The following is a 288358-nucleotide window of genomic DNA, read 5'->3' on the forward strand; positions in this document are numbered from 1 at the left end:
TTCAGTATCCATGGCTAAATTCATTTAAATCAAGAATAGTAAATAGAATTTATAATCATAATTTTAAGTGTATCAAATTTCTTAAAAGATTCATATAGATTGTAGAAAATTAATTTTGGTGTTCCTAAGAACAACAGCTGAAGAACAAGAATGCAGCTAGTCAATGTCTATGGGTTTCTCTTAAGGAACTAATGATTATTTTAGCTTTCAATTCTGTTCATAGATTTTATTTTGCATAATGTGCTAACCTATTGTTTCAGTCAACATGACAATAGCTTGAATTTAGCAAAAATTAAAAAATTTAAAAAAAAAAAGACTTCTGTTTTTCCAGTAGTCATGTATGGATGTGAGAGTTGGACTACATAGAAAGCTGAGCACTTAAGAATTGATGCTTTTGAACTGTGGTGTTGGTGAAGACGCTTGAGAGTCGCTTGGACTACAAGGAGATCCAACCAGTTCATCCTAAAGGAGATCAGTCCTGGGTGTTCATTGGATGATGTTGAAGCTGAAACTCCAATACTTTGGCCACCTGATGCGAAGTGTTGACTCATTTGAAAAGACCATGACGCTGAGAAAGATTGAGGGCAGGAGGAGAAGGGGATGACAGAGGATGAGATGGCTGGATGGCATCACCGACTCAGTGGACATGAGTTTGGGTAAACTCCGGGGGCTGGTGATGGACAGGGAGGCCTGGCGTGCTGCAGTTCATGGGGTCGCAAAGAGTCGGACATGACTGAGCGACTGAACTGAACTGAACCAAACTTGATGAAAGAGATTAGTCATGTACATGCTTTATTTTCCAACATGTACTTATTTTGTGGCATAACGCAGAGCACAGAAACTTTAGGAACTATTGAAACAGAGTCCTTTGAAGAATATCTAATAGTCTAAGAGCATGATAATCACAGGAATGTTTATTTTTATGTGAAGGAATAAGCTATGTTACATCTTCTCAGCTATCAGCACCTTTGGAAAACAAAGGTAAACCTTTTTAGACATAATCATCTCAGATTATTTTCATACTAATTATGTATTACCCTCTGAAAAACATCAAAGGATGGCATTACTTAGAAATAAGTAGGAATACAAAAGAGTCTAAAAGATTTCTTTGGTTAAAAAAGAAGATACATTTGGGGAGTATGAGGAGGATAAATACATAAGAGATTAAGTGAACTTCTTATAAACAGTCAAATGCTACTGAGTTACCATATTCAAATGCAAAGAAGTTATTATACGAGGGACAAAATGCATGAGTCCGTTATGAGGATTAATTTCATATTCAAAGTTGTTAGTGAAGTTATGTTGAATCTAAGCTGAAAGAGTTCTTTAAAGTCTGGAAAAATCACCTGGTTGCCTCAGAGATGGAAGGACATTTGAGAAGATGACTCTGTGGGAGATGGCTTATGGCACACTCCTCAGGTTTACAAAAATGCAAAACTAATCATATTGTTCATTCCTATGCATACAGAGAGCCAGAGAATTTTCCACATACATGTCCCTCTGTAAATCATTCTAACCATAAAATCGTGATTCTTTTGAAGCTCTTTTTCAGAGTAAGCCATATTCACCACTGTGACCCCCTGTATTTAGGCTGAATGAATGCCCTTCCAGAAGGGGTGGTTTCAGAAAAATGTTAATAAAGACAAACAAAAAGTTGTTCATTTTGTGACTGAGTATATTAAACAGATAAAGAAAGAGGTTAGAGGATATTAAATTGCTAAAACAATTCTGGAGGAAAAGCCAAGCAAGCTGGATTTGTTTTAAGCATAGTCTGATGGCATCATTATCCACATACTTATTAACTGACTCTGTATTGTTCGTTCAACAAGGTTTAGTGAGAATTTAGTATGTGCTGGAAATTTAGTGTCATTCAGCAAATATTTTACAAAGTTGAATTTGTAAACAAAATGGTGACAAGCCTAGTTTTTGGAGATCTGGGTTCTAATCGCGAGTGTGAAATGATGTGGGTAAGTCATCAAATAGGGCTTCTCAGGTGGCTTTAGTGGTGAAGAATCTGCTTGCCAAAGCAGGAGACGTAAGAAACCTGGGTTTGACTCCCAGGTCAGGAAGATCTCTTGGAGGAGGGCATGGCAATCCACTCCAGTATTCTTGTCTGAAGAATCCTATGGACAGAGGAGGCTGGTGAGTTACAGTCCATGGGGTCACAAACAGTTGGACACGACTAAAGTGACTTAGCTTGAACACAAGTGACAGACTATCACCTTTAATTTGTGTCTTCATTGATGCATACACTCAAAAATGCTCTAATAAATGAAAGTATTAAAAGATAACTTTGTACAAAATATTAGGATACTCTAGAATAAATTGTGAGGAAATACCTACCCATACATTTACCATTCTAAAAGTAAACTAATAATTATTATTATTAATATTAATATTATTGCATACTTTGAAGTAACTGTTTATTAACATGGTCATAATTTTTAAATGAAGTAAAGCATACATCTTCATGTGTAAATAGTTTTGAAAGTAAACAGATTTCCAGAAGCAAAACATTTGATATATTTTTGGTGGGGGAAGGAGGGAAGTTGCAAGAATGAGACTAATTTAAGTCTAGGAGCAATCCTACAGCACAGATTGTGCAGTAGAGTTGGGTCTCACCTGGAGCAAGGGAGCCAGCTCCCTCCTTCACTTGTCCAACCAGGTTCTTAAGAGGACAGTGTTTAGTATAGTGTTTGTTGCAGAGGTGGAGGTGAAAGGGAGGGTGGGAGATGGTTATCTTTCTCTATGAGGCACATCTCATTGTCCAGAGGCACCAATGATATCCACCACTATGACAAATGCATAATGGGAATTAATCTCATCTTGGGCTCTAAGAAGCAAAGCAGATCTCTGCATTCATTCCCTTTCAGTTCTAAACTACCCTGAAGTTGAGGCTCCAGGCAACATCAACAGTGTTGCTACTCTATGGGCAGTGCTTAGTTGCTCATTCCTGTCTGACTCTCTGCGACCCCATGGATAATAGCCCATCAGGCTCCTCTGTCCATGGAGATTCTCCAGCCAAGAACACCGGAGTGGGTTGCAAGGCCCCCTCCAGCAAATAGAATCTTCCCAATCCAGGAATCAAACCCAGGTCTCCTGCATTGCAGGCAGATTCTTCAGAGTCTGAGCCACCAGGAAAGCCCAAGAATATTGGAGTGGGTAGCCTATCCCTTCTCCAGAAGATCTTTCTGACCCAGGAATTAAACCAGGGTCTCCAGCATTGCAGGTAGATTCTTAACCAGCTGAGCTAGGAGGGAAGCCCCATTCTGGCCTAAAAAAAAAAGTGGAATGTGCAGAAATAAGCTCACCTGCCATAAACAGGATTTAGTTTTTAAGGAAAAAAGTCCACTCAAAGTAAAGAATCTGTCAAAGGGATTCAAAGCACATCCTGGTGAATCTCATATTATTCAAGAGAAATAATCATATTATTTTGGTGATTGATACAGCCTGTACAAATGTATTAACTATTGCTGTTGTGTAGTTGCTAAGTCATGTCAGACTCTTTTGCGACCCCATGGACTGCAGCCTGCCAGGCTCCGCTGTCCATGGAATTCCCCAGGCAAGTATACTAGAGTGTGTTGCCATTTCCTCATCCAGGGGATCTTCTGGATCCAAGGATCTGAACCCAAGTCTATCATGTCTCCTGCATTGGCAGGCGAATTCTTTACTGCTGAGCCACTTAATAATGGAAGCCCATTATTAAGTCTAAATGAGAGAAAATGATTATTAGATAAGACTGGTATATTAGAAAAAGTCCTAAACTGAATCCAGAGAAAAGCATGGATATACCTAGTTACAGATATTTAATTACATTAGAATGAAACCAAGCTAATTTACTGAAATGTGCAAGCCTAGTTTATCCCAGTGGGATGAAAACTTCGGACTCAATCTTTCAAAGAAGACAGTAGCAAGGGTGATATGGTTAGGTAGCATCACTGACTCAATGGATATGTTATAGCCATGCTTTCTGGGAAACAAACTCACTCAGAAGGACAATGCAGATAGTGGAGTGCAGTTTATTACACTGGCGGGCCCAAGGCAGAGTCTCCTCTTAGCCAAGGGCCCCGACTAGCATTTGTGAAAATCTTTTATACCCCATGTGTACGTGTTCAAACCCACCACCCCAAATCCCTTGAGGCTTACAAAGGAAGGGTAAATACAATTATAATAACCCCATCATTCATGTGTTACGTGTTCAAACAGTTAATAATCAATAAGCCTGAGGTTACCTTCCAACCAGTTAATAACCGATAAGCCTGTGGTTACATTCTGATAGATACTGCCTGGAGGCAGGGGTGATTAGTGTCTTCAAGATTCCCCTGCCCAGAGAGGGTCTGATCCTTCCATTGTCATTCCCACAGGCGCTAAGCACAGAGTTCAGACAGGCCTGAGATGGAGTCCAGGCCCTACGAATTCCTTCTTCAGACATGAATTTAAACTCTGGGAGATAGTGAAGGACAGGGAAAATGGGCTTGCTGCAGTTGATGGTGTTGCAAAAACTCAGACATGTCTTAGCAACTGAACAACAGCAATCTTGCAAAAGACTATTGTTCCAAACTTAATACTTATCTGAGAAATGTTGCATAATTTTATATTACATGGTATGACCTATGAGTTCTAGCCTTTGCATATAAAACACATAAAATGGGAAAGAGTAACAATTCCAAAATAACTGAAGATTTCTTTGTGTGTATTTTCTTCTCCACAAGGAAGCTCTGTGGATATCTCATTCTACCTGACTTTTCTTTCCTCTCTCCTTAGAGTAGATACATCTGAGCCTCTCTTACTACAAAATCCTCCAGCCACTTAGCCTATTTCACCCAAAACTTTGCTTCCAAGATTCAATTAAATACAAGTGCAGAGAGGCTGAGCTTTCAGCATCATTATTACTTTTTCTTCTTTCATTCTCTCTTTACCCTTTGTTTTATGTTAGAAACTTTAAGGTAATTTTTATTCTGAAAACATAAAAAATTCCAAAGACTAAAAGGCCATTAGTAGGGGGTAGATTTGGGGAGTATTGAGCATTCTAAAATAGAATCTCTACTTAAGGATGAGGGAGAGAGATGCCAGGAGCACTCATAGCTTATTAATGTATGTTCCAGACAAATTTGATATTTTAAAATTAAGAATAAGTAAAGCAGAACATTTTGACTATGACTAATTGTGAAAATAATTGAAACAATGTTAGAAGACGTTATTTAAAATAACTAACAATTTCTGGTCATAAAAAATTAGATGTCTTACACTTATTTATTTACCATATTTTTTTGTTTATTCAGGAAGGGAGGAGTGTAAGGAAATACCACATATATATCTTGAAACATACAGAAATAGCCTAATATATAACTGATAAGTGATATGTAAATTATGATGTATGTCTATATATACATAGGTGTCAGATTTTTAAATTATTTTTTAATACTGGAGGTATTGGGAATAGAGAAATGGATGTTCTTTATTCTACATAAATTTATATTTCGATCTGCCTAAAATCATTGCTTATTTTTAAAAAATATTCATATTTATTCATTTATTTGGTGGTGCTGAGTTTTAGTTGTGGTACACAGGATCTTTGATCGTCTTTGCAGTATGTGACATTTTTAGTTGCAGCGAGTGGGATCTAGTTCCCTGATCAGGTATAAAAGCCAGACCCTCTGCACTGGGGACAAAGAATGTTAGTCACTAGACCATGAAGGAAAACCTCATTAGCTGTATCTATTTTACAGTTAGTATTCTTAATTGAGCAGGTGAGTACAAATTATGAGCTGATGATAATTGCAGGAATAGTATGAAGTAAATTTTTTATTTTCACTTTAAACAGAAATTATGGCAAAATTGGGATTCCCAGGTAGTGCTAGTAAAGAACCCACCTGCCAATGCAGGAAATTTATGAGATGGGGGGTTGACCCTTGGATAGGGAAAATCTTCTGGAGGAGTGCATGGCTACCCACTCCAGTATCCTTGCCAGGAGAACCCCATGGACAGAGGAGCCTGGTGGCTACAGTCCATGGGGTGGCAAAGAGTCACACACTGAAGCTTTGAAATGGCTGAGCACACGTGCACACACACGTGCTTGCATACACAGGGCAAAATTAAGAAACTGGGCCACACTGCGAAAGCCTTACTATTTTGTTCACAAATTATATATTTCTAAATTTCCTGATGTTGGTTTCTTGCATTGTAATTTAATTTTCCTCTTATCCATAGGGTATATGACATCACTGAGGATGGTGGTTAAAGGGAGTGGAGTTTTCTAAGAAGAAGCCTGTCCTGAGAAAGGAAATTAGCTTAGTGAAGTCTACCCTAAAATACAGCAAGTAGCAATAATTTCTCCCCTGGGATGCCTGATAATTTGGCTTAAATAGAAATCTACACATTTTTCACCCTCCTAGTGGTGGACCTAAGCAGATGGTCCAGCTATGAAAAGATCCAACCAGACCTGGACACAATACACTGGACCTTTAGGTTCTGAAAGTGGAAAATTCTAAATGTTCAGTTATAATTTCTGCTATTATGCAAGAATATTCAGTAAAATCTGTTGAAAGCTGCAACCTACTCTCAAACATATTATAGAGGCATATGGTAAGAAACATCTCCATGCTATTGGTGGAATAGAAAAGAATGTGGAGATAAGTGGGGCCAACAAGGAAGCATAAGCATCAGCCTAAGAAATTCATCAATCACATACAAGAGGTGATCACTAGAGTAGGATACAGATATCACAGGAACTAGGACAAGTAGCTAGACACCAAGCAAGAAAAGACTGCCCTCTGTGGAACTGTTACTAAAATATGCAGAAGGATAACCACGTGGTGCTCAGAACACTCTATGAAATTGCTGCTAAGAAAGCTGCCAGTCTGTAAAGAACTCAAAAGTATCTTAGATAATGTCTGTCTGTTTTGTCCATCACTGTAATTAAGTAAATACAGCGATATCTGACGTGTAAGACAGGCTAAATCCATATTTGTAAATTAATTTTTAAGGGAATAAAAAATAATTGAGCTGTGAATAGAAGTTTCAGCCGCATATTGCTGAGAGGTAATAGACATAATTGCTATATAAGAAAATGGCAGTTTTCATAAGGTTCTTTGTTTCCTCAGCAGTCGAAGTCAATTCTAAATGAATAATATTGAATTCTGCCAAAGATTGCTTCAGTTGAATAAACAGATAATGTAGTCAGTTGGAGATATTGACTAAAGAACAGAGTCATTTCTACTTTATTGGAAATATAATCTTCCACAGCAGTGAAGTCTGTCGTTACACCTTTTGTGAAGGTATGCTGTCATTCTAGATTTAAATGTTATGATATATTTCAGCAGATTTACACTAATATTTCAGTCTAAACTTAAGTCTCATGCCCTTTTGAAAGTGTCCCATTGTAGATTAAATAATTGTATTTCTCTTTTGTAGTGATGGAAGTGCCAAAATTCACCTCTAATCACAGAGCGGGTCCAACACAGATGAGAAAATGTAGGCTTCCCCAAGAACAGGTTGACAGTTATGCAAGGAAACCAAATGACCTCACGAAAAAAAAACCAGCAAAATCTTTTGTGCCACACGGTCTTCCCTTGTGGCTCAGCTGGCGAAAAATCTGCCTGCAATGCAGGAGTCCTGGGTTCAGTCCCTGGGTTGGGAAGATCCCTTGGAGAAGGGAAAGGCTACCCACTCCAGTATTCTGGTCTGGAGAATACCATGGATTCTATTTTCTGGGGTCGCAGAGAGTTGGACACGACTGAGTGACTTTCATTTCACTTTGTGCTATGTAGTTTTAAAATATAAACTAACCCCTTGTTCAAGATTTGATCTCAGAAAAAGATTGTGTCGGATTTGTTATATAATTTCATTTCTTTGTTTAATAATTAATTTATTTATGGCTGTGCTGGGTCTTCCTCACTGCATGGGCTTTTCTCTAATTGCAGAGAGCAAAGGCTAATCTCTAGTTGCAGTGCACAGGCTTATTATCATCGTGGTGGCTTCTCTTGTTGCAAAACACACGTCTTCGGGTGCGTGGGCTTCAGCACTTGTGGCTGACAGGCTTAGCTGCTCCATGGTGTGTGGGAATCTTCCTGGACAAGGGAGTGAACCCATGCCTCCCGCATTGGTAGGTGGATTTTTTACAATTCTGGAGAATTGCTTGAGTCTTGGCTATAGACTAGGACTATGGGTCAATAGTCAATTGCAATGTTATTCGGTACTCTGAATCAAACTTTCTTCTTATGGTGTGGAACAGAAAGAATAATCCCTTTTGGACCACAAAAAGTCCATGAAATTTGTAAATACTGGAGATTGCTGGAACTGAAGAAAGATATTATGCTCCTTTCTAATAAGGAATATGAGGTTTGGGGTATTTATTTTGAATATATTATATTTGTTCAAGAATTTCCTTACATTTATTAAGAAGTTCAGATATGATTGCTAAAAATAAAATTCTCTTCAATTTAAATGTGAAAATTTCATGTTAAATAAATAACAAAATCCTATTTGCAATATCAATCTTATGCAAACATACAAGACATTGTATGCCTCACACAATTCACTCAAAAGCTTTTTTCAGAATAAAAAATATATTTGATAACTAGATAAGTAGATGAGCTAAACAGTAAATTACAATATACTATCTTTTGTGAAAGTGGGAAAAACAACATAAAACTGAATTAAAAATTCTGTGTTTGTTTTTACAATGCCAGTGAGATTTAGCAAGCATGCAATATGTTCAGTATGAATAATTAATGTAATATCAGCTAAAAATATACTTCACTATTGCTTCTATAAATAATTATCCCAAGTGAAAAAATAAAGTTAATAAGATAAGGAGTTTCCTCATGCATGGATTAGATACATTTAGGGATGTTAATAATTTCAGGTGATTGTAGTACTGTAACCTGTCAATGCAGCCTATCATAATAATTATTATAAAGATTTGAAATATAGTTCTCAAATTCTCATCTTCATAGATTATCAACCTAATACATATTTATGTAGCATCTGAAGTTATCTCTCAGTTAAGAAGGTCAATCATTTCTGTGATTTATCCAGCAGCCTCTTGCCTCCAAGTCCAAGATACACTGTTAGATTTGTGCCCCCTTTTAAGGGTCAGGGGTCTTCTTTAGTCCGTCATTTAATCTGTTAAACTGTAATAAGAATCTTTTCTCTATCTTCCTTTATGTGAAAGGATCTGAGATCCTGGGACTTTAGGGTCCATTTGAAGCATTGCTGCTGCTACTGCTAAGTCCTTCAGTCGTGTCCGACTCTGTGCGTTAGCCTCTACCATACTAGAAGAAAGCCATCTTAGAAAATTGCAATTATTTATAGTCATAATAGGCATAACAGGAAATATTTTTTTTCATAGAGTTTTCAAAAAAAGACCTACCTTAAGTTCCTAATTGGTCCTTTCTATAGCTTTTTGTGGACTCCCAAGTCTAAAGTACATATGTAGCAACTAGTGTTGTAATTTAAACAAGTGAGGATTTTGCCATTGTTGAGAAGTCTATTTTCTTTTTGTATCATAATCAGATGGTACTGGATCTTTTCATCAAAATTCAGGAAAATTTAAGAGTCTTTGCCCTTAATGGGAAATATTGACAAGGAAAAGACTACTCCTGTTGATTCTTCTTTTTTTACATCCCTTCTCTCTTTGCTGACTCTATGTCTCAAAATTAAGTGTTTAGTTTTTAACTTTGATTAAATCAAAATAAGTCCCTCCATAAAAATTATTGAGGGCTTAAAGTAGTGCCACTTGTACACTATTTTAGCCTATGACAGTATATAAAAGTATATATTCAAATAAACCACAATGTGTTGAAATCCAATAGAAAATCTTGTAAACTATAAATGTCCTTTAAAATATTAAAGAAAAGTATAAAGAGTAGTTAGTGCATATGCAGTAAGTATAAAGGAGAAAAGAGGAATAGACTCCAAGCCTATGGTGGATAACAATTGATGCTATTAGATACAAGGAAAAAGGAAACAGAATAAAAGTTTAAAAAAAATTGAGTACAGTTTAACTTTGCTTTTCACCATTATTTGTCAGAATCTCATATACACAGAAAACTTCTCACAAAATGTTTGTTAAAGGTCTAGTTTGGGAATACATTTTTTAAAACTCAGTACCGTTTATTCTTAGTCATCTCATTGCAATTAGATGACTCAAAGGTTACAATTTCCACTAGTGTGTGTGTATATGTGTGGGGGGAGGTGTGGGTGCGTGTATGAGCATCACTTAAAAAGTATAGTCTGGATACTTACTGTCTTTCAAAGCTTTCTACTTCTGTCAATAATCATCACTTTATTTTTAAAAAACTCTTAGAAAGCAGAGTTTTTATATGAAATTTTTAAAAAGCAATTGCACCATTATTAATACAAAAATCATGTTTTTTCAGTTATTTTTTTCACTCTAAGACATTCTTGTTCTATTAGGAGGTGTGCAAGATATTGTCCAAGAAACACAAGAAGATGAGCTAAATTATAAATTATTATACAATAACATTTATAACAGTGCAAAACAGTAGTCATAGTGAAATATAGTTAATTATTATTGAAATACATTTTTAAAAATACAGATATTTAAGTAGTTTTGATACTCACTATCTGAAATCCCATAACATTTGGTAATGTGTTATATGTTTAGTAAATTTGCATAGAAAATTTAAGTTCATAGATATAAGTTTGAGCTACTACTGAAATATTGTCCTTAATCATTAAAGCTTTTCAAATGTGAATAATATTTTTAAGAAATGCTCACATCTATAATCCCAATACTTAAAAAAAAAGATAGATCAAAGTGTGAGTTCTCAAGACTTGAAAATAGTAAAACTGTCAATTATATTTTTATGAATTTTCCCCATGTCTCTATAAATTAGGTTTTATAAAATAACAACTTATATGTAGTTTTAAAAACCCATCCCTCAACTGTGTTTCCATAGTTCATGTAATTCAGAGTTTGAAACAGATCCAAGAAATTTTAAGAATGAAATTATGCCAGAATTATAAAGATACTAGGGACCTATTAACAGTACACTTTATAGTAACTGGATAAATTGATACATCAAAAAATAATTATAGAAATGTTAGGCTATTGCTTTTAAGATTCACTTTTACCATTCATTGTTAAGACTACCTTTATGCAGACTTTTAAAATCCAATCTGAAGAGAAACTGTAATACTAAAAATGAATTAATAATTAGATAAAAAGTAATTTTACTTGGGGGATTGAAGAAATAAGCTATTCATAAATTAGTTTACCTGTTTAGATGGAGACAAATGTTTGTATAATACCATTAATAATTGGTAACAAATAACCAGACTGTGCATCAAACATGTTGTTCAACCATTCAGTGCATAAATAATCAGTAATCAGTAATCAATAATCAGTAATCAATGCAGTAAATAAATCAGTGAATTCATATTGAGAATTTTTTGGTTCATACCAGTGTGCTAGGATCTGTGTGGTTAAATAACAATATTAATAGTAACAATAAAGGAGATGAGGAGGAAGTGAAGGAGGAGGAAGAGGAAGAGAAATATAAACTACTATCATCCTTAAGAATTATATAGTTGTTTACCATTGCTTTTATTATTTGTTAGTTTAATACCAAGAGATAATTTCTTAAAGCAGCTCTATTTCAGAATTTTACTGCAAACTTTAAAGCAGAGGAACCTACATGAGATAATTCATACTAAAAGTAAATTCCATTAGAATTTTATTTTTCTAAATTCATTTCATTATCACAGCATGAGTTGAATATATTACTTAATTAAATCTATATTCTGCTCCCCAAAAGGTGTCATACAATGTACATATGACAATGGTACAATTGCATAATTATTAGCTTGCCTTAGCTAAAGCTATGCATGGAACTAATCTGAACTTCTTCCCAGCTTCTGCAGTCGTTAGAGATCCTTGAATCCTTGAACTGTGGAGGATAAAGATCCTCAGATTTTTGCCTCTGTTCTCTCATGACCCTCCCTGTGCCTGTGTCCAAATTTCCTTCTTATAAGAAAAAAATGCCAGCATTGAATCTGGACCCATTCTAATGGGGCATAATGTCATTTTAACCCGATTATGTCTGTAAAAACCTTATTTTCAAATATTATCTGATTCACAGGTACTAGAAGTTAGAACTCCAACTGTTCTGTTTTTGAACACATTTCTACCCAGTGCACTGCCTTTTAGTTATAAAAACTATATAAATACTATACACCATTAGCCAATTAGTAGAGTAACAGGGTTAAAATGTTGAGCAAATTTAATCTTTTTGGAACAAAGTTGAAGAAGTAGCTCAGAAGGGATATCTCTTACCTTCTTGTATAGGCTTGAATTAACTCCTCATGTTGTTAGTGTTGTATTACTATACTTCTCCTCCTGAAGTACAGACTCCTTTAGTTCTACCTCTATAGAGAAAAAGTCACTTTAATCAATTTATTAGCCAAAAGTTAGCCTACATATTGTCAATATTCCTAACACAAAGTATACACCCTGCAGGAGTTAAAGATATTTATGTAAAAGTTTTAAGTAAAAGGGGAAAATGAAGCAATAAGTGTTTTAGGGCATTTTGTATATGAAATCAACATGGAATAACTACCATCTTGTTTTGTTAGATAGTTAGAATAAGAAAAAGGAGTCCATAACGGCAGTGGCTAAAAGACAAAGTGGAAACAATGACAGGCTTTATTTTCCAGGGCTCCAAAATCACTGCAGATGGTGACTGCAGCCATGAAATTAAAAGATGCTTACTTCTTGGAAGAAAAGTTATGACTAAAAGCTATGACAGCACATTAAAAAGCGGAGACATTACTTTTCCAATAAAGGTCCATCTAGTCAAGGCTACGGTCTTTCCAGTGGTCATGTATGGATGTGAGTGTTGGACTATAAAGAAAGCTGAGCACTGAAGAATTGATGCTTTTGAACTGTGGTGTTGGAGAAGATACTTGAGAGTCCCTTGGACTGCAAGGAGATCCAAGCAGTCGATCCTAAAGAAAATCAATTCTGAATATTAATTGAAGCTGAAACTCCAATAGATTGGCCACCTGATGTGAAGAACTGACTCATTAAAAAAGACCCTGATGCTGGGAAAGATTGAGGGCAAGAGGAGAAGGGGACAACAGAGGATGAGATGGTTGGATGGCATCACTAACTCAATGGACATGAGTTTGAGTAAACTCTGGGAGTTGGTGATTGACAGGGAGGCCTGGCATGCTGCAGTCCATAGGGACTTTCTTCAGTTTAACTTTCTGTGAAGTCCTCACTGCATTTAGTAAAAGTTAAAGTGTAATAGCATACTAAAGTCTGCTTTATTCCATTTTCTCAAAGAATATTCTTGAAACTCTAAAAATGGAAACCAAAATGATATATAAGATACTAATGTATGCTCTTACAGGACTAACCAATGTATCACAAGGTAAAATATTTTCTTAATTATTTCATAAACATTTTCTAGATACTGATAATAGTGAATTTGAATTCCACTAAGATTAATGCCAGAATTTAATTTATAGTAATCTATGTTATGCAGCAATTCATTTTGAAGAGATTAAGGATTATTAAGAGATGCAGCAATTTATGTTTCATGTCTTTGAAGCTGTGGTGTTCACTCACCATATATTATGAGTCACTTTTCTGAGTCTGAGAATATTTTACTCAGCTATTACTAACTGCTATAATAAACTATATGAAGTGTACCTTTGAGTTTCATTGTGTTAAAATGAAAATGCATTTGTCTATCAAATGTTCAAGAATAATTCTTAGTGTCTGCATATAGGGAAGAGAAAATCTTTATACCGTGTCTGAAGTGTAACTTGACGAGGAATTTGAGAGTGAATTATGACAACATATATTCAGATCTTTATAAATTAAACACATGTTTATATTATTTTGCACAATACTTCCTTAACTAGGAATGAGTATACATTTACATAGAAAAGTATTCTGGGTCATTATTTATAATATTGAAAAAATAGGTAGTCCAAAAGTCTACTAATTTTCTTCTGGGGAAACAAATATTTATGATAGCAATAAATTAAACCTATAGCTATAAAAAAACTATTTTTGAAATAAGTATGAGAATATTTAAGGTATATGGAAAAGAAAATTATTGAGACTTTTGGAAGTCAAAATATTAAAAAATAGAAGACAAACATCATGTTGTAAAAGTGTTTCTAATTATCATTTAAAGTTTTATTTAATTTTTAATTTTTTTTGTTTAGGTTGCATGGTATGTGTGTGTGCTCACTCTCTCCACCTCTTTGCTACTCCATGGAATGTAGCCCACCAGGCTCCTCTAACCACAGACTTTTCCAGGCAAGAATATGGGGTGGGTTGCCGTATCCTATTCCAAGGGATGTACTTGGCCCAGGGGTCTAACCTGCATCTCTTGCACCTTCTGCATTGCAAGTGGATGTTTTACCACTATACCACCTGGGGAGCCCTTCACAGCATATGGGATCTTAGTTCTCAGATGACAGGTTGAAATCATGCCCTCTGCAGTGGAAGCACAGAGCCCTAACCACTGGAGTGCCAGAGAATTCCCTAAAAGTTTATTATTTAAAATTGAATGCTTCTGTACAAATCAGATGTTCCATGATGCTTATAATACAAAGGCAATTTAAATCGTGTTTAAATTTAATTTTGTGTTTAAATTTAACTTTGATTATTGCAGCTTATGATGTAATAGCGGCTAGCATGTATTGACGGTGAAAAAGTAGAAGCAGTGACAGATTTTATTTTCTTGGGCTCCAAAATCACTGCGAATGGTGACTGCAACCATGAAATTAAAAGATGCTTGGTCCTTGGAAGAAAAGCTGTGACTGCCTTAGCATATTAAAAAGCAGAAGTATCACTTGGCCAACAAAGGTCCCTACAGTCAAAGTTAGAGTTTTCCCAGTAGTCCTGTATAGATGTGAGAGCTGGACTATAAAGAAGGCTGGATGCTTTCAAATTGTGGTGCCGCATTAGATTCTTGAGAGTCCCTTGGACAGCAAGATGATCAAATCAGTCAATTCTAAAGGAAATTAGCCGTGAATATTCATTGCAGGGACTTATGCTGCAGTCGAAGTTCCAATAGTTTGGCTACCTGATGTAAAGGGCTGACCCATTGGAAAAGACCCGACTCATTGGAAAAGACCCTGGTGATGGGTGAGATTGAAGGCAAAATGAGAGATGGCAACAATGAGATGGTTAGATGGCATCACTGGCTCAACAGACATGAATTTGAGAAAACTTGGAAGATAGTGAATGACAGGGAACCTGGGCATGCTGCAGGCCATGTGGTCACAAAGAGTCAGATATGACTTAGTGATTGAACAACAACAACATTTATTGTTAATTCACTGTGGACAACTTTATTAATAAATTTTTTAAATTAGATCGTTAATCTTTACAATAATCCCATGACAGACGTCATGCTCTTACACCTTTTTTTATAACAAATGAGAAATTTGAGGCTTAAAGATGCTAATTGCTTAAGCACATCTGACTTTAAAGATCATTAGCTTGATTTCACAAACCATGTTCACAAATACATGCTCACAGCAGTGGCTATACTTTAACAAGTTTAAATTTTATGAATAAGAATAAAGTTAAACTGCTCTAGTAAACCAAACAGAAATTTCAATGATGTTCACCAAATTGTTTATATTTCTTTCATGTAAAATTTCATATATGTGGTTTATAAAGGTCTATGAGGTCTTGGCTACTTCTTTTTTCTTCTTTGGGAACATTTGTGTGTAATCCTTGTTCCCATAGTTAGAAGAGGGAAAATGCAGAAGAGGGAAGATGCAGAAGTAGAGTGTCCACATTCTGATGCGATACAAATCTAACAAGCACTATACCCATTTATATGCTATTGACCAAGTCTTAGTCAAATGGTAAAACTTAGCTTCTCGAAAGTCTGGGTATTAATTTTTATAAGGCCTGAGCATAATCATATGAAGATCTAAAGTTGAACTACATTCATGAAAGTGGAAATTATTATGGGAGAACAACAGCAATCTTTGTCACACATAGCCAGATTTGGAAATGTTCATCTTCTCTTAGAGGTTCTGATTTGTTTCTATTTTTATTTCATATATAATTAGATAAATCAACTTTGAAAGTTTAAATGTATATTCTTGCTATCATCTAATTATTGAGAATTTATATTTCTTTGTTATATTTTTCTGTACTAAGCATATCAGTTAATTTTAAAATATTAATCCTTTACCTTGCAAAGTACTATATATATATATACACACACACACACACATGTATATATATAATCAGAATGAACATTCTTACTGAAAAAGTGCTTCTGGGATTTAATTATAACTTTGTTCACATTACAAATAGATTATTTCTATATATAGTTCAAAATTTGAAATTTCACAAAAAGAGAGTGTTTTCCAGATGAGGGTGAAAACTGATATCAGGTTGTAAAATAAATTTATGAAATCACAAACAATTTTTTCTTGCTTTAAAATAAAACAGAATATAACCTATTATAATATACAGTAAACATACATATTATGTGTATTATACTTCAGTTGGGTAAATCTTTCTGCTCCTTTCCTCCCTTCATTCTTGTGTGTGTATGTGTGTATAGAACAAGTGATTCTTATTAACCCATCTTATGTTTAATCCTAATTTTTGTTAAAGCACAGTTCCAAAATATGCATAAGCAACCACTTTAAATCTTCACTTCAATTATTCTTTGTTCTTATGCATCTAATTTGTATCTTGAGCCATTCTAATTTAAATATGTAAATTTCTTGGAAACCTATTTATATCTGCTCACTTTTGTTCATGGTAGTTTCTTTCTTTGTTTATTGTCTATTTTTAGATTCTAAGCCATATTTTACAGTCTTTCTGAAAATATTGAGGTGTCTATATGAAGGGTTGTATTAATAAGAATGAATGTGGATAATTATTATCTTTTATTAAAAATATGACTCAAGTTATTTACTAAAAGTCTAACAGCAGGAAGAAATGAGAGGTTCATTCAGGCAGAAATCAGTGTCCTTCACCTTAGTTTTAAACACATCAGGTTCTTTTTGGTTCACTATTACAACCTAGGACTTTTACATCTCCACCCTCAATTTACATTCTCAGAAAGTGCTTTGGGTGTCACAAATGAGGGAGATTCTTGGACATACAAGTAAACAAACTTTTAAAATTATTTTAAACCATGGAGAGTAAATTTATACATCTGAAAATAAACGCATATTTTGCAAAGAAAAAGAGTTATACTATCTGTTCAAAAACTTAGGGTAGTATGATCTGTATGGGATAAAGTGTTAAATTTTGTTTGCTTATTTTTCAATTGAATTTATTAATTTTAAACACATAAAACTTTTTTTGTTAGGAAGGGTATTGGTTTTCCTTGACATTCCTCCCATGTGCGTATGTAAATATCCACACATTTACAACTATATATCTATACTAGCTTCCCTGGTGGTTCAGATGGTAAAGCGTCTACCTGCAATGCGGAAGACCTGGGTTCGATCCCTGGGTTGGGAAGATCTGCTGGAGAAGGAAATGGCAACCCACTCCAGTATTCTTGCCTGGAGAATCCCACGGACAGAGGAGCCTGGTGGGCTACAGTCCATGGGGTGTCAAAGAGTCAGACACGCCTGAGCGACTTCACTCTCTTAATCTATACTAGATCATGGCAATGCCTGTTTGAGGACTGTTATTATCCACCATCACTAGAAGAGATATCTAAAGGAGACAGAAAAGATGATTGGTAGGGAAAGCAAATCTTTCTATCACATACCAGAAAACTACCATCCTGGTGGTAAAGCAAAGAAAAAACCATGCTGCTGCTATCAGCATCATCCCAGTGACTTGCAGGTTCCCACAACTAATCCTGAAGATGTGTAGCCGCATCTCCGTGTTGTTTCTTTTCCAGACTGCGTTGTAGCTTTAATCAGTCAGTTGCAAATTCTCTGAGGTATTCCTCTTTTGGGCTTCCCAGGTGGCGATAGTGGTAAAGAAGCGGCCTGCAATGCAGTAGATGAAGGCGACAAGGGGATCCCAGGGTCAGGAAGACCCCGTGGAGGAAGGCACGGACAGTGCATCCCAGTATTCCTGCCTGCAGAGTCCCAGGGACAGGAGAGCCTGGCGGCTATTCCCATGGGGTCACAAAGAGGCTACCCGGCGGAAGCAATTTAGCGCACACGCATCCCTTCTTTATTTTCTAGTTTAGCTGTGAGAGAGCTGTGAAAACAGTGTTTCTTTCAGGCTTTCAGGGATTACCATGCACTCTGATTTGCTGAGGCAGGCTCACCTTCTTTGATGACAATGTTGATGTGTCTGTTCCAGGCAGTTCTTTCTCCATGACTGTTTTATATAAACTAATATCCTCCAGTGTTGGCTGCCTGGTAGCTCATATTTAAGGGACTATTTGAAGAATAGAGAACTGTGATCTTGTGTATTGGGTGGTAATGGTGTGAAAAGGGGTTTAGCTCATCGTGGGGATTGTCTCTCTTTATCTTTGTATCTGCAGCCTGTATTTATTGTGACAATTGGAGAGGCTTTTAGTTAAATGAGAATGCAGCCTTCTTTCTCATTTCTTTTTTGGTAATTCCCTCTATCTACTACTAATAGGAAAACTGCTGATATCCTATTTTATGTAGAAGATGGGATCTCTTGAATCTTATATTTTGTTGTTATTTTTGATTTTCTAATTTCAATAGGTGAATGATGACTATCTTAGACAATTTCCCCAAATTCAAGTTATAAACAGTACCTAATTCTTTATCTAAAAAACTATTGCTTACTTGCCCATATGGTTTAATTCATAAGATAAGTCTTTCTCCTTCTAACTCTAGAACTTGATGAGGTTCTAAGGGGAAAAAAAAAAATTAAAGCACTGGGATCAGTGAAATATTAAATATTTTTTTATTACTAGGATCAAGTAACCCTTAAAATTATATCAAATTGAAGTTTTGATATTTCTGATTGACTTGAAATAGCCACATTTTGGATCATTCTAGTAACAATTTCTTAATTCAAGAAATGCCTGATTTAATTATATTTAGTTTCTCTCTTCTTTTATAGAGGAAATGAGCTTAGGATTTTGGAATTATTAAACAACTCATCAGAAGCACATTCTTTTAAAAGATTTTCTTAACTTTGTTTGGGTGTTTATATACTTATGGTTTTTCAGATTTATTGTACATTAGTCAACTTCTCCCGGCAGTTCTCTGGATGTTCACATTGTCTCGTTTATCCAGTGGGAGCTCCCTTTTTAATGACTCCTGTGTCCTTCCAACATGACTCCATTAATCTTTGAAAGCTTCATTGCTTTATGGTGCCACAGAGTGTTATAGGCTCACCTTTACCTTTTGAACCTACAGATTGAATTAAACATCTTTTACTTCAAAGAACTCTGGTTCTTTCAGGTGGAAAAATAGATTGGAGACTAGAAGTTATGCATTAGGGTGCATCATATGGGTTTACTACCAGGAGATTTCTGTGGAGAGAGATAGCAAATGTATAATTTTAACTGACAGGCTTTATAAATGCATGTATTCATAATGATATTTCCAATCTAGTTCTAATAGTAGTATTATATATGTGTATAAACCCTTACATATAAATGTGGTGTTTTTGCTCCATATTGACAATTTAGTTTCTAAAAAAAGGAATATAATTACTTTTTTCCCATAAATCAAAATAGTAAAATATACTGTGTTGTCAGGGTTCTGATAAACATTTTCTTTCTTTCTTTAGGATTTTTCAATAATTATAAGTTCCCTGTGTGATCTAGCGAAGGGCTTAGAACTGGAACTCTTCTAAGGATGCTAGGGTTTTAACTATTTTTTGTTTTTTTCAAGGCATTGGAGAAGGTTTTTTTCCCTAAGTATTTATTTTTCTCTTTCAGAATACTTAATGTCATGTTATATCCTTATCCGAGTATACTTAACAGAAGGCAATTAAGAATTTTATCCCTTTTGAAGTCTCATCTTTCCACAATACAAAAAACTTTATTTTTCTCCCCAAGTTTTCTCTTAGATAATTCAGAATATTTCTTAGATAATCTTGGATGCCTTCATCAACCAACTGCTTTTGAGCTATCTCTAGAATACTAAATAAAATATAGCATAACGTTTTACTTTCAGATTAACATAAAACCAAGTGTGAATTTGTTCTTACTCTCCTAACCTTTGCACTGAGAAGTAGGGATAGAAAGTAATATAGATATGTAAATCAGGTATGCAGGAAAAAATAGGAAAATGCAACTTTTTTTGATTTGAGAGTGGGAGAGCTAAGAGAACCTGGACAATGAACCTGCAGGGATCGTCCTGAAATGAAAACTGAAGAAATGAAAGTGAAAATCTTTGAAAAAATGGAAATGGTTCAGTGTTGAATTTGCTATGGAATTTCTTTCCAGTGTAGAAGAGAAAAAGAGCCATGAGAATCTGAATGTACAAACGGACATTGTCCAGAACATTTATGAAAATAGTACTCTGACAACCTCCACAGCAACCAATTGGGGAAGCCAAACTATCACCTCAGTAGAAATAGGCCCAGAATAATCTGAATGCAGCCAATACCTATCAGCTTTCTTATTGCCTGACACAGCTTGCAACTCAGGACCCATTCAGAGAAAGACAAGTCTGTTTCTCAAATCAGTTGTAGAAGATTCCCCACTTCTAATTAGTCCAAATCTAGCTTCCCCTTGCCAATGGATTATAAGCAGAGCCCACCTGAAACCGTCCTTTTTGTTCCCTATAAAGCTTTTCCACTCTCCTGACAGTCTTTAAGTCTCATCCCAATGCAAATGACAGGGGTTGACTCCCTTGCTATAGCCTGGTTTGAATAAATAGCCTGTTCTAGTCCTGGTGATCTCAATATATTCCCACAGAAGGAAGTAAAGTAAGACATCTAGGGTCTTTGTGGAAACTTCATCCTTGTTCTGTAACACACTCCATGACATTTTATATTCATGTTGCTCCAAATTTTATTAAAATGCCACCAAATTTGAGGGGAAATGATATAACACTCTTGCAACTTTTAGAAATATAATCCTGACCATTACTAAAATTTCTTCACAAGGGAAAAAATAAGGAAAAATAAAATGACCAGATAAAAGTCAGGTGGCTACTTTACCTTACTTTTAACATCAGACTTTGAGCTTCTCCATTATATATGAGTATAATCCATGATCCACCCCCTTACCCTTCATCACCTTTCCAGAAATAAGTTTGTAATCCACAAGAAAGGGAACTTTTGTAATCTGAAGGAAACAAACCAATAATACACCTTTGAAAATAATTTCAATTTGACATTTTTACTGCAACAGAACTGCTATTACTCAGAGAGAGGAGAGGTTGACAAAGTTTTTGTGCAAAAGGGACGGCTAGCGCATCTTTTAGACTGTGTGTGCCATATGGTCGATGTGGCAACTACTAAATTGTTGAAAGCTGTCTCTCTAAGTATTACCAACACAATCTGTTGATAAGGCAAAGCTGAGTTTATTGCTTACCACAGTGAGAGAGAACACCACCTCCGCAAAGCTTTGGCAGCATTTCAGATGGTCTGAAATTGTTGATAATTGGAAATTTTGAGTATGGATAGACCTTTCACTGTGAGACCTTGATTACAATAGAACTGGTTAAGGATAAAGGTCTCTGATTAGGGAAAACAAGCAGAATAAGGACTTGAGTTAAAGAACTCAAAGAATCTCAGGGTGCACACTTTGTTGATGCTTTCTCTTGAAAAGTAGATGGATTTTTTTAGATCCCATAATGGCCAACCCATTTGCCTGGGCAGAAGTGTTTTGGAAAAAGCAAAATTATGCTAATGAAAAAAGTGGATAAGAAAACTCATGTCAATGTAGAAATAAAGTTTCATATATATACTCCTGTCTAGGCTAGGTGTGGGGTAGACAGACTTTGGTGTTGTAGCACAAAAACAGTCACAAGCAATAAATTCATCAGCAAATGAGAGCAGATGCACGCTAATAAAACATTATACATAAATACTGAAACTTGAATTTCATATAATTTTCAAGTCACACAATATCATTTTTCCTTAGATTATTTTAAAACATTTAAAAACCATAAAGACCATTATTAGCTTGCAGATTGTACAGCAGGAAACAAGAATGCAATGTCTTCTAAAATCTGATTTAGAAGGCCAAAGGGAGTAGCATATATATGCAGTCGAACACTAAGAAGTAATTTTTTTAGCTTAATCTTACTTTTAGAAATTATAACATAAAATTCTGATTTGAGAGGAGGAAAACTTGCTCATCTTTTGACTAGTGGGGAGGAGGGAGTCACATTTTTCCAGAGATTACTTTTGCTTTGTCTACTCATTTCCAGTCATCATAAACATGAGACCACTTAAAGACTATTGCTTCTTTGGGTGTTTCTTGGACCACTCACGGAGTGTAAATTTGCATCTGTGAGAAGAGGCTTCTGATGATAAATTTCTAAAAGGGTTATTTATTTTACAAGCTGGAATAACTACTGAGACTAGGTGCCTCTCTCCCATTTATGTCAAGAGTTAGAGAAAAAAATATAAATCTCTGACCTGCAGTTGAATTTTCTCTTATAACCCACAGTTGTGTTCTATACAAACAAGGACCCTGCACACCATCATATAGTTAGCAAAACTTTGTAGCACATATGTCTCCAGTCCATAAACCCCATCCCACTTCCAGGCCTGGCAAACAGTCAGCATCTCCTTGGCCAATCCTGAAGCCTACACGGTATGCTCTGACTTGAGAGGATGGGACTTGAGAAGAAGCTCACGAAAAAGCCCTGAATGCAACCTTATGGCTGGTGGGCAGGGAATTCCAGGCTCCTGATACTCAGAATCTAATCTTTCGACCATATGATCAGTTTAGGGGTAGTCTCATTTTGCTGTCACGCAACTTTTGCCTAGCCTGCCTACACACCCAGGGTATAAACTTTGAGGTTACTGTTTCCCTGTAGTAACACAATCCTCCTCCTTAATGGAACCTGTGCATTTCTCCTCTCTCCAACATCTACATCTAACCTCAAGTATCAAGATTTCTGATATTGGCAAAAGGACTTGGATTGTGAATACTCAGTTAAGACGAGTTTCAAACACTTCTAAATTTTTGCATCCTGGGCATTTCCTCACACTTTTTCTTCATCTTTTTTTTTTTTTTTTTTTTTTTTTTTAAGTTTAGCTATACCTTTAATACAATATTGGTTGTAATGTATTCAGAATGTATTTTAGACAAATTTTAAAATTTAGTTTTTTTTCCAAAATAGCAAGTCCATTTGAAATCTTAAAGTGAAATTCCCAGTTTCCTGATCAAACCACTTCTGATATTCTTGTCATAAAATGTATAGAACCTTTCCTTTGTCGCATACTTACTTTGCATTTTCTCTTTCCTATCTGATTTTCAGCACTGGAGATATTTTTTTAGAGGCAAGTAATAACAGCTTCTAACTCAACATTTTCATCTTTGTTTGGCAGGAGATTATTTTTAATGTTGATTATGTTTCTAAATAATTAAATACTATAAGTTATTTTCAAAACTTCCATCTCTGGTTTTAGTTTAATAATATTTATCTTCAGTGTCTTCATCCTAGTTATGTCTTCCTACTAGAAGAAATTAGATTATAGTATATTTTTATAAGAGTAAAATTGGCTTTATTATTTACAAAGATTCATGTTTCATTTTACTTCTCTCATAAAGATTAAAACTCTAAGTTTGTCTGGTTGATGTAGCAAAGGTAATTATACTAAAAATATATTGCTTAGAAGAAAAGAGCTTTTTGATAACTCCTGGTTAACAGATTTTTGTGTCTCTATTTCACAGCAAGTAATTCTTTTTATTTTAGGGTTTGTAGAGGCTATGTGAAAGCCTGTGAATAACAGTGGCATAAAGAATTAATTCCTACATGTATTGAAAAATAGACATGCTTTATAAAACAGCTGAAAATATACAGCTATATTTAGACACAGTAACTGTTTGCGGGGACCTATATCCTTAAAGTGTACACATATTTTAAGAATTGAACAAAAGATAAAGAAATTTTAAATCCAAATGAAAATATACAGAATTTTTATCTTGAAAATTAGTTTGAAATTGTGGACATGAAATTTAAAATAAAGTGAACCATAGTATTTTAGAAGTGAATATTTATATGCATAGCAAATTATTGAATCATTGGATACATTGACATCTAAATAAAAGCCTTTGTAGTAAGAAAAAGGGAGACTTTTTAGTTTTAAAAAGATTTGTACTCTCATTTATTCTATGATCTTACATTACTTAAACAATAAACTAGTACTTAAAGATTAGCATACTGCAAGAATATCCTAAGCAGGATACCTTATTATGGAACTGCCTTCCTATGACTCACAGTTAGGTGAATTCCCATAAATAACTGTGGCTTGTCATTTAATTTATTTGAATCTCTGTTTGTGAAATCTATTTCGAAGTTGATCTAATAACATAGTAATTGAGTGATATTTGTTCAATCAATAGGGGTATAGTTATAAACTCTTCCTATTTTTAGAACCATCAATGATGCAGTTTTGTTCTAGTCCTGCCTCATCATCTCTAGCTCAGTTTAGGATCTAATCATACAAAAATTTGCACATTCTGTTTGGTTTCTTGCCAATGTACTGTTGCCCTCATCATCTCATTTGCCCATATTACATCTCTGCATCCTTCTGATTCCCCATTTTTATGTCATTTTCCCTGCTACCAATGTATTTGGAGACATATTTTAATTGTACCACTTAATATATTAAAATCAGCTACATTTCAGGGAGAGATGACATTTATTTCAATGATTTTTGGTTGTGGATGGAGGGACAGTAGTCACATCAATTTTGGTGATTGTGATAATGGAAATGTGGATTCCTCTTCCTGATCCCCCAAGCTTCCAAATGTGTCAGCTAATCACTGGCACTCAGAATACAAGAGTAAGGCAGGAAAAAGAAATAAAGAAAAAACAGGAAGAATTCAGAGATAACTTCCTAGAATAGCATGAAAGGGCTGTGATTTATTGGAGCTATTTTACCTATTCAGGAAGTTATTTGGCAACTGAAACTTTTAATCATTATTTTCCACTGTAATGCAATTTTAATATATAATAATGAACTATAACCTTTAATAGAATAAATTACATATAATACATTCATGGCCTGTGTTTAGTCAATCATGTCCAACTCTGTGATCTCATGGTTTTTAGCCTGCCAGGCTCCTCTATCCATGGGGATTCTCCAGCCAAGAGTACTAGAATAGATTGTCATGCCCTCCTGCAGGGGATCTTCCCAACCCAGGGATCAAACCCAGGTCTCCTGCACTGGGGCCAGATTCTTTTTTCATATATATATTTTTATTAGTTGGAGATGGGGCCAGATTTTTTATGGTCTGAGCCCACCAGGGAGTCCCAGAGAAGCCCAGAGAATACTGGAGTGGGTCGCCTATCCCTTCTCCAGAGGATCTTACCGACCCAGGAATTGAATGGGGGTCTCCTGCATTGCAGGTGGATTCTTAACTAACTGAGCTACCAAAGAAGCCCATGATACATTCATACTTACCTAGGAAAAGGATCTATCAAGATGATTCCAAGTTATAATTGTTATTTCATGATTCACTAGCCTGGGAATTTAAAAATAGCCATTTTAAATTAATTTCAAGCCATTCTAGAAGCAATGCCATAAGGAAGAAAGAGGCAGAGAAAAGTATCAGCACTAATAATTTTCTGAAACTTCTGTCTCAAATGATAATTCTGCTGTCACCTACTTCTGATCTCTTTTCCAAAATTCTTCTTTTTGATCACTGAGAAGAGAAGAATGGAGTAATGGGAAAAGAAGAGTGCAAAAAGCAGAAAAACACTTGATATGATGCAGTCTTAAAAAGTACAATGTGCACTCCATTCCCTTGCTTTTGTTGGCTTTAGCCTTTTTTATTTTGCTAGTTTAATGGTACCTGCTAAATAAATCATAATTTGGAAATAATTCTTTTTAAAATTTCTGTTTAGTGGATGATGATTGGTGAGGATTCAGACTATGATCATAAGTGTAATAAGATTTTCTTATAAATACTTTTTTAATCAAACTAATAAACAATATTAATTCTGTCAAATTTGTATATGTGGGTATATATATTGAAACTTGTATACATATATATGCATAAATCTATACATATATACACATTAAAAAGTTTAATGATTCAATTATTAGTATGATTTCTAAAACCAAACAATAAATATTTATCAATACATGTATATTACTATGTCTAATATTAATAGAGATGAAGTAATGGCATAGAAAAATGTTTTCTGGAATAATTTTAGTAATCTAGCTTTTGCAATAATCATTGTAACTATATGGATTTCATCATAAATTTAATAACAAGAATTTAGGAATTATTTCATACTAGATTGGTAAATTTACAGGTTTGTTCAATTTAAATTTTTAGAGCAGAAAATGAAAACTTACAATTTCAAATGCAATGATATTTTAAATGAAACTTCAAATTTAATAAATATCTTTACATAAAATAAAACAGCTACAAGAATACACTATACTCAGGCACATAAGTATTTAGTAACAGAATTATTGTTCAACAAACATTTTCATAATACAAGTGAATTAACTATGTATCCATTATTTTAACATATTTTAACACATTTTACCTGTACCAACTTTTTTAACATAGATTATTTTTCAACAACTTCTGTAGAGCAAACTGAACTAGAGCAACATAATGAAATTAATATGACAAAGATTGCTTCTTTGGATAAAAAGTCATATTTGAGGCAAACCTACTAATAATAAGCCTCTACACATTAAAAGGGAACTTATAACATAGCTAATATTAGAAGGCAAAAATTTAATAATAACTAGAAAAGTTGAAATGATATTCATTTTATGATCTCAAGTTTACATGTACGAGAAAAGTAAATATTTGGGTCTTTAATTGGAAAATATTTTTTAGGTTAATTCTGTTGTTTTTCATGGATCTTGAAAAATACAGTTTAAACTTTGCAGTAGGTTATGTTTCCCTGGTACATTAACTTGCTTATTTATGTTTCACATTTCTTTCTGAATATTTTTAGCACAATTCTTTTTTCCTCTAAGTTACCTTATTCCTATGGGTAAGTTTATGCTCATGGAATCTTGCTTCAGGAAAAAAAATAAAAGATTCCTTTTTATTTTTTAATGCTCTAGAGGTATCTTAAAAACTACAAAGGGCTAATCATAGAATATGCAGTTCAGTTAGGCTATAGGAACATAATTTTATACTCCTTTTATAGATCTTTAGAAAGATTTTTCCCTTCCGAGTATTTTTCACCTATGGGGCCACAGATTAGTTCAGAGAAATAGAGGATGGAGTATTAGCTCTAATAAAACTATTGATACAGGAGCATGCACAGTATGAAAGTGAAAGTGTTAGTCGCTCAGTGGTGTCTGACTCTTTGCCACCCCGTGGACTGTAAGCCGCCAGGCTCCTCTCTACATGGGATTCTCTAGGCAAGAATACTGGACTGAGTTGCCATTTCTACCTCCAGGAGATCTTCTGGACACAGGGCTCAAACCCTGGTCTCCAATACCTCCTGCATTGGCAAGTGGGTCATTTATCACTAGCACCATATACTAGTGGTACATGCCAGTACAGTATAGAATAAAATAAATATAAAATAGCTTACAGAAAGTTATACTGGGTGATACACCAGAGTCAATACTTCTTCATTAAATCACTTTATCTATCTATATCTATGTATTTTTTATGCTTATCATTTATTACTTCAACAGATAATTCCATATATGCATGGAATATATTGATACTTATGAGTGGTAGAAGTGTCTCTAACAGGAATTTTAGTGATAACGAGATGGCATTGTTGTTACTTGAGAAATTATTTACATACATGTGATGCTCTGTGATTTTTGCCAATTGTATTATACTCATTGGTGTTTCCCTGGTGGTTCAGCTGTAAAGAATCCACCTGCAATGCAGGAGACACAGATTCGATCCCTGAGTTGGGAAGAGCCCCTGGAGAAGGAAATGGCAACCCGCTCCAGTATTCTTGCCTGGAAAATCCCGTGAACAGAGGAGCCTGGCGGGGTACAGTTCATAGGGTCACAGGAGGCGAGAGTTGGACACAGATAGCAACTACCCACCCCCCACCACCACCTTACACCCATGTGTTTCTCGACTCAGCTAAGATGAAGAACAATTTCATCAGACTTCAAAAATGATCACTCAAGAGCCTTGCCAAAATCTTCTACTCCCTTTCCCAGCTCCCTAAAAGAGCCACTACTACTTTAATTTCTTTAAGCATGGAATTTTCTTTTCTATTATTATTATTCTAGAACTTCAAGTGAGTGAAATCATACAATATACACTCCTTTGGTGTTCAGAAACTAGTTCAATGTGTGTGGAGGGGTGTCTACATGCCAGTGATAAATAATTCTGGGGATACCAACAGAATGTCCTACAAGTTAATTCAATTTGGGCACTATCTACTCAAAAATAGGACCAGATTCCACAGATTGAGAACTAAGTCCTACAAGGCTGTCCAGCCTAACCATTTCAAACTCTAGTTACAAGCCCAAGTTGTAACCTGTGCTTCTGAGTCAGCAACTGGATATAGATCAGAGGTTCCCATGACTCTCTCCCTGGATTTGATTAATTTGCTGGGTGGATCATTGAACTCAGGAAATGCATCACTAGATCACTGGTTTGTTATAAAATATATATAACTCAGGAACAGCCAGATGGAAGAGATGCAAAGGGCAAGGTATGGGGAAAGGATTCTCTCCAGTCAAACCACGTGCCCTGTATCTCCATGTGTTCATCAACCTGGATGCTCTCTGAACTCCTTCTTTTGTGTGTGTGTGTGTGTGTGTGTGTGTGCGTGTGTGTGTGTGTGTGTATTTAAATGGAGCTTTTATTCATAGGCATGGATGATTACATCATTGCCCATTGTGACTGAACTCACTCTCTAGCTCCTCTCTCCTCTTCAGCAGTTCAGTGGGTGGAACTGGATGCTCAGACCCTCTGACCACAGGCTTGGCTCTCCCTTCAACCTGCCCTCATTCTTAGGTGTTTTCTAAATACTATGTCATTAACATAAAAAATAAACTTTCAGAGTTTTCATCACTCAAGAAATTCCAAGAGCTCTAGGAGTTTTGCGCCAGAAACAAGGAAAAGACCAAATATATATTTCTTATTATAAATCACACTGTCACATATTAATTTTTGTCTGGTTACTTTCACTCAGCAGGTTTCTGAGTTCCATCCATACATGTTGTGTATATAAATAAATTTTTACTGATAGACATTTGTGTTGTCTCCAGTGCTGGCTATTACGAATAAAGCTGACATGTTCATCCTTGTGCAAGCATTGTTTTGTGTGAGAATGTGTCTTCATTTCTTGTGGGTAAAATTCTAGAAGATAAATTGTTGTGTCATAAGGCAGGTGTATGTGAAACTATGGAAAAATTGTCAGAATGATGTTGAAAGAAATTGTACATTTGTTTATTTCCACTAGAATTGCATGAGAATTCTAGTTGTGCTTTACAGGCACCAACATGTGGTATTGCTAATCTTTGCAATTTTAGCAATTTTAGCAGATATTTCATGTAGTTTTAACATGTATTTGCTGATGATATGGAATATTGAATACTTTTTTCATGTACAATTTCTATTTAGCTCCTTTGTCCATTTTTAAATTAGGTTGTCTAATCAGTATTGCCTTCTAAATATTGTTCATATATTGTGGATACAAATACTTTGTCTAATATATATATTGGGGCTTCCCTGATGGATCAGTGGTAAAGAATACACCTGCCAATGCAGGAGATGTGGGTTTGATCCCTGGGTCAACAAGATCCCCTGGAGAAGGAAATGGCAAACTACTCCATTCTTGCTTGAAGTCCTTAGAAGAGCCTGGCTGGCTACAGTCCATGGAGATTGTAAGGAGTCAGACAGGACTTTGTGACTAAAGCTGCAACAAATAACAACAATACAGATATTACACATATTTTCCTAAGTTTATGGCTTGCCCACTTATTCCTTTATTGGAGTCTTGAGGAACAGAAGTTTGTTTGTTTTTCTCAACTTTGACAAAGTCCATTTTGTAAACTTAATCTCTTTGCTTTGACTTGTTTGATTGAAATTAACTAATGTCAAAAATATGGTTTATTACTACCAACTGACTTTCATTGATTTGGCTTATCGTTATACTAAAGGAATACTATCTTCATTAATATAACTTTAATATCTCTTGGGTTTGCATTTTTATCAAATTTGGAAGACTTTGGAAGACCTTATCTATAAATATTATTCTGCTCTAATCTTTCTTCATGCTTGGTCAAGCACTTCACTTATGATTAAGTTAATGTTTGATACTACATTTGTTTCTCTTTGTATTTCTCTGCCTTTCATTCTCTACGCGCTTTGTTTTGGGTAGAGTCTACTTTGGAGAATATGCATGTATAATCTACTTAGATACATTCTATCTTCAAGCTCACTATTTTATTTTTGCAAGAGAGACAACTACTATTAGGCCTATCTTATCTTTTTTTTTTGTCCACTTTCAATATTGTATTTCTGAGTACTAGGTGTTTCATTTTGTTATTTCCACATCTTCCATTTCTATCACTGATTTTTAAATTTCTTTTAACTATTTGAATATATTTGCTATAGCTGTTTTAAACAATAATTTCATTATCTCTGCAATTTCATAATTTGTTTCAACTGACTGATTTTTCTCCCAACTATTGGTCACGTTTTTTGCCTATCTAGCCATTTTTCATTGGATAGTGGACATATTGTATTATTTATTAACTCATTTGATATTGTCATCATTTAAATGATATTGGGCTTTGTTCAAGCAAGTAGTTAATTTATATCTTTGTCAACTTAACTCTTATGAGATTGTTTTTAAGCAGACCAACTTTTTCTGCATTTCTATAATCACTACTGAATGCCTAGGTTAATCAAACATCAGACAATGCATTATGTGCGAGCTCAGTCATGTCTGAATTTTTGTGACCCCGCAGACTGTAGCTTGCCGGGCTCCTCTGTCCATTGGATTTCCCGGGCAAAAATACTGGAGTGGGCTGCCATTTCTTCCTCTAGGGGATCTTCCTGACCCAGAGATTGTATTCACTTATCTTGCATCTTCTGCATCAGTAGGCAGATTCTTTACTATCTGGGAAGCCCAAGCATATGTTCATTCCGGTATAAAATGAACATTCTGCTAAAATAAATAAATAAATCCTTCACAGCCCTGTGAAACTATTAGTTATTGAAATCATAGTTTCCTTTTTTTGTTTAATGACAGCTGTCCTTTACGTATCCGGGGCTTCTTGTCTTTCACATGTACAGCCTGGTACTGAGACAAGATTCAGAAAAACCATTTAAAGAGCTCCATCTCTGCACAGCTTCATCTTCTTTATTTCACTGCTATGAAATTTTAAACCACCTCAGTAGCCTATCACCACAGCTCAGCAAATCTGGGTTGTTCTTGGACTTTCCCTATCTATGCAGCAGTCCCAAAACAGACTCTAGTCAGAAAAGTATGTCGTTTACTTGTTCAAAAGTCCAGTGTTACTTGTTTTTAATAACTGAGGAGTTATTTTATTTTGTAACTTTTATAGATATAAACATGGCTGGGCTAGCCTAGTACCAGTTATGCCATCAAGACTATGATTAGATAGCTCTATACTTTTTAATGTTATTCTCGAGCTTCAATTTTCTGTTGAAGACAGCATCCCAGAAAACTGTGAAATAATAATTTTATGTGAAATCCTCATGTTTCTTTTGACTATATATATTATATAATTTTCTCACTTATAAGTAAAATTTCTTTAAGCCAGAGTATCATACAGTTTCTGTTACCCCAGACAAAACAGATGAAACAAAGCGCTGAACTACTCCCTTTTCTATAAAAATGCTCTCCATACAAGTTCAACTTATAAGACTGTCTTTATAAAGCATTCAAGCTCTGCACCTTCTAGAAATTCATTGTGAGTCCTATACCCCTGTTATACTTTACAGCCTTATGATCATAATAACTTTATTTTTTTTATCTATGTCTTATCTATGTCTATATTTTGAAGGCTTTTTAAAGCAGCAATTCTGAAGTATTAATATCAAAGAATAAAAATATATCCTATGTATAAAGAGAAAGACATGGCCACACTTTCATCTAAGACGGACTACATAATTAAGACCCTTACAAAGGTAAAAGAAGAAGAATTTGTAACTACAACTTGTTTAAAAATCTAGTAATTGATGAAGCCTTTCAACCAGATGCATTTTCTACATGTTTGACCAGAGGGGGGAGCCGAGAAATGCAAGTAATACAGAAGCCGTAGTTAAATAAATTTGTTTCCTATATTATTATTGTCAGTGGTGGAAATGAATACACATATCATGATGTAAATGGAGCTGAAAGGAAAATAGAGGTCAAAACACCTTTTTCTTTTTTGGGATTTAAGTATATAATATCCATTCTCTACGGAATACTCATAACTTTTTAACAGAAAGTCATGTTTAAGTAAGTTGTTTTTAAAAATTCAATAAATGTCACAATTGAAGTTTGAATAAATTTGACAGTTTGGAAGAAACAAAGGAATATAAAGTTCAGTTTACTTGTTAAGGCTAATAATTTATTCCCTTCGTGTGGCCCATTGGTCACTGAAAACATCACTGGAATAAATCATGCTTCTCTCCATTCTACTCACCTAACCAAAAAAATAAATAAATAAAAATTCATTGGTTGAGGCCTAACGTCCAATGTGACTGTATTTGTAGATTGTGCCTTTAAGGAGGTATTTGCTGTTAAGTGGGGTCATAAGGGTGGGGGCTCTCATTCAACAGGTCCAGCCTCTTTATAAGAAAAAGGAGAGAGACCAAGAGTCAGTGAGATCCCATTGAGGAGAAGCCAGGTGAGGACATGAGGAGAAGGTTGCCATCTGCAAGCCCTGAGAGCAGTTTCACTAGAAACCAGCCCTGCCAGTTTCTTGATTTTGGACTTACAGGCTCCAGAACTATGAACAAATATTTTTTTATTCTGTTATTTAAGCCACCTCACCTGTGGCATTCTGTTTTGGCAGCCTGAAGAAGCTTGTATACCAAGTAATATTGGTTCTTCCATTTGCACAGTTGGCTCCTTGGAGAAGTAGGCAGTAGCTTCCAATGGCTCCTTGACTCTTGACATTGTTCACTTTCCTCTGACTTCATATCTAGTTTCTAGAATATGCAGCTCTACATTAAAAATAACCACCCTTTATCTGCACAAAATATGTTATAACGAAGCTTTACATTTATCAGTTAAAAGTAATCATTTTTGTCCAAGTCTTGAAATCAGTGACAGTTTTCTAAAAGTAATCGCTTACTCTTTAACATTACTTTATTCAATAAATGTATGCAAACTAAACAGATAATATTTTTTTACCTGAAAGAATTTTAAAAGACCACAGTGTATAATACTTTCATTTCTTAATTATTTACAATTTATTATGTTTAAATTACCTGGGTAAGAACGCTTACCTTTTGAAGGAAATTAATCTGTCTGCTTAAATGCAAATGTCTCTACAGTGGTTACAGATAATTATTTTTTTTTTGTCTTTTGCAGCTATTAAACTTTGCTTTTTACAAGAACAGAGAAGCAATTAAGATCATTTTACCAATGATTTTCCATATGCTTTTTCCGTTCACTGACAATAGCAAATTTAATAAGGTATGTTTCAGTACTATACTGTGGTCTAGAGACATTGAATCCCAAGTCGCGTAACTGCTGGCAGGATCCCTTCTTAATATTACCTCCTCAACATAAGGTCATATAGTTGTATGACTTCTGTGCCCAACTGCCTTACTCTCCAGAGCATTGAAATGAAAATGAGTCTTTCTCTTTTCAGTTCACTGGACTCTGAATCAAAGTCACTGAATTAATCCTGATGTTTCTGGAATTTATAGCCAAGGAAGTTCTTAGAAAACTTTTTCTGTAACTGAAGACATACTGATAACTGAACACTTTCTTTCCAGAATACCCAATAAAAGCTTCTCCCAAGTGTGCAGCTTTTCCATAGAGACCATGTATCAACTATGTTTTCTTAAAAACTCAGCATATCATTCACTCTTCAGTGTACCTGGACATCTTATTACCACCGATCCTTTAAGAAAATAGTAGAAGTAACTTGCACATAGACTACTAACATTCTTCTCAGTTAAAGGACCTTAAAATGGTATAGAGAAAATTAGTATGACATTTCAGTTCTAGTATTTGAAATGATTGCATATTTTAAATTTGTATACTTAGACTGCAATTGAACTAGGAAGGCATAAATCAAACTATAACATGAGAAAATTAGGTATTTTAATTAAAACTTTTAAATAGTTCATGTTTTAAAATCACAAAAAGTTGAAGGTCAAATGTAATTAAATATTTACAATAAGGATACTTATTAAAAATTAAGTTGCAAATTAACCTTGCCGTCTAGTATTCCTGCAGAGATTCAATCTTCTCTAATTCCTCATGTATTATAAGGAGAATATATTAAGAAAAATGTGGATCTGAAATTACTGAATTAATGAATTTGGATCTTAATCTGAAGGGGCAGTAACCTCTACATTCCACACCTTGGTGGATGAGGGTTATGTGAAAACTCCCCAGTGCAACTGAATCTCACCTGTTCTTTCACTGTGCTCCATTGTTGCTCATCTGTTAAGAATGGCTGACTTTAAAAAAAAAAATTAAAAGAATGGATGACTTGACAGTTACAGTTCCTGTTTATTCCTCATAACTGAGCTAGGAAACCTCCCCTTCCAAATAGTATTCTCAGACTCTCTGACTTCCTTTCCCTTATTTTTATATTTTTGCTGCAATTCTACTCAAGCCCTCAACATTTGCCTCTTCACAGGCAAATGTGCAGCAAACTTTAAAAATGTGTGTGTGTGTATATATATAAATATATTTGATTGATACTAAAACTCATTAGATCATTATTATCTGGCATCTCTGTATCAAGTCAGTATGAGTATGCTTCTTCTAAGATTGGCAATGACCTACATTATACAAATTTCAAATAATGCACTTTCGTAATAAACTTTCTAGAACTCTTGGGAGCATATGACATAGTTAATGATCCTCAAAACATCTTGAAACACTTTTATCCTGTAGTTTCTGGGGCACTGAATATTCCAGACATTCCCTCTGGCAGGCTGAGTTTTTCTTTGTTGAATCCACTCAAGGACAGTTTTCACTTCTCTTCTTTCTCTTATTCTCTTCCCAGGTAGTCTCAACTATTTCCATTGCTTTACATATAATTTAAATATTGACTCACAAATTTATATCTCATATGCAATTGGATTTCTCTAATAGTCTATAGAAACACTGATCTAACAGCCCTCTTCTCAATTCTACTCTTAATATCTTCCACTTGATTCTCTATAGAGGAATAGTCTAATTGTTATAAAGTATTCATCACATGTTATAATACCAGTCCTTTAAAACCTTCAGGAACTTCTCACTAAAACCCAAATAAAGCCCAATTTTAGAGATGACTTTTCTGACTCTGTTCTTGTTTCTCTCTGAATTCATTGCTTATAAGTCCCCTTCTCTCCTTCATCAGGTCCACCCACACCACTTTTATTTCAGTTTATTGAAGATAACCAGTTCTTTCCCATGTCAAATTTTTATTATATGCTGTCCTTAAATTTTCTATTACTCTTCTTATTGTATAAAAGTCAATTTTTAGGATAAGTTGTTCCTTATCTCTCTAAAATAGTTTTTTTTTTCCTGTTTACAATCTGTCCATTGCCTTTATTACATATACCACAACTATTAATTGTATAAATTGTATTTACACGTCCAGGTATTAATTCCTGGTTTCTCCAATAGACTGAAATCGAAAGTTTAAAAAAGCAAGCACTGTGTCTACATCTTTGCTCCCAAATGCTTGTCTTAGTGCCTGATATATACTGAGTAGACAATCAATGTTAATACAGTGAGTGAAGCCACCAAAAAGACTTGAAAATAAAGAGTTAAAACAAAATTATTTTGCTGGGCAACAATATGGAACTATGCCAACTGATATTTTTAATCAATATCATCATGGTTAGAGACCTTGGAGAAGGATTAGATATTTAAGAGAAGACTAAATACTATCATAATTCAATTATTGATTTATTCTCAGATATTTATAGAGCATCTACTCTGATGTATTGGATGGTATTACTACAAATAGAACAAAGGTCCTGCCCTCAATTTAATACAAAATACACTAAAGTTAGCATTTATTTAAGTAGTGCATTATAAAGTTGATATTGAAGATGTTTTTATAAGCCCACTGAGAATCACATACATTTGTCTGATTAATATAGATAAAAGAATTCCATAAAGGGTATTTAAAAAAAAACAGTAGCTGTATTGCTGATGAAATAGGGAAAGAATTTTTACATGAAAAAATTAGATCTAGAAAGGCCAAGAAATGTGAAAAATCAAGGACTGTGAGAATATTGAGTTATTTGGTTTGATTTTGGTAATGCATAGGCTTTTGTATGCCTGTGTATGAGTACAGTATGTGTGTGTGTGTGTGTGTGTGTGTGTGTGTGTTGAACTGGTGGTTGATATTGACATGAAATGTATCCTGGGGATCCTGAATGGTTTATGAGCCATAGTAAACTCCTTAGACTTTGCTTCATAAACAACAGGCAAGGCATATAGTCATTTTAAATCTGCTCGGCTTAATGTTGTATAATCATTAAAAGCAAATAAACTAATACCATACATAGGCTTTTATTTATAAAAGAACCTCCAGATAGTGTGCTAATTAAGAAAAACTTACCTGAGATTCTCCCCCAAAGAAGAGACTGAATGAAAGCTTAGGAGACTAGTTTATTAGGAGAGCTATTTCCTGAAGTGAAAATGAGAGACCAAATTTAAAAATAAATAAAAAGCTGAGAGGACTGAAAAAAGGAAATGAGACGCCAAAGAACCAAAACACCATATGCAAGAAATTATTGAGCTGGTCACTTGCGGATGCCCACGGCTCAATTTCTCACAAGGGTCTGATAAGCATTATACATCTCCAAGCTGTTGTTCGGGGTGCAGTGATGGGAGGCATTTATCCGCTCGCTTCTTTCCCCCATGCATCAAGGGTTAACACCGCTGCACTTGTGGCTGCACGTGCTGGAACACTGAAGGATTTCTGCAGACGTTGCACATGGCAGCATCTGAGCGACTGCCCAGGACAGCAGACCGGAGGGATCAGGTGCAAACCTTGCAAGAGGCAGTCAGGTCTCAGCTACAGGCAACAGCCCCAAGCTGTTAGAACTGGTCGCTAGAGCAGCGGTCAGTAAGGGGTCTCCTGTGCTCCCATATACTGAGAGTCACCTTAAGAGGTAATTTTAAAGATCATCTCTTTATTGCCATGCTAGCTGGAGGTCTGGCCCAAATTACACAGATAAGACAATTCATGACTGAATGTTTCCCTTTTCCATCAATTGCTGACGCAGCCTCACAAACACACACATTCTGTCTAGTAAGCAGACCCTGTCATAGCAATTTGAGTATAGATTGCAACTTGCTGGCAAGGTGAATGAGATTCATGCTGTCTTTCCCCAGCTCAGGACTAACCTTGGCCGTACTGAAGGGTTTTGGCTGAAAAATATTGGGTCCCTGAAGCGTGTTTCCGGCGCTGACTTTATCTGAACAGAGGGTGCTTCTGTCGGGACCTGAACACTTCTGTTTCTTTCCTCTCTCCTCTAATGCATTTTAATTTTAATCTTTTCTGCCAGATTCATCAACTTGTCTGCCAGTCTGTTTAAGAAAATGTTTGTAAAAATCTCTAGTTATCACAATTTCTTTCTCTCTTTTCGCTCAGAAGAAAAACAACAATTATTTGGAAAAATGAAAACACAGAGGATTCATGTGGAAGGGTAATTCCTGTGAGGGCTGATGAGGCTAACCTTCCTTGAATGTTCATGACTTTTTATAACAAGAACTGAAACCATTCTCTTTTAAAATGTTTTTTTTTAAAAAAAATCACCAGCCCAGGTTGGATGCATGAGACAAGTGCTCGGGGCTGGTGCACTGGGAAGACCCAGAGGGATGGGATGGGGAGGGAGGTGGGAGGCGGGATCGGGATGGGGAACCCATGTAAATCCATGGCTGATTCATGTCAATGTATGGCAAAAACCACTACAATATTGTAAAGTAATTAGCCTCCAACTAATAAAAATAAATGAAAAAAAAATTTTTTTTAATTGAAATAACCTGTTCAGTTGAATGGCAATTTAGATGCCTGTAACTTTCTTGATTTTCAAGCTTCTAGCAAACACCATTTGCTCTTTGAAATATTCTTTCTTCATTGCATGTTAGAGAGAGAGAGAGAGAGAAAGAATTCCTCCAACACAGATTCAGTAAAAGTAAAGTAAGTTTACTTGCATTGTTTACGGATTGGAAATAAAATTGAGCAGGAAGTGGTCTAATTATATATTTTTATTTTCAGTACCAACAACAATATCTAGATATGCAATGTTGCCACAACTACAGAAAATACAATAGCAGTAGTAAAAAAAAAAATAACTGTCATTTGCCTGCTATCAGGAAAGCATACCAAATCAGAGGACAGTTGCTGGAATTTAGCAACTTTGAGTACTTTACTTGTTAAAGAATTTCATAAAATTTGTTACATCCAATGGGCTGAATGCTGCACTGCTTATGTTATTTAGGAAATTGTGCAAAAAAAATAGCAAGTACATTTCACACTTGACTACCTTTTAACTACTGTCAAACCATCAGTTGTGTGTTATTTATATCTTCTAATGCAATAGACTGAATGCAGTGCAATCCCAGTTATTTCTGGAGCTCATGCCATATTCGGTATAACACTATTTTCTTTTCTCCCTCCCTTTTTCTATTCCGCAGAAAGGATCAAAAGCACAACAGGTATATTCAAAGAAGAGCTTTTTGAATGTCTCACCTTCAAACCTTGTTACTCCCACAGTGGGTGACCTCCGACTTCACTTCACTGCCACAGCAGCGAAGATTGAGTCTTTTTACATTCTTCAAAGGAATTCTAACAGCCCTCCTTTCAGCTTTGATTCTTTGTGTTCCTACTTGGTTTTAGAGTAAATGAAGAACAGAAATCCTCTCATATTCTGCAGAAGCCCATACTAGAGATTATAAGAAAATTTAATAAGCTTAATACTACATTTTGATGAGTAAAAGAGGTTGCATTGTTTCTTTCAAGTAGAAAACACCATTTTAAACAAAAAATTAAAAATCTTATATTTTCTTGAGAATGCATCCATAAAGTTTTTTAAATTAAATATTGAGTATATTAAGTGCCAGAAAATTTCTCTAAACTACAGGTCTTTGCAACCATCACCACAGGTCGCACAAGCAAAAAATATCCAGGCAAATGACTGACTTTGCCTGCTCTAAGCCATCAAGTCTATTCTTTGATGCCTCCACCACCTTCATCAGTCAACTATCCTTAGAGATAAATAGAGGTAATCCTAATTTATATTAGTCCACTATCACTGTAAAGAAAGAAGCATCAGATAAACATCTCTGAACATAGTGACTACATGGCCATTATATGCTTCATTTTGGTCATCAACCCAATAAAACTATCATTTAGGAACCAAAATAAATTTTGTTTTAGTTATAAGTTGCCCATCTTTTTGCAAGTGTGTTGGCTGATCAAATATTTCTACTTCTTTTAATCTTGCATTTTCAATGGCTCAGTATTGTAATCAATAATAAAAATTAAAATAATATATATTTTTTTAATTTTTGCTGTGTAACTAGTACTGTTATAAATAGAGTCATGTCCAATTCTTTGCAACCCCATGAACAACAGTGTGCTAGGCTCCTCTGTCCATGGAATTTTCCTGGCAAGAATATTGAAGTGGGTTGCCATTTCCTTCTCCAGGGGATCTTCCCTTCCCAGGAGTCAAACCTGGGTCTCCTGAATTGTAGGTGGATTCTTTATCAACTGAGCCACCAGGAAGCCCATATAAATCGATTAAATATACAAGCAATCATGATAGGTTAAGTAAACAACCTACAGGCCTTTCCTAATGTTTTAAAGCCCCAAATCCTCTCATAAAAATGAATAATTCTGTACATTTCCCGCTTCGGTTTATGGTGAAAGCTTTGAAATCAATTTTGAGTTAACATTTTGAATCTCCAATTTGCTAGCTAAATTTCCTTGAGAATGCTACTTAAATTCTCTGAATCTGTTCATCTGCAAAATGTAGATGTGGGAGTATACGTCTGATACTATCTTCACAGTTTAGTTATCCAATAGGTGAATGAACAGATTTAATGTAAAATGCTTGCTACTAAGCGAGCAGTTAATAATTGGACACTACTGCTAATACTTCCACTCATTTCATTTACTTATTCACTATTTTAGTATGATATAATTTTCAACTAAAAGATGTTGCCTTTTTGCTGATCTCATATTTTTAAGTATAGATATATAATTTTTTAATATTTATAATGTGAGAGTGAAAAATCATGCACATTTTCACAGTGGTTATTTGATGGCAGTCTTTTAATACTCTCTTTGTTTCCTGCTAATGGGTATAATATCTCCTACTATTCTCTCCTGCTTTCTAGCGTATCACTCCCTTTATGCATTTAGTTCCTCAATGCCTTCTAGTACTGTTTACTCCTTCTCACTGCTTGAGTTCATCACACTTAAGTTAACCATACAGTCACTTGCACAAGTCATTTTATTTCTTCTGTTTATTTCTGACAACCACTTTTTTTAAGTGTAAGTGTCATTTTTATGCCAGAAGAGATTTGTATTCTAGAATTCAGGTTTGAACATTCAAACAAAAATTACAATATTAAAAGTAGTTTTTAATGTAAGTGTAATATGTGCTTCTGCGGGATGTCACTCAGTTTTGTAGGAATCACCTGAGTCTCAAAGAGATTCAAAGTATTTAGGCCTGCCAGATATTTTATTTATTAAAACAATTAAAAAGTGAATACTTTTAACACAGCAGGAATATTTTGAGTAAGATTGTTGTTGTAATATATTTTGGGATTGGATAAAAGAAATGTTTTCACCACTAACAAAAAAGAATTGGAGGCAGAAGAAAACAGTTTTATAAAATTGCAGGGCTGAAAACTTCTATGGAAACTTATTAAAACTGGACTAGAGATTGGAGGCTAGCTTTTCTGCAGAGATAGCACAGGTGTGTAAACCTGAGCATTTAGATGGATTCTGTCATTAATGCTGTTTCAACAACTTTAACATGGAAAAGTATCATCTACTTATTTGTTGACTGTCAAATTTTCACGTACAAAATATGCAGACAAGCAATAAGTAGGTTTTTGCTGCCGGACATTTGAACATTTTCAGCTGCAAATTTATAGAGCAGCACAACGTTTTATTCAATTAATTAGTTTTATGTGGTAAACTTCTTAATTTTCTTTCTTTTAACTGCATTGCTATGTTTGCCAGAAAATAAGTTATTTATTTTTTAAGCTTAAAATTTCATAGACAGATATCTTTCTTTTTCATAGTTTTAATGTTTTTATTTCTGTGCTAAAAATTAAGCAAAAGCTTAATGGTTAAGCTAAAATTCATTGCCTTTATGGATGCATCAGACTGACTTTTAGCCCTCAATCTCAGTTTGAATGCTAGTTCAAACTGATGGATGAGCTTATGAAATCCTTAGAAAGACTCTTAAAAATCCTGATATTCCATGTTTGAAAAATTTATGATATTTCTCACAGGGAATAATTAAAACACCCCAACATTCTGCCTTATAATTTTAAGACTGTAAGTTTGAACTAAACAATTTCTCTTCAGAATAGTTATTTTTTGACTGCAGAGAAAGAGGTGCTAAAATAAGCTTACAATAGAAAGCAGAATGGAATAAGAATTTTTATTGACGTTCTAACAGTCTCAGTAAAAATACACTGAGAATCAAGAGAAAAGAGATGGGTTATTTTGCCCAAAGAAAATGATTGTTGAGTTGGAAACAAAGATGGGGAACACTCAAAGGGTAACAACAACAAAACAGTAAATAAGATTCCCAGTGTAGAAGGAATGAGAAGTATCCAGTTGTGTTCAGAGTTTCCTAAGTTATACAGATATTCTTGGGCTTTCCTGGTGATTCAGTTGGTAAAGAATCTGCCTGCAATGTAGGAGACCCAGGTTCAATCCCTGAGTAGGGAAGATCCCCTGGAGAAGCATATGACAACCCACTCCAGTATTCTTGCCTGGAAAATCCCATGGACAGAGGAGCCTTGTGGGCTGTAGTCCATGGGGTCGCAAGGAGTTGGACTCAACTTAGTAACTAACCACCATTAAACCACCACAGCTAGTCTTACGTGTTGAAACTGGATTGTAATAAAAGCTTGTTCAGATTTATCTTGCAGACCTTAGATTACACCACACACACACACACAAATCAGTATTTGTGTAGAACAGCAAGATTGTTGGTATTATGCTTTATAAGTTAGATGGAACCAGGGAATAAAAAATAACATGAGGAGAAACAGAAAGAAAAAGGGAACAATGAAGGTACTGTTTAATATGTAATAATTATTTTGCAAAATAATTAAAAGTATGGAAGAAAGATGGATGCTGCTAGCATTCGGAGAACAAGGGTAGCTAGTGACAATCAGATTGCATAATACAGAAACTTGTTTTCTAATAACTTTTTTCTTAGTTTTGGTTTCTTTTAAAGGTAATTTGCACTTGCTGTTGTGGAAGATACTGAATCTGTACATATCAGTCACATCAGTGTGCGCAACTGAGATGAAAACCCTTAGAAGCCCACATTCCATCTTTAGGATTCATATTTTGTGTCTTATATGGGTGCCCATCTGTTTCCATGGCATCCTGCCTACTCAAAGGTTGGTAGGACCTTTGGCAGCAGAGGCAACAGCCCTAGGTGTCAGATAATACTAAGTTTAAGACAGGAAAGTCTGCATCTTGCAGAGTTTTCCTTATGACATCTGTGAAATTGGAAGAGTGCAGGGAAGTCTTGTGACAGACTTGCATGTTGGCTTTACATGTCCCTGTAAATTTTGTGACACCTGTTCATGCTGGTGTGCCAAAAGATTAAAAAAAAAAAAAAAAACTGAATAAAAAAGGTAATTCTTCTTAATTTATGGTCCTGTCCTCATATCCAAATATATATACTCATCAGTGCTAGAATCTTTTGATGAATCTAACATTTCACATAAATTATGTACTTTCTGTACTTTTTTATATGTTGTGTGTGTGTGTGTGTATGTGTGTGTGTGTCTATGGACAGATCTCAAAAACTTTCTCCCGTTTATCTTGCATCTTATATGTATTTCATACACTAACCCATGGCAAAAAATGTAAGACAAAAAATCTGAGATACCAAATGATTCTCAATTTCCAGAGGATACTCTCATAGAAAATTGATGAGAATGAATAAATAAGAATGAATTTCCTATAAGGAAATATTACAAAGGACATGTAGATAATGGTTTTACTTCTTTTTTTCGAGACTATCAGATGCCTCTTCTTCAATCTGAATATTTTTCTATCAGCAAAAAATAAGACAGAGCCTAAGAATGAACTAAGCCAATTTCTTTATCATCATCATCATCATTATTATTATTATTTTATTTTAGGCAATATGGTCATAGCACTCCCCTGGAAAATACATTCATCATTGGTTTGCTCTTGCATTTGTCTGTATGTTTACATTACTTAAAAAATATATATGAACATTTACATTATTTTAGGGGCTTCCCTGGTGGTTCAGTGGTAAACAATGGGGACACTGGTGACTCTTGTTCAATCCTTAGGTCAGGAAGATCCCCTGGAGAAGGAAATGGCAATCCACTCCAGTATTCTTGCCTGAAAAATCCCATAGACAGTGGAGATTGGTGGGCTACAGTCTATGGGGTCACAAAGAGTCAGGCACCACTGAGGACACTCCAGATTACATTGCTTTACCAAAATTGCTACTGTTGAATGGTTCACTGAATATTTAAGAAAATAAATCAATAAATGGGTAGATGCTAGTTGTCACTTTTTTCCTCTTTGTAATTTAAGCAAATTTTCTTAGAAATTTCTGATTCATTTTCTCATTAAATTTTATTTATTTTCTTGAAGTTTGCACATGTTATCTGTTACATCATTTTACAAATATTTTACTAAAAATGATCCTCTCCTTTAATCCATAGGTGACAATCAAATGCAAAATGATGAACTGCATAATTTTTGATAGATATATAACATCTTCTTTCTTAAAATACAGTGGTTATCTTTACCATCTTTCTAAATTCCATATATATGCCTTAGTATACTGTATTATATGCAAAACAGAAAAAGACACAGATGTACAAAACAGACTTTTGGACTCTGTGGGAGAAGGCGAGGGTGGGATGTTTCAAGAGAACAGCATCGAAACATGTATATTATCAACGGTCAAACAGGTCAGCAGCCCAGGTTGGATGCATGAGACAAGTGCTCGGGCCTGGTGCACTGGGAAGACCCAGAGGGATCTGGTGGGGAGGGACGTGGGAGAGGAGATGGGGATGGGGAATACACGTAAATCCATGGCTGATTCTTTCAATGTATGGCAAAAACCACTACAATATTGTAAAGTAACTAGCCTCCAACTAATAAAAATAAATGGGAAAAAAATAAAATTAAAAAAATAAATAAATAAAATAAAATACAGTGGATAGATAATAAACTCAATTTAGCATTTATTTTTCACCATAATTTTAATTTGCTTGTCTAAAGGTGGGAAAGAAGTTACAGGCAATAATTATTGAAAATTATTAAAAACATTAAAATATATTAAAAATCCCTTGTCACTGTTTAACTTTTTAATTTAAATTATTTTCTATTTTCAAAATATGTCTTGTTTAATACTAAATACAAATTTGATTTACAGTCTATATTGAAATGCTTTCAAGTCATGCTTGAGCGTACTGCTTCAGGAAATTAAACAACTGATCCCATTTGTACCAAACTTATACTATCATATAGATTATTCATCTCAAAAATGCTTTTGTTTTGCATTACATGTTTCATTCCCAAGCATTTTTGTCATTATATCTAGTTAATTTCATCACTGGTCCTTCTCTTTGATTACATGCCATCACCTTAACTGGTAACCATACAAAATAGTTGAGGTTAGTGTACTTTGAGTGAAGTATTTTGGCATAAATCAGTCTTGCTTCAAGGGAAACACAAATTTTTTCTTGAAATATAAAAGATTTTGATTTATAACCAAATGCCTGCTCAATGATACCTTCCATTGAACACTTTCTAACTGTAATTTATTTTATCTGAACCATTTCCTCACTGACAAGTCTGGAGACCAAAGTGCTTAAACCCCCTAATATTCATGTCATAATTCCTCAACCTGCACTTCAAACTTTGCAGTATCTCTCTTCTTAAAAGAATGATAACCACAGTCTTGGTAGGATCTTGACAGATACTAATTCACATCACATTTGTAATTATCTATCTGCACTTATTTAAAACTGTCTGTTTTGGGTAAGGGATCCCTAATTTGGAGCACAGTTTGCTCTCAGTGATGAAAATGAGAAGCTTGCATTATCTTTGCTTGATATCAAACTCAAGACCCATCATGGAAAATTATGTTGTCCTAATAGGGACTTGAAATGTCATGTTTTCCAATGTTGGTGCAGGAGAGGAAGCATCTTGACTATCCAAGGAAAATCTATTTAGATTATGCATGAACATACCCTCCGTTTCAGATATTGGAGACTGAGTTTCAAACTGCCCATTTTGAAGTGGCATGATAGGTAAGTGCCTCCAAGAACCACACAAATTTCAGAGGGCATAGTTAGCTTTATTACTTTAATACTTTTTTGACATTATTTTTGTATTAACCATTTCCACACAGTATTCAGTGAGCTTTCTAATCAGTGAGGTTTCTAATTTTCTAACACATTTATGGGTTCCTTTATCCATACATCTTATTTTTCAAATAACATTTATCATTTTTGTCCTAGGGAGCCAAGCAGATACTGGGAAGAAAGAGAGACTGTGAGATATTAGTTTCTAAGGGATATCTTCTGTTTTAATGAAAATAAAATATATACAACTTTAGTACACGTGTTTTAGCCAACATACTGCAGAAATATAGAACATAGCAATCCTGTGCTCAGTTGTATTTTAGTCCTACAAACATATACTCTTTAGAAAAAAATACATTTGTTTTCCATAGATTGTTAGGTAAAATAAAGAAAGGAATTAAAGATAAATCATATTTAAGCATCTAATACGAAAAGTTTGAGTACCCTTTAAAATTTAATGAAATTTAAATATATAGGCATTTTGTATTTGCTGAAAACATCCAAATGTTATCTGAGAGATTTTTAAACTTCACAGAAAAATAGAAACCTATACATCAGGAAACTCAATTTTTACATCACTTGTATTAGTTTAAACTGCTATGTCAATGAAAATGATAAAGTACTATAAAAAAGGAAAAAAAATGGGGATAACTAGAAAAGAGGTATTGCTTATTTCAAACTATTTTTCAAATATTTTAGTGATATTCTTATAGTTTAAATTCTAAGGTGTAATTTTAAATATGTTACATATCAAATTAAGTAGAATTAACATTGCATTTAAACTGTATAATTTAATTTGTTTCTACATATTTTGTGTTGATTTGAATATATCCTATTAAGAGATTTCCAAACTAAAGTATGAAATAGTCTCTAGATGTCACTTTTCATAGTGATAAGTATATATAATTACTGATGCATAATAAGTATTTGAAAGGTGTCCTGAGAAACAGAGAGCTAAGTAAACACTAGTAAAATACAAAGAATATTCAATTGCAGAAGAAGGTAAACTTCCAAACTCATTCTATGAGGCCACCATCACCCTAATTCCAAAACCAGACAAAGATGCCACAAAAAAAGAAAACTACAGGCCAATATCACTGATGAACATAGATGCAAAAATCCTTAACAAAATTCTAGCAAACAGAATCCAACAACATATTAAAAAAATCATACACCATGACCAAGTGGGGTTTATCCCAGGAATGCAAGGATTCTTTAATATCCGCAAATCAATCAACGTAATACACCACATTAACAAATTGAAAGATAAAAACCATATGATTATCTCAATAGATGCAGAGAAAGCCTTTGACAAAATTCAACACTCATTTATGATTAAAACTCTCCAGAAAGCAGGAATAGAAGGAACATACCTCAACATAATAAAAGCTATATATGACAAACCCACAGCAAGCATCACCCTCAATGGTGAAAAATTGAAAGCATTTCCTCTGAAATCAGGAACAAGACAAGGATGCCCACTCTCACCACTACTATTCAACATAGTGTTGGAAGTTTTGGCCACAGCAATCAGAGCAGAAAAAGACATAAAAGGAATCCAGATAGGAAAAGAAGAAGTGAAACTCTCGCTGTTTGCAGATGACATGATCCTCTACATAGAAAACCCTAAAGACTCTTCCAGAAAATTACTAGAGCTAATCAATGAATATAGTAAAGTTGCAGGATATAAAATTAACACACAGAAATCCCTTGCATTCCTATACACTAACAATGAAAAAACAGAAAGAGAAATTAAGGAAACAATACCATTCACCATTGCAACAAAAAGAATAAAATACTTAGGAGTATATCTACCTAAAGAAACAAAAGACCTATACATAGAAAACTATAAAACACTGATGAAAGAAATCAAAGAGGACACAAACAGATGGAGAAACATACCGTGTTCATGGATTGGAAGAATCAATATTGTCAAAATGGCTATTCTACCCAAAGCAATCTATAGATTCAATGCAATCCCTATCAAGCTACCAACGGTATTTTTCACAGAACTAGAACAAATAATTTCACAATTTGTATGGAAATACAAAAAACCTCGAATAGCCAAAGTAATCTTGAGAAAGAAGAAAGGAACTGGAGGAATCAACCTGCCTGACTTCAGACTCTACTACAAAGCCACAGTCATCAAGACAGTATGGTACTGGCACAAAGACAGAAATATAGATCAATGGAACAGAATAGAAAGCCCAGAGATAAATCCACGAACCTATGGACACCTCATCTTTGACAAAGGAGGCAAGGATATACAATGGAAAAAAGACAATCTCTTTAACAAGTGGTGCTGGGAAAACTGGTCAACCACTTGTAAAAGAATGAAACTAGAACACTTTCTAACACCATACACAAAAATAAACTCCAAATGGATTAAAGATCTAAATGTAAGACCAGAAACTATAAAACTCCTAGAGGAGAACATAGGCAAAACACTCTCCGACATAAATCACAGCAAGATCTTCTATGACCCACCTCCCAGAATATTGGAAATAAAAGCAAAAATAAACAAATGGGACCTAATGAAAATTAAAAGCTTTTGCACAACAAAGGAAACCATAAGTAAGGTGAAAAGACAGCCCTCAGATTGGGAGAAAATAATAACAAATGAGGAAACAGACAAAGGATTAATCTCAAAAATATACAAGCAACTCCTGAAGCTCAATTCCAGAAAAATAAACGACCCAATCAAAAAATGGGCCAAAGAACTAAACAGACATTTCTCCAAAGAAGACATACAGATGGCTAACAAACACATGAAAAGATGCTCAACATCACTCATCATCAGAGAAATGCAAATCAAAACCACAATGAGGTACCACTACACGCCAGTCAGGATGGCTGCTATCCAAAAGTCTACAAGCAATAAATGCTGGAGAGGGTGTGGAGAAAAGGGAACCCTCTTACACTGTTGGTGGGAATGCAAACTAGTACAGCCACTATGGAAAACAGTGTGGAGATTTCTTAAAAAACTGGAAATAGAACTGCCATATGACCCAGCAATACCACTTCTAGGCATACACACTGAGGAATCCAGATCTGAAAGAGACACGTGCACCCCAATGTTCATCGCAGCACTGTTTATAATAGCCAGGACATGGAAGCAACCCAGATGCCCATCAACAGATGAATGGATAAGGAAGCTGTGGTACATATACACCATGGAATATTACTCAGCCGTTAAAAAGAATTCATTTGAATCAGTTCTAATGAGATGGATGAAACTGGAGCCCATTATACAGAGTGAAGTAAGCCAGAAAGATAAAGAACATTACAGTATACTAACACATATATACGGAATTTAGATAGATGGTGGCGATAACCCTATATGCAAAACAGAAAAAGAGACACAGAAGTACAGAACAGACTTTTGAACTCTGGGGGAGAACGTGAGGGTGGGATGTTTTGAAAGAACAGCATGTACACTATCTATGGTGAAACGGCCCACCAGCCCAGGTGGGATGCATGAGTCAGGTGCTCTTGCCTGGTGCACTGGGAGGACCCTGAGGAGTCGGGTGGGGAGGGAGGTGGGAGGGGGGATCGGGATGGGGAATACGTGTAACTATATGGCTGATTCATGTCAATGTATGACAAAACCCACTGAAATGTTGTAAAGTGATTGGCCTCCAACTAATAAAATAATATTAAAAAAAAAAAATAAAAAAAATAAAAGCATGTTTACCGTCTCCACTTATAAAAAAATAGTATTCTGAAAATCTTAATAGTGTCAATTAAAAGAATAAACCTACACCACATTATCTTTCCAAATATAGTGAGGAAATGTTAGATTAAGCCTTGGGGAACAAAATATATTACAGGCATGAAAATGTTTCATTTCTGATGCTGTTTTCAAATGACAGCATAATATGTTATGGATCATTTGATTTTTTTGTATGAAAATGCTATTCAGCACCCAAAAAGGCATATGCTGCTAACGGCATGTGTTGCAGTCCTTTTTATGACAGCTGGCAAGAAGAAAATGCCAGTCAAAACACAAAATGTCAAGCAGAAATTTTCCCAATAAAAGTAGTAGTCTGTAAAAAGCATTCCTAAATGAGCTTCATTAAACAGCTTTCATTAATTCCAAACATCATTAATTAAAAGCATTCTTAAATAATTTAAAAATTATAAAGTATAAGGGGAAGAGCTCAGAAAAAAACTAAAAACAGTCTCCTGTTATTTTTTACAGGACTAGGTTTTCCTCTCATCAGTTCTCAGAAGTTGACCTATAAAAGCCCTATTTTAAATATGTTAAATGGTAAGATTTCAATCCTTTGAGAACTTTTTACAAACACAGATCAACATTTACATCTTGTTTGTTTTTTCTATGTTGTCAAAAAAAAGTGTTTTTAAGCTTACTTTTTCAGCCATATAGATATTTCAAAGTATATATTTATTTACTTTTAAAATTTTTGCTAAATTGTTTTACTTTATTAAGCCATGTTTCTATTTCACTTCACTTAGTGGGCCCCCTTAATTTCTGAAGATTCATGGCTGCTTTGCAGTTTTATAATTTATTAGTGCCAAGGCTATGGAGAATTCCACCCAGATGAGATTATTGCTACTTTTTACTTCTACCTCAGCACCTGTTTTTCTTTTTTATTTCTGCAACTCATTTAATTTAAACAAGCAAGGGAGTTGAAAAGGAAACATTAAAATGAGCCAAGAAATAATAATACAATATTTAGCTGAACAAGAAAGCACATTTCCTAGCATCATTATCTTCTCCAGTGAGGGAAAAATATGTCTTTATGGATTTTGAACCTCTCTTGAGAATAAAGGTAAATACAGCTTGCGGGATAAGATGACCTCATCCTGGTGGCCCTGAACTCTTTACAGAGTTTATGTGTTTGAATTGGTTAAATATAGCTTTATTTTCTCCATATCTCTCTACTTACATATGTGTGTATGCTTTTATTTAAATAGAGACAAATAATTTTTCATAGTTAAATTTAAAATTTATGTGTTATTTATATATTTTATATATAAAGACATTTAGATATTATAAAAGCATATCATACAGTATATAGTTATTATATGCTTATATTATAAATATCATTAATATATTATTTTATATATAAATATATTTCCTTTATATATATATATATATATATATATATATATTTAAATAATTTGGAGCAAATACCAGAGACAGCAAATGCTAAGACAGGCAGCATCAACTGGGTTTTCCTAAAATGTACTTATGATTTAGTATGCAGTATATAAAACAGAAAATAATATTTAGATATAAAAAGACCTTTGCAAAAAATGAAAAAGCAACAAAAATGACATTGAACAAAAATGTGGTGACAGCTTTGGGTGTTAAATTTGGCCATGCTGGTGTTACTTTGTTGAAACATGGCAACTTTCACACCATTTTAGTTTTCTCTAGAGATGTGGTTCTTGATGGAGCTATGTGTCTTCTTGAGGCCTAGCTTCTGAACTGGCATGCAATTTCTTCTGACATTGTACCAACTAATGCAACTTACAAAAGTCAGTCCAGATTCAAGAGATGGGAAAATAGACTTAGCTTTTTAAATAAGGAAAGCATGCTGTCAGAATGCAAAGGAGGAAGATCCAAGGAGGAGTGAAGAATTACAACCATATTTTCAATATACCACAGAAGATTAATTTTCCCTGCTATAGGCTTTTATAAAATACTGTAGGATATTCTCTAAAGCTCAAACTGCATGAAAAAGAGTCAGAGTACTATATAAAATGCTTGTTTTTTATAGAAAAAGAGACTTCTGAAATTAATTCTATCAATTTTTCAAAAAGGAAAATTTTAAGACTGTGAAATACTTCTGAAATATACTTTTCCCCCCCTAGCTATATAGCAGTTGTGAATGTTTACTAGATTAACTGAAGTGCTTTTTCACATTATAAAAGTAAATATCATGAAATATAGAAAATATGTTATTATGAATGTATGACAAAGATAATAAATAAACATGCACCTAATATTTATGTGAAACATCAATTCTAAATACTTATTTTAGTGGAGTACAGTAAAATGCACAACAAATTGAGCATTATTTTTTTATCTAAATAGCATCATAAATGTACACGACATTGCAATGATCAGTCTTAGACAAAAAACAATTTATTTTTACAGAAATTATGAGTATATATAAATATCTCTGATGGTGAAGAAGAAAACATGTTTTAATAAAAGTTTATAACCCTGAATTTTCATAAGACTCCTAAAGTGGACAAAGTTGGAAAAATTATGAATAAAAATGAATATATTGTGCATTGCTATAAATAGACGACTTGCATGTTTATGTATTTCCAACATTTTATTATGAAAAATATAAATTCTACAAAAAATGAGAGAGAGTAATTTCTATGTACCATACTGTTCACTTGAGATTCATTCGTTGTTATCATTTGTCACATTGCTTTACCTCTTCCACCCTTCTTCTCTCCCCACAATCCTTTATTTCCCTCTCTTTCCCCTCTCTCTGATCTTTATTTTTTTTTTAATCCAAACATTTGAAAATCTTTAGTACCCAACTCCTAAGAATAAGGGCAATCTGTTACACAGTGACAATATCATTATACACATGTGCACATTCAGTCACTCAGTCATGTTCCACTCTTTGTGACCTCATCTCATGGACTGCAGCCCACTAGGCTTCTATGTCCATGGAATTATCCAGGCAAATTGCTGGAGTGGATTGCCATTTCCTTCTCCAGGGGATCTTCCTGGCCCAGGGATAGATCCAGTGTCTCCTGCATTGTAGGCAGATTCTTTATCTCTGAGCTACCTGGCAAGTCCATGCACATAAAGAACTGAATAAATGTTGACATCATATATTAATATTAGTAATATTGACCTCATAATATTATCCAATATTTCATTTCCCAGTTGTCCCCAAAGTATCGTCATCCATTTTTCTCACAACTCAGGGTACTGTCAAGGATCAGTTCAGTTCAGTCGCTCAGTTGTGTCCGACTCTTTGCGACCCCATAAATCGCAGCATGCCAGGCCTCCCTGTCCATCTCCTGGAGTTTACCCAAACTCATGTCCACTGAGTCCAGTGATGCCATCTAACCATTTCATTCTCTGTTGTCTCCTTCTCCTCCTGCCTTCAATCTTTCCTAACGTCAGGGTCTTTTCAAATGAGTCAGCTCTTCGCATCAGCTGAACAAAATATTGGAGTTTCAGTTCAACATCAGTCCTTCCTATGAACACCCAGGACTGATCTCCATTAAGATGGGCTGGTTGGATCTCCTTGCAGTCCAAAGGACCCTCAAGAGTCTTCTCCAACATCACAGTTCAAAAGCATCAATTCTTCTGTTCTCAGCTTTCTTAATAGTCCAACTGTCACATTCATACATGACAACTGGAAAAATCATAGCCTTGACCAGATGGACCTTTGTTGGCAAGGTAATGTCTCTGCTTTTTAATATGCTGTCTAGGTTGGTCATGACTTTCCTTCCAAGGAATAAGCGTCTTTTAATTTCGTGGCTGCAATCACCATCTGCAGTGATTTTGGAGTCCCCCAAAATAAAGTACATTGCCTCTGATCATCATCTATCATCAGTCTTCTTTTTCTAGAAGAGTTGCACATGATCTTATTTTACAATATTGATATTAAAAGTTGAGGTCAGTTGGGTTACGGAATTTTCAACAGTCCAGCTGTACTTGACTGTTGTGGTTGAACAGATTCATATTAAAATCTGATGGAAATATTACAAAGATGATCTTAACATTTGATTTAGCATGCTCATTATCACATCAAAATAGTAGGTGGTTATTTTTTCTTATATTGATTGACAGTAATTTATATTACTTGCTTATATTACTTGATAATTTAGGTTATCTTTCCTCTCTAAGAGAATCCTTATTTTCCTTTGTTAATATTGTATATTATATACTCTAAGGTGGTACTTCAAGGCAGTATGAATACCATTCTCCCAAACTTGTGCATATATTGATTTTATATGCCTGAGTCTTTTGATACATTAAGACATGTAAAAGAATGATTTTAAGTTCTTTTTTTTCATTAAAAAAGCATTTCTTCCTAGTTTGTGAACTTCTTGGTATTTTTGTTTCAATATGATTATTGTCATTATTATTCTTTTGGATGCTCAATTTATGCAGAATTCAGCCATGGTGACTTTTATATGTTGCATTTTACACTTTTGCACACAAAGGCTATATCCTCTGACATATCCTCAGTCATGTTGTAGCACTTCCTTGTTTTCTGGCTTAGCAAAATATTTATGGTCATATTTTTTACTGTACTCCTTTCCTGACATAGACATTAGCCATTTCTGCATCAGTCTATTTTAGGGGACTGCTGCTGCTGCTGCTGCCAAGTCACTTCAGTCATGTCCGACTCTGTGCGACCCCATAGACGGCAGCCCACCAGGCTCCCCCGTCCCTGGGATTCTCCAGGGGATTAGGGATAGTTAAATGCCACTAGTCCCCAGCTTTTCACAGCTACATGTGCAAGCATACACACATACAATTGCACCCATACTGATTTTCAAGAAGATTCTATGGTGTCAAAGTACCCAGTAACCTGCTTGAGGAGTTGTTCCACTGTACATCTTTTTGATAAGCTTTTTATATCCCTATTATCTGTGGAGGTGGCAAAAAAGAAGAGAGATATTGTCACATCATACATTGTGTTAAACCTGATTAGAAAATTTGACAATTTTTCTACAAAATAATATGATATTAAGAGACATTTCAGTTCACTCAAGGTAAAAGTATGCTTCTAACTTCACACTTGATCTAAAGCAGTTTTCTAATAATATCTTTTGAAGCATATTTTCTTTCATTGCTCTTTCATGGATGTAATGTATAAATATTCAACAATTTTATTCTATCTTTTCACATTTAAAAATGTTTCCATTTGAAATGATTTTACACTTAGAGAAAAGAGAAAACAAAAGAGTTTGTCCCTTAAATTTTTGAGAGTAAGTTGCTGATAATGTTACAATACCTCAAATAATTAAATGCATTTCCTATAAGAAAGAATATTATTTTACACAACCACAAAACACTCATCTTCATCAAGAATTTAACACTGATATATTATTTCCATTGAAATTCAAGTTTAGTCAGTTGTCCTAATAAGGTACTTTATAAGGTATGTATACTGTCTAGAATGTGTTGCATTTAGTTGAAATCCTTATTTATTTTAATCTAGAACAGTACTCAGTCTCTTCTTGATTTTTGACAATCTTGAATACTAAAGGCCAATTATGTTGACAAATGGCACTCAACTTGGGTCTGCCCGGTATCCACTCATTAGCAAAAATACATCAGATAAAAGTTCTTCTTGCATTTGTACAACTGGCTTACAATTTTAGTTTCTCATAGTACCAATGCTTTTAATTTAGATTCCTTGATTTAGGTGGGGTCATTCAGAAGTCTTATCTATTGCAAAGCTACTCTTTCATTTGCTTTAGAACTGAAAAGTAATCTATATAAATGTGCTTTGAGATTCCAGGTGTGAGCTCCTCCCACGTATTCCACACAGATGCCCTTCAACCCTGCTTTAGCTCTGACTAGCCCATAGCCACCACCTCCCATCACATCCGATATGTCTGAACCCTGCCTTTATGTTTTTTGTTTGCTTGTTTATTTGTTTAAGTGTACCTCCACTTTAACTCTTAGAAGTTTCTCTCACTTTTACCTATCCTCATAAGGTTTATGTTGATAATTTTTTTGTGAATATTCAAGTTCCTTCTGTTTCTAAAATACAACATACAATAGTGCAAAGAGATTTATAAGAATTTGACCCAAGCTGAGTAAATATGAGGGAGGAATAAGCAGTTCAATCATTATTTATTGCATGTGTTATTTGTGTCAGATCATGGTTGAATGTGTCAAAAGTTAAAAGATATAGATATTCTCTTTAAGGTGTATAGAAGCTAATGTAGATCACACATAAACTAGTAAATTTCATGTGGTATGTGGAAAGGTGCTGATCCATAGAGGATGTTTTGAAAGAGAGAATTTAGCACAAATTTGAACCCAATGTAGGATCTAAAGCAGATATAGTTGAGGTTTGTCTGTATTTTTAATATTTTAGAATCAATTTCTGGTATTATGTATTCTGTTTAGATATAGTATCCACTTTATTTACTTCCATGTAACCCATACCGTGGGTTAGTGGTATGATGAAGTGATGAGCTGATGGTATAGTGAACTGATGAAGCTCAGTCCTTTCATCCCATCCTAAGATGTAAAGCTTTCTTAGGTTCTTGGTACTGAGATGTCAGCAGTCTGGGCATTTACTATGTGTTAGATGTATATTCAACAATATAAAACAATAAGGAGTACATTTACTTAACAAAATAGAAAACCTTTTTTTAATGATTCTGAATCATCTTTCTTTATGTATTCTAAACTGCTTGTGGTAAAAATCCTTATATTTAGGGAGAAAGAGATCACGATAGACAAAGTGTTAACTATCTCTGCTCATATACAAGCAGACAGGTTACAGAATATGTAATATTTTAATGAAGTAAATTTTTAACTTAATGAGCCAAAATTTTGACACTATTAAAAACCTAGATTTTTGCCTACACAAAATATATTTTGTGAACAATTTTGCTAAATCTTTGAGGTTGCTGCTTACTTGCTTGCTAAGTTGCTTCAGTCATGTCTGACTCTTTGTAACCCTATGGACTGCAGTCTGCCAGGCTCTTCTGTCTGTGGGATTCTCCAGGCAAGAATCCTAGAATGTGTGGCCACGCCCTCCCCAGGGGATCTTCCTGGCCCAGGGATCGAACCCAAGTCTTCCACGTCTCCTGTAGTGGCAGGCAGGTTCTTTACCCACTAGCACCACCTGGGAAGTCCTTTTGAGACTGTATTTGGTTTCAAATAAACAAAAATAGTCTGTAACTCTTAAATTCTCCATAATTCACAGTCAGTTTTTTCAGATAGCCATGAGGAATTTATAGCCCAATCAGTCAGAACCATCTCCAAATTCCACAAACACATGCTGTTTTATCTAAAGTGATGCCAACTTGTCACAGGTGAGACTCATAATGGGATTCATTTATTGACTATCAATTTATATATCTGTCGCTTACATTCTTTGTTCTAAAATCATTTTTTTCCATAAGATGTACAAAAACATTAAAACTGTAACATTATCATTGCAAACTGTGAATGCTGCATTACCTAAATATGATAAAATATGGAATATGTTCCTTGAAAATATCAAATGTGTTTACCTGCACTTCAGCATTTATAGTGCTGTCATAGTATAAGATAAACTATACATTTATAAATAAGAATATTGAAACACTTTAGAAAATTAGGATCAGAAAATTATCAGTCCTCTTGAGATGAAGAAAAGGAAAACATAACCACCAGTTTTCCAGATGAGTGAGCAGTCCATCTGCTGAAGTTGACAGAAGACTTGTTAAGAATTTCTAGTTTCTAGATATGCAATAGTCTCCTTAAATATCCTCTGATTGCATAAGTAGAGAAGACTTCCAGAAGAAATGCTTTTTCTTCACTTTTTGAGCATTTTTTCAACTTCTAAAGATAGACCAGTCAGTTCTGAGAATAAATTAACATTTACTTTTCATGATAAGCAGATAATCCATTGGCCTACAGCTTATCTATTTTTTAATTAGATATGGTCATTCTTTTCCACAATTTTAACAGCATTTATTACTGTATAGATGAAAATAAACCTGCAAGTCATATCTTTTGCATTTAGTTATTCATAACAGTAATGACTGAAGCCATGAAATTAAAAGACACTTGCTCTTTGAAATAAAAGCTATTACAAACTTAGATAGTATATTAAACAACAGAGACATCACTTTTCTGAAAACGTCCATATAGTCAAAGCTTTGGTTTTTCCAGTAGTCATATATGAATGTGCGAATTGGACCATAAAGAAGGCTGGGTGTGGAAGAATTAATGTTTTTGAACTGTGTTGCTGGAGAAGACTCTTGAGAGTTCCTTGGACAGCAAGGAGGTCAAACCAGTCAATCCTAAAGGAAATCAACCCTGAATATTCATTGGAAAGACTGATGCTGAAGGTGGAGCTCTAATACTTTGGCCACCTTATGCAAAGAGCCAAAGCTGGGAAAGATTGAGTGCAGGAGAAGGGGATGACAGAGGTTGAGATGGCATCACTCACTCGATGGACATGAGTTTGAGCAAACTCTGGGAGATAGTGAAGGACAGGTAAAACCTGGCATGCTGCAGTCCATGGGGTTACAAAGAGTTGGACATAACTTAATGACTGAACAAAAACAGTAATAATTTTATTTAAATATTAAATATAAAAGTACAGAGATGGAGTTGAACATGATTCTTTAAAATGGAACATACTCAACTAAACTCTAAAAAGAGATAAATCAGGTATTCACAATTATATAATACCTGGTCTTCCAAAAAAAGGTTTTCCAGAATAATTAGGCTGAACTAACTTTCACTTTGAGTTTTATTAACCCTAGGGTGAAAACACCTTTCTTTTAAATGTTGTATAAGCAAGTTCCAACTAACTTGTTCAACTAACAAGTTGCAACTTGTTAGTTCAACAAATCAACAACAGAGCTTATCACCGACTAGCTTGAGCAGTGATCTGCAAAGCAAAAGCAAATGTAGACTATTCCTAGTTACAACATCCATTTTTAACCTCGGTTTATTGACACTATTGAGGGAATTCGTTTTAGTCTTTTATCACTCTTGAAATTTCTAAAAGGGCATAGTCATCACATATAAAGGCCTTGAGCAAAAATATGTAGTCGTAAATGTAGAGATCATAAGCATAAGACTTATTCAACCATAAAAATGTATAGCTACACAGAAGCTTTGCTCAAACAAGTCTTAATTGCCTGGAATGGGGCTAAGGAACCCACTTTGGAGTCATATTTCAATAGGAAGCACCATCTGACATATGATTGTGTCCAAAAAACCAATCAGTCCAACAAAACAACAACATTGTGTCAGATAGAGATAAACAGGCAAGGAAGATTTTATCCAAGACTGTTGCAACAGGGGTCTAGGCTATTGCAATTGGGTAAAGAGATTAAATTCAATGCTTCTCAAATAAAATGCAGGGGAACTTTTAAACACTGAGGTGACCTCTCAGAAAAGTACTGGAGAACATTACTGAGGAGTTTGGTTAATGTGATTAGACCGGCTGTGTTTACTAATGGACTCTTGTGGAAGTTAGACTTCTACCCTCGCACAGACACTGGGAGAATAGAGCACTATCTTTCTTAATGTTTACTTTTCAAAGGGATGGTTCCCTGATCTTTGAAAAAGACCTTCTTGAGTTGTAAAACTGGCCAGAGGCTTTTAAAAGAATTTATATCTCAAAAGAGCAGAGAAAAAATTTACCTTAGCAAGTTTTTCTAGGTAAATTCTCCAAGAAAAGGGGAGTCAAGGGTCTATAGTTAGGAAGAAACCTGCCTTCAGTTCACTTAAACTAAATGAAGCAATAAGATCATCTTGGTTAATTACAAATATTTTTCTTTTCTGCTTCCATTTTGTTTATGAATCTGAACTTCTGAATATCAACATTTCTTCCAAAGAAGATCTAGTTGTATTCTGAGGAAAAGAAAAAAATAAAGAGAGAGAGAGAGAAGTGTGCAACCAATTTTTAAATGTTCTTGAAACACTATAGTTGCAAAATCCCCACTGAAGTATAAAATAAGCTTAGCTTCCAATTAAAACATTACAAGTTGGTACTAAATCTAACCAACAATTTGAAACCTTCAGTAACACAAAAGTTGTCACTGTTTTTTAAAAGGTGGTAGACAAAGCCTCACTAAAAAAGACATTTTTAAATCTAACTACCCTAAGAGCAAAAGAATTCAAAGATAGAAACAATGAAGAAATAAAGAGTGCTGAGTTAAAATGTGTTGTTAGTATCTTCATTAATTCAACAATACATTAAAAGAAAGAGGGAGAAAGATTTTAGATGTATTAAAAATTATGATTCCCTTAAGAGTATGATAATTATCCCTTAATTATGATGACAGAAAAATGTTAAAGTAAAATAATGTTAGTTTAAAAAATTCCTATTTTGTGACAAATATTAATTACATTGTCATATAACTCAACTTAAAGTTCAAATGCTCCTGATATTTATTGAATTTCAGAAGTTTAATATTTTACAAGGAAATCATATGAAGTTTCTCACTTACCTAGATGATTTCTGTGCCACCAGGATGTCCTCATCAGTAAAATTAATTAAATATCACTTCCTAACAGTAGCAATGCTCAAGTTGAAAGCTGAACTTCTTCCATGGCCTCATGATTTCAGTTTCAAATGTGGAATTTTATCACCCAAGGGGTTTTGGGACTATTTCAAGCTCTCAAATATAATAGATTTATCAGGGTTTTGGCAATTTTCTGCTTAAAAAAAATATACATTTGCAGTTAGTGGTCTACTAACGCCACCTTCTTTTTCATGAGATACCTGTAATAATAGTTATGATCAAACAGAAAAAGCCAGTATTAATTATATTTAGGGTATTTCATGATGAGGGCTTGACATGAATGTTTATCCTTAGTTAATGGGGGGAAGTTACCCTTCTGTTATAAGATACATAGATACATTTTCCTCTCGTCAGTTTTTACCATTTAAAGAGCATACTTATCTTTAAATGTGAAAACTTTGCTGGTGTATTTTATCTGTGCTGCTTCTGTGTGTTCAGGATTTATCACAGTGAAAGCAGCACCTTCTGCTTAGAGATGAGTCTTTTTCTGAGTGGTTTACACATGTTGAATAGAGGCTACCAAGTGCATGTGATTCAAATAAAGCATTTCTCTAAATAAAAATAATCTTTATTCCAGCTTTCTTAAAAGCAGTGGCCTAATTTTTTTCCCAATCACTGACAGTAAAATAGATCTAAGTATTTTAAAAGTGTCAGTTTTTTTTTTTGTTGTTGTTGCTGTTTTGTGTGTGTGTGTGTGTGTGTGTTTCCATAAAACACAGTCAACATGGCTGGTGCACAATGAGAAAGAGGTCGACACATGAAATGAGAATGAAGTGAGGCAGAAACTGATTATATTAGAATTTACAGATCAAAATAAAAGTCTTGAGTTTATTTTAAAGATAATGAGGACCTTTATATTACTCTAAAGCTTAGAATGATATTATTTGATTTAAACCCTCAAGAATTCTGACTTCTATGCAGTGACTGATTCAAGTGAAAACAGAAGGAGTGGAGCTTGTTAGGAGACCATTTGACTAAATCACAGAAGGATGGTGTTTCCAACTATAAGAAGGTCAGTGAAAGTAGAAGGACTTTTAAGCAGTATGGACAGGATTTCTAGAAATTTAGGATGAGAAGAGGAGAACAAGGAAAAGAGAAAAATGAGGTATACTGGTGATTGACAGGAGTAATTTGTGCATACTGGTTTTACATAGAAAAATAGGAAAACTGCAAAGGTAGAGTATGAGAGAGATGGGTTACAAATCAAACTGTTATATGGATATATGAGACTGGATCTGTCATTAGAGATTCTTGTGGTGTACATAGGAAGCAGTGGAATTTAGAAGTGTTGAAGTCTGTAATTTGGTGGGATGTCTGAATTGGAAGCATTTTCATATCACCAATCAAAGGTAAAGCTTAATATACTGAGGAGTACCTCACAAGATAGTGCGAGAGCTTGACCTTTTTCCTGAATAATAAAAGAAAGCATTATCAAATTCCAAACATAGGAGCAATATGAACTGAATTGTTTTTGACCCCTGTGTCAACAACTGAAAGAAGCCGGGACAAATATGAAAGATGGGTAATTAGGAGAAAAGGTGGCAAATTTGATTCCTGACAGATGTACCATAGGTGCTTTTAAGAGACAGAGAGGTCAAGAGGAGGACTCTAATTGTGAGTCTGAGCCACCTACAAGACCAAAGGTATTTTATGAGAGTGAAAGTATCACAGGAAGCACTCAATTCTACACATGATAAGCTTGAGGAGATGACTGGATATCCAAATGAAATATCAATAAGCCAGTAGGATATGAACCTTAAACACAGAAATAATGGCCATGGTTTATCTTTCTAGTTTGCTCCTTGACATTTTCTTACATTTTACAGAAAACATTTTGAACTATTTTGTGCTTTCCTAAATGTACCAGACTCCAATTTTTGTGCTTTTGCATATATAATCCCTGTTATATAGAATGATTTCACTGCCTACCCATTTTTCAAGATTTTTTCCAATATCAACTATATAATGAAGAGTTATTTGGAATTCATAGGTAAAGTTAGATTCTCTCCAAATACTCTATTGCTAATGATAAGTTTTGGATGATTATAAAATATTTTGTTTGTATCAATTTCCTTGACTCAGGCTCCTCCAGGGAAAATATAATCCTATTTTACCCTCAGATCTCCAAACATGGAATCCGGTATACAGTAAGCACTGCATAATCTTAAGGAAGGAAGGAAGGAAATAAGACAAGGGGGAGCTGGGCAGGAAAAAAAAAAGTAACTCTCTTTGAATGCTTCTAATTCATTTGAACTAAATCAAAGTTTAAAATGAATTTGTGATCTCATAATGTTTACTAGACCTCCATCTGCAATGAAGAATGTTATACACCATGATTCTATTATGACTAGATATTGAACGCTAAGGGATGCTAAATTGCTTGTAATTTCTTTTAAAATACATCAGTATGTTTGCGTGCGTGTGTGCATGCATGTGTGTGTGTGTGTGTATGTGTGGTTATGTGTGTATATATACTGCCACGACCATCATTTGCTCTAATTCGGAATTTATACACTCTCTGGGAAGTCAGCTAGTCTTCAGTAAGACAGGTCACACTTCCGAAGGCAGTATTATAAATGATTTGACTATTTTTAGCATCAAAGCTTTGTTAATTTTTATAGTAGATTTAAGAAATTGGTTTTTATTTGTGTTACCTGAAGCTTATAAATTATTATAACAGATTTTAGAAACTGGTGTTCATGGTGTTCAGGACATATGGTTTAGGGCTTCCCAGGTGGTGCAGTAGTAAAGAATCTGCTTACAGTGCAGGAGGCATAAGAGACACAGGTTCGATCCTGGGGTTAGGAAGATCCTCTGGAGTAGGAAAAGGCAACCCACTCCAGTATTCTTGTCTGGATAATTCCATGGACAGAGGAGCCTGGCAGGTTACAGTCCATGGGGTTGCAAAGAGTCAGAGGGGACTGAGCATAGCACAGCACAGCACCATGAGTATTAGTCATTTATTTAGTTACATTTATAGAGACACATCCTGCTTATTTAACTTGTATACAGAGTACATCATGAGAAACGCTGGGCTGATGAAGCACAGCTGGAATCAAGATTGGCGGGAGAAATATGGATAACCTCAGATATGCAGATGACACCACCTTTATGGCAGAAAGTGAAGAAGAACTAAAGAGCCTCTTGATGAAAGTGAAAGAGGAGAGTGAAAAAGTTGGCTTAAAGCTCAACGTTCAGAAAACTAAGATCATGGTATCTGGTCCCGTTACTTCATGGCAAATAGACAGGGAAACAGAGGAAACAGTGACTGACTTTATTTTTCTGGGCTCCAAACACAGCAGATGGTGACTGCAGCCATGAAATTAAAAGACGCTTGCTTCTTGGAAGGAAAGTTATGACCAACCTAGACAGCATATTAAAAAGCAGAGACATTAATTTGTCAACAAAGGTCCATCTAGTCAAGGCTTTGGTTTTTCCAGTGGTCATGTATGGATGTGAGAGTTGGACTATAAATAAAGCTGAGTGCAGAAGAATTGATGCTTTTAAACTGTTGGAGAAGACTTTTGAGAGTTCCTTGGACTGCAAGGAGATTCAACCAGTCCATCCTAAAAGAGGTCAGTCTCTGGGTGTTCATTGGAAGGACTGATGTTGAAGCTGAAACTCCAGTACTTTGGCCACCTGATGTGAAGAACTGACTCATTTGAAAAGACCCTGATGCTGGGAAAGATTGAGGGCAGGAGGAGAAGGGGTCGACAGAGGATGAGATGGTTGGATGGCATCACCGATTCAATGGACATGGGTTTGAGTGGACTCCTGGAGTTGGTGATGGACAGGGAGGCCTGGCATGCTGCAGTTCATGGGGTCACAAAGAGTCAGACATGACTGAGCAACAGAACTAAACTGAACTGCACTGACAGAGACACACTTATTTACTTATAGAGACACCCTTCAGTCTTGCATTTATAGCAAGCCTAAAGGTGTAATGTCTAGAGATGATGCAAAGGATCTATCGAGACATGAGTCTCAATCTAGCTATTGATTCACAGGATTCTAGTTGCCTAATTCTATTAACTAAATCCTGCTTCCAAAATATTATAGTGTCTTACACAAATAAACTTTTTTCATGAAAAGTGTAGTGGGAGAACCTGAAAAACAAGAAGAGTGAATTTCATCATCTTTATTGAACAAACTGTAATGATATTTCTCTTAGTAAATATTTTTCAGTTAATGTATACAAAGCACAATTTATTTTGCGAGATTTTAGGAAAGCAATTGACTCTTACTCAACTTTCACTTTGGTGTTCACCATCATTAAGGGCTGTCAAAATCAAATTGGCTTGAGTCAGCCCAAATCACTGGGCATGTCTGAAAGTTCTTGAACAACAGTTCTGTGTAATATGGTGCAGACATTTCAGAAAGAGAGATGACAGAACTTGGAGACAAAGCACTAGACTGTGGCTGCCTCTGTTGATGAAGACAAGTGTGTTTGCCAAAGTTCTTTACAGATGTGCTGAGGTATTCCACAGCAGACAAACAAAACTTTTGTAAGGTTAAGCAAGATAGAAAACCCTTCAACGTAATGAAAATGAATCTTTTCTATCTGATGATGTGCTATACCCCATCCTCTCCATCAACAGACCATAAAGAAAAAGTGTTCAAATAAACACAGGCTTGAGCATCCAAAGATGAATTATCCCTAATTTAGATCTTTCTTTTCTCTCTTCTCTCAAATTTAAAGTCATTATTGCCTGTAATAAAAAAATATTTATTCCAATTGTTTATCTGATGTGAACTTGTCTCTGAAAGGCATTGAAAATCCCTCAGATCAGGGGCTTAGGGGATGTGCTGCCAAAGTGAGCACAAGTTCAGGGGCTTCGGGTACATCTGCCAAGGGGGTGAAATTAGAGAATAAAATAATAAACTGAAGTTTCCTCTCTCAGTGAATATAGAAAAGGAATCTTTCAAGAAAACAAGAAATGCCATAATCTTCTAAGAAAGTCCTATCTTACATAGGATTTCCCCACTTGTCTATGCTGGTTCTGTGCTGAAAGTTAGCCTGTTCCTTGATGTACTGGCATCCTTACACTTACTGTAATTCACCAATCTTCAGGTCACAAGTCTCTCAGCATCACTCTTTGTGCAATGGATGTGGTTTACCATAAGAATTCTTCACTTCTTCCCACTTAGACACTATTGGTTCTCTCCAAAAAGAAACCACAAAATCTTCATTAATTATGACACAAGAGAATGACTAGTGAGATTGAATATTATGACCATCACCTTAAGCAGTTATTGATGTTCTTTTTCTCCCCACATAGATATTGATGAGTGATAGTATCTTATCATTAACATGGCATCACAGTCAGTTTTCACCACTTTTTGAATTGTATTAATAAAACCACAAGATTAACATACAAGTGCTATGGCCCATGACTTGATCACATAAATTAATGAGAATCACTACATAGGAATATTCTCACCCATGGAAATGCAAATTCCATAGAACTAGAACAATATCTCCATTGTTATGGTAAACAGAATAAGTCACCACCTCTACATGTTCACATTCTAACTCCTGGAATGTGGGAATATTTTACCTTAAATGGATAAAGGGAATTTGCAGATTTGATTAAGGTCAATGGCATTGAGATAGGAGATTATCCAAAAGGGCTGATTCTAATCACATGAGTCCTTAAACGTGGAGAAACTTTGCAGGCTGTAATCAAAGAAAGAGAGATAAGGCTATCAAGGAAAGGCCAGAAGTATATGCTCTTTCTGGACTTAAAGATGGAGTAAGGGGCCAAGAGCCAAGAAATGCTTCGACAAGCTGGAGAAAAGTAAAAGAAATGGATTCTTTCCTAAAGTCTCCATAAAGAAATTCAGACCTGCCGACACCTTCATTTTAGCTTGGTGAGACCTCTCTTAGACTTCTGACATGCAGAACTGTCAGATCATAAACTTGTATTGCTTTCAGTGATCGTTTGTGGTCATTTATCTGTTATAGCAGTAAAAAAAAGTTACAATAGATTTGCTTAGCATAATGTGAGAAATCAGTATTTATTTATGAAATGAATGAGTGAATGAATCTATCATACAATTATGTAGAATTTATCAATATTATAAAGCACAATATAAATTCCAATGTGCTAAAGAGGTTTTATTGCAATTCTTTAATATATTTTATGTAATTGTGGTTATTTCTTATAGTTATCCAATATTTTAATTATAATTTTATTTAATATATTTTCTATTCTTCAGTCAAAATTCTATTGTATTTTGGTTTGACTACCAGAAATTAGTTCTTCCAAGCACAGAACAAGTTTTACATGGATATTTGAAAACATTATGTTCTTTCTTTCTATCAGGGCACGATATTGGACACATCAAAAGGAATCACTAAGTGCATCTTCAGAATTGATTAAAAATATTTAAATTCCACAGTCAGTCATTTCATTCACTCTTTTCTCTATGAAATGAACTCGATGCCCTCTCTCAAACTTTACTGTATTCCTATCGCCAAACTCCAACTCCGTTTAGCTGTTCACCTAAGCTCCTTGATGCAGGTATACATGTGGTCTCGCTTTGTACTCTTGTTCATTTATCTCAAATGTGCTCTTACCATTGAGGAGTAAGTGTGCTCCTGTTTCCTACTGAATTTACTCCCTCCATTTCTTAGATATTTATTTCTTGATTTCTCTCCTCTCCCCAACTATTTACCATCTCATTCCTCTTCATCTCACCTAGCAGCTGTACTTCCTAGTTTAACGAGAAAAGTGAAATAAACAGAAAAGAATTTTTACCTGCTTGCACTTGTGCTCAGCCTTGTCATGCTCAGTCATATCTGACTCTCTGCAACCCCACAGGCTACAGCCCATGAGGTTCCACTGTCCACAGAATTTTCCAGGAAAAAAAATTGGAATGGGTTCCCATTTCCTATTCCAGGGGGTCTTCCTGACACAGGGATTAAACCTGTATCTCCTGCAACTCCATTGACAAGTGAATTACTTACCCCTGAACCACTGGGAAGTCCCCTTGTGTTGACACTTGTATAAATGCTGTTCGCTTCTTATGGATGAAAATCTAGCTAGGCCCAAACTTTCAATGTGAACTGTTGAAAGATAAACTAAGGCATATTACAAATATTCCAAGTTTATTTGAGTAAAAAATAGATTCAGATCAGGCAGCAGCCAATCTAGCAAGTAGGAAGGAGCTCTGAGAAACTGTACAAAGTGAAGAGCTTTTATAGGCAGATGGGAAAGGAAGCAGGGAAGCTATACTAGGGAGAAGACAGATTGGATATTGGAAAGTTGCTGTCCTTTAAGGAATTCCAGGTGTCATTCAGGCAGATGATCTAACCAGTGCTGATCAAGGGATTCCTGATTGACAGTGTTAGGTAGTTAGAATAGGAGAAAGGAGTCCAGAATGGTGGTGGCTAAAAGATAAGGAAGGGAAAAGCCTATGGAAATAGAACAAAGGAAGGTTTGAGGACCCAAGTGAAGGCTTCAGGTAAAACAAACAGCACTCCTGGCTAGCCCAACTTACATAGGGCAGGCCCAGGGGGAGGAGAAAAAAACATAAAAATAGGAACCACAATTGGCCCTGGGCCTCTCTTCTCTTCGTGTCTTTTGGGTCAGCATGCCCTCACACCTCGAAAATGTATTTTCCTTTACTTCCTAAATAAAACTGAGCTGCAACACAGAGCTGTGACACTGGTCCATCTGCTGGCTGTAACACTGGTCTGTCTGAGGGTTGTAGTGCTGGTCCGCCCATCGCCTCAAATTTTTGTTGTGACGACACAGAACCAAGAAAATTACACAGCCTCCTGACAACAGGTTTAAGTTTTTATTTCTGGGAGAGTCAATTGGTAATTAAGTCAAGTCTCTATTATAGGTGACCTGTGCATGTGCTAAGTTGCTTCAGTCATGTCTGCCTCTTCGTGATCCAATGGACTGTAGACCACCAGGCTCCTCTGTCCTTGGGATTTTCCAGGCAAGAATACTGGAGTGGGTTGCCATGTCCTCCTCCAGGGAATCTTCCTGACCCAGGGGTCATACTCACATCTTTTACTTCTCCTGCTTTGGCAGGCGGGTTCTTTACCACTAGCAACACCTGAGAAGCCCTTGACAGTCACAACTGAGTGTTAATATTAATGACCTGAGGTTTAGCAAAGCAACTCCACTCTGAAGTTGGGTCGTCTTATTTTTCACAGTACATTAAACCTCATCATCTCGCAGATCCTCTAAACATTGCCCCAGAAAGTTCTCCCTGTTTCCTCTGCATTACTAACTTTCCTCTCAGAAGAATACATACATTTACTTAGTGTGTGTGTGTTGGTTGCTATGTCGTGTACAACTCTTTATGACCCATGGACTGTAGTCTGACAGGTTCCTCTATCCATCTATTTAAATGCTTGATAAGATCTCACTTTTAATAATACGAAAATTGAGTTCCTGATCTTTGACCTCATTCCTGTACTCCCCTCTCAGTAAATAGCAATATCATTCTTTCTGATGAGCAGTTTCCAAACCCTAAAATTGGTCTTTGCCTCCTTTTCTCTCTCCCTCAATCTAAGCAATCAAAAACCTTGCTCTCCTTTCATTTCCAAATATAGACATAATTCACCTCAATCCCTGTGACCATCAGCACTTGTCTTAATGCCTGCATCAACCTCCAGACTGTCTTCCTGTTTCTTCTTTCGCTTTTTTGCTGCATGATGACTGGACTCTATACCCGAGATTGCAGCTGCAGTGATCTGTTTTACTTAGATTTATGCTAGAAATTTACTTAGATTATGCTAGATATTCACTCAAAGTCTTGCATCTTTTTCAAATTTCACTTACTAAAAATCAAAAACCTCCAAGGCTTAACAACATCTGTGCCCTCAAGCCTCATCTGTTAACTCTCTAAAGACATCTCTTATTTTTTCCTCTTACCCCCTTTTCTTCTCTCCCAGTCTGCTTAGCTGTTTCTTGAGAGCACCCAGTACAGACGCATCTACTTCTGGGTCACTGCACTTGCAGTTTCCTCCACACACAGTGGTCCCAGTCTGTCTCTCACTTCCTGTAGATCCCAAATGTTGTCATCTTGATCAGGGAATCTTATCCAAATCTTTCTTTTTTTTCTTTTCTGAAAGTGGCAGTCACCCAGACAAATTCTGCTTCAATATTTATTTATTTATTTTTCTGCCTCTTAAGTATCTCTATGCAATTACTGAACATTTTATTTGACTTTTCATCTGTGCCCTCCTCTCTTCGCTATTGATTTCCAAAAGTCAGGAGGTTTTGTTACTGTTGCTCTCTTTTGTTGATCCTTGATATTAAGAATTTTGGCTCTCAATAAATCTTGGATTAAAAAAAAAAAAGAATAAATAACCCTAAATAAAAGTAGCAAGTTAACTCTCTTAAACATTTCTCATTATTTAGCTGAATAAATGGGCTTCCCTGATAGCTCAGTTAGTAAAGAATCCACCTGCAATGCAGGATACTCCAGTTGGATTTCTGGGTCAGGAAGATTCACTGGAGAAGGGATAGGCTACCCTCTTCAATATTCTTCGACTTCCCTTGTGGCTCAGCTGGCAAAGAATCTGCCTGCCATGCGGGAGACCTGGATTCGATCCCTGGGTTGGGAAGTTCCCCTGGAGAAGGGAGAGGCTACCCACTCCAATATTATGGCCTGGAGAATTCCATGGACTGTATGGTCCACAGGGTCGCAAAGAGTTGGACACGACTGAGCGACTTTCACTTCACTTCAGCTAAATAAGGCTCTAGAAAAAACAATATGGTCCCAATTCTCTAATGACATCAAAAACAAAAATATATCTAATACTTCAAAGAGGAAGCTGAATGTCTCTTAGTCTTAGTAATTAAAATAGGGAGTATTATATCTCTCCAACATTCCCTTTGAATACAATCCATGGAGGGGAAAATATTTCGGTACTAAAAACATATGGAAATTTAAAAGATACTACTTAATCTTCTTGATAACCCAATTAAATCACTAGGTTCACTCTTTCAATTTGAAGTAAAAAAAAAAATCCTTGCACATTGAGACACAGAGAATAGCTATTAATGTCACCATGTATGGGATATTTTTGTGAAAGATACTAGGAAGAGCCCATTATATTTAACATAAGAGATACGTACATTTCCAGTACTAGGTAGTAGCAGAGTGAGTTTGGAAGTCTGTTGTTCTCATGAGAGCAGACAGTGTACCTCTGGATTCAACCATATCTACCACAGGCAGAGTGGAGCTCAGAGGCAAAGATGACATACTCCCTTTATTGTTAATCTGTCAAGAGTCTTTCTGACCCTCAATTTTTTGTTTTAAATAAAATTCTCTTCTCCATTCAGTTGTGTTCAGAAACAATCTGACTGCCAAGTGCCACTTGCAAAGTGACTATAGTTGCAAAATCAGACCTTTGTCCTGCAGAGTTTAAGCAGAGTTGGCAAAGTAAATTCAGAAGGGCTTTTCACATGACCTTTGTGCCTTACTTCTGTTCTTATCACACCTGCCTCTACATCAGTTTCCTTTAAAATCTGTGAAAACTTCAGAACAGGTGCTTAATCTTTTTCTTTCTTGTTTTTCAGTATTTGGAACAATGCCTAGAACATAATAGGAATTGATTCATGCATGCTGAATGGATGAATAAGTGTTTCCTGCATTTGAGTTACATGCATCACAATTTTAAGAGGCCAAACAGAGCTGAATGTCCATATATTAATATCCCATAATTCCATATGTTGCTTCAAAACTCCACAATATTTTCAGTTTCCATTCTTTTCATTTTACAAACTGCATTAACTTCTGTAACTAAAGCAAAAAATTGAAAATTAAAATGACCTTTTTAATTTAATAATGTAAACATCTTAATGTTCTCTATGAATAAACTGTAATTATAATGAGTGGTACTTCATGAAAATATGGTGCTTGAACCAGAAAGGCATTCATTTTCCCTGATGTGATGAATGTTAATTTAAATATTGTTTCAGAATATGGCTACAAATTCTACACATATTTTTATATCCAGATAACATTTATAAGTAGTAACAGAGAGGAAGAATTATACTTTGTGATAAATGCCTAGTTCCCAATGGAAGAAACTATTTTTGAGAAAAAAATGAAATTAAACAAAATTTTGAATATCTATAAAGCATGCTGAGAGTTTTGGTTCTGAGATACCTCTCATTTTATTTTCTATTTTAATTATTAAAAAAAAGAAAGTTTTTTTGGCTGTGCTGGGTCTTTGTTGCTGCACATGGGCTTTCTCTAGTTGAACGAGTGGGGTTCCTCTCTGTTGTCATGCACAGGTTTTTTCATTGCCATGGCTTCTCTTTATTGACGAGCCCAGGCTCTAGGGTGCACAGACTTCAGTAGGTGCAGCACACAGCCTCAGTAGTTGTGACCCTTGGGCTTGCTGCCCTATCGCACGAGGGATCTTCCCAGACCAGGGATCAAACCCGTACCCCCTGCATTGCAGGCGGATTCTCAACCAGTGAATCACCAGGGAAGTCTCATCTCTCAACATGGAATAATGTTGGTACACATCAACGTTTTTGAGTCCATCTCGAAAAAGAAGCCTGATTTAAATCCTCATTAAAACTTAATCCACCTGCCAATGCAGGTTCAATTCCTCAGTCAGGAAGATGCCCTGGAGAAGGAAGTGGCAAACCGCTCCAGGATTCTAGGATGGGGAGCCCTATGGAGAGAGGAGCCTGCTGGGCTATAGTCCATAGGGTCACAAACAATCGGACACAACTTAGTGACTAAAAAACAACAAAAATTCATAGATATGTAAAATGATTATCTCTTTTTCTCACAAGAAAATAGATTCAAGGAATTATTATTTTTTTCTCTTTAAAGTTGTATCCTGTTCTAGTATGATGAAGACAAGATTCAAACCCTTGCTCACTCAACTCTAACCAAAATAAACAGTTATAATATTGTGCCTGCTCAAACCTTAGGGAGTGCTTACCACAAAGCCATCAATTTCAGCCTGTCTTCCTTTGTCATCTGTCTCACACTCTCTCCCTCTCTCTCTCACACACACACACATGCACAAACATACTCCAAACATACAATCTCATGAGATAGGTATAACTGCCAAATAAATGATTAAATAAAATATTAGCTAGGTTAAATAATTGTTCAGTATCATTTTCATAGTAAGAGATAAGAAGTTATGATTCAAATTTTCTTATTCATAATCCTGTATATTTAATCACAGTATATTAAAATATTGTGTAAGTTATTTTGATTTAAAAATTCCCTAAAAACATGCTTCTGATTACATTTTATGGCTCTGGGCTTTCTGGGGGTATTGTTTTCTTTTCAAGCTTGTATTATTTGAATGCTACATTAAATTATATGAATGTTCAATTCCAATTTTGTCTTACAACCAGAAGAGAAATTGTTTTAGGAACAAGGTGATCTTGTCATTGTAAATCGTGAGAGAAAAATACATTTAGATATATTTAATACGTGTAGAAGCCTTAGTTCTCATGAAAATATAGATCACCACGTTATCAGTCAGGTCATCAGAGTGAGATTAAAGGCAGTATATAATATTAAAATGTATGTTGTAAGGTTCTTAATAAATTGTATTTCAGAATTAGCATTAACAATGAATTAATAAAGAGAATTCTAAACTGAAAATTATATATATTCATTTATTCATACTATATTCAAAGTTTCAGCTCTGTCATTTACTAGATCTCTGAATTTTCAAGATGCATTTTGTTTTTCTCAAGATTTTGTTTGTTCGTTCGCTTGTTTCTGTTTACCTATTTGTTTTTCATCTGTATAATGAAAGTCTAGGGTCAATGATCTCTACATTTCTTTTTTCCTACAATCCCTGGCATCACACTGTTGTATTGAAAACATTCTGCTAGGTCAATATTAGTAAAGCAGAATGAATAAGAATGTTCTGCTCATTCTCATGCACACGTTGGAAATCATAGGTAATGAATACTAAAATCACATTTCTTATTTATGTATTTCTTGATCTCATTTTGTGGATATTCCCTTTGCAGTAGCCTCTGGGCACATTTACAGGATTTAATAAGAAGAGAGACGATATCTGCAATCTTAATTGTATAGCAGAATGATAAACTCACAGATGTAAAGCTTGTCTTGTAAATTTAATTTCCCCTAAGAGTGTTAGAAAAAATATTCCAGAGAATATAACAGCTCTCATCTCAAGTCATTATATTACATGAACTTTTCAATTCCTATGTCAACTAGTGTTAATACACTTAAAGGCACTTTGCCTATTTTAGGAGAGCTATGATATGTATTTCTGTTTGATTTAAGATACTTCTGTGTGGTTTATATCCACCATAGAACTATTTGGGCTATCTGTATTAAATATATTTTAATAAGTTGAGCTTAGATAATGTCTGATGTCCATTAGTATTCACATTCCTGAGGTCTTGATAGATAATTCAATTTCCTATTACTAAGAGACATTAAATTGTTCTTGTCCCATAACTAAGTTTACTGTAGGTTAAAAAAAAAATCAGACATTGTAATTGCTTCATAATCTCAATATGCAGAACTATATTTTAATTTTATTTAAAGCTATTTTGTTCATTTTTTCACAGAATATTTCACTATTGCAATCATTTTCTGGCCACTCTCTTTACACAACAGAGTAGTATATCAACATAAGAGTAAAAACAGAGAGTTGTATTAACAACATCAATATTTCATGTACTTGTAGAATTCCAGGAAAGGCAATGGAGATAAGATAATATCTTTATAAGGACAGAGTGAAGATAAAGGGAAGAAAACTCAGGTGATAAGCATTTAACATGGGAGAGGTGCATTGCTATATTTCAGTTCAGTTTAGTTCAGTCGCTCGGTCATGTCCGACTCATTGTGATCCCATGGACAGCAGCGCGCCAGGCCTCCCTGTCCATCGCCAACTCCTGAAGTTTACTCAAACTCACATCCAAAGAGTCGGTGATTCCATCCAGCCATCTCATCCTCTGCCATCCCCTTCTCCTGCCCCCAATCCCTCCCAGCATCAGGGTCTTTTCAAATGAGTCAGTTCTTTCTAGGTGGCCAAAGTATTGGAGTTTCGCCTTCAGCATCAGTGTTTCCAATGAATATCCAGGACTGATTTCCCTTAGGACAGACTGGTTGGATCTCCTTTCAGTCCAAGGGACTCTCAAGAGTCTTCTCCAACACCACAGTTCAAAAGAATCAATTCTTCAGCACTCATCTTTCTTTATAGTCCAATTCTCACATCCATACATGACTACTGGAAAAACTATAGCTTTGACTACATGGACCTTTGTTGGCAAAGTAATGTCTCTGCTTTTTAATATGTTGTCTAGGTTGGTCATAGCTTTTCTTCCAAGGAGAAAGCATCTTTTAATTTCATGGCTGCAGTCACCATCTGCAGTGATTTTGGAGCCCAAGAAAATAAAGTCTCTGACTGTTTCCATTTGTTCTCTATTTGCCATGAAGTGATGGAACCAGATGCCATGATCTTAGTTTTCTGAATGTGGAGTTTCAACCCAACTTTTTCACTCTCCTCTTTCACTTTCATCAAGAGGCTCTTCAGTTCTTCTTTGCTTTGATGTTTCTCCTGGCAGTCTTGATTCCAGCTTGTGCTTCATCCAGCCCAAAGTTTCTCATGATGTACTCTACTTTTATGTTAAATAAGCAGGGTGACAATATACAGCCTGAACATACTCCTTTCCCTGTTTGGAATCAGTCTGTTGTTCCATGTCCAGTTCTAAATGTTGCTTTCTGACCTGCATACAGATTTCTAAATAGGCAGGTCAGGTGATCTGGTATTCCCATTTCTTTCAGAATTTCCCACAGTTTGTTGTGGTCCACATAGTCAAAGATTTTGGCATAGTCAATAAAGCAGAAGTAGATGTTTTTCTGAAACTCTCTTGCTTTTTTGATGATCCAGGAGATGCTTAAAGTTTGATCTCTGGTTCCTCTGCCTTTTCTAAATCCAGCTTGAACATCTGGAATTTCACGGTTCATGTACTGTTGAAGCCTGGCTTGGAGAATTTTGAGCACTACTTTACTAGCATGTGAGATGAGTGCAATTGTGTAGCTTGAACATTCTTTGGCTTTGCCTTTCATTGGGAATGGAATGAAAACTGGCATTTTCCAGTCTGTGGCCACTGCTGAGTTTTCCAAATTTACTGGCATATTGAGTGCAGCACTTTCACAGCATCACCTTTTAGCGTTTGTAATGGCTCAACTGGAATTCCATCAGCTCCACTAGCTTTGTTTTTAGTGATGCTTCCTAAGGTCCACTTGACTTCACATTCCAGGACGTCTGGTTCTAGGTTGGTGAACACACCATCATGGCATATTTTCATTTAACTTTCACCATATCTCTACGCAGTGAATCGATTATATTCTTTTCATTAATTAAGCAACTAAAATCTAAAAATTGAAGTTTCTTTCTGCTTGTTTTTTTTTTTTTTTTTTTTTTACAAATCGTTTTTTATTTTTTGTACATTAATAGTGGGGATAAATATTCATCTAAATAGGACAGTCTTTAACTTAACTCACGGTGCAGGCTACTTTATTTCTATACACCACCTATCCCAATATTAGCTGTTGGTAAATTTCACCTTAATAAAAGAGTAAACCCAAAGGCTCATTTTCTTAGTAAGACTGAAATTAAAACTAAGACACAAATTCACAGGAGACCTTTCGTGTTATTTGAAGCAATTCTTTCAGTTATCAATCCAAGAGTCACTGTCAAAAGCTAGTTAGCCTGTGAAGATGCTAACTGACACTGGTATTTTTAAACAATGCCACATATTCTTTCCTTTGTCTTCTATCAGAGATGAAGTCCATGTCCTACCCCTTGAATCTGGGCTCTGTGACTTTGACTTCTTGACCAGTGAAAAAGATGCTCTGTTAATTTCTAGACCTAGATCTCAAGAGATTGGCCATTCTTACTTCCTGCTCTTAGAACACTTGCTCTTGGATACCAGAGCCATCATTTAAAATCCCAATTGCCTTATTGGAGAGGCCCTTTGAGAGCCCTGATATCTAAGAGAAATAGGCATCTAACTTATCCCACCTTCCTTCTATCTCTGCAAAGAATCAGGCAAGTGTGTGAGTGTCATAAAATTCACAGAACAGCTCAGTCTTCAGCCATGTAACACTGTGACCCTAATGCCATGTGGAGCAGAAGAATCACTTTGCTGAGCTCTGCGTGAATCCCTGGCCTCCCAAAATCTGAGCTAAAATAAAGTAGTTGTTTTAAATCACTAAATTTGGGGCAGTTTGTTAAGCGGATAGAATTGAGCAGAGCAGACATCAGAACTATGTTCATTCTAGGATAAAACTGCTAACTATGAAAGATCAAAAGTGAAAATATGTTTTCCTAATTAAAAAAACAAGATTAATGGAAACTATTTCCCTTTACATAATTAGAAAAATATCAATAGAATATAAACTTCACAAAATTCCAAATTATAAAAGAGAGCTATTTCATGCTAAGAAAATTTAAAATACATTTTAAAATGACATTACTAAACACATGGGAAACCAAAAATTGGAAATGTACTCTTTCTATATTTTGTGGATCATGATTTAAAGCTGTAGATGTTCAATTGCAAGTTAAGCAATTTAAAAGCAACATACTGGGAAACTACTATACTATCTTAATAGATCTTAGCGTAGCTTTTACATATTGCTACCTGTATTTATCTCATAAAATACAGTATATCATATTTTTAAAGTAATTGAATAAGTCCCTCAGCTCTTATATTCATGTTTTTCCTATTTGGCATCTATATGATTGCATTACATCTCTTATAATTTGTATAATATGATGACAGAATACATAGATTGATATTAATAGGTAGATGAATAGATGGATAACAAATAGATGGATAGATAGAGACAACCAGAGAGAATAATGAAAAATTTGGAAGGTTTAAAAAATGGTAAACATATTGTAAAGGACAAGGAAACCTGGCATGTTGCAGTCCACGGGTTGCAAAGAGTCAGACGTGACCAAAAAACAGCAATTGAAATATTCTTCAAATTGAACATTCTAAACAAAATATTAGCTCTATGTAGATGCCTATGGAGTAGGAAATTGCAACCCGCTTCAGTATTTCTGCCTAGGAAACCCCACGGATAGAGGAGCCTGGTGAGCTCTAGTCCATAAGGTTGCAAAGAGGTGGATACGCCAAGAGACTGAGCACACAGATGCCTCTATGTGTCAATACTGAAATAGAAAGAAAACTAATAGAGATGAATATATGAATGTGTAAACATATATACACATATATAAATTAAATATGTATATGTATATTTTTTAAACAAAAGCACACACATAAACTTGATACACCCCGGGGAACTATCCCATTGGTTGTTTCACTAAATGTATAAATTTCTTTTATTGCCGCTGATTTTCTCCACCCCCACCCCGCCACCCGCAGTAGGTCACTTAACTAGACTTGAAATTCCTTCCATGACTTTGAGTTGAGACACAGAACAACTCCAAGGACCTCAAGAAAATGATATTACAATTTTCTTTGAGTTTTCTAGTCCAAACTTCTTTTCCTTGAGGTTCCTGGTGTTGCCACTAAACTTATATCCCCTTTTTTTTAATGAAAGTTCATTTATATTCAGGACGATTTTAGTGGGTTTTGGTAACTTATAACAAAGCATTGTGACTAACATAAGGATTAACAAATGTCCTGTTCTTTGTTTTTACAAATTTGTCTAGTATCTATGTTTGCTCCATTACAAATTATTTACATAACATAAACTCTTCAACTTAAAATCTTCAGTTTACAAAGGCATAATTCATGTGTTTGTTGATTGAAATCTTTTTGCAGATATTTTATATAGGTTTACAATACAGAAGTAATAATTCACAAAATATAGAGAAGAACAATATACAGAAGTTATAATTATTTGTGATCAGTATTCTGCACTAGCAAAATATATATATATAATTTGCATTTGTAGAGTTATGTATGATTTGTAATACAGCACACAATCTAATGTATGATTTATCATATAACATATAATTTTTATAATGTATGTTATAGCATACTATATTTAGATGTTGTTCACTCAATTTTTAAAACCTCAAAGCATAATGTGCTTAATACACTCAGATTTTAATAAGTTTTACTTAAAAATCCTCAAATAAAATAACTCTTCTTTTAGTTTTGTATCATGACTGTAATGAAGATTCTAGATTTTGCATCATTACAAGTGAACATGACAGACTGGAATCTTGATGTAAATAATGTACATTGTTTTGTTGTTTCTTTGAGAGCAAACATTATCTTCCCCTAAGTAATCAAAGTATGATTCCATTTTTGTTGCAAAAATAAACAAGGTAAAATATTAAATTTGCAATAATATTCTGAAAATTAAATTTTATATTAATATTATTTTTAAATTTAAAAATTACTTCAATAAAATTATTGACAGGTGGCTCAATTTCTCAAATACGTTTTTGTTGACTTACATTTTAGCATTGATACCAATTATACTTCACTGTGCTATTAATTATTTTACTTTCTGTCCCATAATTATATACTTGTGACAAATGAATCAAACAATATTATACAATTTGGCAAGTCATCAGGAAATTGACATGTCCTTGTTCTTTGTCAAATTAGTTATTCTTAATAAAACATGGTTTATGCATATATATGTCACTTAGCAAAGTACATGACATAAACTGTTTTTAATAAAGCATGAAAATGTATTAAATATTAATTTAAAAAATTTAGAACAGCCAAAGGAAACTCAAGGAAGTCAATATATGTTAAGGACAACAAGCAGCTTTCATTTAGCCTATGACACAATACTTCTTGAGGCTGACTATAAAGTCCTTATCTATCATTTATTTATTTAAAATAAAATAATGACAGCTCTTTTTATACACCTGCTGTGATACGGAGTACTGTGTCAACTGCAACACACACAAATATGTGTAACACGTGCACATGTTAAAGAATTCTAAAGAAGTTCTTGGTTTATCTGAAAACAGACTTGTAAATTTTAAAGTACATTAAATTTTCATTTTCACAAGTAACTGGTATCCCAATGGAGCATTCAGTTCAGTTCAGTAGCTCAGTTATGTCCGACTCTTTGCAACCCCATGGACTGCAGCATGCTAGGCTTCTCTATCCATCACCAACTCCCAGGACTGGCTCAAATTTATGTCCATCGAGTCGGAGATGCCATCCAACCATCTCATCCTCTATCGTCCCCTTCTCCTCCCGCCTTCAATCTTCCCAGGATCAGGGTCTTTCCAATGAGTCAGTTTTTCGCATCAGGTGGCCAAAGTATTAGAGTTTCATCTTCAGCACCAGTCCTTCCAATTAATATCAGGACTGATTTCCCTTAGGATTGACTGCTTGGATCTCCTTGCAGTCCAAGGGACTCTCAAGAGGCTTCTCCAACACCAAGTTGAAAAGCGTCAATTCTTCTGTGCTCAGCTTTCTTTATAGTCCAACTCTCACATCCATACGTGAATACTGGAAAAACCATAGCTTTGATTGGATGGACCTTTGTTGGTAAAGTAATGTCTCTGCTTTTTAATATGCTGTCTATGTTGGTCATAACTTTTCTTCCAAGGAGAAAGCATCTTTTAATTTCATGGCTGCAGTCATCATTTGCAGTGATTTTGGAGTCCAAGAAAATACATTTTCTGACTGTTTCCATTTTTTCCCTGTCAATTTGCTATGAAGTGATGGGACCAGATACCATGATCTTGTTTTCTGAATGTTGAGTTTTAAGCCACCTTTTTCACTCTCTTCTTTCACTTTCATCAAGAGGCTCTTTAGTTCTTTGCTTTCTGCTGTAAGGGTGGTGTCATCTGAGTATCTGAGGTTGTTGATATTTCTCCCGGCTGTCTTGATCCCACCTTTTGCTTCATCCACCCCAGGATTTCGCATGATGTGATCTGCATATAAATTGAATAATCAGGATGACTGTGTGCAGCCTTGACATGCTCCTTTCCCAATTTGGAACCAGTCTGTTGTTTCATGTCCGGTTCTAACTGTTGCTTCTTGACCTGCATACAGATTTCTCAGGAAGTAGAGCAGATGGTCTGGTATTCCCATGTCTTGAAGACTTTTCCACAGTTTGTTGTGATTCACACAGTCAAAGGATTTGGCATAGTCAATAAAGCAGAAGTGAATTTTTCTCAGGAATTCTCTTGCTTTTTTGACAATCCAAAGAATGTTGGCAATTTCATCTCGGGTTCCTCAGTCTTTTCTAAATCCAGCTTGAACATCTGGAAGATCACATTTCACATACTGCTGAAGCATGCCTTGGAGAATTTTGAGCATCACTTTGCTAGTGTGTGAGATGAGTGCAATTGTGTGGTAGTTTGAACATTCTTTGGCATTGCCTTTCTTTGGGATTGGAATGAAAACTGACATTTTCCAGTCCTGTTGCCAATGCTGAGTTTTCCAATTTTGCTGGCATATTGAGTGCAGCACTTTCACAGCATCATCTTTTAAGGTTTGAAATAGCTCAACTGGAATTCTATCACTTCCATTAGTTTTGCTCAAAGTGATGTCTCTTAAAGCCCACTTGACTTTGCATTCCAGGATGTTTGACTCTAGGTGAATGATCACATCACTGTGGTTATCTGGGCCATGAAGATCTTTTCTGTACAGTTCTGTTTATTCTGGGCTTCCCCGGTGGCTTAGAGGTTAAAGCGTCTGCCTGCAATGCACGAGACCTGGGTTTGATCCCTGGGTCAGAAAGATCCCTGGAGAAGGAAATGGCAACCCACTCCAGTATTCTTGCCTGGAGAATCCTATGCGTGGAGGAGCCTGGTAGGCTAGAGTCCATGGGGTGGCAAAGAGTCGGACACAATTTCACTTTCTGTTTATTCTTGCCACCTTATCTTAATATCTTCTGCTTCTGTTAGGTCCATGCCACTTCTGTCCTTTATTGTGCCCACATTTGCATGAAATGTTCCTTTGATATCTCTGATTTTCTTGAAGAGATCTCTAGTCTTTCCCATTCTATTGCTTGTATCTATTTCTTTGCACTGATCACTGAGGAAGGCTTTCTTATCACTCCTTGCTATTCTTTGGAACTCTGCTTTCAAATAGGTATATCTTTCCTTTTCCCCTTTGCCTTTCACTTTTCTTCTTTTCTCAGCTCAGAGAAATACCTCCTCAGACAGCCATTTTGTCATTTTGCATTTCTTTTTCTTGGGGATGGTCTTGATCCCTGTCTCCTGTACAATGTCATGAGCCTCTGTCCATAGTTCTTCAGGCATTGTCTCTATTGGATCTGTTTCTTTGAATCTATTTGTAACTTCCTTTGTATAATTGTAAGGAATTTGATGTAGGTCATACCTGAATGATCTGGTGGTTTTCCCTACTTTAAGTCTGAATTTGGCAATAAGGAGTTCATGATTTGAGCTACAGTCAGCTCCTGGTCTTGTTTTTGCTGACTGTATAGAGCGTCTCCATCTCTTTCTGTGAAGAATATACTCAATCTGATTTTGGTATTGACCATCTGGTGATGTCCATGTGTAGAGTCTTCTCTTGTATTCTTGGAAGAGAGTGTCTAGCCTTTGCCCTGCTTCGTGTTGTACTCCAATGACAAATTTGCCTGTTATTCCAGGTGTCTCTTGACTTCCTACTTTTGCATTCCAGTCCACTATGATGAAAAGGACATCTTTTTGGGGTGTTAGTTCTAGTGGTCTTGTAGGTCTTCATAGAACCATTCAACTTCAGCTTCTTCAGCATTACTGATCAGGACACAGGCTTGGATTACTGTGACATTGAATGGTTTGCCTTGGAAATGAACAGAGATTGTTCTGTTGTTTTTGAGATTGTATCGAAGTACTGCATTTTGGACTCCTTTGTTGACTATGATGGCTACTCCGTTTCTTCTAAGGGATTCTTGCCCACAGTAGTAGATATAATGGTCATCTGAGTTAAGTTCACCCATTCCAGTCCATTTTAGTTCACTGATTCCTAAAACATCGACGTTCACTCTTGCCATCTCCTCTTTTATCACTTCCAATTTACCTTGATTCATGGACCTGATGTTCCAGGTTCCTATGCAATATTGCTCTTACAGAATCAGACTTTCCTTCCATCACCTGTCACATCCACAATTGGGTGTTGTTTTTGCTTTGGCTCCATCTCTTCATTCTTTCAGGAGTTATTTCTCCACTGATCTCCAGTAGCATATTGGGCACCTACCGACCGGGGGAATTCATCTTTCATTGTCCTATCTTTTTGCCTTTTCATACTATTCATGGGGTTCTCAAGGCAAGGATACTGAAGTGGTTGGCCATTCGCTTCTCCAGTGAACCACATTTTGTCCATCTTGGAAGGCCCTACACTGCTTGGCTCATAGTTTCATTGAGTTAGACAAGACTGTGGTCCATGCAATCATTTTGGTTAGTTTTCTGTGATTGTGGTTTTCATTCTGTCTGCCCTCTGATGGATTAGGATAGGAGGTTTCTGGAAGTTTCCTGATAGGAAAGACTGACTGAGGAGGAACCTGGGTGGGGCCATGTTCAGTAAACCTTTAATCCAATTTTCTGTTGATGGACAGGGCTATATTCCCTCCCTGTTGTTTGACCTCAAGCCAAATTATGGTGGAGGTAATGAAGTTAAAGGTGACCCCCTTCAAAAGGTCCCGTGCATTCACTGCTGCACTCAGTGCCTCTGACCCTGCGACAGACCACCGCCGACCTAAACCTCCACCAGAGACTCCTGGACACTCACAGGCAAGTCTGGGGCAGTCTCTTGTAGGGTCACAGATCCTTTCTTCTGGGTCCTGGTGCACACAAGGTTTTGTTTGTGCCCTCCAAGAGTCTGTTTCCCCAGTCCTGTGTAAGTTCTGGGGCTCTATGGTGGGGTTAATGGTGACCTTCTCTTTGAGGACTTATGCCATGCCCGGGTCTGCTGCACCCAGAGCCCCTGTGGCAGGCCACTGCTGACCCCTACCTCCACAGGAGACACTCAAACACAGTTATGGCTCCGCCTTTGTGGGGTCTCTGAGTCCTGGTGTGCACGAGGTTTATCTGAGCCCACTGAGCATCTCTGGCGGGTATGGGGTTTGATTCTAAACATGATTTTGCCCCTCCTATCCTCTTTCTGGGTTTTTTCCTTTGCCCTTGGATGTGGGGTATCTTTTTTTTGGTGGGATTCAACATTCTCCTGTCAACCGTTCTTCAGCAGCGAATGATAATTTTGGAGTTCCTGCAGGATCTGATTAAAATCTGGGGTGACCAGCTGTATCTTCACTGCTACATGGAGCAGGGTCATGCTTCAGCCACAGTCACCATCTGGACTGAGATGACACCACCACCAGCACATCATCTTTTCTCCACTGCCCTGCAGCAGTTCCCAGTAGCCATGCATGGTGTTCTGCAAAGAGAGGCCAGCTAGCTCTCTCTAAATGGAGCCTTAGGTTTTTTTCATTCTGCATTAACCTTGTGAAAATAACCCTTAGCAAGTAATCTATTCTTGCTAAGATTAGATGACTAAAAATAATCTTGAAAAAAGTCATACTCAGAATTAGAGATTCTATTGAAATGTCATGGGATTCATGGAAAAATATGTTTTGTATACCATATGAAAATACAGCATTGAAGATAGGTGTTTAGATAGACACATAGACAGACAGATAAATAATCTCTGTTCTTTTCTCAAGAGATTCTCTGGCCACCAGTTCCATTACTACATTACCTTTTATCTTTCCCTTTCCCTGTCCATAAATAGCATCTAAAGTTGCTCTTCCTTCCTAAATAATTCAATGCTATCTTTCAGATTGCATATGCCTTGAAGCAAAACAAAAGTTGTCTAGTTACTGGCAAAACCCAGCATTCTAGGAAGGCTCTCAATTGATCATGTATTGTGTCCTGCATATCTCAAGGGTGGTATTACCTCCAAACATATTCTTTTATTCTGGGGGTGAAGTGGAAGAGTAGTTGCAAGTTTCAATGCTAAGAAAAAAGATTTTTCTGTTTATGTATACTCAGTACCTCACATTTTCTGAAGAAGTTTGAATTGGATACATTAAACAATAGTATACAGGTTGTGAAGGGAGCACATTTAGCTGCTTGTGGAGTTGAGATAGTTTCCCAACAAAGGATGCGCCAATTGGATTGCAAGTCAGTGTTTTACCTCTGCTACTAGATTATGTAAAGATTTTAAGGTATTATCCATGTTTCATTCCTTTGTGTGTCACATACTATCATAGCACTTGCAAAAAGAAATGCTACAACATTTGTGGGAAAAGAAAGAAAATGACAGAAATAACTACTCTTTGGGGCCTCTTTTCAGGTGTCTGGTTGAATTTGATAGTTTGCTATTTAATTAGGAAAGTTATTTAATTTATGGGGAAGCCCCAGTGGCTCAGATGATAAAGAATCTTCTTGCGGTGCAGGAGATCTGGTTACAATCCCAGGGTCAGGAAGATCCCGCCAGAGAAGGGAATGGGAACTCACTCCAGTATTCTTGTCTGGAGAATTCCCTGGACAGAGGAGCCTGGTGGTCTACAGTCCATGGGGGTAGCAAAGAGTTGGACATGCCTGAGAGACTAACACTTTCATTTTCATTTAATTTGTAAGATGTACAGTTGAGAGCATCTCAGTACAGGATTAGAAGATGACTCTTCATAGGCCTCTAGTGCTTCTGCATTTCTAATGGAGAAGGCATTGTATTAGTTGGTTCTTGTTCTGTTTAATCAATTTTCATAGATTTTGCAGCTCAAAAAAGCATACATTTATTATTGCTAATTTTCTGTGGGTCAGAAGTCCAGGCACAGCCTCGCTGAGTCCTCTGCTCAGAGTTTCACAAGTCTGTTATCAAGGTGTCAGCCTGGTCACTTTCCTGGAGTTTCAGCTGGGGAAGAATATATTTTACAGCACATTCATGTTGCTGTCAGATTTCATTTTCCTATCGCTGTATGAATGAGGCCCTGGCTTCTTTGGGGATGTAGGTTAGAAACTCTCCTCATGACATAGGGGACATCCAGTTATTTGTCCCATATTTTCCTCTGTCATCTGTAACATTATTATTTGTTTTTTCAAGACAGGCAGAAAAGTCTTTTTCTGGAGTATGTTATCAAGATGGAGTCATAAACACAATATATCATATATCACATAGCATAAAACATACCATAATGTATAATATAATATAATGGGGCAGGGGAAGAAGCTAAAAGGCAGAGAAAATTTTTTTATGTTTAAATTTTTCTTGTCTTTTCATAAAATATGAACTTTATTTCACAAGTTTTTTGAGTTATTTATATATTTTAGATATTAACCATTTATCAGATACATGATTCACAAATACTGTTTCCCATTCACTAAGTTGCCTTTTTATTTCATTGATGTTTTCTTTGCTAGACAGAAACATTTTAGTTTGATGTAATCCCACTTTCCTATTTTTTTCTTTTGTTGCTTTGCTTTTGGGGAAAGATTAAAAAAAAATTGCCAAGACCAATGTTAATAAGTTTATTGCCTATGTTTTCTTCTAGGAGCTTTATGGTTTCAATGAAAAGCACCACTGAAATTTTGGTAGGTTTTTCATTGACTGTAGATTGTTTTGTGAGGTATGAACATTTTAAACTAACAATATAATTTAAAATATGTTTTTAAATATGACCCTTTAAAAAATTACTTGAATAGCAAGTAGCCCTGAAAGATAGACTCATGTCTTTCTCAAGGATAGTGGACAGATTTATTTCCCAAACAAGATAATAAAGACAGTTCATTCCTCCATGGAAATGATTAGGCAGAATTGCTTTAACTCCTGTGAAGATTGCAATCTCTTGAAGGTAGTGTTCCTTAGCTGTGATACAGATTCACTCTGTGCACAATATAATCTGGGTCACTCTACATTTTAGCAGTGGGATTGGACTCATATATCAGGGTTCATGAAGACAACCATTGGCCTCAGTGATGTTTTAGGACTCACAGGACTTAGAAGTTGTTATAATGTTGCTTGTAGTTTATTATAATTAAAGGAGAAGGGAATGACAGAGGATGAGAGGGTTGGATGGCATCACCATCTCAATGGACATGAGTTTAAGCAAACTCTGGGAGATAGTGAAGGACAGGGGAGCCTGGAGTGCTGCAGTCCACGGGGTCTCAGAGAGTTGGGCATAACTTAGCAACTGAACAAAAATGATAATTAAAGTTTGCAGAATAGAAACAGCAAAAGGAAAATGCACAAAGGGCGAAGGCTAGAGGGAGCCAGGAGTAACCTTACAGACACAAGGTCAAGAGGAAAATAGGCTCTCTCCTCCCAGAGAAGTTGTAGAGAACACACAGTTCTCCAGCAATTATGAGTAAGAGAAGAGTGCATAAAAAATGCAGCCAACCAGAGATGCTTACCTGAGCTTGAATGTGGAGAGTTTAATCTAGGGGTGAGTCACTGGGGTGAACAGTGCTTAGGTGATTGCCTCAAGCTTCAGGCCCTTGTATAAAAAGCAGGTGCTCATGTAAATCACATGAATAAACATCAACTATCTGGACAGATGAGTACGGAATGGCACTGTGGTAAAGAACTTGCCTGCCAGTGCAGGATAGACCTGCCCGTGTTTGATCCCTGAGTTGGGAAGATTCCCTGAAGGAGAGCAAGGCAACTCACTCCAATATTCTTTCCTAGAGAATCCTGTGGGCAGAGAAGCCTGGAAGGTTACAATCCATAGGGTCACAAAGAGTCAGACACGGCTCAAGAGATTCAGCACAGTACAGAGTTTCTTAAGTTTTCAAGTGTACAAAAGTATTCATCAGATCGTGCCAACAGTTTAATTTTCCCTGAAGTCAGCCAGATATCCTGAAAGTAGATTTTTTTTCATGGCAATGTACAGGGTTTGAACAATCTAGGACTGGTAAATTACTCCTTTCCTGCAAAAGGGGCAAAGAAAGAAAATACTAACAGGAACCTCCCAGTGTCTGTTATGCCATGATTAAGAGAGTTCTCTATCTTGGAGCCAGGAGTCTCTTGTCTTTGCCAACATCTACAAAGCTGCTACAGTCTAATCTGTTATTTTACAAGAAAGGAAAAATTTAGGACCCTCAGAGGTTCTTGATGGTCAATTGTACAATCCTGAGTACAATGTAGCAGGAAGGCTCAAATCTATCCATCTGGTGCACAGATTTGACCTTTTTATTTAAGCAGTTTTCCTTCATAAATTGAACCATCATTCAAAAATATAAGTTAATTGAAAAAGTCTTCATTCAAAGAAAATATTTAATTGAGATATATCTATTAAAGTAACATGTGTTAGCTTGTTTTTATAATTTTAAATAAAGATATATTCCCATATATAAATATTCTTATTTCCAGTTAATAAAATAAGTGTTAGCTTCTATTGCATAATGTTGATTCTATCTAGCTATTCTGTAGCTACTTTTGTAGATGTTTGTATTGCAAATAACCTTCAAAAGTATAGTGAGATCCTCCAGAGCCCAGGGCAGGCACACTCGCTGACCATTTGAAATATTCCAAACCCCTAAACTCAGCATCTTCCTCCTCTAAAAAACTCATGGAAATTGTGATTGTCTCCTGATCCTCTTGTGTCACCCTGTAGAAATTAGAAATTGGTTGAGGAACCAGTGGATAAAAATGTTATGGTACTTGGACTGCGTTTTTTTGTTTTTAGAAATAAACTTTCCTTAATCTCCATCCCAGGAATTCTGTGTATTCTTCAGCATCCTTAAAACTGTTTCAGGTTAGCTTGTTAGATCCCAAGTAGATAAAATCTTAAACACTTCACAGTATATAGGTGGGCTTTCCACTTGGACAAGAAACCTTGTGACAGGTAGCCTATCTCAACACATGAAGAATCTCAATTCTTCAGTGGAACTCAAATTTCATAAAGCAGAATGTCTTCATACTTAAGCCTAACTGAATATGTTTGCATATTTAAAGATAGAAAATATCAGTCTTAAGAGGTGGCATTGAAAGTCTATCAGAAATAGAACATTTTAAAAAGCCACTTTTGGCTATCAGTGAGCTACATCCAAATAGAAAGGAAGAGAAGATTAGTATCATTAAGACTGGTTTATATAGGCTATTTGATTTCATGGACTGGCTGACCCAGTGTGTCCAAAGGCTACTAAAGCCTTCATAGCCATCTTCCCCTTATTTCGTTCTTGTAAAAAGCCTGCACATCTTGCAGACAGGTGTCATCCTGTCATATAATTAGAAACAATGAAATATACATGGACTTTTCTAGTAGAGGAATCCTTTATTGTAAATATATATATATATATATATATAATCTCATTAAAAAGTATTTTACCACTAATATTTCCCTGATTTGTGTATATATAGAAAAAGAAATGAATCATATTATAATGATTTGAGGACTTACATATCTAGGGTGCAAGAATAGGGAAATAAAGGCCTATTTTGCTATCTCTACCTTTGAGCATCTCTTACAGAAGAAAATTAGATCCAAAGGAAACCCTGATACACAAGAAAAAATAAGCTAAATAATGGAGAGAGAAAGTTTTTTTTATTTTTATTTTGCCATTTAGAAGATCTACCATAACCCATTTTCAGACACATTCAAACTCAAGTCCACAAAAAGTACAAACTAAATAAAACACCAAAACAATATTAAGATGATAGTACAATTATTTGAATAAACTTAGTGAGAAAATATGTTCTAAGATCTTTAAAATTTTCACTTCTCCATAGATTATTACTAGCTTGCATTACTGGACCTCGATTTGTGAGTCCCAGACTGGGCTCTCCTGGTGTGCAAATCTTAATTATTTAACCATATAACCAGGAGTCTGATTTTTACTTGCCTTCTTAACTGTGTGAGTTTCTCTTGTGGAAAAAAGTGCTGGTCAGATAAAACAGTATCTGGCCCATTTCACATTTTTATATATTATTTTGTAAAAATTAATACATGTATTATTTTTCTAGCATTGGCATAATAAAGTACCACAGACTAGGTGGCTTAAATAATGAAAATTTACTTTCTCACCATCCGAAGGCTAGAAGCTCAAGATGTCCACAGTTTTGATTTCTTCTGTGGTCTCTCTTCTTGGTGTGCAGATGGCCACTTTCTTGCTGTTTCCTCACATGGATTTTCTGTGCATAAGTGCCCTGAAGTCTTTTCTCCTTATAAGAAAGCCAGTGATATTAGATTAGGTCCCATCCTAATGGCCTCACCCTAACTTAAGTGAAGTGAAGTCGCTCAGTCACGTCCGACTCCTCGCGACCCCATGGGTTTGTAGCCCACCACACTCCTCCATCCATGGGATTTTCCAGGCAAGCATACTGGAGTGAGTTGCCATTTCCTTCTCCACTGCATGAAAGTGAAAAGTGAAAGTGAAGTCGCTCAGTCATGTCCTACTCTTAGCGACCCATGGACTGCACCCTACCAGGCTCCTCCGTCCATGGGATTTTCCAGGCAAGAGTACTGGAGTGGGTTGCCATTGCCTTCTCCGTTTATTTTCCTTAGGTCTTATCAACTCTGAATAAATGAAAAGGTGACATAGTGCCCAAAAAGTTGAAGTGCCCAAAAAGTTTGATGAATTCATCAAGATGCTACCCATATTGTGAGTCCTTGGTGTTTAATCAGCAAGCCAGAATGTCCTTAAAAGCACCCAACTTGCTCTACTCCTTCTATTAAAACTCCAATATACAGATTTTTAAAAAGCATATAAAAGTTCCAAGCTATGGTGTGCCTTTGAGCAAGAAGTCCTATTCCAATCACCCTATACAAACAAAGCAATTAACTCTCTACAATTTTGTTTCTCCTAGTTTCAAATTAGGTTCATTTACATTTTGTGTTCCACTAATGTGCATTTATTTCAGTCCTTTGCATAGTTCAGCAGCAGTGGATAGAAGCAGTACAGTAATATATAAACTAGCTTATACAATCATTTTTATTTTTGTAGGACATGGTGTGACCACTAAATGAGACATAGTTGGTAGTTAGACTTCATCAGGCAATATTTATTTCTTTTGTCTGTTTAAATACTCCCTTTTATCTGACATAAATAAGCATTCTATACATAAAATCCCTTTCTCTGACAATTCTATAGGTCACATGAAATCTGAAGAGAAAGAAAAATAAACATTCAATAAAAATTTGCTGTAAAGTTAGCTCAATCCCGAAGGTATTAAAAAAAGTACTGAATTTACAACTATAGATACTGTTTAAACTGTAGCAAACATCACAGAAGGAGGTTGCTTTTCTTAAATTCTTAATACCAGGTAAAGGAATTTTAGATGAAAAAATGTAGAGCTATGGATTGAATTTTTTGTCTCTGAGTAGTTAGTCAAGATGTCAAAAATGAGTTATGAATTTATGATTTTGTAGATGCCTTCAGTTTTATTTCTAAGATTTAGGTATAAATTCAGCAACCTTAAGAATATGTCGACCCATCTGCATACAGTGAAAGAAGCACACACATAAATACTATGAAAATATTGAGTGTAAATCTACTGTTTGAAAATGGCCCCGAACAAAATGAAACACCCTGAACTCCTTTTTATCACCTGCTAGTCACTTGGCATGAATGCTGGATTACTCTACACCTACAACTGTGCTTCCTTGGTGGCTCAGACGGTAAAGAATGCACCTGCATGCAGGAGACCTGAGTTCAATCCCTGGGTTGATAGCTCCCCTAGAGGAGGGAATGCAACCCACTCCAGTATTCTTTCCTGGAGAATCCCATTGACAGAGGAGCCTGATGGCCTACGGTCCATGGGGTCACAAAGAGTCAGACAAGACTGAATGACTAAGTACACTCTGCTATATTTAGTGCCAGATGTTTCTGTTGTTTCACGAAGCCAGAGATCCTTAAACACAAACCCATTACATACAGACCTTGAACTAAGAATCAAAAGACACTAGTTTTACTTCTATTTCTGTCATTTACCTAGTCTGAGACCTTTATCAAATGAAAAATTAACAGCAACAAAAACAACAAAAGGGAGAAATAAACTGAAGAATCTGGATCTTAATTCCCTCACTTGTATAGAATTGCAAGGCCAAGTGAATAATATATTAAGATCTTATTCCAAACATTCCTTTCTAATTCAAAATCTGCAGTCATAGTAGAGATACAATAAGTACTCACTTATCATATCCCATGACCACTTATTATACTCACTGTGAGACAGGAAGGAGACAGGGCACAGCCTTTAGAAGAATGATGTAGCCTAAGGAGAAGACAGAAACTAATTAGAACCAACCGCAGCGTGCCAGGCCTCCCTGTCCATCACCAACTCCCGGAGTCCACCCAAACCCATGTCCATTGAGTCGATGATGCCATCTATCCATCTCATCCTCTGTCGTCCCCTTCTCCCCCTGCCCTCAATCTTTCCCAGCATCAGGGTCTTATCAAATGAGTCAACTCTTCACATCAGGTGGCCAAAGTATTGGAGCTTCAGCTTCAACAACAGTCCTTCCAATGAACATCCAGGACTGATTTCCTTTAGGATGGACTGGTTGGATCCTTACAATCCAGGGGACTCTCAAGAGTCTTGTCCATCACCACAATTCAAAAGCATCAATTCTTCGGCACTCAGCTTTCTTTATAGTCCAGCTCTCACATCCATACATGACCACTGGAAAAACCATAGTCTTGACCAGACAAAGGTTTGTTGCAATGTAATGTCTCTGCTTTTTAATATGTTGTCTAAGTTGGTCATAACTTTCCTTCCAAGGAGTAAGCATCTTTTAATTTCATGGCTGCAATCACTGTCTGCAGCGATTTTGGAGCCCAGAAAAATAAAGTCAGCAACTGTTTCCACTATTTCCCCATCTATCTGCCATGAAGTGATGGGACCGGTTGCCATGATCTTAGTTTTCTTAATGTTGAGCTCTAAGTCAACTTTTTCACTATCCTCTTTCACTTTCATCAAGAGGCTCTTTAGCTCTTCTTCACTTTCTGCAATAAAAGTGGTGTCATCTGCATATCTGAGGTTATTGATATTTCTCCTGGCAATCTTGATCCCAGCCTGTGCTTCCTCTAGCCCAGCGTTTCTCATGATGTAGTCTGCATAAAAGTTAAATAAGCAGGGTGACAATATACAGCCTAGACGTACTCCTTTTCCGATTTGGAACCAGTCTGTTGGTCCACATCCAGTTCTAACTGTTACTTCCTGACCTGCATACAGGTTTCTCAAAAGGCAGGTCAGGTGATCTGGTATTCCCATCTCTTTCAGAATTTTCTACAGTTTATTGTGATCTACACAGTCAAAGGCTTTGGCATAGTCAATAAAGCAGAAATAGATGTTTTTTCTGGAACTCTCTTGCTTTTTTGATGATCAAGAGGATGTTGGTAATTTGATTTCTGGTTCCTCTGCCTTTTCTAAAACCAGCTTGAGCATCTGGAAGTTCACGGTTCATGTATTGCTGAATCCTGGCTTGGAGAATTTTGAACACTACTTTACTAGCATGTGAGATGTGTGCAACTGTGCAGTAGTTTGAGCATTCTTTGGCATTGCCTTTCTTTGGGATTGGAATGGACACTGACCTTTTCCAGTCCTGTGGCCACTGTTGAGTTTTCCAAATTTGCTGGCATATTGAATGCAGCACTTTCACAGCATCATCTTTCAGGATTTGAAATAGCAAGACTGGAATTCCATCACCTCCACTAGCTTTGTTCACAGTAATGCTTCCTAAGGCCCACTTGACTTCACATTCCAAGATGTCTGGCTCTAGGTGAGTGATCTCACCATCATGATTATCTGGGTCATGAAGATCTCTTTTGTACATTTCTTCTGTGTATTCTTGCCACCTCTTTTTAATATCTTCTGCTTCTTTTAGGTCCCTACAATTCTCGTTCTTTATTGAAACCATCTTTGCATGAAATGTTCCCTTGGTATCTCTAATTTTTTGAAGAGATCTCTAGTCTTTCCCATTCTCTTGTTTTCCTCTGTTTCTTTGCACTGATCACTGAGGAAGGCTTTCTTATCTCTCCTTGCTATACTTTGGAACTCTGCATTCAAGTTGGAATATCTTTCCTTTTCTCCTTTACTTTTCTCTTCCCTGCTTTTCACAGCTATTCATAAGGCTTCCTCAGACAACCATTTTACTTTTTTTGCATTTCTTTTTCTTGAGGATGGTCTTGATCCCTGTCTCCAGTACAATGTCATGAACCTTCATTCGTAGTTCATCAGGTACTCTGTATATCAGATCTAGTTCCTTAAATCTATTTCTCACTTCCACTGTATAGTCATAAGGAATTTGATTTAGGTTATACCTGAATGGTCTAGTGGTTTTCTCCACTTTCTTCAGTTTAAGTCTGAATTTGGCAATAAGGAGTTCATGATTCGAGCCACAGTCAGCTCCTGGTCTTGTTTTTGCTGACTATATAGAGCTTCTCCATCTTTGGCTGCAAAGAGTATAACCAATCTGATTTTGGTGTCGACCATCTGGTGATGTCCATGTGTAGAGTCTTCTCTTGTGTTGTTGGAAGAGGGTGTTTGCTATGACCCAGTGCATTCTCTTGGCAGAATTCTATTAGCCTTTGCCTTGCTTCATTCTGTATTCCAAGGCCAAATTTGCCTGTTACTCCAGGTGTTTCCTTGAGTCAGTTCCCGTTGTAACACATTAGCCCACTAATGACAGAACAGGTGCCATGACAGTGCCAAGGCTGAGCACAAAGTGAAAAAGTGGACAGTGGCCCAATTACTGGAAATTCCCTCTTTTTTTAAAATAGCTAGAAATTGCTCACACTGATTAGCCTGTGAAATGCCTCGCCATTATAGCATCCAACAACCCCACATCCTTGTATCTCTCTTGTCTTCCAAGATGGCCCACACTCTCTGTCTATGGAACTATTTTCTCCATGAAAAAAAATGACTTTCACTTTACTATGTCTTGCTCTTGAATACTTCCCTGAACAAAACCAAGAACCCGCAGTTGGCTGTTGTCCCAGGGACTCAGGAGTGACCTCTTATGCCTGACTCTCTTTCCTGTAACACCTTCTTTGAATAAACACTAAAGAACTTTGGTTTGTCATACATATATGAAGTCCCAGTGGTCTGACAGGCTTCCACTCATATGGTTCAAGATTTTCAATGGAGGGAATATTTACAAGGTGTCAGCAGTATTAATGGAACCAGTGGTGGATGGTGAAGTGCTGGGGCCTGAGAGTTGTTGAAGGGAATTGACAGTTTTCATCCTGAAGCAACAAGATCGAATAGCATGGCTCTTCCACTGAGAACTACAACATTGACAGACACTGTTCCTGTTACAAAAGCCTTCCAGGGACGTGCCTGGTAGTCTAGTGGCTAAGACTCTGAGCTCCCTGTGTAGGAGCTGGTTGGATCCCCGGTCAGGAAACTGTATCCCACATATCTCAACTAAAGGCCCAACATACCACAAGGAAGACTGAAGATCCTGTGTGCTACAGCTAAGACCCAGCACAGCCAGAATAAAGAAATAAAAAACAAAAAAGACCTTTTGGAGGGGAGAGGGCATGGAAAGAAATAAGCTGAATTATTTTATTTTCCTAGTCTCCAGGCTCCTCGCAGTGCCCTAGTGGTGCCATTTATAGGGATTAACCGCTCAATGTGAAGTCAGAGTTTGAAATGTAAATGATCAATCTGGGTGGGAGAAAATGACTGAGGCAAATGATGAAACACTTATACACTTGACACACAGTCCTTGTAAATCCCACTCTGTCTATTTTACACCTACATCATGCATCTTAATTTGGCTGGTGGTAATCCTAAAAACCACAGTAAACAGAAGCATTTAAAGTATGACAACCAACTTCAAGTGACCCCTTATTGCTGAAGTAAATCATACCATACTTTTTTAATCCATCAATTCTTCTGTACTCCTAGGAGTCTTTTCCATATTTTCTTTCTTTTTAAATGGTCAGTACCTCATCTCTCATCCTCATTCTTATCTGATGACTTTGCTTCATACTTCAGTGAAAAAGATTATGGTAATCAGAACAGAATTTCTACAGACTTCTACCACATCATTCTGTCTTCCAGTATTTGTGTCTACATACTTTATCTTTCACCAGGACTTGAGTAAACCAATATATAGCCAGTTGGTCTTTCTTCACGGGGATCAGATCCCATCTGATTTTATATACTCAGAAACATTACTCCAGAGTTTCTTCGCTTTTTCTTAAACATTGTCAACATTTACTTTCTAGAAAATCATTGCCATCAACTTATAAAGTGCTATATTTCCTCAATAATTATCTGACCTTTCAGTAACATTTGCTATACTCATTCACTCTATGTGTAGAAAAGAATTGGAACTTGTCCAAAAAGATGTCTGACCTTTGACCCTTGCTCCTGAGAAATAGATCTAAAGGCTTTAAATTTCCTGAGAAGAATGTCTTTGTTATTCTTGATGGGCCTCTGGGACCACACCTGATAATTTATGCTAACAAGGTGATTAGTGGTGGGCCCATGATATCAGCTCAATCTCCAGGGAATGGGAGCCTGGAGACTAAGATCATCCATGTGGAAAATCAAACAATCAATCATTCCTACTACAGTGATTCCCCAATAAAAAAGCCTTGGACACTGAAGCTTAATGTCCTTAATGAACTTCCTCAGTTGGAAATACAGATTGTCAGACATCAATGCTAGGAGAGTAATATGTCCTGAGGACCACAGAGATTTCATATTTGGAAACCTTCTGGAAACTGTCTTTTTGCTTCTTTTCTTAGCTAATTTTTATAACTGAGTGAAATTCAATGAGTTCCATGAATCTTTCTAGTGAATTATCATATCTGAAGGTGGTTTTTGGAATCCCCTGAACTTACAATTGGTGTCAATCTTGAGGATAGTCTTTGATGACTGCTCTTTCAGGCCCTGGGTATACCTTTTTGACAATACGTTCTTTACATCCAGGACACTGTAATTTAATGATTACTTCCATTATCCTACTTCCATTGCTAATTTCGTCACAGTCTCCTTTTCAGCTTTTTACTCCTCTCCCTTTTATTTTAATATTGTAGTGCTCTAGGACTAAATTTTCCTCTTTCTTTTTTAATCTATATTAACTTTATTCTGCTCTAATCTAGTCTCAAAATCTTTAATACTATCACTTTGCCAAGGTACCACATATATGTCTTATTTCTATCTTCTCTCCTCAACCTAGACTAATATAACCAATGCTTAGCTAACACATCCACCTAGACATCTGGTAGATTTCTGAAACCTACCTTGTCCATATGAACACCAGATTTCTTCTTCTCTACCTACCCTCCAGCCCCCAGTGAGATTGTGTGCCTCTGACTGGGACTGGAATCCACATGCTAGGACTGGAACTCAGCCTAAACCCAGACTGGGACTTGAGCCCAAGATCTTTCAATTAGAGTCACTCATCTTGTGTCTGGACTTACTGAGGCTCATATTCTTTATGTCTCAGTGCAGAAGGGATTTAGCAAGAGGGAAAGTGATAGACAAGAAGAAGATTTATATTAATATAGGAAGTTTGAAACGGATGCAAGCAGAGAGACAAGGGTGATTTGCCACAAGAATTAAGTAAGCTATATTTTTATAATCAAAAGAAAGGAAGGAAAGGAGGAAAGATAGCTTTCTTCCTCATTCTTTGAGTAGACATCAGGCTTACATCACTAGCTCCTCCTTTGCATTGGGCAAGAGGGTGTTTGACCCTGTGATGTCAAACTAGGACTGTTCTGCTCATTATGCAGATTAGCAGAAAAGTAGCAATGGATACTGAAATATGTTGAATCATCTCAGGTTTCTGTATAATGAGGGTCTCCTACTTTGGAAAGCCACCTTTCCCTTAAATTTCTGTCCTTTGTCCTAAGGATCATTATCTAGCTGAACTCAACCAGCAGAATGCAGATGTCATTTTTTTTTTTTTTCTTTCACATAATGACCTGGGCATATCTCATGTTTCTGTTTATGGCTTTACAGTTAAGTAAGCCTGCTTTGTCCCATGATGTTCCAATATCTTTCTTGAGCTATCATTAATTTACAGTGGTCTCCTAAATTTCCAGAGGTTTTCCTATCTATCTGTAATTCCCTACTGGGACTTCTACAACTACCAGTAGATCTACACTTTTCTATCACTAACATCAACGTATTTACCTGTGATCTTCATCTAAGTGAATGGTAAGTCAACTTTTGTGTTACTCCAGGCAAACACATGGGGTATGGACTTATACTCAGATTTTCTCATTATTTCTTGTGAAAATCATCAGGGAAGACTGTAGCTTCAGAATATATTAAGAATCGAGGTGTTTTTTGTTTGTTTTTAAACTACTTTCAATACTACTAATTCATCATTTATCTCTTTAAATTACTGTAAAAACATTCTATTTCCACTGATACTTTCCTTGAATACATATAGTCTAAGCTCATGACCAGAGCCAGATTCTCTTAAAAGACAAATCAGATCATGTCCCTCCTTTGCTCAAAACTCACCCATAGCCTCCCATTTCATCTAGGGAAAAATCGAAGTCCTTGCAAACACCAACAAGCTGCTGCAACGTATGCTTCAATATTTGCTCTCAGATCTCACAAGCAACTAGCGCTTCCAGTCACGCTGTCCACCATGTGGTAATACATACTGAACACAAGGGGTATACTTTTGCTTTTGCTGCTACACATGGCCAAGACATCCTTCGCCCTGATGTTTAGAAGTTTTATTCATTGTTTGCTTTTAGCTTTTTCCTCAAATGTCAACTTTTTAAATAGATGTTTGAACTTTACAATCTATTTTAAAATTTGCCTTACCTCAAGGCTACTAACATTCCCTTAGCATTGGTCACATTTTTAGCTTTTTCTTTCATAAAGTACTTATCTTTGAAAATATTATAAAGTTTATTTATATTTATAGTTTTTTCTATGGACTAATGGCTCAGATGGTAAAGAATCTGACTACATGTAGGGGACCCAGGTTTGATCCTTGGGTTGGGAAGACCCCCTGGAGAAGGGAACAGCAACCCACTCCAGTATTCTTGCCTGGGAAATTCCATGGACAGAGGAGCCTTTACAGTCTATGGGGTAGCAAAGAGTCAGACACGACTAAACTACTAATGCACAGATAGTTTATTCTGTGTATCTCCTATTAGAATTCTAGCTCAGCAAGTCAGTAACCTTGTCTAGTTAGCTTTTGCTCAATTCCATGTATAAATATGGCTTCCCCAGGTGGCACTAGTGGTAAAGAATCCGACTGTCAATACAGGAGACAAGAGATGCAGGTTCAATCCCTGGGTTCGGAAGATCCCCTGGAGAATGAAATGGCAACCCACTCCAGTATTCTTCCCTGGGAGAATCCCACTGGACAGAGGAGCCTGGCAAGTAACAGTCTATAGGGTCACAAAAAGTTAGACATGACTGAAGAAACTTAGCATGTTGGAATATAACTAAAGTCAACGTTTTACTCTTTTCATGGCCACAGGCAAGGAAATTCAAGACTGTTACTCATTGGCCTCTATCTTGGTATAACTGCTTGCCCCAACTCAATGCAAGTTTTAGTGTAAAGGTTAATGTATCATAACTATTCAATTTCTGGCCTCAGGTTTTTGGCTTTTTTCTTTCCTTTTTCTTTCTTTTTTCTTCTTTTTAACATCCCATTAAAGTTCCAAATTATGAGAATAAATCTGTACTGTAAAATGTAAGAATACCTTCTTTGGAAAGTCTAAATTTGTTTCCATTTATTTCTGCTCACAGATACATTTTAGCCTAATTTTATCTCTCTCTCTCTCTCATGAGAATTTACTTTTAAAAAGCAAGAAGAAAATAGAAAATCCAACATGCTGAATTTTTCCTAACATGTGCCTAACTTTGTTTGCTAGTTGATATGGTACAATTCACTAGTGTTTACCAATATTTGTGCTATCTTTCTTTTCCAGTTTATATAGAATGATTGTATATCCTATCTGTAGATATTAAACATAGTCATGTGATTTTCCATTTTAATGAAAACTAAGTGGATTTTATTTAAATCACCTAACGGTAGGAGAGCCATTGAATAATATTCATGTCTCCTCTCCTACACTGAGTTAAGATGGCATTACCCCTAATTTATGTAGTGTGAAATGTGAATAAAGCTGCTTAGAACCACATGTGAAATTTGCTACAGCGATAAATGTTTATTCTGTCGAGCCACTGAGATTTTGACTTTCTTTTTTCTTTTTTGTAGCATAATTTAGTTTAACCCTATTGAAACAGTTGGGACAACTTAATGATATATTTTTGCCAAAACTTAAAAAAGTTTCCCAGCTCTCCAGACTATAGTAGGTATATCTTCACTCACATACTTCTAGACCAAAGACAATGAAAATATTTTAGATTCTTTCTTAAGTAGCACAAAGTATTTACTTCAAATGCTATCCTAGCTAACATTACAGTCTGTCATATGTGAGAGAAACTTCTAATATAGTTTTAAAAGATTGCAGAGTATGATGCTTTCACAGAAGAGATGCTTACAAGATAATTGAAATCTTGTATCAAGGCTTCCTGATATCCTGTATAGAAATTTTAACAGCATTGTGTGCCTCCACAGTCCTCATTACTAGGATTCTTCTTACAAGTCCAAGTTTAGAGTGTCATTATATATTGGTTTTCCTGGTGTGTTTATACTCACAACTTTTGTTTTGTATTAATTAATAAAATTCCTCCTTTTATTGCTAATATTCCAGGTTGAATAATAAATTGTATGACTGCTCTGCCCATTTGTTGTTCAGTCACTCAGTCGTGTCTGACTCTTGGCAACTGCATGGACTGTGACACGCCAAGTTTCCCTGTCCTTTACCACCTCCTGGACTTTGCTTAAACTCATGTCTATGAGTCGGTGATGCCATCCAACCATCTCATTCTCTGTTGCTCCCTTTTTCCTGCCCTCAATCTTTCCCAGCATCATGGCCTTTTCCAATGAGTCAGCTCTTTGCATCAGCTAGCCAAAGAATCAGAGTTTCATCTTTAACATCAGTCGTTCCAATAAATACCCAGGGTTGATTTCCTTTAGGATTGACTGGTTTGATTTCCTTGCAGTCCAAAGAACTCTTAAGAGTCTTCTCCAGCACCACTGTTCAAAAGCATCAATTTCTTCATCACTCAACCTTCTTTATTGTCCAACTCTCTGTACATGACTGCCAGAAAAACCATAGCTTTGATGATAGTAGATCTCGGTTGACAAAGTAATGGCTCTGCTTTTTAATATGCTGTATAGGTTTGTCATAGCTTTTCTTCCAAGAAGCAAGCGTCTTTTAATTTCATGGCTGCAGTCACCAGTGATTTTGGAGTCCAGGAAAATAAAGTCTCTCACTGTTTCCATTGTTTCCCCACCTTTATGCCATGAAGTGATGGGACTGAAGGTCATAATCTTAGCTTTTTGGAAGCTGAGTTTTAAGGCAGCTCTTTCACTCTCCTCTTTCACCTTCGTAAAGAAGCTCTTTAGTTCCTCTTCACTTTCTGCCATTAGAGTCATGTTATCTGTGTATCTGAGGTTATTGATATTTCTCCCAGCGATCTTGTCTCCAGCTTGAGCTTCATCCAGCCCATAGTAGCAGATAAAAATGTTGTCACTTTGAATTCTATCCAAAGGGAAGAAGAAAAATAGAAAGAAAAAAAAAAATCTCCCACTCCCTTAAAGCTATTTTCTGCAAGTTAAACAGAAGACCTTGGATGATATCCTATTGCTAAAATCTGTCACATTAGCCTATCAAGATTCAAAATGAGCTAGGAAACATACTGTTTTATTCCTATTGAACACGTGCTTGGGTCTAAATCATTAGGGTTCTATTGGTAGATAATAATGAGAGAAGAGAGTGAATTCCTTGGTTGTCCAATGCTTTAAATTATTGCTTTCATTACAGTAGCTTGAGGTCAATTCCTTGTTGAGGAACTAAGATCCTACAAGCTGTGCAGCCAAAAATAGTTAAATAAGAACGGGAGAAGAGAAATTGACAGTAACCAATATACTTCTCAACTTTAGAAGTTAATAGACGAAAATTGTTGAGCAGTTTTAAAATCTGATTTGTAGATATATTGCTTATGTCTCAAAATCACTAGAATATGGTCATTGTCTTTCAGCATGTAATACGAAAGATGCCTTTGTTTAGATTTAGTGTTCCTTGAGGGCAGGGAACACATTCTTTACTCCTGTATGTTTGTACATGTCTTAGAACAAGCTTGTGTAGATTTGTTTATTAAGATAAAAATATGAATGTAGGCATTTTACCAAGACATTAACCATAAAATTTAAATTCTATGTAACAAATATTTTTGAGAATCAAATCTAACTGCAACATACCTTTATAAAACTGGGAAATATAACAGGAAAAGTGCAGACCTTGTTTATGCTTTCTATTTTCCCCCTTTTAGAGAAGCTTTTAAATATGTGGAAATGTAAATGTATGGGAAAGGCCAAAATCTGTACAGTGTAAAAATGCAATTAGAATGAGTTATAGTCAACATTTTCCCTCCCAATATATGCATCTAGTACTACTGGTAAAGAACCCTCCTGCCAAATTGGAGACGGATCATAGACCTAAATGTAAAACCTAAAACCATAAAGCTTCTGGAAGAAAGCACAGGAAAAAATATCCCTCACTTTGGAGAAGGTAAAGGTTTCTTGAGTGGGGCACAAAAAGCATAAACCATTAAAGAAAAACTTGTAGAAACGTGCAATGGTACAAACACTTCTGACAACTGTTTGGAATTTCACAGTAAACCCTGGTGGCTCAGTGGTAAAGAATCCTCATGCACTGCAGGTGATTCAAGAGACACAGTTTTGATCCCTGGGTTGGAAAAATCTCCTTGAGGAGGGCATGGCAACACACTCCAATATTCTTCCCTGAAGAATCCAATGGACAGAGGACCCTGGCAGGCTACAGTGCATAGGTTTGCAAAGAGTCAGACACAACTGAAGTGACTTAGTATTGTTAGGTGGTTAGAATAGGAAAAAGGAGTCCAGAATGGTGGTAGCTAAGACAAGGAAGGGAAAAGCCCTCAAAAATGTAAAAAAAAAAAAAAAAAAAGAAGAAGAAGAAGGTCCAAGGACCTGAGTGAGGATCTCAGGTAGAACAAACAGCACTTCTGGCTGGCCCAATTTACATAGGGCAGGTCCGGGGGAGGAAAAACAAAAAAACATATAATAAGAGGAGCCAAAGGGCCGGTGCTCGCCCACGCACGCGCTTGTGCTCTCTCTCTCTCTCTCTCTCTCTCTCTTTTTCTCTCTCTCTCTTCTCTCTGCATCGTTTGGGTTAGCATGCCCTCAGGACTCAAGGATGTATTTTCCTTTATTTTCTAAATAAAACTGAGCTGTAATACAGAGCTGCGACACGGTCTGTCTGAGAACTATGACATGGTCTGTCTGAGGGATTTAGCATCCATCGCTTCAATTTTTTGTTGTGACGAGACAGAACCAAGGAAATTATACACTCCCCCAACAGTATACATACACATATTGCACAATTTAGTTAAGATTTTAATGAGAAATGCACAATAAGTGCCTAATTCTCAATAAATATCTATGGGTATTTGCATTTCTAGGATAGTCTTTACTTTTGTTTGACCTAAGCTCAATAATTTGTATTAGCAAAAAAAATAGCCTTTTTGTAAGAGAACCTTTTAATTCAATAATCTTCCAGATCTATCCTGTATTTGCAACTTAATCCACTAAAATTACTATAATTTGTGAAAGCAAGAGAGAAAGGTGCAGTCAGAAATTCTTACCTCAAACTATGATTAAGAAAAAAACAAAACCAAAAAACCTTATGATGCCCCAGTTTCAAATCATTTGAGCTAAGGAAAGAGGTACTTACTGTAGTTCTAGAGTAGGAGGCAGATATTATGACAAGTAATTTGAAGTGCTCAAGGACACCCATGTTGGATTGATATAGACTACTTGTTGCCATTTCTAAATCTATTCTGTGTGACCTTGTCCACAGTGTGACTTGAACTGTATCACCTCTATAAAATATAGCTTTCCTTCTTGATTGAGAAAGGATCATTTATTGGTAATGAAAGGATAAAAGAGTTAATGTACATAAGAATTCAGCATGAAGTCTTTGGTAAATGCCTGCTATTATTATTATTGTATCAACAACTGAGACAATGATCATTATAATTAATGCAAATTATATTAGGAAGCATGGATAAGCTCTTGAACATTTATATGCAAACTCACTGAAATAGCTTTGTCCTACTAAGCAGTCATATGAGGGCACTCACTTATGCAAGCAATGGCAATTAACCAAGCACTCCAATTCTATTATACAGTCTCAAATCTTTCATCAGAAATACTGGAGGAGGATATGCTGTCTTGGTTTCTGAAAAAAGGCATTCATTCCATGCTTACATCAGTAGATTGACTGGGTGTGAAAGCTTCATTTCCTTTAGAAGAGATCAAATTAGCAATTAACTAATTCACTGGTAGAAACATCCTGGGCGTAGTTAACGCTTTATAAGGTCTTACTTGGTGAAAAATTACTGATTGCCACAATAATAGATGAACTTAAATAAAGAGATTGCTCTGGATCAGGAAAAACTGGGTATAAATACGTATTTTTTAATAGGAATTAGAATAGGCTTGTTGTTTTGTAGGTTTTAAGATAGCGTTTGAAAGTACATGGCTTCTAATTGTAACCTATAATTAAACACATGTGGAAAGGAAATTGTCATTGCAGCTTATTAGTGCTGAAAAAAATAGTAGCTATTATTGTCATGTGATAAGAAAATTATATTGTAAGTTTCATTATCAATCAAAAACAACTCACAAATTAAAAAAAAAAAAGAGCAAGAGAAGACAAAAGAAGAAAATAGGAAGAGAAAGTTTCTAAAGTTGACAAGAACTAAAATTGAGTGAATTGCTCTTTGACAAAAATTGAAGACAAAACTGTCCACAGCTGATTGTTGATAGTGAAATTATAATGTGGACAAAGTGTAATTTTTGTTATGAAGTGAAATCAGGCCTCTGCACACTGACACCAAATCAATTTTTGGAGACAGAGTTTTGAGTGAAGTAGAAAAGAATAGCTTTATATTGCTTTGTCAGGCAAATGGGGCCACTCAGCTAAACTGGGCTTGTTGCAGGAAGGGGGACCGCTTCCAGGGAATGAAACTGTGCTCCTGTCCAACACTCAGAAATGAATTGTCCGAGGAGACACATGTGTGGTGAAGCAAGAGATTTTACTGGGAAAGGGCACCTGGGTGGAGAGCAGGAGGGTAAGGGAACCCAGGAGAGCAGCTCTGCCACGTGGCTTGCACAGTCTTAGGTTTAATGCTGATGAGATTAGTTTCTGGGTTGTCTTTAGCCAATCATTCTGACTGAGAGTCCTTCCTGGTGGTGCATGCCTTGTTCAGCCAAGATGGATGCCAGAGAGAAGGATTCTGGGAGGTGGGCAGACATGTGATGTCTCCTTTTGATCTTTCCTGAATTCTTCTGGTTGATGGTGGCTTGTTATTTCCGTGTTGCTTACCAGGACCTCCTGTTGGAAAACAACTCATGCAAATGGTTACTATGGTGCCTGGCCAGGGTGTGTGGTTTCAGTCAGTTAGCTGAACTCAGCTAACAGGCTGAGTTCAGTTCAGTTCAATCACTCAGTCATGTTCAACTCTTTGTGACCCCATGGACTGCAGCACGCCAGGTTTCCCTGTCCATCACCAACTCCTAAAGTATGCTCAAACTCAGGTCCATCGAGTTGGTGATGCCATGCAACTATCTCATCCACTGTCATCCCCTTCTGCTGCCTTCTATCTTTCCCAACATCAGGGTCTTTTCAAAGGAGTCAGCTCTTCACATCAGGTGACCAAAGTATTGGAGTTTCAGCTTCAACATTAGTGCTTCCAATGAATACTCAGGAATGATTTCCTTTAGGATGGACTGGTTGGATCTCCCTGCAGTCCAAGGGACCCTCAAGAGTCTTCTCCAAAAGCATCAATTCAAAAGCACCAATTCTTTGGCACTCAGCTTTCTTTATTTTCCAACTCTTACATCTATACATGACTACTGGAAAAACCATAGATTTGATTAGATGGATCATTGTTGGCAAAGTAATGTCTCTGCTTTTTAATATGCTATCTAGGTATGTCATGGCTTTTCTTCCAAGGAGCAAGTGTCTTTTAATTCCATGGCTGCAGTCACCAGTGATTTTGGAGTCCAAGAAGATAAAGTTTCTCACTGTTTCCATTGTCCCCATCTATTTGCCATGAAGTGATGGGACCGGATGCCATGATCTTAGTTTTCTGAATGTTGAATTTTAAGTCAACTTTTTCATTCTCCTCTTTCATCAAGAGGTTCTTTAGTTCTTCTATGCTTTCTGTCATAAGGGTGATGTCATCTGCCTATCTGAGGTTATTATTATTTCTCCTGGCAATCTTGCTCCAGCTTGTGCTTTACCCAATCCAGCATTTTGCACGACGTACTCTGAATATAAGTTAAACAAGCAGAGTGACAATATACAACCTTGATGTCCTCCTTTTCCAATTTGGAATCAGCCTGTTGTTCCGTGTCTGGTTCTCACTGTTGCCTCTAGACCTGCATACAGATTTCTCAGGAAGCAGGTAAGGTGATCTGGTATTCCCATCTCTTTTAGAATTGATCTCAAAACTCTGTGTCCCAACTTGAAGGGGGTAGTGTGAATTTTTATAGTAATGGTTCAAAGAGGGCATGACCAACTCATGAAAATTCTTCTGATTAGTTGGTAGTGAGGTGAATGGGAGTCAGCATCATCAGCCTTCTGATTCCAACTAGCCTGGGGTCTAGATCCTTGTGGGCAGAATATCTTCATTTCTTCTACCTGGTAGGGGTTTCATTATCTGCAAAACAGCTCAAAGATATTTCTATATGTATCCCTGCTATACGAGGAAAGGAAAGACACCTTTCCCCAAGGATATACCACTGTTTCTCTAGACTGTCCCTCACTTGTCTCTGTATCCTCTCCCTTTCCTAATTAGTAACTGTTTGAATCTCCTCCTTGGAACTGGGAGAAGGTCATAAATGAAGCCTATTTCCTACAATCAAAAAATTGGGGACACAGAAATATAGGGTCCTGCACTCTCTCAGTTAAATTCAGAACACATTATTTGATATGTATTTATAAAATAATTCTTTGAATTTAAAATACTCCAAAAAGTAAAGAAAATACTCAAGCTGCTTTTTGTGATAGTTTATTTGACTTTTATTTCTCATCAGCATTCCATATTTACTATCCCATCATGAACTAAATTTTGTATCATTCCAAAATTCAAACACTGAACTTCTACCTTTAATATGTTGGTATTATGAAGTTAGTCTTTGTCAGGTTATTAGGGACTGATGAGGTCATGTGGGTGGAGCGTTCAAGAACAGAACTGGATTAGTGCCCTTATAAGAGTCACAGGAGAGTTTGCTTTTGAAACAGAAGGGAAGGGGACAAAGCACAACTTTTGAAAGAATGACATTGCCAAAGGATATAACATAAACTGATTAAAATCAAATGGGTCCAAGATGGCAGACAAGTCAACTTTGACTAGACCTTGATCCTCAGTCAGTAAGCTAAATGACACTACTAGAGGCACATGCCATTTCCAAGGCACCATCAACAGACCAAAAAGTGGGAAATGGTCCAGTTCCTGGAAATCTCCACCCCTTCCGCAAAATAGTTGTGTTAATTAGTTAGAATAGGAAACAGGAGTTCAAAACGGCCGTGGCTAAAAGACAAGGAAGGGAAAACCCCACGAAATTAGAACAAAAGAAAGTCAAAGGAAGGTCGGAGGACCAGAGTGCAGACCTCAGGTAGAACAAACAGCACTCCTGGCTGGCCCAGTTTACATAGAGCAGGCCCAAGGGAAGGAAAAAGCATATAAAAAGAGGAATCAAAGGGCCAGGGGTCTCTCCCGCGCACTGGTGCGCTCCTCCACTCTTCTCTTTGCGTCTTTGTGTTGGCATGCCCTCACGCCTCAAGGATGGATTTTCCTGCTATTTTCTAAATAAGATAGAGCTGTAACATGGAGCTGTAACACTGATCTGTCTAAGAGCTATAACATGGGGTGTCCAAAACCCGAGAGCTGTGACATGCCGAGGGCTTTAATGTCCATCACTCCAAATCTTTGTTGTAATGAGACAGAACTGAGAAGAACAAATCGCCTCATGGTTGAAATAATCCTCTGACTCATTAGCCTATAATGAGTTAGTCTTTTATGGGCTAACCACGCCACATTTTGAGGTGGCCAGACTTGTCCTCTGTGATGGCCCATACTCTGCTGTGAAGCGTGCTTCTCTCTAAATAAATCCTCTTCTCCTCCCTTCTCTGGAAGCCCAGAGAAAAGTCTCGTAACGCCTGGGTGTCTGCATGTGGCAGGAGACGTCTGTAAGGCCACCACTTTTGCCCCCCTTTCCTGCCTCCTCCTTCTTTCAACCTGGCTTCCTTTCCTCCTTTTGAAATCTTTGAAGACATCTGAAGTTCTGTGTCTCTATAGACAGTTTTCTGAGAGACTGTATTCCTGTATTTAAGGGAGTATCTGATGAGGACTGCAGGTTTATATGTGTGTGTTTTAACTCTGTTCTGTGTTGTGATTTGTGACGGCCATTTTGCTTTGTCTGGTCACCATTTGGTTTGGACCTGCCGCCATTTTGTTAGAACTTAATTTTCTTTCCCTGTGCCTAGAGACCAGGGTTCTCAGGAACACTTATCTAGACCATTTCTAACTCCTGAGACTGAGGATAAAAAGGGGAAAAACCTTTAAAATTTTTATTTATTTCAACTTTTTTTATAAGCTAGTAAATTTTATACTGTAATAGCTAATTCATGACCAAACTTAGAAAATGAAGCTAGATCTTGCACTGTGTCTGTCTAAATATGTATTGGTATGTCTTTGTCTCTGGGTAATATTTTTTAGGTTAACTTGTAAATGAGCTCTATTTAATTGGCTTAAAGAAAGATACGTGCTTACAAATCAAATAATTCTATTAAACAATAAATTCCAGGTTCAGGTAAACTGAGAAATATTCAGTATTAAATACTTGATATTAATGCTTGTTTGTTGACCTATGTAATATAGACATGTCTTAGAGCAATTAACATCAAGTAAAATATTTTCATTATAGCTAGGTTTAATATAAGTTAAATATTTTATCTGTTACAAGTTTGACAACAAGGAAATTGCCTCAAGTGAAAAAACTTCTAAAAAATATAAATGAGATATGTTTGTATATAAACTCTATTAAAAATAATTATTCTTTAAGACCATCTGTCTACAATAGTCTCCCCAGATTGGCGTAACTTGATCTTCTAAGGGTTGTGCTAACCTAAGTATTAAAAGTCTATTAAATAATTAGGTCATTTCCAAATAAAATAAGATTTTGAAACATTTACTACTAAACACTGATTTCCTTCTACAAGAAAACTAAAGAGATTTGGGACTGTAAATAAATAATGTTTGATGCCATCCTAAAATGTTTTAAGAAAGCAAGGGTTTTAAAAATTATCACTGGTATTTATGCTCACCAATCTATAAAATGCTAATATAAAAGTTAACTCCTGGTTGCTAAAGGAAAGCAGGAAGTGTGCTTTCAGTAAAAAAAAAAAAAAAAAAATTATGAAAAAATACTAAAAAGAGTTATGCATGATTAAGATTTTCTAAAATTAGATTACAGTTACTTAGATAAATAGATTTTGTTAAGAATGACATGGTCATAAAAAAACTGGTTACAGCCAATTAGGTCCAAGATGTCAGAGCTGACTTTCACTAGACCTTGAGCCTTGGTATTTACGCCCATTGTGACGTATCAACAGGCTAAATGATATACCCATCAACATTGACTAAATCTGACCAAATGTTCTAAACTTTTAATTGATCTTTTTGATAAAACTTCCTAAATCAAATTCTTTTAAAGTTCCTTTGACCGCTAGCTAACTTTGGGGTGCTTCAGAGGGCCCCTGAAACATCCCAAAGAGAGATATTAAACTGTGTTTATTTGGTTGGTTAAATTACATAAAAAAGATTATCAAATGAATAAAAATCCACTCATGTTATAATGTATGGTAAAATTACTAATACAGATATCCTAGAAATTATATAGAGTTTTCAACATTTTGATATGCCTTGGTATTCTAATGAAAAACCTGATGACTTCACAAAAGTTAACAAAGGACTGAATGAACCAGCAACTATGTTTGTAAGTTTTATGGTTTCTACCTAAAAGATTACAGGTTTAAATCTTGTGTTTTCCAGGAGTAGAGAAAACCTTCCTCTCAAACTAACTATGAAAATAATTTGGTAAAATTATATGTCATAAACAAAACAATTATATTTTCTCTATATCTGACTCCTCCAAAAATTTAAAACTCTTAGGTTTCCAGTAAGTTTATCAAATGAGCTAGAAGGTTATCTCACTAACAGGTACAAAAATCTCAAGAAACTTTTGAGACCTTAAAAAGGGAAGCGTTCACCTAGATTTGTTAGGCAAAATCTGTGATAAGCCTTTGGTGTGAGTTCCCCAGCTCTGCTTTATATTAAAAGTTCAGTCTGAGATTCTATAAATGTTTCAACAAAATAAAAAGTCTATGATCAATTATGGTTATATAAATCATCAGACCAAAATTAGTGAGAACAGACCTATTTTACAAACAAATTAGCCTTAATTTGGTTGCATTTGATAAAAATGAGGGTAACTTTAGGGAAAAAAAAATATTTCAAAAAATGCTAAATCCCAGTTTGTTAATGGAGGGCTGCATGTAGTAAGACTCATTTCTTAGATAGTTTTTTGCTGTTATGTGATATTAATGCAAAATTTAATTAAACTCTTAAAAAAACACCCTAAGTTTGTTTCTGAAGCTTATCTCAGTAATCTCTCTTTAGATAAAGATCAGATGCCTCATGACCTGCAACCAGGACTGAAAAAAGACATAATTTAAGAGACTGTCTCCAACCTGGATGAAAGGACTTTTTGTCAGGAAAAATATACTACACCAGGATGAAAAAAAGACATCAGAGGTAGACAGCTTGCCCAAGATGCTGGACCTGATTCGTATGATCATTTATAATGTTTTCTTGACTTCTTAGACCTTTGCATATAAATCAAATGCTTTTCTTTCATAGGCCTGATTCTATGCTAGTTTTAAGAATCAATCCAATTGTTGGGTTTGTGGCCAATTACCTGTATCTAGTTCTGGGTTACCTTTGTAAATTTCTCTACTACAAGACTCTAACTGGTTGGCCCTGAAGAAATTTACTGAAAAAAAAAAAAATTTATAGTCATATTCAGGTCACTGTGATACTACTAGACGGGATACCCTCACTGGGCCAATTAATAATGCCTACTGTGACTCTGGCCATAAATTTGAGCCTTTTTCTATTACTCAAGCTCAATCAGAGCAACAAAAAAAGTTTCAGCAAAGGGAAAAAAAAAAAAATCTCCCACAATTATGAAAAAGACTTATATAGATAACACCAGGCTATGGTAATTTAGGTTTAAAGTCTCCTCTGTGTTAAAAACAATTAAATCATACTAAGGATAATCAGTCTAATAACACTAAAAAACTGGGCTATGTGCCTTATAGACGGTGGTGCCAATGTATAATTTTCCTGAAACATAAAGATTCGTACAGAGTAAACTAAGTCAGACGACCTGGGATATACTGGGCTACATCTAATGAAAGCTCTTAACTAAAGTTTTACTTGTGACTTTACTAATACTTCTGGCTATGTTCTTTGTATTTCACCTGTTTTACAAACTTGCTGTTTCTTACACTGCCAAATGTGTGACTGATAAAATAATATATACTCCCCTATGAGATCGATGATAATAACAGTGTAACTCTAGATATGAAAAAAAGCAACAGAAAAATGTTTTCCTGGACCAAGAGGCTAGTAAGACAGGTGGTCCAGAAAATTTTGGATACTGTTTTATGGCCTAGTCCAGTAACAACACATTAAGTGGCCTGTCAACAAAATCTTTGCCAAACCTGAGAATAGACATTCTCAGCACCATGGGATAAAATGGTCATGAAATGCCCCCCTCAAAATCATGGTCAAGTTTATGAACAAAAAGGGGCTCTGCCAACTAAAAATTGACACTTTCCATCTACATCTACAGAGGTTAAATCATGGCCACTGCAACTTCTGACTTTCAGCGTCCCCAAAAAGAGTTCAAGGTGAAAATCGAGAATGAGACACTCGGTGCTCTAAAAAAAAAAAAATTGGCAAAACAGGCCTGCAGATAGTTAGATCTTTTCAATAGATTTTATGAGTCCCAATTCTTACATTTTCTCATACCTAGAAAAACACTGGCGTCATTAATGGTGACATCTCCTTTGGCTATTAAGAAAAATTTTACAATTAAAAGTCAAAATAGAGTACTCAGCTATGGTTCAGACATCCTGGAAAATAACCAGGTGTTACTATGGGTATAATTTCAGATTAGACATTGTATTGCTAAACACTTGAGTTTTCTGAGTCATGTCAGGCTTAGATGCCACCATTCTCCAAACAATGTTTGCTGGAAGCTAGTAACTTCTACCTTACTTTTTATAAAACTAGGCAACTGGCCATCTGACTAAAAGTCTCTCTGTAATGCCAGGTCCAGACTAGGTTTCAGGCCTATTCTTCTAAAAAAAAAAGAGATTTATTTTGTCTATTAAAATTCCATTATCCCTCCTCCAGCTACTACTAATTGGGTCTGCTACAACAAGATGGCAGACCAAAGGATTGAGATTTTAATCATACAAGGTTCAGATCTAAGACTTGAAACTCAGGAACACTTCCAATTCAGTGTCTCTACTCCAAGCTGAGGCAGTCCTATGCTCCATATTGACAAGAAGTTATCACAAACATAGTTGCCCTGTTCCCTAAATTAAAACTGAGCAGGACTCTGTGGGGGTGGCGACTCTGGAGTACAGCTCTGTTGTGTGTTCTCCATTTCTTATCTGTAGGATAGAGGCTTCATTCAGCCTCCTTGACCTTCCCTCAGTTCCAAAGGGTAGATTCAAACAATTGCCAATCAGGCAAGGGAGAGAATACAGAAACAGGAAAAACAATTAAATGGTGGTACAACCTTGAGACAGAGTCCTGGTTCCTACTCAAAGAAATATGCATAACAGTGTCTTTTGAGTTCTACAGAACTGGAGCCACCACCCAGGTGGAGGATGGTAACTTCAGACTAAACACAAGATTTCTGGAGCACAGCTCTGTTGCTTCACCACCAACCAACCAAAAAAAAAAAAAAAAAAAGGTCACAAACCCTGTGGCCCTCACCCCAAATGTTGCCTCCTGTTTCTGGGGACCAGTGATGACCATCCTGTTAGGTCTCCTGTTTGGCCCCTGTCCATTTCATCTCTGAGAGGTGCCAACAGTTTCAAGCTAAATTGCTGTTATTACAAGAGTGAAAGCTGGTTTCAGACGTGAAATACCCCAACTTAGATCAGGTAGAGAGAGAGACTTCTGCTCTGCTAGGCAGGACTACATCCATGCACAGCAAGAAAAAGTTACAGAAAAAAGAGACCTCCGCCCCAATTCCCAAGAAGCATCTTGAGTGTGAAGTCTCTCAGGGGGGACTTGTTAGGGGAAACACACTGATTGAAACCGCCCACCCTGGCCAGGCACCATAGTAAGCATTTGCATGAGTTGTTTTATGATAAGAGATCCTGATAAGGCATACGGAACTAATAAGCCACCACCAGCTGGAAGAGTTTGAGAAAGGTCAAAGGAGACACAGCCTGTCCGTCCACTTCCCGAATCCCTCTCGCTAGCATCCATCTTGGCTGAGTGATGCGTGCGCCACCAAGAAAGACTCTGGATTAAAATGATTGGCCAAAGACCACCCGGAAACTAATCCCATCACCATAAAACACAAGACTGCGAGCCACGAGGCAGGGCAGTTCTCCTGGGTTCCCTTACCTCCTGCTCTCCACCCGGGCATCCTTCCCAATAAAATCTCTTGCTTTGTCAGCATGTGTCTCCTTGGACAATTCATTTCCGAGTGTTAGACAAGAGCCCAGTTTCGGGCCCTGGAAGGGGTCCCCCTTCCTGCAACAACTTTGTCTCTCAATGAATTATTTTTGAGATAAAACATCAAGAATCTGAGCTTCATTAGGCTCTGAAAGCAGGTACTGTGGGTTTTGGCTGGGTTCAAGTCTCAGCAATGTGGGTTAGAGTCCCAAAAAAGGGTTTTGGCCTGGCCATGTGGGTTCAAGTCCCAATCTAAGGTAAGCAGACTTACTTCCTGTCTCTGCTCTCTACGATGCGAGAATCCAAGATGTTGTCAGCCTGCAACTAGGAAGAGGGTTCTCACCAGAACCTGACTATGCTGGCACCCTGATGTCAGACTCCATAACAGAGAAATAAATTGTTGTTTTTTTCTCCAGGGTACCTTCACAACCCAGGGATCAAACACATGTCTCCTGCTTGGCAGGCAGATTTTTTTTTAAGCACTGAGACACTTGAGAAACCCCTTTAAGCCACCCAGCCTTGGTAGTTTGTAACAGCAGCCTGAACTAAGAAGATATTCTTTTAACAAGTTTAGCTTCTTTTGTCCTAATCCCCACTGAGTGAAGTCAGTCCAGTCAATTAAATTTCTAACCACATTTCTTGGGCAAAAGAAATTCCCTCATTCTCCCACATACTCGGAATATTTTTTTACTTTCGTATTGTAAATCTTCCAATTTCCTTTCTTCTTAGTGTTTTTATTGTGGGATTAATTATAATATTCTAATGAAGCTTCTCTGATTTTTTTAAGCCTTCAAAGTCTGTTATGTGATATAAAGCTATAAAGTCAAATAACTTCCTGCTAGCCTCTGGGTATCCATTTCTATAGGCTGAATAATGTTCTCAGTGGGATAAAAAAAGTAAGCATTCAAGTAGGTCAGGGATTTCCTTACAAATAGCATTGCCACTCTATTGCTCCACTATAGAAAATAACAAGAGCATGTTTTTATCTGATTGTGAAGCCTTTGGCATCTTCTGTACACTTTCAAGGCTGCAGGCCACAGTGGAATAGGTTGAATTAATCTCTTTAGGTTTAAGCTTATTTATCAAAAAGGAAGAAGGCTGTATGCTAAAGTCTTAGGTCAAGCCCTCTGCTTTCACAACTCGCTTCCACCTTCATACAACTGAGATGTGACTTAATAACGTCTTTACACATTGAATAATACTTCACAGCTGCCTTATGATGGCAGAGCACTGTAAGACATTGTGTAAATGTTGAGAGAGATAATATCATTATTCCAGGTATGAATCCAGGAGTAAAAGTGGAGAAAGATTTAACCATCTTTTGGGAATTCAATGAAAAATAAGGTATACATATTGTTTACCATTTAAAAAATATAGGCACAGATATTTTATATATTGATATGTGTGTATATTTATATATATACAGAGAGAATTCAAAATTCTTAGAGTAGCTATAAGATACAGTATGATAAAAATATTTCTTGAAAAAATATTAAATCTTAAGTTAAATTATATGTTATCTCTTAGGTCCTTTAGTAAATTCTAATCTAGTCTCTTGTGATATTGATTTAATTACTAAGTCATGTCTGACTTTTGCGATCCCATGGACTACAGACTGCCAGGCTCCTCTGTCCATGGGATTTCCCAGGCAAGAATACTGGAATGGGTTGCCATTTCCTTCTCCAGGGGATCTTCCCCACCCTGGGATAGAACCCTGGTCTCTTGCATTGCAGGTGGTCTCCTGCAGTGCAGGCAGATTCTTTACCAACTGAGCCACCACAGGAGTGCCATCTATTCCTTTAGGTATTATTTCAATTCAGATTCTCCAAGTGTAGGAAGTGGAAATTGATGGCATACTTTTCAGAGGCCTGGCTGTCAGTACTAATCAACCAGGCCTGGTTGCCAGTGCTACACCAAGTTTGTGAGATTTCTTCCTATCAAACTGCTACCTTCTAAGACTCTCAGCCAGGGCAGCCTTCTTTCTTGTTCCTAAGGCCAAATCCAAATTATCTATCTCCCTATTCCTCTCATTTACTTCCTTCTCCCCATCTGTATCTTTCTGCAAACATTAAACATGCTGGGCATAGTTTCTACATATAAAAATGATGAATAAAACATTACTCTTACCTAGAAAACCTGAGGCTAATAAGGTACACATTCAATGTGAACAATATCTTATTGATTTTTAAGTACTAAGAGCTTTTGGACACTAGAAAAGTGAATAACCAAATCTCCTAAGCTGATATGTGAACATTAGAAATTACTCATAAAGAGGACCAGTTATAGAAGTCATTTGGAATTAACTATAAAGCTTGTTAAAATGCAAATTTCTGGGCCTAATCTCAATGATTTTGTAAGAGTAGAGGCAACTCAGTAATCTGCATGTTTTACAGGTAATCTGGAGAAAATAATAATAATAATATCTAGCTCATGACTGAACATTAATGGCAGTCTGAATAATCTATTGACTACAATTTGAAAGACACTGATCTAAGTTCTGTCATATTTTTGTTGTGATTATGCTACCTGTTGGATCAAAGAACTACTCTGTAGAAATACAGGGAAGGACAAGGAGAAAAGTATCTTATCAGTGGAATATTGTCATAATGGTATTAAGTAAGCAACACCAATAATCTCAGTAATTCATAGTAAGAGTGATTTATTCTCCTAGATCTATGTTGCTCTCATCCAGCCTGCTCTGCTTTGGGCTTCAGTGATTAGGGCACTATAAGTCTATATTTTGGGGCCAGACTTAAGAGCCAACAGCTACCTAATGAAACCTCTAAGGAAGTAAATGTAAGTGTTAGTCACCCAGTCGTGTCTGACTGTTTGTGACCCCATGGACTGTAGCCCACCAGGCTCCTCTGTCCATGAAATTCTCTAGGCAATAATACTGGAGAGGGTTGCCATTTTCTTCTCCAGGACTCCTGTAGGGGAAATTAGATTTGGATGTCTCAAGTCCAAGGGAGCCCCCCCAGGGCATGTTCATTATCAGAGTGTTCCTCTCCTTTCTAAAGTGCTTCTGCTTACCAGATCGTTTAATTTCGAGCCATTCAGCTGCCATTCTCTTCTGATCTTAACATATTTAATATGCACCCCAAAGATCTTTCCTTCAGGATAGATGAAATATTTCCCATTTTTATAAGCTTTATAACACCAAAACACAACAGAAACAGACAAATTCCAACAAAAATGGCACAGATTCCAGCACCGATGCATGCAGATGAACAGATTCTCCGACAAGGTAAATAAATTTACGCTATAAAACTAACAAGCTAATTCCAACTCGGCTACCTACCCCCACAGGAACTAGCTCCCAAATGAACCAGCTCCAACTGGACCAATTCCCAAATCAGGAAAATAAATTTACCCTACAAATGAGCTAATTCCAACTAGGATGGACTTCCCCCAAGAGAAAGAGTTCCCAATGAACCGGTTCAGGGTAGAGTCCTAAACAACACCTCCTTTCTGCAAATGGGTATCCAACCAGACTGGCTTGTCCCATAAAGGAAAAGCCCAAACTGAGGGGAAAAATTGTCCCCGATGTGCACACTGGAGTGACTTACCCTCCAAAATCGAGCCTGTCCACTCTTAACACAAAAGGACACACAAAACAAGCGAACTCGCTGAACCAGTTATCGAATTGGGTAGAATTGCCCTACAAATGAAACTGAGTCCATCAACTCTTGAAGTTTGCTGTTTCCTTGTCTCAACTGCCAAGCCCTGGGAGCAGTAGGTGTCAGTTCAGGGACTCCTGAAGGAGAGAACTTCAGGACAACAAATAGTCCTGGCAGCTGATAGGGTCTTGCCCCAATAATCCCTGATAGGAGCCAGCTAGCCACAAGCAGCAAGTCTCCTGGCTGGCTAAGCCAAATTGTTACTGAATCCAAACTCCCTCTGCTCACCACACAACAGGTCAATGAATCTGAGAGACAAGCTGTCAAGGCAAGGAAGAAACTTTAATCAGGGAGCCAGCAGACCAAGATGATTTCAGGTTAGCACCTCACAATAATCATCTTAGGTTCTTGAAATAATTGTCTGAGGCTCAAGGGACAAACACAATTACAGTTTTACCAGCTGAGCCACCATCACTTTGGCTAAGGCAAGTTAAATAGCCAAGGTCAACATTAGTAGAATGATGTATGTGTCAGGTTCAGTCACAAGCCAGAATCCACATTAATTATTTAAAGATACTTTAATAAAGTCCTTATAGAATAGGTCCGACTCATTATGGACATATTGTGTCCGACTCATTGCGACCCCATGGACCATACAGTCCATGGAATTCTCTAGGCCTGAATATGGAGCGGGTAGCCTTTCCTATTCTAGGGAATCTTCCCAACCCAGGGATTGAACACAGGTCTCTCGCATTGCAGGCAGATTCTTTACCTGCTAAACCACGAGGGAAACACTAGAATACTGGAGTGAGTAGCCTATTCCTTCTTCAGAGGATCTTCCCAACCCAGGAATTGAACTGGGGTCTCCTGCATTGCAAGTGAATTCTTTACCAACTGAGCCATCAGGGATAATGGATAAAGATTCTAACCCGATAACAGAAAGCTTTCCTAATAGAGCAAAGAGAGGAGTTTCAAATAATTAAAATCTATAAACATAGATGAGAAGCCCTGTTTTGGACTGAATTGTGTTTTCACCAAATGCATTGGATGAAGCCAAACCCTCAATGTGACTATATATAGGGATATGGCCTTCAAGTAGGTAATCATGGTAAGATTAATTTGTAAGGATGGGGTTGTAATTATGTAAGCCTGGTGTCCTTATAAGAGGTCAAGGAGACACCAGAAATACACGTACAAACAGGAAAGATCATGTGAGGACACAGAGAGAAGGTCTGCAAGACAAGGAAAGAAGTCTAAAGAGAAACCCACCCTTTTGGCCTCTTGATATTGAACTTCCAGTGTCCAGAACTGTGAGAAAATATACAACTGTGTTAAAGTCACCCAGTTAATGTTGTTATAGTCTGATAGACTAATAGACTCCCTGTGGAGCTGAAATTTAGATTTCTGCAGTGGAGGTCTTGCCCATATAAATTCTGAGAAACGATTTAGCATGTGATACACTATTTCTGAAGGTGAGTAAAAACTTAATAACAAAAAATTAAATTTTATAGAGTCATGTAGCATTAAATTACTCTAAAATATTGATTTTTGAACTTGTGCTAGCAAGAGTTCCTTTGAAAATATGGATTTATTTAAAAATTGCATTAATTCTGTTATTTAGAAATAGATACTGCAGTTTTGCTTTGCCCAAAGAAGCTAAATTGATTAACATAAAAAAAAATAAATAACAATAAAGAATGGAGGAAAATAATAATATTAGCAAATCTTTTTATGTAGAACTATTTAAAACCTCAAATATTATTAAAACTACAGCAATAATTGGATATAACCTTCTTAACAAGGCACGTTGCAATAAAATAAGGATGCAAATTAAGTGGAATGGGATGCTAAATGCTTTAAAATCATAAGCAACAAAATTTACTGATGATGAATACATTTAGGCTAATGTAATAATAGGACCCAGTGGGATGATTTCCACCACTTTCTAGGCGGTGCCAGTGGTGAAGAACCTGCCTACCAAGGGAAGAGACGTAAGACACACAGGTTTGATCCCAGGGTCAGGAAGATCCCCTGGAAGAGGGAGCAACAACCCACTCTGGGATTCTTGCCTGGAAAATCCCATGGACAGAGGAGCCTGGCAGGCTACAGTCCTTAGGGTCGCACAGAAGCAGATACACCTGAAGCAACTTAGCATACATGCATGCAGGATGACAAAAAAAGTCTCTAGGACACACACTTGTTCTCTGGTAGTGGAATCCTGCCAACATATTGATAAAATAAACAATAATTCACATCTAGGAACTATGCAAAAGAAGTTCAAATACAGTGTCCAAATATAATGTGAACAATTGTAAACTTTTGAACAGCTGTAAAAATATGGTTTTAAAATTTTCATCACTTCAAAAATTTTACAAACCATTAGCTATAGTACATTTTTAGAAGTTTTAGGAAAATTTTATCCCCACTTACATAGCAAAGGATTCCAAGAGTTGTAAATCATTTGGATTGAATTGTAAAGTGTTTAAATATTTATACAAAATCATCTTTTAAAAAATCAGCAATCTTGTTTATACAACTCTTCTACCAACAACATTTACTGTGAAGTTAATTTTTTGTCTCCCAGCCACCAGCACTTCCCTGGTTCCTCTCCTGACTTTCCTTAAACTCCTTTTCTGTTATTTCCCTCTTATTTTCACATGGAGAAACACAGACAAATTTTACTTTGTTTCCCCTACAAAGACTTTGGATGCTCTTTTGTGTCTCGTTGGTAACTGCCTACATCCAAATTACATACAGAGTAAATTATCACCAGGTATTTTACAACAAGCACAATTTTCTTGCTTAAAAGAAATGAGGTTGCTAGACAGTGCTGTGTTAGAACCAGATCACACTGATTTCATGTGTTTTCCCAACTCGTCAATGAAGTCACGTTTAGAAATTTAAATCAGTGCCTGAGGAGAGGAGAAAAGAGGAGCATTTCAATCATGACAATGAGAAAAATGACTTTTTATTTCCCCTGGGTCATCAGTTGCTAGATATACTCCAGCATTGCCCTGGAATTATTTGTTGTTATTAAGTGATATTAACATGTCCGTAGTATTACTTAACATTAAAAGGTTTATGATAGTCTAAGTTTGTTATCGTTTTTATCTTTAGTCAATTAGTACCCAGAACAATCATCTGGAGTAGGTAGTAGAATTATCCTTCTTATGAGATGATGATCCTCCGGTCAGAGATGTTAGATCTCATTCAAGTAATTGTTCTTCAGATTATTCAGCAGAGTAAAAAGTATTTGAAAACAAATAGATAAATGTATCTATATAAGTGAATCACTTTGCTGTATGCCTGAAACTAATACAACATTGTAAATCAACTACAGTCCAATATAAAATGAACTTTTTTAAAAAGATAATCTTATTAAATGCTGAGGGAGCAATATGAAATTTTGCCTTACCCAAAATATGAACATGAGTTTAGCGCATTGGAACGGACATGTCTGGGAGTCATAAGTGCAGTTGTAAGATTCCTAAAATTCCTGATGAATTCATTTTTAATTACTTTATTTTCAGGAAGAAAAATTTGTCTATTTGAGAGTTAGAGATGCATTTAACATAGAATCCAGAACATTCATAAACTTGTAAAACACATATTAAAGCTCTTGTCCAAAGTCTTAAATTACTGGACAGTATCAAGAGTAGAATTCAGGCTTCTTGATTTCAAGTTCATTATCTTTCAATGGTCCTAGTGTATTTAAATAAATCATGTGAGTCAATATTAATTTAGTTGTTAATATACTCAGTTTGCGCTTCGCTGGTGGCTCAGATGATAAAGAATCTCCCTGTAATGCGAGAGACCTGGGTTCAATCTCTGGGTTGGGAAGATCCCCTGGAGAAGGGAACAACCACCCACTCTAGTATTCTGGCCTGGAGAAGTCCATGGACAGAGAAGCCTGGTTGGCATGGGGTCCACGGTGTCGCAAAGAGTCAGATCTGACCGAGTGACTTTCACTTATACTCAATTTACCTCCATTTTTGATATAGTCTTGTCTGAGAGTTTGTGAATATGGCCACAGAGACAATGAAAGTTACTATTAATCCCCTTGAAAATAGCCATGAACTTGTTATTTTGCTTTTTTGTCTTCTGTCACTGAGTACATGACTCAAACTTCAGTTTAAAATAGCATTAAAATGTGCTGAATAAAAGAACTACATTAAGTAAAAGAAATTCATTGGAAGGAAGAAGATGCAGTAAACTCTGATGCTAATGAGAAGAAATGTTTTTTAAAACAGATATATTGAAAAGATAAATAAGTCAATGCCTAGTTGTAACATGGTCTAAAAGAATGAAGTATTTTGATCTGATTATGTAACTAAGGATTTAATTCATTTGTCACACTGGTAATAGAGTGAAATTTAAAAATTAAAAATGTAGGTAAAAAACGACCTAGTAAAGATATTTTTTGCAACATTACCTTAAAACCATGAAAAATGATTTTTTAAAAAGTGATTAATAGGAAAAAATAAAAAAAAAATAGGAAAAAATATTTCTTATGACTAGGTATAAAATAAACCCAAATTCTAGATTGTGAACTAAATATTGCAATATATAGGTCTCATGTACAATGAGGGACACAGAGACCTTATAGTTAATTTTTTTAGATTTTGTATAACACACATGTATTTCTTAAAAGCAAATTATATTGTCTTGAAAAAATCATAAAATAAACTGCTAATGGAGGAAAATGAATTTAATGGCATGGGGGATGAGGAAGAATACCTTACTATTCTAGATTCTTCACTCTGAATATGCAATAGAATTTACATATATATGTGTGTGTGTGTTTACATATATATATATATATATATATATATATATATATATAATACTTTTTGCTATGTCATTTACAATAGAGAGGACAGAGTACATATCTCCACCTCTAAAGGAGTTTGAATTTGGCTATGAGACTTGCTTTAAACTGAGATGCTAGAAAGGTGCCGGTGGCAGACACTTTAGATATGGTTTGGTTGTTGCCTTTGTTCTTATCGTAGTTGCTTCCTGTCCTTCTCGACAAAGGCTCTTTTACTCAACTCAGGCTTGGACACACCTGCACCAAACCTCCTTACCCCACACCCTACTTTGGACATCCTTCTCACTCAGCCAGGTCCTAAAATTGAACTGCTCACTCCCCACCCAAAACCCCCCATGCAACCCTATTATCAGACTGCCTGCCTTCCCCCATCCTGTGCTTCCTAACTCTACTCATGGTAAAACATTCCTCATCTGCCAACTAGTCTGCCACATTGTAGACGGTTCCCATTTAGCCTCTAACACCATCATCAGGGCCACCATAGAATCCCCTCCTGCACTTGGGTGGAAACAAGACTGCTAGGTCTGGACCCCTCCATGATGACTTTTGTATTTCAATTTTCTAGAAGAAAAGGAAAATGGATAAAAGACTAGATGGAAAGAAAAGGCAGAAGGGCAGGGAAAGGAATAGACATGGTAATGGTAAAGTTTGGAGCAAGGTTTTGACATGATCTCTCGTTTTCAAAGATGACGTTAGCCATGCAGGGGAGCATCTAGGACGAAAATGGGGATGGCCTTCAGAAGGCAAATGCTGCCTTCTAAAAGAAGCATGATAGTGCCCTAGATAGAATGAATGAAAGAAAAGCGAGTAGAGCCTGGCTTCTGGCTACGTTTTGAAGGTTGAGCCAACAGAACTAGCTGATGAATTTTGAAAGTAAGAGAGTAGTTAAAGATGACACAAAGCATTTTTATCACCTTAAAAACCTGGGAGTTTAGAATTGTAATTTACTGACATAGCAGTTAGTAAGGTGAATTGTTTTGGGAGAAAATATCAAGAGATTGGTTTTGAACTTATTAAGCCATTCAAGTGTGCTAAACACACAAGAGAAGCCACTGGTTGTATAAAGGAGTATGTAAGGTTGAAGATCAGGAGGTATATCAGAGGTTATGTGTATGCGTTAGTCACTCAGCTGTGTCTGACTCTTTGTGATCCCATGGACTGTAGCCCACCAAGATCCTCTGCTTATGGAGTTTTCCATGCAAGAATACTGGAGTGGGTTACCATGCACTTCTTCAGATGATCTTCCCAACCCAGGGACTGAACCAGTCTCCCTCATTGCAGGCAGATTATTTACCTTCTGAGCTACCAGGGAAGCCTTATGAGAGATTAGGTTATACATTAAAAGTAGAATGGCATATACTTAACCTTGTTTGAAAACATGAATGTATTCATGTAATTAAAGAAAACTGCTAAGCAAGATATGGAAAACTTTGAAAAGTAACTATGAAAAATTGAGAAAAATGTAGCATTTTCTAGAAAAATATTTCAAGCTTGACTTTCTAGGTAAATTTTACAATGAATCAATAAAGAAATAATTCTGATGCTATTAAAATATTCCAGAGCACAGAAACATCAAAAGAGAGTCTAATTAATTTTTGGACTTAAGCTTTTATGTAAATCCCCAAATTCATAAAAAGTAGCACAAATAGTAGAGGAGGAGAAAGTGTAACCAGTGACAAATTTTATTTTCTTGGGCTCAAAATCACTATGGATGGTGATTGCAGCTATGAAATTAAAAGACACTTGCTCCTTGGAAGGGAAGCTATGACAAACCTAGACAGCATATTATAAAATAGATACATCAATTTGCCAACAAATGTCCATATAGTCAAAGCTATGGTTTTTCTAGCAGTCATGTATGGATGTGAGAGCTGGACCATAAAGAAGGCTGAGATGTGAAGAAATGATCCTTTTTAAACCAGAACTGAAAGAGACACATGTACCCCAATGTTCATCGCAGCACTGTTTGCATTAGCCAGGACATGGAAGCAACCTAGGTGTCTATCAGCAGATAAACGGATAAGAAAGCTGTGGTACATATACACAATAGAATATTACTCAGCTATTAAAAAGAACACATTTGAATCAGTTCTAATGAGGTGGATGAAACTGGAGCCTATTATACAGAGTGAATAAAGTCAGCAAGAAAGACACCAATATAGTATATTAATGCATATATATATGGAATTTAGAAAGATGGTAATGATGACTTTACATGTGACACAGCAAAAGAGACACAGATGTACAAGAAGGCTAGGGTGGGATGATTTGAGAGAATAGCATTGAAACGTATATATTACCTTATGTGAAATAGATCTCCAGTCCAGACTCAATGCATGAGACAGGGTGCTCAGGGCTGGTGCACTGGGATCACCCTGAGGGATGGGATGTGGAGGGAGGTGGGAGTTCAGGATGGGGAACACATGTACACCCATGGTCGATTCATGTCAATGTATGGCAAAAACCACTACAATATTGTAAAGTAATTAGCCTCCAATTAAAACAAATAAATTAACTAAAAAAAAGAATTGATCCTTTTTAATTGTGCAGCTGGAGGAGATTCTTGAGAGTCCCTTGAACTCCAAGAAGATCAAACCAGTCAATCCTAAAGGCAATTAACTGTGGATACTCATTAGAAGGACTGATACTGAATCTCCAATACTTTGGCCACCTGATGTGAAGAATTAACTCACTGGAAAAGACCCTGATACTGGGAAAGATTGAAGACAAAAGGAGAAGGGGGCAGCAGAGGATGAGATGATTAGATACATCACTGATTCAATGAACATGAATTTGAGTAAACTTTGGGAGACGAGTAGAGGACAGAGGAGCCTGGTATGCTATAGTCCATGGACCTGCAAAGAGTGGACACAGCTTAGTTATGGAACAACAGCAACAGCACAATTAAAACACAAAAAGGGACATTATAGAATCACTAATAAATATAACACAAAAGCCTTACTAAAAGTTTGGCAATTGAATCCAAAATCTGTGTGTGTGTTGTGTGTGTGTGTGTGTGTGTGTGTGTGTGTATTAATGGTTATGTTAGGAATGCATGTATATCATAAAGAAAATAAATAAAAAAGAATAAAATAAAAAAGGAAGAAATCAAAAAAGAAAAAAATCAATGAACTCCATAAATGACAAAAAGTTTTTGATGTTTAATTAGGAATCAATGCTGACTTTCATTTAATGAAACAAGAACAGATGGATTCTTATTTAGTACATGGATATACATAGATATATTATATGGATATAGATATATAAATATTCAAAAGTCAGCTGCATTCTAAATGGAGAATCACTAAGCTTTTCCTATTGAAGTCTAGGACAGCACAAGGATATATCTGCTGATCTTTATTATTTTACTTTGAAAGTACTAGCAGGACATTTTGATGTGAAAAGTAAATATGATACATAAATATTACACAGAAAAAGTAAAATTAGCATTTTTCATATGTTAAGATTGAATAACTGAAAGATTGAAGATAATCAATGAGAAAGTTTTTTTAACTATGCAAATTCAGTGAACATTTGATTAAAAATGCCATTATATAAAATCAATTGATTTTTAATAGTTTTAAACCATATAAACCATGGAAAAATTTTAAAAAATAAATTTTATTACAAAAAACATATAGCATTTAGGAACAAATTTACTAAAATATACATTGGACATAAATGTGGATGAATTTAACACTTTTACTGAAAGACAGAAAAAAAAAAGAAGTCATAAAGAGCAAGTTTATTAAATTTGTATAAAATATGTTCTTACAAAAGTAGATTAGGTGTTTCAAAAAGTGAGTTTTAATTGGCAATGTATTTTGAGGGCATATGACAAAGTGATAATTTGGCCACACAAAGTGTTTGTACGATTAATAAAAATATAAAAATTAGGAAAAAATAAGTATGACAGTTTTTAAAATACAATACATAAGAGACCACTAAGCATAAAAAAAAATGTACAGCATTACTTAAGGAAATGCAAGATAACAAAACAATAAACTGCTCCTTTTACTTGGACTGGCAAAGTTTAATACTACAATATTTTGAAGAGCATTTGACTGCTGGGATTTTAAAATCCGTATAATTCTTACACAGTATTTGTGAACAGCAAAAATATTAAAGCAAGAAATCTCTTCAATCAGTTTTGCAGACACTCATATAAATTCACAATGATATATGCTAAATAGATACATTTAACTACAACATCGTTTGTAACGGCAAAAACAACAAGATGCAGCATGTTTGTCTATCATAACATTGTTTAACTAAACTATGGTAGACTCATAAAACTATATAAAATGTTCTAGTTAAAAAGAGTTATATGCTTGTATGGTATGAATTGCAATCTAGTTAGTAGCATTGTGGCAATGGAGACTTTGTGGGTTTGAACATATATTTGTTCAGATAATGGTTGTGTATGATGCTTTCACTGGAAAAAGCTGAGTGAAATATACACTAAAACTCTATGTAGTACATTTGTATCCTATAAGTTTACAATAATGTGAAATTAATTTTTTTTTAAAATTCTGCATGGTCTGACATGGAAAAAGAAAACTATAAGTTAGAATTCAGATATAATCTATATATATTCTATATATACATGCATGCTACATCACTTCAGTCATGTCTGACTCTGTGACCCTATGGACTATAGCCTGCCAGGATCATATGTCCATAGGATTCTCCAGGAAATATACTGGAGTGGGTTTCTCTTCCCTTCTCCAAGGAACCTTCCCTGACCCAGGGATTGAGCCCCCATCTATTATGTTTCCTGCACTAGCAGGTGAGTTCTTTACCACTAGTGCCCCTTGGGAAGCCCATATTCTGTATATAAATGGGCCATATATCATAAGCATAAATACACACATATATATACTGTATTTATTTTCTGGTCAAGAGCAGCAGTAAATCCTCTTTGGGTGATAGCTATATTTCAAATTTTCTTTACAATTCTCTTACATATATGGCATTTATGAAAATTTACCAAGAATTGCAGGGGAAAAATAAATGCATGTTTGAAAACCAAGACACCAAATAAGACAATAGAGACACACTCACTGGAATTTTCTTATATATTTAATATGTACATGGAGGAGAGTACAAGATAAATGAAACTATATGTGGAGAATCAATTAATGATAATGAGAAGTGCCTTAGCAGATTAAGAACTTAGTAAATAGGTTTAATGACAGATTAATCAAAACTGAATAAATGATAAGTAAACTGGATGACAGATCAGAAAAATATATGAAGACCAAAGCATGCTGAAGAAATAATGAAACATTTCAAAAATTAACATCAGTGACATATGGCACATAGTGAAGAAATAAAACTTCTCAGAAATATGAGTACTATGTATCTTCAGCAATGAAATGATAGAGAGTAGCAGAGAAAGAGAGAGAGAGAGTTAGAAGAAATATTTTAAAAGCTAATGGGTAAAAATATTGAAATCAATTACATAGGTTTAAGGTTATGTATTAAAGGTTATGTATAGGTTAAGCCATGTATTAAAAGAATTCTAAAAACCTAAGGCATGAAAATACACAAAAAAGTACACTCAGGGAAAAAATGGTAAAAATTGCTGAAAATTTAAAAAAAAACAAAAAGAAAACAACAGCAACAAAAGACAACAAAATGGCAACTAGCTTCAACAAATCAGCCATTAGGCTGACAACTCACTCAAACAGAATTAATGAAAAATATGGATTAAACTAATTATTTTTGCAGATCTAAAGAATACCTGCTGAACTAGATTTCTATAGCCAAAAAAAGGTACATAAAAATTGAAAGTAAAATAGTTATTTCTATAAAATTGAAAGAAATTATAATCAAACAGTTAAAATAGTAGTAAAGTGAATTCTTCGAGAAGAATGATTATTATAATCTTGAGTAGAAGTATGGAAATGCAGGAAGGAATAGAGAGCAATATAAAGTGTCAAATAGTAAATAAATCTAAGTAAATATTGATGTGATAATACAACCTACAGAGTTTAAACATATCTGCAATCTAAAGACAGGAGAACAATAGCATGGAAGGTAAGAAGTTAAAAGTTTTACATTCTTCACATCATCTTGAAAGTTACAAAAAGAATAATTACAAGTATACTTGAATTAATCAAGGCTCCTGTGATTAATCAAGATTCTATTAGGGTAGGCGCAAGTAAAATAGTACACTTTATAATTATGTATCTAGGAAATTCCTTGGCAGTCCATGGATTAAGACTCGGTGCTTTCATTGCCGTGTGTCAGGGAGCCAGGGTTTAACACCTGGTCAGGGAACTATGATTATACAAACCGCAAGCCGTGCAGTTTGGATAACAACAAAAAAGGAATATGCATGTAAAGAACTAATAGAATACAACTAATAAAGTAAAAATGAATGAAGTGAAAAAAGTGTAATTAAAAATAAGGTAAGTCACTTCAGAAGAAAGCAAGAAATGAAAGAGGAGGTTTATACAGGATTGAAAAATTTAAATTCTATAATATAAACTAAGCCAGATCCTTCGATTGAACAATATAATATTCACATTAGAAGGTAGGGGAGATAATGTACAGCCAAGGAGAGATACACTTAAATTAAAAATATAGAAAGGATGACCTGTAAACAATGGAAGCATTATGTCATATGAATACTGATCATATAAATACTTATCAAAAGAAGGCTGTTGTAGTTGCATATGTATCAAAGGAGATTTTAAAAGTAAAATGTCACCAGAAAAAAAAGGAATTATTTTTTCAGAATAATCTTTTAAAAATTACTAGTCTATCAAGAGGATATAACACTTTTTTGTCTGTATGAATCTAATATCCATTCAAATTAAATTTCTAGAAAAGTGGAAATAAAATAGAGCTTCAGTAATATGAAAAACTATATTTGCAAAATCTATAGCAGCCTTCACACATAATGTCTCACTACTGAAAGTTTTTTATCAGAATTTTCAGTGAATCAAGGATGTATACTTTTTAAAACATTCTGCCGAATGTTTTAATGAAAAGTGAAAGTCGCTCAGTCTTGTCCAGCTCTTTGCGACCCCATGGACTATACAGTCCATGGAATTCTCCAGGCCAGAATACTGGAGTGGGTAGCCTTTCCCTTCTCCAGGGGATCTTCCCAACCCAGGAATCAAACCCAGGTCTCCTGTATTGCAGGCAGATTCTTTACTAGCTGAGTCACAAGGGAAGCCCAGACAGTTTTACTTATTTCCCACTTAACACTGAAAAAATGGCCAATTACAGGTAGATTATAGATATAAATATGAAAGGTAAAGCAGTAAATCTTCCAAAAGTGTACATCAGGGAATAGTTTCATGAACTTGGGGGTAGAGAATATTTCCTAAGTCACATAAAGCACAGACCATAAATTAAAATATTGATTACTTGGTCTCCAACAAAATTAGAAGTTTCTGTTTATCGGAAGACATAATTATTAAGACAGTGAAAAAGTAAACCACCAAGTAAAAGATATTTGCATAATATATGAGAAAAATACCATAAATAATTTTATAAAAAGACAGCCAATTCAACAAACAATATGTACAAAAGACAGGCACATCACAAAAGGGTGCAATGGCCAGATTATGAAATATAAGATATCTAGTAAAGATAAGAGATGTTTTCCTATGTATGCAAAGATATTTTGAGTCAAAAATGTGATTATTTTGCTTTGACTACATTTTTTTCTTGGTGATATTCTGTAGGATGATGACTTATGCGTTTGGTGGCAGTCAAGATTATTTGTCAGGATGTACATAGCTTCCTTTAAAGTTGTGGCAGTAATGTTGATTTTTCTTTTTTAGTTCTAAAAATGGTACCAAGAGCTTTTCACTCACATTTTTGGGTGGTCTCAATGAGCATGTAAAAAACAAAGATTATGGCATCTGGTCTCATCACTTCATGGCAAATCAATGGGGAAGCAATGGAAACAGTGAGGGACTTTATATTCTTCGGCTCAAAAATCACTGCAGATGGTGACTGCAGCTATGAAATTAAAAGACGCTTGCCCCTTGGAAGAAAAGATATGACAAACATAGACAGCATATTAGAAAGCAGAGACATTACTTTGCCAACAAAGATCTGTATAGTCAAAGCTATGGTTTTTCCAGTAAACATGCATGGATGTGAGTTGAACCGTAAACAAGTCTGAGTGTCGAAGAACTGCTGCTTTTGAGCTGTAGTGCTGGAGAAGACTCTTGAGAGTCCATTGGACTGCAAGGGGATCAAATCAGTCAATCCTAAAGGAAATCAGTCCTGAATAGTTACTGGGAAGGGCTGAAGCTGAAGCTCCAATACTTTCACCACCTGATATGAAGAACTGACTCATTGGAAAAGATCCTGATGATGGGAAAGATTCAAGGCAGATGAGAAGGAAATGACAGGGGATGAAATGGGTGGATAGAGTTTGAGCAAGCTCTGGGAGATGGTGAAGGACAGGGAAGCCTGGTGTGTTGTAGCCCATGGGGGTCTCCAAGAGTCAGACACAACTGAGAGAATGAACAAGAACAGAAACCTTTGTGCTTTCTGCTAATGGTGATTAAGTTTTCTCTCATTTAAAGAGGAGGCATATAGGAAGATATGCATTACTTCCCTGGTGGGTCAGCAGTAAAGAATCTGTCAGCAAAGCAGGAGTTGTAGGAGATGCAGGTTCTATCCCTGAGTTGGGAAGATCCCCTGGAGGAGGGCATGACACAAGCGCCTACAGTATTCTTTCCTGGAGAATCCTATCAATAGAGAAGCTCGGCAGGCTCAGTCCATAGGCTCTCAAAGAGTCAGACACGAGTGAAGTGATTGAGCACTCACAGTTGATTTATATTATGTTAGTTTCAGGTGTGCAACAAAGTGATTTTTATACACACACACACACTCACACACACACATATTATATATGTATATGTACTTTTCAGATTCTTTTCCACGATAGGTTATAACAAGATATTGAATTTAGTACCTATGCTATACAATGAATCCTTGTTGTTTACATATTCTTTATTCTTGAAAGTACTGCCACAACCACGTCTCCTTAAAGATGAGGATATTTGGATTGCCAGTGCATTACTTTCCCTTTAAAATAACCTCAATACTGGTCAACTCTAGCAGCAGTGAAGCAGCTAGTCCCTCTGCCAGAATTCCTGCATTACTGTGTCTGTGATAGAAGCTGCCCCAAGTCATCTGTGAATTTTCCTTAGTGAGATTTCACAGTAGCACAAGATGGTAACCAGGGTAATTGACACTAGTACATTTTGAATAACTTTTGGTAAAGATAAGTACATATCTATTTTAAATTTGCGCATTTTTTAATGTTTGTATACCCATCAGCTGGGGCTGGCCTATCCCGTAATATAATTGAATTTTAATTGTATTAAAATTAAATTTAATTTAGTATAGCATTTTCATGTGTCAATTTTAGACTATTTTATAAAGAATAACTACAGCAGAATTAATTTTAAATAAAGGTATTTTATGTTTTTATCTTTTATATTTAAATATTAACAGTAGACAAAGAAATATTCAATGAGCTATGAGTACTATGCAGTATATTAAATGTGCATATACATATTTCAAAAATAACTGAGTTATGTTCAGCTGATTCTCATTAAGGGAAAAGCAATTAGTAAATTAACTATTGAGTTACTATTGGACTTCTCTAAGGCTGGATAATTTCGCTAGTTACACAAAGAATGTCCTTGAATTTTAGAAGTCTGAATTTATTACCAGGGAACTCAGCTAAGCAAACACAGTTTTATCTGTTGACATTTAATCAAACCAGAAGTTTTTATTTATACAAAGCAGACATACATTGGGAATGTTTTTTTTCTCTTTAGATGAAATTAATCACAGTGTACTCTTCAGGCATAATATGATTAGGCAGGCATACAGACATTTCAGATATGTAAAATGAAGGGGAAAGATGAAAGAGGGAAAATGTCCTAGTATTAATAGGATATTTAATATATGGCCTTGACTGAGTTAGGTATGTATGCAGATTTTAAGACAATATTTAAACATAAGACTGGAGACTATAAAACTCCTAAAAGGAAACAGGGAAAAACTCCTTGACATTGGTCTTGGCAATAGTTATCCATTTTTCTTTTTTCTTTTTTCTGCACATTACATTTAAGGACAAGCAAAAAAACAACAAGAGGGACCATACCAAACTAAGATACTTCTGCACAGCAGAAGAAACGATCAACAAATGAAAAGGCAACCTATGGAATAAGAGAAAATATTTGCAAACCATATGTCTGATAAGGGATTAATAATATGCAAAGAACTCAAATAACTCAATAGTAAAAAAAAAATAGGCACAGGAACTAAATAGATATTTCTCCAAAGAGGACATACAAATGGCTAACAGTTAAATGAAAAGATGCTCAGCAACATTGATAATTAGGAAAATATAAATCAAAATCACAAAGAGGTATCACCTCACATTGGTTAGAATGGATATTCATCAAGAAGACAAGAGGTAACAAATGTTAGTGAAAATGTGTGATGTGATGGAAGTGTTAGTTAATGCCATGACAGGAATTATATTGTAATATTTAAATGCATCACATTAACAGGGTCCTAAACTAACACAATGTTATATGCCAATTATATCTCAATAAGAAAATATTGGAATGATTTCATGAAATATTTGTCAACTTTTAGGAAATTAACATGAAGAAGTCAAAAAATCCAAAAGTTTTTTTAATTTTCTCAAAGTTACACAGTTAATATGTAGGGCAGTGGATTTTCACTTTTTTTTTCTTCATTCATCCTCTAAACTATCTTCTGTAAATCTGTGTATTGACAAATAGTTCATGGATATACATTACCCTAATTATGGAATATCTTTTTGAATTATTTTCTACTGAAAGTCACAACAATTCAATTGAAAACCATTCATCTTTATTCATTACTTTAAAAATATTTCCCATTGATTGCCATTTCTACTTTGAATGGATTCATAAAAAATTTTCAGTTAAATCGGTGTCAACAAATACTGAGTTTGTTCACAAATTTTTAGCAGTAATTTCTAAATAAACGCTGTTAATTTCCAAAAAGATCCAGTTTTTATGCAAAAAAAGATTCTTTTTATTTATTTATTTTTTATTGAAATACCGTTGATTTACAATTTTGTGCCAATCTCTGAGGTACAGCAAAGTGACTCAGTTTAACACACATATGTATTCCTTTTAACTATTCTTTTCCATTATGGTTTACCCCAGAATACTGGATATATGTCCCTGTGCTATGCAGGAGGACCCTGTTTATCCATTCCAGATGTTACAGTTTGTACCTACCAACCCCAAATTCCCAGTCTGTCCCTCTGCTTCTCTTCTACCTTGGCAAACACAATTCTGATCTCTATGTCTGTGAGTCTTTTTTTCTGTTTTGTAGGTAGGTTCATTTGTGCCATATGTTAGATTCCACATATAAGTGATAACCATATGGTTTGTGTTTTTCTGACTTAACTTCACTTAGTATGATTGTCTATAGCTGAATGTATGTTGTTGCAAATGGCATTATTGTGTTCTTTTTTACTTATGATGGAGTAATATTCCATTGTACACATGCACCATATTATCTTTGTGCTTAGCGGATGGCGGTGATGGTAAAGAACTTAGCTGTCAATGCAGGAGAAACAAGAGACGCGGGCTTGATCCCTGGGTGGGGAAGATCCCCTGGAGGAGGACATGGAAACCCAGTCTAGTATTCTTGCCTGGAGAATCCCATGGACAGAGGAGCTTGGTGGGCTATGTCCACAGGGTCACAAAGAGTCGGACAGGACTAAAGTGACTCAGCATGCATGAACCACATCTTTATCCATTCATCTGTTAAAGGACATTTAGGTTGCTTCCATATTTTGGCTATTGTGAATCCTGCTGCTATGAACATAGGGGTGCATATATCTTTTCAAATTATGTTTTCTCCATATTTATGTCCAGGAGTGGGATTGCTGGATAGTATGGTAATTCTACTTTAGTTTTCCGAAGAAACTCCTTACTGGTTTCCATAGTAACTGCTCCAACCTACATTCCCACCCATGGTACAGGATTCTCTTTACTCCACACCCTCTCCAGCATTTATTTGTGGACTTTTAAATGATGGTCATTCTGACTGGTGTGAGGTGGAAACTCATTGCAAATTTGATTTGCATTTCCCGAATAATTAGTGATATTGAACATCGTTTCATGTGCCTACTGGCCATCTGTATGTCTTCAATGGGATTCTTTTAAAGAGATATTTTATAAGGCTAAGAAAACATTCCTATTTTATGTATTTGTTACATAGCGTGGTGTGTAAGTGAACAGTTAAGCTTTCACAACGTTGACACTAATAATACGAAAAATAAATTAACATGCCTACTATGCACAAAATATTTTACAAAGTAGTTTGTGCCTCCAAAATCAAAGCAATTAACTTTGTCCACAGCACAGCTTATGAGAGAAGATATATCAACAGATGCATTCATGATGATATGAAGTGGAAATATTTGTATTAAAAATGAAGCATATGAAGCATGATCATATGTCAGAATAGAGAAATACAACATAGAGGAAATGATGATTAGCTGATAAAAGCATGCATAGAATTTCATTGTGAAAACTTGAAGAACCAAAGGGGATGAGAAATCATATAAGCTGAAGGACAAAACATTCAGGTTCTGTATAAATATTCATAATGAATTCAGCAAGGCTACATACTAAAGATAAACGTGGGAAATAAGACAGAAAACATATCAAAGTGGACTGTTATACATAACCGTCTCTCTCAATTATTTTAGCTGAATATAGAAAGCATAATTCTCATATGATTTGACAGAAAGAACCATTTAAATCTCTTGTTACAACTTTCTAAAATTATAGTTTTCTTTAAGTCGCTAAAGAAACATTTATGGAAACATCTTTAAACAGAGCAAGGCAATATAATTTTTCAGTGAGATCTTTTAGAGTATTCTATAATGAACATGTGACTTATCAAATGACCTCTATAATCAGCCAACTGACCAATAGCTTACTTGTATAAACATGTGATTACGATCCTATGAGCCTCATTTTAACCTGAAGTTGGGCATTGTCCCTGCTCTGGATCTTTTTAATAGAGCACTTGAAAATGAATATTATCACACTGTTGAGAAGTTCAAATTTGTCAACAGCATGGATAGAGAAGTTGCTGGAAGCACAGTAAGGTGCAAAGCATGAGTTGCAATCAGCTTCACATTGTGCTTATTTCAAATCTACATAGCTAGTTAATTTGCACATTGTTCTATTCAAGTTATCATTTGAAAAAATAGTCTTAATTTGAATGTATTGAATAAAGGCTTCCCAAAGAAATTATTCCAAGTGTTTTTATTTTCACTGATATAGCTAAGAAAGGAGAAGGCAATGGCACCCCACTCCAGTACTCTTGCCTGGAAAATCCCATGGACGGAGGAGCATGGTGGGCTGCAGTCCATGGGGTCACTAAGAGTCAGACACGACTGAGTGACTTCACTTTCACTTTCCACTTTCATACATTGGAGAAGGAAATGGCAACCCACTCCAGTGTTCTTGCCTGGAGGATCCCAGAAACGGGGGAGCCTGGTGGGCTGCCGTCTGTGGGGTCCAGAGTTGTACATGACTGAAGCGACTTAGCAGCATCAGCATCAGCTAAGAAAAATATATTTAATAAGCATCATCGATTCAGGCTTAGTTAATCTGGCTTTCATTAAATAACCAGAACAATATTAAATTTATTTTTAAAACAAGATACTATTTTTAGCTTGATAAGGTTGATTTATTTATAAAAACTGGCTGATTTAAGAACAAATGTAAGGTGATATGGCATCAAGTTCCCATCATTAGAACTTAACTGGCCAAAAAACAAAAAACCTTCCAAGATGTGTAAGAAAATTGATACAGGAGGAATACTGAGCCATGTTTAAAAGAAATAGAATGGTGCTACCCTTTTAGTCATTTTAGTTCAAATGATAACTGTAATAGAACAAAGTGCAAATTAACTAGATATGTAGATTTGAAATAAGCACAATGTAAAGCTAATTGCAACTCATGCTTTGCACATTCACAATCCTAGTTTGGTACAAGTTAAACTAGTACAAGTTAAAAAAATCATGTATTAAATACATTCACTTTATTCTTGATAGCTACTTTTTAGAAATTATTTATGTATTTGTTTATTGCTGTACTGGTTCTGCATTGCCACATGCAAGCTTTTTCTCTAGGCGTACCGAGCAGGGGCTACTCTCTGGTTATGGCGCACGGGCTGCTCACTGAAATGGCCTCTCTTGTGGAGCACAGATTCCAGGGGCGCACGGGCTTCAGTGGTTGTGGCACACGGGCTCGCTACTTGCAATTCTCAGGCTCTAGAGCACTCAATCCAGTTGTGGTGCAGAGACTTAGCTGCTCCCAGGCATGTCAGATCTTCCTGAGTCAGGGATTGAACCCATGTCTCCTGCAATAGCAGGCAGAGTCTTTACCACTGAACCACCAGGGAAGCCCTTGGTAGCTGTTTTTATTCTTAATCTTTAAATCGTACCAGAATGTGAAGGCCACTTTAAGAAAGCAACAAGATCTAGAAAACATGGTTAAATAAAGCTAAAGTTGATTTGCTTATTGACCACTGACTTTCAGAAATGATTGAAAACTGGAAATTACTTTCTGTTTTGTACAAATTAATTAACAATTCTATCTGGCATGACTCTATCTAATCTGTTCCCTCCTCACTCTGCTTCTGGGAGGAAGTATAGGAAGGTATTGGAGAGATTTCTAGGGTGTCCAAAGTCTGGACATTAATATTATGAGTTTTATGTAATTATTTTGCCTGTTACTGCTAGTGAATGTTTGCTTATGTCAGTTCTTTTACTGGTTTAACTTTTTTCTATTGTATTATATTCCATATTGCCTCTAGGATATAATATGTTGCCTCTTATCCTAAGAATCCCTTTCCTCATCTTTCTCTCTCTCTCTCTCTTTTTTTTTTTTTTTAAGATACTGCTTATTTTTGAGGCCCTATCTCTAGTTTCACATTTCTGCAACATGTTTAAAACCACATGGAGTCTTGTGGGGATCCCAGAAATGGAGGACTTCTTGGTTTCCCACTTCTTGTAGGAAAGGGTCCAGCCTTCATGACCTTCCCTGAGTTCCAAAGAATAGGTTTGAACAATTGCTAATGAAAGGAGGAGCAGCCACAAAATCATCTGAGGCCAGATTAGAAGTGTCAGAGAAACTCAAGATTAGGAGTTTCAACCACCTGAGGGGCTGTCCAGCAGATGTCACTGGTGAAGAACCCTTCCGCCAATGCAGGAGACATAAGAGACAAGGGTTCAACCCCTGAGTCAGGAAGATCCTATGGAGGAGGACATGGCAATGCACTTCAGTATTCTTGCCTGGAGAATCTCATGGACAGAGGAGTCTGGTGGGCTACAGTCCATAGGGTTACACAGAGCTGAACACAACTGAAGCAACTTAGCATGCAAGCAACCACCTGAGACGTTACACACACTCTCATCCTGTCAAAAACCCATCCTTTTGAAACTTTGCAGAAGAAAGAATAGCGGGCTGTTAATGCCTTGATCCTTATCACATACCCCTGCCTGACTATATAACCTCTCCCAATTTACCAGGAAGCAGGGCACAGTTCTTGAGGTGCTAGCCTACTGTGTTCCCCCTTTGCCTGGCAAAGAAGTAAAGCCACTCTTTCTTTCTCCTCCATAACTCTGTCTCCATTTTTCTGTTCAGCAGTAGTGCATAGAGAGTCAAGATTTTAGCATCACTTTGAATATTACTTAGTAAGTTTTTTGAAAGAAAGTCTAAATTTGTATTTCTTGCCATCTTTATGTTCCATTACCGTCCTTATATTCTTAATTTTTCTGTGTGTGTGTGTGTGTGTGTGTGTTTGCTCAGTTGTTCAGTTGTGTCCAACTCTTTGCGATCCCTAGCTTGCCCGGCTTTTCTGTCCATGGAATTTTCCAGGCAAGAATATAGGAGTGGGTTGCCATTTCTTACTCCAGGGGATCTTCCAAACCCAGGGGTCAAACTCACTCTCTTGCATCTCCTGCATTGGCAGGCATGTTCTTTGCCACTGCACCACCTAGGAAGTCCCTTAATTTTTCTACTGAGATGTAATTGATATATGACATCATATTAATTTCAAGAATATAACATAATGATTTGTGTATGTATCACAAAATGATTATCATAAAACATTTATTAACACCCATCACCACACATAATTACACCACACATTTTTCTTTTGTGGTGATAACTTGTGGAACCCTACTCACTTAGCAACTTTCAAATATGCAATAAGAGTATTGTGAACTATAGTCACCTTGCTATAAATTATAATCCCAGGATATACTGATCTTATAACTAGAAGTTTGTACCATTTGACGACCTTCAACTCCCCCAACCATCTCCCACATCTGGCCACAAATCTGTCTCAAAATCATAATAGTGCCTTCTCAAACAAGGAAAATCCCCTTGCCATTTCCTGCATTGTGAATCTCTTTGGTTCTTTACTTCTTCCCCTTGTCTCTCTTCATCCTTTCTGTGGATGTCCAACTCCATCAGACTTTCATTAGTAAGACCCTTGTGTTACACAGCAAGGAGTCCCAAGAAGTCATCCTCTTGCATATCTAGCTCTAGCTAGATTTTATACACAAAAGCACAATCACTTGTAGAGGATGCAGACATGTGATGATGTATGCTAGACACTTGAACTACTTTACATGATTGGACATGTGAACATATGTTTGAGTCTTTGAAAGTTCGCTACTTGAAGGTTTGCTTGTGGGAGACTTACTGTAATGCCATTTGTAGCAACATGGAAGAATCTAGAGATTGTCATACTGAGTGAACAAGTCAGAAAGAGAAAGACAAATATTATGATATTGCATATATGCAGAGTCTAAAAACAAGTAAGGTACAAGTGAATTTATCTACAAAACATAAATAGAGTTACATATACAGAAAACAAATTTATGGTTAACCAGAGGTGAAGAGGGAGGAATAAATTGAGAGATTGGAATTGACATATATACACGACTATAGATAAAATATATAACTGATAAGGACCCACTACATAGCACAGGAAATTTTATTTGATGCCCTATAATGGGACTTCCCTGGTGGCTCAGACAGTAAAGCGTCTGTCTACAACTCGGGAGACCCGGGTTTGATCCCTGGGTCGGGAAGATCCCCTGGAGAAAGAAATGGCAACCCACTCCAGTACTCTTGCCTGGAAAATCCAATGGACGGAGGAGCCTGGTGGGCTGCAGTCCATGGGGTCGTGAAGAGTCGGACGCGACTGAGTGACTTCACTCTCACTTTCACACTGGCCTATATGGGGAAAGGCTCTATAAAAGAGTAGCCGTATGCACGCTGTTGTTTTAATCACTAAGTCATGTCCAACTCTTTTGTGGCCCCACAGACTGTAGCCTGCCAGGATCCTCTATCCACGGGATTTCCCAGGCAAGAATACTGTAGTGGACTGTCATTTCCTTCTCCAGGGATCTTTTCAACCCAGGGATCAAACCACTGAGTCACCAAGGAAGCCCAATTGACTCAGTCGTGGCAGACTTTCTGTGACCCCATGGACTGTAGCCTGCCAGGCTTCTCTGTCCATGGACTTCTCCAGGCAAGAATACTGGAGTGGGCAGCCATTTCCTTTTTCCAGCAGGCCTTCCTGACCCAAGGACTGAACCCAGATCTCCTGCATTACAGGCAGATTCTCGACCACTGGGCCACCAGGTAAGCCCCAGATGTATGTATGTGTATAACTAGTTCACTTTGCTGTACTCCGGTAACCAACACAACATTGTAAGTAAACTGCACTCCAGTAATTTTTTAAATAGCCACCAATTTATGCATGCATAGTCAGGTTATTTACTTTTGTTTTTATTCTTATAATCACTTACAGAATAAACCCGGTTACTATACTGAACAATACATCTGTACTTGTATTCAAACTCAAAAAATGGGCATCACTTAATCTGTGTTCCAAAATGTATTATTTTTAGAGATCAAATGGATGTAATGAAAAGATTATAAAATACTAGCATGTCTTTATATAGTATATCACTCTTTTCCTTTTTGAAATTTTTTTGTATTTTTCAAGGGTCTAATTGCATTATCACTATTATTTTGTCACTCTTTTCTCTGCTTTCTTTAAAAATAGTCATAACACAGTCATAGTAATGGGTTTTATTTGCTTCACTGTCACTAAGAGAGCTTTATTTAACTCATATGCTTTCATTTACTTCAAAGCCTAGCCTTCACCACATCATTTTCTTACATATTTACAGGTGAACATTTGTAAGTAAAGGTGATTTTGTTTTCAGTGCATTTGAAATATATCCTGAAAATAATGTTATTATAAGCCCCAATTCTATTTTATTGCACTAGTAAAAAATCAAGACTTCATTAAATGTGTGACTTCCACTTGAATCCCAAGAGGAATGAATTAAGTGTTTGCTGTGAATTTATTATACATATATTCAGTTCACACCAATCTTTATAACAACAAAAATAAATCAAGAAAATGCTGTAAAATTAAATATTTAAAGAAAAACTCCTAATTGTTTAATGTTAATGAATCCAGAAAAAAGATTTAGTGAATTTCATGAGTATATTACTTATCCTAAGTCTAAGACTACAGCAATCCCATTGTTGATAGAAACCTTTTTGTTCATAATAAATAGGAAGCCATCCTTTTTGTCATCAATTAAAATGTCATCTAATATAATTCTTAGTGCTGAAAAAGCTAGATGAGGGAAAAAAGAAAAGTAATATGCCATCCAAACAGTTTGTATCTTGAAAGTGAAAGTCTTAGTCACTCAGTCTTGTCTGACTCTTTGTGACACCACGGACTGTAGCCTGCCAAGCTCCTCTGTCCATGAGAATTCTCCAGGCAAGAACACTGGAGTGGGGTTACCATTCCCTTCTCCAGGGGATCTTCCTGACCCAGGGATCCAACCCAAGTCTCCTGCATTGCAGGCAGACTCCTTACTGTCTGAACCACCCAGGTAAGTCTGTATCTTAGGGAGCAACAATAATTAACTGAATCAGTGGACTATTTTGTAACTAACTACCTATTCATAAGTAATTATATTGATAATCCAGAAGGATTTTGATAAACTAGGTTAGTGTTTCATTATTTCGTTCATTAAGTAAATATTTATTGAGCATTTAATATGTGCCAGGTACTTTTCTGAGTTCAATGATAGTGAACAAAACAAACAAAATAACTTGCCTTCCATTACTATCCACTGCAAAATGAGGCTCTTTTGAGGCATAAATAAGGAGAGAGGGAAGCGTGTAAAGCAAGCAAACTCCTTCACAACAAAGTAGCAGTGCCTGATTTGTGGGAGTTGAGGGTGAGAATTGTTTGGAGACCTGTGTTTTAAATTACATGTTAAAGGATTAAAATTAAAAGTAATTATTATGAGAACATAGTGTATTATAAAACAATGAAAGTATAATAGAATCAGTTGAAGATACTAGTAAGATTCCACTAGTGATAATTTTTTAAATTACATAATTCATGGTAGTAATTGAAGGGGGAACAAAAGTTCATGCTTATGAGCCAGCAAGTTGATACTAATGACCGAATTGAATGTAGGAGGAACTGTGGAATGAGGATCATTGTAACTTGATGGGTGTGGATGTGAAGGTGTGTGATATGCGAAGGAGAAACAATTTTATATGATTGGAGTTAAGGTGCATCATATAGAAAGTGGCTTGGAAAGGTTTGATTAAAGCCAAGCTATTAAAATATTCCAGAGTGAAGTTTGTGGAAGACACAACTGGAATACAAAGATTAAAAATCACAAAACATCCTTCAATGTGGCTTTAAATTTAAGTTTTTACCTTTCTAAGAGACAAATCCTTAGTTTTCTATTAAAATATTAGAAGTACATTTCCATATATAAATTTAAAATAAAATCCTTTATTATATTTTTATCACTGACTAGGATTTCTCACTTTGTGTTTTTTTTAACCAACATTTTGTTAGGTACAAAATATTTATAAGAGGAATTTTCCTAAATACCCAAAAGCCATATTAGTAATTGTGCATTCTTAATTCTGGGGATAGTGTTATCACACAAGTTTAGGTTTGTTTTCTGTGGTCTCCATCAATTCTTAACAGAAATTTAGTTATGTGAATACAGAAAGTAGACATTTATCTGAGTGAACATATTTTACAAGAAGTAAAACTTTGTTATAACTTTGAAAGTTATTAAATAAAAGCTATATGATGATGAATAAAAGTGAAAGTGGCTCAATCTTGTCCAACCCTTCGTGATTCCATGGACTGTAGAATTCTCCCGGCCAGAATTCTGGAGTGGGTAGCCTTTCCTTTCTGCAGGGGATCTTTCCAAACCCAGGGATCAAACCCAAGTCTCCCACATTGCAGGCAGATTCTTTACCAGCTGAGCCACAAGGGAAGCCCAAGGATACTGGAGTGGGTAGCCTATCCTTTCTCTAGCAGTCCTTCCCAACTCATAAATGGAACCTGGGTCTCCTGCCTTGCAGGCAGATGCTTGACCAACTGAGCTATGAGGACTAAAAGTATGCTTATTTAAATATTTACTAAGTTACTTTTAATTCCTTCTTCATGATTATGATTACCTCAGCTTTATGTTTAGTTTGACTTTTGCATATTGAATAGAGGTTCAATATGCAAAGATACATATATCAGTAGTAAATGCATATAAAAGAATGTAAAGGAATACTACATGGTAACCACATCTATTGATTAAAATGTATATTGAGATAAAGAGAGCACAATAGTTACTGTAGGGTATATTTTAAAATACTACATTATAATTTAACTGCCCTAATAGTTACAGCATTATAACCATAGACATATTAAAAAGATTATACCACTTCAATATGCATTCAAAAATAAGAAATTTAACTTTATATAATCTATATTTAAATGCCATTTTATTTACAATCATACCCATTTTCAAAATTACCCAGTAAGTTATAAACAACAATTCTAAAAATATGAAACTCTGATGGGTTGGGAAAATAACACATTATTTTTTCCCCTATAAATATATCCTTTTATTCTTCCAGATGATCAACCAGCAGATGCTGTTGCATCAGCTGTCCTTTATTTTGATAAATGTTGATAAATGAAGCACTTTTGATTGAAAAAATCTGCCATTATTATGCATATACTTACAAATTGGGAAGGAAAAACTTTTAAATTTCTCTTATCTTAGATCTCTATTGGTAGGTGAAAAAATTATACATTTTAGTCAAGTTGATAATTGTAACAATAAGAAAGTTACATCACTCTTCATTTTTAAAAGTTATTTTAAATTTAAGTAAAATGACCATTTGTTAAATTAGCACTGACAATGATGATGATGATGATTTCCTTCTTAGAAAGAGTGAATAATTAACCAATATACTGAGAACTCTGTCAAATACTTTATTATGCACTCATTATAAAGTTATTTGCTTTTAATCTTAAACTTGATCATTTGAGGACTCTCAAGTAATTAAATATCAACTGATCATTTGCAAAGGCTAACATTCTCCATGTAGTTTGTTGGTTTACTCACCAAGTTGTGTCGACTCTTGAGATCCTGTGGACTGTAGCCTGGCAGGCTCCTCTGTCCATGGGATTCTCTAGGCGAGAATACTGGAGTGGGTTGCCATTTCCTTCTCCAGAGGATCTTCCTGACCCAGGAATTGAACCTGAATCTCCTTCATTGCAGGCAGATTCTTTATCAACTAGCTATGAGGAAAGCCCTAAATATTCTCTATGGCATTCAGTTATTGTTGTACTTAGCAATGAGCTGAATTGTTCCACAGACTATGTGTTTTGCTGTCATATCCCACTTCATAATTTTTTTTTAAATTACTACAGTTTTAGAAGATATAAAATCTTGGTCAAGCCTGTATTTAGCCATTCAGTTGATGGAAATGTTCCTGGGCGAAGATATCATTTTGATGAATACTTCATGTATGCTAAAATTTCAAAGAGGAACTTCATTTATGCATTCATCTCTGTAACTTACCTCCCTTTTCATTTGTTTGTACACTTTTCCATTGTAAGTTCTCTCAGTAAATAATACCATTTTAATTATAGAAGCATTTAATCTTTGTAAAATTTATTTTTGGGGGATATAAAAAATGTTTGATACCTATCATTAATTCTGGGAATTTTAAATTAAATATTTTACTTATGCCAACTTGACACTTCTATCTTTTGAATTCTATTACAAAAATATATAAAGAAATTAAAATTTGTCTCTGAATACAGGTTTATAAGAAATAAAATTTAATTGAACAATATTGTAGTGACCAAATACTTGCAATTTGTTGAACATGATATGTACTTATATAATAGATTATTTTCCTCAAAAAAAAAAAAACTTTCCAATATATTTTGTTAGTGTCATCATGCAGCAGAGGATTTATTTATTTGCTATCTTTCAGAAATTCATCATTAGACCATAGGAAATATATATCCATTGTTTCATTAAAAACAGTTTAAAAACTCAAAGCCTAGCATAACATTGTTCTTAAAACACATTTTCCAGTGGAGAATAAACTTGAAAATTAAACGAATATCAATAATATTTCATTTTCTGAAATTTCAGTACAGTTGTTTTAAAATAGAACACCATGATAAATTACACATTTAGATAATAGCAACTTGCCGAAGGAACTGATCATACATATATCAAAGTCTCTGAGCTTTTCATTTTATTTCTCTTGTCTATAATTTATTTAGAACTTGTTATCTCCTCTCTATTGATATCCAGTGGAAAAATTACATTGTGATTTTAAAAAATGTTACTATATAAACACATTTAGAGAATAGTGTGGTTGGTACCTATCTGCTTTAGCAATAAAAACACAAATCATTCATATTTCTAAGAAGGTACTATGTTTCTTAGCACACACAGTCACACACACACACATATATATACAAACATTTAAACTATTGGCAAAAAATTGTGTTGTAGTATCATACTTTATCTGTTGTGAACATTATTTTTCAGGCTAATTGTCATACTTTCATGCTCCTTTTAATGACTCGGGTCTGACTACTGATCCTTTCTTCTTCGCTTCACAAACAGATGTGCGTCTAGCAAGTATTAGGAAAATGTAATAAGACGTTTCTTGGGATTGGTGGGACAGAGTCATTTTTTTCCTGGATGTGAAAACAAAACCTAGATTTGTGAGAAGTTACCATCTAAAGCTCAGACAAAGGACAGAAGACCCAAGAGAAGGAAATAAAATGAAAATTTCTGAGTTAACGAATTTAGCTACACTATCTTAAGCCTATATGTAAAAATGAGCCAGTGAGTTTTTTTAATTACTCTTTCTTTTTAAACTAACCTGCAAGTATGATTCATTTAATTGATACTCTGAAGTTAGCTATATAAGGGGAAAAAAAAGCAACTAAAATCTTGGCAAATTAGTTTTTAAGTGAAGGTTAGTAACTATCAATGTATTTCTTAATAAAAATAATAATAATGATTATTTTCTAAATAACTGAGAAATTTAAAAATATATTTATTAAAAAAATATTATTCAGATCATGCTTGGGATAATCACTCAAAGCAGTTAAAAACTCAGGCTTTAGAACCTTGTTTCCTAGTGAGGCACTTTAGTGACAAATATTGACCTTTCCTTTTTCTTTTGTTCTTTAGTCTGTCACACAGCTATTAACAAATATGTCTTGCTGCTGCTGCTGCTGCTAAGTCGCTTCAGTCGTGTCTGACTTTGTGTGACCCCACGGACGGCAGCCCCCCAGGCTCTGCCATCCCTGGGATTCTCCAGGCAAGAACAGTGGAGTGGGTTGCCATTTCCTTCTCCAATGCATGAAAGTGAAAAGTGAAAGTGAAGTCGCTCAGTTGTGTCGGACTCATAGCGACCCCAGGACTGTAGCCTACCAGGCTCCTCCATCCATGGGATTGTCCAGGCAAGAGTACTTAGGTGAATATAAAAAAAGATGTGTTGAATTTGAATTATGAGCCATTTTCCCAGAAGACCCAAAGACTGGATTTTCATATTGGATCAGTTCTTGACCAAGGAACAGTACCCTGACAGCGGGAATGATATGGAGGCCCACTCATATACATGGCAGAACTCATATACATGGGGATGCAATTAATTTGCCTTCAGTTCAGGATTATTAACCCAAGTTATTAGTCATCAGAACTGAGCTTTCTCCATTAGAAAATCTTAATTTGGCTTAAAGCATTGCTTCTTTTGGAGTTTTGATCCACTCATATTTTAGGACAGTTATATATCAAACTCTTTACTGGGTATCTCCAAGTAAGTTTCTAATAAATATCTAACAAAACTCTTTTTCTCTTAACAGAGTCTTAAACTTCACCTATTATAAGGATTGAAGAGAATGCATCCAAATCCTGCTACATTGCTTGGAAACTTAGGCTGATAAAGCAATATCAAGCAGCAAGAATGAAAAAAAAAAAAGTTGTTTTAGGGATGAAGTGCTAAATAAAGACGAAGGAGAAGGACAGGTGTATTGAAGCTGGCACACGTCCATTTACACAGTTTTTTTTCCCTTATCTGCTCCTTCTTCATCACATGAAATAAAATTCTAAAGATACTGACTGAAATTTACATTTTGTGACTTAAAACAATATATTAGGTAGAGTGACCTCTAGGGCACAATCTGCAGAGGTGATTAGTGCATGCGAAGTTTCTGTTGTGTCCCTGGTGTGTTACATCATTTAATGTTTCCTTTTATAATAGTAATATTTCCCCCCATTCAAATTAGAAACCAAGATCCAGAGAAACAGAATTGGAATACAGTTATGAAAGAAGAATAGATATTGTGTCCAGTCTGATTAAATCTACGCTTCTCTTTTTAAAAAAAAAGGTATATGAAAATAAAAATCAGTGCATTGGGTCAATCAGCAGAGAACACCTGTGCTGATTCCTCGGAACAGCTGTATGAAAACAGTGTTACATGTGGACAAAGCAGCCCCAGAGTAAACCTATCAGATGACCTTCCAGGTTGGGTCAGAGAGCATCTTATACAGTTGGCTGCTTCGAAAGGAATGAGAGAAATAGTGGAAGAAACAATCTCTTACCTTGTGAACTGAATGCTAAGTTTTCTCTCTAGAACTTTCCAATGTGTGTGTTTGAATCCGTATCCCCTAGAAATTCCACTTTTAGATGCCTTAGCATGCTTTCCAACCCTAAATTTGAAGTTAAAACAGCTAAAACATTATATTTATATCTTCTCATTATTTCAAGCCCTGTCACATCACTTATGGCATATTACTTAATGATAAATAGTGCCATAAATGAAACTGCATACTATAAATATCATAATAGAATAAATAAAACAGAGAACTCAGTGGGTTCATTTTATTTTCCTTGAGCCATTAACCAAGCATTGCTATTATCTTCAGTGACAGAAACTGGTGATGACAAAAGGCTTGCATTTTCTGCTGCTGAGTTGAAAACAGATTAGGAAACAGTCAGAATTTTTTATAATTTTATTTTAAGTTGTGTAGACAATCATTCTGCTATTTCCAGGTGTGATTAGAGCCATTTCGATATCTAGCAAGGCAAAAACATACATAATTTGCTTTCAAGGTAAAACCTAAATGAAGCTCAGAAAGTTATTTAATCTTGTTCTATTTCTTTAACCAGGGATAAACCTAGAAACAGCAGAGAGAGATGAATCAAGATCTGAGATGAAAGTCAAGTTACTCATTCAGTCATCATTCACTCAGTCATCATTCATTCACTCATTCATCAACTCAACAGATACAAATTAATTGAGTGCTTCCTAAGTGCTGGGTACTGGAGATGCAGGGTCATTATTTTAAATCTTTGCCATCAAGAAACCTGCAAAAACTTTGAAATGGGGGTGGGGGAGAAGATGGTAAACAGAGTCCTGAATGATGAAAGATGTTGGACCAGGAGGAGAGAAGCATAAAAGTATTGCAAACCAAAGAAAAATGTGTTCATAGCTTGGGGAAGAAAGACATATGGAGCATTTGAAATAATACAACACCAGGTAATGGGTGGTGAGAGAGGCTGAAGAGGCAGGGAAAAAGAATGAGGAATTTATCTTGACATCATCATCCTGCTATTGAAAAGCTTTAAGCTGGGGAGTGATAGATTAACATCTGTATTTTAGGGATACTATTATTATTGCAAAAGGGTGAAGTGCCTGGGTGATTGGAAGTGAGAAGGCCATTTATAACCTTTTATTGAAAAGAAATTAAGCTACACATTATGGGTTGTGGACAGTAGATATGGAATATAAAAACTGTTTCCAGATAGTACTCTTTGTTAAACAATGTGTATATCTTTATTTCTCTGTCAGAGACTTTATCCCAAGCCTTTGCCTGTCATGTCAGGTGATAGAGAATTTAGCATTTTAGACTACTAGTGTGTCTGCTCAGTGGGACGTGAGTATTAAGGGAACATGGTGACTACTATTCGTAAAAAAAAGTCTGTGCAAAGAATGGACAGAGAAAAAATTCTATGGTGTTATTGGAGCCATCAGGCCCAGACCACTCTGAAGTCTACCGTATGGAATTCCCTATTTCAAGGGTCAATAAAACTATTTCATCATTTCTTTCACTTTCCTTCCTTCCTCCTGTCTTACCTCTCTTTTTCTCTCCCCTTCTCTGTCTCTATCTCTCTCATTTGACTTAAGTTATTTTAAACTGGATCTATGTAACTTGCAACAAAAATGTCCTAAATACTAATTTGCTAATCTGGCTAATATTTAATTTTTTCTCACATCATGTGAGACTTGCTGAGGATAGTATCCAGGAAATAAATATTGCTGAATAATAAAATGAATTTGCTCAGAATACAATCAAGTCTTAGTCACCTGCATGCATTTCTTTCCTCTTACTGTGACTTTGCATATCTCTATTTTGATCTTAAACTCAGAAGCCCATCTTAGTCTTCTTATTACCAAGTTCTTTAAGGGAGAGTCACTGTAAACAACAATTTGATAACATTGATTAAATAATTCATATGTGCTTAAATGTAATATTTATTACAAAAACTTTATAAGCACAAGGCCCTATGCTTGGCATTGAAGAAAAAAATCTTTCAGACTTTGACCTAAATGCTTTTGCCTGTATTCCATTAAGAGGTCTTTTTGTTTGTTTTTAATGAAACTGTCAGAAAGTAGAGTGATACAGACAGACGTGTGGTGTGTACTCCGTCGCTCAGTTGCCTGACTGTGATCCCACGGATCTCTGTAGCCTGACAGATCCCTCTGTCCATGGGCTTCTCCAGGCAAGAATACTGAAGTGAGTTGCCATGCCCTCCTCCAGGGAATCTTCCCAACTCAGGGATCAAACCTGCGTCTTTTTCCCAAAAAGAGCACTTTCTTTCTTAGAAACCTGATAGGAAAGTCTTATGCAAATACTGGTTTAGTCACAAGTCTGAATCTATTGTGGAGACCAGGCAGGATGTCCACTCAAAACCTGCTCATTAGAAGACAATGTGAAAAGAAAAAAAAAAAACAAAAAAAAAAAAGAAGACAATGTGTTAGTCTCAGGTACCAGGAAATGAGAGGTTCTCAAAGGCAAATTTGGCAGTCCATCCACTGGCAAGACTGATTGGTCTTCTTTCTTATTGAAATGGACGCATCTAATTAAAACCAAAGTCTTAGATGCTCTTATAATGTAGCTAATGATAGAGTTCACAGATTCTTCTCTTAGAAATCCCTGACTTTGGATCTTTTCTCTGCCACTAACTTCCAGAGTGAACTTGGGTAGTTTATTATTTTACTTCTTTTTCATGAGATTTAGAAATCTTCACCCCTTTACCTAATATGATTATTAATGTATTAATATACAATATCACCTATGGATTAGAATGCAAAGACACTCTTGCCCAAAATATTGCATGTTTTAAAGGTACAGAATGGAAGCAGAGAAGCAATATATTCCATTATTAAAAAAAAAAAACCTCTCATTATTAGAGTAATTTAGAAAAACTATGTCTTTTTTCCTAAGTCAAGTGATCTCTTCTGTTTTTTTAAGGCATCATTCTCTAAAAAATCATGCCTTTCAATTTCCTAGGATTATTCCAACTTCTTTACCAGGAAAACTGCTAAAAGTCACCCTGTTCTGATTGATGTTTTTAAAGCACATTAAGAATGTTTTCTTGTCTCAGGGCCTTTTCACTTGCTGTTTCAGTTCCTGGAAGTCTATGTTTTGGACTTCTTTTTGTCTTGGCCCCTCATTCCCTTTAGATGTTAACTCAAATATCATCAACTTAAGAGTGTCTCTCCGCACCTTTCCATCTAAAATTTTCACTGTTCTCTGCCTCTCTACACAGGCTATTCTGTTTGAAATCATCTAAGAGTTAAGCATTATTTATTAATAATGTTGTATTAAATATTCATAAAGGACTCCTAGGGACATTAAACAATTTGTGATACATCCACACAAAGGATGAGATATAGTGTTGCTATAAAAAAACATGAAAGATATCTATATGTTAAAATAGACTAATTTCCATGATATACTGCTACCTTATTTTAGAATGCTCCCATTTGTGTATAAACCTATAAATATATACACACATGCATATGCATGCACATTTGAAAAGGCATGTTATTCTGAAAGGATATATGATTGCTTTGGAAAAAGGCGGACTTTCGTAAAGACATATGAATTATTTTTCCAGTAAAAGACCATTTAAAAAATAAAAGAGAGAAATTTGTCTACCAATTACAAATTATTTATTGAATAAGTATTATTTACCATAGACTGTGAAGATTGAGATAGCAGGATTCAGAGTGTTGGTGGCAAGCTGATGACTCAGGTGAGTCCTAGATAGAAATTATAATATTTTGGATGCAATATTATCTGGAGATATAACGTGGATGCCCCATGCTTGTCTAAAAGAGATCATCCTAGAAGGAGGAGATTTAATACATAGGTGAAATATATGATGTAAGTGTTTGAAATTTAAAGAAGTAGAGAACAGAGTGAATTTAAACAGAATGACTAGGAAGGACTCTGAGTTGGGAACATTTGAATCAGGACCATGAACAAAGAGGGAGATAAAATCATAAAGGGAGCAGATGGGTAGGGAACAGCAAATACAAAGATCCTCAGACAGAAACAAGCCTACACACTGAGGAGGTGTTAAAGGAATGACACCACTACTGACAGTTCTCCTGAGAAAAATGTTAAAACGTTTTTAGGAAATCGTATAGCACTTGTCTGGGCAAAGTGCTTGCTCTGTTACTGGGCTAGTTAGATTACTTGTTTGTGTGTTCAGCTGCTTCAATTATTTCTGACTCTTTGCAAACCACAGACTGTAGCATGTGAGGCTCCTCTGTCCTCTACTATCTCCTGGAGTTTACTCAAATTCATGTCCATTGAGTTAATGATGCTATCTAACCATCTTATTCTCCGCTGCCCCTTTTTCCTTTAGCCTTCAATCTTTCAGGGTCTTTTCCAATGCGTTGATTCTTCATATCAAGTGGTCAAATTTGGAGCTTCAGCTTCAGCATCAATCCTTCCAATACATATTCAGGATTGATTTTCTTCAGGGTTGACTGATTTGATTTCCTTGCTGTCCAAGGGATTCTCAAGAGTCTCCTCTAGAATCATAATTTTAAAGCATCATTCCTTCAGTGCTCAACTTTCCTTATGGTCCAACTGTCACATCCATACTTGACTACTGGAAGAAACATAGCTTTGACTATAAGGACCTTTACTCTCAAAGTGATGTCTCTACTTTTTAATATACTGTCTAGGTTTGTCATAGTTTTCATGGGGAAAAATTATTTTATTGAGATAGAGTTCCCTAGATCTTTGGAATAATTTCATCCTAATGGTAATGTAAAAATTTTCATTAGATAGCTGATAAGATGTACAATTGCAATTTTAATACTTTTTTTAGAGTTGTATGAAAACTTTCTTTGAGATAATATTGACTAACAACTGCAGTAGTATTGATTATGAGGTTAATGTAGGTTTGCTACATTGATGCAGAATTTATATCATTTTGAACATGCTTAGCATATTAGAAAATAACTAAACTTACATTTTAAGCTCTAAAAGTTTCATTGTAAAAGAAAATGAGTTAAAAAAGGCAAATTGTTTATGAATGTTAAATGCTTTATTAAATTCATTGTTAAAATCTTTTCCACACTTAGATATGAATAAATATATTCATATTCAAGAATCCTATGTGTTTGTCAGTGTTGAATGGCAACCCACTCCAGTATTCTTGCCTGGAGAATTCTATGGACAGAGGAGCCTGGTGGTCTTCCATGGGGTTGCAATGAGTTGGACATGACTGAGTGACTAGAACACACACAAACACACACATACACACACACACACACACACACACACACACACAAACCAGGTGCTGCCAACAAAAATGTTCTTGATAATCTTCAACATTTTTATCAAACGTTACTAACTAATACAGAGACATGAAAAGATTTTGAAACAAGATGTCTTTGTGAGAAACAAAAAAAAAAGATTGAAATTTAATTTTTATAAGTGGACAAACTATAAACTTATTAATATGTCAAATTCCCTCTCAAACCAAACAGTTTTATTAGGTACATTTATTAAATTAGAATGCTGTTGAAAAATTTTGAGAATAAGAAAACACATTTGATTCTGCTTTGAGAATATGCAATGTTTTGAAATAAAATAGAAAGAGGGCACTTTAAATGTGAACTCATCCAGAACCTTAAACTTTATCAATAAAGATGATAAATTTCCCATAAGATTTTTTTGAAGTAGTGGAGGGGAAAGCAGGATCATATGTACTCTGTATTGGGAAATGACATGGGTGAGTGAGAAGCATTAACCCCAGAATATGAAGAGAAGCTGATTGCCACAGGGATTCTGAAGGGACATAATGGAAGTTGAATGGCCATTCTGTGCCCTGGAATAAAGGCATCTCTGAGGGACTATGCATCTCAAATCCAAAGGAAGGATCAACCACACAAAATGTACCATCAATTAGAATGACTTTAGACACAGGTGAGCACGGCCAGCTTGGAGGGCTATTTCTATGGTCCATAGGATTGCAAAGATTCAGACATGACTGAAGCAATTCAGCTGCATGCAAGCACAGAATTAAATTCTCCTAGGTGGAAATTTGGTTGAGTGTCCTCACAATAGATAAAGGTTAAAAAAAACTGGTTCAATAGACCTTACACTCATCAACAATATTTGATTTTTATCCCCTTTTGGGGAGGGTAAAGAAAAGGATACTACATTGTGGGGTATGAAGTAAAGGCTTTAGTGAAGATTTCCTAAAGAAAATGGAAATGAGAAAAATGGCTGTAAAACTGACATTTTCATATCAATACATAACAAATCATAGGAGAACTATGCAAATTTTTCTTGCACATATTGAAGGAATTTGTTGTATCCAAGAGTATTCCCTTAGAGGCTCTATTTCTCATCATAAATGAATCAGTTTCCTTTTTAATTTTCTTCCCAGTCTGAGGAATTTTAGCAATGTGAGTCTACCCTTGGCAAATAGACATCTTTTAGCCCTGAAATACAGATGGTCACATCCCAGGCTATGCTATAGTCACTCAGGTTTCTGGGGGTACAACCAGTAGAACTTTCTCAAAATATATACCCTTGGATAGTGACTTTACTCACCCAAGAGATTTTCACCAATTTGCATTTACAACATATTTAAGAACAAATTCCCTAGTTGATCCTTTAAAAATGAATAATAAGCAAATGGAATCTTTAAAACACCTATTTTTTGAAATCAAAGACATAAAGTGAATTATCTTTTTTACTTTTTTATATTAAATTGGTTTACCCTTACACTGTTATTTGAAATAGCAGGATATCTTAATTCTTTCACTTTTGTAAAGTGCAAACAGACTCCTTCATTTGGTAAATATTTGTACATATTTGGTGAGCTGAATCAACTCTACTATTGATGATTATTCCTAGTTTAATCATTTTACAAATCTTCGGCGTTTGTGAAATTTTTAGATACAGAACTGAGTTGCACATTGAAGCACAAAAGATCTGAGTATTACATTTATATTTAATTAAATTAGATATGTTTGGATTAAAGAAAGATCTTAATCCTTGTCTTGCTAAACATCCAGGGAATCAAATCAACACATCACATTTAATATAAACTCTTTCTACAACACTGAAGCAACAGCACCATCAACAAAATAGGACTGCAATAAATACTCCCAGAAAACATTAGTTGCTTCATAAATATAACTGAATTTTTTTTAAAAGGGGAGATTTTATAGATTTAAAGGTTAATGGTCAGGATTCACTTAGAATAATGTATTTGATAAATTAGCAGATTTCAAAATATATTAGATTCAAGTCTAATGCTCATACAATGTCCAGTCTACTATGTACATTTACAACATAAACAAATCAGATATGAAGAAATCTAAAGGTATTATCTAATTGTAGATAATAATCACATGGTGTGTGCCTAACATGTATTAGCACATTTCTAGCTTTGCCCTCAAAAAGCAACGTTGTTAATTCTGGCCACAGTAACGCTGGTGTGACCTCTGGCCGTCTGTGCCAGTCTGAATGGGGTTCTGTTGTGACAGACAGTGGGGACAGTGCCAGAGCCATGCAGACCAGAACCACCTCTCACATGCTCTGTGTTCTGAATGGGTCTCCAGACTCCTCCAAGCCTATTTCCTGATCTGTGAAAAAGGGATGGTGTCAATCATATAGTTCACGGGGTGGGCAGGAAAGATGGCTGGCAAGCCCACAGCCCAGGGCCTGGCATGGATTCAGCTCTTCCAAAAAGATAAGAGGAGCTTTTATTATTCTCATTATCTTAGAAATGTCTCTGTAAATTGTTTGCTTTAGTAAAATCTTGATTTAAAAAAGGCCCGCACCCCAAAAAAAGCAATGTTGTTGATTTTCAGCTGCTAAGTCATGTCAGACTCTTAGAGACTCCATGGAATGCAGAATGCAGGCTTCTCTGTCCTTCACTAGCTGCTGGGGTTTACTCAAAGTCAGTGTTATTTACTTCTATTTTTTTTTTCCCCCAAATTTGAGGAAATATTTTATATTAAATAATGTTTTATATTTTATTAAAAATAAATAACTTATTGTCATTCTAAGTTTAAGGAAATTAAAATTCAATAAGCACATATTCATTTCACAAAATGCATGAGTTTTTGACAGTGTCCGAGGCATGCATAGAATGCATAGCAATCTTAGAAATGGCACATGTATGCAGCAATAAGTAAGGGTGACCTACTTTGCTAGAATTCACAAGAGAACTAAGCTTAAATTTGTACGAGATATCAAGCCTTGCTGCTGCTGCTGCTAAGTCACTTCAGTCGTGTCCGTCTCTGTACGACCCCACAGACGGCAGCCCACCAAACTCCCCGTCCCTGGGATTCTCCAGGCAAGAATACTGGAGTGGGTGGCCATTTCCTTAGTAAAAATAAAACCTTAACATTGCCTTTTTACCATATCTTAAATACTATACTTATAAATATACAGAAAGCTGAGTGCTGAAGAATTGATGCTTTTGAACTGTGGTGTTGGAGAAGACTTGAGAGTCCCTTGGACTGCAAGGAGATCAAACCAGTCAATTCTAAAGGAAATCTGTCCTGAATATTCATTGGAAGGACTGATGCTGAATCTGAAACTTCAATACTTTGGCCACCTGACACGAAGAACTTACTCACTGGAAAAGACCTTGATGCTGGGAAAGATTGAAGGCAGGAGGAGCAGGGGACGACAGAGGATGAGATGGGTGGATGGCATCACTGACTTGACGGGCATGAGTTTGAGCAAGCTCCGGGAGTTGGTGATGGACAGGGAAGCCTGGTGTGCTGCAGTCCGTGGTGTTGCAGAGTCGGACACAACTGAGTGACTGAACTGATATAATTTAGTTTCACATACAATACATACATATGCTTTTATTCACCAGCATTTAAATACAAAAACAAAGCTATCCTCTTCCCTATTTTAACCTGCTAATAACAGTTTTGCAAAAAAATTCAGCCCCAAATTCATCCTTACCATTTCTAGTTAAAGTGTCTTTTCAGCAACATTAGGACCCAGACATTTTAAAGCAATCTGAAAGTAGAAACTTTCCAATTTGCTTTTTCTAACCTTTTACAATTCCCCCCTATCGACTAAAAAAGTATAATCACAACCTGAAAGTAGAGTTATTTTATTTGATGGGAATGTTTAAGACTCTGAGCCCAGGAGACAGCATCTCAGTAGCTCTGAGAAAACTGCTCCAAGGAGGCAGGGGGTAAGTCAGGCTATACACAGGTTTGCAACAAATGGAGCAGGCAGTCTGAATATCAAAGATCAGGTATCAAGTTAAAGAATTTAGCATTCTAGATTGCCAGGAGAAATATCAATAACCTCAGATATGCAGATGACACCACCCTTATAGCAGAAAGTGAAGAAGAACTAAAGAGCCTCTTGATGAAAGTGAAAGAGGCGAGTGAAAAAGTTGGCTTAAAACTCAACATTCAGAAAACTAAGATCATGGCATCTGGTCCTACACTTCATGGCAAATAGACCCTGATGGTAGGAAAGATTGAAGACATCACTGACTTGATGGGCATGAGTTTGAGCATGCTCCAGGAGTTGGCAATGGACAGGAAAGCCTGGCTTGCCTCAGTCCACAGAGTCACAGAGTCAGACACGACTCAGCGACTGAACTGATGTATGGGGAGATGAGAGTCTCTGGGCTCACTGAATTCATTCTTCTCATATGCACTTCAACCATCTGGGGCCAATCCTGTTTCCTTGTTAACCTTGCTTCTTGCATTCCTCTAGCTTCTCAGCAATTACCACGGGGGGTGGCAGCACTGCTGGGTTGCAGTTGGGGAGCTTGCATTCATATTTGGAAGTCAGAAATCAGTGATGGCTGTGACAATTCTTGTTTATTAATATGGAAGGAGATACTTTAATTTTATACCCTCATAAAAAGTCATTGGCAAGCCAATTTAGTCTTTGTCAAGACCGACAAAACCTTTCAACTTTGTTTCATGGAGACAAGAATCATCCTCATTTCATATTTTTACACAATTTTAATAAGTTGCTTCATCACAATAACAAATGTAGCTGGCTTAAACACATTTGGAAACAAAAAGTTGGCTCTTTAGGCATCAGGCAGTGAGCATTTACAGGAGAGTTGAGACCAATAACAGGAGTAGGATGAATGGAAGTTAGTTATCACACCTTCTCTCCCTTTCTCTCCCTATTTTTTCCTGTTGCAATTTAGACCTAAGAAAGAGTATATATTTTACTTTGCTTATTCAATTAACTGTAAGTTCAGTTCAGTTCAGTCATTCAGTCGTGTCCGACCCATTGTAACCCCATGAACTGCAGCACATCAGGCCTCCCTGTCCATCACCAGCTCCCGAGTCCACCCAGACCCATGTCCATCGAGTCGATGATGCCATCCAACCATCTCATCCTCTGCCATCCCCTTCTCCTCCTGCCCTCAGTCTTTCCCAGCATCAGGGTCTTTTTAATGAGTCAGCTCTTCCCATCAGGTGGTCAAAGTATTAGAGTTTAAGCTTCATTTATTTGAAAAGACCTCTCATAAGGTCTTTCTCATAAGGATAATCAAAGATTATCCCCTTTACTTCTCTACTTAATGAAGTTACTATAGAGTTGCAAATATTAGATGTATTTGTATAGATACCTGTCAATTGAGTGTACTAAATTGTTGTGCTAAGAAGAAACAGTGTAGTATGTGTTTGGAGCTATTTTTACAGATTCAATTCTTTTGATTTTTGTCCTTATTTACAAACAAAACATTTGGCTTTCAAAAATAGCAATGCAAGCTGAAAGTTTTTGATATTTTCTAAAGGATTGCCAAAAGAGACTTGCAAATGTTTTCTATTTGCTGTAGCACAAATTATAAAATACAGTTTAAAAGTGCACAACAATCTGAGAATAAAGAACAAATAGATAAGACATAATAAAAGTGATTTTTATCTCATCATTGTTTCTAATATAACTACTTGAATTTTTGATGACTTTGCAACTCTTAAAACATACAGTGAATTTAATATGCGTATTTGCATACTCGATTTTAAGAAATATTGAGATAAAATGCCATCACATTCTACACACTGGTTCTACATTTGTGCCTTCATTTTTCAATAATAAAAGTTATATTTGGATTCTGTTCATTTTGATGTTTACTTTCAGTCAAATATTGCCCAAATATTTAGAACTCACTAGTAACAGTGTTCTTAATTATCTAAAAGGGGAAAAACTATTTCCTGTACCTACTAGGAAATCTTTGAGAAGAATAAATGAATAAAGATATAAAATTATGTTAAAATACTAACTTTGATATGCAAATGCAACACTTTTAATATAAACAAATAAATCTTTCAATGATTTAGGAACTGAATATTTCTTTTTAATTGTTGATACATTTCTATTGTATAGATAATTATCATCTCTTTTCATGAGTGCATAGAGCTGAATTTTTTTTTTTTTTTAAGAAAGAGATCAAGTTCTTTCCATGATTAAAGCCCAAAAGCCAACATATTGTTTTCTTTATGGGGAAGGAGCAGCATTAGTAACATCCAGTGTCCAGAGGCAGGTGTGGGCTTGTGCCGTCATAGAGTTCCTGGCACAAGCTTTTGGTGTCACTCCAGATGTTAGCTGCCATGTTTCCTAGCCATTTTCTGAGTATAATTCACCAGTCTTACTGATGATTTTCAGAGTAATCATTTAAATTCCTTTTTTCAGGTTAATAATTACTTTTTGACCAAGTTCCTCTCTTACATACAATTTGTGCTCAATGACTTCCCAATTAAGAAAATTATAAATGCATGCACAGTGCAGAAGAAAAGAAAACTTCCCAAGAGTGTAGGAGACTGACTGTCAGCTCCAAGAGATATCATTAATTTGGCCCATGACCTCGTGAACACTCCCCCAGATCACTCTTAATATGTGAAATAAAAAATTGTCTATAACACACCATCTATGAGTATTACAATAGTTGGGATAGTTCCAACCTTAGTTTACACTCTGGAGTTTTCTGATAAAATGGAAAGCAATAGGAATCTGAAATAAAATTTATCATAAATAAAGAGAGAACAGAACACCTATTGTGATGTTATTAAAAATAAAAAAAAGTCTGACTTAAGAAGGAAAGAGAGGAGAGGAAGGATGGAAAGAGAGAGGGTAGGAAGGATAGAGAGAGAAAGAGAAACTGAATCCCTCAAGCACATTAGTATGACTAGTATCAGGGCATCTAAATATCATTACTCTGTATTGGAACTGTGAAGACAGAAGCATCTGGAAATTTATATGGAATTAACCCTTCTGTGAGTGTCACCCAGTTACCACCATGACAGAAGAAAATCCACAACTTTGTTTTTTATTATTCTGATATTAGTATATGTATAATCAGAAATTGTTGCTATTTTTTTTTAATTTCCATAACACTGTTGTGTATAAAACGACAAGTGATGAACTAAAGTTTAAGGTGAAAAATAATATATATATATATATATTTTTTTTTAGAAAATGAAATCACTTCAGGAATTTCTTACCCACTTGGGTTCATCCAAGAGCACAGACACTTTACATCAACAAAAAATGTGAGATTTTCCACTAACAGAGAGGGTGGGGCTAGGGAGTGCTACTCACCTCTGATTGTTGAGGGGAGGGGTGAGGTGCTAATAATAAACAATGCACAGGATGAAATAAATCAATGCCATTCGCCATTCCAGTTTTCTCTCTCTGCCTTTAAGAAAGTCACTTTTCCTCCTTGAGTCTTTTTCCGTCTAGGGAGTGAAAATGAGAACATTGTTTATGTTTAATTCCAGTATTTACTTTGAGGTTCAAACAAGCTAGATGAATTATTTTGTGAACTCCATTGTGCTATGCAAAAAAAAAAAAAAAAAATAGGGTTTAAAACATGTTTCTTTGCCTCTCCTTCTCAAATGTGCTAAGATATTAACATTTAGTTGCTTTAAAAAGAACAAATAATTATTAGACATTCCATTTTTCAGTGAAGAGACAATCTAATCTTAAAATTGATTTCTTTTTTTCCCCTCAGAATACTCTCCAAGAGGGTAGGGCTGTTTTTATAGTATCATTAAGTGGTATAATGAAAATTCACTTAATAAGAAGTCTATTTCCCAGGGGCATAGACTTTGTCTCTGATTCTTATATAGGTGGTCCTCTGTATATTCTCTAAGGAACATGGGAACACGGTGGCAGGTATTTAGTAAATATTTCAGATTATAAAAAATACACTTAGATTGCCTGGTAATACACTTTTCAGCACACTAAAAGTGCTAGAAAGTCCAATATACTGTTTAAAGAACAAAGAAAACCACAGTTAAATTTTAAAATGTCAGAAATTCCTTCAGGCAATTATCCCCCAGAAAATTTGTGATAGACATTTTGATGTGTGCCTAAAATCTAAGAAACTTACTACATTATATTCAGATGGAAAAAATAAAAAGGTGCCTAGAAACATAATTCTCAGGCTCTTCTTCCTCCATTGTATGCAAAAATCCCTTAGTGGTATATAAATGATTTCACAGTCAAAATTCTCACAGTAAATAATTTACCTTCCCACCATATTCTTTATGGGTGCTATATACACTCTTTACGAGATAGCAATAAAATTCAGTAGGTTTCTTTATTTGACTTCTTTTGTTCATTCATATGAATGAACAATACATATACACTTAGTTCCTTCTATAATAATTTTCTGTTTTATTGGTGAATGAAGTCTTTCTTTTAATTCTAATCTTATGGTTAATGAAGTTATCATATGTATGATATATGAACCAGTAATTTTCTAAACTTACAATAAAATAAAATCAATGAGAAAACCACGGTGAGAATTATTTTGTTACTATGATAACACAGAAGACATTTTTATCATCTCACAATATATTAAAGCCATCTTTAAGTCTATCACTTTTTTTTACTGAAAGATATGAATAAATGTTCACTAATGGCAAGTTCTGACTGAAGAACTCTTAAGTAAAACAGCTTTTTTAGTACCTGCACAATCATGAAAACATCATTTTCATTCAAATGTGATATCCCCACTACTTCTTACTATATCCCCCACTTTTTATTTCCCTGCCCTACCCCAAGGCCAAAGATTATGTAGACTGAGAGAAAGGACTATCAGTCGAGTTCAGTGTGATGAGGAAAATAATTCCAGCCCAGTTAATGTAAATTTGAATTTGCAGGACTGCATAGCCTCTGTGAAGAAAGCTGAGCGCCGAAGAATTGATGCTTTTGAACTGTCAAGTTGGAGAAGATTCTTGAGAGTCCCTTGGACTGTAAGGAGATCAAACCAGTCCAACCTAAAGGAAATCTGTCCTGAGAGTTCATTGGAAGGACTGATGATGAAGCTGAAACTCCAATATTTTGGCCACCTGATGAGAACTGACTCATTAGAAAATACCCTGATGCTGGGAAAAATTGAAGGCGGGAGGAGAAGGGGATGACAGAGGATGAGATGTTTGGATGGCATCACCGACTCAATGGACCTGAGTTTGAGTAAACTCTGGGAGTTGGTGATGGATGGGGAGGCCTGGCATGCTGCAGTCCATGGGGTCACAAAGAGTTGGACATGACTGAGTGACTGAACTGATAGCCCCTTTATTTTGTATCACAGAAGGAAACTAAATAAACCTATGTGTTTGTTTGTTTGTTTGTTTGTTTAATGAGTAAATTTAAAGGCTCCCCTGGTTGCTCAGACAATAAAGCATCTGCCCGCAGTGTGGTAGACCCAGTTTGATCCCTGGGTCAGGAAAATCCCCTGGAGAAGGAAATGGCAACTCACTCCAGTACTCTTGCCTGGAAAATCCCACAGATGGAGGAGCCTGGTGGGCTGCAGTCCATGGGGTAGCAAAGTCAGACACGACTGAGCAACTTCACTTTTACTTTCTGTAAAGGACATGCTACAACTCATTATAGAAAGATGCCAAGAACCCACAATCTCATATGCGTCTGGTAACCCGTGCCTCCACAAAAAAAGAAAACACACACACAACAATTTTAGGAAGTAAGGTATATCAAAAAAGTGCAGAATTTGGTATTCAAAAATGTCTCTTCAAATCTTTGTTTTTGTACTAACTCTGCAGCTTTGGGTAAGTTACTTAGCTTCTTTGAAGGTTGCAGTGGGGTGTAAATGCAAGAAGACATATAATGAGTTTTACATGCTTTTTCTACCCAAAGTGTAATAACTGTTCTGCCCGTAGTCCGAGTCCCCGGTCGGGAAAGAAGACTCCTCGAAACAATGCAACTCACAATAGGGGAATTTATTACTGACTCGAGCCAGGGCCTCCCGCCCTCACCAGGTGTGTGAGGACGAAAGGCCCCGAGCCCCAGTCCTCTCGGGTACTTATTAGGTCAAAACAAGCAGCAGGTAGTTGGCGCAAGCGGATTGGTTACACAGTGGGTAGTTGGCGTAAGCGGATTGGTTACACAGTTGCAAGGTAATTTTTGTTGGCCCAACGTGGGGCTTTCAGCTTTTGCCTGATAGGTTCCCTTTTTTCTGGCTAGGCATATGTTGATTGGCTGGCTCCAGGAGGCCTGATAATTATGTTACCCCGAGAAACCAGGCCTAGGCTGCCTGCCATGGCGTTAGCCGTGACAGTCTCACAATAACTATCCTCAATGCTGTTCAGAAACCTTTTGTGCCCCGCATAGTTCTTAGTCCATATTGTCCTCCAGGTATTGAGAGAGTGACCAGCCTCAAAGCGGCACTGTGCAAATCTCATTTTTTTAATTTCACTGAGGTTTACAAATTAGAAAATCTACATATTAATGCCAGAATGACCTAGGGACATGAAGGAGTTATAGCCCAAGGGGAAGGCCTTGAACAATGAAGGTGGGATGCTGGGTGGACAGCTCCCCTCTTCTTTCTCCTTGGGCAAATACCTGGGAGGCTCATGGTGCCTGTCTCCTGTGAGGTTCTGATTGGGTCAAACCTCAGTTGGATCAAATAGGAAGTTTTTTTTTTTTTTTTCCTGCTTCCTGTTTTTCTTTCCAGTTCTCCTTCTGCTCCCTTGATATATTTTCCAATTAAAATAGTGCACACAAATTTTTGTCTCATTCTTTACTTTCCTGGACAGAGTACTCCATGCCAAAACAAAATGATCAACACACTTAGATCATTTCTAGAAACAATGGATTGGGACTAATGTACCATGACTTTGCAGTGCTTCACATCAACACAAAGTCTATAACACTTGCTTTGAGAATAGACAGTAGCAAATGTGACTTCAGGTGGATTAGAGAAGAAACTTCCTAGTAAGACTTCCTTTCTCTTACTGCTCCTGGAAGCACTATAGCCATCCCCACATCAAGGAGCTTAGGCTAATTTTCTAGATGGTGGGAGATGCCTGGCCAACCCATCCTTGTCACTCATTTAATATCAGTCCACATCCAGAAGTGAGTGAGCCAGCCATCAAGGCTTGGCTGAGCCACCAGCTGACTAAAAAGATCAGCAAACCTTGTTCAGAAAATAGTGCATAATCTTGTCAGAAGAATTGTGAAAAATAGTAAATGTTACTTAAAACATTCCCTTTGGGGGTAGTTTGTTATGAATCGAAATCTCATTGATGTAAGGGGGGTCCATTTGGATTATTTTTGCTTTTCTCACATCCAGTAAGACTAGGGGAATCAACTTAGTTTTCTAAAAATAAAACTATTAGAATTTTATTGTACTTGAAAGGCCAACCTTCATTATTTCCTTTGTCTTTTCTTGCATTTTGTCATTACTGTTTAGTCTTAACTATTAGAGATTCACTTACAGATTTTCAGATGCTAGAATGTTTTGTATTTCCCTCACACACTGAACCAAAGATAAGGTGACCAATAGAATATGGCAGAAGCAACAGTATGTTAATTTTTGAGATTAGGTTACAAAAGATGGCAGATGTTCTCTTAAAATTACACCTCTCATTCTCTCTATACCTATACCTACATCTAAATCAAATATATATATCTTTATATTTGTATATATTCACTCATTACTCACTCTGAAAGAAGCTACACCCTAAGTCATAAGGATATGCAAGCCAACTAAGGAAAAGTCTTGGTGAGCAACCAAGGTCTACCATCAACATCTAGTGAGAAACTAAGGTCTGCCACACTGTATGGAGTGAACTTACAAGTGGATTATCCCACAGGTGAACCTTCTGATGATACTTCTTGAATGTACCTCATGACTCACCCTGATTCATTATCATCCAACCAAGCTTATCTTCAATTCTTTATCAACAAAAACTTTGAGATAGTAATTGCTGTTTTATCTGCTAAATTTCTGGGGCCATTTGTTATAAAACAATAAATATTATAATGCCCAATCCTGATGGGTGATACAGTGCAGATTAGGTACTGGCCCCACATCTCCTTATGAATCTTAATTTGGTCAATTAATTTTCAGTCCTGGATTTTTTCAGGATCTTCTCTTTGAAGCAAGGGGAATCAGGCTCAAAAAAATCTAATCAAATAACCAATTATCAGTATACATGCTCATCTGAATTGGAAGATAATCCTTAACATCATGAAAATGTTTTTGTAAATTTCATTTTAGAAAAATCAAGGGAAAAATATTTGTTGAATATATTAATAGAGTCTTCACTGGCAGTTGTAGGGATCTGGTCACAGTCTTTCAGGACTAACACTTGCAATCAAAATGCATTGGCACTATTTATTGCTAAGCACACATGCACGTGTATACACACAGGGTACCATCAACACTTCAGTATGTATTAGTATTTCTCAAATCAAGGAACCTTTTATTTTTCACTCAGCTTATTTCTTGTAGACAGATTATCTGTGTCTTGGCTTGCTTCTGGCTTTGATGCATCCTCTGAGCCTTTTTCTGGAAACGTTCTCTTGCTTTAGGAATAGTCCAGTCTTACCACTGTAGAAATCTGACATATCCTAAGTCTCAATCTCCTTTCATCCTTGCCTTTGCTACCTAAAGTTATAGCCAGCTAATTTTCATCCATCCATTTATTCATACACACATCCCTGGATTTACTCTAATTGCATATATCATTGGTAATTTATAGGTGAGTAAAGTGTTTCTAGAAAAGTGCTACTTAGTAAAGCAAGTCCACTCCAATAAAAATTAATTTAAAAAATAGCAGAGCAAAGGAAATAAAATGTGACCTTCTAGAATATGAGGTTTTTCATATATACATACATATCTTCTTAGGAAGAAGATTCTATTCTAAATTCAAATCTAGATTTAAATATTCAAAGAAATGATTTTCAACATAAGCAAAAATCAGGAATTCTCTTTGAGAGAAAGTAAAGACCGCCAGGAAATATTCCATAACCGCTAGCTACTTCCTATCCTGAGAGAAGAATAAGGCCAATAACCTCTGGGAATGAGGAATTGGACCGTGAGAGAGTTTGAAGCAGCTGGTACTTTAGGGCAGGAGTCTGTCCACAAACTGATAAAGCCATTGTTCCAGGAATTTCACTTGGTGAAATTCAAAGATAAAACATCCTCTTATTAATGTAAGTGCCAAAGTTTGGTCTCACTGGGGGACTGTGGCACCAGCCTCTGAATGATAGAAAAATGCATGATCCTGGCTAAGAGCAGAGCTGAGCTGTTTGCACCATTTCTCAGACAAGCAGGCTCATGGATTCAGCTCACACAGAGAGCTCACAGAAATATCTACACCACCTTAAAATATCAAGAAAGCTTAAAATGTAAACTTTTGAATACTTTTCCATTTACATCTGCTTTGGCCTTGTCTTCCTTTCACTCCAAGGATGTACCCCAAGCAGATTAAATCTCAAAGATAAAGAATTCATTTCCAGAGTACATTTCCTTGGTACATTAAAATCAGCTTTTAAAATTCTATTTTCTGGTAACGTGTCATTTTCCCCTTATCATCCAACAACTGTAATATTAAGGAAATTTATTGTGTAGCCCAGGGCCTTGGAAGGATATGACCAAAATGTTATACAACTGTAGATTTGGGAATGCTTTTTGAAGCTAGCCAAATACTGCTCATTGAGATACAGTTTACTCCTTCAACCCCATGGAGTAGAGAAAATGTTTATGTTTAATTAAAACTACAATTGAAGATCCATCTACACCCTAGAGGCATTATGTTCATGCCTAAACAGTTTATTGATAACTGTTTGCAACTCATCTTTCTGCAGCTTCTCTTGACTGCTGGCAGGCAGAATCAGTGTCTTCTCTGTTCTTATAACACTTAACAAAGCTTCATGAAAACACTTATTCTATTATAGAATAGCTAGTTTTTCTATGGCTTCTTCCTCCTAGGCAGTGAGTATCCTGAAAGGCAAGGACAGTGTCTTTGGTTTTCGGTGCCTAAAACAATATTACAGCCCAAGGGTTTATTAGACACTCCAAATTATTTGCAAAAGGTTAACTACTACTTAAAATGATTTTAATTCAGGACCATAAGAGAAAATGTCTAAATACTGGATTTCTTCATGGATGGTTAACTATCTTCTATCCCTTCTATTATTTTGAGGGGTACTTCTGGGAGGTGTTGGGGAGATCAGAAATGAAAGGATGGAATGGGAACACATCAGGAGATAGTGACTGGAGGATGTAGGAGAGTGCTTAGGTAAAAGGTTGGGGTATATGAGATGCATTGCAGTATGATATATAGATGTATCCATAGAGCTTGGCCATTAATACTATTATGTAGTTTGATTTTGACAGGGGCTATGCAACAGGATCCAGATAAGAAAAATATACTGTCCTCCCTGAAACTGTTCATTTTGGCTATGGCTTTGATCACACAGGGTCTCTTGTTTCTGCTCATTTTCTGACCCTTTTTTGGCAGGCTTCTTAGAGTGACCCTGGTTTGGTAGGCCTCTTAGAGTGACATGGCAGTTCCTATCTACTCTTAAAAAAAAAAAAAAAAATATTCTCTACTTAAATGAGTTAGAGTTAGTTGATACTGATTGTAAGTAAGAATCTTCCTTGAATAGGCATGATAAGGTTTTTAGGTTCCAGTGGTTATGTTTGGATGTGAGAGTTGGACTGTGAGGAAAGCTGAGAACTGAAGAATTGATACTTTTGAACTGTGGTGTTGGCGAAGACTCTTGAGAGTCCCTTGGATTGCAAGGAGATCCAACCAGTCCATCCTAAAGGAGATCAGTCCTGGGTGTTCATTGGAAGGACTGATGTTGAAGCTGAAACTTCAATACTTTGGCCACCTCATGCAAAGAGTTGACTCATTGGAAAAGACCCTGATGCTGGGAGGGATTGGGGGCAGGAGGAGAAGGGGACGACAGAGGGTGAGATGCCTGGATGGCATCACTGACTCGATGGGCATGAGCTTGAGTAAACTCCAGGAGCTGGTGGTGGACAGGGAGGCCTGGCGTGCTGCAATTCATGGGGCCGCAAAGAGTCGGACACGACTGAGCGATTGAATTGAACTGAAACTGTTTCAATGACTAGATTCGAGGTATAGTGCAAGGATTTTCAAAAGAAATGAGATATAAACTTTGTTTCTTAATTGTTGTTTAATAAACAATACCTAGTGAAACGCACTGCCACACATTTGTTGATAAGCTGTTTCATAGATACACGTGTGGGTGAAGAAATGAATAAATGTACCGCCAAAGGGAAAAGTTGAAGTGTGTTCCATGCCACTCAGCTAAATCAAATTACAGTTAAATCTTCGTCAAATTATGATACAACTCCACAGAGTACAGAAAGCAATGAAGGAGTATTCAGGGGCTTTTTAGACAGGGAAGATTTAGTTTACTAGCTGACTGAATCCAGCATACTTATCTTCTCTTGGGCAACAAGAAACCAAGTACCATACTTGCCACGTTGAATGAAGTGTGACTTTTCGTTTTTCAGACTGAAACTAAAGCTAAGGTCTATGAAATAGGAAAACATTAACATTTAGAAGAAAATGTTATTTGTGACTGAAAATAATCTCAATTTGTACAGAATGTCATTATTAATATTACTTAGGCTTACCTGCACCCCTCTCTATCCAAGACTGGCTTTTTTTAGGAACTGTGAAGGTTCTGAGACTGTTTTGTTCGGAAGTTCACAAATGCATTTGGTATAGTTTCATATCCATGAAAGGCTTGATTTCAACATGTTTTCTAATCTCTAATCTCCCTTATCCTATTGAATGTTTCCCACTTGGATATTTTAAGACTAGAACAAATTAAATGTAGTTCAAATCAACCTGATTCTTCCATCTTAAAATAACTTCTGATGCATTTGTTTCTCCTTCTAGCACCATAATTCACGTCATTATTTAGGCTTAAAACACTGGGAATTCATTGGGTGTGTTTCTTTTCTTTGACTATTTTATGTGAACACTGAATTTTGCCTGCAAGATATCTCTGACTAGGATGCACAGTAAAGATTCCACTCCAGGAGTTCCATCATAAAGTTTTCCCAAAATGTTGCTTTCAGTATCATTTTTCCTATTTAACTGGCTCTTTGTAGCCCCAGGATGAATTCTTTGTTTAAAAAAATAATAATTTTTTGGCTGTACTGCATCTTCATCGCTATGCATGAACTTTTTCTAGTTGCAGAGAGTGAGGGCTTCTCATTGTGGTGGTTTCCCCTGTTTAGGAGCACAGATTCCAGGGAACAAGGACATCATGCTTGAATTCAGATGAGGCGGCTTTAACCAAGACAAATATTGGAATTGTGTGATATTGAATAATGTGTGTACTACCTCTGTGACTCAGTTACTCCATGTACAACTCTGAAATGCTCTTATGACTGTAATGGGCATTGAATGAGTTACAGAATAAAACTGTTTGCTATGTTCTTGGTACATGAAGTGAAGTTGCTCAGTCGTGTCCCACTCTGCGACCCCATGGACTCTAGCCTACCAGGATCCTCAGTCCATTGTACCTTCTTCCTGGTACATAGGCAGCACTAAAATCTTACTTTCCATTACTATCATTGAAGTTACATTTCACGGTGGGAGAGTGAGAACATAGAAAACACTTGGCCTTCTAGAAGTTGTGACATTAGTCCTGAATTTATTTCTTCTGTATTTAATTTCTATGAATTGGGGGAAAAACACTTCAGTCAAAAAATATTACTTGCTGCTCTATTTTTTTTTGTTGGTCACTCAACATAATCATAATCAATAACTTTGGTGAATTAAATTTAAAAGAGCAGTCATTATGTTTCTAACAAATAAGAGCTGAAAAAAACAAGAAAATCATTCAGGATTTGGAACTTCATAATGTTTATAAATTACTTAGCATTTTCTACATGGAGGAGACATTATTTAAAGTCAGTAGAAAATGCCAACTTTATAAGGTAAATCCCTTTTTAAGTTAGAAATGTGAAAATTGAGGCTTAGAAAGGTAAAATAACTAACCCAAGGAAGCCAGTTAAACAGAGACAGAACTGATATCCAACCCAGAAACACTGAACCTCACAGTGCAGTCTTGGCTTCTCATTGACACATGTTCTTCCATATTTCTGATTGAAAGAGTGGGATCAAAAAGCTTTTATGAATGTAGCCTCAAGGAGGCAACAAAGCCATCTGTGCAAAAACACAAACATAATGGGCTAGTCCTCCCTAGAGTTGAGCCTGGAGCAGCTATTAGTGCTGTGATTTTGGACATCTTTGGTGAATTGTACAATCACATTATAAGCTATTATTGTAGGGGAATCTTAACAGCTGAGGTTTCTTTGTAGGTGGTTATGCTTGTATTCCAGTGGTGACATACTGGAATAAACTTTTTTTTTTCATGATTCCTTTATACAAATGATGCCCAGAATTATTTTCCTGTCAATATATCACTTTCAGATGTTGGGGATGAAACAGTGAGGAGGTTTTGTGACTAGCTGCGATTTTTCTTTTTCAAGCTCTTCAGTTTTTTTTAAAGTACTTACTTTTATGCTGCCCTACTTACATTTACCTAAAAATGATTAAAAAAAAACACTACCAATTCCTTAAGAGCTTCAGTTTACAATATATAAATTTAACAATTAGAAGTTAGCAATAATCTGGTTCAATCTTAAGAATAGAAAAAAAGACAAAAAATGGTGAAGAACTTAGAAAAATTCTTCAAAGACAGTCAGCTAATGTAGGTTAAGGACACGTCCCACACACACGTGCACCACCCCCGCACACACGTGCACACACGTGAGTAGTTTGCTTTTGGACCACTTTGCCTGCATGCTGCTTGGGAGGAGAAGGAGGATGGTACCCAGGACTGTTCTGTTGGAAGAACTGAGAGCCTTGCAGCCATAAGCCCTTCAAATAAGTGTAAGAGGCAGACTCCTCAGTTCCCAGAGAAAACGATCTAGAAAATAAATTATTTATCATTGATAATTCAAAGTTCTTTTTGCTTCTGGTGCCCTTTGGGAACTAAAAGACCGAAGAAAAAACTGAAGTAGTTAATTCAACAAAGAAATTACACAGTGATGTCAGGGAGCTTAGACGAGAGAGAGATTTCAGGACCAGTGATGAGCAGTTCATTTCCATACCAGTGTGTGAGAGGAGAAACCAAGAAAGGATGGATGTTATTACATCTTAAATGATGATATGTAAATGAAAGAGAACATTGTCATATTGCCAAAGGGAGAGAATACTAATATAGAGAAAAATCTCAAATGTGATTTTTCTTGGATCAAATTTCCCTTTATCTCAAAGGTTTAATGTATCCTGAGTCTATTATTTGTAAAATATGTAGATTGTGTTTATGATAGAGTAGATTTTTAATTAACAAGATGAACTCACATTTGAGACTGATTCATAATAGAATCTATGTCAAGCAGCACAATAATTGGAATAATTTCTACCTTTGATGCCCTCGAAACTTTGCAGTCTTTCCTAATAGCTACTTTTACCTTTGAGTGTGATAGAAAGAATGAAAGAAAAGTGCTTGTAGAAAGAGATATCGAAGGGGCAACACAGACCATTTTAAATTCTGTTTCAGAATATATTTTCTTAAGTGAAAGAGTGGAATGGTCAAATCTTTCCACCCCACTCCACATCTTTCAAACTGAAACAGTGCTTTTTCTTTTCAAACAGTTTCACTGTTTATTCGTAAAAACAGCTTCATATACACTACACACTGATTTCATCCCCTAGAAATGCACAAGTATGTAAACTATCTTGGTAGTTCCCTGGCCAAGGATTGATCCAACCATTCGCCCCCACCCCCCATGCCCTTCATTGAAAGGCAGATTCCTAACCACTGGATCACCAGAGAAGTCCCCTAAAGGTATGGATTTTACAGATCACCCAGAATAAATGCTCTTTAGTCAAGGTACAAGGTCAAACACTGCAGTTGTCACCAAGAGAGCTCTCTTCTCCCATTGGCCTTATTCTCTCATCCATTTGATTTAAGCTATTGAAACAGTGTTTTTAATTTAAACTTTTAAAAAAGAATATAATAAGATATATTCTTTCACATACTTCTCTGATTTCTTTCTGCATCTTAAAGATATGTCCAATAATTAGTTAAGAATCTATTATTGGGGCATTTTTAAGGAAAAAGAAAAGAAAAAAATGACTTGTTTTATTTCCTTAAAATATACACTATCATTAGTGCTTTAGACTTTATTTTCTGACTTTCTGCTATTTTCTTCCATTCGTTTCTCACTTTCTCTTATCTTCACCCTCTTTTGCGGAACTATCAACACACCAACAGTTTCAGATGACAGAAACAATAATCCAAAGGTTTATATTCTTGTGCTGGTTGCCAGGTTATCTGAAAAGAAAGAACTTTGAAGATAGGTTATTAATTAAGGACAAGATAATGCAATAAAATTGAAAATAAATTGGCTTTGCTGTCTACAACTTGTGTGATGGTAGGAAACTTATATTTCTGAGCTATAATTTTCTCATCTATTGGATGAAGATAGCAATATCTAATCTACATAGTTTTTAGTAGATTTAACCAAGGCGACTTTCATACTGCCAAAGTGGAGTCGGGGAATGCCTGGCTAGTCATCAGTAGCATTCTAAGATTTATTGAGCCCCTGTTCCGTGGCAGACTCTCTGCTATGTATGATCTTCAAACATGGTATGTCATTTCTGTTCTTCACAACAATTCTAAACTATTGAAACTGATATTGTCTGCATTATTGTAGATGAAAAAGCTGAAGTCCTGAGAATTTTCATCACTTGCGCAAGGTCATTAAAAATATAGGGCATCTGCTTCTAGGTCTCATTAGAAAATTCTATACTACACTATCATGTAAGACAACATAATAGAACGTCTCTGCAATCATGTTGTTAATCATGTCGTCTAAAGAGTGTTTACTGCTGTTAAAGTAATTTAAATCTCATCTTTAAGGAAATTTCTCCTTAAAAACTCCTTTATACAAACATAAAAAGAAAATCAAAGAACTAATATAAAACAGATTTACATAAAGCAGGGGCTACCATGTTATATGGTCTGTTTGGAGTTTGGAATAAATTATGAAAGTATTGGTTTAGTCACCAACAATCCATTTCTTGGCTGGATTTCATAGTGCCTCAAGGGCAGCAACATGGCATTCTAGAGTTATATTATCAGTACTTGTTATGAAAAAATTTTTTTAAGATTTCTGTAAACAAGTTTCTTTTAATCTGGTTTTTGAGGAAGAGTGAGATTCAGCTCAGAGTACACACACCACACATGTACACACACACACATCTATATATTTGTTTTTCAAAGAACTTATCTTCACCATACAGTCATTCAATAAACATTTTAAAACCCTATTTTGTGGCACTTCTGTACTAGATGAGAGGGTTGTGAGGTGACAGTGACATAGAAAATACTTTCACACTTATGGGACTTAACATTTGTGTTGGGGAGAACAATGCATTATTGAATAAATTGATAAATAATATGATGATAGATTGTGAAAAGTTCAGTAGAGAAAAGGAACACCTAGATTGATGTGACTGAATAAATGAGGACAATATGGCTTTGGATTGGATGTTTAAAGAAGACAGGCCTCTTTCTGGAGACAGTATATACGACAGCTGAAGGAGGCAGAGGAGCCAAGTAGGTAAAGAAGCATAAATGAGATAAATATAGAAGAGATAAACCCTGCAGAACTTTTGGGGAAGGAAAGAAATGAGCATGTTCTGGGAATAGAGAGGGAGATCACCTTGCCTGGACTTGAGCAAATGGTTTGGAGATTGAATTGAGATGATGTTGGATAACTACAGAATCATAATCATTTAGGAGCTACAGATCATGGTATGGAAATGGCATTAAATTAGCAAAAAGACATTGATCTCTAAGAATTCCATTAATTTAATCATGCAAGTCAATAGAATATATGTGTAATAGGCTTACATAGTTTCATTATTCCAATCAAATCAGTGAATAAAATGTAGCTTTTTAAAGTTTATATAGTTAATTTTATTTTCTGTGTTATCATTCATCTTGCTAGATAGTGAAGAAGGGTACAGGTACAGTATTGGTGGAGTAGGAAGCTAACCTCTTTCAAACTCAATGTATTTTTGACAAGTCATAAGCGTGGCAAACAAACAACTTCTCATTTTATTTTTTTTTTCCCTTCCAGGGTAATAGAGTATTAGTAGGAACATAGAAACCAAGATTAGGAATAGGACTTTGTGACTTCTTTACAATTTGGATTTTCCACTGAGTCATGCATAGACTGATATGTGGAGCTTTTTGCATCTCTTTCTTTAATGGAAATTGACTATAAATTCCATTTCACCTCCATGTGAGCTAGAAAACATCATGGTTTGAGAGCTTGTTTTGAATATGTGAATGAAGAAAACACTCTAGTGCTTAGGGGAAGGAGCTGCACGATGGAAGTACCAGGGCTCCTGAGTAAATCTATATAACACATCTTCCTCTCTAGTCAAGATCTCTAGCTTCTGTAGCATTACATGCACAAGGACGGGTGAATAGTATGTAGGGGTGGGTATATTGGAGATTTCATGTCTGGGCAAAGATGAGGTTTCAGGTTTGTAGGCATGGGGAAATGGGGTCACACGTCTGTTATTATGGGTGAGAGCAGCTAAATAATGTCTCTGGGTCTTTTCCCTGGGAGATGTCTCCAATTTAGCTAATCACTGATGGCTCTACCTCATTTCACTTTTGAAGTGTGGAGGGATTATCGTGGGTCAGTTAAAGCATAGAGGATTTGTTAGCACAGTCAAATTTTAGCTCTGCATGGTACCACACTCTTGTGAATCACACCTTCACTCTCTAAGTGGGACACTCTCTAAGCTGTTCAAGCTACTGGTAAGCCTGTTGGCTCTTGTCCAAGTCAGTCTCCAAGGCACTGACTCTCATATGAACACCCTTGATGTATGCCACAAATCATTTGTGATTTAACTACACAGCATAGTAGCTGGAGGAAGCACGTGAGCATATCTGAGGCTTTTTCTGTGCCGAATCACTTCATGCTTATTTTAGAGACCGCTTCTCCATGGCAATAGGCTTTCTCAAGAATACTAAAAGGGCAATGGGGTTTACTTTTAAATTTCTTCCACCTCCATTTGTTTATAATCTCCCAATCTTGTGTGTGTGTGAGAGAGAAGAGAGAGAGAGAGAACAGGGAACCAGAATACTCATACCTAGCTAGTTTATTCCCTCAACTCTTTTTTCTGTGTTCTCCCAGTTTCCTATATAGAAGATGTTTTCTTTTATTTGTCTCTCCAAGTGGGCAGGACTTTCTTTACATCATTGCTTCATTTTTCATAAAGAAGTTTTTTGCCCTTGACTCCTTGCACTGCTGCTGCTGAGGCTAAGTCGCTTCAGTCGTGTCCGACTTTGTGCGACCCCACGGATGGCAGCCCACCAGGCTCCCCCATCTCTGGGATTCTCCAGGCAAGAACACTGGAGTGGGTTGCCATTTCCTTCTCCAATGCATGAAAGCGAAAAGTGAAAGTGAAGTCTCTCAGTTGTGTCCGACTCTTCACGACCCCATGGACTGCAGCCCACTAGGCTCCTCCATCCATGGGATTTTCCAGGCAAGAGTACTGGAGTGGGGTGCCATTGCCTTCTCCAACTCCTTACACTAGCTGTAATATTTGATGGATTTAGAAGGATAGGATTTACTGTTGAAGAAATGGAAAAATATCAGCATATATTCACTCTTTTGAAGATTCCTTTTCCGTATAGATTATAGAATTTTTTTTATTTTAGTTTTAATTGGAGAATAATTACTTTACAATATTGTGATGGCTTCTGCCATGCTTCAACATGAAACAGTCACAGGCATACACATGCCCCCTCCCTCTTAAACCTCCCTCCTACTCTCCTCCCCATCCCATCCCTCCAGGTTGGCACAGAATACCACCTTTGGGTTCCCTGCATCATACAGCCAATTCCCATTGGTTAAGAGTAGTAATGAAATCAACTTTTAAGACCATCTTCACATGACTCTTTGTTCTAATCTTTTGCCAGAGCTAATCTAAAATTCCCCTTATTAACCTGAAGATAATTGTGTGCTCTATGAAAATAATATTTAGAATATAGGTAGAAACTTACATGCTTAAATAATCTTAATTTCTGTGCAAGGTGATTGCCCAGTTTGAGATTCCCAATCATGGAATCTTGAGAATAAAACTTTGACTAATTTTTTCCCACAAATCTGTGTACTTATGCAAGGTATCTTGTTTGTTCAGTACATTTTGTGTTTAGGCAGTAATTAGGCTTATTTTTAAAACTGAGAAATTTAACCTCTAAAACACCGTATAGTGACTTCACTTCCTCTTCTTCAAACTCTCAGAAGAAAATGGAAATGCTACATTCAAAACACAAGATGAATCTCCAAAAGAACATTTGGTACATCAAAAATTCATTATAGGTGCCAGGATAAATTTGGTAGTACACAACATTCCTGAACCAATAAAGTTTTAAAGATATTTCTGATATATTATCTACAACACATTTGAAAATGCATTTTGAAAAATATAGAAATCATTATTTAATTTTTAAGAAAAGTAATTGTTTCTTTCTCATTCAAATTTGAATAAATAGATAGATAAGGACATATAGAAGCATATGAAGCTTAGGAGAGAGACTTGAGGATATAAATATCAACTACTTTTAAGAAAGAAGCATTTGCTTAAGTGTCCAAAAACCTAGGTTTTCTTTCCATAAAATAATTTTAAGTCATATTATTACATAATAGGATATAAAGCAAAAAAATATATGAACATTAAATTTGTTAACTATATACTTTATTAAATATCTTTATTAAATATTGTTCTTATACAAATCTCAATTATAATTATTTATTTTAATTCTTCTTATCCTTAGGAAAGATAAGAGACTTTCAGGAGGATGAGAAGAATACACAAAATTACCTAATGGTTCATATTGGTTTTCTTAGCATATGTCTCTTAATATGGGTAGCAATTATTTTCTCAAATGAAAAGCATATTTTTGGAAATCATAGTTTTGGCTTGAAAACTCAGAATCAGGTTCATAATAGAATAGTTAAAATAAAGAATAAACACAAAGAAATAAATTTAAGATAGTATATTATATAAAGGTGTAAAATATTTAATAGGATGATATAGATAAATTCATCTATTATGGTATGTGGTTATTGCTTATATTGCTCTATAAATCATGCACAGTATTTTTGTACATAACATATGACTACTTTCAAAATACTTGACTGAAAACTTTACACTTTCTATAAAAAAATTCTAATTCAACTCAACAGATATCTGAAGTTTACAAAGCTACATAGCACAAACTTCTAAATACTATACAGTGCACATTACAAAGATAATAAGGCACACACCCTAGCTTCAAAGGATTTTAGATTCCCAAAGGAATCTCAAAAATATTTTCAGAAAATCATTATATATGTATAAAATAATCAACAACTTGATTTTCTGGGGCATCAAGAAAATCATATTGGAGACAAATACTGAAATGAGTAGTGAAGAGTGGATAGCTTTTCTCCCAGTAGCTAAAAGTTCAATGGTGGCATTCTCTGCCAGGAGATTACCTTGAGAGGAGGCACAGAAGCCTTAAAATAAAAGAATATGCTTACAATAAGATACAGAAAACACTGTTATATTGTAAGCTATCTGGGAAGAAGGGTTAAGTGTAGACATGAGCATACCATTATTTTAGGACCTCCATCAACACTATTCATTCACATGGCACTTTATTTTTAAATATGTTTATTTATTTACTAACTAAATGCTCCAGCAGGCAATCAGAGTTAGACAGTGACAACTAACAGGGCTTTATCATCAGCATTGTTGGTTGGAGGTGCTAAAGCTCCTGTGAAATGGAACGTTTCAAATCCAACTGTTAAGAACCCAACAAAAATATACAAAAGGCACGAAGCTGGAACTGAAATCTCTGTCTTCAAAGTTTCCTGGAGAATGCAGAACCGCAGATAGGAAAGCTCTTGGAGGGTGCCTTCACCCTTCTCAGCATCTGCAGAATTTTGTATTGACCTTGGAGCTCAAGAACCTCGCACTCCCCCTGCCGGCCGGGAACCTTTCCGAAGACCCAGACTGAGTGGTTTTGCTAAACTTCTCATATGAATAATAAATCTTACTATTTTAATACTAGCGATAATATGTTAGGGCCATCATCGTCTTCTAACATTTCAAACCCAAATGGCATTAACTTAAGCCGATCAGACATGGATAACCAATAAAGCCCATTTTTATATTGGGTATTATTTTCTATGTGTTTGTCTTTTGTCCTCAGTTTTCAGAAAAAAAAAAAAGAAAGAAAAATTTTAAGGTAAAATTTTCCTGTGCTTATTTCCTTCTAGCAGTCTTTATTCTACAGTTTTTATTTGTCAAATTTTGGTATAACAAATGGACTCAGTAACTATAGTTGACTGAGTGTGAATCACTAAAATATTGATTAAATCACTGAAAGCTGCCAACTTTGGGGGAAACTGACATTTTTTTAGTCATCCTTTCATGGTTAAACAAGGAAAAAATCCATAAAATCTGTTTATGTTAAAATAGCTAAACAACATGAAGAGTAATGTGTGTGTGTGTGTGTGTGTGTGTGTGTGTGTGTGTGCGCGCGTGTACTCTATGTGTGGACTCTGAAGTGATTTTTAATCACAGGCTAAGATGGAACTTTTCATTTTGAAATCAGTGCACACATGCTAAGCCTCTTCAGTCGTGTCTGACTCTTTGCTGCCCTATGGACTGAAGGCCACTAGGCTCTTCTGTCCATGGTCTTCTCCAGGCAAGAGTACTGAAGTGGGTTGCCATGCCCTCCTCCCGGGGGTCTTCCTGACCTAGGTCAGTCGCTCAGTCGTGTCCAACTCTTTGTGACCTCATGAACCGCAGCATGCCAGGCCTCCCTGTCCATCACCAACTCCCGGAGTCCACCCAAACCCATGTCCATTGAGTCGGTGATGCCATCCAGCCATCTCATCCTCTGTCGTCCCCTTCTCCTCCTGCCTTCAATCTTTCCCAGCATCAGGGTCTTTTCCAATGAGTCAGCTCTTCGCATCAGGTGACCAGAGTACTGGAGTTTCAGCTTCATCATCAGTCCTTCCAATTTATTTAAACAAAACCACCACTTTAGAGGGAAACAATAAGATGTGCATGTACTATACCTATTACAGCTCATTTTCTAATGTTTTCATTTAAGTCTATGATATCAAAGAACAAAAAAATTATTAGAAAAATGATAGAAGATAAATAATAATTATATGTCTTTATTATGTGCTCTGCACTCTTAAGATCTTTATGTGTATCAACTCAAAAACCCTTATAGTAATCATAAGAGATGAGTACTATAATTACATTCATTAACAAATGAAGGAGTTGAGGCACAGCAGCAGCTGATAAGGCTGAGTTGATATACAAACACAAGCGATCTTGCTGTATAATCATTAATAATAGCACAGATGAGGAATAATACATACTATAAAATATAGATATTTGCAGAGCCAATATAAGATATAATAGGAGTAGGCAAAGTTTTTTGAAAATTAAAATTTCTTGGCAATATATATTTATACATATATTGATGGTTCAGTGTTGGTCTGATTACCCATGAGTCATTATCATGGACTAATTCAGTGAGCAACCATTGTCTTCTCACTAGTCAGTTTCCTAAAACACACTCTATTCTTTTCGCTTTTATTTCACATTTGCCTCCTCGATGCCATCTTATTTTGTGTGCACATTTATGTGTGCATGTGTGTGTGTCTGTGTTGATGGGGGGCAGGGTGGGATGCAGGGAGAGAGAGTTGTAGCTCTCAGGTGTGATTCCCTTCAGGAAGTTTGAAAAACTGATGGTTTAACACAATCTTTTTTTCCTGATTCTAGGTCTGGGGTATATTTGGGGATTTTAGGGTTTAGACTGCCGCCAAGAAGGCTGCTACTGTTATCATACTGAACAGATGCTGCCAGCTCTTAAGCCCTAGATATTTTAGTAGAAGCTCTTCTAACTCTTTTAAGAGTTTGCTCAGAAAAGCAAAAGGTAGGATCAGGCTACAGCAAAGCTGCCTGTGGTATTTTATCCTGGAAGGTGACAGGTTTCCTTAAGATGAAACTTTTCAAGGCACAAGCCAGTTCAAAAGGAGTTCTTAATTGTTTATTTCTAAACTTTGTTCACACGAAGTTTTAATTCAGTTTGCTTAAATGGAATTTTATTGAGGCTGTCAGGAGCAGACTGCATGCTGGGAGTTGTATGAAACCAAAAACATTATCCCAGACTAAGTAACAGCTGGAAAGAAACTATGGGACCTCCCACATATCCTCCTCTGAGATCTAGACAATGGGTGAGTTATTTGACATAGTAATAGCAACAGCTGCTAGGTAGGCCGTTTTTAAAAACTCAACTTTGAAACTTTCAAAATTGAAATGCACGGGCTTTGGGGAGCATATTGGGGGTGAAAAAATAAGTTTAAGGCTACTGCCTTGCAACTGAAACCTGGTATTACTAGAAGGTTGATGGGCCATGTTTTGTATACTTATAATTAGTTTGAAAATGTTTCAATTGAAATGAATATCATCTTAACCCATAAATCTAATATCAGTGCCTAAAAGCACAAGTTAGCGATTGGCAATTACCTTAGAATTCAAATAATATATATCACCAACATTTGTCACCCAAAAAATTTTATTGTCCTTTCCTAATAACATATCATAAAAAAATAAAAACACATCTGAGAATATACCCCGTTCTTAAGGTTTTAACTGATGCATATAATATTTCCAAATTAAAATGATCATTTTTGTTTAAAGTATATTTTCAATAAGAAGATAGACTATGGTAAATCATGCAGAGTAATCTCTTCTCTTTAATCTTTAACTACTACAGTATCACATCATTTATCAAATTGTTGGTGTTCCTCCCCCTCAGGGATTTATTAAATGGAAGAAAGTCCTCATTATCAGAATGGTGGTCAAATCCCAACACTGTTAAGTGCCACAAATAAAAAAAACAAATAAAATATTTAAGAAAATTACAAGCCAAGGCAATCTTGTGAAATCAGAGACAAAAGATTAACTAAGTCATATTGTTTTTTTCTTGTTTAGCAGAATTTCTTGCTTGTCTCTCCACTTAGTAGGCACTGTCAGCGAAGTAAATTAAAGCAATATTATTTGTAACATGCCCAGCGATTAAGGTCAACTGGAGTGACTCAACTGAGTGAATAGATTTTTCAAGCCGTAGCAAAGGTTAAAACCTGAATCTGTTTCTTTACGCAGGAAATGAGCAATCTTATACCTAAAATGGTGAACATAATACAGAGAACACATAATACTGTCCATTTATTTGGCATGGATTACTGTTTTATGAAAGAATATAACAGGAACTATTTTATTTTTTCTACTTTACATTAATAGTGGAGTTCAGCTGTAAATTCTTAGAGAGATCCAAACCATGGTCTCAACCCACTTAGAGAGATCCAAACCATGGCCTCAACCCACTTGGTTGACCGTGTGAAAACTAACCTGAAGAGGAAAGAGATCTTCATACTATGTTTCTGCTTTATTATTTAGTTATAACTTTGGGGAGTTGCTTTACTTATAAGGTTACACTTAACTGTGGTTTGAGATCATGCTTTGTGAAAGCAGATCCTATTGTATAAATTCCTGTTCTGTTGAAATAGGTGATTCCGTAAGATGAGAGACGCTGGTGCTGAAAATTATATGATCTTTCCCTTTAACCACATAGATAAGAAAGGCTTCCTGAGAGAGAGAGTTCTGAGATCCAAGAATATAGCCTAATGGATGGAAGGGTAAGGGCATTTGAAGCGGACGTTCAGTCTTTGATATAGCCAGCAGGAGCCTTGAATGGCAGTTTTTGGAAGAACAGGAATGAACTGTATATTCATAAAAGTCAGTTGTTTTATGAGTAGTCCAAACAAGTTGAAACTTGAAACAACTGTGAAATGAATAGAAATAATACCCAGAAATAAACTCTTTTGAACTCTCTGTGTTATCTTGACTTTAATGGGTAATTATTTTTACAGAAGTGCATTCTGAGTAATCTACTGAGCTCTGAACTTGTTAGAGAGTAGCTACACAAAAATGACAGGTCTTAAGTCAGAGTTTTACTATTCAAATCACCAGGAGCTCAGATTTCAATATTTTGAAAAGATTTGATAACAGCAGACTCTTTGAAAACATCTTTCACAGTACTGCTCACAGTTGGCTTCAAGGGGATTAACTGCTTAAGAGTAGCCAGTTTTTCCCATTTCTAATTAACAACTTTTATTAGTACTCTCGTGAGACTTGTTGATTTTGATTTGGTAGATTCCTTGGAATGAGCATTTTACCCTTGAGAGATTACACAGATGATCCTGAAAACAAAATGACTAAAAAATCAGTCACGTATCAGTACCTCCAAGGTTCCTCTTCAGTATATCCAACTGTCTAACCCACTCTCCTCCTTCCTGCCCCTTTGTTTCACTTATTCTGTATAAGCCTATTTTAAGGCAAGAACCACACTTGTCTTCCCCTTCCTAATAGTCACCTCTTTCTTTTTACCTTCTGTATTTCAATCTACAGCATAACTACCTACCCAATATTCAAACTTAAAACCTACAATTCTTTCCTGATCCCTCATTATCTCTGAAATTCCATTAACTCCACTAATCATTAATTGGTCTTCAAAAATCTCTTTCTAATCTATGTATTTCCTTCCATTTCTATTCTGCTATGCTAGCCCAGGGTCTTATCATTTATAGCTTGTATTAAACATCTTTTATCTATTAATACCTTCCAAAAATCCATTGGACCTCACTCCTTCCCCCCAGATACACACAACCTTCCTTATTATTCAAAATTTAATGCACCGCTATCATGATGCCTTAAACATAAGTAGAAATTGTTCATAGTGAAGTGAAGTAACTCAGTCGTGTTCGACTCTTTGCGGCCCCATGGACTGTAGCCCACCAGGCTTCTCTGTCCATGGGATTTTTCAGGCAAGAATACTGGAGTGGGTTGCTATTTCCTTTTCCAGAAGATCTTCCCAACCCAGGGTTCAAACCCAAGTCTCCCGCATTGCAGGCAGACACTTTAACCCTCTGACCACTAAGGAAGCCCATATATTTGTTTAAATCATCTTCAGACCTTTTCTTTGCACTTAGAAATATGTCAACTTTATGAAAACAGGGACCATTTCTCAATGTACAGATAGAAACTATCACAATACTTTGCACAAAGGATTCTATAAATAGTTTTTCATTAATGAGTAACCTTATTTTTGATATTATACAGTTAATTCTACTTAGCCAGAGATAGCTCTTCTCTATTGCATATTCTATTGTACAGTCTTCTGTGCATTTTCTTAATCTTTAACTTTTTTTTTCTGTTACTGAACAATGTGCATTTAGACATTTTGGCCACAAACTTATTTAACTGAAAAGAGGAAAATGTTTTGATTATATGCAGAACATTATTTTTGAAAGTGTGATAAGCTCTCACGGTGTATTTGTTTATTAGTTTTTGCTTTATTTAATAATCTAAAATATAGATGCCATTTCTAGAGATAAAAAATTGCCTAATAATCGTTTCCTTTTCCCAGAGAGGATTGCTCTCACATCTTAGAGTATAATGGAATTTTAAGGACAAATGATGGTTAAGAATGCACTTTTCTCTAAGGAGAATTCATTATGGCACCACCTGCTAGCATGATCATCAGATTATCATTCTTTCTCTAATGGGCATCACTTTTCAGACATTTTTACTAGGTGTGAAAATTAAAGTATGGCTGTTAGAACTTCCAAAGAGAAGTTTTAAGTACTAAAAAGAGAAACCAGAAAACACGTGCACACACACACACACTCTTTGTGGTTTCTATATTATAACAAATTGCACCCACTTAGAAAACTGGTGTCTATCAAATTTATGCTATCCAGTCTTATATTTTAAAAATATCTTTTTAAATAAATTTATTTTCAATTTCTTCCATTGGCTTAATCTAAATTTCAAAATCAAATAAAAATTAAATGACAACTGACATGTCTCTTGTTTGCTAATACTAAAGTTGTAGTATTTTAATGTTAAAGAAGACACTGGGCTTCCTTGGTGGCTCAATGGTAAAGAATCCACTGCTAATGCAGGAAACATGGGTTTGATCCCTGATCCGGGAGGATCTCACATGCTGTGGGGCAAGTAAGCCCGTGTGCTCTAGATCCTGGGAGCCACAACCACTGAGCCCAAGTGTCGCAACTCCTGAATCCTGCAAGCCCTGGAGCCGGTGCTCCACCACAGGAGAAGCCTCCTTAATGAGAAGCCCTGCACCACAGCTAGACAGTAGCCCCACTCTCTGCAACTAGAGGATGACCACGTGGCAATGAAGACCCAGCACAGACAAAAATAAAGAAATAAAAACAACACGGTCAAATTGTGGTTCTAAGTGAGTAGAGAAATTTTGTAGCTTTATAGGCAAAGGCTAAAAGAAACTACCATGTGAATCCACAAACAGTTCCTTATTTCCCATTTTCAGCACACATGAATCAGTTTCTTTTCAGATGTTAGCTCCTGAGAAAGTCCTTCCTGGATGACCATTCTAAAATCCTTCCTGGACAACCCACTCAGTTACAGTCTATCTCTTTATCTCACTTCATTTCCCTTCCTAGTAGTCATCATATCTGATATCATGTTATACATCCAATTGCTTATCTGCTTATTATATTAACATACTGTCCTGGGTAGAATACAACGTCTATTCAGGCAGATACTTTCTGTTTCAGAGTCACTGATGCATCCCAAGCATCTAGTAGGTGCTTAGTAAATATGTCTGGAATGAAAATATAAATGATACTCAACCCTCAAAAGGAAAAGTTGAAAAACAGTATTATCAGCATGCTAGAATACGTTCAGTGCTCGCATATCTCAAAACCCTTCTCCTGCCTGATAATCCTAAGTATATTTGACTCAAATTTTCTTTGTTGCTTAAAACTATTTTAAAATCATTTTTTAAAAGACGGAAAGAAAAAAGTCCTTGTCCTCAAATTTTTATTTTGTTTTTTGTTAACATTTTTGACAAACATTAATTATATAATATGAATGCTCAAAATGTATTTGACTTATTTGTTTACATAGGTATATATGCTAAAGCCTATATTTACCAGTCTTGATTGAATCTATTGCCTTATAACTGTAAAATTATATGATATAAAATATATATAATTAATGAAAAAATGAAAATATATGATATAATATTTCATGAGTTACTAGGAACATGATACATATTAACAAAATGAGCCAAGTCATTGATAAATTATATCATATAAAAATCATCTGGAGGCATAACACAATCTACAGTCATTATCAATTAAGTGCTGTGCCTAGTCACTCAGTCGTGTCTGACTCTTTGTGACCCCATGGACTGTAGCCCACCAGGCTTCTCTGTCCATGGGGATTCTCCAGGCAAGAAATAGAGTGGGCTGCAATGCCCTCCTCCAGGGGATCTTCCCAACCCAGGGATCAAACTCAGGTCTCCCCCATTGCAGGCAAATTCTTTACCATCTGCGCCACCAGGGAAGCCCTCCAATTAAGCTAATAAGCTTCAAATACTAACAGTCACCAATTAATTCCCAAATATCAGATCGATAATGTCTGATGTGTTGACTTCACTTGTTTTCTGGCTTTCAGCTATCTCTTTACCTTAATTCATTATCTGTATGGCTTAACTTTATAACATGATTACTTTTAGTCTCACCCTCTTAGCTTTCCATTTTATGCCTGTAAAAAATCCTCAAATCAGACCCCATCCACCAGCCTTGCTAAGTCACCCATCAGGATTTCTGGGTAGTTTTAAAATATATATAAATTTTAAGGTTGCTGCCACTAAATTCATGGTCAGTAGCTGGCATCAGTTTCACCTGATAGTCTTCCTGTATTTCCTTAATTATCTTTCTATTCTTTAAAAAACTCATTTGCAGTTATCTCTATTCTATAGTCCTTTACCACTAATGTCATTATCTGGCTTTAACAACTTGGTCATCTCCAAAGGATGCTGCATCTCATCTTCCCCCTCCTGGGAATAAGGCTGTTTTCTTCACCTGTGCCTCTAATGCATGATTCTTCAAACTTGGCACTGTTGTCATATTGTTACCAGTGACTGTCCTTCCATTTTAAGTTGTTTAGCAGCATCCCTGGCCTCTGCTGATTAAATGCCAGGAGCATATCCCCTCTAGCTGTGACAACCAGAAGTGTTTCGAGATATGGGGTCAGATATATTTCCCTGTTGAGAATCACCGCTCTAGTGGATACCATTTTCAGCCCATGCAATTCAGATGTCTTGTCTTATAAATTATTAACTTTTGGATAACTTCTCAACATCCTCAGCTTCTTTTCAGTGACATGTAAGTAAGCCCAATTATTTTCTTATCTAAAAACAATTCTTTCAACCCTATACTTCTTTGTTTCTTTTCCTGATTCTCATTTATCTCTGATTTCACTTTGAAAAATTCCCTTCTCAATAGTTAAACTATTTGAGTTGTTCAAAAACTGGCTTTCTCCCAACTACATACTTATATTCATCCAATATGTCCTTATAAAATAATCTGCTTGCTGCTTTAGCTACTGAAAACTTTTCTTTTTAAGTTGAAGGGTTGGGAAGATCCTCTGGAGTAGAAAATGATAACTCACTCTAATATTCTTGCCTGGAAAATTCCATGGACAGAGGAGCCTGGCAGACTACAGTTTATGGGGTTACAAAGAGTTGAACACAATTGAGCACGTGTACACACACACACACACACACACACACACACACACACACAGTGTTAATTTACAATGTTGTGTTAGTTTCAGATGTACAGAAGAGTGATTCAGTTTAGTTGCTTGGTCGTGTCTGATTCTTTGTGAACCAATGGACTGTAGCCTGCCAGGATCCTCTGTCCATGGGATTCTCCAGGTAAGAATACTGCAGAGGTTTGCCATACCCTCCTCCAGGGGATGTTCCCAACCCAGGGATCGAATCCACATCTCCTGCATTGGCAGGCAGAGTCTTTATAGCTGGGCTACCAGGGAAGCCCCTCTTTCTCTTATACATTATTACAAAATATTGAGTTTCTTGTGCTGTGCAGCAGATCCTTCTTAGTTATTTATCTTGTATATAAAATCATTTGTATTTCTGTTTTGCACATAGTTTCATTTGTATCATGGTTTTTAGGTTCCACATGTAAGTGATATCATATTATATTTGTTTTTCTCTTTCTGACTTACTTCACTTAGTGTGATAATCTCTAGGTCCATTCATGTTGCCACAAATGGCATTATTTCATTCTTTTTTTGTGGATGAGTATTATTACTTTGTATATGCATACACCATGTCTTCTTTATCCATTCACCTGTCAGTGAGCATTTGGCTGTTTCCATGTCTTTAGTATTATATACAGTGATGCTATAAACTTAGAGGTACAAATTATAACTTTGTCCTGGGTATGCCCAGGAGTGGGATTACTGGATCTTATGGCAATTCTACTTTTAGTTTTGTGAGAAACTTCCATACTGTTCTCCAATGAACAATTATTAAACATATAGAACATATTTATTACTCACTTGGTCTTAAAGCACTCTTTCCTTAGCACTATCATCTTCTCAGTCTCATGCTCCGAGCTTTTATTCTTTATCCTTCCAAAAATATTAGTGCTGCTATTGTCTCCAGATAGATCCTGTTTTGTGTTTGGTTTTCTTTTCAACACTACAAGTTTAACCTACTAGTTTAAGCTCTTACACTCTTTAGAACAGAACTCTCTTCTGGCATCAAGACATCTATCTCTAATGTATTCTGCCTGTCAAATAACTTCAGCATGAATTGCATTCTCCATAAAGTTTTAAAAACATATTTATTGTACTCAGTGGAATATCTCAATGATATATTGCATGTAAAGCACAAATTCTGGCACACAATTCTCCCCAGATAAGTGCTAATATCATTACTATCGTCATTACCACCTCAACGTCATAAACACCTCAACGTCATGAACACAGACATAATGATAACAAATCTGCTTACATAGCTTAAACACATATTTTTAAACATATTTTTAAAGCTTTTTTTAAAAAGACTTTTTGCTGTGGACTATTTTTAAAAAGGCATTTATTGAATTTGCCACAATACTGTTTCTATTTTATGTTTTAGATTTTTGGCTGCAGGGCGTGTGGGACCTTAGATCCCTCACCAGGGATCAAACCAAAGCTCCCTGTACTGGAAGGTGAAGTCCTAAGCGCTGAACTGCCAGCGAAGTCCCTACATATTTACCATAAAACTCTTTATCTCCTCTGCAATTTCCTCAAGCATCCTCCTACTCTTACTTGAGTCTAAACTAGACTCTATAATATCCTTTATTCCTTACAGTCAACCATTTATTGGATCCTGTTTCTTTTTTGAATATTCATATTCAGCAGTTCTGCCACCATTGCAAGTGTATCTTGTCTCAATCTTTGTAGGTAGTGTTTAAACCTCAAATTCTGTGTTGTCCACATTCCCTTTCTTGTCTAATCTGTGTGACTTGCTGAAACACAAACCTATCAGTCCTCTACTTTAAGTTCTACTTTGGCATTCCTTATTCCTTAGGTTAACATTCAGACTTCTTAATCTGGCTCAGAGGGTCCCTTCCATGTCTCCCACATATTGTTTCTTTTGCTTGGGTTTCCCCAGGGTTCTCTGTTCTACTTCTGCCTCCTTTGATTGATGACTACAGTTAAACATGATGATTTAAATTTTGGTCCAATTTCTTACTTGTGCAAAGACTGGAACATGCAAAGACTTCAAAACCTCGAGTTTTATAGTAGTATTATTGCCAATAACTTGCTAACAAAGGGAAGCTCAATACGTCTCAGCTTAAATTTTATTCCTAGAGTTACTTTTCTTATCCTTGACTAGGTTATTTAATCTTACCAAGAATATTTTTCCCTTTTACTTTCCCATTTACTTTATAAGTTTAATGTCTGTCTTCCTCTCTCACCTTCTATTGATTCTAGCAGACATTACACCCATTTTGTTTAATATGTATTCCCAACCTATCAAAATGCTGGGCACAAAGTATTATTTGATCAGATGTATTTTTGAACAAATGAGTAAGCAGGTGAGTGGAATGCATGAATAAATAAAGGAATGATAATTAGAAAATTTCTCAACTATTCCAATCTGGACTCTTAGGCTCATTTAAAAAATTTATATTAAAACATTTTATCTTGAACATATCATTTCCTTTTTTATGTATAAAATAGAAAATGTTTTATTTATTTAAAAATAATTTATTGGGCAAACAATATGACAATGAGAGTATGTGAAACTTCATGTTTAATAATAGTAACTAGTACTTATTGAATAATTATCATGTTTCAGAACCTGTGTTCGACCATAGTGACTATATACTTCAATTCTTAATATAAATTTATAAGAAAATTATCACCACATTTTCTGCAAGCAAAAATTGGAGAACAGAGAATTTGTGCAAGAGACCTAAGATCAACACCTAATACATGACACAGTATTTGGGCTGGTCAATAGGGCTCCAGACATATGTTTTTCATTCCTATGTTCCTGCTTGTATAGATAGCTTTTTCATTCTAGGTTACTGTCTGTGACTTTTAAAGCATATATTAAGTACTATGTTAAAATAAAAAATTAATTACTATGCTTTTGTTTAGACTGTGGATTGAAGGATAAAATCATTATGGTAATGAATAGTCAGAACCTTAATGGGAAAAACTCACATATTCAAGGAGATCACTGTTATAATTCTTTTTCTGAAAACAATGTACAAAATTCTACCAAATATTTACTTAAGCATTTTCAATATTAATTTATTAGTATTATTGATTTTCTAATAATTTCCTCTTTTCAGATCACCAAAAGCAAATGTAAAATTGTGTGTACATTTAAGAAAGATAATAATAGACAATACTTTCTTAATAATATGAGTAGTTTGCACATTTCATGTTTTACTAAATAAAATAGTTTATTATAAACTTTTGCACAACAAAGGAAATCATAAGCAAAACAAAAGGACATCCTATAGACTGGAAGAAAATATAGGATATTTACCTATCTGGCTCAGAGGGTCAGATAGGTAATAATTTTCTAATTATCATTCCTTTATTTATTCATGCATTCCACTCACCTGCTTACTCATTTGTTCAAAAATACATCTGATCAATATAGGTAAATGATGCAACCTAAAATGATTTAATTCCCGAAATAAACAAAAAACTCATACAACTCAATAACAAAATGCAAACAACTCAACTGAAAAATGGGCAGAAAATATAAATATACATTTCTCCAGAAAAAATCATAGAGAAAGCAAGGGAATTGCAGGAAAATATCTACTTTTGCTTCATTGACTACACTGAAGCCTTTGACTTTGTGGATCATGACAAACTGGAAAATTCATAAAAAGATGGGAATACCAGACCACCTTACCTGCCTTCTGAGAAGCCTGAGTACAGGTCAAGAAGCAACAGTTATAATCGGACATGAAACAACTGAGTAGATCAACATTGGGAAAGGAATATGTCAAGGCTGTATATTGTCACCCTGCTTATTTAACTTATATACAAAGTACATCATGTGACATGCTGAGTTAGATGAGTCATAAGGTGAAATCAAGATTTCTTGAAGAAATATCAAAACCTTACATATGCAGATGCTACCATTCTAATGGCAGAAATTAAAGAGGAACCGTAGAGCCTCTTGATGAAGGTGAAAGAGGAGGATGAAAAGCTGACTCAACATTCAACAAACTAAGATCATGGCATCCAGCCCCATCACTTCATGGCAAATATAAGGGGGAAAAGTGGAAGCTGACAGATTTTATTTTGTTGGGCTCCAAAATCACTGTGAATGGTGACTGCAGTCATAAAATTAAAAGACACTTGCTCCTTGGAAGAAAAGCTATGACAAACTTAGTGTATCAAAAAACAGAGGCATCTACTTGCCCTTCAAAGGTCCATATAACCAAACATATATCTTTTTCCAGTAGTCATGTACAAATGTGAGAGTTGGACTATAAAGAAGGCTGAGCACCAAAAAATTGATGCTTTTGAATTGCGGTGTTGGAGAAGACTCTTGAGAGTTCCTTGGATTACAAGGAGACCAAACTAGTGGATCCTATAGGAAATCAGCCCTGAATATTCATTGGAAGCACTGATGCTGAAGCTCCAATACTTTGGTTACCTGATGCAAAAAGATGACTCTGATTCTAGGAAAGATTGAGGGCAGGAGGAGAAGCGAGAGATGGAGGATGAGATGATTGGATGGCATCACTGACTCAATGAATATGAGTTTGAGCAAACTCTGGGAGACAGTGAAGGACAGAAAAGACTGGCATGCTGCAGTCTGTGGAGTCACAAAGAGTGGGGCATGACTTAGTGACTGAAAAACAACAATGAACAATAACAATGAGAGAAGATACACAGGTGCCAGTAGGCGTGTGAAAAGATGCTCATCATCACCAATTATTAGAGAAATGCAAGTCAAAACGACAGTGGCGTACTACCTCACACCAGTTAGAACGTCATCAGTAAAAGTCTATGAGTAATAAAGGCTTCCCCGGTGGCTCGGTCGGTAGAGGATCTGCCTGCAATGAAGGAGACCACCTGCAAGGCAGGAGACCTGAATTTGATCCTTGGGTTGGGAAGATCCCCTGGAGAAGGAAATGGCCACCCACGCCAATATTTTTGCCTGGGAAATCCCATGGACAGGGGAACTTGCCAGACTATAGTCCATGTGATCACAAGAGTTGGAACAGACTAAGCGACTAAACCACCACCACCACGTATTAACAATAAATGCTGGAGAGGGTGTGAAGAAAAAGGATTCCTCTTGCCCTGTTGATGGAAATGTAAATTGGTACAACCAGTATGGAAAAGTGCGGGGGTTCTTCAAAAAGTGAAAATAGACATGCCATGTAATCCAACAGTTCCACTCCTGGGCACATACCCAGAAAAAACTATAATACAAAAAGAACATATGCCACCTGTTTATAGCAGCACTGTTTACAACAGCCAAGACATGGACCCAAGCCAAATGTCCACTGACAGATAAGTGGACAAAGATATGTTATATACATACACATATACACACACACAAAGGAATATTACTCAGTCATTAAAAGAATGAAATAACATTATTTGCAGGCATAGGCCTCCAGATTATCATACTAAGTGAAGTAAGTCACAATGAGAAAGACAAATGTCATATGATACCACTTATATGCAGAATCTAAAATAATGCAGAAATGAATATATCTATCAAATAAAAACATATTTACAGATATATAGAACAGACTTGTGCTTGCCAAGGGGATGATAGGGGAGAGAAGAACTGAGAGCTTGGGATTAGTTAATGCCAGCTGTTATTATAGGATGTATAAACAACAAGATCCTACACGATAGCACAGGTAACTATATTCTATATCCTGTGATAAACTGTAATGAAAAAGAGTATGAAAATTGCAACTGGGTCACTTTGCTGTAAAGTAGAAATTAAAAACAACATTGTGTATCAACTATATTGGAATAAAATTTAGAAAGATGGTTTTAAGTTGCTTCATAAAATGAATATAAAGTATTTACAAATACAAAAATATCTTTATATAGTCTCTGATATATTTCATTAAAGATTTTATATTTATTTATGGGATGCATATTGATACAACACTTATTGTAGTCTTTGGGTCATTCATTTACTCATATTTGCATATTTCAGAGAATCATACTTCTGCACAGAAAACTTCATCATTGTTTGTTAATCACAGTACTTTCATTGAAACTAGTATTTTGAGCTTATTGGTTCATTTTCTTCATCACATACATTGAATTCTTTCTTTCTACTGAGCATGTTAAGAGAACTGAAGTCCCTAATATTTAGTTGTATTCCAAAGTAAAAAAAACAGTGAGTAAATGCAGAGGTAGTACTTCACAGGCATGAAGCTTCTAGTTCATTGCTGAGCTCACTTATCCAGACTTTTTCAGCTTTTTAGATATGTAGAGATAAGTCCTTTAATATGATACTAGGCTTTATTTTGATGGATCTAACGAATTAGACTCAGCCTATCCTCCCCTCCCAAAAATCCAATAATGTGCGTAATGAATTCTTCTCATTCTCTGTGCACCTGTTCTCGCTCATTATATCTGAAAATTTGGGATTGTTCCAAAGTGTTCTGTAATGACTTTTTGTAAGCAAGACAAGTAAAAGAAATTCTTCAAGGGCAGAATGAATTGGCTTTTGAAACTGTGCTAAATAAGTAGGAGGGAAGTGATAACCACAGACAGACCATGAGGCAGGCATCATTTGGAGGATGGGCGATTTCATGGAATAAAGAATCATTCTGCCAGTAACAAAAGGTAAAAAAGTCAAAACAGTCTCAGTATTTTGAGTATCAGCTCATATTTCCAATGACAAGAATTTTTCTGTATTCATTTTCAGAAAATATTTAAGCAACATAATTTTTATGTCTCTGAATATATATGTATGTATAAAGATAATTGTCTTATGTTTGTAGCTATTGTATAGCTATAAGTATTACACAGATTTATTTTACTTGCATTCAAATTGTTTCTATTATCTAATCACTTATCTTTGTCTATATTTCAATGTGCTTTGAATTCTGGAGGTTGACATAGAATAATTTCTCATTTACAAATTGATTCATCAGAGGAGACTAAGGTTATACATGAGGAAACCCTGGCAAAACCTTCTATTTAAAATAGAGGGTACCAGCTGAGCTTTAGTTATTTTAACTGTTATCATTAACTTTTGAAGTATGTAGATTAGTCCTTTATTTTTTGTCCTTTTTTTGGATGGATCAAGTCACATACTGCAAATTATTTCATATTAAAATTTATAAAATTTCAATAGTTCATATTTCTGTCAGGAGTTCTGGCTGAATTAAAGTAGAGAAAGTGTGCATATAGAATTTAAGCCTGTTGCAATTGATCTAAATCCTCCTCAGAAGACTAGTAGTAAAAAAAAAATAGCAGAAAAATTCAGCTATTAAATCATTTGGAGTCTCAGAAAATACATTTGGGAGTGGTGGAACTTTTTTCCCTCCCTTTCTTCCTTTCTGCCCCCTTCTTCCTTTTCAAAGGAGTACTATTTATCTACTTTACGATAATGCCCTTCCAAAAATATTGTCAGTCTGTGAGTTAATGAACCAAATTTGAGGGCATTATTGCATATTATTTATAATACTCAGCAGGCTTGACCCATAAATGAAAGTGATTCCAGTTTGTAATGGCCTACAATATGGGTTACATAAAGAGCTTCAGAATATCTTTGGCTTAATTCAAGCTTCATTTTCTGCTGTTATGCTTCTTCTCTTTATTTACTGTGGCATATTATTAAATTGTACCAATATGCCATTAGTAATCATAAAACTCTAAAAGGGTTGGCTTTCAACAGAGCTAATATATGCCACAATAAGGGCTAATAAAATAATAATAGCTAATATTCGTTGAGCATTTACTTTTGCTCAACACTGTCCTAAGCATTGAATATATAATATTTCTTTAACCACTTAAACCAGTGTTTAAAAGGAAAAGAAAACAATGAATGAAAGCAGAGACAATGTTTTGATGGTAATAAAAACAAATGTAGCCAATGGTTTTATTCACCTTATTTTGAATTTTCTGAGTCTGTGCTTTCACTTGTCCTTCACCCTAGTGTTAGGTACTACATGTTTCTTTACTTCTAACAGAATACTATGGATTGAAAATAATTTCTACACTTTGATAGAAAAATGTTTCATGGAATATTTAAATAGTTCTCTTTGTAAATTGGCTCCGTTTGTTAAAAATCAAAATTTTGTGAGGTTGCTCACTTTTAACACTGACAAGAATTTTCGGAAGAAACTAGCCTCAAAGAAATAATAAGTTATTGAACTCACACTCAACAAGTCTAAGTCTGTTTCAATTTTTTAAATGAGAAAAAAATACTTCCTATGATATTTTCAAATTTATACATGTCTGGATTTGAAGATTTCATTTAGGTACTTTTTCAGGTGGTTGTGCTGTTTGGTAGATGGTTGGAGATGGTCAAGTGTGGGTGGAGGTCACCAGAATTTGTTTCCTGGAGGTGAATTACAAGTGTGTGGACTCAGGTTAGAAAGCCTGTGATCAAATTAAGGCTTCACAACTGATACATTTTGAAGGTTTAGGCAATTTTCTCCAAGCCCTTTGAGGCTCAGCTTCTACAATGATGACTAAAATGAAAGTAATAATATCTTCCTCAGAGTGGTTGGTAGGAAAGTTAGCTTTGTATCCGTATCTCCTGGATAAACTTCCTGATAAACTTCTTCCCATCACCTGTGTAACTTCAGCAAGTCGCTTAAAACCTTCCAACAAATAGGGACAATAATGATATATTTGAGTGAAAGCAGGATCATGGACTTGGTATTTATTTTGAAAATTATTTTATTTTGTCAAACCATAGAAAGAAGTTATTCAACTCAAATGGCAATTCTGGCTTTGTTGGTGTGAATGGGCCCAGCCACATGTAATAGCTTCAGAAACCTGACCTGTGATATTGACATTCAGACTTCAGAGAAAATAAACTCTACTACAAACTTCTCACACAAAATGTGATTTAGTTTACTCCCTGCTTTATGATATTTCACGTGTTGTGATCTGTAAATTTTCTGAAAGCAAAAATTCTCTGTTGCCATGGAAACATTCTTAGAATCATTGCATGCCTTCATTTGTTTTTTACATCAGGTGCACTGAGATTCTGGAGCAAAAAATCTAGTACATACTGAAATTTACTGATTTCATAATCTTATTTGTTAACTCTAATTCTCATTCTTTTCACCTCTAAAATGGAGGGTAATAGTGAGATATCATTTAATACCTTCAACTGAGGTATTGCATGAAGTCTTTAACATAGATTTGTAGACAGTAAATAATAAGTTATAGTTCCAATTATTTGAGATAGGTGCTAGCCTTGTTATTTGATGAATATGGAGTACTCTTTGAGACATAAACCTGAAGTAGTGATTATATAAAAGAATATAAAAAGACATATTTCCTTACATCAAACTCTTTTTTACAACTTTATTGAGCTATTTTTAAGGTCGGTAACTTGATGGTTTTTATATACCTGGATGCATTGTGGATGGATCTCCAAAACAAGTTAAATAACGTATCCATCACCACTACAGTTACCTTTGTGTGTGTGTGTGTGATAAGATTTATTATCTATTTTAGAAAATTTCAAGTATGTAGCACAGTATTTTTGACAGTTATTGCTATGCTATACCTTAGATCTCCAGCACTTGTTCATTTTGCATAACTAAACTTTTGCCAGCAAAGATCTGTTTAGTCAAAGCTATGGTTTTTCCAGTAGTCATGTATGGATGTGAGTGCTGGACTATAAAGAAAGCTGAGCGCCAAAGAATTGATGCTTTTGAACTGTGGTGTTGGAGAAGACTCTTGAAAGTCTCTTGGACCACATGGAGATCCAACTAATCCATCCTGAAGGGAATCAGTCCTGAATATTCATTGGAAGGACTGATGCTGAAGCTAAAATTCCAATACTTTGGCCACCTGATGCAAAGAAGTGACTCATTAGAAAAGACCCTGATGCTGGGAAAGATTGAAGGTAGAAGGAGAAGGGGACTGCAGAGGATGAGATGACTGAATGGCATCATTGACTCACTGGACATGAGTTTGAGCAAGCTCCAGGAGTTGGTGAAGGACAGGGAAGCCTGGTTTCCTGCAGTCCATGGGATCACAGAGAGTCGGGCATGACTGAGTGATTGAACTGAAACTTTTGTACCCTTTTGTACACTTTCACCAACATTTCCCCATTTCCCACACCCCATGGCCCCTGTAAGCTATCATTCCTCTCTCTGCTTTTATGAGTTTGACTTTTTTAGATTCCACATGTAAGTGAGTGCATTCAGTCTTTGTTTTTCTGTGTCTGTTTTATTTCACTTAGCATAATGTCCTCTAGATTCAACTGTGTTGTAGTAAGTGGCAGAATTTTTTTTTAAAGCTGAATTATATTTGATCCTATGTATATGTATGTATGTACTTATTTCTATCATATATTTATATCCATTCACACCTGTTGGCAGACATTTAGGTATTCCATATTTGGCAATTATGAATAATGCTACAAATAAATGTTTCATGTTGTATTCTAAAATACAACTTAAAAATGACCAGTAGGTACATCAAGGGGTTCTCAGCATCAGTTATCATTAGGGAAATGCAAATCTAAACCACAAAGGGATATCATCTCATGCTTCTTAGAATGCCTGTTACCGAAAAGGTAAAATATGTAAATGTTAATGAGGATTTGGTGAAAAGAGGACACTTATACATTGTTGGGAATGTAACTTTGTACAACCACTATGGAAAATAGCATGGAGGTTCCTTAAAAATTAAAAATGATCCAGCAATCCCACTTCTGGGTATATTGCCAAAGGAAACAAAACCAGCATCACACTTTCTAAAAGTTGAAACCCCAACATTCCTGTATACCATGTATAACAACCAGGATTCTTACTTGTTTTAAAAGATATACCTATCCTTACTAAATAACAACAGGCTTTAGAAGTATAAAGAATCAGATACAGAAAATACACAAAAATTATTCTACAAAGGTAGAAGGACAATAGCAGGTCAGTATGCAGTCACAGCTGTTGCCACTGACCACTGATAATACTTCCAAACTTCAGCGCCTTTAACACAATTGTAAACAATCGTAATTTCTCTGCAGAGTCAATGATTTCTCAAATACCTGTGATTGTTATTTCCTTTTATTTCAAAGCCCTGAGATATGAAACATTGGGCATCTGCATAGATTTATGAACAGAGAAGGTGAATCTAGAATCTTGTTTCCATAACTGGAATATCGGTCTTGCCTCCTGGATTTAAGGATTCATATAATGGTAGGCTACTGCAAAATATGAAGTGTGTTTTTATGCCACAAAGTAAAAACTTCATATGCTTCTAGAGCATATTAATTTATTCAAATCAAAACGCACTCCATAATACTTTGTTATTTGGTCACAAAGTCTTGTCCAACTCTTTTGCAATGTCATGGACTTTAGCCCACTAGTCCAATCTCATGGACTTCTGTCCATATGATTTTCCAGACAAGATTATTGAAGTGGGTTGCCATTTTCTTCTCCAGGGGATCTTCCTGACCCAGGGATCGAATCTGCATCTCCTGTATTGCAGGTGTATTCTTTACTGTAATACTTTAGGCACTGGTAAAGTAATTAAAAAGAAAGCAAACCTCCTGGCCTCATGGAGATTATATACTAGGGTAGATTCAATAGATAGTATATCCATAAGTCAATAAATATATAATTAAGCTGGTAGTAACAAGTACACTGATGTATATAGACCAGGGGGAAAAAAAGATGTCAAAGAGAGTGAAAACAGAATAATTTAAGACTGTGTAATATATATCAAGGAATAAAAATGATGAAAACAAACCTGATAAATTTTGACTGAGTAAAATAAATCAGTGATGTTAGCTTCCACTGATACGGAGAACACTTACAGAAAATTGATTTGGTGAGTGAAAAATAATACATTGGTTTTAGATATATTAAAATTGAGATAAATGCTATCATTAAATGAAAATAAATACATGTATCCAGGTTTAAGAGAAAATCTTTGGGCTAGAAATGTAACTATGGAGAATCACCCACAGTCAAATGGAATTTAGAGTTAAAATAATGAATAATATTAACTGAGACTGAATGTAAATAAACAAGTCAAGTAGTCTATTTTCTGAACCCCTGAGCTTCTTAGGCTTGCCTGGTTGCTCAGTGGTTAAGAATCTGACAGCTAATGCAGGAGATGTAGGTTCGATCCCTGGATCTGGAAGATGCCCTGGAGAAAGAAATGGCAACCCACTCCAGTATTCTTACCTGGAAAATCCCATAGACAGAGGAGCCTGGTGGGCTACAGCCCATGGGAGTCACAAGGAGTTGGATACAACTGAGTGACTAAGCATGCTGAGCTTCTTAATATTCAGAGGTAAGGAACAAATATAACCAAGGAAACTGGAAATCGCTCATTTGTGTCTGACTCTGTGACCCCATGGATTGTAGCCTGCCGGGCTCCTCTGTCCATGGAAATCTCCAGGCAATAACACTGGAGAGGGTAGCTCTTCTCTTCTCCAGGGGATCTTCCTGACCAGGGATCACACCCAGGTCTCCTGCATGGCAGGCAGATTCTTTACCATATGAGCCACCAGGGAAGCCCAGTATAATCAAAGAAGACTGGAAAAGACTCTGTAATGGCTGAAAAGAACTCTCAAACGATTGAAGCTGTACAGAGTGTGGATTCTTATAAGCTATGAGAAGACAGTGCCTCAGGAGGGGATCAAACTACAGCTGCCATCATAGATGCTGAAATCTTCTGCGTACCACTGCCTCTTTTACCTAGTTTCATCTCCACTTATTCCACTGACTCTGCTCTCTTTTTAAGAGTCCTCCTTTGTAGAGATTTTATTTCAGAATCAATCCATATCTTTAGCTATCCCTACTCACAAACCATCAGCTATTTTTTGTATTATTATCTCTTGGTTCTTAATATTGCCTTTCCCGAGGATGCTATTCACCAATAGATAGACAAAACCGACTCTGGCACAGTTAAGAAACTACTTACAACTCCCCAAATCCCAGATCAAGTGAGAGGTCTGGGTTTTTCCTTTCCCTGAAACAATAAAGACGTTTTTATTACTAAAAATTAGTCTAATTTTTAATCCTTTTATTCCTCATATGTAAAAGGATAGGAAAATTAATATCTGAAAACATATTTTTGCATTACAAATTTTTGTATACATTTTTGAGCCTCCCTGGAGCTCAGTGGTAAAGAATCCATCTGCAATGCAGGAGCCACAGAAGACTGGGTTCAATCCCTGAGTTGGGAAGTTCCCCTGGAGAAGAAAATGGCAATCCACTCCAGTATCCTTGCCTGGAAAACCTCATGGGCAGAGGAACCTGGTGGACTACAGTCCACAGGGTTGCAAAGAGTCGGAAACAACTGAAGGACTAAACACATAAAATCATATAAGGAAGGAAAATACTACCCAGATTTCTACATCTCACTTCCGTTGTCCCGTGGGTGTCCAAACATTTCTCTCTAAGCAGCTCATGGGGATTTCTTCAGACTATATTCCTCTTATCAGCATTTTGATCTGATAATAAACACAAGAAGAAAATAAAAACATTCAGACCATGCACTGGAAATACATATTCACTGAGTCTGTAATTCTATAGTATAATGATTGCAATCAAGAGTTCTGCAAGGGTCAGGAGATAGCAATGGTAAATAAAATCCATGTAGCTTAGATACTCATCAAAGGAATACCACCTCAGTTAGAAAATTGCTACTGAATCAACAGGTCATTTCTTAAATCGGACTAAGATATTGTACAGTGCAGAACTTCACACATATTTACTATTTTACAATTTAGCCACATTATCTCCCTTGACCTTCAATTCACAATTCATGCTTCTTTTTCAAATTTACTTCAACTTACAAGACAGAGTGCCACATCAGAAGTGGATAGCATCACATGAAAACATTAAAAAAAATACATTGAGTGGATCCTGTGGATCAAGAAATAATTTCTTGGTTAGTACTTTAAATTGATACTTATGGAATGCATATAAATTTAATGTAGAAAAGTTTATATTCTGTCAATTTCCCAAATGCAACAGGAATTTTAGCTGAACATAGGTCATTAATTGCACATTAATTCTGCATTGACAGAAACTTGGAATTTGTCGTCCTGGCTCAGACTCAGGATGAATTAAGGGGTGGCTTCTCTTTATAAAATTGAGCTGTTCATTCAGCAAATGTTTCTTGGCATTTATAAAATTTCAGAGTCAGTTTTAAGTAATAAGGAAAGGGAAGTGAACAAAGTGAAGAGTACCTGGATTCATGGAATTATATCCAATACTAATATTGAAATTAAATATATCCAGTTTATTTTCATACTGAGTAATTACTGTGTGCACATATATAACTGTATGTTGCTGTTCCGTCACTAAGTCATGTCTGACAGGCTTCCCTGTCCTCCACTATCTCCTGGAGTTTGCTCAAACTCATGTCCATTGAGTCAATGATATAACTGTATATCATTAAATTATTGCATAGTAATATTGAGTTGTGGTTCTGGAAAAGACTTTTGAGAGTCTCTTGCACTGCAAGATCAAATCAGCCAATTCTAAAAGAAATCAGTCCTGAATGTTCATTGGAAGAACTGATCCTTAAGGTTAAGCTCCAACACTTGAACCACCTGATGCAAAGCGCCTACTCACTGGAAAAGACTCTGATGCTAGCAAAGATTAAAGGCAAAAGAAGAGGGTGGCAGAGGATGAGATGGTTGGATACTATTACTGACTCAATGGACATGAATCTGAGCAAACTCTAGAAGATAGGACAGGGAAGAAATGCATGCTGTGGTCTCTGGAATTGCAGAGTCGAGCATGACTAGTGACTGAACAACAGCAGTCACAGGAAATGGTGACACTTTGTGCAATAATCTTTAGATTGGAATAGTATGGCTATGTTCTTGAACTGGTTTGTTTTAAACTTAAATCATTGAAGTTACACCAGTTGTCCTACTCCTGAAGTGTATTTATTTGGTGAGTATGTATCAATACACAAAACAGTATTAATACCAAGTATGATTTTATGACTGTGTTTAAGATTTCCTGAAGAATACCAAAGCATCCCAAGATTTGTCCAACATCCCTTTACAACTTTTGCTTTGCAAACCACACACATCATTGAAGTTAAGCAACATGTTAAACTGTTAATAATATGGTGAGAGAAAACCCTTCTATGTTCCCATGTAACTTGCCTAAATTGTAGCCTATACATTTGTCTCCCTGGACCTTTATGTTTGTTAGTTCCAGGTCCATGGATGTGAAGGGTTGAATGTATTCTATTCATTGCACCATGCCATTTTATATAAGGGACTTGAGCATCTGAAATCCATAGAGGCTCCTAGAACCAATCCCTCATGGATATCAAGAAATGACTGTGGCTGTGAATACTTCATTTCATACATGTATGCTGGTATAAAATGCTACAGGTAAGCTAGAGGTAAGCTAGATGCTCTTTCTACAGTTTTCTGATGTTAATTTAATATGTTTTATTTCTCAATGCAACATGAGCTCATTCCTCCATGCCTTTCCCATAGTGTTTCCTCTGCCCAAAAGGCTTTTTTTTTTCCCCTTATCTTGTGCTCAATTTTCTTCATCCTTCAAGATTCAGTTCAGTGGTTCTCTCTTCCAGAAAATTGGTTCTGATTTTGCATTCTAAATCCCAGTCTCTGTGCAAAACATATTAAACTTTCACCGTTTCATTTCATAATAAATTTTGTTATCCATGTTATACAGATGAAACATAGAAGCTCATAGGAATTTTTTAACTTCCCCAAAGGCAAACAGGTGGTTAAGCTAGGAATTGACACCAAGCCATCTGGCTACAGAGTGATTTTGCATACTGTCCTGCAAACATATTTAATTTTCATTTTGAATATTTTTAAATAGTTATATCCTCCATTAAACCATAAGTTCTGGTGGATCAGAACTATCCACATTGCTCATCACACCTATTTATCAGTTGACCTTCCATAAATATTAATCAATATAAAAATAAATGTATACCTTAATGGCTAAAATTTTATTGCATTCCATGGAACTATATATTATTTTAAACAACTTTTCTATTGAAAATATGTTACTTATGTGAAATTGAAATTGACTTCCTCTTAGCATTCCACTTTCATGTTAGTTAAATCCCTTGATAACCCTTATAAGTTTAATTCATTCCCTTCCAAGGTTTAAAAGCAACTCTTATTACAAAGCAAATCTTCCTATTTCCTTTGCTGCTACTCACATGCAATAACTTCAATGTATGGTCCTGGCAATTCCTTGTTATTAAAATTGGATTCAATTCAACAAAATCCCAAAACTATTTGATAATCACAAGCTCAGTTTTTTTCTTTACTGATATAATTGTGACTGATAGATTTCCATATTGCAACACAAAATTGTTTTGACTTGATAAAAGCAGGGCTGTTCCACTCATTCTAGAGGCCCTGTCTTCATTATGGCATCTAAATATTCTATTTTTCTTTATCTCATACAGTATTTTTTCCCTCCTCTTTTTCTTTGCTTCCTTCCTTCCCTTCCCTCACCATTCTTTCTCTTCCTCCTTCTTTTCTTTAAAATCAATTTATTTTAACCAGAGGCTAATTACTTTACGATTTTGTCATACATTGATATGAATCAGCCATGAGTGTACATATATCTTCCTCCTTCTTTTTAAAGCCTCTTATTGTTATATTCTTATAGGTGAGCATATATTCTCTTTTGCACAAACAGTCTGAGGTCAAATCCAGAAGTTGTTCTGAATTTTTCCCTTATTATGAAAGTATTATTACAAACAGTTGCATTAAATTAATCCTAATGGATATTGCTGATTTTCACTTGGTAGTTCTGGTTTCTGCTACTATCTCTTCTAGAAACATAGGAAAAACTTATGCAGCGAACAGTGCTCCCTCTGATCAAAAGTATCAGTCTGAAAGATTGACTCGTACATATTTCTAAAGCTCTGTCCTTTATAATTGTCTTTTCTCCAGTACTTTGCCTCACAAATTCCAGCTGCTTCAGCTCCCTGAATCCTAGTCTCTTTCTTCTCTGTTGACCAAGATAATTTTCTTTCCTTTATTTTCCTTTCCCTGCATAGCAGTCCAGAAACTGCATCTATGCAACAAGTCAAGGTATTTCTAATGCTTTCTTCATTTGTGCTTTATATATGTGTTCCAGGTATCTAGTTGTTAGATATTTAGAGTGAGCCCTATCAATGTGTTATCCTATTATGGATGCAAATAAATAGTTCACATTAACTTTTTAAAAATTATATATAAAATTTTGAAAATTAAGAAAACTTAATCATACACTAAACGAAATACACTTATACAGGTCTGTTTTGATACAAGAAAGTATATTTATCGATGCCCCAGGGTTTGAGCCCAAGCAGGTTGCAATTTATTTGAAGACAGGCACCCAAGTACCTATAAATATAGAATAAATATAATGCAATATTGAAAACTTTTAACTGAATAGAAGTGTAGATAGCCATGTCATTGTGATCAATAGAAAAATTCAAGTAGGAGACAGTATGGTTCTGGGTCCAAGTATAGATATGATTTCTGAGGTTAAGGGAAATAAGGGAAATGTTTAAATGGTAAATATTTTTTCTGTAGTACAGGTGGAAAACACAAGCATAAAGGGCAGACAGAACAGTCTGAATTGAGTGAAACCCTTAGCAGAAAATTAGCTGGTAGGACACCCACTAGACAATCTCTGCCACTGACTTCATGTTTGAAGCATGAAATTAGTACATATGTGTAATGTCATAGTGAGATAAAAATATTAATCAACAGCATCAATTAATTTAAATGGAGTGTAAAAGAGGGGGAATAATGACAAAGTAAATATACTGAAAGATGAGTGGTATTAAATTGAATAAGTAATGTTGCTATGAGGATGTGAAGAGAAACCCAGGTTTAACTTGAAAATTGAAGTTTGAGAATTACTTAGTGCCTGGATGGTTGAGAGAGGGACATAAGACTGCTCCAGTCCAAAGGAACAGCAAATATGAAGACTCAAGAGCAGAGTTTGTTAGCTGTGGACAGTTAAAATCTAGCTAGTTGTGAAACTACAAGTGGGGCTGCAATATAAAGTCCAAAAGAGATAGAATTTGGACTTAAGTGTCAGCACGATGCTATGTTATCAAACACTTTATAGAGGTCAGAGTATAAGTTTTGTTTTTGTTGCTGTTGTTTTCAGATGCTTTGTTTATTTTTTGTTTGTTTTATTTGATTTTCTTGTTTTGTTTGGTGGTAATAGGAACACAGTGGTATAGAATGTGGCTTAGAAAGGAGATGAGGAGTTGGTTTCAGCCGTTGAAGTGTGATGCTCTGAGTTAGAGTGAAGTGAGTGTGACGAGGATGAAAGTGATGGGTTCAAGTCACTATGAAGGATTAATCAAGAGATAATATTTACAAAAACATTTAATTCCTGTTTACTAATATACAAAAATTAATTTTGCTTTTCTTTACTGGTAAGGTCATTTGCTTCTTTATTTATCTGTAACTTGCCCTGCTTCAAAGAGTGTTTAATATAGAGAGAATCTAATGCTACAGCTACGTTCTACAGGAAGAAAAAAATCGCAATGGATGGAAGATGATGGGCAAAATGTGCTGCAATTAGGTGACAGTAAAGAATTCTGTTAAGAATCAGTAGCTGACATTTTGACATAATGGTCAGGGAAGAGACATATGTTTTAATGCCCAAGTTGTATACATACCTATATACCTGTATACATACCTATAAGGTATGTATTCAATATATTTTATAGTTAATATATAATGTATATATAGAATAAATTTGAAGCCATAAAAATAAATAAGCTTCTAAAACTATTTAGAGTAAGAAAAACTTGAATCTTGGTGAATATAAACATTTGTGATAAAAAAAAAAAAAAAAACTTTTCTCAAAGCTCTGAGTTTTATCAAATAAGAATTACAATGCTTTTACATTCACAATTTTTTTACCATGTATTTTATCCCTGGAAGGTTAAAACATATTCACATCTTTCAATAATCATATATTTTTCATAAAAATACAACTTTTATCAAAGCAGTGGGGAATTTCTACAATTTCAAATAAAAGTATATTTTCTAGCTTTCAGAATCATGCATTTTTAAAAGATAATGTAATTTTAAGAAACTACAAAAGACCATTTCATTTATCTCATTGTGTGTGCATGTGTAGCTTTATAAGCTCATTTCTTGTAACCACAAACATTTCATTTGTCTACCTTATGTTGTAGCTTATGCTCCTGGGCTACTTAGGTGAATATTAGTCTGAATCATAGAGGATATTGAGAATATAACTGCATTTTTTAAAAAGCCGAAAGTTAAAAATTATTAGATGCCATTATGTTTACTTTAAAGAGCTATCAGGATGGTGTGTTATATATAATTAAAACTATCTTTATAATTAGATTTGCTATTTCTAAGATGTAAACACTTTTAAGTATTTGACAGCTCATTGTAAAGAGTTATAACGCCCTTCCATATGCGTTATACACTGTCCTAGGGTTCCCATCAAGAGACACTACTTCTCCAAAGCATCCATTACCAAGTGGAAAATTACTTTACCGACTCCAACACACAAATTTAGAGAAAGCAAATTATCAGTTTATACCAATTGAGAATGAATAAAATATCAACTTTAGCTAAAATAGCAGAACTAAGATGGGAATAAACCTTTAAGTAGGAACATGCCCCAGCCTGGTTCTGATGGTTCTCCAGTGTACTACAAGTTAGAGGAAACTTCCAGGCCTCCACTCAGTAATGCTTTCTATCAGTTTCTTTAAGACAATGATGTCTATTGTAGAAATAGACAGATGTCTGCTGCTATTTTTCTCCTGTTATTTACCTAAAGAGTTGTTGCTGTTCAGTTGCTAACTCAACTCTTTGCAACCCCATGGACTGCAGCATGCCCAGCTTCTCCTTCACTATCTCCTGGAGTTTATTCAGATTCATGTCCATTGAGTCAGTGATGCCATCCAACCATCTCATCCTCTGTCGCCCCCTCTGTTCTTGCCTTCAATCTTTCCCAGCAGCAGGTTCTTTTCTAATGAGTCGGCTCTTCACATCAGGTGGCCAAACTATTGGAGCTTCAGCATCAGTCCTTCCAATGAATATTCAGGGTTGATTTCCTTTAGGATTGACTGGTTTGATCTCCTTGCTGTCCAACGGACTTTCAGGAGTCTTCTCCAACACCACAGTTCTTTGATACTCAGCCTTCTTTACGGTCAAGTGCTCAAATCCATACATGACTACTGGAAAAACCATAGCTTTGACTACACTAACCATTGTCAGCAAGGTGTAACAAGGCCATCTGAAGAGTTGCTTAGCACTATTTTGTTGCACCTCTACTGAGCTTTCTCTGGTAAATTGCATCAACAAATCTTTGTCCACCTTACACCATAATGTGTCATACTTTGGGACCAGCTGAGTAAATAATCCCCTTATTTTCTTTTTCTTAAAGAGAAAATGGGATCATCAATTTCCTGATTTGAAATGAAATACATTTCCTAATTTGAGACACTGAGTGTCCCATTTTCTCCTTGAATCCACCTTCATTTTTCCCTTTAGTAAATATTCACTAATAACCTTCTGTCTGTCAAGAATGCTGTCAGGTCTTGAAAAAAAACTGGAGTAAAGAAGAAAGAGATGATAACCCCTGTCCTGAAGGAGTTTTTACTCTATTAAGAAAAATAAATATTAAATAGGACAGGCCTAGTTCTGATCTCATAGAGTTTATATTCTGCCAGAGAACCCATTAGAGGATAACTTATGTGATTTATTATTTAAATATATGTTTCATACTGAGAACTATGAAAATTCATGTCAGAGGTATCTGCTTTAGTCTAGAGCCACACTTTTATCAAATATGATGAGCCTGTAACAGGTCAAAGAAGTTTGTTTTATTTTGCTTTATTTAAAATTTCATTATTGATTTAATATTTAAAGGCTGAATACTGTTTAATTTCACAAAATATAAGCCTCAGAGGCAGATAGGAAGGAAGAGAACACAAAGCATGCCCAAGTATTCTGAAAAAGGAAGGAGCATGTGAGAAATGTAAACTCCAGTGTGTAGATTCTGCAGGGAGAGAGGGATAGGACATAAGGATGGTAATGTAGCAGAATCCAAATCCTGCACGAACTTAAAGGTGTGGGGCTGTTGTGGCTTACTCACTCAGCTGTGCACAACTCTTTGCAACACTTTGAACTATAACCAACCAGGCTCTTCTGTCCATGGAGTTTTTCAGGCAAGAATACTGAAGTGGGTCATCACTTACTCCTCCAGAGGATCTTCCCAACCCGGGGATCAAACCCATGTCTCCTGTGTCTCCTGTAACACAGGCAGATTCTTTAGCTAGTGAGCCATCAAGATAACCAGGGAGTATATTTATTGCAGGATTTTTAAGAGCTGGAGGAGATATGAATAATTATACCAGAACTACAGGTAGGATTGGACAGAATTTAGATAATTATCTTAAGAGTAACGAGGGGCTCTGAAACGTTTGGGTGAGGGGAGAAAGTTAGGATAATTTGTAGGTCAGAAAAGAAGAGGATTGAGAAAGTGATAAGTAGATAAGGGAGACAGGATAGGACAAAGTTTCAGTGTTCTAGATGAGAGATGATGATACACATGCTCAGGAAGCCAGCAGGGAAAAAAGATATTAAATAGAGTGCTTTATGGGCTCAAAGGTTCTGAGACATTCCATTGGTTTATTGTCAAAGATCTAATAAAATCATTGTCAGTTTCTACACTTGGGAGGCATATATATTAAATGAATCTGGAGATAAGATCATTCTATACAAGTATATAAGGTAGCTGCAGTGAGACCTGGCTATTCATAGTTCATTAACATCTTAACATTATTAACATAGTTTATTCATAGCTTTTTAACATCTTACCCTCAAAATCCAGAGTCAGCTACAAATTACTAAAAACAAATCTAAGATCACCATTTTTAGATTTTAAACCTGACTATGTAACTTCTGTTAGCCTTCTTTATTTTTTATTCATGTTACAGGTAACAGAATGTCTTATATGAAACGTATATATTGAAGAAGTTGGGGGAGCGCTATTCAGATTATTTTGTTAGCACCATATTTGGCTACATACCCTTTTGTCTTTTTACTGCCATTTCTCTATCTTTTGTCAAAATCCAGCATCCTGATAATGTCCCATCCCAGAATCTCCTATATCAACTGAATAGCATGAATGTACAGGCATTTTCACAAACCAGAAACATAGAAACCATCTTTTCCTATCCCCGTATTTGTCATCTGTCATCAGATTCTGTCTATTTTATATCCCAAATAGTTTTCAGGACTATCCGATTCCCTAGATCTCACCTGCCCTCACTTGTCTATATATATATATATATTTACAAACTTTTTCTGGGCTATAGAATTAATCTCGTAACACCCTCCTCAACAAAGTGATTATTTCCAAACATAATGCTAATGATGTCAATCCCCACTTCTGGTCCCACACCTGTCTCTGCCTACTCCATTCAGGGTCCTTTTATTGCCTTTGGTGTAAATGTGTGTGTGTGTGTGTGTGTGTGTGTGTGTGTGAGTGTGTGCTCAGTCCTGTCCAACTCTCTATGACCGCATGGATTGTAGCCTGCCAATCTCCTCTGTCCATGGGGTTTCCCAGGCAAGGTACTGGAGTGGGTTACCCTTCCTTCCTCCAGGGGATCTTCCTGACCCAGCAATCGAACCTACATCTCCTGCATTTCAGGCAGGTTTTTATAGAAAGATATAGACATCTTCCAAAGAAACTTGCAGGTGTGACCCCTCCCTATTTCTCAAGCCTTATCTTGTTTTCTGCTTCTACTCCTCTCTTAACATCTATACTAGCTTTTTTTCACTTTCTTGAATGCTCTTTGTCCTATCTCACTACATGATTTTTCCTCATGTGCTAGAGTGAAAAGCACTCTAGGATGCTCTTTTCCTTTATTTCTAATGCATTCTTTGAATTTGTCCTGTACATTTCAACTCAAATGTTACTTTCTCTAACAGATATTCTCTTAATCAGTTAAGTGAAACTCTCAGGTAACCTCCTGACACAGGTAACATTCTTTTCATAGAAGTTACCATATTTTTTATTTTGCTTATTTGATTAGTATTTTATCTGCTCAAAGGCATAAGCTACCTGAAGCACAAGCAATAATCATCATTTTTGTTCATGTTTGAATCCATAGCTCTAAGCAAATAGGTGTTCAATAAATAAAGACCGAATGAACTTAAATCAACCTCACATAGGCTCAGAATTGAATTTTTCATAAAAAAAAGCTAAAATTTGTGAATTTCTGCACTTAGATAAAATGCAACCACTTAAATAGTAGTAGGAATATCTTCTTCAACATTCTGCACCTGTTTATTCCTATGCACATTTTCTTGTACATTTTTGTTCTGTGAAATACTTTTGAACTCCTGAGTTCTAAGTCCATAAGACATTTTGATTCACCGAATTCCCCATGGATTTCTGTAAAAGCAGAAGACCTTAATTTCTGATTAAAGGTAAGACAAACTGGAATAAGACTTGCCTGTTGAGACTCAATATCATGATGGATACAGAGCCAATTATAGATCTGTGATCAATAGTCCTTCCTCCTGTCACCAGGCTGCCAAGTCCCTCCTGGATCCGTGATGCATGCCTGCCTTGGCTCACAGGCCCCAGGGCTGGCCATGAGGCTTCACAACTCATGCTGTGTAGTCAGTCAACTACTTTCCTCACAGAAATGGCAGCTGGGAGAAGTAGACAGAGTGGGTGCCTTGGAGCAATGTTATTTCATGAGACCATTGCTAAAAGGTTTTGATTTTGTACTTGTAAAAGTGTAATAACTGTCTTAACTGTATTACAGCATTTTAAAAGTGGTCAGACTTTTCAGGTAAATATGGTATATACCCTACTTTTTGCCACAATTTCTAATATATAGGTGATAAAAGAAAAGATTGTATTGTAGTAACCTCCCATCCCAGGAAGGGGCACATTTACCAATTCTCTTATGCCTATCATAAAACATAGATGATATAAAAGGAAAAAAAAAAAAGGTTCTGAACTTGAGTTCCCATGGGATATGACCCAGTTTAAGTTTCCCAACACTGTACATTCATCCAGTTAAGTGAGTAGAGAAGTAAGGGCAAAAAGGAGAATTATAAAGGAGACCAGTTATTTTAAGCCTATTAGAGAGAACAAGAATATAAATTTCTAGTAAATTTCTCAAAAATCCCTTAGCTATGCAACCAAAGTTTTCTCTTTGATTTAATAAGCGAAATGGCCATTTTGTTCTGCAGAGGGTCACTTGAGTCATAATATAGAAACCAAGGTAAATAAAGAAAAACAGAAAGCACAGTGTGTACTGGGCATGGATGAACCCCTTTTTGACCCTCTTCCAGCCATTCAAGGACATGAAAATTAATCCAACTGCTAAACAGGCAGGCAATGCAAAATATAATTTGAAAAAGAAGGAGGTAGTTTTTTGAGGGTGAAGGAGCCAGCTCTGAAGGAGAAAGAAAATGAAAACAACTTTTTAGAAGACATCAAAGTCCTTCTCACCTCTGCATTTTTATTTTTGTGAGATGACTTCTTGACCACTCTTTTTCCTGTTTCTGACAAGATCCAATGAGAGATATTCTTCAAATACAGATTCATGTATTAACTGGGTTTCCCTTGTGGCTCAGCTGGTAAAGAATTTGCCTGCAATGTGGGAGACTTGGGTTCAATCCCTGGGTTGGGAAGATCCCCTGGAGAAGGGAAAGACAACCCATTCCAGTATTCTGGCCTGAAAAATTCCATGGACTGTATAGTGCATCAGGTCGCAAAGAGCTGGACATGACTGAGCGATTTTCACTTTCACATATTAACTTGAAGATGCAGCTAATGGGAATTGGTCATATTGCTCATAGGGTTCACTTATAGTTAACTATTGGGCCCAATTAAAATGCTAGATGAGAGAACTCAAGGTAATCCACACTCTAACTCAAGTGTTTCAGGGAGAATTAAAACATATACACAATGCATACGACTATTTTTATGCCCTTACATATTTAACTTCAAATATATTAAACGATTCTTAATTTGTCAAATGACATTGGCAAACTCTGTCTTACTCTTTTCCAAGGATTCAGGCTAAAGAGAGTCAAGTGATTCTGATATCCAAGTTTATCAGACTGTGAGAATCATTGAAGAGATGTAGTTAAAAGTAGAATTATAATGTTTCCTTATTAGAACAGATTTGTATAATAAGGTACAGCCCAGTTATAGTATAGATGTTATCTTCTGGTTATCTCCCTTTGGAATTTTCTATACTACTCAGAGTTTAAAATAGACAGTTACCAGTGGCAGAATTTTTAAAACGTATTTGTTAACTATAGCAAGTGAAGTTTAATTTTTGTGCTTATTCAGACTGTAAAGACTTACCAAGGATTCTTTTTTCCCCCAACTTTTCTTTGCTATACCCTCTATCTTGAGCTGTAGGTGAGGCAGGACCCAGTGGAAGACTCCACAGTTTTTCAAAGTCTTTGTATTTTTGAGTATTTCTCTGATGTCCGGAAAATTCAAGTCACTGAAAGAAGATACAAGTCTCAAGTAGGTGCAGATGCAACTTCTGGATGGAAATTGGGGAATAAGTGAAGTATATAATAAATGATATCTGATATAATTTAGCTTTTCCTCTTCTACCTTTTACTGCATGGGGCTTCAGATGAGGAGATTGGTTTCTTTACTTCATATAGTTTTAAAATACTTGACACTTAGAATAGATTCATATGAATGGTTTCAAGTGGATCATCACTTGATTGTCATTGTTAAACTCTGGTTCCTGGTTCTTGATCTCTGGTGCTCATAGAAAATATATCTCTTGATGATACATCCCTCTACTTGTTTCTGGAAATCCCTGTGAGGCTTTCACATAGAGATGACATGTCACTTAGGTCCAATACTTCACAGCATCCACCCTTTCCTTTTTTGTTTCCCCTCATGTGGTAACACCTGAAATGCTATTTTCTGTTCCCATTGTCTTTGGATAAACACCAGCAATGATGTTTGTACCTTCCCTGCTGGTCTAATGGTTAGGACTCATTGCTGTGTGCAGTAACGCTTGATTCCCCTTTCAGGTGGCAAATATCTCAGTGGATTTTATCCACTCTGTATTCTCATGGCAATGGGGGGATATACTTCACAAATTCTCTGAAAGATTATTCCTAAACCTGGAAAATATAAGAGATAATGTGTGAGTCTTAGGTAGAACAACTGAATGTTAAAGCCCTAAGTGCACAGAAGGGATACTGTGGGGAGTACCCAAATTTGGCTGCCTGGGGTTCTGATTATAATTCCTAACTTTGTGATTGATTTCACCCAAAGTTAGTGTTTATCTCCAATTGATTTTAATCGACTTTTTTGTTGAAAGATAATTGCCTTACAGAATTTTGTTGTTTTCTGTCAAACTTCGACATGAATCAGCCATAGGTATACATATATCCCTTTCCTTTTGAACCTCCCTCCCATCTCCTGCCCCATCCCCCCAGATTGGTACAGAACCCCTGTTTGAGTTTCCTGAACCTTACAGCAAATTCCCGTTGGCTATCTATTTTACATATGGTAATGTAAGCTCCCATGCTACTCTTTCCACACATCTCACCCTCTCCTCCCCTCTCCCCATGTCTGTAAGTCTATTCTCTATGTCTGTTTCTCCATTGCTGCTCCGTAAATAAATTCTTTAGTACCATCTTTCTAGGTTCCATATTTATGTGTTAGAATATGATATTTATCTTTCTCTTTCTGACACTTCATTCTGTATAATAGGTTCTAGGTTCATCCACCTCATCAGAACTGACTCAAATGCATTCCTTTTTATGGCAGAGTAACATTCCATTGTATGTATTTATCACAACTCTTTTATCCATTCATCTGTCGATGGACATCTAGGTTGCTTCCATATTCTAGGTATTGTAAGTAGTGCTGCAACGAACAATGGGATACATGTGTCTTTTTCAATTTTTGGTTTCCTCAGGGTACATGCCTAGAAGTGGAATTGCTGGGTGATATGGTGGGCATCCCTGGTAGCTCAGGCAGTAAGGTGTCTGCCTGCAATGCAGGAGACCTGGGTTCGATCCCTGGGTCGGGAAGATCCCCTGAAGAAGGAAATGGCAACCTACTCCAGTATTCTTGCCTGGAGAATTCCATGGACAGAGGAACCTGGTAGGCTATAGTCCATGGGATCGCAAAGAGTCAGACACGACTAAGCGACTTCACTTCACTTCATGGTGGTTTTATTCCTAGGTTTTTTTTTTTAAAGGATTCCATACCTTCTTCCACAATGGCTGTATCAATTTACATTCCCACCAACAGTGCAAGAGTGTTCCCTTTTCTCCACATCCTCTCCAACATTTATTGTTTGTAGACATTTTGATGATGGCCATTCTGACCGGTGTGAAGTGATATCTCATTGTAGTTTTGATTTGAATTTCTCTAACAATGAGTGATGTTGAGTATCTTTTCATCTGTGTTGATATTATCCCTGAGGTCTCTGAGACTATCCTCAGTTCTTTTCATTCTTTTTTACTTTATTCTGTTTTTTAGAAGTTGTTTCCACCATCTTATCTTCCAGCTCACTGATTCGTTCTTCTGCTTCAGATTTCTGCTATTGATTCCTTATAGAGTATTTCTAATTTCAGTAATTGTGTTGTTTGTCTATGTTCATTCTTTAATTCTTCTAGGTCTTTTTTAATTGATTCTTGCATTTTCTCCATTTTGTTTTCAAGGTTTTTGGTCATCTTTACTATCATTATTCTGAAATTTTTTTTTCAGGTAGTTTGCCTATTTCCTCTTCATTTATTTGGACCCACTCCAGTACTCTTGCCTGGAGAATCCCATGGAGGGAGGAGCTTGGTAGGCTACAGTCCATGGGGTCGCAAAGAGTCAGACATGACTGAGTGACTTCACTTCACTATTCTAGTTTGTTCCTTCATTTGTGTAGTATTTCTCTACCTTTTTTTTTTTTTTTTTTAACTTATTGTGTTTGAGATCTCCTTTTCCCAGGCTTCAAGGTTGAATTCTTTCTTCCTTTTGGTTTTTGCTCTCTTAAGATTTGTCCAGTGATTTGTGTAAGCTTTGTATAGGGTGAGATTTGTGCTGAGTTTCTGTTTGTTTGTTTGTTTTTCCTCTGATGGGCAAGGCTGAGTGAGGTGGTAGTCCTGTCTGCTGATGATTAGGTTTGTATTTTTATTTTGTTTGTTATTTAGATGAGGCATCCTGCACAGGGTACTACTGGTGGTTGGATGATGCAGGGTCTTGTATTCAAGTGGTTTCCTTTGTGTGAGTTCTCACTATCTGATACTCCCTAGGGTTAGCTCTCTGTTAGTCTAGGGCCTTGGAGTCAGTGCTCCCATTCCAAATGCTCAGGATTTGATCTTTGGTCAGGAACAAAGATTCCACAAGTGGTTTCCTGTGGCATAAGTGAGATTAAAACAAATATCCAAAAACTAGAAACCAACGATGAACCCAAATAAAAATGGCAGTTACAAAATCAGGAAAATAACAATTAAAATAATGAAACATACACATATACATATACACCCATGAGCAAAGTCAAAACAGTCTAACAAATAAAGTACAGTAGATTGTCCCAGTGAACAAAGGAAATCAAAAATTATATTTAGCAGTTAAGAAGAAAACTAACTAAAGCACAAACTGGAAAACAAAACTAAAGCAAGATGTCAAGTGGGGAATAAAGCAATGAAAGCAAAACTAACAAATACATTGTGAGGAAAGGAAAAAGAAAGAAAAGAAAGAGAATAGATAAACAAAGTTAAATAGAGGTAGATAAATAAGATTTACATACATTAAAGTTTAACTGCAAGGGGAAAAGAACAGTAGGAAAAGCAAAAAAAAAAAAAAAAAAGGCATAAATGTAGAAAAAATAATAATAGTTTTAAAAAATTAAAATTGGGGCGGGGGGGAGGGAAAACTCCACAGAACTGCAAAAGCCCAATGTAGAACCAGAGATTTATAGCAACAATTAAAAAAAAAAATGTGACTAAGGAAAAAAAAAAGCTCAAAACTTAATTAGATTTCATAGTGCCAATATAATTGACAAGTGCAACAGAGTGGGGGGGGGGGGAATCCAAAAGAATCTACAGAACAAGTCAAAACATAAAGATAATAAATGTTTTTTCTTGAGTCACTGCTGTCAGAGTCCTTTCCCGCGCTGGGAGTCACAGTCCAGCTCGCCTCCCTAGGACGCCCTCCAACCCTGTGCTGATCTCTGGACCTGCTGTGGAGGCAGCTCGGATTCTAACCTGGTCCTCCTCCTGTGTGTCCTTGCCTCCAGGGTCCACAGCTACCAGAACTAGTGTGTTTTCTTTTGAGGGAGCTCTCAATGACCTTTTATATATTCCATGGACACAGAGTCTGCCTAGTTGATTGTGTGGATTTAATCTGCAGCTTGCACAGCTGGTGGGAAGGTTTTGGGGCTTCTTCCTTAGCCACACTGCCCCTGAGTTTCAATTGTGGTTTTATTTCCCCCTCTGCATGTGGGTCCTCCACTGGGGTTTGCCCCTGAGGCTGCCCTGGAGGACTTGGGTTTGCCCCTGTGAGGCCAGGGGTGGAGGTGGGGCAGCTGCTTGGGTCGCAGCGGCTCTGGCAGCACCAGGAACTCAGGGGAGCTGGCGGCCAGGGCAGCAGGAAATACAGTGCTCCAGAAGGGGATGGCGGCCAGGATTGGCCAATACGCTCCAGTATGCTTGCCTGGAGAACCCCCTCCCTGACAGAGAAGCTTGGCAGGCCACAGTCTACCGGGTAGGAAAAAGTCAGACACAACTGAAGTGACCCTGTGCGCACAGACACAAGACTCTTTCTGCCCGTGGCAGCTCTGCCCCAGTGAGAGTGGAGCGTGAAGGTGGCTCAGCTGCTTGGCCTGCAGGGACCCTGGCGGCGCCAAGTGTGCAGGGACCTGGACTGTCTCTGCCGCAGGGGTTATGGCCCTGTCAGAGCCTTTTTTGAGCCTCTTATAGCTGGCAATCAGAAGCCTCTTTGGCCAGTCTTTCCCATAGCTCTGCCTGTTCAGGCACTTAGAGGGCTCCCTTGCCTGGGGTCCTTCTCTGTTGTTTGGAGCATCAGGCACATAGAGGGGCCCCCCTGGCAGGGGTCCTACTCTGTAGCTCAGTACATCAAGTGTTTGATGGGCCTGCCTCTCTGTTGTTCAGCTGCCGATGCTGGTGTGTGGGGGGAGAGAGAGACTATGGTGATGGATTCACTCCCTACGTGTGACTCGGCAGTATCCCCTTGCTTCCATGGCTGCCCAGATTTCCTCCACAGGCATTTCCCACCACAGTCTCCTCCCTCACCTCCTCTCGATCCATTCTCTGCAGTCAACAATAGCCCTTACCCTGGGATCGCCCCACAATCCCTAAACTCCAGCTCTCAGCTGCTGGGCCTTCCAGGAGACCTGTGTCCTTGTCCAGGATATGTATGACTGTGGCAGGGACTGTCTGATTCTCATCCCATTGAGGATGCCACAGATCAGCTGTTTCACTCTCAGCCTTAAATATTCCTCCTCTGACTCAGACAATTGCCCCAATGCAGGGATCAGACTCCTGCTTCAGTTCCTCCACCCACCAAGGCAGGTTCAGTCCTACTAATACTCTTGTTTTTCCCCCTAGTTTCTTCTTACTGAGTTTTGAGTTTTGCATGGTTCTATACATTCTTTTCCTCTGGTCAGGTACTCCTGTCCACTCTCAGCTGGTATTCTGCATGCACTTCTGTGTCTGAGGGTGTATTGCTGATGCATCCTTTGAGAGAGATGTACTCCACATCCACCTACTCCTCTGCCATGTTGTTCCCTCCCTCCAATCCATTTATCTTTAAAATTTAAAGGCTATCCTCTTCTTTCTACCTTTTTTCCTAAAATCTAAGAGTGATACTTTCTCCCTCTCCTTCTTCGATATCCTCCAAGCAAGAAATAAGCCCATGATTCTATGAGATATAGGAAGCAATACAGCCTGTTTCTCCCCTTCCTCCCACTTAGATCTCTGACTTAGAGCTACTTGTATTTCTGTTAATGATTAAGAGCTGAATGAGTTCAAAGGCTCTAAAAGGTTTTGCCTTTGTATAGACACATTCTTTTATTTGTATTGATTGACTTTCTATCACATTCAGGATGCTCTTGTAAGTAATCTAAGAGATATAAGATGACTCAGGTATGACTCATTTGCTGGAGTAATGACAAGCCTGTCAGAGACTATGAGAAATTTTGTTTGTAGAGTGCAGAGTTCTGCAAACCACCACCCAGAGGCCAAATCTAGCCTTGAGCACTTCTTTTTGTAAAACAAGTTTTCTTGGAATATAAGTGGCTGCATTCCCCTAATCAAGAAAAGAGCTAGGGTGGGGCAAGCAAGGCCTCAAATATACAAGATTTACAGAGGTGTTTACTTCCAGACTCTGGCCCATAAATAACCCTGTGAATGAGTGCCTTCTTAAACAGTATGTTCCAGGTTCCTCAACCTTAATTCAGCCCCATGTCTATACTACTTTTCTTCTACAATTGCAGAATTGAGTAATTTCCACAGAGACTATGTGAAAAAAAAAAAAAAGTGAAATTGTTAGTCACTCAGTGGAGTCCAACTCTTTACGACCCCATGGACTGTAGCCCATCAGGGTCCTCTGTCCACGGGGTTCTCCAGACAAGAATACTGGAGTGGGTCGCCATTTCCTTCTCCAGAGGATCTTCCGGACCCAGCGATTGAACCCTGCCTCTTGCATTGCAAGCAGTTTGTTTACCATCTGAGCCACCAGGGAAGGCCTGCAGAGACTGTATGGGCTGAATATTGCAAAATATTTGCTATCTGGTCATTCACATTAACATTTTTGCTAACTGCTGATTTAGAGTAATTCTTACCTGCATCTGAATCAGTCATAAACCTTTAGAGGTCTGGACAAAAGACAGACTATCATTAGTGATATGTCTGTTTGATGTTTCTGAGTTCTTAGAATGATAACCAGTGGAATAAATACTGATAATGAGGATGGACTTAGTAGAAGAATATAAACTTAGCAGAAGAAAAAACCATTCTGAGTGTAGCGATGGATATTCCAATCTGTTCCCAATTCATCCCTGTCTTTTCTTAAAGACTGCAGGCTCTGGAGTCAGACAACCTGGATTCAGACAGCCTGGATTCAAACCTTAGCACTGCCATTTGAAAGAGTGGACCTGAGGGAAGCTGCTTTGCCTTTCTAAGGTTCATTTTCTCCATGTATAAAAGGGGGCAGGGAGTATAAATACTAGTGGCTACCTCAAAGGATATGGATTTGGAGTAAATAAGATAATCCAGGGGAATAATTTAGAACAGTGTTTTGTACAAAGTAAGCAAGTTCTCAATCAGTATTAGTAATTAGTATTGTTGTTGAGGCTGTGAGCGTGAAGTAGCTATCAGTAAAAACTGAAGCAACAATTTTTACTAAACTTTGTAATAAATTAAGGAAATACAAAACTATATTCTGACTGCTCTTTCTATAACATGGGACAAGACACTCACCATTGCTTGTCTGCTGCAGACAGCTGACCTTTTGGGCACCACAGTGACTCAGGACCGAAGGCTTCAGAAGTACTTCAGGGTCTTGTTGGAAGAAAGATGAGGCTCATTAGTGTTCATGATAAGGTAGCATGACAATTCAGTCTGAGTTAACTTAGTTCATTCTGCCTCATTCCTATCAAAGGTTATTTGGACCAGTGGCATCCTGGTTCCAAAGAGCATTACAAAAATCTTTAGAGTATAATGAAAAGTATTGAAAAACCCATGGATACAGTGCGACAAGAATTTAGATAAGGGAAAGATCACTTTCATCAGAGTATTACGTCAGGAACAGCAGAATGACTAGACCTTTTAATCAGGCCTTGCTTAGAAGAATCCATAATTTCACATCGAACTGATATGAACACTTAAAGGGGACCAGAGAAAACTTGAAAATTCCACAAGAACATGATTCAGCATGATTCATGGGCCTACATTGGCATCACCAACTCGATGGACATGGGTTTGAGTAAACTGCAGGAGTTGGTGATGGACAGGGAGGCCTGGCGTGCTGCGATTCATAGGGTCGCAAAGAGTCGAACACGACTGAGCGACTGAACTGAACTGAACATGACTCTATCACATGGAATAACTAATGCTCAACATGTTATTCCTTTGGACCACATGATAAAATAAATGACTCAATAAATAATCCTGATTCATGACCTGGCTATTTCTATTTGCCCTGATTGACATTAAAAATAGCATCATCTGTTCAACAGATTTTGGCTTTATCCTCCTGCTTTGTATTGTTCTGTTAATCTCTTAAACCTATTTCATTATTCATATCACTAAAGAGTCAAGCATATGTGCTACTCGTTACATTTTAATACATTTGTTGGGGTTTTTCCATTTCTCTTTTGTTACAATTAGCCAATGTTTGTATAAAGCAGAGTTTAGAGAGATGTTTCTAATTTAGGCTGTGATGGAAGTATATAAAGTATGCCATAAATTTAAGTGATTATTTGAATAAACATGCTAAAATAGTTAAAAGTTGAAAGCATTTTTAAAATTCTCCTTAAACTTCTGTTTTATCCTTAAAATATTTGATTATATAATTTTAAGTTCTATCTGTTTGGAGAACATATTAAAGTCAGCTGAAAACAGCTCCAATTTGTAATTAATAAGATCTCAATTATCACCCAAACTATTTTGGTCAATTCCAGCAGCGATATATAAATTTTAAGACAAAATATGACTGACAGTTTTCAAAATGATTTGCACTGAGCTAATCAGCAAAATGACTCTTGCGCTTTGTGCCATATTATAAAATTCTTAAATGTGTGCTAACCAAAACACAGACAGTCTAAGAATCTTGTCCAGAGTCATGAAACCAGGAAATTACAGAGTTGGGATTAAGCTGCATTATGGGTCCAGGATCCAACGGCTTATTCACTGACAATATCACTATTACATATATTTAAAATATTGTGAAAACATTGCTCTGGCCTGCTTTTGGGACACTGTAGATTAATTTCCATGAAAAATTTTCTCTAAGTTATATTCTGCAACAACTGGTTTAAAAGCAAAAGAAAACAAAAGAAGAATCCATTTCATCACCTGGACCAACAGACTAAAGGAATTGCTGTCCTCTGCTTTAGTCCTGTCCACCTCAGCACTTTCAGTCTCCAGGGCATGCTGTTGGTCTTAATCATAAATTGAAAATGAGAAGCAAGAATAATTAAAGACCAAACTGTAATTATGAGCAAGATCTAAAGGGAGCAAAACTAGCATTGAATATAGGCCTTCAGTTTCCTATTAGTGGATTTAGGATTAACTATAAACAACCTTGTTAAACCCAATTAAATAGTTCATCTGAAGGATTTTTCTTATTAGCACAGGCTGAGTGACTTGACTTTTAGAACTATGTTGCTTGTTATGCACAAGCATTTTTCCAACATTGACTTTTCTAAAATTTTTTTTTTTTTAATCACAGTGCCATATAAGCATCTTTCTTCAGAGATACTATTTGACATATAAAAGTTTTGGATGATAGTCTTAGAAAAATACTCTTTTCTGAGGATATATAGAGGTATTTTAAAACATTGAAATATTAGAAGTATTTCCAAGTTGATATCACATACTTTGGTTTGAGCTTAATAAAATGCAGACACTTAGATACCCAACAAAAGTACAATTCATAGCCAAATGGAACTGCTTTGTTTAGAGTATATTAGCTACAACACAGGCACCTTTTGCAAGTTCCTTTGAGAGCGATACAGCGCCAAGTCTGTACAGTCTTTGTTCTAAATTTCCCCTTTTTTTACAGGCCAAGATAATGAAATTATTTGAACTGGTCCCCCCACTCACTACATATTATAAAACTAGAAATAGCTCATTTTCAACATCTGCTGAAACAGATTGAGAGCATTTTGGTAAATGTGTTATCACATGCTACAATGGCATGGCATTTCAAATCACTCTGAATGGGAATTTGAAAGTTCCAGGCTGCTGTATGCTACATCTGTGTAGATTTCACAGGTTCTATGTTGGGCTGTCAATGAAACGTTATGGTAAATATTGTTATCTGATACTGGCAATATTTTATTTATTTGAACAACTCTTTTGACATTATTTTACTTTAGCAGTTTCAAATTTGTTGAAAATATTCCTCAGTCACTATGTTTTTAGTAGATTATAATGTAAAAGCTGTTTTCCTTACATAGTATATGTATGTATGATAAGTCATTTCAGTTGTGTCCAACTCTTTGAGATGTTAGGGGCTCCTCTGTGCATGGGATTCTCCAGGCAAGAAAACTGGAGTGGGTTGCCATTTCCTCCTCCAAGGGATCTTCCTGACCTAGGGATCAAACCTGCATCTCTTATGTCTCCTGTATTGGCAAGCGAGTTCTTTACCAATAGTACCATCTGGGAAACCCTTACATAGTATAGATACATTGAATTTTATAGCATAGAGATATCCATTGGATATTTGAGTTTAAAGTACAAGCGACTGCAACTACCAGTGAGACAAGTTTTAGACTTCTTTCCAATTTCACACATTCTAACTTAGTAGAGGCCAATTACTACATTTTCTGTTTCACTGATGATTCCAATTGTCTACACCATGTACATTCTTGTTTTTTTTTTTTTTTTTTTTTTTTTTTTTGGACCTCAGTTTCGATGAGGAGACGGTAGTGAGTTCTCACTCATGTTGTTCAGATTTTCCAAGGAATGCATGAGAGGGTGTCGTCATCGATCACATTCTTGTTTTTTAAGAACTGATTAAAGAAATGAAAATTTTCTGAGTGTATAAGCTAGCATGTTAGTAAAGTGATACCTAAATTAACAAAGCAGAAGATATTGCTTAATATAAAAAAAGAGTCCTTGTATACAATGCATTCTAGTTGATCAAATAATTTATGATGTCTTAATTTCTCCAATGATATGGAAATTTTAGCATTCTGTCTCCTTTATCAATAAAAGTATTCTTAATAAAATGTACTGTAAGAAAATCTCAAATTTGACAAAATGATCTTAAATAGTCTTTTCTTGTTTGTGAAGGGTACTATTAAACTCAGATTTTGTCAATTTACATATTTATACTTTGTTTACACATGCTAGATGTCCCCTATGTTAAAAAGCTCAACCCACCAAATATCTATGAATCTCAATTAAAATGCACAATTATTACAATCTAAATATTCTTGACCATTTGCTTTTGGCTAGTAGGCTCTTATCTAAATTCCATTTAATTCAGTTCACAGGTGATAAGCATCCAAGCATAAAGCAAAGATAAGGGAATAATTGTTGTTATTTATTCACTCAGTCGTGTCAAACTCTTTGCAACCCCACTGTCTTTAGCCTGCCAAACACCCCTGTACATGGGATTTCCCGAGCAAGAATACTGGAGTGGGTTGCCATTTCCTTCTCCAGGGGATCTTCCCCACCCAGGGGTGAAACCCAGGTCTCCTGTGTCTCCTGCATTACAGGTGGATTCTTTAGTGCTAAGCCGCCTGGGAGGCCCAATAAAACAATTAGCAGAATATTATTCTTGGTCTTTCCAGTTAGTTTTTTATTGTGTATCTTAATATTGAATTTGATAGCATTTTCCTGAACTTCCTAAGATATTTATATTTAATGGATATAGCTTTTCAGAAAATAACCTTTGGAGCAATATTATATGATACTATTTTTTATACTACATCACAATAGACAAACTCCTATATTTTATTAGTGCCATGTTTATAATCTATAAAAGATAATATAATTATTACTAAAAATAACAGCCTGGTTATTGCTAAAACTTGCAAATTTTCTGCATATTTAGCACTTTCAGAGTTAGTGCCTAAAACTAACTTTTGAATGAATATCTGCAACAAATTGCTTAAAAAGTACAGTGTGGGAGTTTTGCAGAGGAACATTTATCTCAAGCCTTATTTTAAATTGTTTCATTTATTTTTTTCAAAAATATATATTACAGTTAATATTTTCCATTCCTAGTTCCAGGCCAGAGGTGATTAGCTTTCAAAGCCACAAATTAATGCCACTCAGAATTTTCCAGTTAGAAAACAGGAGGAAGTATATGTTTTCCTTTTTGTCCATGGACCACAAAAATTCTAATGTGAGTGAATTTCAAAAATTCAAACTTTGCCTGTAGCAACTGTTTAGTGAGGAAAAGTTGTTAATAAATATTTTAGGGTGAAGATAAATACTTTTTCTAAAAAAATATTTTTATACTCATAATACAACATCAAGATATGTACATTGTTATAAAATCATCATATAAAGTAACTGTATCTTAGCAAACAGCCTCAACCCCATTTCTATCTATTTTATACAAAATAATTGAGTTTAAAAATATTTGTTTTCCCACTTTCGTTAGACAGAGACTTGCCTTAATTGTATGTACTCTTCTGTTTGATTTGGTAGAGATGACTCGAATACTTCTGAAAATGCAAAATAATGAAGTTAATGCTCTATTAGTTTAGAAACATTTCTGTTTTGACTTGAACTGTCATTAGATAAAATTGTATTCTAAACATTTTACTTCAATTAAAGCAGATGGAAGTTATTTTCGAGAATTGATCTGCCATTTTCTCAATTCTAGTTTTTCATTGATTTGATATCAATGTTCTAAATGGGACTAAAATTCCATAAACTACATAAGAGACACATGTTTTCCTTTTGCAATTTTTTTCATCAAAACATAAGAAGCTGAAAATTCACTCTCAAACTGGATGTGTAATCATGATGAACTTTAGATGAGAATATCTACAATTATATCCCAAATGGAGAACTCTATCTTATGTAGGAGAGGGCAGTAATACACTTTTAGATGTAGTTATTTAGAAATTTTTTCTGTAGGGGTCTTCCATGCACAGAAAATTTAGAAGAAATCAACTTTTGTGCCTTGTGCTACCTTTAGTTTTGAATGAGGTTTTCTGAATTAGAAAACACTTTAGAAATCAATGAACTGATCACTATTTATTCACTTACAGGATCTGAGAATGGTATGAGAACACATGAAGACGTAAATGCCCCGCACATGGTAAATCAAACTGTAAAGATTCACAGGTTTAATTAAAAATGACACGAGAAAGCTGGAATTCCAATAGCACTCAATCAACAGTGAATCAAAAGCATTAACTAACTTGCAAGATTCATAGTTCATGAAACAATGCCAAATGTATATACTGGCCACAAAGCTATTATTTAATAAATTAAGAAAATACATACATGATAAAGTCAGATATTTCTCCCATTGAGAACTCTTTATCTTGGAACTGTTAATTAAGTTTGATGACACTTTTTTTCCAGCATTATCTCTAACCTCTCTCATATGATATTCATTATTCATAGTTTTGGTCTTGACTTGTGGATAATTACGGTCCAAGTCCTAATTCTGAAGTGTTTCTTAATCACTTCATTTTTCCTCTTATAAGCTATACTTTACATAAGAGACCATTGAGTGCCAATTCATTTTGCACTGAAAGGTCAGTTTTATCTAAAAATAACAAACTTTGTCTTGTTTGATTTTCTCGTAAGAGGAATGTAAGACCTTCTAAAATTATAAGTGTGAGAAAATACGTATGTTTCCAGGAATTTCTCCGGCTATCAGACAGAATATTTTCAGAGGTTATATTATGGCGACAAAAGTAAGCATGTGCTTTCATGTGGGCAAAATGATATCCCCCCTCCTCAGACTCATATGTTGAAGACTTCATCCCCAAACTGTATTTGGGGATAGGGCCTTTGGGAGGAAATTAGGGATAAATAAGGTCATATGATGGGGTCTTAATTAGACAGAATAAGTGGCCTTATAAGAATAGAAAGTGAGCTCTCTCTCCATGTGCAGGCATTGAGGAAAGGCCATTTCAGCACACAGCAAAAAAGCAGCCATTTGTAAAATAAAGAGAAAGCTCTTACCAGGAAATGAATCACCTGACACCTTAATCTTCGCGGTTTCAGACTCTAGAACTGGGAGAAATAACTTTCTGGTGTTTAAGTCACCCAGTATAGTATTTTGTTACGGCAGCCTGAGCTGACTAAGACGTGCCTATATTTCAAGTCATTAAAACAAATCATTTTTAAAACTTTATGTTTAAGTTTCCTCCTTTTTTTTCCAAATAGAAACTAAAGTCTTTGCTTGTACCAATACTCAAACACTGGAACATATGGATCAGTGCTGGAATCCTTACTCTGGTGCATACTAGCTCTGTAGTTTAGGTAATTTAGTTAATTTCTGTGAATTGACAAGAGGTTTTATTATTAACACAAACTGAGAAAAAAATTATCTATAAAATATTTATGATACTTGTTTATAATCTTTGATTGTTCAGACTCACATAGCTACCAGATGCAGCGTAATGCATACCTTTTTCCCATTGCCCTGAAACTATAGATTTGTAGTACTGATGTTTGTTTTAAGCAGCATTAGAACTGCTGGTATATTTTCAACAATGTTTGCTTTTCCCACTATGCTTATGAAAAGAAAGTGACAGTCACTGAGTCATATCTGACTCTTTGTGACCCCACAGACTATAAGTCCATGGAATTCTCCAGGCCAGATTACTGGAGTGGGTAGCCTTTTCCCTTCTCCAGAGAACCTTCCCAACCCAGGGATTGAACCCAGGTCTCTCTCATTGCAGGTGGATTCTTTACCAGCTGAGCCACAAGGGAAGCACACTATGGTTATGAATATAACTAATTGTTTATTTTGTAGTTATTTACTTAAATTTTATAAATATAGCTAGCTAATAGTAAACCTTTCACATGTGTTTGTATTATTAATAAGATTTATAAACTTTTATAACTTGTTTGTAAAGATTTTGCTTCAGGGAGCATCTTTATATCAAAAATCAATCTTCTTTCTAAATATATATTTTCTGCATCTTCACAGTGCAAGAGCAAACTACATAAATTCAACTGAATAGGAATTTTAAAGGGTTTAAGTAAGCTTCAAACATCTACTATAATTATTAAAGTATTTTATTTTATAGTCTCTCCAATAATCTGGACTCTGATCTCTTTGAGAAAATTATTTCTTATCACTACTGTGGCTAAGCCTTCTAATATAAATCTTTACCATTTTCTTTAAAAATATTTATACTTTGTTATAAAAAGGTTTCCATATGGTTATGGACCCAATTGAATTAGCTGTGTTCTTCAAATGATTGTATTTTGTGCAATCATAAATACTGGAAAACACTTGCAGGGTTAACCTTTCAATCTTGGCTAATGTTCTTAAATGTTACCACACAAAACTAGGATTATTTAAAAGCATGAATATATACTTGTTTCAGGTCCTTCTCTTTTTCTTTGCATATCGTCATTCTCATAATCTATTGACCTCAAATTCCTAACCCTATTTTATGATGCTTAAAAAAATAATTATAAATCACATTTTTTGTGATCTATATGATAACTCAGCTTCACAAAATAATTTGTATTTTACATAAATTATGTAATCATACTGTAATGATAACACTTTTATGAAGAAATTGAAATGTTAATACATGCCCTACCTCAGAACTCTTCAAGGATACTCTTAGAACAGTAATTGATTTTTAAGGATGAAACAAGTCAAGGTATTATATTCTTAAATTTAGAGGGAAGTAATAGCAAAAGAATGTTTCACAAGATCACACAGATACTAATATATACATTATTATATATTTGCTGACTTCCCAGGTGGCTCAGTGGTAAAGAATCCACCTGCAATGCAGGAGACTCAGGAAATGGGCTTGATCCCTGGGTGGGGAAGATCCCCTAGAGGAGTAATGGCAACCTACTCCAGTATTCTTGCTTTGGAAAACCCATGAAGAGAGGAGCCTGAAAGGCTAGAGTCTATGGGGTCAGCAAACAGTCAGACACAATTGAGCATGCATGCACACATATATTAGCTAGAGAAACATGGAAATATATTGAGCATGCAAAGTAATAATTCATACTGCCTAGTTTCTAATGATATTTGGAAATGTACAAAGTATGGAATTATGACTTAGTTTCACTGAACTACAAAATGATTATGAAACTATCTGACCTTGAGAACTTACTGTGAACAAGGATGTTTGATTAGCTCTGAGGGAGTGAGAGTGAAATGCAAAAATAAATGAACTGTGTTTTCAGCTCATAAGGATTGTCAAGGTGAAAGAAAGTTAAATTACTCAAACAGAAATTGAAGGTTTTGATCAGATGATGCACTTCAGAGAGAATCTGAACTCAGGTAACTTGGGGAGCAAGGTGGGACTGGAGTTATACACTGTGAGGGAAGAAAAGGCTTTGTGAATTGGAGTTTTGCCAGGCTGCTATTTTCTTTAACTGCTGCAAAAGATGTGGTTGGTACAGTTGGGAGTTCATTTGTTTTTCATGTTTTTGCTTAGAATCTTTGGTACAATCTTATTTTGCAGCTGTCAGAATACTTACTTTGAGAACTATCTTTGTAAGACTTGTAGCTTGTCTGTAAACTATCTAATGCCAGTTAAGTTTCAGGAAAGTGGAGTTTGTAGGGGAAAAGGGAAGGAGAGGCTAAAGGAAAAGAAAGGAAAGGAGGCAAGGAATGAAGTAGGAAAAATGGGCTATGTTTTAATTCCTTCATAGAAGTTTATGAGTTTAAAACAATTAAAGGTTTAAATCCTATACACTCTACTTACTTTATTTGTGAATCCAAGCAAAAATGTTAAAATTCTTGATTATCAATGTTACCATCTGTAAAGCAAAAATAAAACTTACTGTTAAAATCTTATATCGTAATATATTTCAAAGTGTTCTATAAACAATCCTTGTATAACTATAGAGTGAGAAGGGTATATTATTGACATTGACATTCAGACATTTTAATCTATAGATTTAAAGAAGAAAGAAGAAAGTGAGTTTTTAAAGAAAGAAGAAAATGAGTTTTTGTAAAAATTGTGATAGAAAACTGAATGATCAAAGTAACTGTTGAAGTGTTCTATACTCATGAATTCCCCAAAAGACAACTCTGTTCTGATGGTGAATAGATAGGATAGATGGAGATAATAATCTATTGGACAGTTAATAGTGTTCCTAAAAGAAAATCAATGGCATCACAAGTGCTAACCTGAGTTTTGAAGTACAGTAATATAGAAGATATCCAGATAGCTATCTACAACTAAGAAATTCCTGACAGAGAAAAAAAATTCACCGATAACAAGGGAGGAATTATTAAAATTGTTTTCTGGTACTCCAGTATATTGTTCTGACATCAGTCTTATTCAAGTTTCACTTTATGGTGCCTAAAAATTGACTTTTTAAAACTTATGTGAAATTTCTATCCATCTTGTATTGTAGGTGGATCAGATACAAGGCCATTATTTTGGACTGAGAAAAAATGACAACATGGGGCTTCAAAAACCTCTTGCAAAGTTATTTATCTAGTCTCTCCTGACAATAAAATCACTATCTATTCTAACATTTAGCTCAGCAATTTTTTTTTCACTTTCAGATTTATGTGCTAAGTAGATACAGCTAATGCAGTAGATGTGGTTGTCTTTGTATTTATGCAACAATTAATAACTGAACATATCTCATGTCAGACATGATACAAGACACTGGATGCAGAGGTGAATTAAGATCACCTGGTGATTACACTCATAAAGCTTACATTCCCTTGGAAGGAAACTGACAATAAACAGATTAAAAAGTTAAACAGTCCTCTGAAGTATAATGAAGGAAATGCTGTGATTGCTAAGGTCAGAATGGACTGATTGGGATGGGACAGTGAGAGAAAGCCTGTCTAATTTGATAAATTCATGCTGGGATTGAACAATTCCAAAGAAACAATAATATAAAGGGTAAAAGTACTTGAGAGCAGAGAACACAGTGTGCAATGAAATATGAGTATAGAAAAAATACACAAATGTTGGTAGATTCTCAGAGACGCACAGTGACCAATGTGGCTAGAGAAAATGGGTGACGGTTAATAACACAGAGATGTTAAAAAAAAAAAAAAAAAGAATAAGTAGAGACAGATTCTAAAGGATCTTGCTTGGATTTTAGAAGGATCTAAGAATTTGAATTTATTTTAATGTATCAGTAACCAATTACAAATTTTCTGTTTGATATTTATATTCATTAAAAAAATAACTTTCTTGTGATACAATTTGTATAATGTGAAATTATTCAATTAAAGAGTATATTGATGCTTTTTATTTTGTTCACAAGTTATGAAAGTATCAAAATTATTTAATTGTATATGTTCATTACCTCAAAAAGAAGCCTTGTACCTACTAGTAGTCACTCTTCCCAAAATAACTGCTTGCAACCTAGACAACCAGCAATCTACTGATCTGTTTTTTGTCTCTATAAATTTTCCTTTTCTGATCATTTCATATAAATACAGTCACACAGTATGGTCTTTTGTGCCTGGTTGTTTAAGCTTAAAATATTGTTTTACAAGTTCACATGCTGTAGCATAGATTATGTAATTCACTCACTTTTATTGCTGAATAGTATTCCATTGTATAGTTATGCTGCATTTGGTTGTTCATGCATCAGTTGGTGGACATTTGCGTCCATCAGTTGATTATTACTAACAATGCTGCATCCTTGTTAACACTTCTTAGCTTGTCTGTCTTTTTTAACTTATAGCCATACTAGTGAACATGCTCAGTCAGTTGTGTCTGACTCTTTGTGGCCCCATGGACTGTAGTGCACCAGACTCTCCCCACGGAATTTTCCAGGCAAGAATTCTGGAGTGTGTTGCCATTTCCTTCTCCAGGGGATCTTCCTGACCCAGGGGTTGAACCCTCATCTCCTATATCTTCTGCATTGACAGGAGGATTCTTTACCTCTAGAGCTACCTCGAAAGCCCCATACTAGTGAATATGATGTATATCTCATTATGGGTTTGATTTTCATTTTCCCAATGATTTATGATGTTGATATTTATGCTTAATAAACCCTGTCATGTGCTTATGGATCATTTATATAACTGGAGAAATGTCTATTAAAATCCTTCTGTCCATTGAAAAGAAATTTATGTTATACTATTGAGTTGTACTGTTTATGTATTCTGGATACAATTTCTTTATAAGCATGTGATTTTCACATGGTGTTCTTACCGTTTTGTAGGTTTATTTTTCACTTTTTTGAGGGTATTCTTTGAAGCACAAACATTTTTAATTAAAAAACCTAAAGAGGCCCAACTTCATTCTTTTGTGGATATCCAGTTATCTTAGCATTTTTGGTTGAAAAGCTAATCTTTCCCTATTTAATTGTTGTGGCACCCTTGGTGAAAATCAGTTGACCATAGTTTGTTTCTGGAGTCAATTCTATTCTACTGATACACAGTCTTAGTCTTATGCCAGTAGCTTTTTGTGTATTACCTTATGGCTTTTTGTAAATCTTGAAATCAAGAAATTTTTGTCCAACGTGGTTCATTTTTCAAGGTTCTTTCAACTATTCTGAGTTCCTTGCATTTCCAGAGGAATTTTAGGAAAGTGTGTCAATTTTTGTCCAAAAAACAAGTAGAATTTTGATAAGGAGTGTCAGTTCATTCAAGATACATTGAATAATTGTCTCTGTCTAAATTTGATCCCAGGTAGTGCTAGTGGTAAAGAATTCACCTGCCAACGCAGGAGACGTAAGAGATGCAGCTTTGATTCCTGGGTCAGGAAGATCCCTTGGAGGAACAAATGGCAACCCACTCCAGTATTCTTGCCTGGAGAATCTCATGCACAGAGGAGCCTGGGCTCCTCTGGAGCTACAGTCCATAGGATCACAAAGAGTCAGACAAGACTGAAGTGACTTAGCAAGCAAACAAATTTGATCAGTTCAGTAATGTTTTCCCCAACACCTCACCTTTTACTCTAGAAGCCCTGTCCTCAGTTTTTAACTGGGGAATAATGTGCTTTGATTTACATTTTCAGAAGTTCTAAACATTCTTTCTGGAGAACAAATTATAGCAAATACAATTTGAAAGTAAAGATTTCCCTTCAAGAAAGTCTATCACTGACCTAGTGAGAGACATTTGTAGCAACAGTTAAGATGGAGAAAAGTGGGTGAAATCAAGAAATACTTTAAAGGAAAATTGAATAGGACATGGTATATAATTAAATTTTTGTATTTAGGGACAGGATTGAATTCAGATATTGTTCTGATGATGACATAATTTAATGGTATGAAAGAAGGCAGATAAATATGTTTCAACAATTTAAGTCAATAATTCGGATAGGGATTCTTTACCTTTGAGCTGATTCTAAGATAAAACACTTGTGGAGGTAGACTGGTAGTTGTGGAGTTCAGAAGATAGGATAGAACTTATCAACAAAGAGTACAGAAATGAATGAACATATACTTTCTAATAGAAGAGTGAAGTCAGACAAATAAATGCATGATTAAAGCCCTAGAAACTTCTTTATAGGAATGACAATGCTTAAAATTTGAACAATGAAAATGGTTAAGGAATGGCCTCTGAAATAAAGAACTGAGAAAATTTGTCAAGAATAAGTGAATGGCTTTCTGTCACTTGCTGAATGAGTGAGTTAGGCATGTAAAGAAGTATGTCTATCATATTTGGGAACACTGAGCCTGTTGGGAATTTTGGAAATGACAATCAGTGAGAATTGTGGGCATAATGGAGCAAGATAATATGTTGAAGAATTAACTAAGATATTAGAAAAATATAAGCAACTAACAACTTGAATAAGTTTGCCTATAAGTAAGTAGTAGAAACATAGAGCTGGAAGGAAATGAATTATCTATGTCATGGTTATTTTTGTGTATTCATTATGTTCAAACTATAGTTCATAAAGTAATAGAAATACCAGCATTTTTTTTTCTACTCCCTTTTACTTAAATGTGATTCAAGGAGTTAGCTTCCGTTGCTTCTGCATGACAACTTTACCTCGACCCAAGGCTTTACTGTTAGATCTTAATGTTAGGTAGTTAGAATAGGAAATAGGAGTCCAGAATGGTTGGGGCTAAAATAAAAGAATGGGAAAATCCCATGAAAATAGAACAAAGGATGGTCTGAGGACCAGAGTGAGGACCTCAGGTAGAACAAACAGCACTCCTGGCTAGCCCAATTTACATAGGGCAGGCCCAGGGGGAGGAAAAAACTTATAAAAAGAGGAGCCAAAGGGCCGGGGCCTCCTTCTCTTCTCTTCGCGTCTTTGGGTCGGCATGCCCTCACACCTCAAGGGTGTATTTTCCTGCTATTTTCTAAATGAAATTGAGCTTAACACAGAGTTGTAACACTGGTCTGTCTAAGAGCTATAACACGGTCTGTTTGAGGTCTGAGAGCTAAGACACGGTCTGTCCGACAGCTATGACACACGGAGGGCTCTAACGTCCATCGCTTCAAATTTCTGTTGAGAAGAGACAGAGCTGAGGAGGATACACTCGCCTGACATTAGGTAATATACTGTCTTAAAGGTACTTTTAGACAAGCACATAGGGACTTCCTTCCCTGGTGGTCCAGTGATTAAGACGCATGGGTTCCCCCGCCAGGCTTCTAAGATCCCACAGGCTGTGTGAGTGGCCCAAACACAAAAGAAACAGAAAGAAAACACAGAAATCTTGTTTCAGAAGATAGAACGTCTAGTTCTACATCATAAACAAAATTCCAGATTTCACACACCTACAGCTGGACTGTAAGATGGCAGGGCTGTTCTTACTCAAATAGGAAATTCCCTAAGCTGACTTTGCTGTGTTGGAATCTAACAGTTGCTTATATATAACCCTTTCTCCCCAGGAAGCTTCTGCCTTTTCTTGGCTCTCCCACGTTATCTGGCTTCTGTCTACTACAGTTGTCTTGACTTAAGGGGAAGCATCCTTATTCCAAGTGATGGATAGTGAATTCTTCTTTAGCCCTGGTATCTAGTGGTATACATCTGGCCTCTTTCTGTTCCTGTTTCCTTGCCCCACTAGGTCCCAAGACAACCATACACACTGTCATTTTACAAGACAAAAGTCCTATGTCTGATCCATGGGAACACCCATGCATATTTAGTTTACTCAAGGTCTGAGAGAACACTCTGTTCCTAGCACACATTGTTCTCTCTTCAGGATCACTGAAGCAGTTAGCACTGTTTTCCACTCTTTGTATTTCAGCGGTGGGGGGTCGGACCTTCAGCCACAGTCCTCTTTATTTTTCACAGATGCAAATAAGACTCCAGTCTCTATGTCTCTCATCTAAGGGGAACTATTTCAAAACTTGCTAAGTGCTCTTTGTGAAACCTCTTTCAGTAGGTTTGACATTATATTAGCATAATCCTCCTCATTTCCCAAAGGGAAGATGGAGATTCACACACATAGCATATGGCAACTGTTTTCTTTCTTCCTTCCCTTCTGATTGCATGATATGTGTCATCTATCTGATTTATCAACACAGTGTGGAAGAAATTCTTTCTTGTTTCTATTCTTCTTTAGAGGAGAAGTTTTACCCTACATTCACTTTGAAATCCTATTCTAAGGCCCTACAGTCAATGGAGTCCAGGAGTATCTCATTCCAACAGTGTCCATTTGTTTCTAGAATAGGAGTTTGTAAAATACAAGAGGAATCATTTATCCCAGATAAACTGCTACAGCTATGATCTTGTAGTTGAGATATTAAAAGTATATATGAAGAATAATTTCCAAACTAAATGTTGATGGAGAGAGAAATATAAGCCAAAATAAATACAGAAAGAGGAATGTTCCAGATAAGAGTGCAGAATACAGTTGTAGAAAGAGATTATGAAGAGTTTTACATTACATCAATGAGAACTCAGGACAGGAAACAAAAGCCACTCAACTATTTTAAGCTAGAAGAATTTTAATACAGGAGTTAGGTGCCTCTGAGATAACAGAAAGGATTGAAGAAACAAATTCTAGATTGATATCTTGGAATTATTTCCAGAATATTCTCAAGTTGATGCATTACAGATGATGCCCTATTTGAAGCCAATTCTGGATTTAGGTCAGGAATAAGAAGTCATTGCCTCTACAGTTGTCAGGAAATTTGAGAAAGGGTGTTGAAGTTCTTAACAGGGATATATAGATTATTTAAGTCTTATTAAGAATCCATGAATACATAGAATAAATATTGGAAAAATCAACACCCCAAGAAAACCCACCATGTATATGAACTTTCATACAAGTTGAAAAGGGCTTCCCTGGTAACTCAGTCGGTAAAGAATCTGCCTGTAATGCAGGAGATCCAGGTTCAGTCCCTACGTCAGGAAGATCCCCTGGAGAAGGAAATGGCAACCTACTCCAATATTCTTGCCTGGAGAATTCCATGGACTGAGGAGGCTGGTGGGCTACAACCCATGGGATCACAAGAGTCGGACATGACTTGGTGACTAGACCACCACCACAAGATGAAAACAACCAAAGCTTGCACCACCACACTTCTACTTTCAAGGTCTCACAGGACAATATCTAATTGGAGGCATGCATCTAATATCTAGAAACCAATTACAAGGTGTTCTGAGAAATGTAGTTGTACAGAGATTAAAGAAATTGCAAGGCAAATTTAGGGATCTATTTGAGGAGAAACATTTTGTTTTGGTCTTGTTTTGCTTTGTTTGTGTTGTGGGCTAAGTGGCATCTCCCTAAAATTCTTATATTGGTGTTCCCAATACCCAGTAATTCAGAATGTATGCATATTGGAGACAAAGTCTTTAAAGGAGTGATTAAGCTAAAAAGAAGCCCTTAGGGAGGGACCATACTTCAATGACACTGGTGTCCTTTTAAGAAGAAGAAGAAGAGACAGCAAGAACATGTACGTACAGAGGGATGATCATATGAGGATGTAGCAAAAGGGCAGCCATTTGAAAGGCAAGGAGACAGACCTCAGAAGAAACCAATCCTGCTGGCATCTTGGACTTTAGTTTACCAAACTATGAAAAAAATGACTGTATGCAGTTTAAGCCACAAAATCTATAGCATTTTGTTATAGCACCACTATCAAAGTAATACTGTATGCTGAGTTGTTTAGATTGGGTGTTTCACTGTATAAAACACTCACAAAAAGTTTAAATATTCTTGAAACAAACAGGCTTTCAGGTTGAGACAACTATACCAGTAAAAATAGTTATACTTGACAAATTTTTGTACAAGTAATTTTTCATGGCTATGTCCAACATATATTCTACAGTGAGCATAAATCAATTCACTGATTTCATTATAATGCATATTTCACCTTCTTTTAAAAATTTTCCTAGGTGTGTAAGGATGAGAAGTAGAGATATTAATATGTAAGAGAGGTATTTGCAATATATTTAGCCATGTGTTCAACTGTGTAGCTAAACTTGACTTCCAGGCTTATTATATATAGTTCTACATTAAAACATAGCAGCCACAGCCAGCAGATATTGCTATATGGGAAAGAATCAGTTACAAGAATGGAATATTCCTTGTAAGTGATTTCCTTATCTGATTACCATTTTCTTGAATGTGCTGAATTTCACTTTCTTTTTATCAGAATCATAGACTAGTCAATTATTTATAATTGTCCCCTGAAAAAATTGTGATTAAGTCATTTTATCTAACTCCATTAGTAAAGTGGCCAATATGCAATTAATTGTGTTTAGTGATGGATAAATCCATTTTGTTTTCCTTTGAGTCCTATCTACTCTGTGGCTGAAATTAAAAAGAACTAGAACAGCACTTAGAGGATGTGAAACATAGATTTAAATATTCCATTTATATGATTATGAATTCAAATACAATTGTTATGGTATAAATTAAATAATATGTTTTATAATTATGAGACTTGATTGTGAATAGTTTACTTGTGTTTCTCTAACCCAAAAATTTTATTGAGTTCCCTAAGAAACAAGCCCTGGGGCAGTTATTTGAGTGATGAGAGTATAGGTTTGAGCCTAAATGTAGGTTCAAGAATGGAATGTCAGTCCAGATAGGAGAAACACAATGTTACAGTCAATAGGACATGGTAGGCATTCACCACATAAAAATGAATATATAAGTATATAGCTAAATGGTTCAAGCCAAGTATAAGATGAAGAATTTCATTCAAGAAAGCAGAGAATAAGTAATTCATGGGGTAGCTATTAGTAGTATCCAGTTTGACAGTAGAACTTTATTCACAGGATACTCAAGAACTAAAGTAAGCTGTTCATGCAACAAAAAAGAATTATACAGTTAGAATCAAATGCTTTGAAACTATGCTATAAAGCAAACATACAGCAATTGGGAAACTAGTTAGAAAAGTACCAGGGCAGGATCAGCTATAAGACCAACTTAATGGGCACATTGAAAAGGCCTTGCTTAGGTTGAGAATTGATTTCAACAATTAAAGTTATGATAACACATTTAATGGAAAAGAAATGTTTCTACACATTTTGAATTAATTCTAGGGCTGCTTGACATGGGTTATTTTCATTAACTCTAAGCAAGAATTATGTTGAAAAAGTAATTTGTAGCATTTTTCCTCTACGAGATGGACATACAGCATTCATTCCTTGAATAACTCATTTGATTCAGAAAAATCCTCAATAGGCTTTCATCTGGATTTTGATTATTTATTTTTTACTCCAAAGCACAAGAGTGTCTTTAAAACATTAAAAGTAGATATATTTTAGAATTCTTGTTTATGTTCAGGTCTTTCAATATGTTGCTTTAACCTTTAGCTACACAGGATATGAATGAGAATTTAATCTATACAATGGTATGAATTGGTGACAGTTGTCCTATATTTTCTGCCTTTGCTTTAGAAAGCAATGTACTTTACAAATTTTCTAGCACAGAAGGAAACATTAGAGTGAATCACATACATTTTATTTGTATTTCATAATGTCCCTCCAATTTTAGTGACTGATAGCTTAAAACAGGATATATGTGATTAACCTGGGTGGAAAAGTCCCTACACAACTTCCGGGTTTACTTTCCTCACTGGCATCTGCTTTTCAATAACTTTCTGAACACCATGAGTGAGTAGTGTGGCTACCACTACCATTTATTGTTGCATAAAATTTTTCATAGGAATTTTCCTTTGACCATTCAATAACAGCTAAGGATTCTTTCAAGTGGTTTCATTGCACTACATACCTTTATCACAATAACTCTTATACTATTAAAAAAATAATAGATGGCCAGCTCTTTTCCCTCATCTTCTTAGATCATATTGGTTAAATCCATTGCATGCTCAGTGGCCTCAGTCGTTTCTGATTCTTTACGACCCTATGGACTGTGGTCCATCTGTCTTCTCTGTTCACGGGATTCTCCAGGGGAGAATACTAGAGTGGGTTGCCATGCCCTCCTACAGGGGATCTTCCAGTCCCGGGGATCTTCCTGTCCCTGGGATCTAACATATATGTCTTGTCTGCTACATTGCAAGCAGGTTTTTACTGCTAGCACCACCTGAAAAGCCTAAAATAAATCCACTGGTGTATGCCAATTTCTGAGTGTAGATTTATACACATTGTTTCATATCATTTCCAAAAGACTTCAATATTCATGCTGTTGTCATCATATTTCTAATGATGATGATATAAAGATTTTAAATAACTTATCCAAGTTACAGGAGTTTTTGTAGAAGAGGATGTTAACTAATGTATCTTACTTGTACCTTTGAAATTCCTAGCTGTACCTATGAAATTCCTATGTCTCTTTCCTTTGACAGTAGACAACTAATATAAGTTGAATGTTCAGTAAATGTTTTGTAAATATTAGTGAAACAAAAAAATGAATACTAATTATAGATAAATCTAGTCTCATTAGTGACAACAGATTCACTGTATACCATTACTTAATAAATCTAAGTCCATTCTATGTTTGTCTAAAATATTGAAATCTAAACAAGTTGAGAAATATATTAGAGAGTGTTTTGAGTCAACTATTTATCCAGTGCCAAGAGATTTACCTAACTTGATCTTTTCCACATGCAGATATTAGTTCACATTGTCACTTTTGTGTAAAGCCTATTTCTAAACTCCCTTATGGCTTTCCAATATTTTCTTACCTAGTTTTTTGCTTATTTGCTTTATTGCTATTTATGTATGGTAACTTTTATCAGAGTGAAATGCCCATGATATTAAAGATCAGTTCTACTGAATAACTCAAGACCTAAACAATGCCTATAACATATAGATGCTTAATATCTATTAATGAGTTAATTGACAGGGGTTCCTTTAATTGTATGTTGATAAAAATATTTGAAATAGAGACAGGTATTATCAATGTTATGTTATCTCATTCATTATCATATAATAATAAAATTACATTTTATTTATCATTATTGACATGTAAAATAAAGATAGTAATAATAACATTGAATGCCTACTATATATGTTTTAATACAGACTTGGTTAAAGATGGATATTATGTATATATAATAATCCTGTAAATATTAGTTTGTAGATTTTAGAATAAGGAAACTGATTTTCAGAATGTATAACTAACTAGCACAAAGGCACATGGATATCTATGATTTATACTTTGCCAACTTTGCTAACTTCCTACAATATAAACAAACCCATATGGAATCTTTTCATTTTCTTTATGTATTTTAGGTCATGTAAGTAAGTCTTAATTAGTTTCTTGACCATGTAATCCTGTTGCCTAATTCCATCCCTTAACTCCATCCCTTAACATCCCTTAACTGAAGTTATTTATTTGAAGATAGAGGACTCTTTTACTTCTTCATTTAAGTCAAAGAGAAGAGTTATAGATAGAAATTAATGTTGAGAGTTTCATGTTGACTTTTGTAATGACTTCAGTAGTGTAATTTTTCCTAACATTTGACCTAGTCATGGATGGGAATCCAAGTAGTGAGTATTTGGAGAGAGTTTACTGATTTGTTGTTGTTGTTCAGTCATTCAGTTGTGTTTGACTCTTTATGACTCCATGGACTGCAGCATGCCAGGCTTCCCTGTCCTTCACCATCTCCCAGAGCTTGGTCAAACTCATGTCCATTGACTCAGTGATGCCATCCAACCATTTCATCCACTGTCATCTCCTTCTTCTCCTGCCTTCAGTCTTTCCCAGCATCAGCGTCTTTTCCATTAAGTCAGCTCTTTGCATCAGGTAGCCAAAGTATTGGAGCTTCAGCATCAGTCCTTTCAATGAATATTCAGGGCTGATTTCCTTTAGGATTGACTGGTTTGATCTCCTTGCTGTCCAAGCGACCCTCAAGAGTCTTATTTTGCACCACAATTTGAAAGCATCAATTCTTTGGTGCTCAGCCCTCTTTATGGTCCAGCTCTCACATCCACAAGTGACTACTGGGAAAGCCATAGCTTTGACTATATGTACCTTTATAAGCAAATTAGTGTCTCTGCTTTTTAATCTTCTGTCTAGGTTTGTTATAGTTTTTCTTCCAAGGAGTAAGCGTCTTTTAATTACATGGCTGCAGTCACCATCTGCAGTGATTTTGGAGCCCAAGAAAACAAAATCTCTCACTGTTCCCCTTGTGTCCCCATCTCTTTGTCATGAAGTGATGGGACTAGATGCCATGGTCTTAGTTTTTTGAAAGTTTAGTCTATTGATACCAGGGAAATAAAATACACATGAAAGTCAGGAGACCAAATAGAAGTAATGCTGAACAGAATGTGAAGAAAAAGAATAGAATGTGAGCAAAACACAATTAGGTGCTGGATTGGATTGCCTAGTTACCATAGGATAAAATTAGCCTCAAATTCTGCATCAGAATCAGCTGCATAGACCCCATTCAGTGAACCCTCACTGGGAGTGTCAGAGAGGTTTGGGAATAGGAGTCATTCAAGAGCTCACCAAAATCATTCCTGTATACACAGATAACAAATTTGAACATAATTTTTAAAAGGGCTTTATATTTTTTAAGAATGAAAAAATTTTGTTACTCTTCATTGATAAATTTGCCTTCAAATGGAAATCATTCCAGCTTATCATAATTAGACATCTTCTCCATTCAGTTGTGGAGAAGGACATGGCAACCCACTTCAGTACTCTTGCCTGGAAAATTCCATGGATGGAGGAGCCTGGTGGGCTGCCGTCTATGGGGTCGCACAGAGTTGGGCGCTACTGAAACAATGCAGCAGCAGCAGCCATTCAGTTGGACGGAGTATGTTAACTCCACGAGTTAAACAGGGTGGCATATCTCTGATCCTAATGCATTAGGTGAGTCCATGCACAGATAGACAGCATTTTCTTGGTTTTGTTTACAATATCCTTCTTTTACATAGCTTCTATTAAAAAAAAATTGTCTATCATCTATCTATCTATCTCAGTATCATCTAAGGGTTTAAAATGCGGACAGACCAACCTGAATTTTAACTTTAGTTTTGGAAAATATTGTTTAGTTGCTAAGTCGTGTCTGACTCTTTTGCAATCCCATGGACTATAGCCTGATAGGCTCCTCCATCCAGTCCTTTTCTGGATTTTCCAGAAAAAAAGACAAGAATACTAGAGTGGGCTGCCATTTCCTTGTCCAGGGGATCTTCTCAACCCAGGGATCAAACCTGCATCTTCTGCTTGGCAGGTGGATTTTTTTTTTTACCACTGAGCCATTTGGTATCAAATGACTTGATTTTTCTTAGCCTCACTTTTTAAAATGAATTTTTATAAACGCTACTTTAGATAAAATTTAAGGGGTTGAAATAAGATGATGCATGTAAAAAGCAGCCCAGTGACTAGAAAGTATTTTATACTCAATAAATGGTATCCACTATAGAAACTATAAATTAAGAGGAAAATTATAGAAGTTATACATTTAAACAGTTATAATAATACTTAACTTTTTACTGAACACTTACTATATGCCTGGTTTTAATATAAAATTGCTTTACACAAGGTAATTTATTTATCTTCACAATAACCCTAAAATGTAGATACTTCTATTACTTCCTTGATTCAAATGAGTAAACCTAAGCACAGAAGTGTAACAAGACCTCACAGCTACTAAGTGGTGAAGATAGGTAAAAATGGAGGCTGATTAGCTCCAGAGCTTATAGACCAGAGTAAGAGAAAGCAAATTCTTACACTGTACATTGAAATAGGTAGTGAAATTTGTAAAATGGGAGAAAGTGAACTTGTTGGTAGGAAATGGAAAGCCACTTCAATATTCTCACCTGGAAAATTCCATAGACAGAGGAGTCTGGTAGCCTACAGGCCAGAAGGTCGAAAAGATTTGGACACAATTGAACAACTGAGCATGCATATACACCTTGAATTCAGTAGTGAAACTTGCAAAATGGGAGAAAGTGAACTTACGAACACAAATAGTTGAGAAAATTTAAATGCAGTGATGACTTTGGTCTGGTTAGAAAGAAAATGGAGATGAGGCTATAGAATATTTATGACATCACAACATTACAAGGGCTGTGCATCAAGGGTACATATGGATGGTATATGTAGGGGGAAAAAAATCACATGGTAGATTAATTTACATCCAGACCTCTCCTGGTTATGAAGGTTAGAGGTTTTTTTTGTTTTGTTTTGTTTTAATATGTAGCTGTAGAAGCTACATAAAAATGGAACTTTTATTAAATAACTTTTTATTACACTACCTGTTTTTACTCATTCCCACATCCCAGGTTATATGAATATTTGCCAAAGAATAAAAATAGACACGTGAATAACTTTAATACAAAACATTTCAAGATAGCTAACTTCACCAAATATTTTTTCTTAAATTTGATCTTCCCAAGTATAGTCATTGCATTGACTGAACCTTCTTCACTTTCTCTTATACAATTATTCTTCTACCACCATTCCTAATCTTACTGTGGCTTATTTTTTCTCAGTGAAACATCACATTGGGGTACCAAACTAATGGAGGATTATAAATGTTAGTATTGTTCTTATAAAATGAATGAGCCCACCTGATGTGAAGAGTTGACTCATTGGAAAAGACCTTGATGATGGGAGGGATCGGGGGCAGGAGGAGAAGGGGACAACAGGGGATAGATGGCTGGATGGCATCACTGACTCCATGGACATGAGTTTGAGTAAACTCCGGGAGTTGGTGATGGACAGGGAGGCCTGGCACACTGATTCATGGGGTCGCAAAGAGTCAGACACGACTGAGCTACTGAACTGAACTGAACTGAATGACCAGGTAACAAATCCTTTAGTAACTCAAATGTTTACAGTTCTTTGCTTTCATAAAATTGAAGGAGAATTTAATCAATTTATCAGCTGATGTGTAATAAAGTGATTCCTAGTGATAAATCACTATGTGATTTTCACCTGTAACTTAAAAAAGAATTCAAAGTCTGTATTATTTGGCAAAAACCAAATATTTTAATTTTATATTTACTTCTTTTTTTTTTTCCTAGGATCCCTTTCTCACAAAATGTGATAGATCCAACAATTAAAATTTTATTCTGGAGCCAAATAGTTTGTTTGAATTCTAGCTTTACCAATTACCAGATGTGTGATTTTGTGTAAAATTTATGCAAAACACTTTACCCCTCTATGCCTTACTTTTCTGTGAAAAAAAAGATAATAATAGTACTCATCTTGTGGATGTGCTTTGAAAAAGAAATATGTTTACATATCTAAAATATGCAGATTACTCTTTGGGACATAGTAAGACCTAAATGCAGCTTTCCAGGTAGCTCAGGTGGTAAAGAATCTGCCTGCAATGCAGGAGACCCTGGTTTGATTTCTGGGTGGGGAAGTTCCACTGGAGACAGGATAGGCTAATCACTCCAGTATTCTTGGGCTTCCCTGCTGGCTCAAATGGTAAAGAATCTGCCTGCAACGGGGGAGGCCTGGGTTCGATCCCTGGGTTGGGAAGATACCCCTGAGGAGGGCATGGCAACCCACTCCAATATTTTTGCCTCGAGGATCCCCACAGACAAAGGAGCCTGGCAGGCTGCAGTCTATAGGGTCACAAAGAGATGGATGCGACTGAGTGACTCAGCACAGCACAGCCCACCAAGACCTAAATAAGGGTTAGCTACTTTTATTATTATTATTATAATTATCATTATAATTATTTGTATATGTCAGGTCTATAAAGCTCTTTGCTTTGCAGAATAGCCTGAGAAAGATTTTGCTGGTCTTTGCATTAATTTCATTCCCATGGGGAATTAGGTCACCTACACAATAACCTTCTTAAGGCGTGGTCCTCTACAAATTTCAGTTATGAAACTTAGGGATTTCTAAGTAAGAAAACAAATGTACATAACAACTATTAAACCAACTATAAAAGCTAATGAATACTCAAGTAATTTTAATGTAATTTTCTTCAAAATCCTATTCTTTATTTACTTGAACTTTTGTCTAGGTGAAAAGAAGTGTTCCATCAATAAATTATTTTGGGGGCTGAATTTAATAATGAAGAAAAAAAAAGATTCTTTGGGAAAGAACTGTTGGATACATACATACTCTTCAATGTATGTATTTAACCAATTAAACTTAGACTGAAGAGTATGGATGCATCCGAAAGCTTGGAGATGGAATAGCAAAAGGAGTATAATTGAGAAAGAATCTCTAAAGTGCTTAAATGTCACAACTTAAAGACACAGCGCACCGCAAGGAAGATGGAAGATTCTGAGTGCTGCAAGACATGGCACAGACAAATAAGTAAAAGCTTTTTTTAATCTAAGAAAAAAAAAAAGAATTTGAAATTAATGAATAATTAGCTATTCACCAGGTCAGTCATGGATGTTGGCAGTTGATGAGTTGCATTATAGAACAAAACAAAGGATATTTTTGTATTGGTGGTTCACTTAGCCACTATAATCCAACAGAGCTCACATTTATGTGATCACGAAGTCTCTGAAGGCATCAGGGATTGATTACAAAGGGTATCTTGAGCTCACCAAGGTACTTACAAGGTACTTATGAGTTGTTTCCCTCCTCTTGTCCTTCATGCTCCATGAATGAAGTGTCTAATAAATTATCTTGAATAACTGTAATTGCTTTACACAACAGGTTTCAAACAAATTTACTCTTCAATAAAAATGAATACATACACTTTGGTCTTCATCCTGGACTCAGTGATTCTAAAGGATAATGCCTGAAAATGTCATTCTTCTCATGTCATTTCTTGGTCCTTAAGACTAAATAGAATGTGCTGTATGTGTCAAACTGTTTGCAGTGTTCAAAAAACAAGTCACACACATACACACACACCACACACATGTACACACATGCCCTTTATTCCTTGAATATAGATACAGTTGTATCTTGTCATTAGATACAGCTTTAATTAAAAATAAAATCCTTTCCATCAGCCTGGTCAGTTGCTTAGAAAATGTTATTTTTTTTCTAGTGAATGTTCACTGGGCTCATTGTTAATTTTATTTAACTATATGGTAAGGATATTTTGGGCTTCCATGGTGGCTCAGACAGTAAAGAATCCACCTGCAATGCAGGAAACCTGGGTTCGGTCCCTGGGTTGAAACAATCCCCTGGAGGAGGGAACAGCAACCCACGCCAGTATCCTTGCCTGGAGTCTCCCCATGGACAGTGGAGGCTGGCATGCTACAGTCCATGGGGTCCCAAAGAGTCGCACACAATTAAGCAGCTAAGCCCACAGGAACAAGGACGTGAATATTTGGATCCCCCTTTAAAATGGCATTCTGCCTCACTGAAGAACATTAGAAGCCATAAAACTTTTTTGTTTCCTGAGTCTACAAAAAAAGATTTTTGCTTGGATTAATATCAGTTTCACTGAAATATTTAGTAAGTGTCAACTGATGGGATTTTTCAATAGTTAGAGTTATGAAAGAACAATTTATTGAAATGCTGAACAATTCCTACATGATTACTAAGAGTTTGTAATGGACCATACTGGATCAATCTGCACTTAGATACTAGCAGTAATTCATATATAGAACTCACATACACTATTAACTGTAGAAGAAACCTGAGCGAAGTTCATAACACTTTCACAGGAAGTAATACCTACAGAAGAAAATATGATCAAATACTAGAGTTGGTATTTTGTTTGTGGAGCCTGAAATAGAAATATTTAAATGAAACTTTTAACAGAGCCAGGAGCTCACCATTCTTTCCTATTTCTTCTCTTGATCCAGAACCCACACTTCTTTTAATATACAGTCTGGCCCTAGGCTATTATGAGTCTACTGTTCAAAACCACACAACTCTGGAACCAAAACAAATAGTTTTTCTTCTTATGTAATGAAGCACCTGGAGCTTTTCTTAAAATACATATTGTTAGGAATTATGAGCAGATAATACATTTCATTTGACCTCAGGTGCAACTCAGAAATCATCAGTTGTGTGTGTGTGTGTGTATGCGGCTGTGCTGTGTGGCAGCATGCAAGATCTTAGCTCCCAGACCAGGGATTGAACTCTTGTCCCCTGTGGTGGAAGCACGGAGTTTTAACAACTGAACCACTAGGGAAGTCTCCAGAAAGCATTTTAAAATTATTTCATCATGAGATGCTGAAATAGATGGTCCATGGAACACTTTTGGCAAAATATTCTTTCAGGCTAAATAGTATGGTTAAGACACTCATACTCCTTAGAGATACTTAATAAAGAGCATGACGTATAAAACTTTCTCTGTATTTGTTGATCTAATGAATGAATTCATTTACATCTTATATTTGATGATGCTATGGTTCCCAAGTTAATTAGAGGATGTAAGTTCTAATACTTTTATAAAGACCTTTAAGTTGGTCTTGGAAAAAACTATAAACAATTCTCTTTATAGTATTCTCTTTAAACACAAACATCACTTGTGACTTTTAATGTAGAATTAAAATTGGGCTTGCTTATAACTTCAGAAAACCTAGCAATGTCTACACAGGCTTCAAATGATGGGGGGCAGGTAAGAAAAATTCTGCCATAACAGTCTCAAGAATAGAAGAAAATCAATAGAAAAATTAGGAAGCTTATATTTATATAAACTGAAATGTTTTGTCAACATTTTTGCAGCCAGAGATTTTTAAATGTCAAATAGCCATTCAAATGTATAATGAGATGATCTAGACTACAAATTTTAATATTTTCTATCCTTCAGGGGAATCATTTTCCAGCTTAATTATTTTTCTCCCACCAATGGCCTAAAAGATTTTAGCAATGAATTCCTAACTACAAAAAATGATTTTGTCTCTGAGAAATTAAATTGTCATAGCAAGAAAGTAAGATATAAAAGGTACTGGGGAAAAAAGATGCTCTGCTCTCCAAGTTCACCCATCTGGAATGCACTTCACATTCCAGTGACTGAATGAAATTGGATTTCTTTGACCACATGTATAAAACCAAAGCTTCAGAGAGATGCCCTGCCTGTATCATATGACCTACTCAATAAAGAGGTCATTAAGGACTTAAAGGAAAGTTGTACATACTGCCTTCAACACAATGAGCTTTAACCTCATAAGATAAACACATTGAGGTTACAACTTCATTACAGTAATTACATAAATAGTACTAATTTGTTGGAAAAGAGGAGTTATGAAGACAAATTAAGACATTCAGTATTACTTCAAAAATATACAAATAATACACAATTTTTTGTTTTTTGAACAGATGATGGAGGTAAAACACTAAAAACATTTTCCCAGTCTTTCAGATTTATAAATGAAATGTGAGATAATAGAGGTCAGTGTTTAAAAAAATTATTAATTAACACAATTTGCAAAAATAAATGATCAGCATAGCTGTCACATTCTTTGCATTTTTGCCAGACCGTGACCAGATAAACAATTGCAAATATGTATATAAAAACTTATTAAAACCAAACCACTTGATATAGGCTACTTGTATAATTAAAACTTAAAATACAGTCCAAATAGCAACAAGCATTCTAATTCTCTAGCATTAGTCAGCATGTTAGACTTCCCTGATAGCTCAGTTGGTAAAGAATCCACCTGCAATGCAGGAAACCCTGGCTCGATTCCTGGGTCAAGAAGATCCACTGAGGAAAGGATAGGCTACTCACTCCAGTATTTTTGGGCTTCCCTTGTGGCTCAGCTGGTAAATATTCCACCTGCAATGCTGGAGACCTGAGTTTGATTCCTGGGTTGGGAAGATCCTCTGGAGAAAGGAAAGGCAAACCACTTCCGTATTCTGGCCTGGAGAATTCTATGAACTGTATAATCCATGGGGGGTCACAAAAAGTCAGATACGACTGGGCAACTTTCACTTTTAATCAGCATGTTATGTCCCTAAAAGTGTTAACTAAAATATAGAAAGCTCTTAGGACAATTACTTTTTATTTATCTCATTAGGGACTGATTTCTTACAATATAGTGTACACTTTTTATTTGTACAGGAGCTCATTTTCTTATTCTTTTTAAAAATAATGTGTCTTAATACTTCAGCTATGTTTGTGTCACTTCTCAATTACTAACTTTTGAAAAAATTATATCAATTTTGGAATATACCTGGACAAACATAAACTAACTGTATTGTCTGTGTTAAAAAACTCTTTCACAATAAATCAATTCCTATTTAAAGAAGCCCTCAACTTTCTAAATGTTGCATTATTCCTCCCTTTGCATGTCACAGCTGAGCACGTATGCACAAGAAGGAATAATGCAACATTTAGAAATCTGAGTATTTCTTTAAATAGGAACTGATTTACTGTGAAAGATTCCTAATTAAAATTAATAAGAAGTATCAGCAGCAGAGATATTCCAAACACCGTGTACCTGCTTCCAAACTACAGTACAAATCATAAATGAGAAATATTTTACACTATCCTTGTCCTAAAAATGAGAGTTTTACATTACTACATTTCATCTTTTTAGTTATAATCCCAGCAAGAACTCTTGCCTGTGCTGAGTATGGTCTTCCAACTCACCCAGGGTCTGCTGGATTCACTCTTAGTAACCCATGAGAAACTAGCACTTCATATAAATAAAATAAATTAAATTTTCACTTAAACTCCCTTGTGTGCACAGAAGCCACTTTTCCCCCCATTAAGCAAAAATTTGTGAGTTGACAGGTATATCACCCAGAACCTCAGATTCTTCAAAGACTGATCTCACAAATTAAGGGACATTTGAAAATTTTTCATCTGAATATCAGAATGTCTGATTTCATCAATGCTTGGTCATATCATTTAATGTAAATATCCTGGAGTGTCTAGTCTACTGTTAAAAACACAAAACTACAAATTACAAAAAATTAAATCTGAGCTACAGAATATATATGTGAGTTGCATTAATTTTTATTTTTTAAATTAATTTTTTAAAATAAACATAAAAAGAAATTTTGGATAAGTGACAAACTAAAAAATATTAAAAATATCATTTAAGTGGTTGATTTTACATTATCTCTAAAATTAAGTTTATAGCTTTTTAATATCCAAAGAATTGATGTTTTTGAACTGTGGTGTTGGAGAAGAATCTGGAGAGTCCCTTGGACAGCAAGGAGATCTAACCAGTCCATCCTAAAGGAAATCAGTCCTGAATATTCATTGGAAGGACAGATGTTGAAGCTGAAGCTCCAATACTTTGGCCACCTGATGTGAAGAGCTGACTCATTTGAAAAGACCCTGATGCTGGGAAAGATTGAAGGAGGGAGGTGAAGGGGATAACAGAAGATGAGATGGTTGGATACTATCACCAATTCAATGGACATGAGTTTGAGTTAACTCTGGGAATTGGCGATGGACAGGGAGGCCCGGCGTGCTGCAATCCATGAGGTCCCAAAAAGCCAGACATGACTGAGCGACTGAACTGAACTGAACTAATATAGAGATGGTGTATGCATGCTAAGTCACTTCAGTCATGTATGACTCTTTGTGACCCTATGGATTGTAGCCCACTGGACTCCTCTGTCCATGGAATTCTCCAGGCAAGAATACTAGAGTGGGTTGCTATGTCCTCTTCCAAGAGATTTTCCTGACCCAGGGATAGTACCTGTATTAAGTCCCCTGCTTTGGCAGGTGGGTTCTTTAACATTAGCACCACCTGGGAATGCCCCTGTAGAGATGGTAGGATATTGAAAATTTCAAGAACCTATGCAGAAAACTCCCCCTGATAGCTGCTCATTAAAATTATCTGGGAAACTTCTAGAGCCATTCTACTGCTTCTAACAGACATTTTATTCTGAAGTTTCTGGTAGACATTCTATTGATATCTGGTCTTCATCTTAAGAAATTCTGATTTGATTGGCCTTAGGGAACAGGGTATTCACAGATTTAAAAAACTCCCAGGTTAAAGGGTAGAAAGTATTAGTTATAGAAGAAGAATAAATTCTGGAGATCTAATATGCAGCATGGTGGCTACAGTTAGCAATACTGTACTATAAACTTAAAATCTGCTAAGAGGGTAGGTCTTAAGTGTTCTCACAACAGCTTAAAAAGAAATAAAGTGGTAACTGAGTGAGATGACAGGGGTGTTAATACTTTGCATGTGGTGATCATTTCACAATGCATACAAATATCAAAACATTGAGCTGTATACCTTAAGTATATATAATTCCAGTTTGTCAAGTAAACCTCAATAAAGCTTAAAAAGGAGTGAAAACCTCCCAGGTGATTCTAATTTATAGTCAGTGTTGACAACTGCAGTTTGGCAGTAAGACCATCTAAAGCAAAGTATTCTAATAGTCATTATTTGCAAACTGTATCACATTTCTACTTAAAAGAATTGTCATGCTTTGTTTTCTGACTGGAAACTTCCATAAAATGTATTCTGGTTGCTTCTTTAAATATTATTACTATTACATTGATTATAAAATTATTTCAATCTACAAAGAAGAAAAAAAAACTGAGAATTCCAAATATATCAAGGTATATATGCAGCAAAATATATTTTTTCAATTTTTGTACATTGTTATTAAGCTTCTAAATGTGTATGCCCTATATTAAGATTTTCTTTATCAAAAATAAAACTAAGAAACAGAGGTGAAATTTGCAAATATAGGCAATAAATAATAGTCAATCAGAACTGTATTTATTATTAAGCACAAATGTAACGAGAATTTCCCCCTTGAATTCAGTAGTATAACTGTTTATGCAGCCTACATTTACTACACTTACTATATAACTCAAAATTCCTATTTCACTCTGTATGTTAAATATTACCCCCCAAAAAGTATAGTTTTATATATCAATACTTGAAGCAAAGAGGCAAAATATATTTTTATAAATTGTGTATTTTTTTTCCAATTACATGTTCAGTTCACTTACATTTTTATTCCTAGTAGTCCTGGTATTCTGAATATGAAGACTGAATGCCTGTTACTTGAATATATTTAGCTCAATATCTTATCATGGTGCATTTTACATTGAAATATCGTGATAATTAAGGTTTCAATGGGTGATTTCTTAAATTTATTAACTACGTTATCATTTTATGTACATTTTAATTTACAGCTGGAATTAGCAGCTTGTACCACTGTCATTAAGTAAAATAGAAAAAAATAGTAGCAATTATAAACAGTATGAGTTGATGTAAGCATTTTTGTTAGCCCTGGAGCAGTTCTGATAGTTTTATTGTCTTAATCAACTTAGTCAACTCTGTTTATTGCTCTTTGGAGGTGGCAGTTTTGAACACATGCTGGGGTGTTAGTTCACTGCTGCCAAATTAAAAATGATAATTCTCATGCGTGAAATAACTGTATGGACTAATGACCAAGCATCTTTATAATGAGACACTGTTGCAGTAGGTGGCCAGACAATTATACACCATAGCAGAATATATCCCTAAGGAGAGAAAAAAGAAAAAGATGCTCATATTATAATCAAAGAAAACACTTTAGGAATATAGAAAAAAAAATATTGATATGTATGTACATATTGATATCTATAGCTTCCCTGGTGGCTCAGACGGTAAAGTGTCTGTCTGCAATGTTGGAGACCCGGGATCGATCCCTGGGTCGGGAAGATCCCCTGGAGAAGGTAATGGCAACCCACTCCAATACACTTGCCTGGAAAATCCCATGGACAGAGGAGACTGGTAGGCTACAGTCCATGGGGTCGCAAAGAGTAGGACACGACTGAGCGACTTTACTTTTACTTTACTATTGATATCTATATATCAATAATTAAACACATCAAACATTTAATATTTTATTATAAATATTAAAAATAAGACCACTACTCTAAATGTTTAATTGCACAACTGCTCATGGAATATGTATTTATTAGGCATGGAATATATATATATATATATATATATATACGTGTAAATATATATTTCATTTTCTCATGAAAAAAATGAAAATGTGATTAGAGATCTTGACCTTGTGGTATTCATAGTTGTATTTCAGGAGATTTACTTCTGAATAGTATACTACTGAGAGTTTACAGTGTCAGATTTGTGATCTCCTAAGAAGATTTAACTTCGGGACCAGGGACCAGGCTTGATCACTCAAGAGCTTTAGTGTAGCAGAGTTTTATTTAAGTATGAAAAGGGACAGAGAAAGCCTCTGACATAGACATCAGAAGGGGGATGGAGAGTGCCACCCTTGCTAGTGTTAGCAAGGGAGTTATATAGATTTTAATTAGTTATTACAATAAATCCAAAGAATATCTCAAGGTTGTAAAGATGTTATTAGACCCACTCACATAATTTACATTTTAAGATAATGGGATCAGCCAGGAGGTTTGCAGGAAGGAGAAACTTTCCTCAAGTGGAATACATTGCTGTCATATAATCCTTAGTACAGAGTTTAAGCTGAGTTGTTGTGCAATCATCAGTTCTGGGCTTAAAGCAAAAAACATTTCATGTGACTAAGGAGAAGTAGAAGTAGAAAGTAGGAGAAGTAGAGTGGAAAAAAAAAAAAAGAGAGAGAGAGAGATGGTTGTTCTTTCCTCCTCCTTGAGAATTCCAGACCCCTATCTCCTCCTCAAGAACCCCAGACCCCTCTCTCCTCAGGCAACCCAAGACTTCTTATCAACCTACCTAAGAATTGACTCTCTCACTATTGGTTAGGAAAAATCTGAAAAGTAACACTGAAAATGGCAAATAAAATTCTTGAAAGAATGACTTGGGAAATAGTCAAAGTGTAGATCATGAAATGTTTTATTCCAAGTTTGAAATTTATTTTAAGGGCAAATAATAATAATAATCAGTGCAAAGAAATAGAGGAAAACAATAGAATGGGAAAGACTACAGATCTCTTCTAGAAAATTAGAGATACCAAAGGAATATTTCATGCAAAGATGGGCTCAATAAAGGACAGAAATGATATGAACCTAACAGAGGCAGAAGATATTAAGAAGAGGTGGCAAGAATACACAGAAGAAATGTAAGAAAAAAGATCTTCATGACCCAGCTAATTACGATGGTGTGTGATAACTCACCTAGAGCCAGATATCCTGGAATGTGAAGTCAAGCGGGCCTTAGGAAATATCATTATGAACAAAGCTAGTGGAGGTGATGGAATTTCAGTTGAGCTATTTCAAATCCTGAAAGATGACGCTGTGAAAGTGCTGCACTCAATAAGGGAGAAAATTTGGAAAACTCAGCAGTGGCCACAGGACTGGAAAAGATCAGTTTTCATTCCAATCCCAAAAAAACGCAATGCCAAAGAATGCTTAACCTACTGCACAATTCACTCATCTCACACGCTAGTAAAGCAATGGTCAAAATTCTCCAACCCAGGCTTCAACAATACGTGAATCATGAACTTCCAAATGTTCAAGCTGGTTTTAGAAAAGGCAGAGGAACCAGAGATCAAATTGCAAACATCTGCTGGATGATCTAAAAAACAAGAGAGTCCAGAAAAACGTCTACTTCTGCTTTATTGACTACACCAAAGACTTCGACTGTGTGGATCACAACAAACTGTGGAAAATTCTGAAAGAGATGGGAATATCAGACCACCTGATCTGCCTCTTCAGAAATCTGTAGCAGGTCAGGAAGCTACAGTTAGAACTGGACATGGAGCAACACACTGGTTCCAAATAGGAAAAGGAATACATCAAGGCTATGTATTGTCACTCTGCTTATTTAACTTATATGCAGAATACATCATGAGAAACACTGGGCTGGATGAAGCACAAGATGGAATCAAGATTGCTGGGAGAAATATCAATAACCTCAGATATGCAGATGGCATCACCATTATGGCAGAAAGTGAAGAAGAACTAAAAAGCCTCTTGATGACAGTGAAAGAGGAGAGGGGAAAAGTTGGCTTAAAGCTCAACCATTCAGAAAACTAAGATCTTGGTCTCCGGTCCCATCACTTCATGACAAATAGATAGAGAAACAGTGGAAACAGTGGCAGACTTTATTTTGGGGGGTCCAAAACCACTGCAGATGGTGACTGCAGTCATGAAATTAAAAGATGCTTACTCCTTGGATGAAAAGCTATGACCAACATAGACAGCATATTAAAAAGCAGAGACATTACTTTGCCACCAAAGGTCCCTCTAGTCAAGCCTATGGTTTTTCCTGTGGTCAAGAATGAATGTGAGAGTTGGACTATAAAGAAAGCTGAGCTTCAAAGAATTGATGCTTTTGAACTGTATGTTGGGGAAGACTCTTGAGAGTCCCTTGGACTGCAAGGAGACCCAACCAGTCCATCCTAAAGGAGATCAGTCCTGGGTGCTCATTGGAAGAAATGATGTTGAAGCTGAAACTCCAATACTTTGGCCATCTCATGCAAAGAGTTGACTCATTGGAAAAGACCCTGATGCTGGGAAAGATTGAAGGCAGGAGGAAAAGGGGATGGCAGAGGATGAGATGGTTTGATGACATCACCGACTCAATGGGCATGAGTCTGAGTAAACTCCGGGAGTTGGTGATGGACAGGGAGGCCTGGAGTGCTGTAGTCCATGAGGTCGGAAAGAGTCAGACATGACTGAGCAACTGAACTCAACTGAACTGAAAAATCACACAATAAACTATTGAAGTGACTTAGCATGCAAGTTTTACATTATGTAGGAAAATTATTCTTGTAACATAATGGAGGATATATTTAAAGTCAAATGGATTGGTCAGCAGTTTTCTGTAATAATCCAGATGAAGCTTTACTATAGGCAGTAATGAATTAATAGCTGTGAATGGAGATCAGAGAGCAGATTCAACTAAAATATAGAAATTAAATATACATGATTTTGTAACAAGTCAGAGAAGGCATAAGAGTAAAAGAAAACTTTGGTGTAATCCCCCGAGTATTAGGTTGGACCTAAAGACAAATGTTGCTCTCACTAAGTGATCAAGTGTTACAAGAAATACAAGAAGCTTGTTACTGAGAATAAGACATAAGTATAATTTAGAATTTTGCTTTTCAAAGAGAATTCTAATGATCAAAACCTAGAATTTGTTAGAAATCCTTACATTGGACTCCCTCAGCATCTATTCAATCAAAATCTATATTTAATGTGATTCCTAGGTAACACAAAATCATGTATATGTTATATTGTGTTGTTCAGTCGCCAAGTCATATTCAACTCTTTGCAATTCCATGGACTGCAGCACGCCAGTCTTGCCTCTCCTTCACTACCTCCTGAAGTTTGCTCAAATTCATGTCCATCATGCCAGGCCTCCCTGTCCATCGCCAATTGCCAGAGTCTACTCAAATCCATGTCCATCAAGTCAGTGATGCCACCCAACCGTCTCATCCTCTGTCATCTCCTTCTCCTCCTGCCTTCAATTCCTCACAGCATCAGGGTCTTTACAAATGAGTCAGCTCTTCGCATCAGGTGGCTAAAGTATTGGAGTTTCAGCTTCAACATCAGTCCTTCCAATGAACACCCAGGACTGATCTCCTTTAGGATGGACTGGTTGGATCTCCTTGCAGTCCAAGGGACTCTCAAGAGTCTTCTCCAACATACAGTTCAAAAGCATCAATTCTTTGAATCTCAGCTTTCTTTATAGTCCCAATCCCACATCCATATATGACTACTGGAAAAACCATAGCTTTGACTATATGATATAGAGTACAGTTAAATCTGAGCTGCTTATGTTATACAGAGTAGATTAGTCACAAGGTAGGTGTAGAAATCAGAAATAAAAACATGCATACCAGTAGAGAGTATATGATGGAAATATAAATTTGAGAAACATCAGACGAGATAGACATGGAACAAAAATGAAATTTTCCTGAAGAAAATGCAGAACAAAAAGAAATAGATTTGGCAAAGATAACCATTCAAAGATAAGTTAGAAGAAGGGGCAATGAAGGAAGCTAAGAAGCAAGAGTCTAAAAGGAAACTGAGACTAGAATAATGCCATATCATTTGTTGCAAGGGGAAGGGAGAGAATCTTAATAAGATTAATCTTTTCACTGAGAGATAGTCTTAAAAAGGACCACTGGATTTGGCAGCCAGAGAGTTATTGGTTCATACTTCCAGCAAAATAACAAAGTCAGAAGACATATCCTGACAGACTGAGTGACTGGCAGGTGAGCAGGATAATAAAGAAACTTCTTTTGTGTCTTTAAGGAGAGAGATAAGATCATGGTTAGGGTGTAGTAGGCAATCTGTGAAATAGCTCCTGAGGGTAAGCTGGCTTTACTCATTGGCTTTTAATGAATAGAATATGGCTGAAAGAATGGGATGTCAATTATGAGATCATATTACAAAGAGACTGTGGCTTCTGTTTTAAGGACTCTTGCCTGCTCTCTGACTTTTCACTTCATGGCCATACACATGCCATTTTATAAGCAGCTGGTCAAATGATTGTGCTTGGAAGCATAATCTAGGAGAGAGAACACTTGAGGTACTTGCAACCCCAGCCAATGGCTTAACTACAGATTCTTAAGATATCAGAGCTAAACTTCTACCCTGCTAAACCTCACCCAGATTCCTAACCAACAGAAACACAGCATCAAATATTTGCTTGTTTAAAAGAGTAAGAGAGATAAAGTATCAAATGTTTGTTTAAAAGAGTAAAATATATAAGTAACACAGATTTTGATAGTTAGAATTAGGATACTTCCTTAACTTCTATGTAGAAGTGGCATGGGAACCAGGAAGTGAATATTGAGGGAATGCTTTTGCAGACTCAAAAGGAATAAAACACAACATTCATAGAATTTAGGACATTGATGATCCTGTGGATGAGTAAAGAAAGTATTTATGAAAACTGAAGAAAGGGCAATTATTGTTATACTGTGGGAGAAATCTAATAAACACTGTCATTTGTACTCATGCAGAAAGCAGAGCACGTGCCTAATGATCTAGACAAATGAGGAAATTTCAAAGCCCAGCGTGGTAGGTGCTGTTTGGTTTATTCTTATTATTTAGGGTAAACTGTGAAAGGAAAGTAATAAGTTGAGGGAAGACTGCTCAAAAAAAGAGAAGTGCAATCTTGATGTTTTGGAGGGCAAGTGTTAAAATTTAAAAAAAAGAAGACTCCAGCAAAGATCAAATCCAGGGCACTACCAGGAACATATGGTATTAAGGTGAAGCTAGAGGTGTGACTGTAAAATACTTTATTAGGATTTCAGAGAGATCAAAGGTGGTGCCTCAGAGAGAACTGTTCAGTCACATAAAAGGCCTTTTAAAGAGATGAAGGATGTGCTACAAAAATCCTCCCAATCAAACAATAGGGTCTTTATGAAATCTAAGGGGGTTGCTCTTTAGCCTTCTCAACAGGAATCTAGAAGATTTGTCTATTAGAGTGAACCCCAAGATTTATAAAAGATCCACACAGTGCTTTAAATCTTATTTATACACAGAAACATCACCACCAGATTAAACTGAAAAAGAGGTATTTGGGACTCCCAACATGCCTATAGTCAGAAAGTAGACTGGGCAAACTACACAGCTTCAAATGCATCTTTTTATGATAAAGGAAAAAGAGCTCTGAGAACATAGCCAACTCAGAAGCAGAATGAGCTTGGAGGCCAGTCTTCACTCAGTTCAGCCTGACGGTAATCATTGCCATTCCACTTCAACCTCACAAGATGCTCTGAGCAAGAGTCACCTAGTCAAGTTACACTAACCCATGAAAATCAAGACAATAAAAGTGTGCTGTTTTAAGTGTTTAAGTTTTGGAGGCATAGATAAATTATTGGTATAGAGGAAGAGATGGACAGTTAGCAACACATTTGTGTAGATATGAGCTTATAGGAGAAGCAAGAGTATTGTTGGTCAGATTGATCTTGGTAAAGAGATGTATTTGTTCCCTGAGAAGAAAAGAAATGTAGATTATTATTAAATTTGAGATAGAGTTTGAGAATATGCTTTGTTGATTATATTTTCTTGAGATAATAGGATGCAAAGCCTTTCTGCTTAAACAATGAATTTGACATTGAGTAAAAGAAATTTGAAGGGAATTTGGGAATGATCAAACTAGAGTGAGCGAGAACTCTCAGGAAAGGCTGATGGCAAGAAATAAATTAGGGCTGATATAGTTCTATTGCAGGATAGGTACAAATAGAGATATAAGGATAAATGATTTAGAGTGAAAAGATGGTTTACTTGACCTATAGTCTGAGTAGAAGACTAAAGAAGAAGAGGGGGCAAGATAATGCCAACAAATATGGAAGTGGTGAATCATAGGACCTGTTGTAAAAAAAGAAAAAAAAAAAAAAAGAATAAAACCAATAGGGTTCTTTAGACTATGAGAAAATGGTATGATCTAATATCTAATCTGTTTGGATTCAGAGCATAAGAAAAAGAATATAATTGGGAAATGCAATTTGGAGTTTCAAGTGTTTAGAGTTTTCTAGACATGGTCTAGGCAGTAAAGTGCAAGATTATGAAGAAAGGAAGCACAATGGATTGATGAAGTGTTACACAAAGCATAGATTTGGGGAGTTAAGGCAGGGATGATTAGAGATTAGAGAGATGTGCCAAAATTCTATGGAGGGATGCCCAGTCCCAGAGTTTAAAAAAGATGTAGATTAATAAATTGAGGATATTTAGTCTCTCCTGTGAATTTACAGGGGAGAACTTTATTCCTAGGAAAATGATTCTATGTATGTATAAAAAATAATGATATGAAAATATTCATGTTTCATATACTCTATGCATCTAAAGAAATAATAATAAAAATTTGGGTGACACATGATAGTCATTTGCTTTAAAATAAAAACAAAACATATTTCCATGTATCTTTTCTTATTCTGGTGTATTTATTTTGAAATATAGTTTAACCTATTTTCTCATTATAAAAGAAATAGAGATATAGAATTGGAAAATTGAAAATTGCAAAATGAAGGATTTAAATAAAATTATATCACCTATTATCTCATTCACAGATAAAATTATCTTGATATTATGAAATATCTTCAAGTCTTTTATTCATTCACAAACCTACATATATATATATATGTATATATATATATATATGCATAAATTACTATTATAAGTGCAATTTGACATCCTTCTTTAAATATGGGTCATAGTTCTGACAATTAAAATATTATATTAATAATTTAATTAAATTATATCACTATTTTCCTATAACTTAGATACTTCTTTTAATAATTTCTAAATATTTCACCACACAGATTTATCCTGATTTACTTAACTATTCTCTTATTTGCTAAGAAATATAGATGTTTGCATATTTGTTTAACTGAGGGTAAAGTAATAGGCATCATACATTACACATCTTTGCATGCTGTACTATCCTTTTAGCCTAGATAGTGGAAATGTTAGATTTTAGGGTACAATTTTTTTTTTTTTTTTTTGGACTTTCTTGGTGGCTCAGACAGTAAATAATTGGCCTGCAATGCAGGAGACCTGGGTTTAATTTCTGGGAGGCCAAAGATCCGCTAGAGAAGGAAATGGCAACCGTCTCCAGTATTCTTGCCTGGAAAATCTCATTGTCAGAGGATCCTGGTAGGCCACAGTCCATGGATTTGCAAAGAGTCAGATACAATATTTTAGGACTGGAGACAATATATATACTGCCAATTTGGTGTTATAAAAGCATTTTTTAAAATAAAATTTGTACAGCCTTCAGCTTTATAATAGTAAAACTTTTTTTTTTCCAACTTGACCTGACCATTATTGAGTATTAAAGTATATCTAAGAAACCCTGTTATCTTGTACCATAATGCTGAGTGGTTTTCAGTTAAATAGATCAAAAAACAGTTAAAGTGGAAATCACAGGTAAGTAAATTGAGTTTAAGTTATATTCATATTTGGAAACACAGCATACAAGTTGTCTTCCTGTGTAAACCTGGGGTTTGCCTTCTTCAAGGCAAGCTGTTGGAAAAGGAAGATAAGAAAGATAAGCGTGAACAAGAGGAACACTACAAGCATATGCAAGAACACACCGAATGGTTGGAGGCCGTGTCAGTTCTCACTAACTTTAACCTTGATGATGTGGGTGTCCTTCAGGAGAAGCTGGCATCCTTCATCTTGGCACTAACCCCACACTTGTCCCCGGAATCAGAGTCTGAAGGAGGATCGAAGAGCATTTGGAGCAACCATAAGATCAGCTGCAACCCCTTTCCAACAAGGTAAGTCATCAAATGACTGACACTCTGAGTCAGCTACAGAAGTACCTGATGACCCTGACTCAAACTTCTGAGCATAAAAAGAAAATCAATATGGCCCCTGCTTTACTTCTATTCTCTAAACTTAATACCGAGATGTCTCATGGGATCTACCTTAGCCAGAAAGATACGGGAAAGGGAACTCTGGGAAGCTGAGTACAGTCTGGCACCCCACTGACACTTTACAAAACCACCACATATGAAGCTTTTTCATAGATTATTACTATATTCTTAACACCATTGCTTTGTTAAACAAAGCATATCTTCTTTGACTTCCAATTTTGATGTAAAGGAAGTGAGCACTTAAGAATCCTTAAAAAAAAATTGAATGCAGATTCTTGTTAGAATTTTACATATGCATATATATCCCCAAACTTTATTTATTTCTTGTTTCCTTTCAAAGAGGCAGCAATATTTTTTTAATTTAACATCAATAGGTTATATAAAAATATTTAATTTTGTTTTCACAGAAACACAATGGTGTTACTCTTCATTCATATTTTATAAGCATGTCTGATTGATAAATAAATAAAACAATTATAAGAAATTGTGCCACCAGTCTAAACAGATTTGGAAATAATACAAGAGAATCTTGTTAAGCACCCAACTCTTTTGGTGGGAGAAGTTCATGACCATAATTGAGAGTAACCAACTAATCAGTAGTTTCTAGACTGCCTTGGGCAACCATGGTAAATATATTTTATGGATGAAAAGGGGACATTCTAGTGTGTTGTGCCTACCACACAGAGATTGGTCCAGAAAACAGCTCCAAATTTATACCAACTCCCACAATGTATATAGAGACAATTTTTTCTAAAAAATATACATGTGCATATATATGTAACATGTGCATATATATATACATACATATATATGCATGTAGAGAGATGTGGATCACAATAAACTGTGGAAAATTCTTAAGGAGATGGGAATACCAGACCACCTGATCTGCCTCTTGAGAAATCTGTATTCAGGTCAGGAAGCAATAGTTAGAACTGAACATGGAACTAAAGACTGGTTCCAAATAGGAAAAGGACTACGTCAAGGCCATATATTATCACCCTGCTTATTTAACTTATATGCAGAGTACATCATGAGAAATGCCGGGCTGGAGGAAGTGCAAGCTGGAATCAAGATTGTCGGGAGAAATATCAATAACCTCAGATATGCAGATGATACCACCCTTAAGGCAGAAAGTGAAGAAAAACTAAAGAGGATCTTGATGAAAGTGAAAGAGGAGAGTGAAAAAGTTGAATTAAAGCTCAGCATTCAGAAAACTAAGATCACGGCATCCAGTCCCATCACTTCATGGCACATAGATGGGGGAACAGTGGCTGACTTTATTTTTCTGGGCTCCAAAATCACTGCAGATGGTGATTGCAGCCATGAAATTAAAAGACACTTACTCCTTGGAAAGAAAGTTATGACCAACCTAGATAGCATATTAAAAAGCAGAGACATTACTTTGTCAACAAAGGTCCATCTAGTCAAAGCTATGATTTTTCCAGTGGTCATCTATGGATGTGAGATTTGGACTACAAAGAAAGCTGAGTGCCAAAGAATTGATGCTTTTGAACCGTGGTGTTGGAGAAGACTCTTGAGAGTCCCTTGGACTGCAAAGAGATCCAACCAGTCCATCCTAAAGAGATTAATCCTGGGTGATCATTGGAAGGACTAATGCTGAAGCTGAAATTCCAATACTTTGGCCAACTCATGCAAAGAGTTGAGTCATTGGAAAAGACCCTGATGCTGGGAAAGATTGAAGTTTGGAGAAGGGGTTGACAGAGGATGAAATGGTTGGAATGCATCACCAACTCAATGAATATGAGTTTGTGTAAATTCTGGGAGTTGATGATGGACAAGGAGGCCTCGCATGCTGCAGTCCATGGAGTCACAAAGAGTTGGACATGACTTAGCTACTGAAGTGAACTGAACTGACTGAAAAATAATGCATGCCGCTTGAGGACATGTTTCTCCTTCCTGAAAACCTTCTGACTAATCCTGCTATCTTAAAATGTATAGTATTAGAGTGGGTCTAGTGAGATCTTTACAACCTTAAGACAGTCTTTTGATTTAGTGTAGTAACTGGTTAAATATATATATATATATAATCCCCTACTAACACTAGCGGGGGGGGGGGGCACTCTCCATCCCCCTTCTGATGTCTACCTCAGAAGCATTCTCTGTCCCTTTTCATACTTTAATAAAACCCTGCTACATGAAAACTCTTGAGTAATCAAGCTTGGTCACTGATTCCAAAGCTAAATCTTCGTTTTGGAGATCATGAATCCGACACTGTTCAACGTAAGCTATCATTTCCAAAATGTTTGGCTTGAGAGATTAAAAGTGTTGTCGTTTATGAATATGAAAGACCTAGTAACAGCAGATTTAGAGGGAATTATCATTATTTCTGCTATGGCCAAGTTACCTTTAAGTTTCTGAACAGGGGTCCAAATTGCAATATCAAGTAGATAGTTGAGTTTATGACTTGGCATTTTTCTGGAAAAGCTGAGATTGGAGATATAGTTTAAGGAAACAGCATATAGATGACATTTAATATTAGGCAATTGGATAGAGTCACCTAGGTAAATGTTTGGATAAGCAGAAAGTTCAAGACTGAGCCAAGATCAAATAGCAATATTCAGAAGTTTAGGAGGTGAGTAAGTACCAAAAAATAGATATAAAGGGAAACTGATGGGAGAGAGAGAGAAAGAGGAAAATAAGGAGTCAGGAAGCCGAGACAGGGCTTCCCTGGTAGCTCAGTGATGAAGAATCCGCCTGCCAGTGCAGGAGATGTAGGTTTGATCCCTAGATGGGGAAGATCTCCTGGAAAAGGAAATGGCAACCCTCTCCAGTATTCTTGCCTGAGAAATTCCATGGAGAGGGGAGCCTGGCAGGTTACGGTCCATGCAATCACAAAAGAATCAGAGATAGTTTAGCAACTAAACAAAAAATTAACAATGCTAAGAGAAGAAAATGTGTAAAGGATAAAGCTGGGGTCCGCTGTCTGGACAGTTTAAATGGAGTGCTCTCAGTGGAAGACTTTGGAATAAATCATAAATACGGGGAGGGGAGATGAAGACAACTATTTAAATAATTTCAGCTAGAAAATGAAATGGAAAAAATAAGGCCATAGCTGAAGAGAAATGTAAGGCCAGAGATATTTTTATCTTAATTGGAAATTCTAGTACATATTTGTATGCTGATGGAAATTGTGGCATGAAGAGGACAAAATCAAGAATGCATGAGAAGGAATAATCGGAGGGCATAAACTGAGAAGGCAAAAATAGATTTGATCCAGAGCTGAGGCAAGACAGATGTTGTTGACAGGAACCAGGGAACGAATCTATAGTGAAAGAACTGAAAGCAGAGGATATGTGTGTAAATGAAGGTAGATTGGTAGCTTGGGTGTGAGGATGAGAGATTTCTGAAAGGATATTCATATAGTATGTTTTCCTAGTTGCAGAGAGTTTCATTTTACAGCACTAATGCAGATAATTTTTACCATATTAAAATTACAGAAACATATTCTTCCATTTTTTCTGAAAATGTACATTTTACATATTTTTCAATTATAAATTTGAAAAGTATTTTTATACTGGATGTACATTAAGTATTTAATTTGATTTTCTTCCCAATAATTAGCCAATTATCTTTAAGACAAGCTGTGCTCCAATGTATGGTTCATATATTTTAGAAAAGTCATATTTGTTGGAATTTAATTGTATTATGAAAATATTGCCTTTTTATGGCATGATATATCCCTTAATTTATTATGAACTTTCATATGATTAAAATTTTTATAATAATTATTGTATTTATAAATCTACCATAGTTCATTCCTGTTTTTAATAGTTGTTCTAATAAATGTCATATGCTCTTTCATTAACTTTTTTATTATGTATTAGTTTTCTATGCAACTGACATACTATATGTATCATATTAGTAGTTTTCATAATGATCATTCTGGGTTTTTTAATATGAATAATCACATTATTTCCACAGAAACAACATCCTGAAAGTGATAAAAACAATTACTGATAACCATATTATATATCTTTTCCCTATTTCTTAGCTAAGATTTTTCCTTTCTTTTGAATTAGTGTGGAGGTATTTCTGTTCTTTTTATCCCCTTCATTTTTATTTAGGAATCTAGTAAGTACTGTTTGCCAGACTAGAATAATTTTGATAACTTATTAAGAGTGATTATTTATTGGAAATGATTATTATTTTAATATAATATTTTGAGGGCACCTGGAAAAATCTTTGTAATATTTTACACTTTGTATATTAATCAAATTTTACTTTTATAAATTATACAGAAGTATTTCTTGATGTGAACATATCACTTAAAAAGCATTCCACATCTTTGTCTTTCTTGAATCAATTTTTCATTTTTATTACATCACAGTTGTGAATAATTATTTCAGAGTAATTGGTAAATTTCGGAATCTTTGCCTGAATGAAAATATATTTTGCCTTTTGAATCGAGTGTTTGGTTTGTTAAACATAGACTTCTCTTTCAAAGAAAATATCTCGGAAATATCGTTATTATCTTTTATAACTTCATCACTAAAAAAAAAAAAGAGCAGGTACTAATCTAATAATTGATACATTTCAGACAAGCTTCTTTTTCTGTTTTTGGTGTCTGCAACTTTACCCATCTAGGCCTCCGTAGTTCTAAGCATATATAATAATAATAATTATTATTATTATTTATTATTTATTATTACAGTGGATTCCTTCTCACCGTTTGTTTGTTTTTTTCCTCTCCTGGAATTTTCTTTTAGATGTTTATGAGAGAAGTTAGTCTCTCTCTTTTTCATTACCTTTCTTTCAACCTTCACACTTCTTTGGTTTTTGCACTTGCTTCTTAGAGAATGCCACAGCACAGACTCTCAGCACACAATATACTCATCAACTTTGTCCATCATTCTTTTTAACTTATATAGTTAGACTTTGGTATTTTTAATTTGCTCTTACCCTGATTGTTACTTTTATTGCAGTTCAGCTTTACTGTTTTCTTGGATTTGGGTTTTTTGCATAATATTATTTTATACATATAAAATAAATATCTATAATACAGCAATAAGTTATAAATCACAAAACTAAAATGAACAAAGATAAAAATAAAAACTAATGAAAACAGGCAAAGCTACCTATATTCTTTCTCCAAATCTCATTCCTCTGCCTCCACACTTTGAATTTTTGTACTTATTCTTTTTTTTTTTTTTTTGTGCTTATTCTTTTGCAACTTTTTGGCTCTAAATTATCACTTATGTATATAATCTTAAGTATATTGTTTAAGACAAAAAACATAAGAATAATGTCACAACCCACCCCAGTTTTCTTGCCTAGGAAATCCCATGGATAGAGGAACCTGATGGGTTATAGTCTGTGGGGTTACAAGAATTGGACACAATTTAGCGACTCAACCACCATAACAATACACATAATAGTCTGCAGAAACTTATTTTTCACTAAGCTTTATATTTCTAAGATTCATGCATGTTGTTGTATTCAGCTTTTTTCAAGACTGCATAAAACTCTGCTGTATAAAGTGCAGTTTTTCACCCACTCTTCCGCTTATGAGTAAGTGGCTTGCGTTTCTGGGTTTTGTTCTTGTTTGCTATTTTAATCAGTGGTGTGCATGTCTTTTTATGCATACATGAAAGAATTTTGTAGATGATATAACTAAAAGTAGAATTTCCAGGGTATATATATCTTCAACTTCACAAGACAATACTGGTTGTTTCCCAAAAGTATTAAAATGATGTGTATCTAATCCTTGAATTATTATACCTCCATGATCCTGTATATTTTAACACAGTAAAAAGCACTTCATTTATTTTTCAAAAATCAATACAAGTTCTTTTGTTTTGGCATTCCTTCTCCCAATTATCATTACATTTCTATATTCTTTGTGAAGTTAATGTAATTTGCAGGTAGAATGCCATTGATCTTTGCAATTAATCTTCACACATGTTACATGCAATATTTCATCATGTATCCACATATTATTTTACGAGTATCAGGAAAGTTTCATAGTTCTCAGTAGCTCATTCCTATATGTTCCATTAATTCATTGATATTACATATCTAAATTTCTTTCTCACTTGACACTTTACAAGGGCATTTCTCAGACTGAATCATTCAAATCATATCACAGAATGCTGCATGCAAATTGCTGTTTGATTACTTGCTTCTTTGAATAATCCAATCTCAATACATCCCTGTAAAGGTTAAAGCTTCATCTCTGAGCATCCTCCACATCATCCTAACCTCATAGTAAATCCCAAAGGCAGACCCAGCACAGGACAGAAGCACTGTATTCCCTTGAGTCAGGCTCTTTCTCCTTCTTCGGCAGTTCATTGAGGGCCTAAGTCTGACTCAGAGTATAGAGTGTGGGTTTAACCTGAAATGCAGTTGGGACAACATAGAATATAAATAATTGGGGGTTAAGGAGTACACGTTAACTTGGATTTCAGCTGGGGTATCACTGTCAAACAATGGATAAAATTGATCTGAAACTATCCCATAGCATAAACATTATTCTATTTCCTTTCTATAACTTCACGTGGGACTTCTTGAGCTGGGTTTTTCTGGGTAATGTCCATCTTCATAGTTACCTCCTGACTATGATTTGCTAACTCTATTATCTTTTCATTCTCCATTCAGCATCACTTGTTTCCTTCTTATTTTATATTCTATATATGTGTGTATATATATATATATGCTGTTGTTTGGTTGCTAAGTCACGTCTGACTCTTTGAGACCCCATGGACTGCAGCATGTCAGATTCCTCTGTCCTTCAGTATATATATATATGTATGCTAAGTCACTTCAGTCATGTCCAACTTTTTGCAACCCTGTGAACCGTAAATTTCCAGGCTCCTCTGTCCATGTCCGTGGAATTCTCAAGGTAAGAATACTGAAGGGGGTTTCCATTCCCTCCTTCAGGGGATCTTCTCAATTCAGGGATTGAGCATGCATCTCTTACATCACCTGCATTGGCAGTCAGGCTCTTTACCACTAGCAGTGCTTTACCACTAGCAGTGTAAGGGAAATTATATACTTCCCTTACAGTATGCAATCATGACTATCATATCATTCTCATACATTGTCTGTAAGGATCAAGAAGAGAAGGTTATTTGTGAAGGATGGAGGAGGACACAGTATTTTGTGTAGCAGAGAAATTTAAGTATTTTAAAATATAAGTCACTTTTTATCACACCATAGTGGTGTTTGGATACATGGTCTCTTCTTTCACATTTCATCCCAAACCTCAGAATGGTCTCCAAATGATACCCCATTCCTCAGAAGTAAACTCCTCAAATTCTCCCATGTTTATGTGCACAGATATTTCCTTGCTGGTTTTTTTTTTTTTTTTTTTTTTTTTTTACTATATATCACCTAATAAACTTATTTTCTTCTCCCATCTCTGTGTTTAATCCATTGATGCTTTTAACAGGCTTGACCAAAGGTAAAAAAATGAGTAACGAAGAAAGTGTGGCAAGACTCTACTTTCAGTTTGGTATGTAAGATATTGATTGCACAATAAAGAACTCAATGAACAAAACATTAACAGAAAATAACTGAATATGAAGATAAGAAATATTTTCTGTGTTCTCAGAAAGCAGACATGTGGAGTGATGAATGTGGTTATTTTATTTATAGCTATATTGCAATTATTTGCAACAAAATATCACTGAAAGCAAAACCAAAAACACTTTAAAAATCAAAACTGGTATACATGGCATTTTTTAAAATTAGATTGCTGAATTTGGAGAGGAAAATTTCCTTTTATTAGATCATGTTTCCCCAAAAGAAACATAAAGAGAGGACTTGAGTTGAGGTAGTTAATTTCACTGATGTCCCAAGGAGCAGAGGTAAGGAATCAGGAAGGAAAATACAAAGAGGCATAAGGGCATATTGCAAAAGTGGCTAATCTATTGATTACTTACTATAAAAGTATCAAGTTAATGGAATATCCAATTGAAATATAATATGGAGGAGGAAACAAACATGTCTTAGATATCTCTAAATCAAAGACTTTAACTATAACCCAGGAAAATTCTACTGAGGAAAAAGGCTAACCAAGATATTCTCAAATTTTTTCCTGGAAAAAAAAGCAATTCATATTCCTGGAAGATGATAATATACCTTTGAAAAGATCAAGCAAATTCTTCTGAATCTTTATCTTCAAAGTAAAGTGAACATTCAGTTTTAGAGTCAATGAGCCTTACTTGACTGACTTATATACATATCAGTGATTCATTCTTTCCAGTTTCTCTTTTAGATGGAAATGGAAAGAAACCATTTTAGAATTCAATGTCAAGGGAATGCCTCTAATAACTATGATAAATTCCTTGTCATCTTCTTATAAAAAAAGAATGTTGCCCACCCTTCAGTTCTACAAGAATCAAGTCATTAACTACTCTAGTTGCTGACATACAACACACCCTGAAGGAAATACAGGGTGGAGATCAGGATAAGGCACTCTGTGCTCTGGAAACACAGGATAAATATGAATAAACCTGAATTTGCACACCCTCCCATACTTAGAAAAGCAATAAAATAATTCATTGAGATATCTGTTCCTTGTTACAAGCAGTAACTTTGTACCAAGCAGTATGCTTGATTATTAATACAAGCAACTCTTTGCCAAAATTATACACATAATGACCTCCTCACATGCCTTCTTGCCACTTCTTTCTTGCCGCCACTTTCTCAGAGCTATCTGAGAGGCTGTCCCCTGACCTATCGTCCTCAGTAAGACAATAAACTCAACTCATAGCTCTTACATTGTGTGTGTGTGTGTTTGCGTGTGTTTCTCAAGTCAACACTCCAGTAAAATTTGTCTTCAAATTTCAAGTGTATCTCTTCCATCTGAAAAGGATCATTTATCAAAGTATTAACAAAGGATATGTCTCAAATGATTTTCCTCGTATGTCTCCTGGTCTAAATTTCCTCTGTTGAATGATTTTTAAATGGATTTTGAAAATAACAATAATTATTATTCCAATATGCCCTAGAAAGCACTTATGAACTTCCAGTCTATCTTCCACAAATACAGCGTAAAAGTGGTTTAATATTGTTTTATATTTAAACAGCTGGGCAAGTGAATTCACTTGCTTTTTGCTTTATACAAAAACCATGAAATCGAATGCTTTAAGAAATTATTGCTCTTAAAGAAAAAATCAGTGATATTTAGTATACTATTGTATATATTAAATATGAAAATCATAAGGTACAGTTAATGCTTTTTTCTCCAGTGTGGGAGATGACTTACAATTCTTTTATACCCCCTTAAGTCTCTCTCTCTCTCTCTCTCTCTCTCTCTCTCTCTCACACACACACACACACACACACACAGTTTTCAATGTGTATATTCGGTTTAGCTTAATTACTTCAAGCACTGTTATTCTCTCATAATCATACATTATTAATGCCATTTTAAAATGCATGTAGCAAAACAGCATCTGTTTAATAGCTTTATTTTAAATGTTATATGGATAACTTAAAAATCTTAAACAAATCTGCATGTGGTATTTTCAGAACACTGGGCATGTATGGCATAGGTATTCCCCTGCTTACATTTTCACACAAATGTGGGAATGGGAGCCTGAGGCAATGTGAATAGCAGCTCTTCAAATTTCAAAGGATCGGTGAAGGATTCTTGCTCTGCTCTTGCCATCATGAATTGGCCTATGCTTGGGGAGCAATTAAAATTAAATAGCCTCCAAACAGCAAAAAGCAAACCTCTCTAGTGGTGAGTATGAGCATACTCTCACAGAAGTGGCAAAGGATAAGTGCTAAGATAGAGCAAAATAACAGAGCAAAGAAGGACATGACATTCCATTTTCAGTGCATATACTTTGTAGACAACATTTAATTGTAGGCATATTTCTTCATGTTTCCTACTCTGTTAGAATAGGGAAAAGGAGTCTAGAATGGCGGTAGTTAAAAGACCTGGAAGGGAAAAGCCCGCGAAAATAGAACAAAGGAAGGTCCGGAGTGAGAACCTCAGGTAAAACAAAAAGCACTCCTGGCTAGCCCAATTTACATAGGAAAGACCCAGGGAGAGAGAAACATATAAAAAGAGGAGCCAAAGCGCTCTCTCCCTCCCCCCCCCACCCCCCGCATGCTGGGGCGCCCTTCTCTTCATGTCTTTGAGTTGATATGCCCTTATGCCTCGAAGATGGATTTTCTTGCTATTATCTAAATAAAATAGAGCTGTAACACTGAGTTGTAACACTGATTTGTCTAAGAGCTATAACACGGTCCGTACGAGACCTGAGAGCTGTAATACAGTATGTCCAAGACCCGAGAGCCGTGACACGCAGAGGGGGACTTAGATGTTCGTCACTCCAAATCTTTGTTGTGACGAGACAAAAACCGAGGAGCATACACTCTCCTGACGGTACGTTTATATGTACATATGCATACACAAACATGCACATTATAATAATCATTAGGCACTGTTATGAGATCAGTGCAGCCTTGCAAATTAATGCTTTGAGTATATTAAGCAGTTGTTATACTTCCTAACTTCACCACTGTAAAAAAAAATACTTTGAATTAGTCACAATATTATAGGATGCCTATTAAAATTTAAGTAAATCTTCATTTTTTTGACATCACATGCAACCCTTTGTAAGGATGATGAACTTGCTTTTAATCCACCAAATATTTTTTTTTTCATTTTATCATAAGTCACATACTTTTAATTCTATATGGCTTAAGCTGAAATATAGGGAAAGTCAATTTGAAATTCAGAATTAGCTGTTCACATTGAGAAACAAAGGGTCACACAAACACACATACACAACACACACACACACACACACACACACACAAGGCCTTATTAGTTACATGATTCAATTATCAGCGTGAATAGTACCACCGATCTTCTAGTCATACTTGGGGCTCCAAAATCGCTACAGATGGTGACTGCAACCATGAAATTAAAAGACGCTTGCTCCTTGGAAGAAAACCTATGACCAACCTAGATAGCATATTAAAAAGCAGAGACATTCTTTTGTGGATAAATGTTCATCCAGTCAAAGGTATGGTTTTTCCAGTAGTCATGTACGAATGTGAGAGTTGGACCATTAAGAAAGCTGAGAGCCAAAGAATTGATGCCTCTGAACTGTGGTGTTGGAGAAGACTCCTGAGAGTCCCTTGGACTGCAAGGAGATCCAACCAGTCCATCCTAAAGGAGATCAGTCCTGAATATTCATTGGAAAGACTGATGCTGAAGCTGAAGCTCCAATACTTTGGCCACCTGATGTGAAGAGCTGACTCATTTGAAAAGATCCTGATCATGAGAAGAATTGAAGGCAGAAATAGAAAGGGACTACAGAGGATGAGATGGTTGGATGGCATCACCGACTTGACGGACATGAGTTTGAGCAAGTTCCAGGAACTGGTGATGGACAGGGAGGCCTGGTGTGCTGCAGTGCATGGGGTCGCAAAGAGTCGGACAGGACTGAGTGACTGAACTGAACTGAACTGTACTAGTCCTCTGTCTTCCTATATATGACATTTTTATTTTAGGGAACTCTACCAGGATAATGATAGTTGAAAATAACTTAGTTGTTAACTTAAGGGACTCCTGATAAGCAATTTGAGACTGCTCAACTTTTCAAGAGAGAGAATCAAATCACTGTTTATACATCAAGATGCCCCAAAATCCTTGCCCCAAAACTTGCTATATTCACCTATTCCTAAACTATTATATAATGATCTTTATTCAAAGTCAATCAAGCCTTTGGATTGAAAGACAACTTACTTAGTCAAGGCATCAAATATAAGTATGCAGACCCTGCCCTTTCCATTATAGGATGCTACTAAGCCTCCATCAAAGTAAGCAATACTTCATCACAGTAAGCAATACACTCAATTCTACTCTACGAAGAGTTCAAGATGGAGTCAGCTTGCATCATCCAAGTGGTTGATGTATATTTAGATAACTGAAAGGCAAAGGCAATTGGGAGGAGACAGGGTAGGAGATGGGCTTCCCTTGTGGCTCAGTTCAGTTCAGTCTCTCAGTCGTGTCAAACTCTTTGCGACCCCATGGACAGCAGCACACCAGGCCTCCCTGTCCATCACCAACTCCCAGAGTTTATCCAAACCTAAACTCTTTTTGTCCATTAAGTTGGTGATGCCATCCAACCATCTCATCCTCTGTCATCCTCTCCTTCTGCCTTCAATCTTTCAAAGCATTAGGGCCTTTTCAAATGAGTCAGCTCTTCCCATCAGGTGGTGAAAGCATTAAAATTTCAGCTACAACATCCAATGAACACTCAGGACTGATCTCCTTTAGGATGGACTGGTTGGATCTCCTTGCAGTCCAAGGGACTCTCAAGAGTCCTCTCCAACACCACAGTTCAAAAGCGTCAATTCTTCGGTGCTCAGATTTCTTTCTAGTCCGACTCTCACATCCATACATGACTACTGGAAATTCTTGAATAGGCGACCTTTGTTGACAAAGCAATGTTTCCACTTTTTAATATGCTGTCTAACTTGGTCATAACTTTCCTTCCAAGGAGTGAGCATCCTTTAATTTCATGGTTGTAGTCACCATCTGCAGTGATTTTGGAGCCCAGAAAAATAAAGTCTGCCACTGTTTCCATTGTTTCCCCATCTAGTTGCCATGAAGTGATAGGACGGGACACCATAATCTTAGTTTTCCGAATTTTGAGCTTTAAGCCAAGTTTTGCACTCTCTTCTTTCACTTTCATCAAGAGATTCTTTGGTTCTTCAGTTCAGTTCAGTGCAGCCGCTCAGTTGTGTTCGACTCTTTGCGACCCCATGAATCGCAGCATGCCAGCCCTCCCTGTCCATCACCAATTCCCGGAGTCCACCCAAACCCATGTCCATTGAGTCGGTGATGCCATCCAGTCATCTCATCCTCTGTCGTCCCCTACTCCTCCTGCCCCCAATCCTTCCCAACATTAAGATCTTTTCCAGTGAGTCAACTCTTCACATGAGATGGTCAAAATATTGGAGTTTCAGCTTCAACATCAGTCCTTCCAGTGAACACCCAGGACTGATCTCCCTTAGGATGGACTAGTTGGATCTTGCAGCCCAATGAACTCTCAAGAGTCTTCTCCAACACCACAGTTCAAAAGCATTGATTCTTCAGTGCTTAGCTTTCTTCAGCGTCCAGATCTCACATCCATACATGACTACTGGAAAAACCATAGCCTTGACTAGACAGAACTTTGTTGACAAAGTAATGTCTCTGCTTCTTAATATGCTATCCAGGTTGGTCATAACTTTCCTTCCAAGGAGTAAGCATCTTTTAATTTCATGGCTGCAATCACCATCTGCAGTGATTTTGAAGCCCCGAAAAATAAAGTCTGACACTGCTTCCACTGTTTTCCCATCTATTTGCCATGAAGTGATGGGACCAGATGCCATGATCTTAGTGTTCTGAATGTTGAGCTTTAATCCAATTTTTTTACTCTCCTCTTTCACTTTCATAAAGAGGCTCTTTAGGTCTTCTTCATTTTCTGCCATAAGGGTGGTGTCATCTGCATATCTGAGTTACTGATATTTCTCGTGGCAATCTTGATTCCAGCTTGTGCTTCTTCCAGCCCAACGTTTCTCCTGATGTACTCTGCTTATAATTTAAATAAGCAGGGTGACAATATACAGCCTTGATGTACTCCTTTTCCTATTTGGTGCCAGTCTGTTGTCCCATGTCCATTTCTAACTGTTTCTTCTTGACCTGCACATAGGTTTCTCAAGAGGCAGGTCCCATGTTCTAGTATTCCCATCTCTTTCAGAATTTCCCACACTTTATTGTGATCCACACAGTCAAAGGCTTTGGCATAGTCAATAAAGCAGAAATGGATGATTTTCTGGAACTCCCTTGCTTTTTTGATGATCCAGCGGATGTTCGGAATTTGACCTCTGGTTCCTCTGCCTTTTCTAAAACCAGCTTGAACATCTGGAATTTCACAGTTCACGTATTGTTGAAGCGAGACTTGGAGAATTTTGAGCATTACTTTACTAACGTGTGAGATGAGTGCAACTGTGCAATTATTTGAGCATACTTTACAATTGCCTTTCTTAGGGACCTTTGCCAGTCCTGTGGTCACTGCTGAGTTTTCCAAATTTGCTGGCATATTGAGTGCAGTACTTTCATAGCATCATCTTTTAGGATTTGAATTACCTCAACTGGAATTCCATCACCTCCACTAGCTTTGTTTGTAGTGATGCTTCCTGAGGCCCGCTTGACTTCACAATCCAGGATTTCTGGCTCTAGGTGAGTGACCACAGCATCACGATTATCTAGGTATTGAAAATCTTTTTTGTACAGTTCTTCTGTGTATTCTTGCCACCTCTTCTTAATATCTTTTGCTTCTGTTAAGTCCATACTATTTCTTTACTAAGCACATCTTTGCATGAAATGTTCCCTTGGTGTCTCTAATTTTCTTGAAGACATCTCTAGGCTTTCCCATTCCATTGTTTCCCTCTAGTTCTTTGCCTTGATCACCGAGGAAGGCTTTCTAATCTCTCCTTGTTATTCTTTGGAACTCTGCATTCAAATGGAAATATATATCTTTTTCTCCTTTTCTTTTCACTTCTCTTCTCTTCACAGATATTTGTAAGGCCTGCTCAGACAACCATTTGCTTTTTTTCATTTCTGTTTCTTGGAGATGGTCTTGATCCCTGTCTCCTATAAAATTTCGTGAACCTCTGAGCATAATTCTTCAGGCACTGTTTATTAAATCCAGTCTCTTTAATCTATTTCTCACTTCCCCTGTATAATCGTAGGGGATTTGATTAAGGTCATACCTGAATGGCTGAGTGGTTTTTCCCTACTTTCTTCCATTTAAGTCTGAATTTGGCAATAAGGAGTTCATGATCTGAGCTACAGTCTGACTGTATAGAGTTTCTCCATCTTTGGCTTCAAAGAATGTAATCAATCTGATTTTGGTATTGACCATCTGGTGATGTCCATGTGTAGATTCTTCTCTTGTGTTGTTGGAAGAGGGTGTTTGCTATGACCAGTGCATTCTCTTTGCAAAACTTATTATCCTTTGCTCTGCTTCATTCTGTACTCCAAGGCCAAATTTGCCTTCAGGTGTTTCTTGACTTCCTACTTTGCATTCCAGTTCCCTAAAATGAAAAGAACATCTTTTTGGGGTGTTGGTACTAAAATGTCTTGTAGGCAGTCATAGAGCAGTTCAACCTCAGCTTCTTATTGGTCAGGGGGATTACTGTGATATTGAATAGTTTGCCTTGGAAACAAACAGATAATTCTGTCATTTTTGAGATTGCATCTAAGTTCTGAATTTTGGACTCATTTGTTGAGTATGAGGGCTACTCCATTTCTTCTAAGGGATTCCTGCCCAAGTAGTAGATATAATGGTCATCTGAGTTTAATTTACCCATTCCAGTCCATTTTAGTTTGCTGATTCCTAAATCGTCAATGTTCACTCTTGCCATCTCCTGTTTGACCACTTCCAATTTGCCTTGATTCGTGGACCTAACATTGCAGGTTCCTATGCAATATTAGTCTTTACAGCATTGGACTTTACTTCCATCACCAGTCATATCCATAATTGGGTGCTGTTTTTGCTTTGGCTCCTTCTCTTCATTCTTTCTGAAGTCATTTCTCCACTGATCTCCGATAGCATATTGGGCACCTACCGACCTGGGGAGTTCCTCTTTCAGTATCCTATCATTTTGCCTTTTCACACTGTTCATGGGCTTTTCAAGGCAAGAATACAGAAGTCGTTTGCCATTTCATTCTCCAGTGAATCACATTTTATCAGAACTCTCCACGGTGGCCCGTCTATCTTGGGTGACGCCACATGGCATGACTTATAGTTTCACTGAGTTAGACAAGGCTGTGAGCCATGTGATTAGATTGGTTAATTTTCTGTGATTGTGGCTTTCAGTCTGTCTGCCCTCTGATGGAGAAGCCTCTTAAGGCTGGAGCAGCGAGTGATGGCTACATGAAGATGGAGCGGTGAGCAGCGGAGAAGAGATACCCCATGTCCAAGGTCAGGAGTGGGGCTACGCGTCACTGGACTGGCCATGAGGAGATACCCCACATCCAAGGTCAGAGAAACCCCAGTAAGGTGGCAGGAGGAGTGAATTCATGTTTAGAATCAAATCCTATTCCCACCAGAGACGCTAAGAGGGTTCAAACAAACTTTGTGCGCACCAGGACCCAGAGAACCCACAGAGACTGAGACAGAATTGTGTTTGAGCATCTCCTTTGGGGCTACGGGTCAGCAGTGGACTGCCAAAGGAACAGGGGCTCTGCGTGCAGCAGACTTGGGTATGGCATAAGCCCTCTTGGAGGAGGTCGCTGTTAATCCCACCATAGAGTTGCCAGAACTTGCACAGGACTGGGAAACAGACTCTTGGAGGGCACAAACAAAACCTTGTGCACCAGGAACCAAGAGAAAGGAGCAGTGACCCCACAAAAGGCTGACCCAGACTTGCCTGTGAGTGTCCAGGAGTCTCCAGCGGAGGCATGGGCTGGTGGTGGCCTGCTGCAGGGCTGGGGGCACTGAGTGTAGCAGTACATGCACGGGATCTTTTAAAGGAGGTCGCCATTGTTTTCGTTACCTCCACCAGAGTTTGGCCCCAGGTAAATAGCAAGGAGGGAACACAGCTCCATCCGTCAACAGAAAGGTGGACTAAAGATTTACTGAACATGGCCCCGTCCATCAGAACAAGACCCAGTTTCCCCTCAGTCAGTCTCTCCCTTCAGGAAGTTTCCATAAGCCCTTGTGGCTCAGCTGGTAAACAAACCGCCTGCAATGTGGAAGACCTGTGTTCAATACCTGGGTTGGAAAGATCCCCTGGAGAAGAGAATGGCTACCCACTCCAGTATTCTGGCCTGAAGAATTCCGTGGACTGTATAGACCATGGGGTCACAAAGAGTCAGACACAAATGAGCAACTTTCACACACACACAAACACACACACACACACACACAGATACAGAGGGCAAGAGATGGGCTTCTCTTGTGGCTCAGCTGGTAAAGAATCTGCCTATAATGTGGGAGATCTTGTTTCCATTCCTGGGGCTTAGGAAGATCCCCTGGAGAAGGGAAAGGGAAATACCCACTCCAGTATTTTGGGCTGGAGAATTCCATGGACTGTCCATGGGGTCACAAAGAGTCGGACACAGCAGAGTGACTTTCACTTTCAGGGCAGGAGATATACCCCTAGGCCCATAGTTATTCTCAACTATTTAAGGAAAAACAACAACAACAACAACAACAACTTGAAGTGATGCCCAATTCAGGATTCTTTGAATCTGATCTGAGAACCTCCACACACCAATGAAGTATCTATATGGCATCATCTACAGTGATAGACTTTAGATTTTTTTTCTAAGATGCTACTGATTTTACATTTTTAAAATGCTTATATTAAAAATTGTCCGTCTATTTTTTTTAAAATCTAACTTACTCCAAACACACATATTCAAAATAAGGAAGAAGAGGGGGAGGGGAGAGTAAGTGGACAGTGGACAAAGCAGAAGGAGGAAGAAAAGAGACACCTATATCTGAATGCATACAAAATTGGAAAACATTAAAATAAGGGAATATAGAAACCTAAGGTTTTCATTGCAAACTGACACAATTTGAAATCAGAGAATCTTTCTAGGAAACAAAAATTTTGATCGTTGCTGGGAATCTTGATTATCAGAATAATCTTGAATTATTTGACTAGGAAAGTTATTTTAAATCAAGATTTAAATTATTTTCCTAAGTAGTGATATAACTTGTTATATGTGACTTTATTATTTTAATTGTTCCAGCATTATCTTTATTTAAGATTTTCCTCTCCATATCCACCCCTCATCCTTATGTCTGTATGTGTCCCTTCCCTCAGCCCTGTGTTGTTTGATTTAACTGTAAATAAATTGTGGAAATTTGATGAGTTGTGTATAATGTTTAATAAAGTATCAGACACATAGCAATATTGAGTGATATTGAATCATTCAATAGAGACATTACTGAGTTTTGCATTTCTTTATTTATAAGCAGGAATTTTTTCCTTGTAAGAACTTCTGTAGTCAATATAAAATATTGAAAAACATGAAATATATAATGAAAAAAATAATTATCCCATAGTCTAGTATAAACATTTAGTAAACATTGGTATATTTCCTTCTTTTAAATTATTTTTTCCAAAGGTAGATTTGCATATATTTACTTGATTCTAAAATTTAAATAAATTGAATATACATTTTTGTACTCTGTCATAGTTCATATATTATTAATTTAGAATTTTTATAGTTTAAATATTTTTTCAAATGATCTTATTGTTTATATAGTTTGTGAATGCTTATAAATTATTAGTCCTTACATATTTCTATCATATTAAGGCATGGCATATTTTTAACTTTATTAAATTCTATAAAGAATTATGTTAAAAACATCATAGCCCAACTAAATGGCCCTTTTACTACAAAATTCTTACATAATACTCTATTTTTCAGCAAATGTTAACCTTATCAGCTCTGACTTCATGGCACCAGGGTTGAATCTATCTCACTTTGGCTTTTTAACATTCGTATTGTTCATCTTATCTAATGAACTGGAAAAGACAGTTCACAAAAATATTGTGGAATTAAATAATATAGTTCATTCAAAGTATTTACTGAATCACATAATTGATTATTTTTTAAAAAATCCATCAATTTGCCACATAAACAAATTGACTAATTAAGAAAACAAAAACTATAATAAATGTTTGAAGTGTATTCTTTGGTTAATAATAACTAGTTTTAAAATAAAATGTATTTTAACATATTTACTTGCAATATTTCTGAAACTTTCTATATGTATCTTCTGTTAAATCTCCCCCATGTGCTGTAACTGCTCTCTAAATTTTTTGGTAATTCAGCCATGACACCCTATTTGAAAAATATAATTTTCTTTTTCTGACTGTTACTTCACTCCTTCTCTATGTGTAACATGGTATCAGTGAATATTTTCAATATTACTAAGAATACACTTCAAATTCGGTTTGGGTTTACTTCACAAATTTAGTTGGTAGTCACTATAAGTGGAGAGGTTTATAAAACATTTCACTCATTCTGTTTCCAAAATAATCTCTACAGTTAAACAGAGAAGAGGACTAAAATACAGACAGGCACTCAAGTGTGCATGTGCGCGCACACACACACACACACACACACACACACACACACACACAGAGCACCAGAGCTACTGAAATTCTCATATGGTATAAATTCAGGCAAACATGAATAATGCAAAGTCACCATGAGCATCAGAAGATGAGAAGTCAGTTACCCCTAAGGAACAATGAACCTGCAGGTAGCCTCAAATATTTAAATTAAATCACATTCTAATATGCAATATACTCCCTGGGAGAAATAACTGAAGAGGAATTAGCTTTTTCAGTCCTCTAGGATACCATTTATTATGTACTTGAATTAACTAAAAACATATTTATGGGATTATGTAACTGTACCTACATAGGGTATGCCTATCAGCATGGATGTTTTAGCATGCTATTACTGTTGTAACAAATGACCACATGTTTAATGGTTTAAAAAACCCATAAATATATTATTTCACAGTTTTACCCGTCAGAAGGACAGTAGTAAGCTTAATGTTGTTTACAAAGTCTCTTTTGAAGTGGAAGATACACTGGCATGCATAACAAGAGGCAATCAGTGGCAGACAGGCAGATCTGACAGGCAAAATCTTACCTACCACAGCAGAAGAATCTTCATCTTTTATATGGATATTCAGAACATATTTTTTGAAGTGTGAATTGTATGACAGGAAATATGGGAAGGATTTTACTCTAAATTATTTTATTTAATCCTCACAATGTACCTGCTAAGTAAGCATGATTACAGAGATTTCAAGATGATGATATATTAAGTCAAAATGATTAACTAGCTTGTCCAGTAAAACAAAATGTGTCTAGGATCAGCCTGAATTTGAACCTAGAGATACCTAACATCAAAACAGACTTCTAACTACTCTGCTTTTTATTAGTGTAACAATAGATTCTCACAAGAAGACTCTGTAGGTTACTTCAGGCCTAAATATGAAGTAATGAATCAATTGTTGAGTTAAGCTTTGAGTATGACAATAGATTTAACAATAAGTTGTGTTTGGGGTGCCATGATCACAATTACACACACACACACACACACACACACACACATACATATGCTGCTGTTGCCAAAGGTTTTATTTAAGAAAATAAATATTTTCCAAGGAACTGTATAAATTCATCAGTAAGTTGTTACAATTAAATCTAATTTTTAAAGCTTCCCTCATGGCTCAGACAGTAAAGAATCTGTGCAATGCAGGAGACCAGGGTTCAGTCCCTGGGTTGAGAAGAAACTGTGGAGAGGGGAATGGCTACCCACTCCAGTATTCTTGCCTGGATAATCCCATGGACAGAGAAACTTGCAGAGGAGGAGTCTGTAGGACAGAGGAGCCTACAGTCCATGGGGTTGCAAATAGTCAGACACCACTAAGCAGCTAACACCACTTCAAAGCTTTAACAAAGCAAGCATTCTTCTTGAACTTTATTTCTAATGAAGTGCAAAATTCGAAGAATCTTTGTGATTTTCTACTTTTTAAAATTTATTTTTTCATTCTCTCTACCTCTATTTTGTACTTCATTTTTGCATCAGCATATGGAAATAATAAACTTATTGTAGATAATAGTACACTTATAGAACTTAAGGAAGCTGGTCTCCTAATTCATGGTTAGCGCAGTCACAAAATCTTCCTTATATATTTAGGAGCAAATCATTCTCTAATCGTCTAATATAGCCTATACATTTTAGAGAATACTCATTCATGATCACAGAAGCTTATGCATAAGCACTAGAAAAAAGACAGCTTTAAATAACTTATTCTCTAAGATATTGTCATGCTGTTTCTCATTTGATTTTACTCACTTCTATCCTTGGAAGTAGCTGGGCAAATATATTCTCATCTTGTCTACCTTTGCCCCACACTTCAAATATATAGTGCTGTAATCCTGTCAGTTACACCTTGGTGTCCTTTCAAAACACATAGCAGACCCTACAGCCTCACATATCCATGAATATATTCAATTCTGTCATTCTTTTTACTCACAAGACAATGATGTTGCTCAAAGGAGGTGGTAACATTGCTGCTCCTTGGTTGTTATCTGTCTGAAAGTAAGCCATTCATGGAGAAGAGTTATGTTGGATTCCACTTGCTTGTCAGCTTTGTCACATTGTTTTCCTCTGGCTATATATTTTGTGATTATGTTTTCATCATTTTTTGGCTGATTATATTACTGAAACATTTCTATAGTGACAGTTCCTGTTTGATATTGATTTTAATCATGGATCTGAGTTTTGTAACAAGTAATGACCATTTGGAAGGTGGTACTACTGTTCTTCTCCAATCGTGTATAAGAAAATACACAATTTTCTTACAAATCAGAAGTGAATAGTATATTTCAAAATGACTCCAAATTGTATACTGTGTTTATTTGGGAGGGTTTCAAAATTATGCATGTGTTTTTCAGTGAATTAGTGTTAGATAGATTTTATGAATGTATTTCTCCAATCAATTTTGGTATATAAAACTAATTTTCAGTCAGCTTCTTCTAGGTGTATGATAGAGTACACTAACAGAGAAGGAAATGGCAACTCACTCCAGGATTCTTGCCTGGAGAATCCCAGGGATGGAGGAGCCTGGTGGGTGTCCATCTATGGGGTTGCATAGAGTTGGACAAGACTGACTGAAGTGACTTAGCAGTAGCAGGAGCAGCAGAGTAAATAGAGTTACCTTATCAGCTTACAAGCCATCAGATTGCTGAACTTGGCATTCCCATCCTATATGGTAATAATGTTATAATCTCCTGAGACTCTAATTCTTAGAAATTATATCAACATTCAAAGAGAAGATGCCAGAATTTTCCAGTTAAGAGCCTCTAAAAGCCAGTAGATGATTTGGGGTTGACTCTGAATAAAATGTGTATTATTTTAGAATGTTTATATCATGACATATAATTCTTAAATTTGGTGCTGAGAATTTACACTACTATTTTCTAGGCATATAATATAAAAGATGCTTTTATAATCTACATGAATCTTAAAAATATCATGTTCAAAAATAATAAAAGAATAGCAGAAGGAAATGTCTTTTTCATGTGTCAATGGAACCTATGACTCCTTCCCAGACATAGTACTAATGTCTACCTTTTTTACTTACTTATTTACTAACTTTTTGGCTATCTTTTCTGCATGATCCTCTCTTTCTTAAACTGTAGGCTTATTAAGCAGTGGGGTTTCATAGAAAGATTGCACCTTAACATTTTTGCCTCAAAGCTGGATCCCTTTTTAAAATTGATACATTTTTGTGAATCTTACATCTTAAAACTATTTCAGCATTGCTATTATGTACAAAGAGACCCTTACAGTTGTAAAACCTGAGGCCTTAAAATTCTTCACTCTATTTCACTTCAGTTTTCTCTAGCAAAGTGAACAATTGCCATCTGAGTTGATCTATTTCATATTGTTTTCAGCAGTAAAAACCAGGCAATGCACACTAATACACTGGGTTTCCAATCACCACCAGAGACAGTCTCAATAGGTACCAGTTCTGCCTTTCAAACTAAAGAAGGCGACAGGTCTACATCATCCCAGGCTGGACCATCCATTTATGACTGCCTGTTTCCCAACTTCCTAGCCAATGCCACTGACTTTAAGCTTTTTTTTTTTTTTTTTTTTCAGAAAACTTCCCTTCAAATGACCAATTGTTATGTTAGTTATTGCAACCCTAGCTTCTGCAATGAAGAAAACTTTAGTGGAAGGTTATTTCTCTCTGACGTTCCTGGCCAGTAGTTGCTTTCCCCCACAAGACAACTGGTGGAAACAGACTCCTTCCATGTCACAGCTTCTCCACTAGTATCTACACCAATCTCTTCCCTGATGCTTCAACTGACCTAGTCCTCCTCTCTCTTTAAAACTCTGAAAAGTAATTACTTCTTCCAGAAAACATTATTTAAAACCTGATCACTTTCCACCTAATATTTGGTGAAGTGCTTCTTACAGGTAAGCCCACCAGCATTTTTCATTGAAGTCTATTTAATGTGTCTATATGTCTAGCTATTCTTCCAGATTTTAAAATCCTTGAGGGAAATCATTGTATTTTACTCACCTTTTAATCCATAGGATCAAAAATGGTACCAGGGACATAAAGTAAGTTTAGTCAATAATTGTCAAATGTTGATTCAAATCATAGTCAAACTGAAAAATGATTATTTAGCTCTGGCCACTGTGGCTGCTGAATTTGTTTGACTAATATACACAGAGATACAAAATTCCTCTGAAAAACTTACTACCATGTTGGTTTAGGGTTTAGCTCTGACATACAAAGAGTTAAAGTCTTGCTGGCCACTCTTTGTTGACTACATACTCTAGCAATTATCTGATCATTGATTCCAATACAAAAGGGCTTGCAGGTGGCACTAAGGGTAAAGAACATGCCTGCCAATGCAGGAGACACAAGAGATGCCCGTTCAATTCCTGGAAGAAGATTCCCTGGAGTAGGAAATGGCAACTTGCTCCAGCAATCTTGCCTGGAAAATTCCAAGGACAGGGGAGCCTGATAGGCTACAGTACATGGGGCCACAAAGAGTCAGATATGACTGAATGACTGAGCACACTCACACTGTAATATAAAACTAGAAGTCTTTACTTGTGATTAATATACAATCAAGTGCTACATGAAATACATACTTGTATTAGATATTTTAATAGGTGTTAAAAATTTCCTTTAATTTTGCCACCATTAACTCAATAAGAAATGTCATTAATGGATTGTACAACATTGTTATTTGGTAAATTAAAAAAAAAATGTCAATCATTCTTTTACTACTCGTGACTTCTTATTACTCTGATATCACTATAGTTTCATTGTCTATACAACACTGCATAAGTGCTAAGTTCCTTTAGTCATGTCTGACTTTCTGCAACCCTATAGACTGTGGCCCTCCAGGCTTCTCTGTCTGTGAGATTCTCCAGGCAAGAATAGTGGGTTGCCATGCCCTCTTCCAGGAGATGTTCCTGACCCAGTGATCGAACCCATGTCTCTTCTGTCTCCTTCATTGGAAGGCAAGTTCCTTACCACTAGTGCAGCAAACTTATATTAATTTAGTTAGGAATTTTTTTTGTTAGTAAAATGCCTTTAGAAGGACAGATTTGATGATATCTTTAAAAATTTTAAAGGCTACCATTTTAAAACATCAAAACCACAATGAGGTACCATTACACGCCAGTCAGGATGGCTGCTATCCAAAAGTCTACAAGCAATAAATGCTGGAGAGGGTGTGGAGAAATGGGAACCCTCTTACACTGTTGGTGGGAATGCAAACTAGTACAGCCACTATGGAGAACAGTGTGGAGATTCCTTAAAAAACTGGAAATAGAACTGCCATATGAGCCAGTAATCCCACTCCTGGGCATACACACCGAGGAAACCAGATCTGAAAGAGACACGTGCACCCCAATGTTCATCGCAGCACTGTTTATAATAGCCAGGATATGGAAGCAACCTAGATGCCCATCAGCAGACGAATTGATAAGGAAGCTATGGTACATATACATCATGGAATATTACTCAGCCATTAAAAAGAATTCATTTGAATCAGTTCTAATGAGATGGATGAAACTGGGGCCCATCATACGGAGTGAAGTAAGCCAGAAAGATAAAGACCAATACAGTATACTAACGCATATATATGGAATTTAGAAAGATGGTAATGATAACCCTATATGCAAAACAGAAAAAGAGACACAGATGTACAGAACAGACTTTTGGACTCTGTGGGAGAAGGCGAGGGTGGGATGTTTCGAGAGAACAGCATCGAAACATGTATATTATCAAGTGTGAAACAGATCACCAGCCCAGGCTGGATGCATGAGACAAGTGCTCGGGGCTGGTGCACTGGGAAGACCCAGAGGGATCGGGTAAAGAGGGAGGTGGGAGGGGGGATCGGGATGGGGAATACATGTAAATCCATGGCTGATTCATGTCAATGTATGACAAAACCCACTACAATATTGTAAAGTAATTAGCCTCCAACAAATAAAAATAAATGAAAAAAAAAATAAAAAAATAAAACAACTAATATTGCTTCTTAGAATGTAGTTCACAGAACTACTTTTCATAGTTTTTTGTATTATGATAGTTTTTGTTTGCTTGATTCTTACTATAACACTTTCCTCTAATAACTATGCTGATTATTTGGTTTTGACTTTGATTGTTTAAAAGTTTTTACTATCATATGTATATTAAGTTGTTTGCAAAAGAATATCCTTTACAACTGTTCATAATAAGAAAAAATGAAAGAAAATATCCTAAAATACTAGCTAAAGGAAACTGATTAAATAAATCATTGCACATGAATATTATGAACTACTGTGTAGATAATTTAAGATATTTTAAGCTTTATTGCTAACACAGATACAGGCACACCATGAGATGAGAAGACAGAGCTAAACACAGAATATGATCTCAATTTACACTAAAAGGCTAAATAAACGTGCATAAACACATAATTTTAGGTAAATTCATAAAAAAGTATAGAAAGGAAAGGAACAAAACTTCTCCACTAGGGAAAGGAGAATAGGGTGATTCTATATTATTAAAGAGTAAATTCTGTGCTTTATATTTTTGATATTATTTTAATCTTATCTAATAGCAACAGTATCAATGGCAAAATAGCTAACATTTAGTGATGGCTTACTAAATGACAAATATTTCCAAGTTCCAAATGTTAACGCATTTGATTTTCATACAATACTAACAGACATCTACTATAACCTCCCTTTAACATGTAAAGGAACCAAGATACAAGGAGATTAAGTAATGTTTCTGATTTCCAAAAAGATAGTGTTTGAAAAGGATATGAACCCAAGAGGTATGGGCTGGAATTTTCTTAATTACTACATTTCATGTGGTACTTGTATGATTATAATTCTTGAATACATTACAGAAATGTCAAGAAACAGCATTAATCTCACATTTTAAAAAGTAACACCATATAATAGGGCTGCACTCATGTGATTATTATTTGTCCCATTTGGCTTAAACATAACTTTGTGCCCATTCTTGACAATGATAGGATTTAATTGGAATTATTTTTAATTCAATTTCTTTTGCTCCTGTTAGCTAGTCTACTATTTATGCAAATACCTTATTAATGCAAGTAAAAAGTTGTTGCTATTTGGTTTCATAGTACTTTCTCATCAAAATTACAGTATTTTAGATGTAGATTACCACAACAATCACTTCTTTCAATGCATCTACTTTAAATAGTACTTTATCATGTTCCAAATGTGGTTGTTTAATAATGCAATATGCGTACAAATCTCTCTAAGATTTTGGAATTGTCTCCAAATTCCCTCATTTTACCTTTGAAATTTTGTTTTCCCACTGTAGCCTCCTTGCTCCAGCAAGACTCACTTGACTGATTTTGCCTACACATCACTTGCTCATCTCCACCTGAGACTGATTCAATAAACAGATGGTACTTGTGAGACAGTGCTAGACACCATTGTGCATGTGATTTTTGCCCATTTGATATTATTCTCCCTTTCTTTAAGAACCAGCTAGTTCCCCTCCAAGATTTTTTGTTTGTTTGTTTGTTTTTAAATCAGATGTTTCTAACTATCACACTCCCTTTCTTGTTGCCTCTGGCCTTCATGAGTGTGGTTTTCACCTTCTATATTTGCACTTGTTTGCACTCTGCTTTGTGAGCATGTGGAGCAAGCTGAGAAGTTCATGATCTTTATGTACTACTAGTTCATATGTTTGTAAAAAGTAAAGACTTTATCTTACGTATTTCAAACATGACCCTTGCACATGGTTCCAGACACTGGACAATGAGTAAATTGTAGTTGACTATGACTGAAATGGGATAAATAAAAAATACATTGAGCAATAGAGGAAAATACAAAGAAACCCAAGAGAGGGAAAAAAAGAATAACACTCAGAAAAGGAGATTATGGGGCATGGGTGATACAATCATGAAAATAAATTGGGTTAAACATGAATTGTGAAGAGAGTTCCACTCTGCATGATTATTAGCCACAAAATTTTTAGAGATACTGCCTCTTATTTCACATAGATAACAAGTCACTTAAACTAACATAGATCCCAATTCTCAAGTTCTAAAAAAAAAAAAAAAAAGAAGTGGAATCCTACACATAATTTTTTCACTATTCTCAAAGAAATATCATACCATTTAAATTGTACTTGAAAATACTTCTGAGCAGAATAAACTTATGTGGTGCCAAAGTGAAGCTAAGATATACTTAAAATTTAATTTAGAGGCTAATTTAATAACTCAGCATGTCATCCCAAGTCTTACAGATTTGCCTCATAATCAAAACCCCATAGGATGCTCTATAATCAAGTAAACAAATTTTAGGAATTATTTAAAACATCTAAGAAAACTAGAAGAATCTGTCATATCTAGATCAGCTCATTTTTGCCACAGTGTTTATACAAATTTTACTACTGCATGTTTTATTAATAAAGCAACAGATATAAAGCAAGCTGGGGATAGATTTATAGTAGAATGATTCAACTTTGCATTAAAAGACTGACAGAAAAAAAATACTGACAGAAACTGTATAATGTACAAAAAATAGTTTGTTGAAAACCTAAGAACAGAGAACAGTTGGATAAAATAAGCATTACACATTTAAATGAATTTGATTTTTTATACCAACCTAATACCAGAAACCATATAAGAAGGATAAGCTTCTTATTCAAGTTTACCTGGATATGCCACTACCACTGGATGTGCTTTAATAACATCAAAACTAGCATTTCAAAAATGAATGATTATCTATTTAATCATAGCCTTGAACCATTATGGATTTGCTATTTTAATTAATTTAATGATCATCCTTGCAGCCAAGCCATAAATCTGGAATTCACAAAAACCTTTACCATTATTATTCATTATAATTATTTTTATTGTTTTCCTTTAGAGATCCTAAATAATTTATTTTCAGTTCAGTTCAGACACTCAGACATGTCTGACTCTTTGCAACCCCATGGACTAAAGCACACCTGCCTCCCTGTCCATCACCAACTCCAAGAGTCTGCTCAAACTCATGTCCATCGAGTCGATGATGCCATCCAGCCATCTCATCCTCTGTCGTCCCCTTCTCCACCTGCCTTCAATCGTTCCCAGCATCAGAGTCTTTTCCAATGAGTCAGTTCTTCACATTAGGTGGCCAAAGTATTGGAGCTTCAGCTTCAGTATCAGTCCTCCCAATGAACATTCAGGACTGATCTCCTTTAGGATTGACTGATTTGATCTCCTTGTAGTCCAACAGACTCTCAAGAGTCTTCTCCTACACCACCACAGTTCAAAAGCATCAACTCTTTGGCATTCAGCTTTCTTTAGGGTCCAACTCTCACATCCATACATGACTACCAGAAAAGTCACAGTTTTGACTCTACAGACTTTTGTGAGCAAAATAATGTCTCTGCTTTTTAATATTCTGTCTAGGTTGATCATAGCTTTTCTTCCAAGAAGCAAGGGTCTTTTAATTTCATGGCTTCAGTCACCATCTGCAGTGATTTTAGAGCCTCCCAAAATAAAGGCCATCCCTGTTTCCATTGTTTCTCCATCTATTTGCCATGAAGTGATGGGACCAGATGCCATGATCTTAGTTTTCTGAATGTTGAGTTTTAAGCCAGCTTCTTCACTCTCCTCTGTCACTTTCATCAAGAGACTCTTTAGTTCCTCTTCACTTTCTGCCATAAGGGTGGTGTCTTCTGCCTATCTGTGGTTATTGATATTTCTCCTAGCAATCTAGAGTTAGCTTATACTGAGAATTAAATCAGAAATTACAACTTACAAAATGGATTGTATTCTCAAAACCACTCTCAAGAGAACTGGAAATTGTACCAAACTAAGCCATGATATCAGGGCCTTCGTGGTTGCCTCAGCGGTAAAGAATCCACCCGTAATGCAGGAGACGAAGGAGATGTGGGTTCAGTTCCTGAGTTGGGAAGCTCCCCTAAAGGAAGGCAGGACAACCCACTCCAGTATTCTTGCCTAGAGAATCCCATGGACAGAGAAGTCATGCGGGCTACAGTTCATAGTGTGACGAGTTGGTCATGACTGTGGTCACTTAGCACACACAAACCATGACATCACAGACTATCTGAGGTCAAACTCCTTTTAGACCAGTTTGTTCAGAAATACCTGTATAAGGTTAGATCACAAACAACCTGAATTAATAGAAACTCAGTATATATTTACATATTTAATATAAAAATTGATTTTTCCTGCAATTTGCCTTGTTCATCAATCCTGAGTAATCCTTGTTAAGACTAAAATATCCAAATCTAAAATCCCTGGTGCATTTTCCCTAACTCTCCTCTTTGGAGGAGTTTTACAGTTCTTTTTTTATTACAGTAACTTCGCTGAAGCAAATTGAAATAATTAATCTTAATTATAACTAAGTTTATTGCAGTCTTTAATTAGTGCTGTTTCAGTTCTAGAATTTGTTTTTTCTTTTTATAATTCTTTTATGATAAAATTATTTATCTGATCATATATTTCTGAGTCTACTAATCACAGTTGTTTGAAACCTAAACTGCATGTCTGATACTCTCAAAACCTGAATTATCGGTGGATTTATTTTTATTTTCTTTATTTTTATATTTAGATCTTTGTTCTTGGGACCCTTGGTAATTTTTTATTAGGTGTAACAGATTTTGCAGGAAAATTTTAGAGGTTTTGAATCTCTTCCAAGAGAGTTCAACTAGAAAAAAACAATGAGAAGATAATTTCAACTTAATTAGCTACCTAG

The 288358-nt window shown here is 36.0% G+C and overlaps 1 non-coding gene across 1 annotated transcript; it reads right to left on the minus strand.

Moving 5' to 3' along the window:
- Nucleotides 1-220933: 220933 nt before the first annotated feature.
- LOC136148147 (small nucleolar RNA SNORD116) lies at nucleotides 220934-221026 on the minus strand. The gene has a single exon (XR_010659443.1). It is a non-coding gene; the product is annotated as a small nucleolar RNA SNORD116 (small nucleolar RNA).
- Nucleotides 221027-288358: the final 67332 nt, after the last annotated feature.

This window comes from Muntiacus reevesi, chromosome 16 (assembly GCF_963930625.1).
Source record: "Muntiacus reevesi chromosome 16, mMunRee1.1, whole genome shotgun sequence".
Lineage (NCBI taxonomy): Eukaryota > Metazoa > Chordata > Mammalia > Artiodactyla > Cervidae > Muntiacus > Muntiacus reevesi.